At 39.0% G+C, this 243793-nt stretch overlaps 18 protein-coding genes across 25 annotated transcripts; 8 read left to right on the plus strand and 10 right to left on the minus strand.

Annotated features, from left to right (window-relative positions):
* Positions 1 to 21561: 21561 nt before the first annotated feature.
* LOC108046511 (sodium-dependent nutrient amino acid transporter 1) lies at positions 21562 to 28654 on the minus strand. 3 transcript variants are annotated; one of them, XM_017126220.1, is made up of 7 exons: positions 28198 to 28654; positions 25822 to 25924; positions 25451 to 25754; positions 23588 to 23855; positions 22334 to 23075; positions 21989 to 22265; positions 21562 to 21933 (listed from the first exon to the last, which is right to left on the minus strand). In XM_017126220.1, the coding sequence occupies exons 2-7, from the start codon at positions 25903 to 25905 to the stop codon at positions 21689 to 21691; spliced, it is 1920 nt and encodes a 639-aa protein (XP_016981709.1). In that variant the 5' UTR covers positions 25906 to 25924; positions 28198 to 28654; the 3' UTR covers positions 21562 to 21688. The 3 variants fall into 3 exon arrangements, with proteins under 3 accessions (XP_016981709.1, XP_016981712.1, XP_016981711.1); XM_017126223.1 differs by lacking the exon at positions 23588 to 23855 and adding an exon at positions 24793 to 25045; XM_017126222.1 differs by lacking the exon at positions 28198 to 28654 and having other exon boundaries at positions 25822 to 25958.
* Positions 28655 to 50337: 21683 nt separating this feature from the next.
* On the minus strand, positions 50338 to 55620 carry LOC108046486. The gene is made up of 5 exons (XM_044460091.1): positions 55510 to 55620; positions 55353 to 55449; positions 55108 to 55298; positions 54860 to 55051; positions 50338 to 50514 (listed from the first exon to the last, which is right to left on the minus strand). Exons 1-5 carry the CDS (start codon positions 55573 to 55575, stop codon positions 50455 to 50457), a joined length of 606 nt encoding a protein of 201 aa, XP_044316026.1. The 5' UTR covers positions 55576 to 55620; the 3' UTR covers positions 50338 to 50454.
* A 3225-nt stretch (positions 55621 to 58845) lies between these two features.
* LOC108046481 (protamine-like protein 99C) lies at positions 58846 to 62235 on the minus strand. 2 transcript variants are annotated; one of them, XR_001769385.1, is made up of 3 exons: positions 61991 to 62235; positions 59129 to 59897; positions 58846 to 59072 (listed from the first exon to the last, which is right to left on the minus strand). XR_001769385.1 is itself a non-coding variant. In XM_017126178.2 (3 exons), the coding sequence occupies exons 2-3, from the start codon at positions 59888 to 59890 to the stop codon at positions 59013 to 59015; spliced, it is 726 nt and encodes a 241-aa protein (XP_016981667.1). In that variant the 5' UTR covers positions 59891 to 59897; positions 61991 to 62231; the 3' UTR covers positions 58846 to 59012. The 2 variants fall into 2 exon arrangements, 1 of the variants encoding a protein (XP_016981667.1); XM_017126178.2 differs by having other exon boundaries at positions 59225 to 59897; positions 61991 to 62231.
* A 29926-nt stretch (positions 62236 to 92161) lies between these two features.
* On the minus strand, positions 92162 to 159522 carry LOC108046499 (neural cell adhesion molecule 1). The gene is made up of 20 exons (XM_017126204.2): positions 158934 to 159522; positions 149779 to 150250; positions 127831 to 127957; positions 125195 to 125312; positions 123027 to 123120; positions 122834 to 122947; positions 122269 to 122472; positions 121169 to 121314; positions 118915 to 119059; positions 108455 to 108585; positions 107348 to 107507; positions 104500 to 104602; positions 102697 to 102808; positions 102462 to 102543; positions 101370 to 101511; positions 98784 to 98965; positions 97467 to 97654; positions 97254 to 97362; positions 96332 to 96582; positions 92162 to 92987 (listed from the first exon to the last, which is right to left on the minus strand). The coding sequence occupies exons 2-20, from the start codon at positions 149993 to 149995 to the stop codon at positions 92343 to 92345; spliced, it is 3270 nt and encodes a 1089-aa protein (XP_016981693.2). The 5' UTR covers positions 149996 to 150250; positions 158934 to 159522; the 3' UTR covers positions 92162 to 92342.
* Positions 110569 to 116784, plus strand: LOC108046498 (protein strawberry notch homolog 1). The gene is made up of 3 exons (XM_017126203.2): positions 110569 to 114592; positions 114652 to 115834; positions 115894 to 116784. The coding sequence occupies exons 1-3, from the start codon at positions 110584 to 110586 to the stop codon at positions 116435 to 116437; spliced, it is 5736 nt and encodes a 1911-aa protein (XP_016981692.2). The 5' UTR covers positions 110569 to 110583; the 3' UTR covers positions 116438 to 116784.
* A 3991-nt stretch (positions 159523 to 163513) lies between the features above and the next one.
* On the minus strand, positions 163514 to 180795 carry LOC108046505 (dual oxidase maturation factor 1). 3 transcript variants are annotated; one of them, XM_017126213.2, is made up of 8 exons: positions 180765 to 180795; positions 176878 to 177022; positions 175276 to 175466; positions 174447 to 174504; positions 174215 to 174349; positions 167023 to 167454; positions 164466 to 165057; positions 163514 to 164126 (listed from the first exon to the last, which is right to left on the minus strand). In XM_017126213.2, exons 3-8 carry the CDS (start codon positions 175438 to 175440, stop codon positions 164084 to 164086), a joined length of 1425 nt encoding a protein of 474 aa, XP_016981702.1. In that variant the 5' UTR covers positions 175441 to 175466; positions 176878 to 177022; positions 180765 to 180795; the 3' UTR covers positions 163514 to 164083. The 3 variants fall into 3 exon arrangements, with proteins under 3 accessions (XP_016981702.1, XP_016981701.1, XP_016981703.1); XM_017126212.2 differs by having other exon boundaries at positions 180518 to 180789; XM_017126214.2 differs by lacking the exon at positions 180765 to 180795 and adding an exon at positions 177095 to 177112.
* Positions 180796 to 189186: 8391 nt separating this feature from the next.
* Positions 189187 to 190434, plus strand: LOC108046509 (dynactin subunit 5). Its single transcript, XM_017126218.2, has 4 exons — positions 189187 to 189327; positions 189415 to 189714; positions 189943 to 190173; positions 190307 to 190434. The coding sequence occupies exons 1-3, from the start codon at positions 189280 to 189282 to the stop codon at positions 190162 to 190164; spliced, it is 570 nt and encodes a 189-aa protein (XP_016981707.1). The 5' UTR covers positions 189187 to 189279; the 3' UTR covers positions 190165 to 190173; positions 190307 to 190434.
* On the minus strand, positions 190185 to 191237 carry LOC108046507 (ankyrin repeat domain-containing protein 49). Its single transcript, XM_017126216.2, has 2 exons — positions 191034 to 191237; positions 190185 to 190967 (listed from the first exon to the last, which is right to left on the minus strand). Exons 1-2 carry the CDS (start codon positions 191167 to 191169, stop codon positions 190456 to 190458), a joined length of 648 nt encoding a protein of 215 aa, XP_016981705.1. The 5' UTR covers positions 191170 to 191237; the 3' UTR covers positions 190185 to 190455.
* A 788-nt stretch (positions 191238 to 192025) lies between these two features.
* LOC108046510 (protein Dr1) lies at positions 192026 to 192730 on the plus strand. The gene has a single exon (XM_017126219.2). The coding sequence runs from the start codon at positions 192107 to 192109 to the stop codon at positions 192656 to 192658; it is 552 nt and encodes a 183-aa protein (XP_016981708.1). The 5' UTR covers positions 192026 to 192106; the 3' UTR covers positions 192659 to 192730.
* Positions 192731 to 192880: 150 nt separating this feature from the next.
* On the minus strand, positions 192881 to 193924 carry LOC108046506 (probable tRNA(His) guanylyltransferase). Its single transcript, XM_017126215.2, has 2 exons — positions 193660 to 193924; positions 192881 to 193600 (listed from the first exon to the last, which is right to left on the minus strand). The coding sequence occupies exons 1-2, from the start codon at positions 193883 to 193885 to the stop codon at positions 192885 to 192887; spliced, it is 942 nt and encodes a 313-aa protein (XP_016981704.2). The 5' UTR covers positions 193886 to 193924; the 3' UTR covers positions 192881 to 192884.
* A 253-nt stretch (positions 193925 to 194177) lies between these two features.
* LOC108046519 (mRNA cap guanine-N7 methyltransferase) lies at positions 194178 to 196119 on the plus strand. Its single transcript, XM_017126230.2, has 2 exons — positions 194178 to 195462; positions 195522 to 196119. The coding sequence occupies exons 1-2, from the start codon at positions 194256 to 194258 to the stop codon at positions 195602 to 195604; spliced, it is 1290 nt and encodes a 429-aa protein (XP_016981719.2). The 5' UTR covers positions 194178 to 194255; the 3' UTR covers positions 195605 to 196119.
* Positions 196120 to 200644: 4525 nt separating this feature from the next.
* Positions 200645 to 218951, plus strand: LOC108046496 (gamma-aminobutyric acid type B receptor subunit 1). 2 transcript variants are annotated; one of them, XM_017126200.2, is made up of 17 exons: positions 200645 to 201644; positions 205234 to 205488; positions 209141 to 209275; positions 209350 to 209520; positions 209581 to 209797; positions 210055 to 210220; positions 210281 to 210524; positions 210589 to 210738; positions 213522 to 213664; positions 213724 to 213847; positions 213918 to 214034; positions 214089 to 214296; positions 214358 to 214614; positions 214679 to 214816; positions 216277 to 216457; positions 216584 to 216651; positions 216949 to 218951. In XM_017126200.2, the coding sequence occupies exons 2-16, from the start codon at positions 205237 to 205239 to the stop codon at positions 216622 to 216624; spliced, it is 2544 nt and encodes an 847-aa protein (XP_016981689.1). In that variant the 5' UTR covers positions 200645 to 201644; positions 205234 to 205236; the 3' UTR covers positions 216625 to 216651; positions 216949 to 218951. The 2 variants fall into 2 exon arrangements, with proteins under 2 accessions (XP_016981689.1, XP_016981690.1); XM_017126201.2 differs by lacking the exon at positions 216584 to 216651.
* LOC108046495 lies at positions 210793 to 213409 on the plus strand. Its single transcript, XM_017126199.2, has one exon. It carries the CDS (start codon positions 210801 to 210803, stop codon positions 213399 to 213401), a length of 2601 nt encoding a protein of 866 aa, XP_016981688.1. The 5' UTR covers positions 210793 to 210800; the 3' UTR covers positions 213402 to 213409.
* Positions 214849 to 215856, minus strand: LOC108046497 (microfibril-associated glycoprotein 4). Its single transcript, XM_017126202.2, has 2 exons — positions 215077 to 215856; positions 214849 to 215011 (listed from the first exon to the last, which is right to left on the minus strand). Exons 1-2 carry the CDS (start codon positions 215817 to 215819, stop codon positions 214888 to 214890), a joined length of 867 nt encoding a protein of 288 aa, XP_016981691.1. The 5' UTR covers positions 215820 to 215856; the 3' UTR covers positions 214849 to 214887.
* Positions 218952 to 219964: 1013 nt separating the features above from the next.
* LOC108046503 (protein yellow) lies at positions 219965 to 222465 on the plus strand. The gene is made up of 3 exons (XM_017126210.2): positions 219965 to 220274; positions 221213 to 221618; positions 221676 to 222465. Exons 1-3 carry the CDS (start codon positions 220042 to 220044, stop codon positions 222351 to 222353), a joined length of 1317 nt encoding a protein of 438 aa, XP_016981699.1. The 5' UTR covers positions 219965 to 220041; the 3' UTR covers positions 222354 to 222465.
* LOC108046504 (anamorsin homolog) lies at positions 222381 to 223456 on the minus strand. Its single transcript, XM_017126211.2, has 3 exons — positions 223249 to 223456; positions 222668 to 223164; positions 222381 to 222608 (listed from the first exon to the last, which is right to left on the minus strand). The coding sequence occupies exons 1-3, from the start codon at positions 223382 to 223384 to the stop codon at positions 222495 to 222497; spliced, it is 747 nt and encodes a 248-aa protein (XP_016981700.1). The 5' UTR covers positions 223385 to 223456; the 3' UTR covers positions 222381 to 222494.
* A 633-nt stretch (positions 223457 to 224089) lies between these two features.
* Positions 224090 to 227903, plus strand: LOC108046513 (suppressor of hairless protein). Its single transcript, XM_017126225.2, has 4 exons — positions 224090 to 224906; positions 225669 to 226549; positions 226614 to 226821; positions 226884 to 227903. The coding sequence occupies exons 1-4, from the start codon at positions 224511 to 224513 to the stop codon at positions 227184 to 227186; spliced, it is 1788 nt and encodes a 595-aa protein (XP_016981714.1). The 5' UTR covers positions 224090 to 224510; the 3' UTR covers positions 227187 to 227903.
* Positions 227904 to 229879: 1976 nt separating this feature from the next.
* On the minus strand, positions 229880 to 243565 carry LOC108046491 (myosin-VIIa). Of its 2 annotated transcripts, none has more exons than XM_017126191.2 (12): positions 243346 to 243565; positions 238683 to 238787; positions 237747 to 238007; positions 236890 to 237239; positions 236631 to 236831; positions 234171 to 236565; positions 232654 to 234104; positions 231750 to 232536; positions 231110 to 231675; positions 230901 to 231047; positions 230718 to 230838; positions 229880 to 230528 (listed from the first exon to the last, which is right to left on the minus strand). In XM_017126191.2, exons 2-12 carry the CDS (start codon positions 238698 to 238700, stop codon positions 230322 to 230324), a joined length of 6504 nt encoding a protein of 2167 aa, XP_016981680.1. In that variant the 5' UTR covers positions 238701 to 238787; positions 243346 to 243565; the 3' UTR covers positions 229880 to 230321. The 2 variants fall into 2 exon arrangements, with proteins under 2 accessions (XP_016981680.1, XP_016981679.1); XM_017126190.2 differs by having other exon boundaries at positions 243220 to 243565.
* Positions 243566 to 243793: the final 228 nt, after the last annotated feature.

Raw genomic sequence — 243793 nt, forward strand, 5'->3', positions numbered from 1 at the left:
CTTGTGGCAGACTTTTTGCTCGATATTTCTTCTTGGTATTTATTTTCGGTTTTTGGATGAGCATGCAAAATAGGAAAACGAAGTCGTCTTATTGGCAAATGCGTTTGCTACAATGGGTAAGAAGACCTGTTTGTCAATAAAATGGTAGAATTAACATTATTTCGAGTGTCCAAAACATGTTTCATTGTGAAAAATATTGAATTTGCCTTGTTCATTAAATTTAACAAATATTATTATGAATTTATTAAGCTCAAAGAAGCGTTTCATTGTGTATCACATATTAAAGATATTCAATTTTAAAGAAGATATTAAGCATTTAAGACTATCATTAATTTAGTTAAGAGGGTGAAACTAAAAAATACAAAGGTGTACAAAATACATAAATAATATTGTTATCGCTATTAATGTAAATGTCTGTAAATGTTTTCAAAGTTCGGTTTTCAGAACCCTTAAATGTTAGTCCTCAGGTGAAGCTTAAACTAAATGATTCGGTTAAATGCGCTTTAGACTTTTGTGTCTTTAAAGCAAATGCAATTTAAATTACCTGATCAAAAGAAAAATCAATAAAATGTCTGGGGCCTCTCCCCACTGTACGCAGCGATATCAATTGCAATAAATTCCGAGTCATAAACATGCCCTCAGCCTTGCCCCAGTGTCTGGTTGGGTGGCCCTCGAACGGAAACCTGATCGCACCCATACTTTTTGTTGGCCCTTTCACACGGAAGTGATTTGCGCTTTTGCCGTTGCCACTTTCGCCAGCTTTCCGCTTTATTCTTTTCTTAGCTTTTGATAAATCAAATGCGCTGTTGATGTCAACGATGCGTCGCCGTCATTGAGCTCCGCTTCGAGCACAACTCATTGTCGGCGAAAAAGGAGCCGTAGGATCCTGGGGATCCGAAAGAGCAGGACCAAAAGGCTACGAACGGCGAGCGGAGGAAGCGGCACGAAATTGAAGCTCTCATTGGAGCCGGCTGTTGTATTGGCACTTGAAAGCGTGCGATAAGGAAGTCAAATTGTATGGCAGCCCTCAACAATGGGCCGCACACTCCGGCGTTTAGTGGAGCCAAGGAAGAAGGCATTAGCCCCCGCCCCCCTGTCCCTCCGCCCACCAGCCCCTGCAGATGCCACACGCTCTAATGCTCAAGTGCATTTCGCATCCTGCCACTCCGCCCAGTTTTCAAGACCAGTTTCACGCCATTTTCGAAATACTTGAACAGGGGACATCAAGAGTCTTAACCAGGCACTGTAAAAAAGAGTTATTTCTGACTATTATTTTATAAAGACTATTGTGATTTTTGTTGGTAAACGTTTAAAATAACACTATAAAACATTGCAAATGGGACGAAGAAATTAGCAAACGATTGAGTAGAGTCCAGAACGAAACACTAAATCATTGACAAAAATGTTCGCACTCAAAACTGTTTGTCTCGATTTCCGATGCTTGCGTCATAAATCTCCCACTGACTGGCACTTTATTAATTCACGATTAGAGTGGAGAAAGAGGAAGTTGTGCACCGATTGTAATTAACTGCCAAACTAGAATCGTTGTCCGCCTTACCGCCTAAGTCCCGCTTTGTTCAGCCCCCACACAGATGCACACGACTCGATACGTAAATCATTTAAATGGCTTTTTGAGCATTCGTAAATGGTTCGACGTTTCTCCGGACCTACATATCTGCCCTTCCATCCGACCCCGTCTTTCCTGTGCTGTGCTGTCCACTATCCGATACGGATATCCATCTATCTCTTGGTTATTTCCCTGTTTGCTTATTTCTTCGGAAAGGTTAAGTTCCCTGACTAAGGTATTATTAATTAACCGAAAACTAATTCATTTTTTATACATTTACAAACTCTTATTATTATTTACCTCATAGGAAATCATGACGAGCGCGTTAATTGATATGACACTTTGATGTTAAATTGTAAAAATAACCTAATTATTTATGGCACTTCACAAGCGAATTCTGCGTACTTGTACGTTAACGTATACGTGATAGGTTCATGCATATAATTATAAAATTAAAATGTGTGCAAAACCCACTCAAGTACACACGTTAATACTAATATCTCACACTCTAGTAAAAAGTCATACAAAAACTCATGGTGTTCATGCAAAGTAAAGCAACACCCACATAAAGCGGAAAGCTTTTTTAGGGACGCGTGTGGATGTGTTGGCGACATAAATTTATTTCCGCCACGCACGCAAGCAAACAAATTAAATTGCAAATCATGATTAGCTTCTACGAGGGGAAAGTAAGAACAAATCATAGGCGACTTTACTAGCGCAAAAGAGATACCAAGTGTGGGCACGATTTTCACACAATATATAGATTTTTGTATTTCTTACTTCGGTTTTTGCTTTACATATACCCTTTTTGAAATATGTGATTGAGGAACTTTTCAAAGGAAAGTAATTTTTCACCATTTTATTTTTATTTTATTTTAGAAAGTTTTTTCAATGACTTCAATAAAATTAAAAAATAATTAGAATTCAATAGATGTTAAAAAAAAAGATTAGGAATATCACCTTAAAGCCGCTACAACCTTTCAATTAAGTGTGATTTCTTTAATTTAGATTGCGTCTTTTCCGCAGTCTGCTAATCAAAAACTTATACAAATAAAGCAAGTATATTCTGAATAAATGTTGGTAAAGAAAATTAGCATGAAAAAAAATCTCGAATGCTTTCCAAAAAACTTTTCCCAAATTGAATTAGCGGACACACACAAATTTGGGCTTTGCCCAATTTGGCCAGATCTTCAGAAGTTGCTACGTTCAAATGGCCGCTGCTCTTAACCTCGGGTAAATATTTACCGAGAACCCACTTTTACCCATACAGGTCCACTCGTTTGCACACGTCTCAGGTAGGGAAAACATTCTAATTCTATTCAAATCAGGCCCCAGACTTGGCTCATCTCCTTTTCGGGGCATCTTTCCGAGCACTTTAACATGGGCTGAGCTGCTTTTTGGATATTTTGTTTGCACTCAGTGTCCAGTTATTGAATTCCACTTGCTTAGCTTTATTTTGTTTTTCTCCATGTTGCTGTTGTAGGGTATTGTTGTTCTTGGGGCTGAGTAAACGTTGCAAAAAACTTTTGCGTGTTAACAACATTTTTCAATATAAGTTGGCAAACTTTTTGTGCCTCAGACACCCGCACACGCCCTCATGGAACCTCCACATGTTTGCCGAAGCCAAAAGTAAAAGTCTATGGGAGGCAGCAAGTCAAGGATGTCAGGAGGTCGACTTCCTTCGTCCTGCTGCCGAGTGTTTGTCTGTCTGTGTGCGCTGCAAGTGGCAGCTAAGATGATCAAATAAAGAAAAACTCTCAAGGGGGTTTTAGTTAAAGAAAATAGAGAAAGGAAAGTAACGAAACGATTCTCTATCTGCGCTCCCCTGTAGGAATATGTCTCCCCTTTCAGGTGAAACTTTCGCTTGATGAATTGAATTGTTGACATACGAACGGAGCGGCAAAACAGGAGGAAATTGTGTTTATTCAGTCATGTTACTGGTTACGTGGGTTTACACCTCCACCCACTCCAATTGTGGCCTGATTTTGGCCAGGGTGTACATATGAATGTTCTACTTAGTGAAAGACAAACGAAGTATAATTTTAATTTGGGTCCCGTGATCGAGGGCAGTTTAATTTGAACACTCCTAAAAAGTAAATTTCTACTAAATAAATATTAAAAGACTTGGCCCAAATTCAGCAAAAGCTTGTTCGGTTCAAAAAATGTTAACTATGTTTCGACAATTTAATTTAATTTTATTTAAATTCTAACCTAACCTACGATTCTTGTCAAAAAATGTCGTATTCAAATAATACTCGTATACTTGATTTTCCAGTTGTTGGCTTAGCCCCTTTATATTAACAACACTTTATATTATCCACTTAATTACTTTTAAGATAAAAACATGGCTATAAACCTTATATTTTCTCTGGTCTGTAGTTTTAAACGCTCGCTTTACAAATGGTGCCTTTCCAGCTGCGCCCCAAAACGCATAATATTTACCTGCAGTCACTCGAAGCTGTCACAACTTTGCCAGCACATAATCTAGCCACTTACAAGCCATACAAATTCCAAAAAAAGCAGCAGGTTGGGCACCCAGAACAGCCGCCCAACAAATTGTCTGATGAAGTGCACTTTAGCCAGGAGTCGGAGTGCTGGGAAGAGCGATGTTTGCCAACTGCCCGTAAAAGTAGACTACAAAATATGCTTAAATATGCATTATGCTCTTATGGACCAAACGCCAAATAACCAAAACGCTTTTCGTGGGCAGTGTTGCCAATATATCTAGCCTTTTTCGAGGTTCAAGAAACGGACTTATTTTTTTGGTTATATGTTTGAGCTTGTGGTCAATTTTTGTATAGTTTCCTTCTAGTTTTTTCGAAGGTGCTTCTCACATATGTAGATTCATATAAAATACTATGTGTTTTCCATGAAATTCATTTATTTCTGCTATTGCCATTAAGCGATTATAAAGCCAGAAGAGCCTACAGCTTCAGAATCTTTTCAAAGAACTTTCTGTTAGCCGAAGCTATAGTTGGTATCACTGAATAAAGGCGAGCAGAGGGAAACCGATTGAAGGAGTGAGCAAAAACGGAGTGGAGCGTAGAAAACTCAACTCAAACTCGACTCGATTGCATGTAATGGCACTTAAGCTTACAAGCCGGCTGGCTGTGTGTGTTTCTGGCACAGGTGCAAATGTAAATGCATCAAATCTGAATTGTGCGGAGGTCACGGGGTGAGGCAGGTGGCACAAAACTAGTTCTGGACTCTGGGTCTGGACTTACAAGCAGACGAAGCCGTGCGATTTCGTTCTGTTAAAAAGCATTTTCAATTTTCCAACACACACAGGCACGCAGTTTTTGCAAACTTGGTTCTTTTACTAATATGCCGTGCCATACCATTTCCATTTCCCCTACCATCCTCGACTTTCAAAGCATTTTGCATCGGCAAAAATGCAAAACAAAAATCGTGAAAGAAAATTGCAAAGGAAAAAACCGTTGCCAATTGAAGTCCAGCCGGAACTTTCTAGCGTTGTCTTCGTGCCCAATGCACTCAAAAATATTTATCTTATTTCTATAACTTTCTCTTTGCTACGAAAAAGCATGAAGTCATAAGATCGGTTAAATTTAAATTTACATTTTAATATAAATAAAGTCATAGTAAAGTGAAATTACTATACGAAATGTATCTTTAGTTTCCAATTGATAGCTTACTTAACCATATAAAGCTGAAATCTACGATTATAAACTCTTTTTTGTCTCACTGTACTTGAGCTCTGAACTTGCCGTTTTTCCACACATTTGAAATTAAATGATATTGATATTGCAACAAAGAACCGATTTCTACTGTTGTATCCCCAGTTATTGCCATACCCTCTGGACATGACCACGGTATGTGATTAGCAAGGACGTTATGTGCCCAAATTAAGATCAGAAAATTGTGTTGTTTGTATTGCAAATTTCTCTATTTCGCACAGACATGGAACGATTTTAATTCCTAGAAATCTAAAAAGTCCGAGCTTAAGAGTTTTAGTTTCATTTGAAACTTACTTTAATTGTATAATATTTAAATTGAATCCTAAAATTGGTAATAAAGGTAATGGTGTTCTGCGAATAGACTGTTTTCAGAGGAAGGGACCAAATTAATTATTGTTAATAGAAATTATAAACTCATCCAGCCACCTGTGGTGCTCAGCACCTTCCGACATCCACTTCCCAACCTGGTTTCCTCGCGTCCTTCGCTCGTTTGGCGTAGGTGCTTTGTTATTTTAAGGCATCGTTTTGTTGCATGCAATATTTACACTAACAGTTGTGAAAGTTTGCCAACATGTTGAGCATATTGCGTTCTGTACACATCGGCGCACACATCCACAAATACACCTGCCAGAGGAAAGGCCGGAACTTTGGGCGTTCTCCGTCTAAATGTTTACCCGGGCGCGGGCGTGTTTGTTTTTGAAAGCGGTCGCCGCTGCTGCTCAGCGCAATGCAAATTGCTGGATTTTTTCAGTTGCCATTGCTCGTACAAATATTTTAGTGCGGTTGATATTAAATTTATAACTAATTTAATGCTTAAGGTCATTTCAAATAAAATTCTCTGGTAGTAATCTTGATTATTTTTTTTAAATTTAGTCCATGAGTTTTGATATAATTTTAAACAAAAGCAGCCTACCTAAATTACAAATTCAAACAATTAATTCGGTTTGGCCTTACAACATATGTTGAATTCCACTTTTGTTTTACCGGCATGTGATAACCATTGATTTCAGTTTTGTTAATCATAATTTAGGGACTAACTAGTAAGAATCCACTAGCTCGGCAAAATTATTTGTATTTACTGGACTGGAATGCTGAACAATGTACATCCAATCACACTGCTGACCCTTCGACGACACTTTCACCCTGAAACAAGAGCAATCGCTGGCAGAGACACTCCATTATTCCCAGTGAGTACTTCACGCAGGAAACACATAACCTCAGAAGCAGGGAGCATCCACTAAATCGTTTCGGACACTTTAACCATCCGCTGGGATGACCCCCTAAAAAAATCCACCGGAAGAAGGAAGTTTCGGTGCGGGTGCAGGTCGCAATTCCACGTATCCGATTCTCCAATTCTATTCCATATGTTTGCACAGACAGTTCGGACGAGTGGGCCTGGCAGAAGTGAGGGGCAGATGTCCTGCGAATTCGATACCTCCGAAACTGAAACTGGGCAGTCCACTTGGAACTTTTTTCCCCACCCAGCCATCTCACGCTCTCTTCCACATCAACTACTTGTATAGAAAACAAGTGGACGTAATTCAACAAGTTCTGGGATTCGAATGTTAAGTACCATGGAATAAAGAAATTATTTTGTGAACTATTTATTTATTTATAAAAATATTTTTAAAAAAATTTCAATTCCACCTTTAAGAAAGCAATAGCTTTTTTCCGCTTTTCACATTTGGTAACCATTTTTAAGCGATGTATCAAAGAGTTCCATTAAATAATATACTTTTGCAAACTTATTTTTTAGGGTATAAAGGAGCGACAAGAACAAGCATAGAGATGGCTGCTATTTTCATTTGACCAAAACGTGCTTGGAAAATTAAAACTTTCTAGTAGGGGGAGAAAGTCGGGGTATTGAAAATGAAAGTAGAGCAACTTTTTCAGTGTCTCGGGTTACGTTGCAGAAATAAATATTTCGGTTTGCTTTCCTCTGAATGCAATTCTCATTGTTTGTTTATCATAAACAATAAAACTTATTTTGACAAGTTTGAAAAATGAAACCAGCAGAAGAACGAGACAGCGGGCTAGAGAACGCAGCTTGAACTTGTTACTCTTTATTAGTTGGTCTGTTTCCCGGCCAATTTCAATAATATCACGCATACGTCCAGTGGCTGAACGTGAGTGTGTTTGGGGCCGAGTATAAAAGTTTCATAATTTGCATGACATGCATGCTGGCGCCATCTGCCGTCGCCGTTTGTCATAATGCTGCTGTCCAAACAACTCCAAAGTGCCGACCGTGATTAATTTTGCATCGTGAAGCAGCGAAACAGCTGGTCCACCGCCAGCCAGACCAAAATCATCCAAAGGCAAAACAAAAACTAATATTTAACTTACTGCCATCCTACAGCCCACACAGATCGCAACTTTTTATTAAAAAATCTATTGTTTGTTTGGACTCTGTTCGCCAAATTGGCCTATAAAACAAGAAACTTTAGCTTAAGTTTGAAATCAAGTTACATTTTCTATATTTTGAAGATAGTTGCCACAAATTAACTTGCATAAGTTACTATACGAAATATAATAATTTAATAAAAATGCACTCACTCGGTCGAATAATGGCATCTCGAAAACTGTCACTTATAAATACGATTAAGCCGAACGCGATTCAGAATATTTCTCACCTCACCTCACAATGGAAAAAATACCAACACACACAGAATGCGGAATAATATTTTCATTACCAGTTTTCTTTATTTTTGCATTTATTCACCCCTCTCCCGTTTAAGCCAGGTCTGCTGCCTTTAGGGGCAATTTGCGAGTCCCTCGCTATTTTTTCGCCTTTATATTTGCGAAACGGGGAAAGGTCCTGGCACGAGGACGTTGGCGACTCAACGGCCACTCAGTGCGAGAATTATTCACGCAATGCGCGGCATTTGCACGCGGGACCTCCGCCTCGTAAATTTTTTAGGCAACTATTGAATGGTTTTCGGAGGCAAAAAATGAGTGAAGGACGAAGTGTATTTTTTTGTGGATGTGTAAGAAAAAATGTGCAACACAAAAAACTATAGCTATTGAATAATTTATAAAAAGCTGAACACCCTTACGGTTAGTATATATGCTAAGATAATAATGTTGCTATTATTGAAAATATTTAGTTTACTACGGGCTCTTACTTAATTTAATTTCAATAATATTAAATATCAACATTATTTGCTTAATTTAATACCCAAATGGATTTCGAGAATAATACTTTTAGAGGGCATTTCAGATGCATAAGTCCCCAAATTAAAATTTTTGTATTATATATATTCGGCTTGTAAAAAATGGTTGATGGTCAGTTTTTGTTTAAAATTTTTTCTTATTGTAGACACAAATATAATTAATAGCGCCAGCTGGCTGCGGAACGAATATGTAGTAAATAAAATTGTTCTGCTCTTTAAAGGTCCAACAATATTGATACTCCTGCCCTCAACTCTCGATGTTCGAACCGTTCATTCATGGCATCTTTTCACGCTCGATAAATGCATTTGTGCATATAAATTGCTTATTTATTGTTTGGCGACAGCAAATTTTCCCAATACCCTCCACCGATCAGAAGGGGCATCAATTTTTTTTAATTGCCATGGAAAATGGCGCCGAATAGAGCGTCGAGCGAAACCTGGGACGGCTTAGGCTCAGAGTCACGCAGTCACAGGAAATTGTATCTAAATTCAATTTGTGACTACCCCACGCACATGTGGGTGCCTTTGGTCCTGGGTCCTGTGCCCTCGCCGCTGGGTCCTGGATCCTCAAACCCATGTCCTGGCATTAGCCGGCGAGTGCCGAGAGCATAGAGCCCCACATTAAAAGTACGTGTCAAATTAAATTCTCCTGCTGCAAAAACAATTGAACATCGTGCCGTGTTCCGTCATCAGAGGTTTTCCCGCCCTTAAACAGAATCCGTAACGTTTAGACGGTTAGTGGGTTTGTGTGCTGCCTGATTTTATTTTAGCCCGAGATAAATGCCAGAGATTTATGTTTATGGTTGCGGCACGTCAGTTTCTGCTCTTCGCGTGTGCGTGGGTGCTTTCACTCCACATGTGGATGACTGTGCAAGACACTCGGTTCTGTCATATGCTATTCTCATTTAGTTCACATTCAGACTGGGAAATGTGGTGCATTACTGAGCTATGCATCAATCCTTTTTATTTATTTAACAAAATGTTTTTATTTGAAATTGAATTGCGAATACCAGAATATTCATCGTTTAAATGGGAATGCATTAACAAGTAAAATTATGTTATTAGTTTTATTTTAAAAATTACATTTTCGTATCTAAAACGTATATCTAAATGGGGTGCCACAAAAATCTCTTTCAACCAAATTCGTTAATGTCAATCGATTTTGGTTGGAAAACCCGAACTACACATAAAGTAAGAATCTTTTTTCATACTGAAGCTCTTACTGTTCCCCAACTTCTTCAGAAAACGATTTTAATTTTTGTTTCATTTTAAAGTGCAGCTACTCGAGATGTCGCAGCTCTTAAATGTCACAACATTTTCGAATCTCAGCCGGTGCTCCATTTAAGCGTTTTGAAGTGACCCAAGTGATTTTATTTTTGACAAGTCCTGGCTGGAATATACGTTTGCCGATTCCCGATGACAGAGTAGGGGTTTTTTAGCCACCTCCCTTTCGCAGCCTGTCACTCCGTCTGTGGCGAACGTGCCCAACTTTTGTTCGAGAAGTTGTTGATAGATAGTAAACGGGGCCAAGGGTCAGCAGTCAGCAGTCGGCAGTCGGCAGTCGGGAGTCGTCGGCGCCACACCAGGGGACATGGGTAATTATCGAGACAATGCTCGCGTCCTTTCTCCTTTTCCTCCACAGCCCCCCTCCAGTTCCCCGTGCAGCTCCTTCTGGCACTGGTGTACGTTGTTTTTTGCTGTTTGCCCGGGCCAGGAAGTGCAGTAAATTGTGCGACACAAAAATAGTAGCTCCAGCAGGACAATGGCGTCGGAAAATGCGCCATGCAGTGCAGCCCGGGGGTGGTGGTAAATGGGAGGTGGGAGCTAGTGGCAAGGAGCTGTCCTGGCAAGGAGACCGGAGGCCATTCAATATGGGGTGTACTGTGCACAACAGACGCTTGTCAACAGCAGACGTGACTAGACGACAACAACTTCGGCGACAAGAACAACGGGAACAGCAAGACAAAACCCACATATAAGGACAGGGATACCAGAATAGAGGGGGCTTCGTGGGTTAAGCCCGGGCAATTTCGCATTAAAGTGCTCTAAGCCTGCTGATTCGACTCGACTAGAGCCCTACATGACATAAATGAAAGCTCTAGATGAAGAGGCGGGAATGCGGTCGGCGGTCCCCAAAAATATATTTTTAAAATTGAAATATAAATAAATTTTAAAAACCTTATCTGTTAATATACATATGTTTTCTAAAATCTAATCAAGAAAGCCCATTTCTCACTAATAAAATAAATAACAAAATTTCAGAATCTAAATCAATCAGATTTTTAAGTTGTTAAAAAACTGGTTACATTTCAAATTTGTACAGGCATTAATAATGAAACCCTAGAAATTCAAATATTACCATTTCTAATATCTGACTATTACCTCGAACCCAATCAATAGTTAGCTCTAACTCGACTCTCCTGAAATATCCTTTTTACCTCACTCAATTCAGCTCAATATGTTGATTTCCGTTAAGAAACTAAGACAAAAGGATGGGGACGAGATTACAATGTAACTGAAGACAAATGCTGAAAATGACTGAAAATATTTAATTAGTTTCAATGGGGGATTATACAAATGAAGTAAGGGTTTGACAAAGGGATTACGCCGAGGCGTTCAATTACAAGAAACCTTAAACTACTTTCCGGTCAAAAGGGGCTCACAAACATTAATACATCCTTCATACGTTACTCAGATGTCGAATTAGAATCAAATATCTTAAAGTCTAATTATTTCCAAATTGCTTTCAAATGAAAGTAATTGAATCCATTAAAGTTCCTTAATGCAGCAATAACAAATAGTTGTGTGGGAAATGGTTATCAATAAATTTCTGATAATCAAATAACTGAAGCGTAAATAACGCATTCAGGGTATTTAAGACGTTTGGGAGATTGAAGGTTGGTGAGGCTTTGTTATGCCGAGGGGAGAAGAAAGGGATTATTCTGGCTTTTATATTAGCGCGTTGATGCAGAAGATTATTAAAGACAATTAGAACGGGCATTGTCAAAGTTTTCTCGCGAAACGCAAAACCCAGAGCTAGCAGTTTATTAAAGTTTAACGTTTTAAATAAAGTAGTTTCAAAAGTAGTAAAATCATATCTGTTTATTTACTATTATTATTTTCATTATTTACATTGAACTTTTATTTTTTTTTGCTTATAAATCACCACCTACAAAATAGTTTCATTATGGAAAAAATTATATATTTTTTTGTTAAGCCTTAAGTTTAAATTTACAAGGAAAAAATCGTTCAAGCCAATTATGAATGCTTGTAAGTACAGTGGAAATTCTATTGAATAGTTGCAATATTTTAAAGTATCAACCTAAGCATATAAGTTCGACTTTCTAGATAGAAATAAACGACGGCCCATAAAAGAAGCTTAAAAAAATTCTGACAAGGCCACGTCCTCTCAAGTAGGTTTATACTGTATGTACTTTGTACCTATATGTTTAATGTTGTTTGCGTAGGAAAGTCAATTTAAGCTTGTTTGTGTGCTGGCATTTCTCTGTTGTCTCCATATCAAAATCATAAGCCGATTATAAAGGCAATTTCTATATGATACTCATGTCCCTTATGAGTATGTTTGTATATTTATGTTTGTGTAGAGTGTTGGCTTTCACATATGAACTCTGGCTTCTGACAATTTTTGTTTTTTATTATTTCTGAATTTGGCCCTGCGACCAATATTGAAGCCAATTTTAAAATGTCTGTGCACTTGAGTTGCCTTGTTAACATGCTAAATACTTTTTAATTCCAATTTATGAACCATTGGGTAGAAATGTTGAAGTAGCTTTATCTGATGTGTAGAATATTCAATGCAAATACAGTTCAAGTTTAAGCAATATAAAATTGCACTTTTAAATAAAATTACATAGAACAGAAGTATATATTAAGTTGTTATTAAACTATTTTTGACTCAATTTCTTATTAAAAGCCGGCTGTGCGTCTTAAGGAATAACGAAAAAACCCTTTAATAATTTGAGTTTTATTGCCAACTACTCCAAAAAATCTTATTTACTTACCCAGGGAAGTAATATACCAAAGCCTGAATGCCATACATCGTTGAACTTGTCAAAATATTTGCAATCGAATATCATTCGTGGCTAAATATGTTAAGATTTAGCCAATTTCTATCAAAAAATATTTTGTAAAAGCTGGAAAATCTTATTTAAATATCTGAACAATGTATGCTCTGCACAATGTATTCATAATTACAAAGATCCCGAAATGAGACAAATGGCTCGCTGTGAGGAAAACTGCTCTAGAAATTTTGCCGTTAGCCATGTCAATGGCGCCACAAAATATGCAGCTTGGACTGATAAGCGGCGAAAATTCCAAAAAGACGACTCCATGAGACCAGGAACAGGACTAGGACCAGGAGCAGGACCAAAGCGGCAGCCAGGACGAGGACCATTTATAACAAAGCGAGCTGACAGAAAGTGTGCTGAGGAGAGGAGCCTTCTCCTCCCTTTCCCGCAGCTATTGTGATGCAAGAATTAATGCACCAGACGTGTCGCAGCAGGGGAAGAAGGGTCTGAATTGGAGCTCCTGTCACACACAAAGGACCCTGCCTGCAGCCGGCGGAGTGGGGCGGCTCACACAAAACAAACGATGTGGTTGCAAATTAGTAGTAAACCACCAACTACATCAAGCGTGAGAGATCCAGGGCTGCACTGGCTCGGATCCCGGGAGGGAAGTGGAATAAGTCAGCCAGCCAGTCGGGCGGGGAAAACTGTGCAACTGTGCAACTGGGATCGGCAGCACTATGCACCCACGCCCGATGAAAGCACGCGTAGTCAGGACCCAAGAATGTCAGGACATCGGGGGGGCGAGGGCCGCACACACAAATGGAATTATTCCGTGCGTCCTGCAAACGGATGCATGACAGACAAGGAGACGAGAATGGCTCCAGCAGCTAACTTCAAGAAGTAAGCCGTAAATATCAAATCACGGTTGCCAAGCCACACTTTATACACTCTTTGTGTCACTAATGGAAATGGAATTAAATAAGACATTGGCAACCTTCTGATTTATTGGTAGCTAACGGTATTGTATAATAACTGAAGACATATTAAAATTACTAAGGGAATAAACCATAAAAATATGTTCTTATTATGCATATGTATATTGCACTGTAGCATTAAACTATGTTTGAGTCTTATAATTTAATATCTGTTAATTTTTTGGGAACTTTGAAGTCCAATTATCGATATATAAATTATACAGTATCTTAAGTTTATTAATCCTTTAGTTTTTTTGCAATCAGAACAGTTTATATAGTTGTTAATTTTTCAGTTATATTTTTGTTGAAGAATGAGATCAGGTATGTGAAACAATTAGTCTTTAAATATATTGCTTCATAATAAAATCATACGGTATCCCGAAGTGCATCTGCAACTTAACATCTCTGTTCCTCATAAAGTGAGATGGTTGGTGCTCGAATGCTTGGTGTTGCTGCTTTCACTAGGCAGTTGTTGGTGGGCAGGATAACGTGCGACAAGGCCGCAGGAACGCTGCGGCCCCGTATCGTTGGCCAGTGAGTGCGATAGAGATGGGAGGAGTGTACAGGGCAGGAAGTACGGGATGTCACCGGATGTGGACCCAGCCGTGTGTGTGTGTGTGTGTGTTTGTGTGCGAGTTCCATGTCGTGTGACTTTGGTCATGGTTATGACTCCTGACTCCGTCTCAGGTGTGTGCCCCCGGACGCCTGCCTTTCACCTTTCCCTCGTGTCCTTCCATTAGATTCCATTCCCTTCCTCTTTTCACATCGGACACGGAGTGTCCCTTTGTTCGGCCGCGGTGTCAGTTGGATGTCAACAGGATGTGAGGAACTATAATAATTTGCAAACTTGGGGATCATTTGGGTTATTCAAAGGCTGATAATAACTAAAGCTAAAGATTGAAGGCCCATGTTCAGTCATAAAAGGCAAGAAATTAGGAACCAGCTTTCTGACCGTTCAAAGAGTTTCATATTAGCATTGATTGACTTATTATAAACATTAAGGTATTAAATGTTAATAACCTTTTTGTTCACGTTTAACATGGTGTTTGAAAATCGTAGTAATATTTATTACTTAATCAGAACTGACAATGATCACTGGGATCTTGTTAACAAAATTCTTGCATTACAGCACCTATTACACCAATTTCTACTGTGTGCATATATATTGTACAGCTTAAAAGCTATCAGCACAACTCAAAGCAACAATTAATTAATTATAGGAAATGAAATGCCGCAAAGTTTCTCACCTAGCTAGCGAATTTCCAAAATTCCAATTTCCCACGCCGCGCAAAAATGTCGGGCAAATTGCCAAGTGCCACCTGTGTGGCCCATCTCTCCGTTCCGCAGCTTTCTCTATTATTTTGTCAAATGTATATTTATTACCGGAAATGTAAAACAACATTGTTGGGGGCCTGGGGAGGATTGGTGGCGGAGAGGGGTCTGGGGAGACACGTGAATTGCGACCGAAATGACAACGGTGGCAACAGATGCCAAATGAGGTGGGTGTGGGTGGGTGGCTCTATCGAAAGGTGAACCGCCTACCACCCACTGGTAGATGACGCTTTGGCTCTGCAATGGACAATTTTAATGGGAAATGAATTTAATTGATTTTCGCGTGGCATTTTGTTATTACAACCTAAATGAGATTTCCGTCTCTGAACAAATAATTGTCCTTGTGCTCAATGGTTTTCAAATATTAAAAAATGTATGGGCTTAAATTGATTGGGTGAGAAAAAAAATCCTGCACCTTTGTTATGATGGAAATGACAAAGAAAAATAATACTTTAAAATAATATTGTATTTGTAAAATTATGTGTCATATGGATTTTTTCTGTACACAATATATTTAATATGGACTATTTTTATAAGAATTTGTTTAAAGTGCCACGACACAACATTCAAAACTAAAAAGGGATTTGCTTGATATAATTATAAAGAGCTTAATGATGCTATTAAATTAAGGGATTAATTTAAAAATGGAAAAATTAAAATGAGGGTTTTTAATTTAATTATACAAATATGTTTTTCTTTTGCAGTGAAAGTGGGCTTTAAGGTTCAACCCCCGCAACCGACAATCAACAACAATTTCAGAAGGGGTGTGGAATCTACGATTCCGTGTTTTGCTTATTTGTTCAAACAGATGTTGCAGTTATAACCAGTTGCCGTTGTTGCTGCCGCCGTTATTTGTTTCTGTGCGGTCGCCATTGGTTGGGTTTAGTTTTTGTTGCAAAATGTTTATTTTGGTAAAGTTTCTGGTGGTGAAGGTTGGTGTCGAATTTGGTCCAAGACTGCTCCACGGAAAATAGACCACAGATGAGATTTAAAAATTTAAGAAAAACCATAGTTTGCATAAATTATTTTATTTGTATTATACCTGTTGTCTTACAAACATCTTTAATAAACTTGTTACTTGCTGTTATCCATGTTAAGCAAGTTTATATTTGTTAGAATAAAGTGAAATTTCTTTTTGGCAGTGTTGAATTCAGCATTTTTTAAATCTCCGTTGTTTATAAATATAACCTTCCAAAACGGCTATTAAAAATAGAGGACTACCCCTTTAATAGTATGCAAATAAGTGAGCATAGGGAAACTATATGTAATTAAAATCTAACAATTTAGGATAAATGAACATCAGACCACGAGAACCTCGCCACTGCCAGAAGTGGTTTATCCACCGTCCAATGGAGCCGGTCTCAGTGTTAAATTTCGACAGCCACCACAGCCTATTTATAAACATTTACCCCAATTTAACGCACATCCTGCGAGGCGTGGGCTATATAGATATGTGTGCGGGATGGCTATTGGCATTTTGGCATTTTGGCCAGGGGCCGCACATCCGCTTGCGGTGCACCACAAACGCTGCGGCTACTTGGTAGGAACGCGAATTTCTACCACGCCCATGGCTTAACCGCTGGATCTTTGTTGTCGGTTCGGGTCAACGAAAAAAAGCGAAATGTCAATGACCACGGGCAATCACATTTATCAGACCATCAAAAGCATGATTTTTACAGGCACTCCGGCTGCCTGCTGTTTGTTTCGTAATTAAAAGTGGGTTAATCCGGTAGAGAAAAGGGTTTATGTGTCACTTAAATCAGTTCGGTGTGCTTAAAAAGTTAATACAAAGAAATATATACGTCCCATACTGACGGACATAAATATGCTCCCACCAGTGCTCTAGGCTTTTCAATCTCTTTATGCAATCTCTTTTCGCCTGTAAATTGGGTGTTAACCGTAGGTTGTGTGGTCAACATAAAAATTGTAATATATAATGTACAGATTTACGTAAATGGATGATTACTTCTATATTTTGCAGCTATCTTTCTTAAATTATTAATTTAATGCAGTATCAATATTAGTACGCACATCTAGAAAACAAAGTTAATAAGCTTTAAGATTTATTGGAAAATAAAAGTCTTACAATAAAACTTAATTCTAGTTACATTTAAATTATTTTTCTTAATTTGTATCTAATTGCAACACTTTAAAGAAAATGTGTTTAGCCTTAAAATGTGTTCTGGTGGTTGCAAAAAGACAATCAGGGCATTAAAAGAAACCCAATACAGTGCACAATGCAAACAACAACAGAGCACGAAGTTTTGTCTGCTCTGAGCACTATGAAAATTCAATTACTTTATTTTGCTGTACCCTCATCCGATTTTCGCTCCACGCCCATATGTTTGTTCGCCATGTGCCGGCCACAAAACAAACATACCGCCCACCCACTTCCACCCACACATACACATACAAACGGGATGCACCTGTCAGTTACTCTAAACACCAAACATTTTCAACCGTTGCCAAAAGAAATGGCAAAGAGAGCATTTGAAAAAGGCAACAAAAAACAAAAAAGAAAACCCTTCTCTGGCCCATTTCGCAACTTGTGCCCATTGCACACATTTGCGGCTCTTCGCATGAGCGCGCAACTTTACTTGCCAAAAACTCCCAAGAACACACCAAATTTTTTCCAGTCTTCTTTTTTCGGTTTGCTTTCCTTTGGTCCATTTCTATGCTGGCTTGCTTTTAGCTGGAAATCTTTTTTGTCCCAGGTTATCTGCGAGCTGGAGTGCGAATGAGTTGGGCAGGCCAGCGGTTGGAGATGGCAGCGTGAGGGGAAATGTATTAGTTGAACACTTCTGAAGGTGTGCTATTTTGGTTCTCCCAACAGTTTCCATAAACATCCATTTTAAGGAACATTTACATTTAAAAGAAAGTAGTTCCCAAATTAGTTTTGTTTGTTTCAATTTCAAAAATCTAAATTTAGAAAATATCTACGAGAAATGTTCACTCTCAGCAATTTCTAAAGTTTTGTAAAATTGTATTTTATGACATCTTCATTTTGCACTGTAAGCAGTACAATTTAGCTTTAAAAGATTTTAATTAATTTAAAAAATAATACTTATAGTTCACAAAAGTTGGTAAAGTACCAGGCGTTATTACGTTGCAGTTACTCCTAGACTTCCATCCCCAATTGGGGATTAGTTGCGGGTCCTGTTTATTTTTTTTTCGCTGCATAGCATGGTTGCGGGTTTTTCGGCAAAACAAATGCATTTGCGAGTATAGGCAAGAAACACGGTTCCAGAATAGAGAAGGAGCGTTAGAGCTCGCTTCTGTCGGTGCTTTTTAGCTTTTAGTTAAATAGAACTGAATTTGGAGTCTGCGATGCTCCCGCGTTATGTACAAGTCTGCGAGTTTACTTTGGGCCAGCAGTTTGCCAAAGTTTTTGGCACTTGGACTGATTGGCAACATGTCAGCTCTCGAAGCGCAAAGAAACTAGTTAGGGCTACTGTGGCAAAGATAGATATTCGAAAATCGGTTCGACTTGGTGGGAATTGGCTTGGCTAATTGCATTTGGACGGGACAAACTTTAACACTTTCCGATTCTATTTGAGGATTGACACATCTTCAAGACGCACTTATCGTGGATGACATGCTCTTAGTCTTTGGCTTTTTCTCTTTGTTGATATTGGTGGATGGAAAACATAAACATTCGAGTGAGTCAAATAAATTGTAAAATGGTTTGCCTTTTTTCTTAAAATGTGCTAAGTTAAAAAGCATTTAAAACTTTCCTTATCCGCTTAAATAAGAGGTTTCTGACCTTTACAAAAAATGGCTGTCATATAACATTTTAAGACTGTGAGAACAAGGCTGACAGAAAAAAAAACCGATTTTCTTAATTACCAAAAAATATTTTTTATTTAGGCAAGTGCAATATACGATTTGACAGTGATTGCAAAGTTCGAAGAACAAAATGGTTTTACATTCGAACAAAAGGCGTTTGTTCCCAGAAACTCACTTGTCGGAATGGCTTTGATTATCGAACGGATTGCGAACGCAAGTGCTATAACCCTTCCAAAAAGAATAACGACTATTCTGTTAAGCTGCTTGAGGATATATTCAACATAGTGGAATCCTATCAGAAAAATCGAAGTGCCCAAAAGCATAGAACAACTAAACATGATTTTACAACCCGGAAACGAACCACTGCACCAGTTACTACTTCTTTCATTACAAAACATCTAGATACAACTAAGGCGACTGAGAAAACCGAAACTTTACTAGATAGTATTTCGGTGGATATAAAAGTTGAAGATGCTACTGTGTCTACAAATCCGGAACTAATTGAAAGCACAAACAGTGTAGCTACTTCACCGTCTAGTACAACCCCTACAACTACAAAAAAAGCCAAATTTGTCGCCAAACATGTTGACCCCCCCAAAAAAAAGAGAAAGAAAAGTATATGGAAAGGCTAATTTATAAAAACAACACCTGTAAATTATTACAAAATTATTAAATTTTCTTTAAATAATCTAAGGTATCCAGTTTTTAGCTTATGATCGTGATCTTAATAAGTCGTAGGCCACAAGGAAATCCTTTATCCTTTTAGCTCTTTTTGAATGTCACAGCATTTCAGTTAATCAGTGGTTTTTCTTATAAAAGTGTTTTGCATACAAAGCAAGAGAAGCAACAAAATGAGTTCTTTTCTTGTTTTGAAGAGCCACAAAACTTAATTATGAAGCATTTATAGCGTGAAATAAACCTCCTGTTGCCTCTCAGGATAATTACGGAACACGAAACAACAACAACATCAGGGAAAAGAGGAAACAAAAAAATGTCACCCAGCAACAACAAATAACCGCAACTACTTAGCAACATTATACACTTCCGTGCCAGCATCAGGATCTGAAAAACCCACCCAAAACGTAATTATTGTTGCGGTAAATGCCACACCCCCACTTTCATGCCCCAACCCTCGACCTGCTCGACCACAGACCAGGCTTTTTAATTTCTTTACACAAAAAAAATAAGAGCTAAATATGTCTTCTTTTCGACTCGATATTACCCTATATAATTTCTCTTTCAAACTACTAATAAAATTCTTAGGTACTAATTATTCTTCTTAGATATGTATATATGTATTAATCCCAATAAAATTGTTTCTTTAAACACAATTAAGGGTGTCAATGGAGCATAATACATTTTTGAAATTAAAAAATTCTTGACTAATTAATGTTTCAAGTTAATCCAAAGCTGATTTTAGTTAGAATACAATTTCATAAAATTCTGATAAATATTTATTAATATTTTCATAACTTTGGGCAATACAATTTTATTTTCAAGCTTCATAAGCTATAACATATTCATTCAAATAAATATATTATTAGTTTTACAAAAATATTATTGAAAAGTTGTTCATAAAGGGATTTAGATTTCTTTGGAAATCGAGAATAAATATTTTATCTGATTATGACTTTTGGTTAAATGAAACATACATTTTTTACCAATTATAAATCCCATGTACCCCCACAATAAGCGGTACGAAAAGAGAGTCGGAAAGACAAACGGACTGAGTGGGTGCTATAGAGTGAGCGCGAAAGAGAGGTGTATATGTCAGCGTGCCGCGAAAATTAATCCATTTGCTGTGACAATGACTTTTATGCGGTTTCCAGCAACGCGACGGTGGTCGCCGCCATCCGGAATCGCCGGCCAGGAAGCCACTTCGCCCGGCCAGTTGGCAAAGTCAAGCCGCGGGCCCAATGCGGGCCAGGGTGAAACTTGGTGGAAATAGGCAAAGGAAAAGCCTCGGAAAAAAATCTGTTGGGCCGCTTCACAATGCTGCGACATGTAAATATTTGGCGACATTTATAAAAAATGTTTTCGGCCAGCCCCGAGCTCCTCTTTTCGACCGAACGCGAAGCCTTATCAAAGCAATTATCTCTAAGATGCCTCGTCGTCAAACCGCCCGCCCACTCTTTTTCACCAACAGCCACATCGCACAGTGGATATAAAAATTTTTAAAATTTTAAATTATTATTACAACTTATAAATAAATAATCGCTTATTAGAGTATTCGTTGAATAGGAATAACAAAATACATGCTTAGTTTACGAAATATATTTCGTATACATTTGGACACATACATATTTTATATTTAAATGTTTAAAAAATTCTCAGTATTTGATAGAGACAATGAAAGTACATCAAAGAAATTTAATTTTTTCTGATATGGCAATTACTGTGTTAAAAAAAAGATAATTAAAAAAAAAAGTATGCAGACTGGTCAGGTATAAGAAGTTCTCAGTAAATTTACTTTTTTTATTTTTGTTTAATAATATAATTAAAGTCTTTTTTCTGTCATTTTGGCCACTGTAAATCGCTGACAATGACAGTGACCGTCGTCTGCTTTTGTGAATGCGCCCCTCCACTGTTTGGCTTGCCGCTGCCTTTGTTTGATTTGGAACAGTAACGGAGACAAAGTACATAACATTTCTCTTGATTTGCTCTATCTCTTTCTCGGTCACCGTTTTTACGGCGGATTTGGCAAATGCCGAAAATTGTCAAATGTTGCGGTCAATTTGTGGGGCCAAAGAGAAGTAGAGCGAAGCGATGGTATTTAATAGTGGTTGGCGAATACCGGGAAACCCTAATCCTTCCTTTTTCGGATAATTCGACCTACGCTTGATTTGTGCTTCGAGTTAATCAAGGTGATAAGCGAGGTGAATTACGTTTAATCTATACGATTACGGGAATGAAAAAGGTAATCTCTTACATGACATCATATTAAAACAGTACACAAAAGGTACAAATAACTTTTTAGTGCATAGGTTTAATTTAAAAGCAATGATACGATTTTGATACATACTTATCAAGTTTATTGGCAGACTTAATATTTATACAAGATCTTTTTAATTCTTTTCACTTAAATTACAACATATTATTTACAAGGGCGCTTGTTGCAAATTTTACCCATCTGGGCTTATCCAAATATATTCTGCTTGATGGCAGCCCAAATACCCTGTCCACGTTTCGGGGTCAATTCGTTTTCGATTTCCTTGTTATACTGCTCTCGAAGTAGAGGGTCAAGGGGTCCCCAATTCTTTTTCGGTGTAAAGGCGCCGCGTATTTTTGCACCCACAGTTTGGCCTGGATCTCGAATAATGGCCACAATCATCCAAATGGGCAGTTGAAGAATGCCAAAGGCGGTGATTAACCAGCCAATACCTGAAAATAGACCGTGATCAGTCATAGGGCTTTTCAAAAGACCTTAAAAACTTACTGTAAGCCCAATTGGGGTAGACAATGTTGTTGTAGGTCAGGGGTTCGTAGGTCGCGTAGAAATATATCAAAATAACAGTCATTATCAACGGGGTGAAAATGCTCCAGCAGAGTCTCCAGTAGAGGCCCACTTTGCGACCCAACATGAACTCAATGTCCTTGCACAGGCGATCAGTGCCATAGATCCACCCTACAGTGTACAGCTCGGCAATTCCTAGTACGAGGGCAATCATCGAGGCGCCAAAAAAGTCCACTAGAGTCAGCATATATTGGCCGCCCTAAAAAAGTAAAAAATACAGGAAAGTTATAGAAAAAGTTTAGAAATATTTAACTTTCGATCATTTACCGGCGTTATGTACATCAGACCGATCACAAAGCTAACGACTGCTATGAGCAGGGAGCACTGCCACTGCTTGAAGTTAGGGAACCGATCCCGAATGGCGGTCACCGAGCAGGATGTCATGGCGATATTAGATCCTATACCCAAGACGAAGAGCATGAGGAAGAACAGGACCGAGAATATCTGTGGCAGTTGCTTGAACTTGGCAATGGCATCGGGATACGAGATAAAAGCCAATCCGGCACCACCTTTCACCACCGAACCAATGTCATCAGTGCCGATTTCGTGAGCCAAATGTCCCAGGATACCGAAAATCGTGAATCCCGCCAGCAGGGAAGTCATAGTGTCCAGACCCGTTACAATCGCCGCATCCCTGTGCACATTGTGGCCAAACTTGTTGAACGAGGAGTACATGATGATGTTGCCAAAACAAACGGACAGCGAGTAAAAACACTGAGTCACAGCTGCGTACCAGACCTTCGGGTCCAGGATTTTACCCCACTGCGGCTTGATAAAGTAGTAGATGCCGTCTATGGATCCCGGCAGTGTGACAGCTCGCACCAGAAGGACTCCCATGATGACGTAAGGGAAGATGGCCAAAAAGTAGGATGCCTTTCCTGAACTCTTGACTCCGCGCCGAATAATGAGGAAGACACAAGCCCAGGCGATAAAAAGGCCAACGACGAGCTCCCAATTGGGCATCCCAATTCCATTCTCGATATTTGGAGTCTCGTGCAACACTTCCTTACTGAAGAGGAATTATAATATTTAATTAGAGGAGAGAACACTGAGCTTAAACCACCACCAATTAATAATAGTTAGCCAAAAACCATCACCGATTTCATTCGCTGGCAGCTATGAGACTTTCTTTGAAACTCACCAATTGACTGTGTTTTTAGAAGGTAAATAAAGTGTAAGGTTTATATGTAATGTTCCTAAAATGGTAAGACTACGATCAGTTAGGTGTTTGTATAGAATACATTGAAAAAGCTTTCGATCAAGGAGATGATTAAAATATGTTCTTTGATATCATTTTTAAATTTAGAGGACAAAAGACTAATGGACTATGGTCTGTCGATAAAATTAATTTAGAATATAACGTATTAATTCCGTTTTCATACATGGCTTCGTGGTTTAATACAATTTAAATATGTCACATTCTGTGAAATTTTATAAGCCGACATTAGTCATAAATACAGTCAACTAGTGAATTTTCAAGCAAGCCACACAACCGCTTTGTCCCAGACACTTAGCACTTACACAAAATACCATTCCGAACTGGTGATGACCCTATCGTTTTGTGATTTCATTGTGTAATTTTGCGGGCGCTGATCATCGCTATCCACTTGAGACCAATTATTTGCATCGGGGGCTGAGTTGATGCAGTGGATACCCCATTCCGCTCGGCATGTGGCCCAGGGCAATGGGTTGCGGAATGATTCAACGAAATATCGGCCAATTATCGCTACCAGGGCGGCATAGTAAGTGCTGAGCATAAACACCTGGAACGCCTGTCCGGCTCCAACACCTTTTTCCAATTGATTACAAACGAGTTACGAAAAGAAAGAGTTTAAACACAATTCAAATGAGATAGAAATGAGTTATGAGCGCACTTAGATTATTTGGGGAATGATTTTCGCATGATTTGGAAAAGAAAGCTTAAAACATAAATAGCAATTACATGGTTACATGGAGATACTTTTTGTACGAGTTGCATGCAATTGAAAGAATTGTAAGTGTTTAAAATTTTTAAAAATAACTGAGCCAAGATGAGCATTATCAGATTATTATTAAAACTTTTCTTTAGTGGATTTAATTTAAATCATTAATTTCATTTATAAACATCCAAATACTGAAGTTAGAACTTAGCTATTATTCTTTAACAGTTAGTGAATTAAAGGTGTAAGGGTATTTTCTCCCTTACAAAATTGTACAAGGAGAATAAAAGGATCTTCAGAACGTGTTTCTCATTTGACATATCACTAAAAAACCAATTTTAACATGTTTATGTGGTATTGCAAATTTCAAGTTTAGGTCAAGGCTACACAATGTTGTGATTGAGTGATTCAATCTCGGAAATTGGATGCATATATTGACGTTGGCGATGACAGCCAATTGAACTGTCAGCGGATGGAATCACTTTCTGTTTGGCTGTTGCAATCGCATAGCTTTATTGCAGAGCCCGTGCCCCACAATTGATGGAAATGGGCGCCATAATTGCCGGCAGAGGGATGCGGGTACTCATTCAATTAGTCGCGTAATAAAGCGGACATTCCGCGCCTTTGTCGGCCGGGCCATAAACTTAAGTCCGCCGCTGCGATTTCGAGTTCCGAGCCGCGATAAGATTACCCACAGTGCACAATCACCCACCCACCCACACATAACACCGAAAAACATGCCGCTGCAACACCACCAATGACATAGGCCTCCGAGCAACAACCACAGAACGAGAACAAACCACTTACAGAAAATACAACTCCGCGGATGCCACGGGCTGCTGCTGGGGCATCCTCTCCATGTCCACCGGACTGGTGCTGCCCAACTGGGAGGTGTTGCCCAGACTGGACGCCACGCAGTAGGACTGCCACTCCGGTCGGCACTCGGACCAGGGCAATGGCGAACGAAACGAATCGTACAGATAGCGCAGGGTTATGCCCATTATGGCCACATAGTAGGTGGTCACCATGGATATGGATATCACCTGGCCGATTCCAACACCTATAGATGCGGTCGCGTGTTTTGGGTCAGGCAGGCGGGTTGATGAACAGAATGACGATGTAGTCTCTGCAGTTCGCTGTTGCCTTGCTCTTAAATGTAAGGGGTAGTGGGATTTGTTTACCGAACTCAGGGGTATTTAATTAAAACTTTAAAGAAAACTTTAAATTTAAAGCTATAGAATTTTTCTTTATGGACTGCAACTACAATGACCATAACTGAAGAACGTTTAAATCAAGTTTTATTTGAGTTATTTGGAATGGATTTCGGACAAATTTAAATTATTTGTGTCTTTCTGAAAGTACCCTGAGATTGAACTTATTTTTATACTTAAACCACAAAAACCCCTTTCACTTTGCAAGAGTATGACAACTTCGAACTGACTTTAATGAAATCATGGACGCTTACCTTTCATGGCCGGGCACAAATCGAAAACCTTTACGGAGCCGCGACTGGAAAACTGGCCAATTACCATTTCCAAATAGTAAATCGGTTTGCCAATCAGGAACAGGACAATGAGATATGGAATGAGGAAGGCGCCGCCGCCGTTGTCGAGGGCGGTGAAGGGGAATCGCCACACGTTTCCCAGGCCCACGGACATGGCGATGCAGGACATCAGGAACTCGATGCCCTTGCCCCAGGTGGCCCGCTCCTCTGGCAATTTGGCCGCCTCCTGGTCATCGGAATTATCTCGCAGGGCGGGATTGTTGGCCTGTGGAAAGATGATTAGTTGGCTCATGGATTATGTGGGAACCGTTTCAGGTGGGCCATTATCGTACCGAAATCTCCACTGTGCTGGCCGTACTGCGTCCGTCGTCGCCCACGAAGGCTGGATTTCGGTGGTTCCTATGCGACGCTTCCATTTTGTCAGAGAAAATTCAGCTGAAATTATTCGGTCTGTAAGCATCGAGTTGTGGACTAGAACTAAGTGGGGTCTTTTCGGGATGTTCTTTGTTGAAGCTGTATAACTGACAATCAGAGTAACCCAACTGATCTTGGAGATAAGAAATGATGTCACTGTCACGAGCCAAATAAACTTAGGTGATTAGACGGATACAGACAGAGAGAGGGTAGCTGCAATGCCCTTTAGATACTGAAATTATGGCACATGTCTGGGGTTGATAACAGAATTTTCAAAGAGTTAATTCCCCGGAAAGTTAAAAAATTGTGAATAAATTTTAGAAAAATGCAAGTAAACTTATATATAAAGAACAAATTCTATTTTTTTTCCGTTTTAAATGATTTTTATATAATAAATATGTTTCTCTTGATTTTTATAAATATAAATACAATTTATTTCAATAAAAAATTGATTTGTTCAGAAGTTAAAGCCCTTTACAAATAAATATGCAACAAATATTGTTATCAATTAGCAGTTATGACCCCACTCCGCAAATTTACTTAATAAAATACTTTCATTGAATGAATAAATATTTATTAAGCCTTAGAAATCTGCTCGAGTTATTTGAGTAAACTAAAGATAAAGACTTTTATTTGCTGAATCATTTAAACAATTTACACCTTGTTGGATTAACTACCTCAAGCTGTTAATTGGTGTGGGTGATAAAACTGCTAGCCGTGAGTGATATATAATTTTATATTTGATATTTGTTTGGCTACGTTCGAATGCACACAAAATATATGTGTGGTTAACTTGGGGAACCGGTTGACTGTGGGGTGAAATATTGACACGTCTTGTTTGCCTTTATTAAAATAATTAATTTGTCGTTAGGGGCACGTTTTTTGATTGCAATTTGGCGTGTCAATTTTATTTTGAAAATGTTCTATTAACTGGGGAACGCTTTTAAATATTTATTTTTCAGTTACATCAAAAAATAAATGATTTTCGCAAAAAGTTGGTGGTAAATTTAAGCAAATATAAATAAATTTGAGATGCACAATAACTTAAGATAACGATGTAGACAGGATGAGGTGTTAAGTAAAGATATCATTAACTTTAAGAGTCAAATTAAATTGTATGATTGGCAACAAAGAAAGAAGGTTCTTTTAAAAAACATATATTGACAACGTCAACAAAGATAAAAGAGTACGCTCGGTTTCGGCAGAAAACTTGAACTTTTAAGTTTCAGCCTCTGTAGTAAATTCAATATCTCTGTGAAGAATACTCTACTGTAACCTGGAATAATTATTTTTGATTGACGTCTAAGTCCGCCATAAAATATTTGCATTTATTTTTTTTTTGCTCATTATGAAACTGGTTTTGAATTCTACTTAAAAATATTCTGTTCTGACAATCAAGTGATTTCCCCGCCAGATGAGTCACACCATCAGAACTATATTCTGTAGCTTCTTTTTTACTTCTTTAAATGAAATATAGCGAAAGGCTGAAGTGACGTCATTAATCTTAGAAGCCCGCGGTGAGCTAAAAGCAGTTATTTCTGGTTTCATCTTATTTAAAAGATTTTGAGTCAAAAAGCTTTAGAGAATACAAAAAATTTACCAAAATAGGCCGCTACTTAAATTATATTTCATATTACATATTTGTTATTATTTGACTGCATAGCAAACCATTTAACTCGCATATTTTAATGAATGATGGTATACAATAAATTCAAATTTAAACAGTTTGGATCCCAAACACTTCAATCGACTACCGTCAGGGCATTAGCATGCAAAAACGTGTTTTTATATGGGCAACTTGTTGCGCTCACTGCCAAAACAAACGGTAACGATCGATAGACGAATCACTTTAAATATGTATGCATTCAGTGTTATGATTTTGGTACCCACGTTGCGTATACGTCATTATTGACACAGTGGTAACGGTGGAAAAGGTCAAACAAATATGTTCAAACTGATATATACAAAAAAAGTATGCTCAAACGATGCGAAACATTGTTGGAACCAGTTAGATTACAAACGTAACATTTTTAATAGTTTAATTTCTTTCATGGAATATTCCAATTTTTAGAGTTTTACTTGAATATAACTTTGTGTACATATTTAGTTTAAAATTTGTTGTTTTTTTATAGTTCAAACATCTTTTACCCTGTCATTGGTAAATTTATTTTAAATTAAAAAAGTTATTTTATTTGTCGTTTTGTTTATGTCTTGTTCCCAAGCTTTATAGACACGACACGCACAGCTTAATTTGCATAATCTCCGCTTCCTTGAACTGATTTATGGTGTCTTACCCGGTTTTGTTTTAGCGGCTTCTTATATTCGATATCCCCCTTACACTCTGAGTTTTAACACCTTCACTTTGGTTCAATTCACTAGGCGACAATTGAGTTTATGCTGATTTCCAGGTGTTGTTGTTGGTGGTAGTTGGTGTAATGGTTGTTGTTGTTGATGTAGGTAAGGTACAAGGCGGCTTAAACTGCTTTGAACCAGCTGGAGTTGTGTTGTTGTTCAATTAAAACTCTTTGCCCATACCAAGGCTGTTTAATTTACAAATGTTAAAAGTACTTTTAGTTTTAATGCTATTGTTTTGGTGACTATACGGCTTTAACTGTTGCTCATCTGCAGACACACGATTTTTGAAAAAGCTTACGAGCCGAGAGGGTCGCATCCGATAAACCCGTTATTATTGCAAGAGCCTTTTGCCGCGCAACGCGTTTCCCGATCACGTGAGTCGAAAAGCCAAGTCGAGTGCCAGCAGCCAACTGAATGAGCCAGGGCAAGGTTTCGATGGTTTTATTGTGAACTTGACTCTAGAGCCGTCGTTTTTCAGCCATCGTTAGAGCCAGTTATATAGGTGAAAGCTTAACCTGCAGTTTTATGAATACTGGGTTTTGCTCTTTGCTGAGTGATCTTCGGAACAGTTGGTGGCTGACCTTGCTAACTGCTCGTTTAAGCCATGGGTTCCTGTCTGAGATATATATTTATGTAAAAAACATACTCTTTAGATGGTCATTTATTACATTTTAATTAATAATAATAAATAATTGTTTATATCTTACAATTTTAAAACATATTCAAATTTTTCTAAACAAATATTTTTTGGTTTACTTATTATTATCCATACGCCTTCTTAAAGGTTTTAGTACTTGTATATTTTTTTCCGAGTCAGTTTAATAGAGATGCAAATCAAACTTTCATTGGGCCAACACTCTTTTTATGATTACCACCATACTTTCCGTTTTAAAGTCTTTCGATGCCTGATCCAAAATTGCCAGCTTAAAGTGCCGGGGCTCTGGCTTTCTTCGAGCCCTGGGCTATGCACTTACACTTTTCTCATTACGCACACCAAACACACACATAGAACCATTGTTCCTATTTGGGCAGTAGGAGCTGAAGAGGCAGCAGCTAAGCAAAACAACACAAATTGTTATGATAAAAGTTTTTATCAAGTTTCGCTTCGTTTTTGTGTGTCGTCATCGTCTTGGTCTTGGTCTGGCTCTGCCGTTGATTTCCCCATAAGATAGGAATAGCCCCGCAGAGCGAGCGAGATGGGAGGATAAGTTCTTCGTTGGCTAGCTGGAAAATGCATAAAACAAAACCCTTGGGGCTTTTGGTCCGAGAAGGTGGTGTGTGGGGCGGTTTGTCTCATAAAATGTTAACTACTTACAAAAATACTGCTAACTGGTAAAACTTTAAGCCAAAAATCATTAAGTCTGCACAGAGCATTTTGTCGATGCAAGGGAATGGGGGGGGGCTGGAAGAGAAGTTAGCTTGTTTTATGCTAGAAAATTGGTTGCATGGCCATTTTGCGGTTCACTCAGAGCCACTGTGGGATTTTCCACACGCCCTTCTCAGATGCAACATCCAGTGTATCTCGTCTTCGGTTGCCGTCTCAGTGGTTCTCGGTTTTTGTCATTATGACTGGGACCTTGGGGGTGACAAAACTGGACCTAAGCCAAACTGTCCAGTCGGTAGAGCACAACCAATTGGACGTCGCTATGTGTGATCTTCCTCCATCTCTCACTGGTGCACAACTTTTTAATTGCAATTAAAAACTAAGCAAAAGTCTTGGCTATGAAATTCTTTACTCTCTGGCTTAGTTGCTGCTCGGCTTGATGTTGTTGTTTCCAAATTAAATGACGGTAGCTGAGACCGAAAAACTTACAGATTGCAATTTTTACTTCAACTATATTTTAAATATTTTAGGACCAGACAAAGTTTCTGACAAAATCAACAGCTTAAATATCTCAGGTAGCCAGGCGATTAAGAATAGGCTCCTGAGCCTTTAACTTTAATATACGTTATGTACGTTTAAGTTAAAGGGTTACATAAATGTACAACTAATTGCAAACTTTACAGATATTAAACCAAGCAATATCATCTTGGCTAATTATGATAATCAAAAGTATATATACATCATAGGGTAACTGCGTTCTGACCAAAATTATAATATAATGCAGGGGTATAAAACATGATTAATTAATTGTAAATTATTAAGTTACAACTATCACTAATAACAATATAACAATAAAATGGAAGAGACATTTGACAAGGGAGGTGTTATCTTGTGGTTAGGCACATGACTTTTTGACTTTTCATCCCAAAATAAGCAATCTTTTGAATATCACTGCTAAAATTAATACCTTAATTTCATTATGGCATATTAAAGTATAACCCTTTTGATCCCCCATTGTGGCAAACGTTTAGGTTTTAAAAAAATTAGAAAGTTTCGTTACCTTTTTTTTTGCACATTTGAATGGCTTTTCTCCGCAGCCGCCGCTTCAACTGTTCAACTTTCTTTTGCCGGCAGAGGCTGCAGTGTCCAGGATATCCATGTCCGACCGCCTCAAAGGCTCCTTGGCTTTTGTGGCCAAGCCAGAAATCATATGAGTCCTCGCCGAATCTCTCTCTATCTCTGCTCGACTCCGGCTACTCACATGTTATGTGCAAGGTAATCTCCTTTATTACTGCGGCAACTTTTGCGAGGAGCTGGGGACGGGGGTGTTGGGCATAAAACAGGATTTCCAGAAGCTACGCCACACTCCTCGCCGTCGTTTTCGTTTACAACTTTTGCATAACAGGCAATGGGACAAACTGTGAGCATTACGCAAATGTTTATTTGCGGGCTCAAAAAGCCACGGAGCCATAAAACAAAGTTTTCCTCAAATTATATATTGGACAAATACCATAAATGTTCCAAGCAGAGCGCTAATTGAAAATGATTCTGGGCCACTAATTTGTGTACTTAAATTACTGTGTCCCGTTAAATGTAAATAGCTGGAAAAGAACTGAAGATAATTTTACTACTTTTGTTTTCTCTAAAATCGTAATTAGTGTTTATAAAAAGACTAGCAATCCAATTTGATAAGTGTAATCTGAAGTCTTTTGACTGACATCACTTTCTGTTGATTTTTAAATTACATTATTTTTGCTTTCCGAATTCTGTTGCTTACTTTTTGGCATTACCTTTTACGTATATCTTTTGTTTGTCTTACATTGCCTGATATAAAGCTAAAGTTGTATCCTTTACCTATTTGCCCCTGTATATATATTTTAAGTTTACATAACAACTTAAGAATACTTTTTCATTTTTATAAGGTAATGATATTTATTATTTGTCAAGGAAGAATATTGTCATAATTCAGACGGCCACAAGCAGCTGGCCACAAAAAAAATTATCAGAGGATAATAACCACTGCATCAAAAGCGCCGGCGGCTTTTGGAGGAGTAGTAAAAGTGGCAGGAGAAGTTGCAGCAGAAAGCCGCCATTTTTCTGGCTTGTTTGACAATTGTTGCGGTTGGAGAATGGAGCATGGAGCATGGTGCTCGGAACATGGCCGCCATTCATCGTCCGTTCGTGCGGAGCGCCATCCGGAAGCAGCACCAGATGCTGAACGTGACCATGACAACGATTCCAGCCATGCACTGCCAGAAAGGGGTTTCTAACATACGTTTTGTAGATAACCAAACAAATTTTCAGACTTGAAACATTATTAAAAATTTAAAAAAAAATAAAAGTCCTACTCTTTTTTATTTATTTATTTTACTTGGTTATCACTCATACGCAGTGTTGCCCTGCCAAATTTTCATATTCAATAGAGAAGCCACAAAAATAGAAAATAGATAATGAATAGATAATAATGGCTTCAAAAGTGTAACGCTCATATCTAGCACTATTTTTGATAATTTGATTAGGCTCTAATCTTTCAAGAAAGCAAGACTCAAGTAAAACCGGTATCTTTCGTCAGCTTTTCTTAAGTAAACAAGAAATTTCCTCAGTGCATCACCGAATAGGATCCAAAATCTCCCAACCACTAATGCTGTGCTACTTGTTATAGCTGTTGTTCGACTCAAAGAGGCATGCAATGCAAGTTGTTATAGTTAGCTGACTCTTGCGGTGCGTGCAACTCGCAAGTTTGCCACTGCGAGATGGGCGTGCCTTAAATTTTCGGACAGTAGCTCTGTCAAACGAATTGGCTCCAGAAAGTGTTCGCTCGAATTTCGAACCTTTTTAGTGGATACACACCCATAATTTGCTGCCCCGAATGTATCACCTTCCCACGACCCCTGCCGCCGAAAAGTTAAAAGGATTCGCCAAGACAAAGCAATCGTTTTTGCTTTTTTTTGTCTGCTTCCTTTTTCGGGCTCCTTTTCGTTTAATTGTTTTCGGCACGTTGAGTGTGAAAATGGAAATGTGTCTGAAAGGCGTTCAAGTTGTCAAGGGTTAAGGCGCTGGGCGAAATCCGAGCTCGCTTCGATGCATCGCCAGACGACTACTTTTGTCTTCTGCTGCCTTTGATGGGGCGCGCCTAATTAGCAGCGGGCCGAAACAAATTGCTTGTTAATTAAATAACGTAAAAACATGAAAAGGATTTCGCCTTTTTGTCGTTTCTCTAATGCAAAATGATTCAAGTGGCATCGAACCCATTGACAGCCACTCAAGACTCAAAAGGAAAGAGAATGAAATCAGTTTGAAGCTGGCTAAACGATGGGAATCCAACTTGAAATTTATTTATTGGCTGGTAATGGGAAAATCGAAAAAAGGTAAGGCACACTTATATATTATTTTAAAGACCTCTTTATGTGATAGAAGAGAAACAAAAAAAAATCTGGAGTGCCCAGGTTCGATGTTTAAAGTCTTATTTAATTATTTATTTTTAAAGGATTATGGTAAGGAAATACTTATACTTATACGTTTAACAAATTCAAAAACTTGAATAAAAGGAAATTTAGTTCCAATTTATTGTTCATGTTTAGTGATTTGAGTTGTAAAAACCAGCAAGTTTCCAAATTAAGCATACGCGGTGTATGCCGTATTCTTAATGTTCTTAATGTGTTCCTTATGTCTACAGGTGCTAAATTTCAGTTACCAAAAATGAATTAATCTTAAATTTAGAGTACCGAATATGGGTAAAAAGGAACTTAGCTAAAGCGATTATAATTATATTTTCACCAAGTCGAACTGAAAACTTTTACCACTTGACTTGAAAAGACACCAACGTCTGCGTTTGAGTGACCAACTTCCGCTGCCCCTTTGCGAATTAGAACTGCAAACCAATAAACTGCAATGCCTGTCTGCAAACTGGATTTCGAATGCGCCAGCAAGTGGCTTTGTGTTTTGTCCGTACTGCGATGGCAATTTTATGTCAGCTGCAGTGCAATATGCAAAAGGAGGCGGTGGCCCAAAATTTCGTAAGCGTCCATTGTCGCGGGTCATTAGGGACACGCGATGCCTGCAACTAGTGCGAGGATTTGGTAGAATCGAAACCAAAAATGCTGGCTACCAGGGGAAAAGGACAAACGGAAAATCGCACACCACAATCGATGGTCAGGAAAATGCGTAGGAAAAGCTGAAGTAGGATCAACAACTTTCGTAAAAGTGCATTGCTTAAATTTTCAGATATAAGGTAAGCAAAATAGACTTAACTTTATTTATAGAAATTTGGAGTTAACATTAGCACACAATGGTGTAGAAATTTAATATTTAAATTGGTGTCAAATAGATTTATAATATTATTCAATGCAAAATACAATATTAAGCATAGGAAAATTTTAAAATTATGTTACCTAGGTTGAAAAAGGCAAGACTATCATCCGACTGAAAAAAATGTTTTAAGAAATTTAACATAACAAATAACCGCAGTGAAAGCAATTTCCTTGGGAGATAAATAAATATAATTTAATTTTATGTAATACATAAAGAAAAAGTGTTCGAAGACAAACAATATAGGAACTGCAATTCTTGTTTCGATAGTTTTCTTTTACTATTAATATTCGATCTATGTTTCTTGGCCTTTAAGGATACCATGTCTTGAGCTAAAGAATAAGATGCCCCTTTTTATTATTGTGAACCTTTGTTATGCCCACATCTGCCGATGTCGTTGCCTTGAGGGTTTTGCTGTTATTGCCGTTTGAGCTGTTGTGCCTGCGAAGCAGCAGGTGCATGGATCTAAACGGTTTCCTATTCACTGTGGCCTAATGCGTGTATGAATGTTGGGGCGGGTGTGCATGAAACTCAATTCAAAAATACTTAACAAACATTTATTTGAATTTTTCTCTCTTCGTCTACGTCCTTTTATTATTTGCAGCTCCAACTGCTTTCGCAGTTGTTGTAATAAAAATGCAAATAACTCGAACTCGAATGGGTTTGGCTAGTCGTATGCAAAGTGCCAAAAGCTACGAAAATATCTCCCTCTTTTCTGTATTTTCTGTTTCGTTCACCAGCATGCACATAATTTTAATGCCAATTCAATTTAATGGTTCATTTCATATGAAAATTGTAAAAAGTCATTGCTGTTGCGGCCGAAAAAAAGGGGAGAAACCCGTTCAAAATTTCTTCGAATACTTGGTTGCTGCTGCTGTAAATATGGTTGTTGTCGGTACTTTTGCATTTTGTCATGCGTGATTTTTAGGTTGGTGGTTCAGGAGAAAGGTGCGGGTTTTTCCGAGGTTTGCGTAGTTTCCTCTATTGTGTTGATGCATCTGGGAGTAACAACGGCTTTTGTATACTTTTGCTATTTATTTTTATTTAACTTATATTTTTGTGCACTTGCAGTGTGCATTTGTGAACGTAAAAGAATGAAAGGATAACATTTGTTGAATTTACAAAGTTTAAAGCTAGTTTTAAATAAATTCCTCAAACAAAAATCTAAGAATATTTGAAAAAAGTTATATTAGCATTATAATATTTTTTTTTAAAAATCGAATTGACTATGTTAACTTCATAAACCTATTTTTTAGGGTAGCTATCGCATCGATTCGAAAAGCCGTTGTTGATGTTTTTTTGTCACGTAATAAATATGCGAACCTGCATTTGCATTTTGATTTTCCCACAGCACACATAGCTATATACTTAGATATAGGTACATATGTACTTTGCCCTTTTATATAGATCTAAATTCACTCATACATATATTTCTATTATAGATAAAAATATTTGATAGAAAACTTCCCACCCATCTACTTCATTCCTCTTCTTTTTGACATATTTGATTTCTTTTTTGCATTTATTTGATTTCCCTGCCAAATTATATTCAATTATTGTTGTCATGGCAGCGTTGGCTCTGACATGTCAAAAAATGATTGCTGCGTGTAAGGAGCAACATAAGAAGCAAAGAGAATATGTATTTTTCTCTTATGATAACCATTATAAATTGTATACTTATTATACACTAATTTAAATAAAAGTTTTTAGTTTTACCAATAGAAACGTTACTCTTCTAGACTTAGGCGTGACAAATTATACGTACTATTTCTAAGGTTACTTTTGAAGTTAACTTTTTTATTAAAAACTACATGTTAGGAAACTTAGCTTAGAGTATAAATCTATCGCTTAACATAATTCATCCGATTTAAGGAGAAATAAATTTGCCTAGACTAGGCTGTTAGTATTAAATTTCTTTGTACAAATAATTTATGAAGTGTTCTTTGCAGGGAACTTTGTTGGGTTGAATTTTCCAATTAGGTGCAGCCAAACAAACGTTGCCCACATACACTCACTACGAATGTTTTCAGAAACTTTTCCTTTTTTTTCTGAAAGAACCTGGAATATTCTTGTTTGTGGGAGTCAGCAGCGTGACTGCCGTTGCTGGGGTTTCTCAGCAATTTGTATGGTGCATTCTTCTCGCTTTTCGCCTTGCGGGTCATGGAGGCAGGGACCCAGATCAAAGCAGTTGAAAACTACATTTAGCTAGTTGTGATTGGAACAGCAGTACGCTGTTTTATCCGATATGTCATATTGGTCCACTCGATATGAAAACTGTGTGACAAGTGAAGATAATCGCTTGTGACATAATTCGCTTCGATAAGCAGTTTTTATTCAATTTGCTACGTAACCAAAAACTATATATAGTAAACGTGCATACAAAATAAAAAAAATATATAAATTTGGAATATTATATTACTAGATATTTCTACTATGTATTCCGGATGTCCAGCAAAGTACTTAAATGATTAAAATTCTTACTTATTACCTTATACTCTACGAGAAGAGCTTTAATCGCCAACATTTCAATTCCTTTTGATTTTCAGTCCGCTACAGAAAACTCGTTGTTCCATTGCGGCCTTAAAACTTTAAATGGCTTGCTTGGAATGCTTGGGAAATATGCGCCAGGCTAATGGATTCTTTTTTCTTTATTTTCATTGCTTTTTTTTTTGGTTGGGTATTGGGAGGCCGTTGTTGTTGTGGACTAATGGAAGCGCCGACGACGACCTTAAAAATGTAAATAAATGTTTCCCTCGTTTTGTTGTTCACGAGTTGGCTACCTTGTGCTTAACCCCTTGAAGCCCGCTCACATGCACGCCTATTCGTATCACCCCAGGGCCCGCGGTAGTGGGTTTCGTTTGGCCGCTTTTAATGCCGCGTAAATTTTGCAGGATAATCCAATAAAGAGATTTTCGTTGTGGCTGTTGCCGTAGGGTGCACACAAAAAATCAGTAAAAAAAAAGAAAACATTTTCGCGGGGACATTTCAAGCTGAAAAAAAATGTATGTATGTGTGGAAACAATTGGGACGACTCTCGACGACGGAATTTACAAATGCCAGAGGAAAGTGATTTCAGCATGGAATAACTGCGACAATTTAGATTTCAGTGGCCTTCCACCAATGAAAATAATTTGTGAAAAATAATATCAAACTAAAAAAAAACCTGATCCAACATAATGTTTAATGTATTTATACAAATATTTTATTTTACATACCTAAAGGAAACGTGATTTAAATTTAATTAATGTTAAGTGAATTTAATTTTTTAATGTAACTAACTATGTAGGCTAACGATTTTTTTGTCATTAATGTTAATAATAAATAAAACAATCACCGTTTGTTCAAACAGAATACAAAATCCTTCATGTACTAGTTAACTTTAATACAGACAAAAAATGCATTATTTCAGCATTTCAGTTTATTTAAATTGACCTGAAAAGGCCCTCAAGTGGACTTCACGTACACACAAGAACCCTACGCTGTTTGTAAAACACATACACAATTATTCATAAAACCAGCAGCAAACCTATCAAAAAAGCAAAAACCTATTACAAAAAATAAGCTTAGACAGCATCAGACTACACACAAATTGTTTTCGACAACTAAACGCATTGAACTGTAAGTACGTCAATATTCATTCTACTCATGCGCCCAGTTAAGCAAACCAAAAATTACCTTTAGTCTAAGACAAAGAGATCTAAAAGTTGCTTTATCGATGTTCTGCTCCTCGTTTTATTAATTAAAGTTAATTCACTGGAAACGATTGAAAACAAATTGCTTAATTGATGAAAAAATACTAAACGCAATGGATGATATTGTTTGGTTAAGATGAACTTTACATTGAAAATACACTTACAGTTTGTGTTTTATTTAATTAATATTTTTCTGTGTAAATATTTGTAGTGGCTTTAAGCAAAACTGACAGTCACAAATTGCACTTAGGCTACAGCTCAGTCACACCTAACTAAAGTCAAGCGCCAAAAGCGAAACTCACTTGATTTTCTCATTTCATTTCACATTTCCTCTGGCTGGAGGAATCGTACAGTTGCCGATTTTCAAGACAAAACAAATAGCTAACGAAGCGTGTTGAGCGAAAATTCCTTGCGCTCTCCAAGGGGAAAGCGAAAGAAATCAATAAATTTCAAAGGAAATAATTAAGCAAGTAATTGACTTGGATTTCTTTTAGGAATTCCTCCATAAATCTCCTCCAGCTAAGCTAGCTCACATATAGAACCTAAAATACGAGAAGGGAGGCATCCTCGTCGACGTCTCCTCCTTGTTAGTTATATGGTGTTTGTGGGAGCAGGCCAAAAAGGATTTCCAGATTAAGCATGTAGGGATGGAGTACACTAAGTTTCAAAAATGTATGAAAGGGGCAAATCCTTTTAAATGAGGTAGAAGAGATTATAAAAGAGCACCTTAAACATCACCTCTGAAAACATTGTACCATTTTTGGCTGTTACTATAAGTAATTTAAACCATAAGTTAACAGGCTATCAACAAAACTGAATTATGCAACTATTTAATTTTAATTTCATGTTTAATGGTATGTTTAATTATTTTAAAAGGCATATTTTTTTGTCCACATATAAAGGGGTATCACAAGAAAATTACATTTTTGCCAACCTTTTCGAATATTTACTAAATAGTGCCTAGTAGGGATTTATATCTAGAAATATATATGATTAAATAGTAAGTTTTTGAAATGTTAGAAACAGCTATAAACTTCGATAATGTAATCTTGTATTTAAGCTTTTGAACCGCACTGTATTTATCTGTACGTCCCTAAGTATGTATCCAACTGCAATTGCATCTTGGGTGGGCGGCGGAAATGGGGATGGCAGCATCTATTTTACAGTTTCAACACGCTTGGAATGCGCCACACTTACACTTGCCAGTAGCTGCTGGCATTCCTTGTGTGTGTGTGTGTGTGTCGAGGATACGGGATATATATGGACGGGAACTTGGGGTATAAATAGACAACATAAGACCCAACGCCTCCAACGCCAAAGACGTTGCCCGAAATTAAAGCCAAAGGCATTTCGGCAAATATGTTTGTTTGGTCAAAGCCGAAAGCCATGGAATATTTGCACACTTTCGCCTGTGTGTGGGTGAGTGTGGCACTTCCTGACAAGTGTTGATTGTTTGGTCAGAAAGAATTTCCGTTGAAGTCACAGAAAACGTTTGACTTTCGTTCCGTGAGTGTGCTTTAATTGCCATAATTAAGATTGCTAAAAACAACATAAGGAACGCAATACTTACAAAACATTTACATTCCCAATAAATATCAATTTCAAAATTATTTACCAGCCAATTGTGAGTTGTTGTCTACCAAGAAATTTATCATTTTACTTACCAGGAACAAAAATTTTTAAAATGTAGTTTCTGGCGTATGCATGAGTTTTAAGTGATATAACAATTTTCCGAATTTTTATAAAATACTGAACCGATTTTCAGCGATTTTTGTTTGCCTTTGAACTTCACGGACCACCGTGGTCTAGTGCACTACAAATATTATCATACCTACAAAGGCTTTAAAGTGGCTTTCAAAGGTGAGTGTTGCGTTTGTATTTTATAAGTTTTTAAACATTTTGGTTATTGTGCTTCTGTGCTCCAGTTACGGCAATAGATTGCTGTATCTTTAAACTATAACTATTATGCGTTTAATTGGGCTCATAAAATGTTATGAATACGCTGGGCAGCCCCCATGAATACCACAGACCAGCACAATTCTTTTCCCTTATCTTGTCTTTTCTGTCAAATTGTAATTTATACTGGAACGCAGAGGCACCGGCACCGCAGGCTGGAGCTTAACTTTTACAGTACATCAATAAATTACATTATCCTTAATTTCCCGCGTTTTTCCGGTCAACACAGCACAAGCGACAGCGACGACATTTAACCCGCCCGCAGCTCGCAGGACATCGGCTCCTGCTGAGCCAGCAAAACTTCACGGGTGGGAGTGCAGTTACTAGTGGCAGTGAGGCACCTTTAAAGAAAATAAGTTTCATTAAACTGATAATCAGATAACACAATAGGGCGCAGAAGGAAAGGACTTAATGATGTACTAAAATATTTATGCATCGAAAGACATTTAAATTCCCTGTTGTGCTAAAGAATTTGCGGTTAGAGTAGGCATTTATAGATATTTATTCTGATTTTAATGATATGAAATGCAACAGCATGAGTAATAATGAAATTATAATTAATACAGAGTAAAGTGAATATTGAAAGATTTGCAAGCTATTTACCTAAATCATTAAGTGCATATCTGTGAATTGTAACAGTAACTTACTACACCAATTCTTCGTCGAATTGAATGAAACTTGGGTCGTGGTCCGATTAATTCGCACATAATTTCATTGAGTTGTCTGCACGTGTGCATAGGTTGAATCCAGGGATTGGGGAATAATAGAACGGGGTGGGATGGATGTAAGCGATGGCTGACTAGCAAACCTTAATTAAGCGACGATGTATGGCGCTTATCTGATGTTGTGTTGGTCGCTCACTCAGTGGGCGCATATTGAATATTTGACCAATTGGGCACCTCCAATAAGAGCTGATTTTGGGCTAATGAGTTTATGTTTGCGAACCTGCATTTACGACGTGGCCCAGCCAATGCATACAAAACTTAAGCTCAGTGTGATTGAATCTTGGTGGTTCATTTAATCTAAAACTACTAAATTCGGCTTAAAAGGATGTCGAGAGCTGTATTCAGCTTCCAATTTCAGGTGTAAACTGTAGGTAACATTTCCCATATGTTGAAATAATGTAAGTAAATACTACATTTATGTATAGACGTACTAATATATTTAAATATAATTTCTATAGTATTCTTTGAGACGCCCAATCGTTATATCTTGTCATGCACAAGTGATATGAGTGCCTCAAGCAGCTTTTTGTTTATTTATATAAATAGCAGCCTATTATAGAAAGATTTTCTAAATATAGAAAACCTATTATAGATAGGTATTAATAAAAGTTGTGCTCTCAGGAGCTTGCATGCTATTTAAACACCTGAATTTCTAATTTAATAGACAGTTAAACAATTAAGAGCAATAAAGCATTTTTAAAATTCCTTTCAGATCGGAAAACAGACAAAGCCCTGATTGTGTTCATTGTCCTTGTGAATTTGACTTTTTTATTTTAATGTCGACAACGAAATCAACTTGTTATCGATGTCTGCGATGGGGACATATTTCTTGAGGGGAGGGTCTTGATGGCAAAAACTGGGTGGATGAGGATGGCATTGTTTTCCAGTTTGTCGTCCTGGCGTTGTCATTCGTCAAAGTTTCGCGTGGTTGACTTTTCGGGTTAAATTAATTAAGCGTGTGCGTTTTTATTGTTGATTGAATACCCCAGACGAAGGCGTGGTCATCCGTCCCGCCCTTCAGAACAATTTCCTTCTATTTTTATCATACAAACGTATTGACTTCTTCGTTAACTTGCCTGCGATTAGGCCTGATTTGGGCAAATAATAATACAATTTTCTATTGACTTAAGCTTTGGCTTTCAGTTAAATTAAGGGCGGCTTCGAAAATTGATTGAATTAAGATATAAAGAAATTAAATATTAAAATGTGATATAGTATAGAACATTTATTTTTCAAATATATTTCCAAACATTGATAATTTAAAGCATTGTGGGAATCCCATGTTTCGAGTTCTTGAAATAATAATATATTAGTTAGGAGTAAATTTTTTTAAGTGCGCTGTTAGCCCAAATGTTAGTTTCGAATAAATGAAGTGCATTACCAAAAACACAGCAGGTTTATAGACGAATACGGCAAAGCGAACAAAACCACACCGAACTGAAAATTGGAAAATTAAAACTACCGCATCGCTGGCAGAAAGGACAGCCAGAACTGCGTTGGCGTTTGTTTTTTCAGTACGTTTATTTTGACTGCAACAGAAGTTTGGCATGAAATTTACTAATTTTATAATGTGGCAGGCAGACATTTATTTCGACGCTAATTACAAACATTTAAACTTTTAATTAGTTTTCAAACAAGCAGCGCAAAAATGCAAAACGAAAGCAGCGAAGGCATGGCTGAAGAAAATTCCCCATCAGAACGGGAAGCGGTATGATACATATATGCAAGCGAAGTTCTGCAGATCTCTGAACTTATTATAGTTGTTTCTGATTGGGGAGCGAGGGTATGCAAATTTCAATGTATTTGTATGGCAAATGGAGAGCCAGTTCACTGCTCATTTATAGTGGCAAGAGCAAAACAAACAAATAAAAGGGAAGATAATGGAAATAAAAATAAGCATGAAAATACCATAAACAAATCCCAGCTCTGATTGCCACTCAAACTAAAATGGAAATTGGCTACAAGCAAATGGCCATAAGCAGCTACCAAAATGCTGAAGAGATTGCAAGCGAATGGCGTAATAAAATATAGAGGGGAAGTGAATCAAAGAAAAATATTCACTACTTCTTCGTCAAAAGTCAGATAAAATGGTTCTCCATTTGCCGCAGGCTCGGCTCCCCTATTTTGTACTGCCCATCTAGCTAATTGAACATGTAAATAGATGGGGATGCCGAACAACAATGAGCTGCTTGGGGAAGTCACAGTTTTTTAAGTAAAAAATATCCAAGGGAAGCTCCTATCAATTACTAAAATAAATTAAAGTAAAGGTTGTCATATTAAATTAAGACCCTCTGTAAGTTCATCCCCCAATGTGAGTGATCTTTATTCATTAGCATGTTATTTCATTGAATTAAATATGATGCCTAGCAGTTCTCTACGAAAGAGGTTAATATTAAAAAAGGGGTAAGATAAGCATACATTTTATAAAATTCCCTTAATTGATTTTCCCTCCAAAATATTCTAATTTAATATCCCATCAGTTCATTACATATGCTAACCAATTACACGAATAAATTCAAGTGAGCCTGCTCAAAATCTCGAATGGAATGGATATGAATATTTAATGGGGATATTTGGTGGCACCACCTGACCGCAGATTCCCTGGGCCACAAGTCATAAAAGTATTAATACCGTTTTAAGTACTTCCGCAACGAAAACTAAGCACACACAAATAGAATGTACATATGCATATGGATGTGAACAAGTAAGCGAGATAGCGAAAAATGCAAAGCGCACTAATTCTAACTGCAGCATAAATTAAAGCTCTCATGAATAATAATTCAAGGCAGTCGGGCAAGGGAAATAACCTACAACAACAGCAGCAGCAACAATAACAACTGGAAAAGCAGAAAAAGCAGACGCACAGTATCAAAGAGCCACTTGAGTAAGTGCGTTTATCGTGAGTTCCCGAATTAATATTTCTCCATCAAATCTCTTAAGTTCGCACCTTAAAGAAATACATAAAATTTTATTCAAAACCAAAAGATTTTATCTATATCTGAGACCCTTTAATTTTGGATAAAATTGCATTAAAGGTCAAGATTTTAAAACCTCGTTCTAAAGACAACCCAAATATGTTGGTTGTTCGTTTTTATGAATTTAGATTTTATTTATAAATACAAATGTAAGCCAAATTAGGCCCCAACAATTGTTACTGAGATGAGGTTTTCCCACTTTAATTAAATATAACGATCTAAAACCATAAGATTTTTTCAGATTTATGTTTATAATTTTTAGGTACAATTTCAATTTTGTAACTGACAGCGTTTCCAAGAACATCGCTCACTTTTGTGTCTCTGCTTGTGTCGCAAAAAGCCAACAAAATTTTATAGCTGTTGTCATTATTTCATGTGCAGTACCACGTAGCCACGCCCCCGTCACTCCCCTGACCACCAGCATTTCACCCTTACTCAGATACCCACCCACACACGTTGATCATACGCAGTGTTGTGCTTAAAAATTTCAAATGCATGGCACTTTGGTTCAGAGACAGCCACATCTCGTGCTCCCTCAGACAGCAAGTGGAAAAACATTAACAACAACAAAAAGGACCATTTTTCGTGTCTGCTGCTATTGTTGGTGTTGCTGCTGGCTGCTGTTGGTTTTTCTATGCGATTTTCATTTTCATATTTATTTATATGTTTTTACGCTGGCTAAACTATGAGTACAAGTGCACACTTGTCTGGCACCAAAAACGAGTGCGACCCAGGCATTTTGAGTGGGTTGAGGTCGGATTGGGCTTAACGCTCCGCCAGCAATTGCCTTCAGTAACCCCAGGCTCCTCCATCCCCAACGAACTCTTTCCGATTGTCTGTGCATTAATTTAAATGCAGTGTTTGGCTAGCCAATTTAATGGCAAGTCATTAGTTTTTGTCTGCTGCCAGTTGTGTCCTGGATAAATTATTTTAAGCAGAGTATTTTATGTTTAAGTCAGATAAGCTTTACTCAAGAAGCCTAACAGTGCGAATTATTTGAAAAGCTCTTAAACAGGGCAACGAAAAATTTATTTTGTATGCTCCTACTAAAAAATTGTAGAAATGATAAATCTCTAATAAACAAAAATATGCTTCAAATTCTTTACTTTATTAATTTATTAAAACTACCAACTGTTTTTAAATAATTAAATTTAAAATTAATACAAATGTATGGACTAATCCGGTATTAAGATTAAAACATATTTTAGTTACCCGAAATAATTTAAAATATTAACAAACTGCGTAACTGTACAAAGTTAATGTATTCAGTAAAGCAACAGAAAGGTTTTTCCTTAAATTTACTTCATTTTTATTTTTAAGAATACAAACTAATATAGACAATTTGATGTTGAGAAGCTTAAAGATGTCACGACTTGAAATCTTCCTAAAGGCAATATAAACATTATGTTCTCTTACTTTTCTTGTCTTAGCTGTAAAGTTAATCATACGCCGCTTAAAATTACAAATCACCGTCATCAGTGGGACACCAAGGACATTGTGATGCTGCCCGGCTGCAAGGATAATAACAGACAACCTGCTGCACGGGATTGACTTCTCCCTTTTGGCGTCGTAAGTGTTCTTAACTGTGACCATTTAACGGTAATTATTGCAACACTGTGGCACATTTTAAGTGCTCTCGCGGCGAACTTTTCATTCGGCTCGTCCAGCTTGATGGTCAACACCTGGCCAGCAGCCAATGTTCCACCTGGGCTGCATAAATTTCCGGGCTCAGCATTTTACTTAATCCCGTCTATTTTGCAAAAGGATTATCAAGGCAACTTTTTAATTCGCCACCCAAGTGGCCGGCAACATCGGCGCCGTCAGTCGTGATGTCAGCAGTTTTGTGCGGTGGCCTTTTAATGGGCCTTCCACTCCACTCCCCTCCCCTCACCACCATGACCGTCCATCAGCAGCCCGATTTTCAGGTAGCTCCGCCAAGGCTCCTTTTAATGCCCATTGAGGGCCCATTTGATGCGTGGCCAACTGAGCGTGCACGGGAACTTGCCAACTTTGCCACCGGGCGAGAAGATAATAATTTGAAATGATGGATTAAAGTAGCCGTTAAATTGAAGGAGGTAAGCTAAGCAGAAGGGCACTTTTGGGGTCCTTTGGAATTGAAAAGTGTGAAATTCTAGCGAAATGTTGTGCTTGTCAAATAAAAAAAGCCTAAATGAACAATTATAAATGTATTCACCTATGTAATTCAATTGACATTTTTACATTTAAATATAAATTCTTTGAATTACGTATAAAATATGTAAACAATTATTTAATTCATTAACACATTCTTTCACTTACAAGAAAAATAACTCTTTTTACTAACCAACTGGCAGAATATTCACTAGTAACTTTAAACTGCAGAATTCTTTTTGAGGAATTTAAAAATAGCTAAGGCATTTATGAAAGGTATGCCATTTTTAGAGAACCCTAACATTCCCAAAACGAACAAATAAAAAATTTCAAATATTTACACACATATCGCAAATATCTGCAGCGCAATTGACTTCCACCGGAATTCCTTTCCGTATACAGCATTATTCAAAATGATGGACTTAAGTAGCCGTTAAATTGAAGTGGGTAAGAGAAAATAACAGAGCCAAAAAGGGGGAAAGATAAATGTTTGCTTATGCCAGCGCGTGTGTTTGTGTGGCTTAAGTTTAATACGCCATTCAATCAATTTCTGCACCGCAACTCCGAGCCAATGATGCCTGTGTGCCGGGCAGCCTTATCCTGTCGATGTCCTTCTTTTTCAATATTGTCGTTTGCATTTGCAAGTGAAGAAAATCCAGCGGGAAACGAACGCGTCATTATCCGTTCTCGCAAACAAAACGTGGCTGTCAGACAGGACCTCATCCTCGCACTTCCTTGGCCGTCGTGCTGCATTTTCTGGATATAGGATATTCGAACCTGGACAGAGACTACTCATTTTAAGTCTTTTGTCTGGACATTTATTTATTTATTTATTGTCATGCTTGTTTATTGTTTCGCCTTTGATTGGCTTCGGCTTTTGTCTTTACTTGCTTTCTCGCCCCATGCTATTATAGTCTGTATGTACCAGAGGATATATGCATATGCTTAAACAGAATAAATTTGATTAGATTTATGCCAAAATGAGTGTGACTTCGAGATAAGTTGGAAGACAATTTTGAAAATGAAATTATATGCAATAATGCTCAACGATTTCAGTCTGTGCTGCGACACATATCCTTAGCAATAAATTACATAAAAAGGCGGTTATATGCATTACCTTGTTATTTGTCGAAACATCAGCTTGCTGCTTATTTGGGCCTTCTACGAAATGTTTCCCATACTACATTTTTTTTCAGGGATTGACTTTCTTAGATTTATGTCCTTATGCTCAAATGATTGTTTATTGTTATCCCATTTATACCCCTATAGCGCTGACAAAGGAAAAAAATCCACACCAACCCTAAAACAGAAAATCCCCAAATTATAATAAGGTAATACACAAAAATTCAATCACATAAATTCCTTTGAAGAAGTGATACTCAAAATCAGTTTTTAATTTCTCTGAATACTGATTCTTTGGGTAATTATTTGTTGATTTAACAGCCTGCGTAAAATACTTTTGAATGTGAAACAAATATGTATTTATTTCCGGAAATCACATATTTCCGGTGAGCTCTCGGCCATTCAACGTGCTATTAATGAGCAGCACAATTAAATTTCACTCTCAAAATTACTCGAAAGGATGAACAAGACTTTGGTAAACGCCAAGTAGGCTAGTGATTGCCCTTTCTGTTTTGTTTGTGCTATTCAAAGTATCATTTATGATTTTGCCAAATATCTGAAATATTTGTATGGTATATTTTCGATGTTTCGTTGGTTAGATGTTCCTTATATATTTATACTTTTCCAAAGGATTATCTCTTTAAATTTCAGTTGTCTCTGGAGTACCCGTCATTCTCTATACATTAAATGAAATTTATGCAAAATTGGGATTGTACCTACGTGAGCGGATGTGTGTGTGTTGTCCTTTATTTTCCCCTGGCATAATATAAAACATCCTGTTGTTGCCTCTCACATGCCTATTGTCATAAATAACCCATCCTGAAGGTATGTTTGTGTTTGTGTTTGTTAGTGTGGGATCTCGTCTGAGTGGGTTTTGTACATTTTTGTGACTGGCTTAAATTTGTTGCGTTATTTGCGTCATTTCCGAAGCAAATCAAAAAAGGGGAAAATTCGAAGGCCAGACAATGTACAGAAAAAAATAAATAATGGGCGAAGAGAATGAGCGACTATGTGTGGGCGGACTGTGTAAAGTGTGTGCTTAATCAGCCAATCAATTTCATATACATATTTTAACACTTGAATGCGTTGGTAAAGAATAAAATTCCAATGCCGCTTGAGTTGAGCCCTCGGGCCGCAACAAAATGCCTACCGAAACATTCCACAGAATACAATGAGCATTGAACTCGGATTGTGAAATAGTTGAGCATTTTATTGTTATTTGAATACCTTGCCAATTCACATGAATATTTTACATTTTAATTTTTAATTATCAGCAAATAACCTTTTACTGCCATAGCAATATTGGACCGCATGGTCAAGACTTAGCGCTCCATAAAGCTTTAAAGTACAACATAGGGTCTTAAATTAACATGATTAAAAAAAATGGTTTCCAAAATTGTAAGGCTTTAAATAATTTTAAGGGAGCTTATTATTCATAAAGATAAAAGTGGGTCAAATTTATTTTTGACAGACTTGCAACACAATATTTTTTCCAAAACAAACTATGAGTACCAAATAAACTTGACTTGATTATAAATATTGAATTGTCAGTAAGCAAAATGTATGCTAATTAACATGATTATTTCCTAGTTTTAAAACGAAACCACTAGTTTCAGCCAGGAAACAAATGCCAAAGGCAACTATTTTTTGAAGTTGCTAAATGTTCTATCATCAAGTCACTTAAGTGATTTCAATTTGTGAAGCTAGTACACCCATATAGGGATTGGCTTCCCCACATGTAAAGACTTAAAAAGAGCGTCCCCATAAAGTGCCCTTGCCTAGTGGCATGTGGGAAGGACCCTGTGGGAAGGACTAAAGTGCAGCCACTTAGTCGGGCTCTATAGTTGCAGCTGGCATCGCCTAAAACATCGAACGTTAACGTATTTATGGCTGCACTCAGCTCGACAGCCGCCAACTGCATTGGCATACAAAGTGGGCGGCGATGGTAGTTTAAGCCAACATAACTTAAAAGGGACATCTTAAATTTCCGTCACCATTGGCATCCAGGGGCAATTATATCGACCGTTTCCTGACTTCACAGCCAACAAGGCGAAAATACATTTGTATTCACTGCTTTTCTTTCGTTTTTATTTTTACAATTTTCGTAACATTTCCGCCTTTTTGCATTCAATTTAATTTAACATAAACATTTATATGCTTACATTATTATCCAACGCACACGCAGGCAGCGCAGCTGCTGATGTGCACTGTGCAGAAGAGTTTCATGCTTCAAGTGAGCATACGTAGCGTATACGTAATGTGCAATTTTGTAACGGACTGAAGGGGTTAATGCAGTTAAGGGGCGACCACGGGCGGCGTCGGGGTGGCCCCGGTTTATGAGGGGAAAAGTATTCACTATAAATTTTGTGTGCGCACCACTTGCAACAACAACGGGCGAACGAGGACGGGAAGAACAGCAACAACAACTTAAATCTTAAGTAGCTCAACTTGTTTATTTATCGAAGCAGAAGTTAATGCGGTGGTGCTGCGAGCGGGTGGTCGGTTGGTTGCATGGAAAAATGCTGCAATGAGTCAACTCATTGTTGCTGTCGTGCCAACATTATTTACAACTGTTATTGCAGGTGCAATTCGTTGGCATATTAATATTTAAATGGGAATTGGCTTAAAGCCCATAAAGTACGAATTAAACAATTTAAAGAAATATTCTTCTATTCAAAATGCATTCCCCAAAGTCACGCAGTGCAAAACAAAATAATAAATAAAAACCAAAACAAATCAAATATTATAAAGATGGGCAAGAAAAACGCAGACGAAACTTTATCAAAACAAATTATGAGTGCCCGACATATAAAAACAAACGAGATACGCCATTCAAGATAGATACAAGCAGATATAGATACAGGCGACATGATGTGGCCAACCCATGGGAATAAAAGGATGGGGCAGCAGGACAAACTAGAGTTGCAGTCGCAGAAGCACTGCTTTTAATTTTCCAGACACGTGCGAACGGCGTAAACAACAAAACAAGTCCGACATATCAGAGGACAAATAAGCAAAATTTTGTTTTGATATCTCTCCCCTTTCTGTGGTCTTTATAATACCCCCTTCGTTCCACTACCCAGGGTTTATTGTTTTCAGCCTGTATACATTTTTAATTCAAAATACTTTACAAATGGCTTTATTAGTTTAAAGTACGAGAATAAGCTGCATGGAACCACATTGCCAGTTAAGCGATCATCCGATTTTGATAAAACTAAAGTTATTAATGCATTGCTAAGAAGAAAAAGCCCTACTATTTTTCTAATCTTGAAAAAAGCAGATGCTGATAAAGAATAAACATTGTTTCTGGGGTCGAAAAAACTGCGTTTCAATCTTCTGACCAACATTGTTAAACCCTCTGCAAAAATATAAATATAATTATTTTTAGAGGGTATTTTATCGTATGAATATGGCTTTTTTTTTGGCTATCCTTGTTTTAGAAATTTTGGCACGCATCATTTTAACGCAATTATTAGGGGACCAGCAGCCTCAGAGCGTCACACAATTTTTTCCCGCTTGCGTGCTATGAAAATTCTCAGCCGATAGAGGGCATATTGCAGGGTGCACAAGGAAACCATCAATAAACTCAGCCCAGCCACGGTTCCACAAATCAATCGCGGTTTTTTGTAGTTCAAAAAAGGATATATATAGTGCTTCCCGTTTCTGAAACAGACATAATTGAATTAATAATCCTCTAAAGGCGTAAAATGCTGTTCCTACATGTTACGGCCACCCAGTAAATAGAATATTAACGTGAATACTCCGTAAGAGAAAAGGAAGGCCAATGGATAGACAAAGTGCATCAGACGTGCTGGCTGCGCCACCACAAAATGATCAGCGGTGAAGAGAATCGGCGGGAGTAGATGAGTCCATATGTTGTAAAGAGTTGATACCCTAGCCGGATTGGTTAGCACCCGATCGTCGGGATATATAGTTGTCCAATAGGTAAGTGCTATCATACAAGCTAGTGATAAATTGGTCCAGTAGCATGCCCAATAGGTCTTGATCCAAAAGCTGGGCGGAACTAAAAGGGAAAGATAAATTGGTTTATAATAGCATTACAACACAGTATTGAATTGGTTAAGGCTTAGTTCCATTCACAAAAACTTTTAGACTACCAAATTATGGTAAACTATATTGCCTTACCCCATGTTTCCGGTTTGCAGTGATAGACTGACACAAGTATAGCACCAGTAAGGCTCGTAAGGCCTCCCAGGATAAATCCCAAGTTTGTCAAATATATGAAACAATAGCCGTGATGGTAGTACTGGGTTGTGTACCTAATCACGCCCGTGCCAAAAAAGGCGCCTAATAGCCATCGATAGGTGAGAAAGTAAAAAGATTTCGGCTTTGACTGCCACTAAAAATGAAACTTTAGTGCAATCACCTCATTTAAAATATAAAATGAACCAACTTGCGATCGTAAAAAGTCCTGGGGAGAATCGTGTTCTAGGCCAAATCTGCGAAAGCGGAACTCCTCCCTCAGACTTAAGGGTTCCTGCCGAAGAACCGAGGATTCTGACTCGATTCCCGCCTTCAAACGCCACATTCATAAAAGAATTTTATGTTAATGCAATTAATTTGTTAATTTTACGCCATATCGTTTGGAGATCAACAGATAGATGAATTAAAGTTCAAGGCCTCCACTGGACACCGAATTCCTGTCGGCAAATATCCCACGGCATATTCCCCTGGACTTCTTATCTCGCCGAGCACGCGGCTTGTCCTGCATAATTAACAGATATATGCGATTCAGTTGGGGTCCCCGGTGCGTGCGTGGCTCCCTGGACCGGGGGATCCCCCTTCATTATTCACCCTTAACCCCCCTCGTCTCACGCAAATTACGACATGTGGCTGACATCATTTTCCTTCCGCAGCCATTCAAAGATTACGGCGGGTGAAATGAAACCGGGGACCGAAGAACGGGCAGGATGTCGTTTTGAGCCAAGCAGACACTTTTAATTGAGAGACACTTGGCTGAGCTGTGGCGTGCAATTAAAATGCCATTACATGTGAAAATAAAGCAGCAGCTGCACAGTGTGCTAAGAACCACTTTATTCTGGTTTTTTATTAATGATAGCCAAAGCAAAAAACTATAAACCATTAGTTTAGTAATTTATATATTCAAATAATATAAGTATTATTTGGACCGCCCAAGCAAAAACTTCTAGTTAAAGTGTCATTCTAGTTTTTATTTTATTTAAATATTAAATATTTTATAAAAGGAAATAACAAAAAGTTGTTTGGTTAATGCCCTAACACGAACAATATTTTTTTTATAGCTTCACCGTAAAAAGGTTAGTTATATAGAAAATGTAAGACTTATAAAATTTAAGTTTTTTTATTGACACCTTGCACTTTTTGTCTTAATAAATGTATATGCACTTGGACCACAGTGCCGCTTAGCAGAATAAGTTGTGCAGCAAGGATTTTAAGATTCTGGCTAGCTTTTGGCGGTGATGTGGACCCCTGGGTGATTCTTCTTTGTGGACAAACGGTGTTCGTCTGTAAGTCTAGGTAGCTAACACCCCTGGGGTTTTCTTAAGGAGCAATCATTTCTTCTAGCCCCTTTTCCACATCTTTTCCCAAATGTCTGTATTAGTTCGTCTGACACTAGTCTGAATATCTTGCATATACATACATGTCAATATAGTCATTAATATACGTACATATATACTAACATCTAAACCTAACATCCTTGCCAGCCTGCGGCCATTAAATATGCAAATTTTGGTTGGTTGTTTCACTTTTCTGATGTGATTTTATTCTCTTATTTTTCCAATCGATTAGCTGATTTCCACATCAATCGAAAAGAAAATCTTTCATGTCGTGAGGACAGGATATTGTGTTGAAGGGGTTGCAAAACTTATAAAAATTCCCATAGCCAATTGTCATAAATAACCCTCCATCGTGAGAAATTTTCTGCTCATTGATTATCGGAAGTACAAAATTATTCGGCTTGCGTAAATTTTGTAAGTTATCGACATGATTGTTGTTCGTTCGATTCTACATACAATCTTTATTCCATCTTAATGCAAAAAATAATTTATGTTTTATAAATAATATTAATAAGAATACTTTCCAAACTAAAGCGCTGATTAGGTTATCAATTTCCTAAAAACAGTCAAAGTTTGTTTTTGTTTGACAATACCTAGACTTTAAAACGAAGGTATACAGATTTTGATGAAAGCATTCCGCTAGTCAAACCGTAAAAGTGAGGTGCTCAATTTAGCTTATTGAAAGCTAGCAGGAAAATTAAATTTACTAGTGGCAAGCAGCCCATTGGCGTGCCCTACTTTCTTGCACCCAAGGAAGTCAACTCTTTGGCAGTTTGCCATCAAGTTGCGCTTTAAAAATGCGTGCTACCAGGATGATGGCAGTGTGGTTCGAGGTGGTAGGGTGGGCTGCGAAGGGTTAAGTGTTTTAAAGTGAGCCGCCATTCAGGCCATTTCTATGTTATCGCAATTTACCAACGACTCCTGCCGCCCCAGGAGGCGATACCTCACGTGTCATTATCTTAATTTAAGGCAGTCCTTGCCCCAACCGCCCCCTCCCACCACCCTTCCGTTGATAGAGCTTCTTTCAGCTCGCATATCTCTTACTTGAATACACAATTATGTGGAAGGGCGTGTGCCAGGAGTGTTGCGAGTGGTGGTGGTGGTATGTGGGTTGCCCATGTGGGGTGGCTTAAAATTAAATTTCTCATGCTTAGAGACCGTGGACCTGTGCCGTTCCTCATTATTACAAGTATATAGTCGCGTGGCAGGGGCTCGAAGACGAATGCGGACACGGTCTGTGGCTCGTTACTGCGCGGCTATATCACGACTTGAGATTCGTCGAGAGCTCTCCCAGTTCTAGTACATCACTCAAGCTGGGTAAACTAACTATGTGATAAAGAGCACAAAAGTGCAAAGGGTGCAAAAAGTCCCAATGGAGAAATAAACTTTTGTTAAGGTAACTTATTGCGAGCTCCATACCGACAGATGTATCTTCTTAATAAAATTAAGTTGAATACAAAATTTGCTTAATATTTAAATATTTTTTTGATCATTTTAATTGTTCAATTAAAGCTCTTTGTATCCTTTAAATGTCATACGACGTCAAATGGGGAAAAGTCAAAGTTGTATAGCTGCAATAAGTCCTCCTAAAATGCAAAAAAAAGATCTAAGGTTTTTATACTTCTGGTCACTTTTAAACAAGTTCAAACAAAAGTAATGAATCAAGATTGTTGATTTTTTACGAAATTCATTTACAAGTTCGGCAATTTAACTATTACCAAGGAAAGCGTAAACACAACATGCAAACTTGGCAATGCTCTTTTCTGGCCCTCTGCGGAAATCAATGCATGCCCAATGCATCTGAATCTGAATGCATATTGAAAATGTGCATAAATGCTGGCAGGCCTGGATGAAGAGGGTCAGGGGTGGTGACAATGCCGTCTGCTTCGTATTTATGCAACTCACACACCCACAATCAATTATGCAATATGAAAAGCCAAGGCTTGTCCGAGGAAAACGAAAAATCGAAAAGCATTTGCGGCAATTTCTCAATTCGAAGTGAAGGCAGCTGGCATTTCGGTGGGGCAGAGGGGGTATTGAGGTTGGCCCAGAGGCGCCAAAAGGGGGAGGGACAGGGCGGGGCCGGAAGGGTGGTGGGCTGTCAGGGCAGACTGCATCGCAACCGGACCCCCGGGCTACGTCGACGTCTGCATTGCGCCATGCAAACTCGAGCTGCGGCAGCAACAACTCATTTTTTCCCATTTTGTATTATTGACAAAGAGGGGACTGTCGACTGTCGACTGCCGATTTTCATTGAATATTTTTCGGCCAGAACAGAACGAGGGGCTTGGTCCTGGGCCTGGAGAGGCCTCCAACGAGGTCCTTTTGGAGCCCCAGTCAGAATCATGGCTTTCAGACGGGAGTTTGTGCCAAAGGCTAGCAAACAGTTTGCACCACCAACAATGCCCAATCGACTCGGCTCGAGACCCTACTCGACATTCTGCTGACCTCAATATTTGCTCAACTTTTCAGCAACAATTTTGTTATGCGATTTTGGCCCCCCATCTCCCCACCACTCCCCCCTTCTCCTTACCGACTAGCCTGTCATAAATGCCTGCAGTTTGGCAGTTTGTGCAGTGAAAGTGATTTTCGGATGGGTTCAGTTGGTTTATTGCTTTGATTTGCTGCCCGTAACTTCACTGGTGCTGATTACGCTGGGTGTTTTTGGTCGCTTTTGGCCAGCAATCAGTGCCGGCAAATCAAATTTCATGCCTCAAACAACAATCCACTGACTGAGCTAAAGGAACATAACAGCCAAATTAAAGATACGGCCACATATTCGACCTTGTATCGGGTTAGAGGCGGACTCACCCACAATCGCACCAGGAGACGGCACACCAGGAGTACTTGGCACACGGGTCCCAAGCTAAGGATCACCAGGAGGCGCAGGCTGTGGGCGTGGCCGTTGGACAACACCAGCTGACAAATGGCCGAGGAGAAACAGACGAACATCACGAAGTTCGACACCAGAACCAATGTGCTTATGAAGCCCAACTTGCAGCGCTGCAACAAAATCGAAGGTGAGATGCCACACGGACAAAGGAACAATCACTTCTTACGGGCACCAGGAGAGCCAAATTAAACGGCAACAGCAGGACCAAATGATTTCTGAAAAGGACCTCAAAGAATTGCCAGCTTGATGACCTGAGGACCTCATGCCAACTCCGATGAGATCCCAAAGCAACACTCTCTTCATACACCAGTGGTACATAGTAGAAGGTGTTCACCGGTCCGTCCGAGTCAATCGAAGCTGTCAATGAAAAGTGTGAGGAGCTTGTACAAGTCGGATATAATTAAAACACACCCTGAGCCAGGTGCTTGAACATATTGATCACATAGTACAGCAGGAAGTTGTGCAGAATAATCAGAAGGGCATCTTTTTTCAAGGGATTTATTGATCGCTAATTATAAACATTAAATCTAGATTAAAGTGCTCAAATAATGCAGGTAATATGGCTTACGAAAACCAGGAATATCTGGTAAAGAACTATGATGAACGTCACAATTAACTCGTGCACATCGGTCATGATAACTTGCCTTGAAAATGTTTATAATTTTGAACTAGGTTTCCAAAACAAAATTTAGATTGATAGACAATAAAGTCGTTGAGTTGATTTTAATGATTTCAATGTATTGACAAGCTGCGCAGGTGCATTTTAAACCCAGTGTACGCAATTATTCAACAATACACAAAATTATAAATAAATATATGTATGTTGTGACCTTTGTAAACTAAGACTAATTTGAATTTATATGTTTGCCCAGAGACAAAGGCAAATTACACTTTTACTGCTTGATTTAATTCAAAATGGCTTTGCTAGTTATCTATTGAATTTTATCCCTTTTATTTACAGGACTTTTGGCAAGTCCATTCATCAAGGAGCAACAACAGTATGTCCAAGGGGTCACCTCAATTATTATGCTTATAATTAAGAGTATCTGGCCGCAGGTATTCTCAGTCAAGTTCGTAGCCTAATGGCCTACAATTACCAATTAACAGATTATTCCACTGACCGAAGTGCTTGGCGAAGATGCAGGTCAGAATCGAAGCTGTGCAATAGTGGAGGTAAAACAAAATAATTTAATTTAAATTTCCAGAATGTGCAAATAATGTAAAACATTTCTGCACATTTTAAGTGCTGCTGCAAATTGACTGTCAGTCAGGCAAAGCGGCCACAAACATCAGAAACTGCAGCGACAACTGCAACAACTTCTGAACAACTACAGCAACAGCAATAAGAGTTACAAAAACAACGACCGCACAATGGCAACTGCTGGGGAATATTCGCATATTATACAAACAATAAACATTGTTAATTAATTTACTTCAACTCGAACGGAAAACTGCACTTTGGCCCACTTCACCGATAAGAATGGCTTTAAGCTCCTCTGCATACAGGAGTTGCATATTGAGATATTCCCAATTCATGAATGTTCGTTGCCAGTGATTAAATCAATTTCAATATGACAATAAAATATTTAAAGTATAAGCAATTATATATATGTAGAACTAATGAATAAGGTTAGCCCATTAAGGTACTATCCTAAATAATAATTGAGTGTTAAGCATTGACATACATAACGAGTGTTAAGCATTGACATACATAACGAATAAAGCATATTGACTTTAATTACATGTCTTCCTTTTTACAATCCCAAAACTCCGGTGCAATGCACACGAAATTAATTTTCAGAACGACTACCGGGAATACCATAAAATTGACTTATTAACGCTTATATGAAATGGCGCTTACTTCGGGCTTTTGATAACTTGTGGCATATTTCAGGAGCACTGAATATAATGCCTCATGCAAGCGGTATCATTATAAATAATGACTCTGATTAAATATGATGTAATCCTTTGGCAGGGCTGCGAATTCTGGTATTTTTTAAATGCTGCAAACTTAATTAAACATTAATCATAGCATCGGGCAGAGGCGAAGTGGAGGATGAGATAAGGCGATCGGAGGCTGGAACAGACAAGTGCATTAATTAACGGGCGGCTGTTCCTGGTAACTGACCATAAAGGATTTGCGTTATTAATTGAACGCTTTTCGGATCAATATTCTACAACTCGCGTTGCGAGCTGCGCACTCTCATGCCACACCTTCCACACATCGGTGTACCCGCCTTTTTATTTTTAGTAATTTGTTCGTTTGGGCCATTTGAGAATAACTGTCACGTACGTCTGCCATGGCCCGAACCCATGCACACACTTACATTTCATCAAAGGAAATCGAGCTTGAATTGATTTCGCTCACATAAGCCGACTCAGCCTCCCTCCAAATATACCTTGGCCCTAATGTGTGTCATTTGGCCGGCAGTTATCTTGGGGCCAAATGCACAAAGGGGCGGTAATTTTCCGTACATTTGCTTTTTGCCAACAAAAACAAAAGATCCAACCACGAGGAGATTTTTTTTCATTTTCCTTGCTTGTTAGCTAAGTGAATTTTTATTTCCCCTTAGCTTTTAGTAAATGTCCATTAAACTTATTCGATTGGGGACTATATTTAGTGGCGTATATTTAATTTTATTTGAAATTTCTTTTATAAACGTGTGAAGTGTAAGTTGTTGAATAGACCTCGTAAATCTAAAAAGAAACATTGGGGCTTGAAACTTTAATAAACCCAAATCTGTATCATCATGGTGTGTATGGGAACATGTTAATGTTTTCATTTTTTCCGAACATACAATTTCCGCTGTGTCCTGGCGCTGAAATTCATATATCAGCCGCATCTTCAATCAGCAAGCGCAACAAGTTACAACCAAAAAACCCAAGGACTCCAACTCGATCCCTGCATGCATTTCAATTTCATTCGCAACAGAACTGAAAAAACGGCGAAAACTGAGACTCATTTACACATTTATGTGGGAAAACGTCAACTCCTGAGTAATTTATGCACACAACGGCATTTAAATGCCTTTTTCCTTCTTTTTTTTTCGAAACAAGGCCGCTTCAGTTCGTCACTGTTTCGGGTTCACTTTCATTTTTCACTGCGCAATGTCCCTCTGAGTAAGAGAAATGAGCTGTAATGGGTGCCAAAAGCCAACGATAGGGAAAAGCAGACAGGAGACAGGAGGCCACCAGACAATTTATGCGAGCTTGGGGAATTGTTTCGAAAATTGACAAATTATGGTCGTAAGTGCTGCGATTAGTCCGTTCGTTGTTATTTTCGCCAACTGTCCCAAGGTTGTCTCCGCAAAACCACAATATGCATTATATACTTGTATATTTGGTGAAACCGGGTTATAGCATCCATTCTATTGGGGGCGCTGCGTGTTATTAATAATTCAATTTAGCCGTCTCACAACAGGCGCCGGTTCAGAGAACTCCGGGAAAGCTTCGAACACGCAACTGCGATACCTTCGGCTCCAATCTTCCACAAACGAAACCCCCATTACCATTCCCATTCTTGAATCCATTCACCGTTCAGCGCCGGCAGTTACCCGTTTCATTTCCATGGCGGATGGCTCATTATCTATTCATGCAAGTTAAGTGCGAAAGCTCATATAGTGGAATAATAGATTGAATTTCCTACACGAGCCGCTACAACTGCATAAACAGTTACACGTGCTATGTTAACCGAACTGAGAGGAAAACATGTAACTAATACTGAGCACTGATGTTCTACCAAAACCATATTGGCGCCTTTTAAAAAATATTTTTATTTCATCTTTTATTCTTGAATTATAAATGATTGTATTTTTTATGAAACACCATTGAACCATCCCATTTTAAAATAGGATACTTTTCTCTTTATTATCCACAATTAAAAATTTAAATAAAACTCATTCCATTGACGACTGTTATTTGCTTATAATTTAAAAATAATTACAATTTTGTAAAATGACGAGGTACACTTGCTTTGAAATAAAACATCTAACATCTACAAACGGAAGTCGCATGAAATGAAACAGGATTCGCTGACTTGGATTTGAAGACATGACTTGATTGGAGGGGAATTTAGCAGGGTTTGCAGACACGGCGACGCTGATGACGTTTGCTATGGGTCACCTTACAGGCCTGTAAGGATACAATATAAAACCATTATAAAAAATAATAAAATCAAAAGTATTCACCATAATTGAATAAATCTCTCGACAAAAGTAAAGTCCCTTGTTTAGATGCGTGTTTTACTGTCAAGGAAAGGGAAGATGTCCAATAGAAACGCTTACCATGCGGCGATAGCGATCCTTTTTCTCCTCCGGCAACATGGACCAAGCTTTGGCGGCCTTCATGATCAGTTCCTGCGGCTTGAGGTCACAGTTCTTCTTGCGGAACGCACGCACAAAGTTCAGATACCCGTTATTGGTAATCGGACCCGGCTTGCTGCACTTGTATTTTTGTTCTGTTGCGCACGCGCTCTTTTTTGGCTTGGGGCAAGCCGGCTTTCTCGCTGGCTTGGCACATGCCGCCTTCCTTGGCTTGGCACAAGCCGCCTTCTTTGGCTTGGCGCAAGCCATCCTCTTCGGCTTGCCACAGGCCGCCATCTTTTTCGTCATGGCACAGGATTTCTTCGGTTTCGCGCAGGATTTTTTAGACTTTGCGCTGCTCTTGGCCATTGGATGGTTGCACATGTCACTTGGTCGTTGAGTCGGTTCATTATCAATAGTCATGGCAAGGATCCCCATGTCGGTAATGGGACCGGTGCGGTAGCGATCTTTTTCCTCCTCGGTCATTTGCTTCCAGGACCTCGCACCCTCCTTTGCGGACTCCAGCCAGCTCAAGTTACTGTTGCGTCGACAGAAGTCGCGCATGTAATTAAGAAATCCATTTTTTATCAACGATCCATTGCTCATGCTCGGGCTTTCGCTAACTTTACCGGTCGTGGTTAGAGACATATTCGTTCTGGGTATAAAAATTTAGAAAATTATTAAGTAAAGAATTCGATTTCGTTTGTTATAATAAGCTATAAGACAACGGTATTAAGAATTAATAAATTAAAGGTGGTATTTTTGTGGTTCCCTTTTCACTGCATAGCTGTGAAGAAGTTCACTATTAATTGCGATAAAATAGTTTGTCCTGCATGAAAGGAAATTGACGCAGTGAATGCCGGCCCTAGAAACCGCAGAGTTGTGTCCTGTCGAAAAGTCACTTAATCAGCGAGTTACCCGAAACCGGAACCAGAAGTGGAGCCTCATCTCCGTCCAGAAGCCTGGAGACCAGGACCAAAAGACCTGTACTGCAGGCGACAAGCGGTTGCAAGTGCAACAAAGCCCATAATTAATATTACTTTACAGTTGCAAACTGCCGCTTGACAGCCCACAGTTTAGTCACCATGTGTGAGGGTCTAGAAGTGTCGGTTGTTGGCCAAGACCAAGGGTTATTAAGAATGGTTTATTTAATTGCCGGGCAAATTTCCATGTCTCTTATGGTTTTGTAGCCCAAATTAGTCACCGTCACCAAATGGGGAGGGATATGTATGTTACATTTAAAAAATCGCCATGACATTGTTAAAGAAACGGATTGTTAAAGAACTAGAAAACGGCTAAACTTCTGAGAATGCGATTGATTGCTACTGCTTTAAAACTAATTATTATTATAATTATATGTACCATTTCGTTTATCTTATGTGTGCTGCCTGTGTCTCTCTTCAGTCGAATCACAGCAGATATTCTGAGCCCCAAAAATATTAATTTGAAATATTAATTTGAAATTGTTATGCATAAATACCGATTTATAACCAGCTGTGTTCTAACCGACCAACCTCTACTAAACAGCCACTTGCAACCCAGATTCCCTTGAAATGGTGAGCTCTATATATGCCTCATTTGTGGCGAGCTATGCTGCTTCTGCCTAAGCATGCTAACTTCAAATTCATCTTCTGGATAAATATGAGAGCGGACAGGAGCCAATTATGTGGAATATTAAATGGCATTATTCTCCGCCTGGCAGGAGATATGTTGGCCAGTCGAGAGATGACAACTTGAGAGCTAAGACCACTTATTTATGTATTTTCCAAGGTGTAAAGAATACTGCAAAGAATGACCTAATCTTTAAATTCTCTTCTCATCAATTTGCGTTATCAACCAGAGCTCCTGATTGAATCACACTGGCAACAAAACACATTTTGATAAAGCCATTGACAAAGAGCTAAAATGGCTATAAAAGCCGAGGCGAAGCAGGTTAAACTAAGTAAGAACCGACAGGAGCTGAGGGCGTCGAGTGATTATCATTAGCCGCCAGAGTAGTTGCCATTTAGCACGCACAACGAGATGCACGCCAGCAACATCAGCAGCAGTTGCAACAATGTTTGAGTAATTGTTTGCCGTTGCTGCAGCATCAACAGCAGCAGCAGCACCAGCAACTGCAGATGCAACAAAATTTGCATGCAAACACAAGTCCCTTCTCTACCCCTTAACCCTCCATTGCCCCCATTTTGGCTACAGGCTGCTGACTGCACACGTAACTGAACGGTGGCAACAACTGCAGCAGTAATTGCAACAAACAATTAGCGTCACTTGGATTTATGTTTACGAGCGGCTGCCTCGACATTTTCGGCCACAATGACAGTGCCCCCTTGCCCACTGCCCCTTTATGGTTGTCATCGGGCAAAAAGTTGATCAATCAGGAGTGTGTAATTTATTTACGATTTCGTTCCGCGAAAGAAAGAATGAAGAGTGGCCCAGGATTAACTATCTTCCCGCCGAACTCCACACTATGATTTATGTAATTGCCCTCTCTCGCGTTGTTGCAGCATGTAAATGACGTCATTACAAGGCGTGGGGCGTGGCAAGGTGGTCGTGGTCGGTGGTCGGTGGTCGGCTGTCGGCGGGCTGCCCCCGGCATTAGCTTAAAGCCAGATAGGAGGGCCACCATCCATCCGACATCTAGACAAACACGCGGACCGGCAAAGAAAGGCGTGGCCGGCGAGTTTCCGTTCCGACTTGCAACACTTTTGTGCAACACGCCCCACAACCTCGCATTTGACTTTGACTTACTGCGTTTGTTATTTCTTCGTCTTGTTAACTTGCCACTTGAAAAATTTAAATTTCACGCGAACCCGAAAAATTTAAGGAATGAATGTAAATTTAAAAGTTAAAGTTCGTTCACAAAAATGTTGAAAAATTCTGATATGGAAAACTAAAATTTATATTATCGATTTTTCACTGATTTTTTTGAAAGTAAAAATGTACAAATAATACTTTTACTGAACGCCTTCGTAAAACTGAGCTATGAAAAGCAGGTTATGCGTATACGAAAACCGATTATACACACCATAACTACTACGATTTGGAAAATTTTGTAGGACTGTCAACTGCTTTTATTAATATGTATCTTTATTTCTACAAGATTGGTTAATAAATATAAGGGCTAATTTTTTAAATCTAAATAACAGTGGTGCAGTATATAATTTATTATGTTCCTATAGAATGTTTTTTTCACTTACCTTATTGTTAATAGAACTAAAAAGGACAAGTTTTATACTAAAAAATAAAAAAAAACGTTTTTCTACAGATAATTTAGGATGTGAATTGTTTACATGAAACACTATGTTATAAATTAAGTTTAACTAAACTGTCTGCCAATCGGGGCATACCAAAAATCCCACACGGGGTGGACGGAATAAAGTTAGATTTGATCGAAAAGACGCCGGCGGATACGCATCCTGGGAAACATCCTTCTGTTCCCTGGTTCCGCCTCCGTGTATCCTCGTGTCGGTGGCGGTATGTTAAGTTTTCCTCTAAGGCGGCATAAATTATGTGAAACAATTTTTATTCCCACTACTGCTCGTGCCAAACTCTTTGCGGTTTATTAAAATTTCTATCCGCCGGGCTAACAAACTCGATGTGGCGAAGATATGTCGGGGAGAACGGCTTGGGGATTCCGATTGTTTGGACATGTGTGAGGTTTTCTATTATCTGTAAAATGTTATGATTTATTATGTGCGGGTTCAAGTTGATGGTGGGCCCATAAATTGCGACCCTTTGGAGTCTTTGCCTTTGCTGTTGCCGTTGGCTTTGCCGCCGCCTCATCTTTGGTCTCTGCCTTTGCCAGCAGCAGTTAAGTCAATTAATTGGCCTTAGATTTATTAGTTTTTACCCCGCCGGCCGCCGCTCCATCGGCATAGGTGCCGTGATTTATGGTTGAGGGAATGCCGACACAACAAAGGAACATTCCTCGACTTTGACTTTGGCACGCACACGGGATGAGTAGTCCAGGTGACAGAGGGGTTTCTGCCGCATTCCAGGAGGTGTGGCATTTGCATATAAATAGATATGTCAGCTAAAATATGAACCACATGAGCCGGGTGCTATATATCCTGTATTTCTTTGAATGTTGCCTCGCGGCAACAACGCGTCCATTGCGTGTCGCGATAAACACAAATTTCAAGTTCTCTGCTCGGAAATTTTCCATTAAATTAGTCTTAGTGTCAAATACTGACACCCCAACTGATGTGCCAAGGGGCGGATAGGACACTCATTGTCGCCTAATGTATTGTACTGAATTATTAACTGGGTCAAAGCGGGGAAACACATAAAAATTATCTGAATCCGAATCTTATGAAATAAACTGTCAAAAGTCTGGCAGTTAAGGACACTTAAGGGGTCAAGCGTGGTTGGGAAGCGAAATGAACCATTTGAAGTCTCTAGGGAAAATGGTCAATGTATTTTTTATGTTTTAACCATGAACAACAACCGCTAAAGCTATAAAAAATATTTATAAAGTTTAATCTTTAAATGAAACAATAACTTTTAAAATATAAATATAAAAAATTATTCGATTTGGTATACATAGAAACACAAATAGATTTAAAACTTTTGTTTTATCTACTCTTTATTACCCGATAAGAATTACCATTTTGTATGTCAGCTTTAAATAAAAAGGCTCCGCAATGCAAATAATCCTGACTGAGTAAAGTAGACCCTGCAAAGGGAGAAGAAAGGAAGACGAATTGAATTTCTTACAAATCATGTTGACAAATTCGCCTGTAGGCCAGGAGGCATTGCGTCATCGTCCTGCATTCAAGAGCAAGGAGTCGCATATGTGAGTGCTTGCAGTGGCACCCCGATTATCATCGCTGCCAGATCTTTTTTCCTGCTTCCCGAGCTCCCTGTTCGCCATCGGGGCCACCGGTGTAATAACTTAAAATCCCATAATAAAGCTACTTACTGCCGTCGTCGTTGGCGATGTCCTCGTTGCTCTAACAATAACTATTTTTCTTCGGATTTGGCTTGGGCTGTGGCTCGAATTGAGTTCCAGAGGCTTTCTGCCACCGCAAATGTGCAAGTCAAGTCAAGTGCATACGTCACTGGTTCCATTCAGAAAAGCCATTCCTAAGGTCTAAGTGCATGGCATCCATTTTGGTTATTTTTTTCTCGTTGCTCTACTCTTGTTAGTTACTTTTCTGTCTATAAAAAATATCCTGCCGAGCGACTGGATTAAGATTGAATTTTTCTTGGTTTTGGTTTTTCCTTTTCTTTTTTTTTGTGATCAGTTTTTTCTGCTCAAGCAGAAATTTTTATCTGGTCTTCGTCAGGTGAAGAGTCGTTTAGATACCCCACACAAAAGGCTGCTAAAAATATTTTTATGTTGAAATAGAAATATTTCCCCATTGAAAATGGAAACGTTTTTGCCATTGTGTTTGGCCTTGTATATGTGTGTGTGTGCTAGTGTGTTAGTGTGTGTATGCAACCGGATGTTGTACAGTTATTGGAATGTCTCTTCATTTCCACTCCCCACTCTCAAGAATTCTAGAAACGACATCGACAATGGACTATTAGTTGGCATTTTTCTAGTATTTTTGTCGTCCTCGTCCTCGTCCTCATCGTCGTCGTCGTCGACAGGAAATGGTAAACTGATTTCTCTTATTAATTTCAGTTGGCAATTTGTGCAGATAAATCAGCGCAGTTGTTAGTGCTGCGTTGCTATTTTCCCCTCTCCATTCATCTCTGTTTCCTTTGTACCCTAAGCCAATTCAATTCCCCTGAAAAGTAAGCTAAGCAATTGCTCGCATATTTGTTAAGAATAAGCATTCCGGAATTTTTCAAGTAAATTAACCTTTGCCTGGCACTCGTCCAACTGACGAAATGAATGGGGATTTTAGGGGGTTGTTAGCAGCAGGGGACCTTATATCTGTCATGATGCAATTGGAAGTTGTGAATGGAATTTCCAAGTAGTTGAATATCAGTGGCGCAAGTAGTATTTATAACCCCTCAGATATATCAAATAAACTTCATCTCATTTAAATCGGCAGCTAAAGAAGCTTATATACAGTGAAAACATAAAATATGAATATATGCCAGTTTTCTTTATGGAATTTGTTTTTAATCATCACGTGACCCCCCAGAAGTATGCAACGTTCTGCCGATTGCGACGATATTTTTAATGGTTTCAATTAAGCTGAATGGTCGATTCGAGGCATTATAACAACATTAACAATAATAACAGCAACGACGTGACTTTTGTACAAATTGTTAACGTCGGCGCTCCTCGCGACATTGTTGTTGTTGCTCCTGCTGTTGCGCTAAATATTTTAATTAAAGAAATAATTACATTAAATGCATTTCCTACATAACACGTGAATCGCACTGGCCATGCCCACAAGCAGTTGGTATTTTTTAAAACTTCATTAAGCGAATTTATTGCAAGCAGGCATCGGCCATCGAACACTTTCGAACAGAATGCAATTTAAATCCAGCGCACACTCCCACAAAAAAAAAATAAAATCGAATAAAAATGCAACAAATGAATGTGCAAGTGTCACTTTTGGGTCATCAATGAATTGCGCACCTTCGGCATTTTCCTCGTTTAATTATTTCAATAAAATCAGCATACGAAAATAATCATTGCAGAAACAGGCATCGAACAAATTATAAGAGAGGACTCGAAATGCGGTTAACACAATTATAATATCCATTTACTGTCGCATGGTATTGCATAATCGCGCTGAAGACTATAGCGAAAGCTTAAGCCATTTTTATTGGGCTAAAGGTTAATTTACTTTGGTAATAACCACTTTTAATTAAAAAAAAGGAAAACCGGATACACATGAAGTTAAATTCAATTTTTTCAGATCCTTTTTTCCAACAAAAGGTTGAAATTTGTAGGTAACTATTTCGGGTAAATATATTTAATGATAAACAACATTTAAATCATTCAAACCGCAATAGGGTGGAGCACAAATGACAAATACGACGATTAACCTTCTATGCAATATATTCCACATCATATGAACTATAACTTTCTATGATTCATTGTTTAATTTTGTTGTATATAAGTAATACTATTATAAAAAATACTTCCATTTAAATATTCTTTTCTCGAATTTATCTTTTAATAAAATTTATTATGATTCCGATGACATCCCAACCATCCTCGAGAACCCAAAACGGAGAAGTAGATAGACATTCGCTTTGATTCAACGCTGTACAATTTTTCCTTTGCTTCCTTGTTGGTGCTGTTGGTGTATTCTTGTTTCCATTTGCTGTGGCATATTTAATAACAGCGCATTAAGATGCGACACATTTGCAGTCAAGTCAACAAATTGCCGGGAGCAATGCCACCCCACCCCGCCTCGCACCACTTGCACCCCGCACCACTCAACCAACGCCCGCATTTTCGCAGCACCCATTTGGCTCACACTCCAAAATCTTGACGACGTGCGCGCTTTAATCTTGTTTAAAAATGCGCAGCTGTAACAACAACGACAGCAACGAGAAATGCGTGCTCGCGTGCTAAGGTGAATCTGAAAGAATATCCTTTAAAGTCGAAGATTTGAATACTCTTTAAAATGTAAACTTATAATAATTCTACTTGCAAATTTAAAACTGTATTTTAAATATGTATTTTCCAAATACCATTATCAATTCAATATAAAACAATATACATAAGCCTTAAAAATGCGTTAGTTAATATTACAGCCAAAGAAAAATTCAAAACATTTTATAAGTCAAATCTAAATTGTTCTTACTCTTGCGTTAACCTTAACTTAAGAAATCAAACTTTTGTCAAAACTGTAAGACCATTAGAAAGGGTATTATAAACAGGGGAATGGATGAGGTGTGGTGTGGTTTTTTGGAGGAAAATGCTGGCTGTATTTAGGCGGACGTCTTGTCAAATCTGCGCTGTGAAGCATTCTAATGAGAAGTGCTCTGCTCCAAGTTTTCCTGGCTCGCCTTCGTTACAAGGCCAAAAAAAGAAAACAAGAAAGCTGGGCTATCACAGCCACATAATCAAAGGGCGTTGGGCATGGCAGCCACTTTGCCTGCCTTTTTATGCTCACCTTGGAATTTCATGTTTCCTTTTCTTTTTGCGCAGCCGTTTTTATACCCTTGCAGAGGGTATTATAATTTTGGTCAAAAGTGTGCAACGCAGTGAAGGAGACATCTCCGACCCTATAAAGTATATATATTCTTGATCAGGATCACCTCCTGAGTTGATATAGCCATGTCCGTCTGTCCGTCTGTCCGTCTGTCCGTCTGTCCGTCTGTCCGTCTGTCCGTCTGTCTGTCCGTCTGTCTGTCCGTCTGTCTGTCCGTCTGTCTGTTTCTACGCGAACTAGTCTCTCAGTTTTAAAGATATCGAATTGAAACTTTGCACACACCCTTCTTTCCTTTGCACGCAGTATATAAGTCGGAACGGCCGGGATCGGACGACTATATCCTATAGCTGTCATATAACTGAACGATCGGAAATGCCATAACTTTGGTGTTTGTAAAGTTAGGAAGTTGAGATTTTCTATAGGTTTTATTTTTGGCCAATCAATCTGACCTACCGAATTTCATGAGAATCGGCCGACTATATCTTATAGCTGCCATATAACTGAACGATCGGAAATGCCATAACTTTGGTGTTTCTTAAGTTAGGAAGTTGGGATTTTCTATGGGTTTTATTTTTAGCCAATCAATCCGACCTATCAAATTTCATAAGGATCGGCCGACTATATCCTATAGCTGCCATATAACTGAACGATTGGAAATGCCATAACTTTGGTGTTTTTAAAGTTAGGAAGTTGGGATTTTTGATGAGTATTAAGAATGCATCATATGAATAATTTTGGAGAATATAATTTACAGAGTACTCTGCAAGGGTATATCAACTTCGGCTCCGCCCGAAGTTAGCTTTCCTTTCTTGTTTTTCAGTCTTTTTACGTGCGATATATAATTTCATATTTTTATACCCTTGCAGAGGGTATTATAATTTTGGTCAAAAGTGTGCAACGCAGTGAAGGAGACATCTCCGACCCTATAAAGTATATATATTCTTGATCAGGATCACCTCCTGAGTTGATATAGCCATGTCCGTCTGTCCGTCTGTCCGTCTGTCCGTCTGTCTGTCCGTCTGTCTGTCCGTCTGTCTGTTTCTACGCGAACTAGTCTCTCAGTTTTAAAGATATCGAATTGAAACTTTGCACACACCCTTCTTTCCTTTGCACGCAGTATATAAGTCGGAACGGCCGGGATCGGCCGACTATATCCTATAGCTGCCATATAACTGAACGATCGGAAATGCCATAACTTTGGTGTTTGTAAAGTTAGGAAGTTGGGATTTTCTATGGGTTTTGAATTTGGCTAATCAATCCGACATGCCGAATTTCATAAGGATCGGCCGACTATATCCTATAGCTGCCATATAACTGATTGATCGGAAATGCCATAACTTTGGTGTTTGTAAAGTTAGAATGTTGGGATTTTCTATGGGTTTTATATTTGGCTAATCAATCCGACATGCCGAATTTCATAAGGATCGGCCGACTATATCTTATAGCTGCCATATAACTGATTGATCGGAAATGCCATAACTTTGGTGTTTGTAAAGTTAGGAAGTTGGGATTTTCTATGGATTGTATTTTTGGCCAATCAATCCGACGTTCCCAATTTCATATGGATCGGTCGACTATATCCTATAGCTGCGATATAACTGAACGATCGGAAATGCCATAACTTTGGTGTTTTTAAGGTTAGGAAGTTGGGATTTTTTATGGGTTCTATAGTTGGCCAATCAATCTGACCTACCAAATTTGAAAAGGATCGGTCGACTATATTCTATAGCTGCCATATAACTGAACGATCGGAAATGCCATAACATTGGTGTTTTTAAAGTTAGGAAGTTGGGATTTTTTATGGGTTCTATAGTTGGCCAATCAATCTGACCTACCAAATTTGAAAAGGATCGGTCGACTATATTCTATAGCTGCCATATAACTGAACGATCGGAAATGCCATAACATTGGTGTTTTTAAAGTTAGGAAATTGGGATTTTGTATTGGTTTTTTATTTGGTCAATCTATCCGACATACCAAATTTCATAAGGATCTTTGGTGTGTTTTTCAGATTTAACTTTAAACCTAATTTAGAATTGTTATTGAGCACTGGTACATATAAGAAAATTTGTACTTAGTCATAGAATATGTCATAGAATATGGCTATCATAGTTATCATCATAAATAAAATCAATCAATAAAATTTAACCCCCTCGAACTTTTCCTTAATGGTAATGCCAACTTTTGAGAAATAGATTTATTAAATATTATTTGAGTCTGTCGTCGATCCATTTTTATACCCTTGCAGAGGGTATTATAATTTTGGTCAAAAGTGTGCAACGCAGTGAAGGAGACATCTCCGACCCTATAAAGTATATATATTCTTGATCAGGATCACCTCCTGAGTTGATATAGCCATGTCCGTCTGTCCGTCTGTCCGTCTGTCCGTCTGTCCGTCTGTCTGTCCGTCTGTCTGTCCGTCTGTCTGTTTCTACGCGAACTAGTCTCTCAGTTTTAAAGATATCGAATTGAAACTTTGCACACACCCTTCTTTCCTTTGCACGCAGTATATAAGTCGGAACGGCCGGGATCGGCCGACTATATCCTATAGCTGCCATATAACTGATTGATAGGAAATGCCATAACTCTGCTGTTTGTTAAGTTAGGAAGTTGGAATTTTATATGGGTTTTATATTTGGCCAATCAATCCGACCTACCAAATTTCATAAGGATCGGCCGACTATATCCTATAGCTGCCATATAACTGATTGATCGGAAATGCCATAACTTTGGTGTTTGTGAAGTTAGGAAGTTGGGATTTTCTATGGGTTTTATATTTGGCCTATCAATCCGACCTACCAAATTTCATAAGGCAATATCCTATAGCCACCATATAACTGATTGATCGGAAATGCCACAACTTTGGTTTTTGTTAAGTTAGGAAGTTGGGATTTTCTATGGGTTCTCAATCAAACCAATCAATCCAACCTATCAAATTTCATAAGGATCGGCCGACTATATCCTATAGCTGCCATATAACTGAACGATTGGAAATGCCATAACTTTGGTGTTTTTAAAGTTAGGAAGTTGGGATTTTTTATGAGTATTAAGATTGCATCATATGAATAATTTTGGAGAATATAATTTACAGAATATTCTGCAAGGGTATATCAACTTCGGCTCCGCCCGAAGTTAGCTTTTCTTTCTTGTTTAAGATAATTACGTCGATAAGTTGGAAAAAGGTAATGCATGCTGGTAAATAAACCAAAATGGGGATGCCTGGCCCAAGGGTAAAAGCAAAAGCATAAAGAATATATAAGAAAAGCTAAAAGAGGAGCAACATAAAGGTGAAAGAAAAAATCTTGATTACCACTAGACTGAGGTTTCAACAGGCAAACGAGGAATAATAAGTATATACATAGATAACATTCAAAAATCGAATATAACTGATATTAAATTAGAAAGTCACAATTTATTAATTATTTATTTATTTAATGAGGTCATAAGAACAATATTTTTATTAATGTCAAGCCCAAACTTTTCGTTCAACTTCTGAGTTTATTGACTAAATTCTTTGATGTTATACGCATTTAATATAATAGAAACTATTTATTTTAATTAACCTTCAGCTTCCTTTAATTGAAGTATGTTCTTTATATTGACTTAGAGAATCTGGCCAAGGCAATCTGATTTCTGTTCCACAAAACCAATTCGAATGGGTCCATGAAAATCAAAGTCAAAGTTTTTAGAATTTCAGAAGATTGTTCTTTGACTGAACACAAGACCAGAAAGCAATACTCTATGCTTGCTGAAATTAAAGCTGAAAGCACTCATTCTACCAATCAGATTATACTTGAGTATTTCTCTTCCTCTAAGCGAAAATCCTTTTTTTAAAACCGTAAAAGCTTCGTCGACTCATAAACTTTTTTTGTAGGGAAATAAAAAGTTGGCGATAAAAAATTATACTAAACTATAAGCACTTTTAATATCGAGTCTCATATAATAAAAAAGTATAAAAGCAAATGTATTTTAGCCACTGCCCTTAATAGCTTTCATTAAAATGATTGCTGGGAACACCATTTCTAATTTCTGTATATTTTTCGGAAAAATCCTGTCATCATCCATCCAACTTAATTAGTCTGCCTCATGTCATTGGTGGCACGCACGCCCTCTGGTCGATTTAATCAATAGCTCCAATTATGCGTGCATCGAATATTGCAATTTAGAATGCGGAATAGTTGCCAATGGTCGCAGGATCAGCGAGGGAAACCTCAGCAGCATTTAGCAGCGATGCATAAATCATAGCATACTTAACAGGGCAAACACGCACGCTAAAACACATCGGTGGATATGTGCATGCATTCGCTTGCCAACGCATCCAAAATGTCCAGCTGGCTCGCGGTTGTTTTGATTTTGTTTGCAACCTTTAATTAGAAATATTGCCACATACTAAATGAGTCGAAAAGTGCGGCCACGCAACTATTGCAAGGGGTAATGAATGGAGGGCGGGGCGGTATAACAAATTAAATATTGAAAAACGGAATAATAATTATGAGGATTGCATTGAGTGCCGAGAGACTGAAGGTGAGTTAATACCAGCAAATGCAGTTAACCGCATTCGTACATTTATCTTTTCATTTATGCGCAAAATTAACTAATTTAAGTGACATGAAATATTTTGGTTTTCATTCGGTTTCCATTGACGAGCAGGCAAACAAAGCTTTATTATCCCATTGATGATGTTAGTAGTGCATTGAATTAGCCACCAATCGAGTTATAATTGAGTTAGTCGGCAGTCTGAATGGGACTGGCAGGAAAATATACGTTTGAACTGATAAGGCAATACCAAACGATTCGGAAAATAATTTATTTGGCAAAAATTTAACAATCTGGTTTCCTCTAAATGAAACACGTAACTTCGAAGTTGAAAACTTCCCACCACTTACATTATCCTCTGCCACAGAACTCAGCACTTCACGCAAATTAAGACGGAATTCCTTCATGAACCGAATCTCCCACTGGGATTCCTCAAACCTAACCTTGGGGATAAATCTCTTGAGTCTGGCAGTAAATCAAATACAAAATACTGGCACGTGCCGAATGTCTACGCGATAACTAGTCACCCAAAAGGAGAAAGAGAACTCCTGGCCCGCTGAACCTGATACCCAACAAAGGATGGAGAAAAAGTTGCGGATGCCAAAGGTTGGAGAACTTATGACAAAGCAGTTCGCAAATCCAATTGATAAATTTTTAAACTTAAATATTGTGCCGTTCCTGGGTTCGGTTAACAGCTTCTTGGCCTAGGTCTCATCACTGCCGCCCACATCGAATGTCTTGTGGGTCAGCATCGATTATCGGTACGTGTATTCCAGGCCATAAATCACAGGGCAAGGCCAAGATCTCTCCTCTGCTGTTCTGCTCTTCTGCTGCTGTTGTCTGCCACTCTAATCGCATTAAAACCTAAACGGCAAAATCTTTACTACGTGTTCTTGTTAACTTTTGCAGGCACTGACACTGGCATCAAGCCATAAGACAACTGCTCGGACTGAATTGGAGCTTGGTGAATTATTCTCTGGGTGCTGACATTTGGCTAAGCCATAAATACTTAAGAAACCGGTTAGCGCTATTGTTATTTTACCTTTGGGACCAACATAAAACGACTTTAAATACTTTAAACAAACTTTAAATAAAATCAGAGATTTAACAAAATATGAATTTTGTTACATTACATCATAAAAATGACGAAAAATCTTCCCAAAAATACAAACCAAGATAAAGATACAGATTTTAAGAGAATTAAACCACAATCAATTAGAAGTATGACACTTTAAAATCGGATGTCTGTAAGAAAAGTTATGGGGTTAGAAGTGCAGTTGCAAAGCCATTTATCGAAAATTGGAAAAGGGGTGACAATCATTAAATATGACAAAAAATCGACCCAAAAAAAAAAAGTGAGAACACATATTTTTTGAGGTAAGCCACTTTGCCATCGGATGTCTTTAAGAAATGTTATGAGCTTAGAAGTGCTGGTTTTTGGTTACTTTTCTGCAAAGCCGTATTTTGAAAATTTGGAAAGGGGTGACATCATTGAAAATGACGAAAAATCGACCCGAAAAAAAAAAAAAGTGAGAACACAGATTTTTGGAGAATTAAGCCACGATCATTTTGAGGTATGCCACTTTGCAATCGGATGTCTTTAAGAAAAGTTATGAGCTTAGAAGTGCCGTTTTTAGACACTTTTCTGGAAAGCCATTTTAAAGGTAGCTTTTAAACTGAGGGATTAATTCCTTCTGTATAAATAGTGACCTTTCTTAAATCAATTCATGAGAAATTACTTCAGCCTTAATACATGATGTTATTACTGAAGAATTAATTAACTTCAAATGCAGCTCTTTAAAAACTACCGTTTAATGTAATAAACAACTACTTTTAGTTTCATGTAAGTCCATTAGCTCCCTTAATTTATAAAAATAAAATAAAAAAACAAGGACAAACTAAAAGCCAACTGGTGAACCGTATAAAGTTTTTGACTGCCGAATAGGGCGCAAATTTAATTTAAATTTGTTTCGTTCTCATCGCATTTGTCACAGTTTTGTCAGACAGTTGATGTGGATGTTGAATGGATTTCTTTTTCATTGCCGGACATTTTTTTTCCTTGTTGCTGCTGTTGTTGTTTGGCTCGGGTTTTGTTACCAAACTCTCTTTTCATTTTTCCGTTTTTTGGGACGGAGCAGGGTGCCTTGTGGGTTAAGAACTTTGAACTTGTGCTGTAACTTTTTCGTCGCTGGGGCTGGATGTGACAACATTTGATTGCTCATGAAATCGATCGATTGTGGAAACGTGTTGATTGCATTGTTGTGAGCTCAAACCCAAAGGTCAAAAGTTTTCAATTCTCTCGTAAAAGTTGCTCTGTCTCCTTTACTGTGGCATATAAAATGAAGTGTCCTCGTTACTGTTGGCTTTTCCGAAAATCATCTAAATACATCTCAGTTTCCGCAAAGCATTAAAATTGCATACCAAGGTCCCAAAAGTCCAAAGATGAAACATCGGAAGGGAATGTTATGATTTCGTTTCAATATATATCAGCTTAAAAGTGGTACACTTTGTAATTAATATGTCAAATATGGGGTGAATAAAGGGAGTTGACTTTGGAATCAAAATCATATTGATATTGGATTCGGCACATGATGGATGTAAGTGACCAATCATTTTACCAGCACTTCGTCCTTTTTACCCCTAATTAGACTCAAACCCAAATAGAGATTGTTGAAGCTTTTGTCACTGTTGGATGAAATTGATTGATCGCATGTTGATTGTTTGACCAAAGGATTTCTAGCATATGATTTTGGCTTTTTGGAGAAGCTCATCGTTCATTTTCGCTTTTGCATATAATGTCGATTACAAAATGTAATGAAAATTCCTCGCGGTGGAAATTGATTACATGTTGCTGCTATTTTGTAAAGATCTTAGTTATTCTCGTCCCTGAATACATTCAGCCCTGTTTAAAATTGATAGCAATCTGGATAATAAGATATTAGTGTATAATTTTACACATTACTTTTGTAATTTAAAGGCAGTTGACCAGACCCAAATTATCTTCAATGATTATTTTAATTAAGTTTAACCATTTAAAACTTCCGACCAAGCCGAGTTATTTACTTTTCTAGATATTATCAAATCTCATTAATGTATAAAATTTCAGACAGAATGCTTTAAAACTTAAATAAGTAATATCAAACTCAGAATATTAAATGGGTACATTATAAATATATACATTGAAACCACTTAGTTGCATGGAAATTTCCGACTAAATGACCAGTTGTTATGCCATTCTTTCTGCTAATAAACTTTTATTGTAAATTGGCTAAGCCATAAATCGTAAATGCGGAAAACAATTTTTGCAACTGTCGTAATATGCAAATAATTCGGTTAACATGTTATTCTATTTGATTGCACATATTTTAATTTGCATAAACATGGGCCACTTCAGTTCAGGTCCCCATTCCGCTATCTGCTTACTGCTTCACTGCTCCAGTGCCCGATGCTGCGTGACACGCAAATCCGACACGTAAAATAATAAGCGGAAATGTTGAAAAATTCAAAGCGCTTCCGCGCTTCCGTTCCTCCGCCTTCTACCCTACAAAAATGAGCACCTGAAGACTGAGTGCCATTATCGCATTGATGTTTGCCCAAAAAGTCAAGATTTGTGCGCATTAATGGCTTGATACTGAATTTTCAATATCTCAGGCACGTGAGTGTCGCGGTCGCATCGATTTCATTGAAACCTGACGTGCTCGACATGTTTAATTGCATCTGGGGAACGGAAGCTGATGGCTAAATGGCAAATGGATGGGTATGAGGATGAGTAGCTAACGCCAATATTGAAACTCCGGAGAGAACGCGAAATTTTGGGGCGTGAATAGGGGTTGTGTAGACAGCCAATCTGTAGGCCATAAATTCGCACAGCAATAACAGACAAAGCCGAGATACCAGAACGTCCATAAATGATAAAAACGGAATGATGGGTGTCGGAAATAAGTCCTGCTTTTGTTATACACTGCCACAAATTTCGAGTAGGAGAATAAATTGTAATTGATTTTTTTGGAATACTTCAATTTTATCGACAATTCTAATTATTGAATTTTAAAATAATTGATTTTTGTATTGGCTTAAACTTATAAGAATGTCTAAGAAAATTCCGTTGTTTTCCTAATAAATAAAAATATGATTTGGTTTAAGTATTATTTGTTAGCCAATAATACCTTTTGGCCGAGTCTACATTATAGGGAATTATAAACGCTCCCATCTCTTTTAGCTCGTGGATGGGCCTTTGCACATCATACGTTAGGCGGAGATTAATAGCCGCACTGAGTGCTTGGCACCTATCAAATTCAATCAGAGGCATTCATCAATTTTCAATTTGGCATTTGCTGGACCAAGGACGTCGGACGACGGATGGCGGAAGTGAGCCGAGGAAAAACTACGGAAACAGAAAGTTGGCTCTGGCGGCTTGGGTTCGATTCCTCTGCTGATGTCGGCGGTATCGAGGCCAGACATCAAAGGCAAGCCCGAAGGAGCGCAAAAAGTGCTGGAAAATATGAAAAATCGTCGCTGACCGCAGAGCAAACACACTCAAATACAGGCGAACACACACACAAACTCGGCCAGCAGCACTGGGAAAATTGATTCAATGTCATAAATTAGATTTGAAATACTGAAAAGCATCGACTCGGGCAAGGGGACCATAAAAATGTGTGCGAAATTCGCTTTTGTCGTTTGACATTTCTGCTCGCTCATTCGCACTGAAAATGGTGAGGTGGCGAAAAGAGGTGGGGTTAACGCAATGAAGCACCACGAAATAAAGTAAATTATATTTACGTGTATTTTGCATAGCAATTGCGCTGTGATTTTATGTCCCGATCCGTGTTTTATGTTTGTCTCGCTGAGTTTCTGGGCCATACGGCGTATGCGCAATATTTCTGTTTACACAACATTGCGAAAACAGTTCGATGGATGCGACGCGTGCCTAATAAATGATGTACAATCAATTAATTTGCGGCCTGTTTGCAAAGCGACTTAGAACGCTGCAATGAGGGTGACATTTTTGGGGGCGGTGACGGAAGCTATAACAAACACAAAAGTAGCCTTCAAAAAATTATGCTCAATTTGGCAGCAAATGTTGACGGCACTTGCTCTCGGCATTTATCACACTTGATAGGCAAAGTGTTTTTGTTAATGATGCCCTGTCGCTTGTCATTACGAGAAAAGCAATTTATTTTGCTTTCGGATTGGAATCTTGGAATGAATTTTGTGGGAACTCAAAGTGAATAAATTACTGAGGCATCTGAAAGAATCTATAAAATAAGACTATTTGTCACATCAAATATTATTTAAAGTATTTAAGGCTAGAAAATCTTGCAGTTACTTGAGAAACCCTTTTCATTTTATGGCCGCATTATTTAAAAGCCTATGAAAATATACTCCCAACTAAGTAAATGACATATGATTTCTATTATTGCGATAGGCCAATCTAAATATTTGGCAAGCAAACAAAGCAATGAAGATGTCAAAGTGAAACGAGCTGAAGGATCTGCAACCCCGTTCTCCATCAAAATTTACCTCTTACTCCATTTTCCACCAGCGCATTCTCCACTCAGTTCCTCGCATAACCCAACGTTTTTATGACTGCAGTAACTTTGCGCCATAAAATAGGATTTCCTACTGAGCCTATTCACAACTTTTCGCATTAGACTTAAGCGCAAAGCTCGCTGCCAGTTCACTCCACCTCTTCCTTCCTTCAGATCTCCCCTTTCAAACATTTTTTTTTTGTGAAGCGCGAAGCGTTTGCCTCTTGGCCAACACAGCACCCATGGCAATAAAAAACCTATACACATGTGAAATGTGAAATGCTGGCGGGATTTATGGATGCGACTCCTTTTGCTTGGCTGTTTGTTTTTTATTCTGCTGTTGCGCTTTTTCCCCATTTTTAATAACCAGTCAGACAAACCCACAAAGCCAAAAAACCAACACCCAGCTCCTGGCCTTCATCAGCTTTGCGGTTTTTAAAATAATAAAAAGAAAACACACACCTTTTAGAAATAATATTTGAAGTGTGTTCAGAAATCGTTACACTCAACCAAAAATTATTATAATTTACAACTTCATTAGTAAACAAAATTCTTAAAAAGTTATTTAAGATTTATTTTAAAGTTAACGTGTTGTTGTTCCCCATTTTACTAAATATTATTGCTCAATTCTTTTTATAAACACTTTTTTCAAAAATTACACACGTTTTTTAATGATACGAGTTCGTTTTTTGTCTTTATAAAACATTTATCATTCAAAAGGAAGTAAGCAGTTTTCTTACTGCTATATTATATTTATTATTCTACTGTTACAAACATTTTCAGTGAAATACAGTTGAAATTATTCTTACTTATTTAGTTAAAGCTGCCCCTTTAAAGTTATAATTTCTGCATCCGCAGCCCCTGTAATATATCTAATAAAATAAAATATTTAGCTTTTTGTTAGTGTACATTTAGGATTACGGTCCCATTCTCACCTTTATGGGCGTCCAAAAACAACGCGGCATTTTAATTAAATAAAATTCGTGCGAAAACAATTTGAGGAAATAAATATTTTATGCTTCGAGGCGAGGAAAATAAAAACTCCAAACAGTTGAAACGTGTTGTGACCAGCAAATTGAGCGAGAGCCCGGTTAGGAAATCAAAGGATTTAACCCCAGATATCCTTTTAAACATTACCAACGGCAGAGATGGGCCAACAACAGCAACAATAACGGAGAACTGAAGAGGCAGGCAAGCAAATAAATCAATTCTGATAATATCGTGCGTGTGCCCTTACCCGTTTTATAATAAAAATGCTTTATATGTTTTGATGGCAGGCCCTGCCGCTTGGCAACTTCCGCATTTCCCCCCATGCTGCTGATGGCCTTCAAGGGAATCCCAATAAATTGAAAAACAAAATCATTCAATTCAATGGCAGCAAATCAGGCGAGTAGGCTTGGCATCTGAAAAAGGGTTTGGTAAGGAAATTGCGCGTGGGAAAAATAAGACATCAGAGCTTAAGGGTTTCTGGTTCAGTACTGTCAAATGAATAATACCGGAATGTATGCAAAATGTTTATAAGTGTTCATATATACATTATCATTGAACAGAATTTGTTGATATTTTTTGGGATGAGGATTATTTATGGTCGTTGAGATCAAACAGTAAACTTTTTAAAGTATTTTAGACAAAGATTTTTTTGTGAAGAAACATTTTATAAGATTTTAAGTCGTATAAAAGTACACTTATAAATATATAATACATATTTTTAAATACTTTAAAATCCAATCTCGTTTTTAGTTTGTTAAAGACGTTTCTAAATTAAAATCTACAACAGGTTGCTGAAAACTTTTCCCCTTTTTTTTGGGGACTTTTCATCATCAGGCCGATGCGTAATGAGAGGTGAACTCATAAATTAAAGGCAAGTTGGAGAGGCTGTCACAACTTTGACCTTCGCAGACTCCCCAGTTTTAATTTAGTTTTAAGCCCCAAATAGGAGATGCCTCGGATGCAAAGGTCATTGTTGTTGTCGTTATTGCTGCTTTTATAGTGTTTGTTGTTGGCATTGTGGAAGTTTTCAACTTTGCCATAAAGTTAAGTGGCGAACATTTTAGGCGCTGTCGAAAACAACAAAGAAACTAATTGACTTGGATTAACGCTTTGTGTATATTGCTGGGCGTTAGTGTGAGTGTTTGTGCCACTTCCTCCATAAATCTTTCGACGAAAACTTTGGACTCGAGACAATTTCGTCTCAAGGTTGTCGCGTGGGCGTTATCCTGGGAAATCCTCGACTCGTTGGCCTTGCTAGTTTCCAATATTGCGCATACGCCATGTGTGCAGAGCTTGCACAGAGTGGCTGACGATGAGCTTTAACTCGATCCGAAACAAAAATCAATAGGCAAACCAGCACACTGACCACGCCCCAAATGGCAACGCCTTCCGGACAGCGTCTTCCGATGATTCCTGCTAACGTTTGCAAAAATTTATTGTGTGTGAAAATGTGTTGACTTCACTCAAAAGTTGCTAGCCCAATGCCAAGTTGGATTTATGTATATACACCACCCTCTTTGCCATTTCCCATTTCTCGCAATGTGTCTGTTGTTTGGTCAAGTTATCTTGTGTGGCTCTTTCGTCTTCTCAAGTCCCCCGATCCGCCCCCTGTATGCATTGCACTCGCAGTTTTCCTGGATTTATTGCCCGCCTTTGATGTGCTCACTCCTTTGGTTGTCTCCATTCGCTGACTGGGCAGAGTTTCCCCGAAAATTCTTAAAGCGGAAAATCGCCGTCCGTATGTAAGTTTTCCGTCAGAGTTTTCTATCAAACGACTAATGTAAATGTGAAACTTGAGCTGGGAAACTGTCGCCCTTCGGCTATTAAAAATCACTTTGAGCAGTCGGCCGCAAGGCAACAATTCACTCATGAAAAAATTATGATAAATTGTAGTTTAATCTGCAGAAAATTATGCAAATGCTGAAAGTAAAACAAAAGGAAATAGGGATAGGATAAACTACATAGTGGGATACTCTTTATCAAAAGTTGTAATATAAAAATTCCTTAATTTATATAATTTAAGTAGTTGTAAAGACGGATTTATTCACTTTCTTAAATAATTATTTAAAGTTAAGTCTTTTCAATATATTAGAAAAAATATAAATACATCAAATTTAGCATTTCAAAAAAGTTGTTTAATCATAAGCACCCCACATTCGAAAGAGTATTTGGTACACAAAAAATTGGGTGAATATCAAACCCAAAAAAGGGAATTGTATAAAATGTCAGCGGCCGGCGGAAAAGGGTTACCCACAGGGAAGGCCGGCTTTAGTCTCATTATTTGAATTTTTCATTTATCATTCTGGATTGATGTAAATGTAATGAAAATTGGATTATGCCGTAATCATTAGGCTAGACCCGTTGCCTAAAACTGGTATTATTCTTACACAAAAAAGTAGAAAACGCAATTTAAGACCGTCAGTTGAATTCCAAATTTACTTAAAGGAAAGACGACAAATTTTGTACATTTCGTTGATTTATGGGCTGACCACAGGACGCCCACAAGTCGCCTTCCTCGCGTCTGGCCGTTCTGTCAATAAATCAAGCCCACAAATGAAGGCCGAAAACTGCCGTACAACTGTGGAGCGGGGCGCAAATCTAATTGTAAAGTTTTCAAAAGCGGGACAAGAATTAGTAAACTCCAACAGGCGCGTCGTCATTATAAACGCAACGGGGTTTCCAGAACAAACTCACAACAAAACCGACTGACTTGGCCAGACCCACAGAACAGCCAGGACCTTCTGCACCCGCTAATCCTGTCCACCGCTCTCAAATCCTTGCCCCTTGTTTCCGCCGACTTCGACCCCTCATTCCTTAGCTTGTTTCCCTAGCTGCCCTGGTCTAATTTTAAAGCCATAAATTTGATGGCCTTTTGAGCGTTTAAAGTGTTCTCAGCAATGTCGAATATTTGATATAACAATTATATAAATGCCGGCTGCTTATATGCATCAGTAGACAAGCCGAAGTCAAAGCCGAAAGCGAGCAAGAAGGAGAAGTCAAGGGACAGTTTCCTTAGTCGCAGTCTCAAGAAGATATAATAGCTGCGGGCAAAGAAAAACATGGCCAATTCCTCTCCAAAATTTTTATTATGTTTTATAAGTCCATCAATGGGGGGCGAGTGAAGAGTAACGCAGGTCAGGGCTGGAAAATTATGGGAAATGAAAATTATAATTTATTGAAAGCTTAAAATGGGTAGAAAAAAAATACACCTACCATGAGTTACATTTATTATATAGAAGTAATTATATCACTCTGTAGTCCATTCTCAATAAAAAACGCAATAGAAGATTATATTTTTCTTGGTCTCAATATGATTTGAAAAACATGTTCTTAATACAAATATGAAAGCTACTTTAACAAGTAAAATAAATTTAAAATTTTTTTAAAATATTTATAGATATGTTTCTGTGGTTGCCATTATCTTATCTTGTAATGAGTATGTTCGAATTTTTAGTTACAAATAAATTATGCAATAACATTTATTACAATTAGAGTCAGCACACAAATAAAAAAAAACCAAAAATACGACTAATTGTGGTGTAATGTTTCTTTTAATGGTATTCCAATTCGACTTTGCAGCCCTGAAAATAGGAGCGGGAATGCGTTAGTCGTGTCCTTGGTAGCCGCCTGCTAAAAATGCGCAGCACAACAAATCCCCAAATCCCCGCCAGCAAATTTATTTTAATTCACTTTTGGACGCTGCCTGTCGCTCGTTTCGCTCCGTTCTATTCCGTTTCGCCTCTGTTTTTTTGGTTTCTGTTTTTTTTTTTTTTTTGGTTTTGGCATTGCCAATTTCCTGAGCCCCAACTGCCCCGGCCTTTGGTCCGATGTGAATGCTGCCCACATCTTGCCCTGACACTGGGCGACATTGAAATGAGCACTTTAGGCAAATAAGCCGAGGACCAGGGGGATTTACCCTTGGATCGGGGATTTGGGGGCCCCCACAACGAACTAAGCACCAAAAACAGAAGTCGTCACTGTTATCAAATGTATTTTTATGCTCTTTTGATTTTTATGACCACAGCGGAGCAGAAGCTCTTCGGGCACTTGATAAGTGAGCTGGGGAATTGGCGGGGCCCCCATGGCGATTATGTTGCCGGCCGCTTATGACCCCGGCTGGGGGAATAGTTTTTCGAAAGCTCTGCCTGGGGCTACTTAAAATTAAACAAATTACTGCGTCTGACGGTATTGTTTACCCAAATGCTGTCGTCGATTTGTCTCCGCCGTCATCGTTGTCAACATTGTTTTTAGGGATATTCCACTGCCATTTCTCGTTGGCAGGCGCGTGCTGGAATTAAATGTGCCGTGAAATAAATCCAGCGACGACATAGCCAGAGTGAGAGAGACTCAGCCAAATGCGCTGCCAAATGTCCTTCACAGAGACTGAGTCTAAGTCCTTGTCTGCTGTGTGTGTGTGTGTGTGTGTCATTAATAGAAACAAAAAGTGAATTGAATCCGAAACCAAACAAGCCCGAGTCGGAGAACGAGAATTGCTAACAAGCCGAGGCTCCCGGGGGTGAAATGAGATAGAAAACAAAAGGAGATGTTCGTACAAGGAGAATAACAATTATGGCCGGCCGAAAACATAACCGTTCTTTAATGGGGACTAAATCCAAAGAAATTATTCAACAGATGCTGCAGGATGTGCAGAAATACAAAACATTTTCATGACAAACAATAATCACACAATATGGCAATTATTTTCCCGCGAGGCATTCGAATTCAATGCAAAATTGTTTTCAATTTCAGATTAAATATTTACCGTAAGGAATCATATTTATTGTCAATTAATCCCAATTAATGAACATTTGATGTTTTAAATGAGATATTCTTGCAAAAGACTACAACTTAAGTGTTTTCCCCCAAACATATTTATTGTATTTTATTTTTCACCCAAATGGAAACTTGAACTATTTCATTAAATATGTGCTGGCATCTCACTGTGTGAGATGAAAAGTACATTAATTGAATGAAGAATTACAACAACGTCAGCGATAAGTTGTCTAGCCAACCACCGAGCCACCGGAACCTTCACCCACCCATCCACTTAGCCCATGAGTCCTGGCCAACCGCATTGCGAGCAGCTGGAATCCTTGGCAACAAATGTCGAGGAATTCGGGCAGCCACAAGGACAACAACAACATTTGTCCGGGGGTAAGTGTGTGTTTTCTGTGGGCTTCCTCTGCCTTATTTATCTCAACACAAAGATGACATTTGTGTTGAAACAGGCAAATTAGTATTTATTGCTTTTTGCTGTTGCTGACATATTATTTTATTTGTTTAATTAATTTACCAAAAAATGACCACAAAGCAAAACCAACAGCCTCCATGTGTGTGTGTGTGTGTGTGTGTGTATTTTCCTCTTCCTTGTGTTCCTTCAACGCTGTTATGTCATATGCCATATGGCATTCGTAATAAATAAGCAACAGATAACCGAAAAGAACAATTAAAAGAGAGCCAAAAACTTCGGGGCTCGTAAATTCTGCTGCCGTAGTTTGAGTTGATTTAATGGTTTTCCTTCCCTTACTCATTTTCTCTCACTTCATCACAGTCTTACACACACACACACACACTCACACACCCAGTGTGTCCACATAATTAAATCAACTAAATATTTAACGGGACATTTGTTTGGGCCCCCCTCGCTCATCGTCCCTTATCCACCGACTTGGATTTTTATTACATTGCTGCGGCATTAAGTGAGGTCCTGGGCTTCGGCAGGGGTGGCGAATTCCTGCAGTTCCTCCCCCATAAATTAACAATCGCAAGGCAAAATTATATTGAGTAAATCATGTGGAGACAAGACTTCCTGAAATTCCCTGTTTTGTTTAAGAATTTGCTTTTGTTTTATATTTCCCCCCGTCTAAATCACTCAATAATAATGAAGTGTGGGTTTGGAATGCTTTAAGTTTAGTAAATGGTGTTATTGATTTTGTTTAACTGATGAAAAAGGCAGTGCAAGCTAAATCCTTTCCGATGTTTTTATTCAAAGCACAGATTTTGCAATCCTTTTTAAAAATATGAACCTAACGAATGAACGTTATACAAAATAAAAAATATAGCATACTTTTCAGGGATTTATAAAGTTTGACTTTCCTCGGGGATATGCTGTTCCAGCATGGTTCCCCTGACCATTACTAATCGCATCTAAGTGAAAACGAGCGTTTTATATGGGGGCGTAACTTCGCTGGATTTCTGGGCGTGGCAGCAATGCCAATTCTCTGGAGCCACTTGCAACTTTGTCACTTTATGGGTCACAACCATTTGACTGCATTCGCTGGTGGCTCCTGATAGTAGTTGGTGGCTTGTTGCCTTCTATTATTGTTATGGCTAGTGTTGCTTACTGCTTCGCGTTGTCCATAATAAAGCAAACATATGACAAGCCAGCATCGAGGGAATTCTTGGGTAAATCTCCAATGTTGTGCCCGGCAGGCAAGAGCTGGACGAACAGCCAATAAAGTCGGTGAAAGACGAACAAAGTCATGAAAAATGTTGCCAAAAAAAATAAACAACGAAAGAGTGGCAGCCAGCGAGGGAAAAGGGGGTGGGGTTGGTGGTGGGCAAGGACCTCCGAGGAAATGCCACAACGAGGCGGGAATGTATCTCGGTGTTATTATTATTTTTACTGCAAGGCATTCGCATAAAGGACATAATCATATTTTTCATCAAAGTCAGCAGCAGCGATAAAAACTACAAACACACTCGCATACACAGGCAGGCATACATATATGTCTGCTCATCCTTTATTCTCCCCCTCTCGCTCACTCACCCGGAGCATATCTATTCTGCAGTTGCTGTCAACATTTTTCATATCATAAACACTTTTAGTGTTGATATTACCAACAATAACTTTTCCCTCACACACACACACACATATCAACTTAGCAGCAAGGATATTTGGTATGAGCGACACGCCCACCCGTCGTGTAGTTGTGAAGGTTCATCCTTTCCCGGCTTGAATTCGGGTTTTCGTGCCCCTGACGCGACTCTTGGCCCAGATATCGCAGCACGAAGTGTTGGCCTTCCGTGGAAGTAAGCCAAGTTGTGATTGAGTTCACGCATGTGGCTGGACAACTCTTTAAAAAATTCAATCTCCTTTTTTACATCTATAGATTAGTAGCGAGTGCAATAAATCCTTATTATCAGCAGTAAATTTACCATACAAATTTTAATGAACTATTAAAATATAAATTGTACTACAGAATTAATCATACGTTTATTATTTGTGCTTTTTAATTTCCGAATATAACTACTAATTAATAAAAGAAATGATTGGCGAAAATGGGAATAGATTTTAATACGCTTTATTTTATAAAAGTTTATGTCAAATTTTAGTTCCTGTCCTTAACTGTTTTTGCTATGATTTTATAGCTAAGAATTAAACGATTTAGGTTTGTATTTCAGCAAAAGAACTCTAAAGATAATTTTTTATTTTTTTATAAAAATCTTGAAAGTCAAAGAGGTGTAGCTTATAAAATGAAGACATTAAACTTAAAGCTTAGAGCCAGTAATCGCTTTGTAGCATTTATATTTCTTTATTTCAACAGAATACCTTTATTCTTATCCTTGACTTCACGTGTTGTAATGCGGTAACTTTATTTCGCCCTTGTCAGCCGCATTGAAAAAGAAATACTCTTTTGGGGCTTCAGTTAAATCCTATCTCATTGGTCCTAAAAAAACATTTCATATAAAAATTTTAAATGTATGAATAAGGTTAGGATACGACGATACGAACAATTATTAAACTTATTATTGATCAGTTTTCAAAAACCTGTAAGGGGTGCCAAAAAAATAATTAATAATTATTATATCCAATAATTAACAGTTTAAGTAATTGTTTGTCTTATTGTTTAACATCCCATATAGAAATTGTACTCTTTTCTGAATAGAGCATAGGAATTGGGTATGGCTCTGTGAAATTTTCACTTCAGCAACCTTCTTTTTTATTTAGTGTCTGTTTGCGTACTTTTCATTGTGCTTTTTTCTGGTTTTAGAGAGATAATTACGAAAAATGTTTTGCGTGCCGCGTTCATTGCGCGATGGGCCGGGCATAATTATGACTCCTGCCGTGGCTTCCCCACAGGATACAAGGTGGAGTGAGGGGGCAATAAAGGGTTAGTGTGCGGCATGCTTCCCTCTTCACAATTCCACACAATTTTTTTTGCTTCCCCTTATTTCGGTTCGTTTCGCCGCTTGCTTTTTATGTGTGGCGCGTGTGTTTTGGGTTAAATTTGTAGCTTCATTTCGACAAACAGTCCACGTAGATAAGACATTAAAAAGTGGCAGCTACCGCAAACGAAACTTCACAAACGGCAGCAGCACAGATAAGTGGAGAAAATGAGAAAAGGGAGATGGGCTCAACGAGTCAAGGATAATGCAAAGGACAATTGTCAAGCGTTAAGCCGGTTGTACGGCGGAAATCAAGGTTTATGGAAATTTTCAATTTGCTAAGCAAATAGCTCGCTGGAATCGATTTGTGCTGAATGGACAAACACATGTTGCTCCGCTCCCCTGCCAACTGCACTTTCATCCGAAAGTTACCATTCCTCTTTACGTTGCAGTTTTTAGACCCTACTCTATTTGCCTTATCCATCACCCACAACATCCCCTGCCGTTGGGTCGTCGACCATAGGACCATACCTTTGATGGCTTGCCAAACAGTTGGAATATGATTTTTGCAATTTTCGCATGAACTCAACCAAAAAATTAAACTTGACTACACTGCACAAATTGTAAAGTTTTTAATACGTTCTGGGGCGCTTCTCCCTGGCGAGAGGAGTCAGTTGCTCCTGTCATGGTTGTCAATCTGTGCGGCAGTCAATGGAAAAAGAAAATTTGTGGCTCTTGCCACTCCGATTCGTTAATATTTGCATCGCTCCACTTGGGCTTGTGTGCGTTAAAACTTTTTCAGCCTGCAAAGTATTTGAAAATTATTTTAATTAAGGCATTTTAATTAACACATACACAGGTTCACGCACATTCGCACAAGTTGCTTTCGCCGATGTTATTGCGTTGGTTTATTTGTTTTCCGAATTTTTTTTTATTTTTAGCATAAATTGTTAGGGAATTACGACTTGGCAACATCTCACCACGCCGCATGTTGACACAGAATTTAAATTTATTTTTCTTGTTGTTTGCGTGATTATTTTTACAGCCCATTGATATGATTTGGGGTATATGGAGTTCTGCAGATGGTTTGCCAGCTTTTCAGTTGCCTTAAATTTTTTATATTTTATTTTTTTCTTCTTCGACAAATGAAAATTATGTTAGAATTAAAGGCCCACTGTATTAAAGTAACTATTGACTTAATAGAAAATATTTTATTATTGCAAAGCGAAACAGCAAGCTTATAAAACCATTTCATTCATTTACTGTTTACAAAAGAAATAATTGCAAAAGACAAAAAACCAGTTGATTATTATGAAAATAATTAAAGGCAAATATAAATAAGTTTTCAAGTTTTTTTAGGGAAATCGATACTATTGCAAACCAGAGCATTTGGCCTGCGTAACCTGGTTTCGAGATAATTTTTGAAGAATTTTCCTTGGGCTGTTATATAACGATATTGCTCGGCTGCCATTAGTTCAACTCGGCTAGGTCGGCGAGACCGAGGCCTCTCGGGGCGACTGTAATTTATCGACGTGTTTCTATGTAACTGGTTTTTCTCTATATATGTATATATACTTTTAGGCCAAACACGAGCGCTTAGACATAAATTGTTGCGTTGAGCGACGCACGGAAAACGGAGAACGGCATACAAAATAGAAGCAAGCGCCGGTTGAAGCCGAAAAACTCAAAAACAAAAAGCATATGGAAGGAGGCCGTTGCGCTAAATTTCATTTCATGCAGCGCTGCGTTTCCAACGACATCGAGTCGACTCCGTTGGGGTCAAGTTGAAAGTGTAGGCCGAGATTTATGGCCTTTGCCAGGAGGACCGCCCGTCGGCCACCCACTTTGCCGCCTTTACTGCGATTGGGTTGACAAATTTGCAAAATTTGTGCGGTCAAGTCACGGGTTAATTGAGTTCAAATATGCAATTACATATGCATTTGTTTACGGCGATTATTGTGGCCTGTCAGATGGCGCAATAAATCAAATAATAAAACCCTGATGTTTTAATTAAAACTGCCAGCTAACAAAAAAAAAACAAATTTAAAAATTAAAATAAAGTGGCATACTTTTATACTCATTTGCCCATTAATTTAACTAACAAAAAATGTGGTTGGCTTTTAATTAAAAACCACTAAAATAGGACTGCATTACAATTGAAATTGTAATAAATTCTAAATGCTCCAATTATGATGGGTTCGACCTTCGCCCGAGGGATCGCGGAATACGTTTCAATCCGCCACCTTGTGCAGAACGTGCGAAGTCATTTGAATGCTAAAAACAAAAACCAATATTAACTTTAAAACTCCCGTCTCGTTCGCGCTGCTAATTGCGTTGACAATGGCAGGTCAGAGGGCAAAATAAAGAGTGCTGCGAACGGAAGCCGTGGAACAAAGAAGGCGGCAGGGGCGTGGCTCGCCTTCTGCTAATGAACATCGATTTGGCCTCAGCTGTGTGTGTGCGGACCATCAGCAGCTCGAAAAACGCTTTTCCCGTAATCGAAATCGGAATTTAAATTGACTCATTAAAACGGAGCAAAAAGCGGGTCGCACGACAATTAAACAAACGCCCCCCGCCATCTGCTGATTCCCGGCAACAATCCGCCGGAATCCCCATAACCCCCCCTCTGCCCCTCCGCACTCAACTCCGACTCAATTCTTAGCCCCCTGCATCCCCGACATGGGGTCATTAGTTAATTTGCCAAAGCGGCTTCCCTGTGGTAATACTCTGGCGGCGGCGCTGGCTTCGGCTTTGGCCCTGCAAGTGTTATAACGTTATAACGTCGGAAAGTTCGATAATGAACAAAGAAAGCATCCGGCGGGGAGATTCCGGATTAAGAGTATTCCCCGCCACCAATATGAAATTAATGCTTCCGGAAAATATTTTTGTTTATACTTTTAATCTATGCATTAATTTGTACCATATAAAAAGTTAATATAAATTTTATAAACTTATAAATTTATATAATGTACTACATTTTTCCTGCAATATAAATCATAATTTTTATTTACTACCTCATTTATTTAGCATAAGAAAATCTATTATTGATTATGTGCAATACAAATTAATTATGTGCGCATTAATTATTAAATTGTGATATGAATTATATTTTTCTCGTAAGTCTAACTTTCTGGAATTAAATTTATTATATTATCATCATTATAACAAATATCCTTGCTTCAGTAAAAACTTTATCTGCTGTTGACAATCCCCGCTGTCCAGAACACCCTTTTATGCCTATTAATTTATAGCAAACTTTTCAAGTCAATCAGCTTAGAGGATTGTGAACGGGTTCAAGCTTTTCGGATCACTGACGTCAGGCTGTCACTTTTGCCATTTATTATGATGCCTATCAAAACTTAGCCACTGCCAAGGACGAGCATTGTCCCCGTCCAGTAATTTATGTTTACCGCCCAGCCAGGACACTTCGTTGCCTTGGTGCTGTGCGTGTCGAGCCGCAATCTGCCGGGGCTATTGGATTTTATTGAGCCGCTGATTTACACAATGCGCTTCAATTCAATTCTCTGGTCGCCTCCAGCGGTCGCGAACTCAAATTAGGAGGGGAGTGGGGGTGGTAATCGCTAATGGAGGGAAAACTGTAAACGGGAATTTAATTTTCACACATAGTTGGGGCGGAAAAATCAATAAGGCTAACACAAACAGACTGGTCGAGAACAACAAAAGCATAAATCACGCGCATAATTTTGTTCCAATTATTTCCTTTTGCTTTTTCTATTAAAGACTTATTTTTTTGCTTTTCTTTATTCATGAACTGAGCCGGGTGCAATCCGTTTATTTACATTTTCTGACCTCAAGGCAATTGGGGGATGGTTTTTCTTTATTCTTTTCCTAGCTTTCTTCGTTTTTCCTTTTTTCTGTTATTATTGTTGTGGATAGAACGTGTGAAGTGATATCTATCAGGCGATGACATGAAAGCAAATAGTAATCAAATACTGCCAGAGCGGTACACAGAATTTCGGTCTAGTTCAAAAGGCAATTGACCGAAAACTCCATAAATTCTTTGATTACTTACTTTATTAATTGGGAATTCACAATTGATATATTTTTATTTATTAATTATATTCATGTTTAATTAAGGGTTAAAATAAACATATTATCTTACCTGAAGTTGCTCGCCATATAATTATTCAGTAATCAACTGTAATAATTATAAGTTAGAGTGTCCTTCAACAAATAATTACTAGCTTAATTCTTTTGTCACCGTTCGACTTGTCGATATAATGTTGAGTGGCTCCTATTTCACCAGCTTTCCGCTTTTTGTTTCCTTATTCAGACTGTCGATTCAACTTAGATCCAACGTTCCATGTGGTTGACCATTTCAGTTGGTGAACGGGTGAGTGGGTGTGGTTCGGATTTTCAACCACCCACGTATAAATTTGATTTACTAATGAGGCAAGTCCAGTGGAGGGGAAAACAAGGGCCGAGAGCATATGAAATTTTAAGTAGTTTTTTCGCTTGGCACTTGCGGTTTGTCTTGCGGGTGTTGGGAATTGTGGTTGCCATGCGAACCGCAGGGACGGGCTGCACATCCCAGTTTGAGTGGCGATTTAAATTGGCCAACTGGGGCTGGATAGGATTTCGGACATGTGTCCAAGCTGCTTTCCACAAAAAAGTGCAAATTAAAACGAAAACCAAAAAAGTTGGTTTCAACTTCCAAATTAGATTTCAAACAAATAAGTTTGAACCGCAAAGGGATTCGCAAATAATTAATTAACTCTTTTGGTTTTTTGTAGTTGATCTATATTTACTTTTCGCCCTTTGTTTACATTCCGATACTTAATTTTGTTTGTTTTTTTTCACATTATTCTTCGACTTAGCTAAATGTATTTATTGATATTTTTGCTTAATTCTGTTAGCCTAGCACATTTTAAACTCTTTCATTTTCTATGTCTATTGTAGCCTAAATCTAACGCTTTTTCTTCGAAACATTTAACTTTAGTATTTCTTTTAGCTCTAAGCAGGACCATTGGCCGGTTAAGACGGCATCTCAAACATAAACTTCGATAAATTTACAATCATCAATTTTTTATATACAACAACAGAGGATCTTTGGGTCTGATTAATATTCTCTTTATACAATTTGCCTATATTCTATGCCACAAATTTATATTATTTACAAGTTATCCTATGATATTTATGTCTCGTTTCTGAAATATTTTAGCTACAAAATATTTAGCTACTAAATTTTTTGAGTCTTCTTGAAGTTTCCTTAAAATAAAGTGTGTGTTTAACTGTGTTGTAAATGTTTTCCATCCAATTAACCCTACCCATTGTTTGTTCGAAACGAAGCCAATTTTTTGAAAATATTACCAGATTCCATATTTGTTTCATTCAGAAAAGGATTTTTAAAGGCAGTTTCGAAGCTAACAATGAATCCAACAAATCTCCTCAGATTATGATAGTGATCGTTACTTTTTCCTCTTTTAGTTTGATATAACAAGGGATATGCTATTGAACCAGAAGATATGACGGTTTCCAGTCAGTTTATGTTCGGCTTTCACTACTCCACATTTCACTTAAATGTTAGATTATATATGCACAGCACCTTAACGAGAAGAGTACAGGCTTGTTTCAGTTTTCATATTAAAAGGGGTTCAAATTAAAATTAAAATGTAATTTTCAGTCAACTGAAATATTTTAAAGGGAAAAATGCACATTTATAAAGATAAATATATTTAAAAGTAAATAACGATGAATAATTTATGTGTTAAAAATAAATTATATCAGAAATGAAGTTGTTTTTAATTTTAAATGAATGTGAAAACTGCCACAATCCTGTCATGACATAGATTTATATTCCTACACAATAAATACATATTTGCGCCACTTCCAGGACCACGTTTAGACACAACTCTCGGGCACTCGCTGCGTCATCAGGCAATCCTTAATCGCATTGATGTTTATGTTGTCATCCAGGTCCTGCGAGGAGTTGCAGGACGTAGTGGCTGTCGTGGTGGATCCCACCACGCCCATGACGCTACCAGCACTGCCCATCAGCAGGCTGGAGCCCGAGTGGTGTGGCTGCTGGTGGTGCGGGTGGTGGTGGTGCTGCTGCTGCTGGTGGTGGTGCCTGTTCAGGGTGGCGGTGTGGGTGGCCGTGCCCCCGCCCGTTGCCCCACCACCGGGTGGATGATGCAGCCGTCCGCTGGCGTAGGCGTTCATTATGTAGCCACCGCCGCTGCCGAGTCCTGGTGGCAATGTGCCCACCCCGCTGCTGTGCACCGGCTGCAAGTGGGCCGCCAGCGTGGCCGTCGAGGACAGGGAGGTGGGCGATCCCATGCCACCCACTCCCATGCCCAGGCCCATGCCCATGCCCAGCGGCTTGCCAAGGCCGCCCAGAATGCTGCTGCTGGGCGAGATTACGGTGCTGCTGCATCCACCGCCCACCGCAGCCACCGCCGCCAGGAGTTGCGCCCGCTGTGCGTTGATTTGATTGTAGGTGACAGTTGCATTCACCGCATCGCCGGACAGCATCGTCGTCGTCACCTGCAAGGCACAGCAGATGGAGACATAGATACACTCAGAGAAATAGCTTTTTTTAACTCAAATGTAAGATTATAAGTGTATAAATAAATAAATTAAAATCAACTATTTAAAACCAACCGTTAAGAGCACTTTTAAACAGTAATTTTTAGTTTTGTGCTTACTTATTTTAAGAATTTTAATAGGCTCTAAAATAATTTTTTTGGGAATAAAAGTTAAGTATTTTCCACAACCACTTAAAACTAATCAATCTTTCCTTTATTTTAATATGCAGGAAAATATATTTAAGCCAGAAGGCAAAGAAGATCTTAAAGAGTAGTTGCAGCCGGAATGATAAACAAATCATTTGTAAACATAGTTTTAAACTAACATAGTTATTGATATAAAATAAAAGTTACAATATAACTTTTTTCCGGGTGTAACTTAATCTAGCACTTGAAGGCATTCGCCCAGAAACTTTTATGCACCACCACTCTTAAGTTTTTCACACGAACAAAATCAAATTTGACGTTTCCTTGAACAATTTTAAACTCTTAAAGAAATCGGAAATTCTGTAAACGAATTTTGGGTGATTTTTTTAAATAATTCATGTTACTAATTAATAACAGATTACTTAAACATAAAATCAATAAAAAATCAGCACAAATAATTACAAACATATATATATTGTTATTAGTGACAAATAAAACATTTTCCCTGACTAATGAATTGCAAAAAGTCATTACTAATAAATTCAATTAAGCAATATAGATTGAAATTTAGTTAAGCCAAGTTAGAAAAAAGATACCAGTGCGATATTAAAAACAACGATTTGTTGATCTGTTTCCCCCTCCCTCCTGCGAAATCCAATTAGCTCAAATGATTATAAAAAGTACTCGATTTTCGGCTGGAACATCAAAAATGCTGCCGACCAATGCTTTGTTATTTGCCAATTTTTATTTTGCCGTCTGGCAAAGCGAAATGAAAATCTAATTGAAATCTCAATGCAATTTCCAGGTGACGGGAGAATGGGGGCTGCTAACCGGTATGTTCGGCTGTTATGGTTGGCAATATTTAAAATTATTTAATTAACGAATTGAGTTATGCTGCGATTGCCCACTGGCCGGCATCGCCGCCCAACCAACCGCATTTTAAGCCTGCCCGGAATGGTAATTTAAATGTAATTGAAATCTGCGCAGCAAATCCCATTTACGGAATGAAACAGAAATTCCCTTTCAGCCCTACTCCGTATCCGATTCGGGCACGGAATCGGATACTTTGTTATCTGGGGGTTTTCGAATGCAATGCGGCATGGAGCGGGTGGTAAAACCGCAGCGTTGGCTGATTTCCCAGCTACTTCTGTTTTGGGTTTTTTTCTGCATTGCAAATTGGTTCAGAACCGGCCGGGGATCGGGCTTGGGGCTAATGTTTTTGGCCAGATTAGTGATATATATACATATATTCGCGGACTGGCAGTCAATTGGTCATGGCCGATGCATATGGCCGTTTCCCGGCTCTAATCTCGTTCGCACAGCTTATGGTAATGGCTTTCGGGGATCTCGACTGTTGTCAGCGCATAAAGGAGATATATACATACACATATATAAATATATATATTTGAATATTCATATGTGCAAAATTCAGACAAGGGGGTAGCCCATAAATAAATTCTAATTGCGAACTTAATGAAATGAAAACAAATGTGTTTTGGCCGACACTCTAATCTCGAATGAATGGTCGGCAAAAAAGCAAACGCAAAAAATATGGAAAATACAGCAAAATAGTAAAATAAGTCAATGTAGTAATAAAATTTATTATACGGAAAGCAATCGCCGTGTTTGGGATTTAATTTTTGTGGGAATAATTTACTAAATAATTCAAGAGCTGTTAGGATCAAGAGAAATCTATTTAGTGAATTAAATGAACGTTATGCATTTTAAATAAAATGCATTTAAATAGATTGAAATCCCGTTCATATTTTCTCAACGTTGATAGCAGATTGCTTTCTTTGACATTGATTCCAGATGCAGTGCACACATCACCACACCTGTTGCCATTCTAAGAGCCACGCCATCCATCAGCTGAAAAAACAAGCTTAAAAAAATTGCTGTAGATGCGCAACTTCTTCACGGATTTGGGCATCCAACACCGATGTTTCGTGCTCAATACAAATGCAGAGCAAAAATTGATTGATTACGGCCCTCTCAACATGATATATTGTGTTTTAAAAATCTCGCAATTACCTCTGAGCCCGGCAGCCAAGCTGCACGTTATCCCCCGATTTAGCCAATGGATTTTTATTTATAACCTGAGTGGCAGGGCAAAAAGAGTGGGAATTTCGAAGGAGCCCGTGACAGTTTGAAAGCTTTTTTTAATACAGTCGGGTGTTTGGGGAGCCCACGTCCGCCTCCTCGGACTGTGCAGACTGCCAGGGATTCTGTTTAGCAATTTGACAATTCGAGTAGTTGATTGCTTTCAGTGCACCGACCAGATTGCCAAGACAAAGGGCCAAACGGAAAGTCGGAGTCTGGGCAAAAGTAGCCCAGTTAATACGAACCACAACTGACAACTGACAGACGTTAAACGCTCCAACTGGGCCAGTTCGGATTGGATTCACAGACTATCTGGTTTTTTATAACTATCTGGACTACCTAGAAGCTCCGAGAGACACTCACAGACAGACGGACTGTTGGCAACAAACCTTGCCAAATCAAATTGCATTACGGAGAGTAAAGCAAAGCACAAATGACAAAAGACTTTGTCCAACTTTCATCTGCTGTTGCCTATCACACAAGAACAAATTCCCTGAGGTGACAAGTTTTAATTATTTCACAATCTATCACAAGTGATGAGTGCTTTGTGTGGTTTTCCGTTTAATATATACTCTTATTAACTTAAAGACCTATTTCTCTTTCACACGGTAAGTTAATTATAGCGGCGAAATTACAGGCCTCCCTTGCTAATTCTTTGAAAAGATAATAAACTTACAAAAATCAATTTTCCTACTTTTAAATTCTGATCAAAATTTAAGGAAAATTTTTTTAAGTATGTTCCAAATATATATGTATTTTATTTCAGTTTTAAAATTATTGGAAATAATCTAGTTTTTAGTTTAGTACCCATTTTCTAAATATATTTTTTTAAAAAGCATCAACAAATAAACAAGATTTATAAAAGATAAAGCAAATTGGCCTAGCTCGCCAATAATGTTCTGATTTGTATTAATCTATTTTGTATTTTAGTTACATATTTATAAAGTGTTAAGTTCCCATAAAAAGTAAGAAAGTTTTAAGTGACTACTTTTACTTGTCCCCAAATCAACTATGTATTTCAAGCCAGGCAATGCCGTTGTTCATTTGAGTACTTACGTTGCCATTGGGTGACCACTTGGACACGCCACCTCCTGCCGCCGATGTGGCCGATGCAAACTGATGGGCATCAGTGGCAGATGTCGATGGTGCCACTCCTCCGGCTCCTGCTCCTGATCCTGCGGATGCGGCCGGATTCGCCACCGAGGACACCACCGCCGTGGAGGTGCTGCTGCCCGTGGCCGTGCCGGCGGTGGTGCTGCCCACATTGGAGGCGTTGCTGCCACTGCTGCCGGCGCTGCTGCCGCCGACTGCTTGATTGAAATTTATTGATGAGCAGCCACGTTTCGTGTCCGTGTGTTAGGTTGGCGGGTTGCGTCGTTAAAAATATTTACGATTAAAAGAAAATTGCATTGGTTGATTGGATTGGATTGGGTCGGTTCGGTTTCGTTTCGTTTGGTTTGGTTTCGTTTGGTTTAGCGTCGGTCGTATTGTTGTTGTGTTGATGAGATTGATTACGATTGCGGGTCGCCAAAGAACAATGGAGCCGGATGTGGAGATAGCGAATTGCGATTGCCATTGCGATTGCGAAACACATGAAAGTAAATGTCGGAAAAGTGGCCATAAAATTTGATTAAAGTTTAATGCACACTATAAAAAAGCAGCTTTACTCTCGGTTACTTCCGCGGACACTTGACTTGCGGGATGACATTAAAAACCAAACCGAAATTGAGCTATTCGCGCAAGTGACAGCTGCTTGCCTTACACTCCAAAAAATTTGGGAATAAAATAACTGATTTATAAAATATCTGAAATAAAAATATTCCAAATTTAGTTCGATTTTTCAATTCATTTTTCTACAAAAATGTATGTTGTTCATTTCATTCGAAAGCAATTGTTTTATACATATTTTAACCTTTTACACAATCTCCTTACAAGTCAAGTGTCTCGATAAAGTGTCTGGAACTGTTTATAATCTTACCATATTGCGATGGTATTACGTCCGGATCACGTTCGTCCTCAACCAAATCCTCTGATGATTTCGTTTTTATGTCCGTGTGTTGCCATCGTGGCTTTTCCAAGTTTCCGCCCTGCGGGAAAAGCGTCGAACGACAAAATAATACGTACATTAATTGCTCGGAAAATGTGGGGGAACGTGGGTGGCTGAGGGGTCGTCAATCCATGCGAAACTCACCTTGAAGACATCGCTGGGCTGGGCGGTTACTCCGGCGGCGGTGGCCTTGCTGCCGTGTTGACGATTCCGTCGCAAATTGTGCACAAATGTCACCACGAATATTCGTATCGCGATTGCCACACCAATAATTATGATGGTCAGGACACTGCCGACAATCACCGGCGACAATGTCAGTGTTACATCGTCGTCTGTTTGTTGTTATTCGCGTAATTACAGGTTGACAATCGACGTTCATAAATCATCATCGGGTTTTAGATGGATTGCCATCAAGCCATCGCCATTGCAGTGCCACATATCCACACATCGAATTGATTGCCGATGGAAGTGGTAGTTAAGGAATTTGGTTTCATCGGTGGGCAGAACGTTAAATTTGTCGACATTTGACGGTTTTATTTTTAGCCAAGGAAATTCACATGAAAAGAGAAGAGCAAAGAGCGCAATTTTACCATGAGTAATATGTGAATTGAGGACATAAGAAGGGGACGATTTATGATTAATTGGTTTGAAGGACGATGGGAAAAGCCGTACATAAATCAGAGTTTAAATGTGAAGAGGTTTTTCCCTTGGGAGCCCAAATTTTAAATGATTACTTTGAGTATTTTCTGTGTAGTTTCATTGCTTCTTCATTAAAAAACACAGTGTTTTATGAATAAGAGCAAATATTTTTAGCTATCAAATTTTTTTTTAACATTAAGTGTAACCATATGTGGTAATACATTTTAAGCTGCCTGTAATTCGCATTAATAATTCATGCTATTTCCAGCATTTTGAATTCATCTGGCATTTATTTTTTTTTTTGGTCTTTCAATACCTTAAGAAAACGATCCACTGTTCAAGGACTGACTGGATCCGCCCATGTCAAAAAGTAATTTTACACATATTTTACGCCATCGCAGGATGGCAGGAATGGGATGGGATGGGCCCTTCAGGCAGGCATGTTGATTGCGTAAGTACTGCAGATGACTGGCGGAGGAGCCCACCTGTCAGGTGTCACCGGCAGGGGCTGTGTGGGGAGGGGGGAGGGGAACGAGGCCTATTGCCTGCATGGGATTAATGCAGGCAAGGAAATCACTGGCTGGGCCAAAGAAGCCGATATAATTCTGGGCATATTGCGTCCATCAGATGCTAGCTGCTCACTTGTCAAAAGCATAAGCCCGCCCACGCTCTCGAGGAGCAGCCCAATCCCTCCCAGCTTTCTGGCATTCAGGCATTCCCAAATCCAGCATCCGTGGACCATCATCCATCAATCAGGGCAAAATGTGCTGTTCGTTTTTCGACGGCGCCATCTGGTTGCCGGCTACTGGTTGTGCCACTCACCTGTCTTGTAAGCTGTTGAGCCAATTATGAAATCGGGCAGCAGATAAGCGGCACTGCGGCCCTTCTGGTTGTACGAGTAGATCCGCAGCCGCAGCGAATTGTTCTCCTGGACCATCATCGAAGTCAGCGTGTCCAGGTTCTCCAGCGAGAAGAGCGCCTCCTCGGCGTTGCTCAAATTGAATCTGCAAGGAAGGATCGGGACAAAGGGTTTATTGGCAGCGGCATGGGCTCGAGATGATTGCGAATTAAATCAAACGAAATGGCCGGGAAATCAACGGCATTAAGCCCTTAATCAAATGTGCGGCCTGAGCAGAAGCCAATGCCACAAATACTTTTTGGCAGCCCTTTTCCTTTGGCATTTTTACGGGTTTTTTTTTTCACTGGCATGTTTTCCTAACCCCAAGCACTTTTGCCCACCCCTCCCCTTTTTCATAAGATATGCGCTCTTTCCAATCATGACCTCAATTTGAATTTGATGCCTTTGCCAACGAATGCGGCTTTGACTTGTCTGCCCCTTCGATCCCCTGAAATCCTTTCCTCCCAAAGTTCTGAAATATTAGGGTTCAATGTCTATATATATTTTTGCCAAACATTTTAACATTGATGACGATGTTTGTTGCGTTTTTCGTTGGGCTTCAATTTCCTTTCGCTTTCTTTGTTTTGCTTGGATGATGTCTTTGTTATACCCTTGCAGAGGGTATTATAATTTTGGTCAAAAGTGTGCAACGCAGTGAAGGAGACATCTCCGACCCTATAAAGTATATATATTCTTGATCAGGATCACCTCCTGAGTTGATATAGCCATGTCCGTCTGTCCGTCTGTCCGTCTGTCCGTCTGTCCGTCTGTCCGTCTGTCCGTCTGTCCGTCTGTCCGTCTGTCTGTCCGTCTGTCTGTTTCTACGCGAACTAGTCTCTCAGTTTTGAAGATTTCGAATTGAAACTTTGCACACACCCTTCTTTCCTTTGCACGCAGTATATAAGTCGGAACGGCCGGGATCGGCCGACTATATCCTATAGCTGCCATATAACTGATTGATCGGAAATGCCATAACTCTGCTGTTTGTTAAGTTAGGAAGTTGGGACTCTCTATGGGTATTATATTTGGCCAATCAATCCGACGTACCAAATTTCATAAGGATCGGCCGACTATATCCTATAGCTGCTATATAACTGATTGATCGGAAATGCCATAACTTTGGTGTTTGTTAAGTTAGGAAGTTGGGATTTTCTATGGGTTATATATTTGGCCAATTAATCCGACCTACCAAATTTCATAAGGATCGGACGACTATATCTTATAGCTGCCATATAACTGATTGATCGGAAATGCCATAACTTTGGTGTTTTTAAAGTTAGGAAGTTGGGATTTTTTATGAGTATTAAGAATGCATCATATGAATTATTTTGGAGAACATAATTTGCAGAATATTCTGCAAGGGTATTTCAACTTCGGCTCCGCCCGAAGTTAGCTTTCCTTTCTTGTTTTTAATAATAAAATGTTTATTTGGCCTTGCCTCAAACCGAAAATTTGGCACAAATTTATGCGAAAGAAAAATGAAATGAAGACAACCCTCGCATAATGTTATGTGCGCATATGAATTTGATTTCCCCATTTATGATAAACATGTATAAGCATTTAATATCCACTATGAATGCAATGGCTTGAGGACCGATTTGAAGACAAACACAGCCTGCCCAAGAGCGAGCTGTTTCACGCCTAATTACACACCTACATGGAGTGCTCCATACATATCTTATGAGGTAAAAGCACTTGAAATACATTTACCATCTCCCATCCACTATTGCGTACGGTGAGCCCGAACTATTATTGAATAAAATCATGCTGGTACATCTGTCTTTGTGGGGGCGTCAACTGCAGACATCTTCCGACTGTGGCTCTGATTCGAGTTGTGGGGTTGCAAAGGTGTTCAGCTAAACATGACCATGCATACGTAATTATTAGCCCTCAAGCTTTAGCAGAGATTTAAATTCGATATTGTCGGGAACTAATGGTTGTTAAAGCAATAATTGATACAGCAAAATAGCCCATTCATTAATTATATTAGTCTTTGTAAAAGCTAGTATCTACAAAAATACAAGGAGCCTGAGGGACAGGTTAAGTAGGTCATCATAAATAATTCAAATTAAAATTGTATCTATTTTTATTCAGGATAACTAATATAAAAAGGTAAAATTGTTAACTTCGTTTCGTTGGAACAAAGTCGATATCATTTAGAAAAGAACAATAGAAATCATTCAAGAGATCCGTTGAGTAGTTGTTATAAATTTGTTTCAAGACATATTTGATTACCCAAATTGGACATTTCCTATGCTCTATTTGATTAAAGCTCGTACTATTTCACTGGCGCGCCCGAAGGTTAAGGCCCAGGCACATGCATGAATGCGAAATGTGTTTTTCCCGAAACGATATGGGGCCATTTGTTTGACATATGTTCTATATCTGGGCTCCGGGTCAAGTTGGACCGGACATAAGCGGCTTAAAATCAAGGCCCCCGAGCGGAAGGGGCGAAAGCGACCCGGCCACGCCCCCTGGCAGTTGTAGTTATAGTTGATTAATATGCTTACCTGGTGATGCCGGTGCGTGTTGAAAACATTTCCAGCACAAATATTTGCGGGAGGCCGCCGTCATAGCCCGGTATGCACTGTATGTCAACACTCAGCTCGGTGCGGTTAAAGACGGTACAATTGCTGACGGCATTCGGCAGGGCTGGAATCGGAATGGGATTTGCATTCCGCACACACATTCGCATCCGGGAATCAGATTTATGTTGGTCCACGTTACGCAGGAAATTAACAAGTAGCAGCAGCCAGCAGCATCAGCATCGGAATCGAAATCGGAATCGAGAAAAGTCAAAGGTTGGAACATGAGCATTGGATCCTTTTTGTCCGAATGGAATCCCAATCCCCAAACCCCAAAAATGCACAATGGCCCATCTCTGGTTTTGCTGGTTTTCGGTATGACTCACTGTCCGTCCGTTGTTCCGGAGGTATGCCCCCCAGTTCGGAGTACTCAGTTCGCCTGTGTTTGCATGCGGCATTAACATGTTAAGGTCAAATTGCACGTAATGAAGCAACCAGCAAACAGCGCCGACGGGAAGGCAAAAACCGAGTATCCTGTCGGCTTGCATATGGGGATTTTTACTACCATAAAAAGGTTTTGCAAGAGCGGAGCATTTTTCGGTTTTCGCTTCTTTGCCCATCATGGATAATTAATGTTGTTAAAAATTATTTAGAGGTATATGATTAAGTCTTCAAAGTCCTACAGCTTTTCCAGGAATTGATAAATTGATTTATCTTGAAACTAAAGCAACGCTATATTGAATTACTTTAATATATATTTTGATTTTAATAATTTCTATTATTAATGATTATATCAGTAATGGTGAAAATTCAATGTTTAAAACGAAGAGATTTCGTTTTTAAGCAAGAAAATTCGTAAAAATATTCAAGATAATTGGAATGTCCATAGACTGTAATAGATGTTCATGTTAAACATAAAGATATATTTGTAAAGTGTTTTTCTCAAATAGGAGTCCAATTAATGTTAAAACATGGGCTTAAGTCTCATGGGCTTAAGTCTCAGAGTTCTTTATCGCAACCACTGATTGTAGACCATTGGCATTGTGACTTTATTCCCCTCTGCCCGTGAAAACTCACCTGCGAGGACCACTTGGAAGAGGCAGGGATGCTGCTGGGTGCCCACCTCGTTGGAGGCCCAGCACGACAGTGTGCCATAATCCTGCAAATACATATTTATTTATTATTTAAAATGCGGCTCTTGCTTAATTGCCCGGAGCTGACTTCGGTCTCCGCTGTGGACACTCCACACATATACATACAAACATATATATATATATATATAGTGAGAGAGGGGACGAATCGGCGTGTTTACCTGATCTGTGACCGGTGTGTACTTTAAAATGCTGCGGCTGCCGTTCACGCTGAATCGTTCGCTGCCCACGTCCAGAGTTTCGCCCGAGTTGTTGAATTTCCAGCGAAAAGTCCTGCAAAATGTTTGTGCACATGTGTGAGTAAGTTGCGTTGACATTTTGACAGAAGTGTGTGTGTGCAGAAGGCAGGCCGAGCGACAGCGACAAAAAAGGACAGGTAAAATGGGGAACGGAAAAGGGGTCGGCGAGTGAAACATGTTTGCGAAGTTTTCCATTTTTAAAATAGCTTGTTAAAATATTAAAGGTTAAGCGCGCACAACACACCCAGGCACATTGAAGGATAAAGAATCCAGTCCTCGGACAGAAACTCACACATTTGAAAGCCTTTTAAAAGGTTAATTATCTCTGACATATTCGGTCGGACGCTTTCCCATCTTGGCAGTGCAAAAATAAACGTAAATCAATAAAAACAGAAATCCATTTAAAAATCGACATGGGTGAAAGGTAAATGAAATCAATAAGATACAGAAAATATACGGGCCGATGAATGCAACTTTGAACAGAAATACTCGATGTCAACAACAATGCCAGTATCTTTGATTTATTTCTGGTAATTCATCTTCGGAATTTTTATACTCGGCCTTTCGTTAGGTAACTTTAATATTTGTTATACTCGTATAACTTTTTTTTTCTTTTTTTTCCCAATAGATTTTAATTATTTTGAATTATTAGCCTTCTAAATGCTATAAATAATTCATAAAAATAAACTGTGCTTATTTATTAAAAATATTTCAAGTAAATAACAATAGATCATGGTTTTGCTGTACTTGTTTTATAGTTCTTAGATAGACAACTTCAATTCCTTAGGTAAATTCTGCAACAGTTTTGATTAAATTTTAATACATTAACATGCTGTGGTAATACATTTTTTACCCCGCCGCTTGTCAGGCGTTTAAATGCTGATAAATTAACTTGTCGCCCCCACATCGCCGCCGAGTCCTTTCCCTTAGGGGCCAGCCTAAAAGCTTGCAGCAGCTTTTTAATGTTCACGCCATGCTCCACAGCGAGTTTTCGTTCGATATTTTCCAGCCACCAGCAGCCACAACAATTACACGGCGCCGCAGCTGCCTTGGCCAAGGCTTCGCATATTTTCCGCCGGCTAATGATTAATTATTTTAGCATAAAGCGTCAGCACAAGACGCAGCACAACAGCGGCGGAAAAAAATTGAAATTAAATACAAGACAAGACAGGGACAGCCCTCAGACGTCTCGGACTGAGGAAGAGTGGCAGCTGGCCGGGCCGCAGTGGTGTGGCCTCATTAAAAAAACATTAAAGTGGGCCACATTCCCGCTGTCCGACTAAATCCCAGCTTCAGCTGGCTGAGATGGAAACGGCAAAGCCAGTTGCACATTTAAAATGAATTAAAATCAACAATTTAAAGTCCGGGGCCACGAATTACAAAAAGGAACGACAAACAAAAAACCGGATAAAAGAAAAAGTCCCAAGAAATGAACACAAAATTATAAAAATGAAAAAAAAAAAAACAAAACGAAAACAAAAATATTGTTAAATTTTCTCACATTTCCTACAAAATAAACTGTATTTTCCGCTACGCACACACGCGCCCGCACACACAATCACAATCATTTGTCAATTTTACAAACTTCCTTTCAACAGGAAACCGGAAGCAATCGCCTACAACACTGCAAAAACCATTATGAGGGCCAAAGGGGAGGGGGTGGGTGGTTGTTAGGCGGAGAGGATAAGCAGGAAGCTTTTCCAATTTTTTTTTGTTTGAACTCACCGTGGCGGCGGATCGGCTTGAATCTCGCAAACAACCTCAACAGTTTCGTCCTTGGAGGCGCCAATTAATATCACGCGGTCGGAGTGCTTGCACACGGGTGTGTCTGTAATGAGAAGATTAGGATAAGTCAGAGGGAGAAATAAAAATGCCAGACGGCTTTATCATCTGAGAGGCTTTGTTGAAAAGAAATGCCGTAAAAAGTTTCCAACGACTAAGTAGTCATTGAGTTCCTTTCAATAAGTTAACATCGTCTTATTTAGTCTAAAAGAGTAAGTTTTGTATTTTTTTTAACTCAGGGCTTAAACAATAACTTTTTAGATCAAATTTATTTTAAATTAATAAACAACTTGGGCTATAAATCAATTTTCAATTAATTATTTTATGTCTTCATACACAGCATGTGTATTCAAAAACAATGAACTATATAGATATATATTATAGACAAACACTTACAAGCTCGGTAAAACCATAACCAAAATCATATTAAAGCCATTCAAATCAGCTCGTAAAATATTCTTGCCCTATAAATTTTATATAAATCCATTTTATCCCCTGATATCCTGACTTTGCCGAAACACACTCTTTTACTTTATGTCGGGCATTTCCACTTTCTAGCACCTGTTGAATGACAAGTCAGATACATTATCAGCTGTAGGACATTATAATGTCCCGAAAATCGTTGGCAAATGAGCCGAAGTATTTGGCTTTGTGTGTGGGCGTGGCAGGTGAAAAACGCACAAAAGTGATTTAGACAGCGGGGACCGACCGAAGGCGCGACGCCTCCGCATCAGGCTGTCAGTCAGTCAGTCGGTGAAAAAGGGTCGCAAGGTTAGGGAAATGCCAATGGAAAAGCCTGCCAGTGGGAAGCCTCCTTTCTCTTTTACGGGAAATTAATTAATGTGGCAACATGATTTAGTACTTCCCAGGTAAATAGGCGTTCCATAAATGTTAAAGGATTATTAGCTGACGGCACACGTGGCGTATGCGTAATTTGCTGTCGTCGGTAAGCTGACTTTCTCCCCTTCTCTTTCTCTCTCTACTTTCTAGCACATCCACTCGCACATTTTTGAAGGCAACTTGAATTTCTGATGAATTGTTTATCTTCAAAAATGTACACAAAACCAAGGGGCGTAATTAATTAGCCGGAAAATTACGCTCGATTCGGGGATCCTGCTTTTGTTGTTGTTGTTGCCGACTGTGGTATTATATATATACCATTACGAGGGTGAGAAGTATGTGGAGTGATTACTTAGTCGCTTTGCTAATTAAGCTGTACTTGAGTGACAGCGGGCAAGGTGGGTGTAGAAAACTGACCAAAATTATGAGGCGAATTCAATGGGATCCTTTGTGGGAAATTCCTTTGGCTAATGCAACAAGTATGGTTTGCCACGAATGTGGATTCCGACACAAAGCCAAAAAGGTAATTTAACACGAATTAAGCCGCATTTCCATTTCAGGCCTCTGCCCAGATATCTCTTTCAATTATTTGAATCAATTATTGTGTGGCTCATGTAATGCTTAATTATAACCATATGTCTGTAATGTCTCGGTTTAAGCTCATCATCCAAGTTATGCATTCAACTGACATGGAACTGTGCTCATGTGGCTCAATCAGCACGGAATTTAATCTCAAATTTATGGCACACTGTGGAAAATTTTACCTAAAACAGAATGCTGTTATCTATCCGACAACATTCAAAAAATTTAGATCTTAAGATATTTTTATAATAAATATAATACAAATTTAAATGCTTTTTGCAAATTTGGGCTCATTTGGACTTGGTGTTGTTAAAATATTGTTGAAATTATTGCAAGGGCACATCATATTTTCTTTGAGAATTTTATCTTCCGAACTTCAAAGACATTCAATGGAATTTTTCAGTGCAGGAAGTGTAGAAGCCTTGACGGAGACAGTGGCAGTGGCAAAATCCAACCACTGCGATGGAGGCGCACTCCATTTAATTTATGGCTCGCAGCAATGCGCCTGTCAAAATATGAGTGTCTGTGTGCGCAGTACTTGAGCTGGAGCAGCAATTTGTATGGCTCAGAAAGGCGGGAAAAAGCAGTGGTAGCTACATGTGTATCGCTCAGCAGCACAACCCAGCTAGACTAAGCTAGTGCCAGGACCCCCCCTTTTTCCCCCTGCTCATTACGATCCTCATCAGAGCAGGCGTCTGTCAAATTGCTTAAATTCGGGGATGGGTAGAAGGGCAGCAGGAAATTTTTGGCTCCATAAGTTGAGCGGTGGCAACTTTTCGCGGGCTGTTAAATTGAAGCATAATTCCGCCTGCAGTTGCAGCTGCTATGAAATATGGCCAAAGCCAACGCATGTGGCAAGCATATGAAATTCGCAACAGCGCCAGACAAACGAAGCCAAGGAAAATGTTGTATTTATGCAAAGAGCGGAATGAAAAATATATATTTTTTGTTCGCAGCCTTGACGTGCAACTGCGCCAAGACTCCCGGGCTGAGTTGTAAAATGAAAACGGACGGAGCACAGCAGAAAAACAGGAAAAAAAAATAAATAAGAGCAGCCCCGGAGAAGAAAAAGGCAAATTGCAATACATCAAATGAGTCGTGGCTGTGGGCCAGGGGGAAGGGGGGCTTAGTATGGGGGTATGACAACTGCGACGGCTGCAGCCCTGACTTTATGATAAGAAAGCTGAAAACAGACGAGCTCCGCTCCGAGTGGCACGAACAGGGGGCACGAACAGGGGGCATGGGCATCCAGCATTCCCGGATAGATGATGCATTCAAACAAAGTGCCGCCTGGCAAATTTATGCTTTAAATCGCTGATGCATCACAGTCTCTGTTTAAAGGGTATGCAGGACATGAAGGACTACTCACATTTCACCCGCAGTGGCAGCTGATTGCTGACCGTCTCGCCCTCGTCGTTGATGGCACTGCACGCATAATTCCCGGCGTAGTGTTTCGTAATCTTCTGCAGTACCAGGCTCTGGTTGGAACGGATGACCCTCGCTGACGTATTGTGCTCCAGATGAATGCCCTGAAATTAAGCAAGTGCCAGTGTAAACAATTATGTTGCATGGGGTATTTTTTATTACTGGCTCAAGTGACAACACTGCACAAAAAGTCAAATTCCAAACCAAAAACCAACGAAGAGGTTTTGATCCTATGGATTTATGTATATTTTCCAACAAAAATAGATATGCCAAGGTGTTCTGAGATGATTTAGAAGTACCTGTTTTATATCTTTTTTCATTTACGGTTCAATATTTAGTATTTATAGTAACTGAAATTAAAGCCAAATCAAATTGCTGCCGCTCCGCTAGTTAAATTTATTTAGAGTCTATTGTCTTAAATTTTCAAATCTGTTAATCTATACGTTAGTGAAAACTAATGCAGTAATGGATCATTCAGCTACACTGCTGCCCAACTATAATCTGTTTCAAAACCACTCGGGTTCGAATTTCAATTTGCCAAAATCCGCTAAGCGCATCCGAAAGGCAAAAACTCGCCAACACACTCGTGTGCAAACAGGGTCTCCCAGCGGGGAGGATGTGGGTTGTGGGATGGCAAGTTGGCCTGAGTGATTGCCCAGCGACTGCGGATTGCAGTTGAGCGACGGCAAAATCAATGCCGCAAATCCCAAAACTATTTTACCCTAAAATGGCACCACCCAAAACAGGCAAACCAACCATCCCAACCCAACCCGCTGGCAGACAGACCACGAGAATTGAAATGAGCAAATGCAGATCCATGCATCAGGACATCGTTGGCGGCGACTAACGGAGCAGCCACCTCAACGCATACGCAACCTGCCATGTTATTGACACTTAACCAGAACCGAATGCAAGGAGTCAGCCAAGCAGACAGCCCGGGATGCCTTTTCAGTGGTTTGGGCCGGATCCGAATGGATTGGTAATAGTCCCTGGGTCTACGGGTCTGCGAGTCCGCCTGGCTCACTCCTGGCCAACTCGAAATGCGACCTACATTATGCAACCACAACAGTTTCCGCCATTGGGGATTCGATTGTACGTGACACTCGAAGTAAACATCGTCGCCTTCCTTGATATCATCCGGTGTCAAAGTTGAGCCCAAGCGTAACGTCACCAGAGGTGGATCTGCAAAAAGGAGCAAAGGAGCAAGTCAATTAGCTATTCATTTGGTGGTGGGGAAATCAAAGGTAATTATAAACGGAAAACCAGAACTTAACCTTAGAAATACACTTTCGATTTCTTTTTATTTCTTTTAGACTACTTAAATAAATATTTTGCTTTTAATTTGTATTTTTAGAAAAATCATATAAAAAGAAATAAGTGGGAAAATTAGGTAGTCATTAAGTTAATTAAAAAGAAGGAAACCATAATCGAATATATGTAGATGTAGGTAGCAACTTTTTTATCAACTTAATCTAACTTTGGAAAACTTAGTTAAATGGTTTTTTACTTTCAGATACATTCAGAGTTAATAAGTATAAGTTCACTCTGGAAGTAGGAAAACTATTTAAGACAAATATCATTTGTCGTCACAAATATTATGAAAGCATTGTAATTAATTCAGAAGAAATGAATTCCTCTACAAAATCTCAGTGTGTGGTAAATAAATTCAAAATCTTTTTGGGTTATCCATCCCCTGAACTTGTTGTGCAATACATCTTCCGGTTTTACAACTGGCTTGTCATCGCCCCAAAATCCCGCACACTGTCATGATCAAGCTTATTTAATAGTTTTTGCAACTATGAGCGATTTAGAGCAATAACTGGAACAAAGTGAAGCATCAGCCAAGAGTTATGAGGACACAGCAACGACATCCCGCCCATCGACCGCTGTTTGCCAACATGTGTTGCCGCTTAAGTCGTTTGAATTTGCTTAACGAGCCACAAACTTTGCGACAAACGGAGACCAACGGCGGCAAGGACCCGGACCCAGATCCAGACAAGGAGCCCCGGCCAGGACCAGGAAAAGGACCAGGAACAGGAGCAAGATCGGGACAAGGACAAGAACAGAGGGGGCGCACGTGCCAACCTTAATATTGTTGAGTTATTGGCGGCCAAAACCAAACGCCGACAGTCAAGAGTTGGGCGGAACGGAACCCTAAGACCAAACCCGAAACCAAACCCCAAGCCAAAGCCAAAAAGTTCCCTTCCGCCTGCTGGAAACTTTAGAATGGCCTGGAAAACTTTTGCCCAGCTTGGGTGGCACTGGCACTTTCCTCGCCGCCCACTCAATACCCGTTTCTCAGCCCAGTCGTCTGCCAATCAGGCAAAGTGCCCAAAGGGCTGTGAAAACTCTTTCGGTGGAAAAGTCGCGTCGCGCATTTCCGCACACATGTTGCAGGCCATTTTTGTGATTATCATTTACCGTTCCAACGTTCCACCACGGATACCGTTCGCCTCCCCCTGCCGCTTGACCCCGTGCCACCCGTTTCTTTGGCCCAAAACGACCATCGATCGATGGCGGAGCGGAAGTCAACGGTTGCTCAGAATTTATGTGCAAGTGGGGGCTGTTGTATTATGGCAACAGCCTCGCGCGATTTTGCCAAGTCTACAAATATTAAAGATGTTTTGGCTCAAAAATGCCGGCAACTTTTTCAGTGCTATTTCAATAAATTCTACCAAGTGACTTAAGACTAAAGAAAATATGCATTGAACAAAATTTAAGTTCAATTAAAGGCTTTTATCCACTTTGTATATACTTTTTTATGTATTTATTTTTTTACATTTATTATTAAAAACCAAATAACGAGGATTGATAAGCTGTTTAGACCAAAAATAATTAATTTATATTAAAGATAACGAAAAACTGCTCCTTCAACCCTAAACTTCTTTTTAGTGCTCCAAAATGTTAGACATGAGGTTTGAACTTCCAACACTAATGTGGTCTTATTTAGTACCTTGTTGACTGATTGGCTTAATAGGCTATGAGAAATTAGTTAAATAGACTTTGAGAAATTGCACGGCATAATCTATAGTCGAACGAAAATAACCAAATATTCATCATTCAATGAGATTACTTCTCACAATACGAATCGGAAATACGACTAAAAACTAATAATAAATACGCGAAAATAGTTAGGAACTGTGAAAAAAAGGTGAATAAATATAGACCATAAAGACAAAGATGTCAAGTAGAAGAAGAGTTGGTAATGCCAAGAAGACAGCTGATGAATGTGAAGACCATGATGTGCCAGTGTCAACACTAGGCAGACAAAAACCCAGAGTGGCAAAATCACAGACCCGAAGCAAGTCAGTCAAACGCTCTGATTTGGATCCAACTGGCAGCACGAAATATGAAACCAATCCGGGTTCCAGACAGAATTCACAGAAAAAGGAAATTTCGCAGCTAATGACAGGAAATGCACGGAAATCTGATACGGATTCTAAGGCAAAAGCAAACTCGGCAGCCAGCATTTGCGATGCTTTGCTTGTGAAGGATATGTCATGTTGGGGAAAGACCAAGGATACCCCCAAACATTCTGAAAATTATGCGAACACAGTTACAAATGTTTTGCGCAATACCACAAATAATCTTCGCACTAAAAACGCGCCTGCTTCACCGCCAAAGTCTAACTCAACCAGAAGTTCGCATTCGAGGACCAGGGCCCCACAGAGAAGTTGTAGAAACCTTAGCAAAAATAAAGAAAACTCGACTAATGAATTTAAAAAACAATTTCAAGATTATAAGATTGGGCCACCTAAGACTCCCGATTTTTCTGGCTGGACTAACTATGAATCTGATATGCAGATAAATAATGTAGAAGAGCGGCCAAGCTCCGGAAAGCATTGGACCGATTTCGATCCGAAATTAGTTTTGAAAGAGGTGGACGATTGGGCTCCAGAAACTCCGCAATTAAAAAATGATGATCAAAGCCTAAAGTCCTTAAACAATGCCCTCTGGAAAAACGAGTTTGATGCAGTTGAGCAGCTATCAAAAAGCAAGGGAACGTCAAGAGAGAAAGTTAACAACGAGCTAAATTTCCCTGAAAAATGTTCGCAGATTTTAGCTATTAAAGAAAAACAGGACTTAAAAACTAAAACGGTGAATAAAACTTCGGTTTTGGCAACTGAAATCTGGGAACAACAGCCTGAGGCGAAAAGCATCCCTAGCCGTAGGTCGAAGAGCAAGGTGAGTCCTGCTCCTACTTCTTACCTTTCAGAATCAGTGGAAAATAAGGGCAAGCAGGTGCGCGGTCGCAGGGACATCACACCTGCTAGATCACGTTCACGGGCTAACATCCCAAAGGAAGTCCAAGAACAAAAGCGGACTTCGCCCAATGAAAGAACAGCTTTACGTCTGGCTGAAGAAGATGAGAGTTCCATTTTTAGAAAGTTAGTCGATCCGTCTAAGAAAAATCAGATATCAAGTACGAGCGACCGAACCCAGCAGTACAACAAAAAGGAGAAAAATGACTTGAGCTTCTTACAATTAGAGAAGGACATTATCGAGTCGAAACCTCATTTTCCGGACGCTGACACCGATCTGGATAGCGATATTGAGGAACTTTTAGAGGAAGTGGAGAATGATTTGAAAAAAACCCATAATAATAGGGATCTACTAAGATTGGCTGAAGCTGATTCCAGTTCTATGTATAAAAAGTTAAATGAACCTGCCACTAAATATGACTTGAAATACTTACAAGCTAAAACGCAAAGTCCATCTAGGAAGGAAAAAACCCCACAAAATGATCCTTTTTCTTCTCCCGATTTCTTTAACTTCAACGAACAAGTAAAAACAAATTCCAGTGATGACCAGCTCATAAATGTGCTTTCTCAAATTGGATCTAAGAACGGCGCCAGTGTCGAGATTCAAAACGATGAGGATGACATTGATAGCCGCCTGAATGCTGAACTCAGATCCCTGTTCTCATGTGACGAACCCCAATCTATTTGCGAAAAGATCCCAATAGTAGATGAGCTCTTTAAAAAACCGCTTCCACCAGTGAATCGCAAGGAAACCGAAGCTGAAATCGATGCACGTCTTCAGGCGGAACTGGATTCCTTACCCATGGTGGAGGCGGACACCTCCAACGATTCTGTGGAAACACTATTGGACTCGATGTTTAATCCTGACCCACAGACGACGGATGCTTCAGGCAAGGACTTTACAGAAAATATAGCTTTTCCGAAACAGACTCAGGTACTGAATCCACTCCCAGCAGCAATCCCTAACCCCATGGGATACAAAACAGTGGAAGTGGTAAATCCAGGTGTTTATCAGATGCCCAACCCAGTGGCTGCCAATCAGCATCGCACCTTGGCAAAAGTGCCGATGGTCACGCGAGTGAAGGGAGTCCAAGGTGAGGATATATCCGTGAAGTATACAACAGGACCGGATGGTTTGATCACGAATGTACAGATGGTGCCGCCATCGATGCCGCTGGCTCAGAAAAATACGAAAGGCAAGGAGCTGGAGAGTTTTACGGCCAGCCAGTTGCACCAGATAATGCAGAGTGGGCAACCCTATTTGCCCCTTCCGATGACCAATTCTGGAAGTCCGGCTGCCATCCTCAAGGAGCCATTAAAACCGCGGGATGCTGCATTTCCACCCGAGGAATCTGTCGAAGATGAGGAGGTGGACTATGAGGAAATCGGCGTGGCCGACACCTTTGCGGCCTACTGGCCCAGCAAGCTAAAGTTCGGAATGGCCCATCCGGACTCTGTGGTGGAAACGGCCACGTTGTCTTCCGTGGAACTGCCCGATATTAGCTACACATTGGCACTGCCCGTTAAAACCACCGATTACCTGAGTGCCCTGCAATTGGAGGCAGTGGTCTATGCCTGTCAGGCCCACGAGCAGATCCTGCCCAGCGGCGAACGAGCTGGCTTCCTACTGGGCGATGGAGCCGGTGTGGGAAAGGGTCGTACCATTGCGGGCATCATCTTCGACAACTACGTAAAGGGCCGACGTCGTGCCCTTTGGGTCTCCGTATCCAACGATCTGAAATTCGATGCCGAAAGGGATCTCGCAGACATAGGAGCCCACGAAAAGGTTCGAGTGGTGGCCATTAGCAAGTTCAAGTACAGTCGCATCGACTCCGAGGAAAACGAGAACTTTCGCAGAGGAGTGATATTCTGCACATACACGGCCCTCATCGGAGAATCCCTGACGGCCAACTCGAAGTACAAGACGCGTCTGCGCCAGTTGGTCAATTGGCTGGGCAAGAAGTTCGACGGGGTGATTGTGTTCGACGAGTGCCACAAGGCCAAGAACCTGAGTCTGATGAATGTGGGCAAGTCCACCAAGACGGGAACGACTGTTCTGGAGCTGCAGAAGCTGCTCCCAAATGCCAGAGTGGTTTATGCCTCGGCCACGGGAGCCAGTGAGCCCCGGAATATGGCCTACATGGTGAGATTGGGTCTCTGGGGACCCGGCACCGCCTATCCGGAGTTCTACGAGTTTGTAAATGCGGTGGAGAAACGGGGCATTGGGGCCATGGAAATAGTGGCCATGGATATGAAACTGAGGGGCACCTACATAGCTCGCCAGCTCAGCTTCAAGGACGTCAGCTTCCGCATCGAGGAGGTGGCCATGCCGAAGGAGTTCCGCAAGAGCTACAACCTGGCTGCCGAACTCTGGGCCGAGATAAACAAGAAGTTTCAGAAGGCCTGCCGTCTGATGTGCATCGAGAACCGGGTGCAGAAGATAATCACCTGCCAGTTCTGGTGTGCCCATCAGCGTTTCTTCAAGAACCTGTGCATCGCCTCCAAGGTGAATCATGTGGTCAAGATGACGCGACATGCCACGCGAATGGGCAAGGCGGTGGTTATTGGCCTCCAGTCGACGGGCGAATCGCGCACCCTGGAGCATCTGGAGCGTCACCATGGAAAGCTGAACACCTTCGTGTCCACTTCCAAGATGATAATCCAATCGTTTGTGGAGAAGCACTTCCCAGCGCCCAAGCGCGACTCCTTTCACCATCTTCTGAATACCGGTGAGTTTGAACCCGAGGCCCGTTCCCGACCGCCCAGGCCCAAGAAGACCAAGATGAATCCCGACTGGTTCGACGACGACATGGACGCCGAGGCGGGGGAGAGCGACATCGAGATGTATGAGAGCACATGGTCCGCCGACGATGAGCGCGTCAAGTCAGGACGGAAGCGGCGAGGACGACCGCCCAAGGTGGATAAGGGTAAGTAACTATACCCTATTACATATTTTAGTTCCTAATTTGCTTTACCCCGCAAACAGTGGAGAAGATCACCATGCAGGAGCGCATTCTGCAGCACCTGTGCAATAATATGAGGGCTCAGGATAACGACGGCGAACCTACCTACACTTTCGACAACACTAAGCCACAAAAGGCGAACATCACAGAGCGGGACGTGGAGCGTTGCATCAACTCGCGTGAGCTGCTGCTGGAGAAGATCGAGATCCTGGGCAAGCGGATGCCGGCCAACACACTGGACAAATTGATCTCGGAGCTGGGCGGCACCAATCTGGTGGCCGAGATGACAGGCCGTCGTGGAAGAGTGGTGCGCACCGAGTGCGATGGCTACAAGTACGAGCCACGCTGCGATAGCGACTCCTCGATGGACCTGGTCAACTACCGGGAGAAGCAGCGTTTCATGGACGGCAGCAAGCATGTGGCCATCATCTCGGAGGCGGCATCCAGTGGAATTTCTCTGCAGAGCGACAAGCGGGTGTCTAACCAGAGGCGCCGTCTGCACATCACCCTGGAACTGCCGTGGAGTGCGGACAGGGCGATTCAGCAATTTGGACGCACACATCGCTCCAATCAGGTCAACTCACCGGAATATGTGTTCGTGATCACGGATCTGGCCGGCGAACGGCGATTTGCCTCCACGGTGGCCAAACGGCTGGAGAGTTTGGGAGCCCTCACCCAAGGCGATCGGCGGGCCACCGATGCCCGTGATCTGTCCCAGTTCAACATCGACAACAGCATCGGTCGCAGTGCTCTGGAGAATGTGATGCAGCAGCTGACCGGCGAGAAGCCACTGGAACAAGAGTACATTCCACAATCCTACAAGGGCGAGTTCCCCTACGATTGCTGCGTGGCCATGGCCGGCGTGGGAATGCTCAATGTGCGCGAGGAGAACAAGATCAAGTTCTTTAGCGTGGAGAAGGATAGTAATAACATCTCCAAGTTCCTCAACCGCATCTTGGGTTGTCGCGTGGAGATCCAGAATGCCCTGTTCAAATTCTTTCTGGACAAGATGTATTCGCTCATCATGCAAATGAAGCGAACGGGACGCTTCGATCTGGGCATATTAGATCTGGATGCCCACGGGGCCAGTGTGAAGTCCATTAAGCTGATGAGGTTCACCAGGAAGCATGCCACTGGAACGGCGGCCACAGAACTTCACACGGTGACAGTGGAACGCGGCATGTCCTTCGAGACAGCCCTGGCCAAGTGGGTTTTAGTTTTGTGTTTTTGTATTTTTTTTTGACTAATTTTAAAACTCCCTTTAGATACCGAAAGGAGGCCTCCCAGGAACATGACGGCTTCTATGTCCTGCAGCAGCTGCGCCACAACAAGAACTCCTCCATTTTGTGTCTCCAGGCTCAGACCACTTCAGCAGATGGCGGAGCACCGGGCAAGGTCAGCATGCAAATCTACCGACCCAATACGGGTCCCCAAGTACGATTGGAGTTACTGGGCTCCATTACATCGCGATATGTGAAGGTGGTTCCCGAAGAGGCCCACGATTTCTGGCAGCAGCAGTATGATTTGTGCTTGAATATGTGTTCGCACGCCTATTGGAAACGGGCCTGTCCATTTCCGACGGGATGCGAAATGGGTCTTCGGATGCGCACCTACCATGTGCTGTCCGGCTTAATGCTGCCCATTTGGGACCGGATCGAGCATATCATCGAGAAGAACAACCATAAGATCCAGATCATACGCGTGAAGACCGATGTGAACAAGAAGATTGTGGGCACGGTGGTGCCACATACCGTATACGATGCCCTGGTGGCCGATTTGTCCTCGGACTCCATCGTGGAGAGCCATTAAAAAGACACCGACCCGCACAAGATATGACACACAATCGCCGCAGCCCTTCGAGGGTAATACCACCGCCACCGTCAGCCGGCTTCTATTGCCACTTTAAAAATATCAACTCAAATTGTGGCATTCAGGGCAGCAATATATGTGGCGTAAGCTTTCGCTTTTTCAAAATGCCAGGCACGCTCCACCAGCCACCGAGGAGCAGCCCGCCGATGTTCCCGTTCCTGTTCCCATTCTCGTTCCCGGTCATAAACAATGGCCACAAAAGCACATACGGGAAGACACTTACAGCTCGTCTGCGTGCGTATGTGATTCATATGTATTGTCTGCAGTGCCAGTGCTGCGGGGTATGCTACAAGTACACACAAAAAAACAAGGAGCACTTCCCTACACTTGATTTGCGATATCTAATATTAACTAATATTTCAAAACTCATTTAATGTCTTTATATTCAGGGGTGTCACAGAAATTTTTGACCTATTCAAAAGGTTAATAAATATTTATTCTTTTAAATAGGGAATCGCAACTTTCCAATATTAGTCACAGGACTTTTTAATTCTCTTGTTTAACTTCAACAAACTATCTTTGTAATATATTGTAATACATAGAATTTTGAAAAGTCATTTTTCCGCAGTGCTATTTCTTTTCCAGTCCTGCACTCTTGGGGGAATCTGTACAGCGTCTGTGATTGCATTGCATGTTTTGTCTTGTTTCTATTGCTAGGAGACCAACTAAGGATGCCCCTCTCGGTTACATTATAAATTTTAAAACGAGCCAGTCGCACATGCGAGATATAAACAAAATTATACAATGCCAGTTGGGATGGAGGATTGGAATTGGAGTATGGGAAGGGGAAGGGGAAACGCGTGGCATAAACCATGACCAAATGGCCTTGGCAAATGTCGTGCCTAAGGAGCCAAAACGCAGTTGGCATAATAACTCACGCGTGATGCAGATATGGTATTCCAAGAGCAATGCCAACAAAAACAAAGACATAAAGAAGCCAAGGCATATAAATTCACTGTGTACCTAAATTAAAACTAAACTGGAATTTATCTGTCTATATGAAGAAGGGGACCGATAACTTAAAACATGTTTTGGTAGTCACTCTGGAAGTTTTATTTGGGGTCAACATTTGAGCAAAGTAAACAAAACGTTAATATTGCTCTAAGCTTTTTTCTATAAATATTTGCAGAAGGCATTTTGTTACGTTATTTAAATTATCTTTGCAATTTAAAGTTTAAGTTTATAGACGTTCGCTCCCTGATATTTTGAAACCGAAGAAGTTGTGAGAATATTAAAAAGACTCTTTGTTTTTTTGAAATTTGTAAAAACACACAGTGCCTGCCCCAAGAGAAGACTTTTCCCCGAAACACAAACATTGGCGCGCACACTTATGTGTGTATGACTACGTGCCGATCATAAAGTTTATTTGCGCCAACGTAGCAACAAAAAAACAACACCGTGAGGACGGTGCGAAGCAGCGGCAATTGCGTTAACGTGAGCAAAAACAAACAAATAAAAAATAATATTCTAAAACATAAAATATGAGCCTGAAAAGTATGTGTGGCGCATAAAAAATATAATCATATTACGCTATATACACATCTATAGGCATCTACGGACAGACGAATTTGGTAAGGCGTAACCAACAATTTTTGAAGGAGGCGTGGCAACATCCAGATTGAAGTAACGAAAATATTCATATTTTAAGAAATGAAAAGCAAAGAAAAGCTATTACGTGATGCCCTTGGAAACAGAAAAAAAGAGAAGCAGGGGACGAACATTTTGGCCACGCCAAACATGGCGTATACGTAACGCAATTGAGTTCGACTCGCTCTCCCCTTCCGACACTTTTGTTTTCCACTTTACGATGTCCGCAGTACTTCCCTGATGGTTATGTCGGGGTTTTGGAATACGAATTGAAGTGGCTTAAAGGGGGACTTACAATTATTGAGAGATTTCATTAATGTTGCAGGTAAAATCCGATGGCGGTAAAACAATTTCGGACCCAGTTTCGGATCTACCACTTAAGGGCTGCTTTGCAAAGTTATTTTTTATTTATTTTTATTGAAACGGGGCCGCAGCCAAAGTCCTTCATTTAATTTAAGCGACTGCCATACATTTTGTTAGCCCACATATTTCATTTGTGCCTCGGCCCCCTTTGATCCCCGTTACCCACCGGAACGCTACAGTGTTTTGGCCCTTTGGCAAATTATTCACAATTTGTCATTTGTCTTTGATTTATTTGCATTTTAAAGGCTTTCAACGGCAGCGATGGCGATGGCGACATCGCCGCCGTAATAAATTTCAGCCTGGTCTTGTTCGGGGCCCAGGACTGTCTACCTTTTGGTAGCTGTCGGCAATGCCTTTTCCATGCCCCGTGGCCTTCCCTTTTGCTTTTCTTTGCCCGGCGCTTCCTTCGGGAAGCCTTCCTCCATTTCACTCATACTTTAGACTTAAGCACAATTTGTAATACTTACAAACGACATTCAATTTCCACATGGTCTCCAAATACAGGCCATTCACATTTGGATTTTCCGCACGGCATGTTATCGATTTGCCATCGTCGTCTGTGGTCGGCACAAAGCTCAGCTCGGAGCGTGTTGAGTTCTTTGATATGTCGTCCTGAAAATAAAAAAGAATCGGAGAAAAAAGAGCACAGAAAGTATAAGAAAATGTTTCTGCATTAATTAAGTTTTCCTTGTGCTGAGACTGTGGCTCAGACCTTGCCTCGAGGCAAAGTTCCCTTTTTCGTTGGGTTTCTTTGTGTTTTTTGTTTGCAAATTTGTCGAAATATTTTATGTTTGCAATTTAAAATTTATTGGTATGTTTGTTCGGGTTTTATGTGCCACGTGTGGGTGTCCTTTCGGGGTATTATAAATTTAATGGCAGACAGGGACACCAACAAAGGCGTTACACAATTAGTCGAGCTCCGTTCGCCGCCATATAGTTGGCATGGCCATAAAGTGTTTACCCCCGATCCCTCACCAAGTGACTCGCTTTGTTAGCAGTTCACACATTGCTCAAATCGCTCCAAGGCAAGGCTTTTGCCAGATATGCGATTCGCTTTACGGGCTGTTGGGTGCAGAGGGTGTTAAAGTGCTGGCAGTTAGCGGGAATATAAATCCTTGTCTTCGGTGGCGAAATATGATCGATTGGATTTCACTTGAAACGATTTTTGGGTCATTTTAGGAGCCATAAGAAGAAGGATTATGGCGTGACCACTGCTCACACTTCAGTTAGATAATTGCACAGATAAATTTAAAGTTTCAAAAGCTATTGATTAAACTTTAGCAAGCTAAACTTTTCAGGGAACTTTCTTTTCATAAGTCAGTAAAAGGAGTTTGTTTGCCAATGACACCTCCATTTAAACTGAATTAATGCAATATTTTAAAATTGCATTATTCAACGGAGAGCTGTTCCATTTGCATAGCCTATTTCAATTCGTGGTCTAAACTTCTCAATTAGACCGTCTGCGGGACTTTGATTAATGCCCGGCTACTTTTGCTAAAACACTCCGCCTGAGTCCACCCACAACGTAGCGTTGGGTGGCAGACACAGACATATATTAGAAACCCCAAAGTAGGGTACGAAAAGGCATGTAAAACATGTGGGATGGCAGGAGCGAGGATATCGGAGGGCGGGGGCTGGAGGAAGGACCTATGCCGCATTACGGCAACTTTATGCTACATGAAAACTACTGAAAAACATTTCCGGTCTTTAAAAACATTGGCCCAGGAGCTGGCCAAAACGGCAAAGCAATCAGCGTGTATGCATATAAGCGGATAGACATGGACATAAACAACGGGCCAGACCGGAGAGGCCCGGGTCAGGATATAGCTAACCAGGACTCGACTCGAGGTCCCGACACACAAAAATGAATTGCAACAAAATTGCGCCAAAACTCCCATAAATTTGTCCAAAGTTGAACTGAAAAAAAGCAAAAAAAAAAGAAACAACAAACAGAAAAACCAGGTTATAGTAACAATGTTTTAAATACCCTTACACATGACTTTAAACTTAAGAGTAAATTACTTTACAAATGTTTACTAGAACTTGTGATGAAAAATAATAAAAAAGAACACCTTAAATTATTACTAATTTTATTTATTTTTCAAGCTTTTTTAATATTATTTGTAATACAAAATTTAATCTCGTCGAAAAGCAATCATTTTAGATCATTTTAAAAAATATTTGTGATTTTGTTATCAACCAGGTTTATAAGTAAATCCGATCAGGTTTCAAAGAGTGAACAACTGCCGTTGAAAGGGTAAAAAAAAATAGGAAAAATGGGAGGGCCAAAGCAAAATGCAAAGCGGACTAGAATCGTTTGTGTATTGTGGAGTTTATATCACATTATCTGTGTTTATTCTAACCAAGTTGTGGGGGTGGCTGGGGGCACTGGTCTAGGACCCAGCTGCGAGTGTGAACCACGCCCAGGGACAACAAGTGGGTGGCGGTCTATGATTCTCGTTTCGGTTCTGGTTCTGGTACTGGTACTGGTACTGGTTCTGTCTGTCTCTGCACTATATCCTGTGGGGAAGGACTGTAGGTGGGTCAGGAGTTACGAGCTCCGTTTGTTTGGCATGACTGTGCAAACACAATAAGTTATCGAGCTGAACGTGAGTCAGTCAACAGCAGGATGGAGCTAGCCAACTACCTGCGTCAATTGCGGTCACTCCACTCCACACAAAGTCCCCATGCCCACTTCTACCACCGACAACGCCCACTCACCTTTGTGCGTCGTAATTGCCGTTTTCCCTTGTACCAGGTGATGATGGCATTCGGCCGTGAGCCGGAGGATTCGCAGGACACCTCGTAGCGACGATCGGCAATCATTGAGCTGGGCGGCTCCAGGATTTTCACCACCAGGGGCTTCACTGTAATTGGACAGGAAGAACATTCAATTCAATGCAATTGTAATTAAAACTGTTTACCATAATATTTCATGGTCTGATAATTGCAGTTCGTTTTGTACGGCAATCATTTTCGAACCCCCCCTGCTTCACGTCTATTTACTATGCTTGAGTTTGTGTGTGTTTGCCAGTATCAACAACAATTTGTGTCTATTACGAGTCGACAGCTCTCAAGTGCTGCACTTCCTGGCAGGATTATGACTTTGTCCGGCCTTCCGATGCCGTGTCTGCTGCTCGTTGATACTGGGCTTCTTGAGTTCGCTCCTGGCGCATTGTGTTCCACGTGGATCTAGATGGAGTAAAACGAGGCTACGGGCTTCTGGGAACACGACGGCCTGACATTCGAGAGTTGACGCCCCCATCGACAATGTTGTTCCCTCCAGTTAACATATAATTATTTAATGGCCCTTATAATGCTGCATTTAACCTTATGGCAAGTTTGCGTTGGTCGGCAAGTTTTGCTGAAGGTTTGCCTTGTTTAAATTATATGTTTTCCTTAGCATTAAAGCCTACTGAACAAAACATATTTATTCGTTTTGAAATTGAAGATTTTAAAGTATTCTGAACTATCTTTTAGATAATTTGATATTTTTCAGTATTCTGATTTAACTACGTTCTTATACCTATAATTGTAGTCATGGTCTTGGTCTTATATTAAAATATATTTATTGTAGGTTAAACTTAGGTTCAAATTTAATACCTGCAATATATTAATTAAATTAAAGAAATAATATAATAGTTTTTGCCCATACTAAAATATGTTTAATATATGTATTTTATTTCCCTTCTATAATTTTAAGTGAACTCCTTTTTCTTGACCACCAAGTAGCTTGTAGGTCAGTGGTTTTCAATCTAACCCACAGACTTTTAACAAATGTATTAGGGCGAAGAAACACCCACCCAATCAACGCTACTTACAGTGCATATCCAGTATGAAGCTCTTCTCCTTGGGCTTATCTAATTGCGTATTCAGAGCCTGACATGTGAATACGGAATTCAAATCGTTGCGCTGCACCGATGGCCACAACAGACGGTTCTCGATAACATCGCCGGAATTGTGCTCGTTTTGATTGTCGACAAGCAGTCCATTTACGAGCCAACGGACTTGCGGTTGGGGCCGACCTATTGGGGTAACCAAAAAAAAAAAAATACACCAAAAACAGGAATAAAAAGTTAGAAAGGGAGACAAGAAGTTAGTAAAATAGTAGTAAAAACGAAAAATGGTGCAAATTAAAAAGTCAAGCTTGAAAAAATACCACAAGCCAAGCCAAAGCAGACTTTGTGATATTTTCATTTGCAGCACTCTTCCTCCTGCGATGTGTTTTCTTTGCTGTTTTTTGCCGGTCAAAGCTTTTAAGGAAATTAACAGGAAATTGTCTAGCCGAGCATACGGATATGGCTCTTGTGTGTTTTTTTGTGTGTGGGTATATCATCGGGGTATTGGGGTTAAGTTCGTCTTTTGTAGTCAGTCAGCTCAACTTACCGCCCACCACACGACAAGTGATAACGATATCATCGCCCTCCTGCTTGGGCCCCAATTGAGAGCCATTCAGGACACGACCCCAACGGTCCAGGATGAGTGGCTGCTCCGGAAGTACTAAAGACAAACAGATGGATACGTTTTTCAATGGCACTCATGAATACAATTCGAATGCTTCATTTGGGGCAACACTCACTTATTACTGACAAATTGAAACGGAAACTTTGCGTTTGACTGGTGCGAAAATCCACACGGCAGCGGTAAATACCCTGATCATGTCGCTTGATATCCTGCAAAAATGGTAAGTTATTATTTGTGGTTTTTGTGTTCTGATTCAAGCGGGAAAACGGGGAATTAGCATGCACACAGTCAACCTGCCAACATGGTTTTCTAGCCATATAATTTTCAATTATTGCATGACACTTCAACTTTTGTGGTTTTCACTTGAATGCGTTTAAAATGCTAGCACAGAAAAGCCGTTTGTCACATTTCCATAAGAGTCCTTGTGGACTTGTGCAATACCTGTGTAGTTTTCTATAAGAGCGATTTTTTGGTTTATTCTCCTAGGAGCTCACATACATTTTTCAATTCGACTCCATTCACAAATTTAATAATTTAATTGAGCCAGACAAGATTTTTACCATTATTATGGCATTTAGTGGTTGAACTTTTCCTTCTCCAATCAAATATGTCTTTCAGTGATAATTTGCTTTTCGAAATTTAATAGTAAGCTGAGTTTATATCGTTTTCTTATTTGTTGGCATTTTAATCAACGATTAAATTTAGTGGTGATTTCTTTAAATACGTTTGGTAATATTTCTGATTCTTGGTTGTTTTCTTTTTAATTTGGCAAATAGTGTTGCTTCGGTTTTTTCTAAAAATTTAAGCTTATAACATAAGAACATTTTTAATTAAGCTCAGATAGTTAGTGGAGTGAAAAATATTAATTAAGAAATATGTAGGAGGCTGTCGCCCAACGCCAACATTTTTGAGTTCATTAAGTATGCTTTTCAAAGCGTGAGGAGGCTCTTTGACCTGCTTACTTCGATTTGAATAAGACTAGTTGAAAAGTACCTCTTTGAAGTTATATTGGTGATATGGGGCGTGATAGCACCCATCCTTACATGACAACCACTCGTGGATCCTCGACTCCTGCATTCGTTGGCCACTCATAAATAACGTCGAGTTAATTGGCTTGCAATTGAAACGCAATTAAAATTCATTTATAAGCTCAGACCCCGAAGTCCCCCCGCACTGCAATCCCAGACCAATTTTAGCACATAATTCATAAGTTACAATTTTTGCAAGGCTCCTCCCCTTTGGCTCAACCTGCCCACATTACGAGGACCTTTTCGCCTGGCGGACTTATGGTGGCCGCCTATTCGTGTGCATTTCACATTCATTTCAAAATGCAGCTCGTTAACGAAGCTCCTCTGCACCTCCTGTTCTAGCGAACGCCCTGGCTTGCTGTTTATTGCTTAACTCACTTAAGACCTTAACTAAGTTGGCCTTTAAAAAGTCAAATGCCGTGGCAGAGACAAGCCCTGGGAAAGGATATCCAAGGAAATCCAAGGCGAGACGATGCGATACGACGAATTGAAGTAGCAAACACATTGCATAAGTACGAAGCGCGGAGATGTGTTTGTGTGTATCTATGTATTGCATGACAGAAACGCTAAATCAAGTTATCTGTAAACATGCAAGACATTAATAAACATTTCGCGTGCGCCAGGCAATTTAACAACTTTTGATATCTAAATTTGTTTTCCACATTCCATTCAGTTTCCTCGGCTCTTCTTAGCCATGTTTTCGCCATTGCTGCTTCCGCTTTTTGGTTGTTTCAGTGTTTTTGGCTACTTTCCTCTCCGTTTTTGATGTTTTGCTGGTACGCATTTCAGATTTTCATTAAATGTATAACACTATCTGCGTCATTGGATTTGTATCACAAATTGCATTTGTCCGGTGAAAAAACGTTATTTAAAATTAAAGTCTCACTTCCAAATTATTTATATTTGTATTATTTCAAGCCAACCTATTTAAATAGGAATACTTTGTGCAGTACTTTTTAACCATTTTTTTTACATTTAGTTGCCATTTTCTGGTTGGACATTTATTTATTTAAAATGTGTATTCATGCCAAAGGTTTTTATTTAGAAATATTGCCATGGTCAGTGGCCCACAAAAAGTGTGCATGCAGATAATGCATCTTTTCAGGTGCATTTCGATTGAATGCATTATTTAATTCCAGTTAATTTAAAATGTTAAGCCCCCGCATTCGTTTCATTATCACCACGCCACACCCCATTCACACTGGCACACGCAAATTAATGGGTATGGATTCGCGATCCCACGGGTAAATCTCACCTTAATTTCCAAGGTTGCTGGCTGCGAGTCAAAATGGAATTTGGCACGTGAGCCAAAAACCTCCGGGGCTGACCAATGTCGGGGCTGGTTCCGGCTCTCCTTATCGCGCACATCGAAGCTGGGAGGGAAGAGATGGGGGAGAAACACACAAAAACATTAAATAACATGAAGCCTTGAAAAATACCCGCCCATGCCCCATTAATATTTAATGTGGGCGGGCCTCGCGAATTAAATCAAGCCCCAAAAAATTCGTCCAGCACGGAAATTAATGAAATCCATAGCCAATATAATTCAACCTCCTCTCATCCCTGTTCCCTCGCTTTTTCCGCCCACCTCTGAACTTTTTGCACGAAAATTAGCGTAATTTATTTTGGCTTGCTCATTAGGCGGGGTGGAAAATCGTGGATGAAAAGCGTTTGTGTGTGAAGCCTTGCCAAATGCAATTTATGCGCTGCAGATAAACATTATTTTTTGTTTTGCTTTTTAGGCATTTTAGGCATCCTCAAATTGCTCGGCACATTTAAATCTGCACTGCATTTAATGGGCTAAGTTTATACTTTCCGAGAGTTTCAAACTTTCCCAAAGCTTTGGTATTTAAAAGACAATAGACTTTGAAATGAACGACAGTAAAGATAAAAAAAAAACAAAACGAAATTAAAAAATTTCTTAATTAAAGCAAAAGTTTAGTTTTTCTTTTATTCTTGATAAAGTAAATAAAAAAACATGCTGTACAAATAATAAGGTGTAAATATCTGTGCCCAAAGGCTGAACATCACACTTATTTTCAGCAATAATAAGTGTGATTTTATCCATTTAATGCAGCTGACATTAAACTTGAACAATTAAATTGTGTGAAATATTTCCACCGTTACATTGGTTTATGCGGAATTTAATTTAATTAAAGCGAACTCTGTCAATTAACATTTTTTCCATTCCAACAATATCTCGCGGAAAAAATAAAAATGGTACCTCGCGTTTGAAACCAGACTGAGGTCTCTCAATCAGAAGAGGTCCTTTTCCATCACTCTGACCTCCTGTCTCTGTCCCCGTTCAATGGCTCTTTTCGCTTTCTACCAAATTGTTGCTTTTGCTGCTGCTGCAGCAGCGATTGCAGCCACTTTCGAATGTTTCTGTGGCGGGCTGAGCGTTAAGCACCCTTTTGTATGCAACACACAATAATTTATGCGGGAAGCCGTCGAACTTGCACTGCTCGTTGCAAATGCAACAACTTAATTGCGGCACGACCAGCAGCCGACTCAAGTGCAGCACCATCAGCATGGGGGCCAAAGCCAACCCAACGTTAACCCAAATTTTATTCCCTTTACTTTTTTCATCGTCCTTTTGCGCCGCCGTTTTAATTAAAAACTAAAAAACAGTTGCACTTCCCTTAAATGGCAGAAGAAGCGAGAGTGTGTGCGAAAGCGAAATTGCAGAGCTAGTGCCAAACTTAATAACGGTTCTCCGGGAGCCTATGCAGCAAATGTTTATGGCTAAATAATACGCAACGAACTCGGCTGCCACTGGCGCGACTGCATACAAATTGAGTCTAATAAAAATGCACCGACGGCCCAAGGAGGCATGGTTAAAAAGGAAGCAGGACGACGAGCACGGGACAGGAAATAAAGTGCACGGACTGATTGAATTTGAAAATACCCTGACGCCAAATCGAGTTGGCCTCCCTGAAAGCGGCGAATCTAGCAAATTAAATTTATATGGGTTAGCAGTTAAACACGCGTAATGTTTCCTAGATTTTATTAGCTAAACTATATTTTTTTAAGTAGATGGGATAAGAAGAGGTTAAAAGGGCTCAAAAATAACATTAACATTTTTGTAGTGTTTTTATTTTTATGTATACCTACAAATTTAGATTTGCTTTTGATAATTTTATAGATTGAATTCGTGAGTTAAAGAAATGTACTGAACTAAAAAAAAGTATTTTAAATATTTTAAATTTGAATATGCTAAACTTTTACAGTACACCCTGAGATACCCTAGACGAAGGCAAAAGCAATTATGTAGAGGAAAAAATCTTTGGTTGACATCCAAAAGGCGCAACGTGGCGTGAAAATGCCGTGAATGCAATTAGAAGCTAACACAGTGCAGGTTTTCAGCCATGGGCCCTCAATTACGGCCACTTTATTAAGGAGGCGACTTCGGTTGACCTGTGATCTGACCTGCGTTTACTTGGCCATTTCCCTGTAATTTAATCTTTGGAGTCGACGCTCGACTCTCGGCTTGAATATTTTCGCCAGCACATAATTCCTGTGGTTTGTCATGCCCCGAGGTTAATCACTCTAAATTAGGTAAACATAATTAAGCTAATACCCAGGCGCAGACAGAGAGAAAACAAAAGTCAAACAAAAAAGATAAAAAAAAAATGAAACAAATACAGGTGGGGAAGCTAAGCTAAATCACATATCCTAACGCACACAGTAACAGGCAAGCACACACAAACACACACACAAGCATACTTAAAGAGGGCGAAATCATAGCATACTTATGTGAGGCAGCCCCCCAAACGATTTAAAAAGGTAGCAACTCTCGAGACTCTCGTTTGCATTTAATTATATGTGTGCCTAAGCCGAGACAATGGACCAATTGAGCCCTCAGACACGGACTCGTCCTGCAGGACTCACCTATAGAGCGGTATGCCGGCATTATCGCGGAACCATAGCACCATATACACATTATCCAGTGGCTCCGTGATGGGGCAGGGCAGTGACACTGATTTCCCCTCGACGGCATCAATGTCCTTCGTTTTCACTGTGGTCGGAAAAACCGTTTTGGTTCGGTTCCAGGCAAATTATGTTGTCACGGTTTTTGTCGGTTTATTTTTTCGTGTGCGGTTGGTCAGCATCATCGTCATGAAAATAGAAAATAAATGCGTAAAATTTGTTAATTAAATGTTCCAGTTTCACTCCACGCTCGCCGTGGCATGCGTGGCTGCCTCGTTTCGAGTAAAGCTTTTAGCAATTAAATGTTGATGGCGGCTTAATTCCTACGTAATTACAAATGCGTAAATTTGAGCCGTCCTTTACGGTCCCAAACATTCTGCACCCATTGGCTTAGCAACTGCCTGCCGGCGGCCATGTTTATTTATTATGCATGTGCAAATGCGTGCACCAACGTTTTTTTCCTTTTTGGATTCGGTAGGCTTTTAGTCCCTTTTATAGGATCAAAACTAAGCTTAACAAGTAAAGTTAAAGTTTGTATATGGGAAAAATAAACATCAGCAAAATTAATGCAAATGCAGTTACTTATAAACCGTAGGCACGTAATTAATTATTTCAAAATATGTAATAAGTTTTCATAAGTGTATTATTCAATTTTTTAAAATTTGGAATCATTTGTTTTAAGTTTGCAACCAAAGCGTAAATATATTTCTGAACATACTTTTTTACAAAAATAACGTTTTAAGAACTAGTTGACGTACCACCGCATTTATTTATCTTGCTAAGTCAGCAGAAATTTAATTGTTTCTCTCTTAAATTCTCCTATTTTATGGCTCTATGCGGCGTTTTAGCTGCAACAACATTTTGGCATTGAATCAAGCCGCACAAAAGCAACAACAATAGCTGTCACATGTGCTGCGGCTGCTGCTGCTTTTCATGTTGTTGCTGCTGCTGCTGCTGTCCCGCGTCAACTCATATCAAATGTGTATAGATAAAAGTATATATAAACATAAATAAAAATGTCTGCGCTGAAAATATTTCGCATCATATCAAAAGCAAAAGAGGCCATAAAAAATCGCTGTAACATCCTTCACAACGCCTCCCCCTAAGCCTATCCCTTCTCGTTTCTTGTTTCTGTTTTTTTTTTCTGCTGCTTTTTCCGTTGACTTTATGTGTAAATATGAAAAAATGTCATTTTATTGCCACAATGCGTCGAAATTTCGTGAAAATTTATTGCGCATACGCAACGTTGTACAATAAATATGCGCTTAAATGCCCCCCAAAATGTATGGGTATGAGTGTGGGTGTTGGTGTCAGTGTGTGAGTATGGTTTATGCTTTCCCTGTTTGCTTAGCACTGCCGCCTTTGTGGACAGAGGCTGGCTCACAGCATCACAACCAGCAGCGATTCAAACAAAACTCGAAAATCGAAAAATGTAGACTGAAGAATGCCAACGCCTGTCGCAAGTTGGTAAATTTCCTTTGATTCGATTTCTGTCTGAAAAAGCCTTTCAAGATGGGCTGAAAATTTGTCATATACAAATGAATCCCTTAAGAACTGTTGCGTTTCTTCCTCTTATTTTAAATGCCACAGATATAATATAAATTGATGTTTAATTATTGATGTTTACAAAATAGTTTTGCATATTTAAATATGAGACTTTTTTAATACAAAAATAAAATTGTTATGTTATTATATTCTAACATTAAGTATACATTTTTAAAGACTTTTTATGATATAATTTAACACCTTTCGGGGCGTCCATTAATCTGGCAATCTTAACTCCTTGCCATTTGTGTGCCCAGAAATTCCAATGCATTTTCTAGGTGGTGGTGCATCAAAGGAATGGCAAGGCGAAATGCATAACGTTGGCTGCATTGCTAAACGACTGGAAACTGCTCAACCCTTCCCTGGCAATTTTCAAAATTGTCTGCTCTGTCTGCTTTCGACTTTTTTGGCTGCATTTTTGTGTCGCCTTTGGTTTTGGCCTTCACTTAACTACGGCAGCCAGCTCGACAGCTCGTGCATGTTAAAAGCTATTTAAATATGCTCTCTTTGAATGCCTTGATTGGCTTACTTGGGCTCTCTCGCATCTCGCATCTCCCATCTCGGGATGCCATTCCTGACCTCCGACCCCTCTGACATCTCCGCCTCTTTTGGCTTGACTGGCGTTCGGTTTGCGTTTGCCTTTGCTTTTGGCTTGCCTTGACTTGGCTGCTGACAAAAATGGAAAGGAGAGCCAAATGAAATAACAACGAACATAGATGGAGAAGTGAAGTGCTGGAGCTGCATAACCTTTTTGCATGAATTAACCCCATAACGACCAATGAGCATTGACGGCTAAAGTGATTTTGCTTATCGGGATCAAAGAAAGCGATTATCATAGTCGCTTTGCTAAAAATGACCGGCCAAGAGCTGAAAGCCAACTTTTCGAATAAATTTTGAAATATTGGCTTGAGCGGAATTAAAATTGGTTAAAATCGTCTATATCTATAAAACATAGGCAACAGCCAATATCAAAGGGATTGTTTATTGTTAGCTGTATAAGACAGGCTGTTGTTAAGATAAAATCATTTGGCACATCATTGAAATTGCTAAGCTAATGCAATTGCATTTTAGCTGAAAGCTGTCAAATTGCAGTATTTCATTGCATTTTGTAACCTCATCTTTCAACAACAAAATCTGGCTAGTCTAGGGTTAAACTAACCTCAATCAGTATCAGCTACCGCACACACATAGAACTAGTCACTAGACGCAACAGCCACCACAATGCCACGCCCCATCATATACCAGGCCAACCCCGCCCCTGCACACGCCTTCCTCCCACCATGCCCGGCCACGCCCACTGGTAAGACCCGCACTCAGAAGCTTTCGGTTGATGCAATTTCAAATGCAAAACTTTAATGGAATTTTGTGTTGGCTGTGTGCATGTGTGACAATAGTTTTGCACAACTTGACGCTCTCGCAACTTTTATGTCAAATGCATTTTGCACATATTTTGTTGCATATTTGCAAGTACGGGGGCGGGAACTAGACACGAGGATTAACTTCTTGTCAGCCAGTCTAATTGATATTTAACAAGGAGTCCCTAGTCGCCCAGCTATTTCTATTCCCAGACATAATTGCCAAAGGGCCTCGAGCCCGGCAATTACCTTTAATGGTAAACTTAACCATGACGCAACTACTGCCTCTACATTCTCCAACTCTACATTTTTTGGTACTTGTTGTTTTTTGCCATATCTGGTGACATTAACACGTCGCCGAACTGAAGCACAGCGGGATGGAAGGTAATTGTTTACTCTGGCATTTTTCGATTAATCGTCGGCCTCATTAGTGGTGAAAATTTTTATGATGACCCATGGGGCTTGAAAGCAATTACAGTTCAAGTGGGTGTGGGTATGAAATTTATACTGCAACGCAATATTCGTAACTCTACGATACACTTACAAGGCACAGGGGCTATGGTAAATATTATATGAGTTCTATTCGATTTTAAAAAGCACACAACACAGAAAAGTTAAAAAAAATGTTTATGTTTTTTTTTTGTAGATTTTCAATACTAAAGTTTATCTTTAAACTAATTTGAATACTACACTTTCCATATTAATTTCTGATACTATAAATCAATTTTCACTTTAGATCTGTAACTCATTTTTAATACTTTACTATTTGGTTTCCATTGCCTTAAGTATTTCTTATAGAGTGTACAACGAAATTTATCTGATTTCAGTTTTATTTTTTTAATAATTATGCTTCTTCTCTCCTTGATAATAAAAAACACATATATTCTTGGTTTAAAACAAATGTGGGAGTTTACTATGCATATCCTTGTTTTTTTCGTAGCCTAATGAGCAATTCCAGACCACCTCTGTGTGTTCTGCTGGCTGACTTTTTGAGCCGCTTTTCTGTCTGTTTTCCGTGGTCGGCATTATAAAAATTACGACTATTATGGTGGAGCATTAAGTCCGCTGCTGGAAATTAACGTATATTGTGTGTGTCCTGTGGTCAGGCAGTCAGTGGCAATCCCTTCACAGTGAACTCCTCTTTTTTGCACCACCATAAATCCCTCTCTCTGCTGCAGAGGTTGTTCATTCTGACTTTTTTCACTGATCTGGATTATTTGAAGGGATTGCTGATATTTACTCACTCGTGGCCCTTGATTGTCATCCATATCAAACGCTATTTTGGAAAACTAAAAAGCCAGTCAACAAAAAGAATGAATAACAGACAGCCACATAGCAGTAAGAAGGAATAAAAAGGTTTTGCTTTTATTATATTATATTCCAAATTTAATCAAATTGAAATTTAGCCAGGACAAAGGATAACGACCAATTGGCAGACAGCCAAATGAAATGAAATTTAAATAAAATTGGGAATAGAAAGAAGGACGATAACAACGATGTCCAGCAGCTAAAAATATTCAAATCTAATGATATTTTTACACATAATTCAATTAAATTTCCCAAACATTTTTTATTGGATATGGGAATAAAAACCAAAGTTGCCCCAAAGGTATTTGATTGAGACTAGAAATTTTCATGGCAAAACAAGAGCTACAAATAATATTTTCTGTTCAAAGTTTTCATTAGCAAGATATATAATAAAACTGGGTTTAAAAGCTGAGTTTACATGATATGATTTTTATTCAATTAAATGCAAACAATTCATTGTTGTGAAATTGTAGGACAATATTTTTTCCTATTTATAAGGAACTAGACAAAATGCCTTTTAGTTGCCCCTTAGATTGAACCAGATGTAAAAGGTAGAGAGCAATAATAATCAGGAAACGAAACAAGAAAAAAATGTACAGAAGCAAATGGGATGAGAGTGCGCTTTGGACAAATACCTAAAATGGATGTAGCAGCAGCAGTTGAAGGTGCAACAGCAAAATCAGAACGCATTTCAGCAGGATACGAACGTTAAGCGTAAAATTCGAAATGGAAACTATGCCAATCGGAATGGCAGCAGCAGCCTCAAAAGCATCTCAAGTTAGACAAAATCAATACAAGGAACAGGGGGCAAGAGCAACATCTGCATAAATAGCAACAATATCAACATCCCAAGTGCCAGGAGCAACAGCAACAGCAACAGCAATCGGGGCAAACAACTAAGCCCAGTTTATAATAAAGTAACTGAAATCTGTAGATGGCCTCCACTATCCCCCCAGGTTTTTGACCTGACTTTGGACCTGGAACTTTGAAACAAGGCTTTGGGGTTTCCTGTTGTTGGATAGTTGTGGGGCAAATCAAGTCACTTGTCTGCAGGGGCGACAGGGGCGCATTCAATTTTATGCTAAACGCTGGCAATGGGGCAGTGTTGGTTTTGGCCCGAGGAGTGCGGGCAGAAAGTTCAAAGGTGTTGACCATGTTGAGGGCAAAAAAGCACAGCGAATATTGAATTTGCTTTAAATGGCAGGCATAATGAGACGACAGGAGTTGGGAAAAAGTTTCCGTTGTCTATTGCCCCACGAACAGGCAAACAGCAAAGTCCTGAGGTTCACCGAGGTCCTGGTTGTGGCCAGGCCGGGGCAAGCCAAGCCGGGACGAACAATTTATGACTCCTAAGGGTGCCTTAAATGCTACCAAAATTTAAATATAATTTGTTTAGTTGACTTTTGTCATGTGAATCGGAAATAGGAAAGATAAAATGTTTGATGGCTAATTTATTGCAAGTTACGGAGGGATACTTTTGTTGGCCCAACCAAGTTTAAGTCGAGAAATGCCTATAACTTAAGAAGACAAAGAAAATGTGGAAAAAAGACTAAGCTATTTATTATTAAAGTTCATAAACTGGCACAAAGCTTATATTTTATCCACAGAATGTAATATACTTTTAAGAACTTAAGCTTTGAATTTCAAAGGCTTGTTGTTAGAAGCTTTTTGAATTCAACCGATCAACAAGATTCAAAACAATATAATATAGATTTCTGCCTGTATGACAGTTTGCTTTAAATGCAATTAAAAATTTCACCTTACCTCCTTGGTTTATTGCTAAACTATACAATATTTTAAAGCCACCTTGGGAAACAATTTTCATAATATCTTGAACAAGTTAAGCTTCCACTTTTTCTTGATTTCTTTTAGTCTCGACCTGGTGAATTTAAAATTGGCCAACACAAATGTTATGTTTACCTTGCCACGTATGAGGGCAATAAAGTTTTACGGAACAAACTTAAGTCATCATCTGCCCAAGCTCGTATTGCGTCTCATTCGGGCTTTGGAGCAAAGTCTTTAAGCTGGTCGCCCTGGCTAAAGCAAAATCGACTTAATAACCCAAGCCACCTGCGACCTGTGCCCCAAAGAGAGATATGGAATGGGCCAGAGATTTACATACTAACATACTACAGTGGTGAGCCACAAAATTCACCCAGCTCATAATCTTAAATCTAGGCAATATGATGAGTGAAAGAGAAAGGTGCTGCCGAAGAAAGAAAGAGAGGGAGTGGCGTCGAAACTATGAGAGTTCGGGATCCTAGATGGAGAAAAACGAGGCTTTCGGCCCGGTTTCTGCTCCTTTTTGCCAAACACACACATAATGATATGCAAATGTGCATGAATAAGTATGCTGAAGTGTGCCAAGTGAGCAGACTAACACTTATCTAGGCACACACAAACGCAGACGTACACATAGGAAAAAACATAACTATAATTGCATTCCTTATATTATTGAAATAAAAAAAAAATTTGCCTATTTAAACCTAATTTTAACTAACATGTTACATACATTGCGTTACACATTATTTGCATTAAAATATACACTAATAAATAAGCCATAACCAATTTAATAAATAAATAAAATATTTACTAATATTTTTATTTAAAAAAAAAAACAATCACACATGAAACGATATATCTCTAATAAAAATAAAAAACTCAAGGGTGAATTTATTAATTTATATTTCCCATTAACATTTTGGTTTGCTTTCAATATTCAACACAAATCGCGGAGTTTTTTTTCTGTGCACTCACAACATCAAAGCGGAGTCGAAGGCTAAGTCAGCTAGTTAGCAGCTAGTGGAATAGGAAAAGGAACTCCTCCATTGGGTTCGACGTTCATGAAATGTGCAAATGTACCAATTGACCAAACCACCAACCCCAAAGACCAACCCCTCCCCCCAGCAAATGCCAATAGCCTCAAGACGCTCATTTAGTCATTTGCATATTAAAAGCTTTTGTCGCACAAAAGGTTAAATCAAAAGATAAAGCGTAATAATTTTTCGCCTTTTGGCTTCCTTTGCTTTTTGTTCTTATGGCCTGGTCCTATTCCTGGCCCAGCCCCGCCCCCTTTTCGGAGCGCCCTGTAGTTGTTAACATGCGAATCAAGTCGCGTTGGTAGATTGGCTGCAGGGGGTGAGATGCGGTTGATGAGATTGGGGGTGTCGGCATGTGCGTGTCGATAAAATATTTCGCTTTGACGCTATGTAAACACTTTTGTGGCATTTCTGTGAAGTTTTTTCTGCGGGCCAGCGACGGCGACAGTTATGATTGAAGTATAAATGGGGCTAAGGCGGGGAGTGCGGGCGATTCGGAGGAGAAAGAGTGTCTGAACTGCGAATCAATGCGCATTTGGCAGTAGATATAGTACTATATATGTGGGTTCAGTTGATTTTTGTCAACAAACAGCTGGCAGGATCTACAAAAAATTTTAAATTTATATTTGCTTGTTTTTAAAATAGGCAGGGATATTCTATTTAAAAAAGAATTTATTAATATTTGACTGATTAATATTATGAAATAACTAACAACAATTTCATTCCACTTGATTTATATCCGGTTAATTTAATATTTAAATATTTGTGTTGTCAAGCTAAAAAGAATTAATGCTGTTCAAACACATAAATACAAAACAAAGAAATTTATTTTATTTTGTGAATACAAGACTTAACGCGGAATTTATTGTTGTTCACTACTTAACAAGTGAATATTGGTCAATATCATAATGGATCTACGTATCACTCATGTAGTATCTAAAGATTCATATAAAAAGTAATGTTTTGTGCGGGCAAAAGGCCAACATAAGCTCTCTCAAAGTGGTTCATATTTGATGTATCGATTTATTTGGTATTTTTATAGGCCAATATGAAGGCCACTGAGGTTTCAGAATATTACGAATACTGTCCACACTGGCCGCAATTGTTCTGTGTTAAATCTGGTGATGATCTGAGCAGACTTAAAATGCCACAACAATTGCAGACAGCTGCTGCCTCGAAATGCTTAGCTCAGCATAACACAGCGATTGTCAGCACAGAAAGCATACAAATATAAATACACAATTTCTTCTATACATATATCCCCAATATCCATTCCATATACTCCCGCTTTTATGGCCATAAAGTTCAATAGCGAACCCTCGCAGCCTCAACGCCCCATCCACAGGATTTCTGCCTGCAGCTGTGCGAGCTGACATGATGAGCGATTTTAACACTTGTGCGGCTATAGGTTTAAAGGGGCCGGGGGCAGAAAATATTGCAAATATTCAACCTACTTTCCTGTGACCTTACCACCAGCAGTGTTGGCATCAAAAAGAATACCGACAACAAACACCGATGTGTAGTTATTATGATGGCTTTTGTCCCGAACGGCTTATGGCAGGAGGCCAGAAAAAGACTGGGTGTTCCTGCGAGTGCCATTATGAAATGGGACTGGGATGCTCTTTAAATTGAAAGCCACACTGTTGGCTATGTTCTTTGCCTACAAATATGTTTCCTACCCTACTAAATTTCTTATTATTTTTTCGTTTAGGAAAAAAAATTTTAGAATAAGAAAAATAAACGAGAATACAAGAAATTTAATATTTTAAAAATTTTGAAAATACATAGTTCATTGTCTAAAAAATTTGTTTATAAACTGGACAACTATGATTTTAATCTTATTATAGGATTAGGTGTTCTTCTTGAAAGAGAGAAAGAGAGGTTCAAATATAAACTTGTGAAAAACCACTCTGAAAAACCACTCTGATGTGGCGGACAGTCTTTCTTAAATTCGTCTTCAAATTCCTCCATACCCCACTTTGTTGCAGGGTGTTTATCAAATAATAACAAAAATATAAACGCTTCTATTTTATTGTTATGTGTCAGCAATGTTGTTGTTGGCTGTCGCCGATGCCACCGCTGCCTTTGCGGAATCCAAAAGCCACATAACCAACTGGCAATGACATTTGACAGCCCACACACATATAGACACACACACACACACGTTGGCACGCAGCACTCACACATTGATGCGAATAAGGACATGTTTACATTTCCAACGGGGAACCACCGGCATACGCGTATATACATATAGCACATACATGATAAACAACAATAGCGAATATAACGAAAAAAATGAAACCAAAGCGTCGTAAAAAAAGATAACAAGTTATGTTTTTGTTGTTCGAGTCCTTGGGGGGATCCTTCTCAGTGGTCCAATGCCGTTGCTGAAAGCGTTGATTTGTTTAGCTCTGCTGGAGCTGCGTATTTGCTCGGAGGACTCCCCGAACACAATTACTTTTAATTTATTTGCGAGCCTTAAATGCGTGCAGGAAATCCTTTTAAAAACTCGCACACTTACCCTCCGAGGGAGAAATAAACGAAGTGTAATTTAAATTTAATTAACTGTGGCAGGATGGGACAGGGATATAATTATAATATACTTAAACTTTAAATCCAACGTTAAGTGCAGAGCCGTAAAAAGAAAGAGTAAAATGATATCGTAAAGAATGGGTCATCTGCAACTGCTCCATCTTCATCCGAGATCGTAATTGAATCAGCATTAGCCGCTCTCCTTCTGCTGGCTCGTTTATCCTGTACATGTGCTGCTGCTGTGCCAGCAGGACATAATATAGTTGAGAGGTCACGACACTAAAGCCAAACTAGCCAGCAAGAGCCCAGCACTCTCACACACATGAGACAGCTTCTAACGAGGTCAATTGTAAGTTATTTCCTCTCCACCATCAACACAGGATATCATATAAAGGAGCGGCAGAATAAAAGGGGCGACAACAGAAAAACAAAACAAGGATATGAAGAGTAAGCTGAGGTCCAGACCAGGAAATAGCCCGGCATGAATATCATTAATAGCTAAAGAGCGTTAAAGGTCATTGTTCCTGTTATCCTTCCGCTTTGTGAAGTGGCAGCAGAAGTCGAGGAGGAAAAGTCAGCTTAGACCAGAGAGGAAAAAACCAACTCATTATTATGATTCATTTTCCCGGCACAGAGAGATGTTCTGTGAGGATATATGTGTACAATGTGTAAGGGAGTACAAAAGTATGACATCTACAACGAGTTATTCACAAGAAAAACTATATTTTCATTAAAGCAGTACAGTAAACAAATTTTAAATTCTTTAATTTATTTAAAATAAAAAGGATTTACCCAGATATAATTAATTTATTTTCCCAATTCTAGTTTAATAAAATAAAGCACCATCTTAAATTAAAAATGTTTTAATTTATTTAAAATAAAAAGGATTTACCCAGATAAAATTAATTTATTTTCCCAATTCTTGTTTAATAAAATAAAGCACCATCTTTAGAAGCGTCTATCTATTTATAACTTTTAGAAATATTTCTTTTTCCCCCTTCACACAAGCCACAAACTTGAAATAGTTAATTTATAATTCCATTTGTTTCCCAAATCATGCTCAAATCTCATAATCATGTTGATGCCAACCTCAGTGGACAATTCTCATAAAACAATTTGCACTACGATTCTCATTTAAAATACCATCCGGAAAGTGCATTTTAAATTTGAGAAAAATAAAGAAAATAAATGAAGCATCTTGCTAAACTATGAGAAGAGTGAAATTGTGTCACCTAATTTCACAACAGCACTTGGCTACGCATCATTGCACAGGACAAATATCACACATACGCCTCATATGACAAATGTTTAGTGTTGGATAGAGAGGGAAAGGTAAAGAGGGTTAAAGCGAGACAGTACTAAAAGCTATGCATCTGAACAGAACAACGAGAGCGAAATTTGCATGGACTATGAGTTGCAGTTGCAGTTATTTCTGCTGTTATTTTACTTCACACGAAAAATGAAATTTACCTTTCTCTGTCGCTCAGACCAGACGAAGATATAATTGTATGCATATTTAATAATTCATAACTTTTTCTAGATCACCAGAAATATGAATATTCAGCCACAACAGGAGTTGACGAAAAGTAGGGTAGAACAGTGGCAAAGTACAGTAGTCTTCATAACCATAAGACAACAAATAGTGAGAAAATGGAAAACCAAATGTTTTTATAAGAAGTTAAAATTACAAAAAGTTAAAATTACAAAAAGACTTTATAAATAATATTTTTAAAATTTAAAAAATTGGTAGTTACACTTTATTTCAGTATTTTTCATAAAAACTTCTCCACTTTCTGGTTTTACTTCTTTGGCTCTCCTGCGAGCTTGTTGCAGCCTCATTCGCGACACCCCTACTTCCGCCATTCTAGCCATATCTGCAGCCACTATAAAACTATACTATTATTTTATTCTTTTTGAGTTTCAATTGTTTAAATTTGGGTCAATGTGTGCTCCTAGAGGAAAAAAGAGAGCGACTGACTGACAGAGATTCCTCTTAGCTTTTGTCTCCGGGCGGCAAACAAACGAGCAACAAAAGGACATACGGAAGGACAATGGCACCCGAAACATTCCACATACGTGCTTCGTGTATATCAGTGCCAGGTTGAGTACTACTGCTAGGCGAAAAACAAAAAAATAAAACCCACAACGACAAATTTTATTTTATGCAAAATAGCTATGTGTGTGCGACGTTGTACAATATAAAATTTTGTTGTAAATGTTGCACGTTTTTGAGAACTATTTTTTTTTTATTTTATTTTTTTTTTTTGTTGCTGCTGATATATTGATTTTTGCATTTTTAGGTCGCACGATGTTGGCTGCTGTATGTGTAGGTGGAGCCGTAAAGTTAGGTTGAGGTCCTGTGTGCTCCACACACGTTTAATGAACACAGATTTATGATACGAGTCACCAAACTTCGCTCCAACACGAATATCCTGGCGAACGGATTTAGGTTAAGGTAGACTTCGCTCAGCTCAATTTCCCTTGAAAGTGTTCACAAGTCTATAGCTAGGCACTCAGCAAAGGCCGCCGCAAAATTATGTCTTGAAATTCAAATGCCCTTGGCTTTTCTGACCCCAAAACCCAACTCCGTCCATCTATAAACTGGATAACCCCAAGCATTGCCTACTGTCAGCCTTACAACTCAACTCAACTGAAATTTTAAAGCGAAAAAGGCCAGCAGAACCAACAGAAGCAACTCTGGTAAACATTAAATAAATTTTTAATAAAGTTTTGCCCTAGAAATTGTTATTTTTAGCAGCAGCAGCAGACTCGGGCAGTGTCAGCGGGAGTAGTTGTGGGAGCAGATAAAATATGACATTTATAGCTGCCTGAATATGTAAAAGTTGAACGCTCCCCGAGAGCTTCGAGGGCCGGGGAAATCAGCAGCGAGCTGAATTTTATGTGGCTTATGTAACTCAGCGGGCGGGCGGATAAATTTGATTGTGGTTGAATATATTCCAGGGCGGTGTCGGGATGGATTGAAGCAAGTTTGTTTTACGACAAGGTGCTGCTATATGATGATGTATCCTCTGCCAATAGAGACTACATCTCCGGTGGCCAACCCAAATCATCGCCTTTAATGCATATTCAGGTGAAGCTACATATTTGCATAGCCACGCTCCGTTCACGCATATATAAATATACCCCATTTTGTGAGAACCCCGTGAAGTTTTATTAAATTTTTGCCGCCTTGGAAACTTGGCACTTGGAAATGTAAATTTCACATGAACAAACAGCAGGAATATTATTCGAAGCTAGCAATCATACACAGAAAAAATATTTTTTACTTTCGTATTCTGTAAAGGCTGGGGCAACAACGCAATCTTTAATACTTTTATACAAAAACATATTATTTTATGATTTTCGAATGAGTAATATGTTTTTTGAAATTGTTGTCTAGATAAAAGCACTAATATTCTTTACTTTAAGAAATGTGCAATAGAGAAACATCCAAAAACCTTCAACTATTTTCTAGTCTACACTTTTTCCCTCAGTGTTCACACTGGCACAAAGCTAGCGACAAAGGACATTTATGCCAACACCTTCTAATCAAGGAGAGAGCTTAAAATAAAGTAAAACCAAAAAGAATGAAATGAAAGACACATATTATGAAATTTCAAACACACCCTCAAAAAAACACGTTATACGAAAATAGCAAAAGGCACAAAGGATTTGGGTGTGGGGGTGTGTGAACATGTGTGCGAGCCCGGCAAAATGGCAGCCCTTTTTGGCTAAACCCAAGCACCAAGACAGAGACAGAGATGGTATAAATATATACAAAGCACACATAACTGTCAACCTATCCCGCATTCACCCCCAGCACATCCCATCCTTTGGTGCGTGTTTGTTAATGAAATGTTTGCCTTTCGCATTTAGTTACGCTACGTTAGACACTTTTGCTTATTAGTGCAAAGCGCAATTTAAACGTTGGCCAAGAAGACAAGAAATAAAATGCTGGGCATAGACATAACGACTTGAAATGCCCTAAATAATGTTAAACTATGAGTCCATGAAGTAGTTCCATTTTATCTAGCTTTTATTCTGAAATTTAACAAAGCAAAAGATAAACGCAACAAAATATTTGGTGTATAATATTTAGGAAATAATAGAAACCAGACAAAAACACTGAAAGTTAATAACTTACACATTTTGCTTGCAAAATATCTATAATGAAAAATTCTTATGAAATTTGTATTGTTAGATGAATAATAACCAAGGTTTTACGTTTCACATTTTGATTTATAGAAAATTTACATTTTACCAACAAAGATTTTGGCATGAAGTCTGGTTGAAAATCAAAGATCCTATTTTTATAGCAGAGTATATTTATACATTGCCAACGTTTAGGCGCCGAAAGGCGACATCAGCAGCGACTGAAAGAGACGGAGACAATGTCCTTGTATTATGTTACGACAAAAGCCAAAGGCTCTTGTTCATTTCTCTGCTCCTTCTCCTCCAACTTTCTCGACTTTTTCTCCTTGTTATTCCGACTAAGGTTCAAGGTTATAGACGTGTGGAGCCTTGAGCTCGTACTTTTTGTTTCTAGATTTGGCGCAGTGCGATAATTTCGCAGTATTAGTAAAGTGTTGTGTGTATGTGCACGTTTTTTGGGCAATTAAAAATTAAATTGCGCATATATCACGTACAAAAAGGAAACAAGAGGAATGGGACTCGGTGTCTGGCAATGACTTTTAAACTTAAATTGGATTTTGAAGGCAGCACTGAGGATCCAAACAAAGAAACTAAAGGCAGACAATCAAAGTAATATTTGTTAAATCGAGTGAACTCAAAAGGCAGATACGAAAATAGTTTATAGACAAGCAAGCAGAAAAACAAAGCTCAGAAAGATATTTATATTGTGCAAAATCAAAAAATGTATTTGAGATGGAGAAAAGAAAATCCTTTTATAACAATAGCAAGCCTTTACATTTGAAAATACATTCGGGCTTATGTTTTGTGTGTTTATCTGAAAGCATTTCTATTATATACTTAAAAGTATTTAAGTATTTACTAAGTAACCACCCATTTCTCAATTTTAATTTAATCCCCCATCTTCCGCTGAATTTCACATCGATTTCCACCAGTATAATCCCTCAGGCCACCTTGGCAATTTCAAGTTTCCTTCGAGAAGGCACTAAAAACGTCTAAACGTCGTTGGTTGCACGGCTAAGCCGCATCAGGTCGGAAACACCTGGACTGGGCCATAACCACAACAACCTCATAGAGCCAGCCCACTCTGTAGTTTATTTAAATTAAACCTTTTTTCACACAGGCATCCGCTTGGCCAGCTTTCCTTCGGTGAATTTTCTCACTTTTTTTTTCAATTAACTTTCTAGGCCAGCCGCAGAACAGCAACAAAATACAAGCAACTAGACAAGCAGCTGTTGATGATAATGATGATGACGACGACGACGTCGACTATGTTGGCGACGACCGAGAAGAAGTCCAACAAATTGCAAAATCCCCTCCTAGCCACGCCAAGCGTAACACTTCGGGCAGGGCAAACATCTTTGAGCCCTCGGGCAGGTGAGCTCAACTTGACTATGCACTCAGTGCGTATACTTAACGTAAAACCCTAAAACCACTAAAACCACCAACGGAAAACACGGGGCAACATCGCTGCCACCATCACCAACAACACCAACACCAACAGTACCGTCATCATCATAGCTGGAACAACAAGACAGTTTGGTTTGCGTAGTTTACTGGCCAACGTAGCATTTTATTTAAACTGCAGTTAATTTTCACTAAAACATTTTAATTGTATTTTTGCAATCTGTCTCTTACAAGTTTTCTACATGGTCAGGCTGTGTGGAAAGAAAAGCAAGTATTAGCAAAAAGCTGAAGGGGCGACAGCAGTCAAGGCAAAAACAAACGAGAACACTGGGCAAAGGTTAAGGGTCTTGTGTCAAATGCAATCTTTTCAAATGCGTAAAATTTATTTTTAAGATTATATCTTTATGAGTGTGCTTATCCACATAAAGTATTCCCTTAAATATATTTTAATTTGAACTCTTTATAAATTAATAAATTTATTTTTAAGTTCTCTATCCTTTTTTCTTTTGGTAAGACACGCTTTTATATACTTTGTCCCACTGTCAATGGGTTTTTTCGGTTAAGACCAACACCCTGAGGTCTGAGGCCGCAATGGCCAAAGCCACTACCATTTTTAATGCAATAAAAGTCAACTTAAAATATGCAAATTACGGTAGTTTCGAAAAATTTGTGCGGGCTTCGCAGGGACCGCGAGGGCGGGTGTCGGGGTTGCAAAGTCGCCGGAATAGGAGGGTCCGAATCGCAGACTGAGGCTTATACTAAAACTTCTGCTAGTCCACTCTGTGGCAGTCTGTTGTCATTAACATTTCTCTGGGCCATGGACTTTTAATTGTGTCTACGTCTGTGTCTGCGCCTCGACTGTGTGTCCTCTACTTGGTTTTTGGGCTGGGTCGGTCGCCTAGGATCCGTGACCTCAGGCCGTGTCACTCGGGTTGTCCTTTAGCAGTTGGCCCAAGACATTAATGTATATTAGTGTCGCAATAAATTAAAAGCATTTTGCTGTTCATATTTACCAGCGCCCCAGCCACACTTAAATCTAATTGCAACGGAGCACAGAGAGCCAGACAAAATGGCAAATGGCATTTAAATGGCCACAACAAGCAGCCTAATCAAATGCCGAAACTCGTTCTGCAAAATCTTTTAATGAGCCAGATCGCATTACCCTATGGCAAGGGAATGTTGTTGTCTGAAAATTACGCCTTTCAATAAGGCCGGGCGAAAAAGGGTGGCCAATCAGCCGAGGGTCGCCAACTTTTGACTTGGCTAAGCTGCTTAACCTGGCGAAGGTGTCAAGTTTAGGAATCAATTACTTCAGAGTATGCAAATGTAAAGTGTTAGCCTACCCACCTACCCGCTTTCTTAGCCTTCTAAACAAACTTTTACTGGGTCTTGACTGGAACGGTTTGTAGACCTTTGACGGTTAAATCGATTTGTTGGCGGCAAATACTCGCAGATAGCCCGAATTGATAATGGTTAAAATCGTTTCAGAGAATTGAAATTGGAAAGAAATAACAATTCCAAAGCTATGTATTTAATTCTGATTAACTATTTTCGTTTGCTCTCTTTGATCTTATAGCCCTCCCACTCCGATGTTGGTGAATTTAGGCAAACAAACATTGCTCGACCAAAAGCTTTGCTGGCACTTCCTGTTTTCCCCTCATAAAATTCTCGATTGCCCGCCTCTTCGCCATTAGAAACACATGCCGCAAATGAATGTTTGTGGGGCACATTCAAAGCATATTTTTGAGGCTGCAGGCGCGTGTTTTGCCCGAGTTCACAACTTAAATTACGCAGCGAGCACACGCACAGGCTCCAACTTTCGCCCACTTTCTGCTCATTCGCCGGAGTTCATAGCCTTTGATTGATGAAGAGGCAATTCGTTGGGAGAAACTCGTCGGCCATGCCAGTGTTAAACACTAATGGCAGCTTAAATTAGATTACAGAAGACTCGGATGGTGGAGTGCCAAGCGTGACCAACGCATTTGCAACTTCCATGCTCCTTTCGCTTGGCATTTGTATTTTATAGCGCACATTTTTCTGAGCGCCATTTATTTAAACTATTCCTGCTCAATTTCAGTAATTCGACAAAAGTGAACCCCGAAAACTTCAGCTGGTATCAAAAATCAGCTCATAAAAATCGCACAAAAAGACATAAATAAGATTTATTGTTATAGTTTTCCACCGTCCAACTCACACCCACGCAGCTCGCACAGACGGGTTTCAATTGCCATTACGTATACGCAGCGTGTGCGTCCAAATGTCCAAAACGAGTTTGCTGCTGCCCCCAGCTGTTGGGCTTTTATATTGGTGTTAAATTTCACGTAAAAATTGCACTAAAAATTAAATATAAATATTTGCTTAGTGCCATTAAAATACCCTTAAAACAAGTTTAATAAGTTTGTTATACAAGTTGGGGCAACTTTAAAGCGGAACTCTCACACTCAGCGAGTTACAAACTTACTGTCAATCTTGGGAAACAGTTTAATAAGTTGTAAGAAAAGTTACTTAAAAAGTTACTCTACTTAAGAAAACTAGGGAAAATAATTTATGAATCTGCAAAAATCCTTAAGGAGTAGCGTATCACTACTTCGTTGTAAATAACATAAATGTTTCTGAAATTAGTTTTGATATCGTGCTGAAGTCAAAACACGAACCAAAATCCTTTATTATGCAGATAGCCTGCTGAGGTTTGGGGTTGCTTGCCTTACGGAATTTCATGGTTACAAATAGTTAATGTACAGTTAATTATTACATAATCACTGACCAGCACGAAATGAGGCGGAGTCCCTCGATCTGAAGAGCGGAATACCGGTAGCTATGGTCAAGTCAAGTACATTGACTCGCTGCATTAATTTATTTGTGTTTCTCACATTTATATTGTTTTATTTCCAGCTCGATCTCCCTTGCCCCCACATCGTAGTATGTTTGCTGGCCATAAATATTAATTATAAAACACGATATCCATTATACAGTTCTTTGGGCACGAAATCATCATCATCAGCAGTAGTAACAAACTGAAGGGGTTGTTCGTATGGGCCTACAATAACATTTTCCGTTTCCAGGTACTCAATTTGTGTATGAAAGTTTTATGTAACATGAAGTCGACTGAAATTACCTATTGCCGAGCCTTAAATAGGCTAAGCGTAGTATTGTATGGGTAAGAGTATTTGTCCTACTTTTAAATTGCCTCTTCTGCCAAAGAATTCAACGTATTTTTATTTATTCATCAATGAAATCAGGTTCTCAGGTAAACATTGAAAGAATTTCCCAGAAACGAATAATTGATTTAGGCGTCTTATAAATTATGGTTGGAGTCTATAAACGATGGGCAATTCAATTAGTAGAAACTCTTGTATATACCTATAACTTATACCTAGTTAAATTTAATTTACTTTAGTCATATGGCTTAGTTGTTCTTATTTCAGTTACAAAATGTATTGAGCAGCATTGTTAAACATTTTTAAGTTTTAACTTTCTATTATTTTTTGAGTTCATTAAATTGTCTCCAACTTAAGCTTAGTAGTTTTTCCCAATATTTTCCAAGCTCAAGTTAAACTTTCTATTTGGCTTGTTGCTGTACCATAGTCCCCATCCTTTTTGCCCAACATTTCTCTTGGCTTTTCCTCATTTTCTCTGTATTGTATAATAATAACATAAAATAATTTATGGCAAATGAAAGTCACAAAAATGCGAAACCAGGCGGCAAGGCAACGGAACCAAAAGTTGGTTTCATGCGCCATTCACTAGCAAGCTTTCTATTGGCCTCTTCCTCGCAGACTTTAGTAAACCCTTTTCCAAGGCGACTCTTTTGAAATTGTCGTAGTATATTTTTGGTAGAACCAAGACCCACACGTATACAAAAAGACGCCTGGCCAAGACGTGTAAACTTTCATTTTCTCCGCGTTTTTGGCCAAAAATGTTTCTCTAAAAACTTGAAAGAAGGTGAAAGGAGGATGCATGGTATATGCTTTTCTTGTATCAAGGCTTTTCTGATCTTCCGTTTGGTCTCCCAGCCACGCCCCTTACTTCCACGCCTTTGTCGTCCGCTATGCTTTTTAATTTTTTTTTTTGGGAATTTCAGTCAAGCCTTTGTTTTAAAAGCTTTTGTAGCGCATGCTTTGAATTTTGTTGCCTCTGCTGCTGCATTTTGATGTTTTGGCTAAAATTGCGCGACGAAATTCACAAAGGAGCCAAAAATGCACCAGAACCACCCCTTTCAACCCACCCCATTAGTAGACTCAAAGCCGTAGATAACCGTTCCAAAATTTCACTTTGTCTTGAAATCTTTTGAAAATCTTTGGAATTTACCGGACACAAAGACAAATAAGTCCCTGGTTAAATATTTACAACGCTCTTATATTGAAAGTGATAAAAATAGAATGTTCCCCCTTTTCATTCTTAATTAATTAAAACCGCAGATTCGTGGGCTTGCTTCAATCCCTTCCCTCACCTGTCTAATTCCTGTCAGTTCATTCCGCGAAGTAATTAGAAATGCTACGACAAGTTTCCCGCTCTTCTATAAAAAACCCCGCAAGTTTCGCTCAACGGGTTTGTCACTCACTCAATCAATTTGATTGCCAAAAGTATTTTTAGAAAGCCTAATTTGTAGTTGGTAGGGCAAATACCTGAAAGTGTTTTAGTTTTGAAAACCGTGGGGGGTTAACTTTTAAGAAAATAATTTTAAATGTAAACCTTTTGAAACTGAATTTTAAAGGAACTCAACTTCACTCTTAGTAAATAAACTGAGTTCGAACAACGCTATTTGTCAAGAATGTAGCAACTAAAAGCATAAAATGTATAAGCAACAGGGAAACCTTACAGTTGCGTTTCGAAAATATGACCACCACATACGAGAAGTCAAATATAAAACACAAATTCAATTTCCAGCCACACAAAGCGATTTTGGCGGTTGACTTGTTTAGACGCCGCATGAAGGGTTAATCCTTCAACCCTTTCGGGGACACGTTTTCCGGGCGTAACAAAAAGCGTCAATCGCCAGCTCCTTCGCTTTTAGCACATTTCCGCGTGTTTGTTTTTGCCAAAGCGTTTTCTTTCTTTTTGGCCAAAACGTGTTGCTAGCCACAAAAGTTTGCCACCCGAAAATGCGGCAAAGGTGATGCGATGACTGGCCCCGTCGTCCACATTTTTTGTTCCCGCTCCCTGGAGCATTTGGTAACTGCTGCACTCAACACGCTGACAAGTTCTTGGAAATCGTTGGAGGGGAGGAAAATGGAAATAGACATTCGTCAGTTGGTCACAATGTCAGTCGAGTTTCCCAGTTCGTTGCATACTTTTGGCCGCCTGTTTAGCAGAAATGCATTAGCCGTGGGTGAGGGGGTGGTGGTAAATGGAGCAGGCGAAGGATTTTCCACCCAGCTCTTTAAAGATTTATTATAGCTGCCGTTGTTTTTGTTGTTGTTGGCTACTTTCGGGTAGGTTCCGTGTGATAAAATGCTTGACACTTTTCTAAACGGCCAAACTTTTTGACTGCCAAGAGATTGTCCCTCCGCTCCTCTGTTCTTTGCCATCCCTCACCATTCCCACTTGAGTCCTGTACTTTTTAATGCTCCATAATGCCTGTTCCCTACAAACCAGGTAGCTATCTTATCCCTTTCTCTGGTCCACAGTCTTTGCAGTTTGTTGACACTGTCTGGCTTAGAGAGCGCATAAAGTGGAAATGATTTACGCAGTTCACCTTGTTTCTGGGTGCGTGTGTGTTCCTACATCCTGTGGGCATAATAAATAGCCCCAGCTTTTGGTCTGGCAGTTTTGTCAAATAGCTCTTCGGAGCTCAAAACACCTGAAAGCTGTTTTTTTTTTCTCTTGGCCCAAGACTTTCCGAAGACACATAGAGAGTAGAGAGCTTAGCTGGGAATTCTCTGTAGAGAAGAACAAAGCGCCTGTGACAACTGCAAAAATCTTGGGAATAAACTTTTCAATCAACTGCGCAAGTTATCATGGCTTTGATTTGTGGCGCTTTTTTGCACTTGTTTTCCTACAATCTAGACCTGATTCAATTTAAATATTCTTAGCCATATTTTTAATATATTATATAAATACATTTTAATGGTAGTTTATTAGTAAGTTACATTATTCAAAGAACTTACTAAAATGAAAACTCACGTATAATCTGCTTATTAATGTCATTGATTATTTGAGTTTTATATTCAATTTTCAATGAATCCTTTTAAATTGGAGAAAACTGACATCATATATGATTAATAAAGAAACAGATTCCCCTTTTGACTTAAGACTTTTATAACATAGCAAAATATGAATCAAATATGTCCAAACTTTTGGCATCGCATTACATTAGCTTATATCGCATTGCTTTTAAAGTACGTGTTTTTTAGTGCCACCTATTCCACTGGCCTTTCCTGTTCAAAATTCTATAAGCATTTGCTTGGGTGCTAATGGACAGTTTAGAGAGGCAACCAAACGAGAAGCTACTCGTACTGTGGAACTAGCTGCACTCGGGGCAAAACTTACAACAGAGCGAAATGAAATCATAAATGCCAGGACACGTGCCAGGACAACGTGCCTCCAGTTGCAACGAGGTGTTAAAGTTTTCTCAACCCACCAACCCCCCTCCGCCACTATTTTTTCTTTCTGGACTTTTTGGCAAGTCCCGTAGAGTCGCGAGTGGTTAGCATTCCGAATGCAAGTTAGTTAAATATTTAAATTTATTTATTGGACTTGGCTTGGACCCTGTCCGGAGTCGAAAGCGCTGCAGCCACGGCCATTTAAAATAATCAAAAAAGTAAAGTAACTAAGAGGGATAGAGGTGGACTTACCGTGTGAATCTTTCGAGGATGTGCCCCCACCGCCGCCGCCTCCTCCTCCTCCGCCGCCTCCAGGACCCATGCTGCTGCCTCCGCCGGACATTCCGACGCCGGAAGTGGAATGCAGGCGCGCTAATGTGAGCGGCATTAGCAGAGCCATCGCCAGGAGCAGGACCATAAAAATTTTCCACATTGTTAACGTGGCCATTTGACTTTTATTGCACTTCATATTCCCCCTTCGTTCGCCCCGTTCTGTCTCTCTATATATATATTTTTCTTATAATTTTCCTTTGGCTCCGTTTCTTCGTTCACCCTTCGCCGGGTTGTTGATTTTAATTTGATGTGACTTAAGTTGGATTTGGTTTGCAGATTTGGCGCTGCAGTTTTTCTTTCTTCTCTCCGACTTCTCCAGTTTCAGTTTCTCGTCCTCCTAATGGAAGCACATTTCGATTTTCTCCGGTCTACGTTTTCCCGGTGGCAGCAGCTGCAATTGAGAAAAGAAGAAGGGGGGGTTGAATCCATTGGTTCCATTGGTTTGAGTATTGAAAAGTTTTTAGTTTGGAGGCTAGTTAAAAAGTTGAACAAGTTTCTTTTGCTCTTTTATTCCACTCTCATTTTTTTTTTTTTTTTTAAAAAGTCAAGTTGAAGCCGCAATTATCGAGTTGTAAGGCGACGCGCCCTGTTAAGACCTCACACAGATGTTCATGTTCACAGGGTGGGGGAAAACTCAATTTTCGGGCAGGAAAGTTTCTCAAAGAGAGATGAGCAAGTTCGTCACCTTGCCAGAAAGTTTGGACGTTTTGGAGGGTGAATCAAAAGGTGGTTTGACAACATTAGTCATGGAATTTAAGGAGAGTAATTATTGAAGCGAGAGGTTAGAGTGGAATAATAAAATATTACGAGCTACTAACTTTTAATTTTGAGAGTTTGCTTATACAGAACATATACTTAATGTCTCATTAAAATTCATTTTATTTTAAGCCTCAACCCTTTACAGAAAGTACCCAAATGTATTATTACAATTTTAGTAAAGAGCATTTGTTGCAAACCAATATTTGCATGCCCCAAAATACAAATTTCTTCATAAAAACCAGGTAAATTTATTTTTGAAACAAAAGTTTTGTAAGGCTTACGTCACTCTTTTACTAAAATAAATTTATTTTATAGTAAAAGGAATATTTTTAAAAATTTGCTGCACCTACACTACAAAAATTTAATTTTTTGTTCACATTCTAAAAACCAATTCAACATTACAGTTTGCTGTAGTACAAGATAAGGCATTGAAGCAAACAAAAAGTTGCCGTTTCCGTTCAGCAACCCTACCTTTGCCCAACCCTCATATCTCCCCTTTAACCATCCCCAGATTGGCAGAGAACGATAAAATTTGCCATAAGCAATATTCAACAAAGGACGAGAAATATTGTATTTTACCTTAAAACATAAAATAAAAGGTAAAAAAAAAAATTGGCACACAACTGGAGAACAAAAAAGACATCTCATGTATCTCTCTTTCGGGAAAAATGTCCCCAGCAAATAATAATGATTTGCAAATATATAAAAGGCAAGGTATGGATGAAACTTAGAGGTGAGCGAGGAAACAAAATGCTGACAAAGAAGGAAAAGGTACCGCCAATAAACAGACACAAAAGGTAGTCAGAAAAGATACAAAAATGAAAGAAATGGAAAAGATGTCAGCCCTAGACAAAAAAAGGCAAATCAATAGGCTACAAAGCGCAGGCAAAAAATCAACCCAAAGTTGGGTCGAAATTTTTCAAGTTTTCTGGGCTAAGGATTCCCACACTTGGTTTCCTGCCCCTCCTCTATCTGCCATTGTCATTTTGTCAACGTGTCCGTCGAGTGTCGTCAACTTGGTGGAGGATAGAGTGGAACCTGCCCTTAATAATGATAAGAATGTAAGACAGCGCAATAAGCGACCAAAAATATGGCCCAGAGATAAGCAACAAGGGGACACTGCCGGAAAGGTGCCAATGTGAAGCAATATAATAATAATAATAACAAAAGCCCTCGCAAAACCCACCCCCCTTGCAGGAAAATAATAATGATAAAACTAATGGTCCGGCTGGCAATTATGAAAAAAAAAATTTGCTTACCATTTTTTATTCCTCAGAAAAAATGGTTGGAAATATATAAACTGTAAGAGGGAAGTGAGGGGAGGCTTAACTTGAACTACACTTGAGCAATTTGCGCACAGTCGAGTGCGCACATTAACCCACACAAAGAACGCGCACATACACTTCAAAACAAGCAACAACAACAACAACAACAAAAACAACAATGGAGAAATGGCAAAATCAACATGGCGTACAGTGAGCGGAAACGGAAACGTCGGCCGGCCGAGCTAGCGACCAGCAACAGAACCATCCAACCAATAGACAAACATAGAGGGGCTGGTTGGCGTTGCAGGGGAAAGGAAGAGAGAACCAAAAACAAAATAAAAATATTGTTAGAAAACGTAGTATATAGGTCGCATCCACGAATAATGGATACTCTAGGAGTCAAACTATTTTCGTTAACCATTTTTAAATGTTTCAAGCTTTCAATAATAAAACCATATTTGTGGCATTGAAAACGATAACTTAACTTTGTAAAAATGAATACGATTATACTTATATAAAATAATAAGATTAAAATAAATTTATATAAATAACATATATCTTGGTATATTAGAAAATGTATAATTTTGGTCACATTAGTTTCTGTTCGCTGGTTAACCCAATCTTTAAAAATATGTATATTAAGTAAACTATCTGACTGAAAATTAAGATTTATTTCAACAAGGCTTTTATCCAGCAGCGACAAAACAAAGGCCTAAGTTAAGTGAGCCCTTTGCCCCAGAAGGGAGCATTAAGCATACGTAACGTTGGAATAAGAATGAAAGAATACATTTGATAGACACATTTTATTGCATGCAGTCGTCGTCAGTGGCCTGTCGCTGCTGCTATTCAGTGGCTGACTGACGGCAGGACGAACTGGGGAACTGAAGGGCCGGAGCAAGGATCTCCTGCAGCCAAACCAGAACTCATACACAGGCCATTTGAACAATAGTTGTGGCACTTTCACCACCCCTCCCTCCTGTCAATGGCTGCCTGGCACTTCCTGAACCTCGATTGGCCTCTCACTTTGTGTCTGGCTCAACTGCCTGTTGTAGTTTATTATTCCCGCCAGCCTCATTCTTTTCTATTTGGTCTAAATAAATTTTTATCATGTGCAAAGGGCCATGGAGAACAAACAATCTCGTAGTGACTCTATCTCCAACGGACTCTGGCTAGTCCGTCACTTTAATCTGCCCTGCACTTGGTACCTTATTCCGACCGCCAGTCACTCATTCAGTTATTCATTCAGTCACTTCCTTCCACTTCCCCATCCACAGAACTTGGCCTGTTTCGCCTGTTTTGCCTGTTTCTTATGGTCTTTGTGGCTATTGAAGCGATCATTTGGAACATGCACAGAATTTTCTTTTTTTCTCTTTATTCTCCTCAATTCCTCCCAAAAGTTATTAATGGCAGCAACGTTTAATATGCGAAAAATTTAAGAAATTGCTTTCATATTACGACGTTAATAGCGGCGCGAACGATACGATTTCGCCATTTCTGATTTTTAGTGTCGTTGAGATTAATGCCTCCGGATACAAGTACATTTATACAAATAAATCTATAACCATATATGTAATGACAATCCTTGGTTGACACATGGCCAACACTTAAGCCACTGGCTTTATGCCTCAGCAGCCGTTGAAATTTATGTCCTTGCACAGGAAATATCTTTTCATGTCGTATTCCCACACACTGCCACTTAAATGTATAAATATTTATGGTTATATGTATGTTCTTGCGGTCAACAAAACGTCGTCAAATTGTTTTCGAGGCTCTGGTCAAGTTTGATTAACTTTGATGGCCGAATTGGTGATAAATATTTACAGCGTTTGTATTTCTGTATTTCTATAGCAACTAGAGGAAATACTGATATAATAAAGTAATTGATTTTCACTTAAGCTTGTACAAGCCTTCCAAAAAATAACGTATGTTATGTTGTCAAATCTTTTAATAGGAAATTGTGTCTTTCCAATTATAGCCATTTGACATATTAATTGGGAGAGAGAAATTAACAATTTTTTAGGTGAAACAATGTAAAATGTTTTTTTTTTTTGTGATAATAAAGTAAGCACAAAGTTTAAATTTTTTTAAGGATAAATCGACAAGTAAATTACCAAACTAAATGTATTTCTTTTGCTGAAGTTTTACTACCCACAAAATTTAATCACAGTCATACAGTAAAACAAATTTAAAGAAATTAAAACGAAAAGTTTTACCGACATTGTATTCAAAATTGTTTTTTAATTATTACAGATATTGTATTTTAGTAATTTTATATATTTTAGTTGTATCAATATCAGCATTTGTATACATATTATTTTCCCTGTCAAATCTTTAATTTGCTAAGGCAAGGAATCAAGAAATGGATTTAACCAAGGCAAAGCCTTCAGTATACAAATCAAACAGATGCCGCAAAGAGGGACCGAAAGCCAGTATTGAGGCAGGGAGGACTCCTTCTATGTTTTCCTTTCCCTTTGTCAAACATTACCCTCCCGATGGCTGTTTCAATAAACTTATGCAAATATTCAATTTGGGGAAGTTTTTTTTTGACAAATGATAAGGCCAAACAAAAGGAAGCCAGACAAATAAAGTTTTCACACCCGAAAAAAGGCGAATGAATAAGGGATAAGGAAAGCGATATCCGGCGGTTTGCTTAGCAAAATTAAAATGGGAAACGAACATACATATATAGGGGACTAGAGCGTCGGAAGCCCCAGGATGAGCGGAAATGCGGAGTTCTAAGCAACTTTTCACCGGGCTTTCCATCATGTGAGGCATACCAATCAAGCTAAACAACTTATTCCCGACTCACAGAGCACCATGTCCCCACTCCTCTTGTAAAAGTAAACCGAAGTAAATTTCAATTTAACCTTCATCGGGCAAAACTCATTTATATTTATAAATTCGCCGACAACGCTGCAAAAAAAAAAATATAAAAAACAGTAAGCACCGAAAAGAGGCAGATAGAGACTGAGAACGAGACGGAATATGTAACGAGTATAAATAAATGCCAAGTGGAGGGTAGAGGAAAAAACACAATAAATAAAAATGCGTGTGTCTGTGGTGGCATAATAAAATTGCACCAAAGGCAGCAACAACCCAAGAAAACCTACCAGCAGAACGAACAGAAAACAAGTTCAGTGAAACCCAGAAAAATGATAGAGGGAAAGGTTAAGGACGAGGTAACGAATAATAAAAGTGAGGCAAGCCCACACAGAAAAGCGGCCAAAAGGGATAAAAATCCATCAAACTTGCAAATAAGCCACAAGACGAGAAAGATGAGTTTCAGGCCAGCCGAAGACACACTCGTAGGAGTATGACCGAAAATGGAGGTCTCCCCCGATTCCGATCCCTCTTAAAAGAATTCCCCTGGCTGGGGCGGACATTGGCATCGTAAAAGGCAAAAATATTGCGCAAAATAATGTTTCATTTCGGTAAAATAACATACTCATCATTGAATATACAATATAAATGCAATGAGCAAGGCAAAGCAATAGGCCAAATAAGGGGATGTTCGACACCCAGCTTTATGGCAGACTTGGACGAACACACTTAAATTGCCAGCCATTTCCATTAACTGCCTAAATTATACTTGGGCGACCGCACAATATTTCAATGATAATTTTGAAACATTTATACAATTTCTTCAGAATTTAGCACATTTCAATAATTGTTTATTTATGCATACTTAGACAAAGACCGGAATCATACAATACATACTTGAGTGTGCTTTGTAAGGATTTAATAACTTTAATCAAATATTAAATGAGTGCATTCAAAACAGACGGCAAATACCAAAATACTTATGGTTTGTATAAAAGTAAGGCAAGTTTATTTTTGCGGTAGCAAATATACAAATAAAAGTATACTCATTTTAATTCAATATAGAAGAAAGTTAAAGCTGATTTTTAAATGTATTTCGAAAGTTAAAAATACCTTTTAGGTATATTAATTTTTGCGCAAATCAATCAATTTAAACAATGCCAGACTCTTCAGAAATGGTTGCCTATCCCATTGCTCCTAACGACTTCAATTGCATTTTCTTTTCCAAGAACTTAACCAAACTCCCAAAAGACTTCGCTACCCACTCAAATATCTCTAACAAAAGGTGAAAATTGTTTTGGAATCATCGCAGCCACAGCCCTTTTACCCATCCTCCAACGCAAAAACCTCAGAGCAGACATCTGTTTGCTTCCTTTGGCGCGTTTTCGTGCCACGTCAGGTTTTGTTTGCTGTTTGTTAATATACAATTTTTTATGCCATTTCATTCTGTTATTGTTCAGATCGATTACGGTTACAAGTGCCAGATACTTGAGCGTGAAATTCTGAGAAAAACGCACGTGTCTACCAGCCGTCTTTTATTCATGTTGCTTTTGCTGTTTTCGTTTGGGTAGTCTGTCATTAGGAAGATTGATTTCAAAAGCGTGGAAAGTTTTCCCTAAATCGGCTTTTATTATGTGGAAAGCCACCGCACGCAATGCGGCCAGGTCTAATATTACGAAAGGAAGTTCAAATTGTGTGTTTATTATATTATGCATTATATTAGTTTAAAAATTACTCAACTTTACTACTCGGTTTATTTCAACGATATTCAACAGATATAAAAGCAGTTATTTTGAAGAAATTAAATTTTAAAATGTATAAATTAAGATAACCTCATATGATTTATGTATTTATTCCTTACTATTCGTCCCAAATAAATTTTGATTATTAACATTTCAATTTGCATACCGCACAAACTTACAAAAGGGAAACAAAAACTTTTTATGTGCATTAAATAAAAAAAATAATGGGAAAATTGCATAAAACTTTAACTCTGAAACGCACATTTGCGGGGGGTTGAAGAGGTTAAGGTTTTGATGGGGTTGGCATGGGAGGGTAAAAAGTACATTAAAATCACATTAACCCGTCAACGGTTAAGGTTGGGTATGCGTAACTTTTGTTTATACGTTTCGGCTTAATGCCTTTTTGAAGTAAGCACACTCGTGGAAAATCTGTACTCCAGATAAGCCACATTCACATAGGTAGCATTGTCAACTAACCCCTAACTGGGAATACCTCTGGGGAAATGTATCTCCCTTATTATTCTTTGGTCCTATTGCACGTAATTGACTCTTCGCCATAAATTTGAACTCAAACAAATGCAGGCGACTTTCACTCCGGACTGGATTCGAATGGCCCTTCGGCAGCTCAATTAGCCATTAAGCTTTTTGAAATTGTCAAAAATGTTTGCGATAGCAAGCCAATCAAAAATTCCGCCTGCGCATTTGTATCTCAACATTTGTATCTGCAGCGGACAACCAGAACTCCGGTCAAAATCCCACACCCCTTCACTCTTATCTCCATTTTTGGGGTAGCCGTGCGTGTCCTTTTGGACGCTCTGGAACAGCCTTCCTGCTGACTCATTTGCATATTTTAATTGTCCAAATATAAGAGAGAAATTCGTAAAATCACTGCAAGACTTAAATATTAACTTTGCCAGCAGTTTGTAATTTCTCACTCTTTCACTTCCATTTACTGAACTAATTTATTTATTTTCTCCCAAACTAAGCAGCAATTGTATTTGCCCTTGGAGGAGGTAGAAAGGAAGCCCAGAAGTTGTCACTTTTCTCTAATGAAAGGCGGCATGCAAATTTAATAAACAGGCGAAAGGCATGAAATTTAGGTCCTTCAGGTGGGTCGTTCATAAGTTGGGTCGACCTGAGCTAGTGAAACTTTGGGACACGGACAGTGATTGCTCTTTTAGTCAGTCCCCCATTATTTATATTTAACTTATGTTTAAAAGAAAAAGTACTAATAATAAAAAGAGCATGAATTATTAGTTAGTGTCTTTGAGACTAAAAACATATACAAATAATTGGTAAAGTTTTGTTTTAAAGCACTTTTAAATACGACTAAGAAATAGGCTTTTATGGGAAATTAAAGTAAACAAACCCCTATTTTGAACTCTTCTACTTCTGTTAAAACCATTGTTTTTTACATTTAAAAACTAAACTTTTTTTAACACTAAAACTTGAAATATTTGAACAAGAAATATTTTATTTCTGTATCAGTACTCCCATTTACTTATCATTTTTTAAGTTTTTTTTCTTCAAATATTTTCATTTTTTTCCCTACTTTATTTTGCATTGCTAGACAAAGGAAGGAATGAAAAAAGATGAGCAAAGACGGGAAAAAACAAGTAAATAAACTTTAGGCAAAAGTTTTTGGCAACTTTCTGGCAGTCAGTTGGCGCATTTTAAGTTACGGCAATCGGCGGGGCCCAGTGGCATAGGAAAAGAGGGGGAGATCACCGGGGAACACAAGTTGCGAGCCACGGGGGCAGAGTGAAGGGGCGGCAAAAGTGAAAAACTGGCGCATCGAGACAAGAGCTTAAAACCGCGAATTCCGCAACTTTCACACTGAAAAAAGCAAATTAAAGTCCGGTCAGGCCTTTGAAATCGAAATAGGGTTAAAGGCAACACACAAATATATGAAAATAAAAATGTTAATAAATTTTGGTTGTTATCCATTATCCATTAAAACTTAAAATTGTGAAAATATTATTAATATTTGATTTGTAATTGTAGCCTGATAACTAATAAAAAATTGTTTTATATAGATACAAGAATTACCGAAATAATGATTTAAATTAAGTAATACTGTTGTTAAAAAGTTTTATATTAACTTCTCAGTTTCAGAAATACATGGTTCCCTTTTTTAGGATATTTAGTTTGAATGGTACATAATTGATTGAATTTGCCTTTTTCGGCTTATTGCTCTGATGTCCTAGTTTTGAAATATTCTGCAATTAATTGACTTAACAATATAACAAACTATTATTAAATTATACTTTTATGTTTTTCTTGTGTCACTTACACTAACCTTTTAAAAAGAGTGGAACAAACTAGCAAACTCCATTAATTAATTCCTGCAACTTTACAAACTTCGGTTCAGCTCAGCGTTTTTTCTCTATCTGCAACAACTGCGAGGGCGGGTGGCAATTTCAACTTTAGCTTGGAAACTTTCGGGCAAAAAGTCACTCTTAAAGAGCAAAAAGTGAGGCCAACTTACCTGGCGAACAATTTAAATTTGTCCCACGCAGGATAATCCTTTATTGCTGTTGTTTTTACTATTTTCGCTGCTGCTGTTGCTGCTGTGACTATTATTGTTGCTACTGTTGCTGGACTTTTGTCACGCACAAGAAGGCAGTGGGCCAAGCCAACTTTGAACTGACCACGTGACCATCAAAACACAAACAAACACACACACCGGGCACACGCACACACACACACACAGAAGACACTGGGGCACTTGCAAATACTTAGCTGCTGGTTTTAATGTATGCCCCAAAACGAGAGCAGGGCAATTAAAGCGCCCAAAAGGAGTCGGAGTGGAGCGTTTGTGTGTGCAACATGATTTTTTCCTCTGTTGAGAAATAAACACGCAAACCTCTATGCAGTTCCCCCAGTTTCCCCCCAAATCGAGGCTGGAATATTCTAATTAGCAATTATTGATTTCGATAAGTGGTTCTTTTTGGCGGTACGAGATTTATTTATTCGCGACAACGAACCCGATTGTGTGCAGGACGAGACCCGATAACTTCGCTAATTCGATGGCTGCCGCAGCGAGCGTCAGCATCCCGGCAAACACGTTCGAAACAGTCCGACGGCTGAGCTTCAACTGAATCGGCCTGGCCAACTCAGAGCCCCACAAGCCCCACAGTCCCCCGCCGGAAGTCGGCGGCCCGAAGCTCCGTCCCTCGGCTGCCGAACCCCAAGCGACCGTCTTCCGAGCGCCAGGATAAGAGCCGAGCTTCTCAAAGGACAACACGAGCGGAAAACTCACGAGCATCCACCAAACAGCTGAATAAAGAGAAGGCGGATGTGACATTTGGCTCTCTGACCTAACAAAAATAAACGGAAAATATTTATTCAGACTTTGGTTAGATATGATTACCTAAATGTTAAACATATTACCCATAATTTAAAAACACCAAAAAATAATTTACAAAATTTGTTTGATATAATTTCTAAATTTTTTGATGATTTAATTGAAAATTGGGCTAGCTTATTAACTTTCGGATTTTATGAACGACTGGAATTCAGTTTTAAAAAAATTTCTTTAACACTTACAAATAACTCATTAACTCATTGTAAACCAAAGCTAAACCGAAATATTTTAACTCAATATTTTGTTAAAATAGAAATGAAGATATTCCCTTTCTGCTTTTACAAAAACAAAATATCATATAAAATGACTATTGCAAATCTTAAAACAATTAAAATTACTATTTTGCTTTAATATTCATCAGCGAAGTTATAATTTTATTTCCTTTTTTTCCAATCGTTTTAAAAGGACCTATGGTCGACCGAAGACGAAGCGACTATCCTGGTGATGCTGATCAAGAATATGTTTTTTTAATAGGGTGGGAGACTTCTCCTCTATTGCGTTGTAAACTTTTGACTGAAAATATAATACCCTCGGAATTTTTATTTAATGTCCAAATTTTATCATTACTTGATCGGCTATCGTGATTATTAGCAAAAGTGAAATAATAATTTAAAGAGATGGCATTGCTGAATGCAAAACAATTGTAAGTAATCAAGAGTAAAAATCGTGAGTTGGAATCTCTTACCGCGAATGTCTTATACTGGTCTCAGTTTAGGTATAAACTTGGTTAAGGTCTTGGCTTAGTGGTTTTCCAAGCCATGTTGTGTATGCTATGTAAAAATAAATATAATATGAAATCTAAGAGAAGTATAAGTAAAATTAGTATTATAAGTAAAAAGCCATCTTTTAAGTTTTTTCTTTTAACTGTCTACTGGTATATTAATCGCGCCTGTCTAGAGCAATATTAATAAACCAAGGAAGAATATAAGTACTAAGTCGTTCCGAAGGCATACCAGAAATAATTTTTGAAAAAGTGCGTTTAAGGTTTTAGGCGCATTGGATTCCAAGTTTATCACTCATACGCCAAATTGCCTTTGATCAACAAATTTATTATAGCTGACATAGCTTCGTATGAGTGAACTTTTACAGAAACATTGAGACTATTGCTTAAAGCCTAAATCATAAAATAACATTTTGTTGGTTTTTGAATACATCTTTTTGCACACCAAAATCTGCAAGGTTAAGAACCCTATATGGCTTGTACCATTCCCTTTTCTGCCAATTATAGAGCAAAACCCAATCAAAGTTACAGACTGTCAGCTAATTAACTCCAGATTCGACTCATCCCCCAGGGGACCTTTGCTCAAACCCTTTCTCCCACTTTTATCAACCTTCCCTGCCCCTTAACTGCAATCACTCAAAGTAAAAATTGTCATCAAGCTGCGCAGCAACTCATACAAGACGCGTAAAAAATGGCAAGCGAAAAAGGCAGACAGAAAATGAAACCCGAAAATGAATTGCAGCAAAATGCTCAAACACACTCTACGAAATTGACTTAAATAAATAAATGGCATAAAAACAAAGAGAAAACACATGCGCAGCAAGAAAGTGAATCGGAGAGCAGAGGACAACAGCGTGTCATAGAAACAAAGTGCATTCCCCAGAGGAAAATTTGGAGTGGGGGAGGTGGAAATGCGGGGTTTTGTTAGCTTGTTGCAACATTTTCATTTCATTTTATTCAGTTCAGTCAATGCAATGCAACATTCGAATGCAACAACTGCAAGTGCAGCCAAAGACAACGCTTAGTAGCTCATCCATTTTCATTTGTACTAAGCTAAAGGCAAAGGACATGGCCAAGTTGCAGCGGAATTTCACACCGCACCCCTCCGCGTTTTCCACCCGCGTAAAATAAAAGCGTTGGCATTACTCAGCAAATACTTGTTTGCTTGCTCTGGCTTGACAAAAAGTCTATAACCCCCCTGCCTTCATTCCGCATTTGCTTTCCCCGGGGCTGCTCGTTAGCACAGCTGCCAAGAGAATTTATCTTACTCCCTCGAATGCAACTCGATTTTATTTTATTTGTGCCCTCATTGTTTCTGTTTGGCATATTGGACGTATTGTTAGCCCCACAATGATCGATGCAAATTGATGCGTATTGTTAATGGAATTTCTTTCATGCGGAGGAAAACAATACGGAAAAGTATGCAACACAAATTGGGCGGAAAACAAAAGGATGCTAAGAATGGGTAATGTCAATCACACATTAAGTTGTATGTCACACAAATCTCTAGAGATGTTGATTGCTAGATTGAAAATAGAAAATATAGGTCGAGGTCATAGTTTTAGTTTTAAATTTTTTCCTTTTCATTTTCCAGCCTATTTAAATTCGCATTTCGGTTTACCTTCTGATTTAAACAGATTTATGCCACATGAAAAAATCTAAAATTTATACATTTAACCAACCCAATCTTCCTTTGACCTTTCTCACTTTGTGTTTCAAAAAAAAAATATAAAATAAGACCCTGAAGATGCTGGCGAGGTAAAGGAAAAAATGTCATAAATATGAACGTTTGCAATTTGTTTATATTAAAATTGAGAGTCAAAAAGCATCCTAAGGTGGAGGGTTGGGTGGTGTACTTGTTTCCTGTGCCCAGATTCCCATTGCATTTGGCTCTGCCAACTGCCCCGCCCCCCTGCTCCTCCGGTGGCGCAGTATCGCCTGCTGTTTTGTGAATTATGCGCCTTCCGTTGCATGCGGCGGCATTTCCCAGCCCGAGCCCAAGCGCTGGCTAGTACACTGAAAACAGTCATATAAATTTAATAAATGTACTTTAGGGAATTAGAATTTATAACCTAAAACAAAGCATAAGTACCATCATGATGGAGATAACGTACCCCTACTTGCATGCTTGATGTTAATACCTTATTTTATACCAATAGAAAAATAATAATACATCTTTTAGGACTTAAATAATTTTTACTTCACTTAGATCGTGAAAATTATTGACCACATTTAAGCAAATGAGCTGAATAACTAATCTTTTCTACTATATCTTAAAACAACTAGAGTTTCCCAATTTCTACCATTACATTATTAACAGGACATTTTTTTCCGTGTAGCTGTTGCCGTTTCCAAGGCCCAAGTCCAAATAATGGCTTGACGCGCCTGGCTGCATATTTTTGAAGTCAGCGTAGATGCAGAATGTGTGAGCCAGAAAAGGAAAGGAAAGAAAGCCAGTCCACCCACAACTAACTGCGCTCGTTTTTGTAATAAAAATGTCATAAATCTTGATTCCTTGAACTCTAAACCGAAAAGCGTGCGATAGCGACACAGGACATCGCTCTGCCCTTCTCGCTCGCTCACATTCAGCTTGTGGGTGGGCAATAAAACTGTCTATTTATGCTCGCCTTGCATATGAAGTACATTTTATTTGTTTTTATTTATTTGCACTCGTTTGCAATGACTTTTCCTGCCTTCTTCTACCCACACTACTGAGCAGGAGTCTCTGCTGAGATAATTGATTTATTTGACTAGTTTAAGTGCGAATAAAATCTTGTTAAGCGAGCTAAGAAATACATACGAATCCAAGTGGTTTAAGTATCTTAAAATCTGAGAAAATCCAGCAAGAAGAATATGCTTTTTAAGGAAATCTGTAAAGATTTTGTACTTGTGAAAATCTTTTTGTCCACATTAAACGAACTCTGCCAGACATTTTCTTAAAAATCATCCACACCCCATCAAAAAATTAAACTCAAAGAAATTTTAGTTCGTCGTATTTTTTCAATCTTATCATTTTTAAACATTGTCAAGCTTAAACAAAAAACTTAAGAGGATTTTACATATTATTTTTTCGACTTATTCGTTATAGACACTGGCATTGAATTCATATTACAAATAATAAATTAATAATTAAACATAAACATCGGGTTCTTTTTTTGTCATAATTCAACTTACTTATTAATGTGTATCTGTTTCTGTGTGCGCGAGTGGCAGGATTGTCTTATCACAAATGAACATCACTTAAACACATGTAAACTTAAATTTGATTTGATTCGTGGTTATACGGTTAACTTAACATTTAAAATAATTTAATTAAAGTTATAGTTAAATTTAACATCGTTTTCGTTTATATCATTAAGGTAAAAATATGTGATCTTGTCAATTACTAAATATGCTCATCCTATGTTGTCTTGAACTGGTTTTGTTTAAGTTAAGAAATTATCACAAATGGTTTTGTTTATAAAGTTTTGTTTTAAAATTATTTCCAATTAGTCAAGAATTAATTAAGCCCAATAAAAATGGTTGATTTTTATGGTTTGTCCAATGGCAATCACCAGTGATCCATGTCACGAATACGCTCCACTGGGGGATTTCTGAAACAAATCATATTTTAATATTGACATTGAGAAAATTCATTTAAAATAATAATAATTAAAGTTCGCAATTATAACTGAAAAATATTTTTTTTTTACTAATTCTCTTAGGATAGACTATGCAAATAATAGCAAAATAAAAAATAAAAATGAAATGTCATAAATGGTAAAAACAGAAAACATAAATTTAAAAATGTATTAAATAGGCAAAGTGAAAATAACAATATGGAAATATGTCTTATTTAGATTTTTAATAACTAGGGAGTCGAGTCAATATTTGACATATTTTTTATTTTGTTAATAATGAGAACGTGATTTCATGTAAATTGGTAAACTTACGGCAACATACGCGCCAAAGCGTGCTTGTGGAGCGGTGAAATTTGCACGGCTGCCGAGGCAATACTGGAACCAGAGTCCTGCGACATGGTGCGCTGCATATGATGCATGGGGTGCTGCACCACCGGTCCTCCCACAAACTGCAGTTGCTGCTGGTGGTGGTGCTGGTGATGCTGATGATGCTGCTGCAAAGGATGCTGATGCAGCGGATGCGAGTGCTGCTGCTGCGCCATTTGTTGCGACCTTCGGAAGGGATATCGCCAAGGACTCTTGGGAGCATCCGATTGGAATCCCTTGTTTTCCACTCCTCCGCTGCTGGTCACTCCCGCAGGACTATCACGGCGCGGTGCTGTGCCCGGTTGCATGTCCCGAGCCTTTGAGCTGAGGCGACGTAGGATGCGTGACCCCAGTCCAGGTGGATCCTCCAAGCTGCGACTATTGCGCGGCTTGCGATAGCGAACATCACTGGACTCCTCGAGGATCACATGGCGATCATAGGGGGTGCCGTAGTAAACCTCCAGAACCGTAGAGAACGTGTGCGGCCAAACCAGGTCAATTATGGAGATCAGAACACCCACAATGAAGCAAAGAATACCTGAAAGAGCAGATGTAAATATAACTTTTGCAAATTTCAAAACAAAACAAGAAAGGAAGAGAAATTCGGCAAGCCGATGTTTATATGACCTTTCTTACACTCTAATTCTAAGTAACTCATTTAAAATTCATTGGAAACTTAAAGATAAACTCAAAAAACTGATTAACGTTAAAACGACAAATTTAAATACGGATTTTTAGAGAATCTAACCACAAGATTTATGCTACTTTGAAATCGTCTTAAGTTTCGTAAAGTTATAGACTCTGGAAGTCCAGTTGTGGGTGACCTTTTTACAAGTTGTCATAAATTATTGAAATAACTAAAATGAAAATGGGTCAAAATGAAAATTTTGAATGCAGATTTTCAGAGGATCGAACCACAAGTCTTTAGAGGTATGCCACTTTGAAATCGACTTAAGTTTGGTAAAGTTATGGACTCTGGAAGTCCAGCTGTGGGTGACCTTTTTACGAGTTGTCATAAATTGCTGAAATAACTAACATGAAAATGGGTCAAAATTTTGATCAACGCTAAAATGAAAATTTTGAATGCAGATTTTCAGAGGATCAAACCACAAGTCTTTAGAGGTATGCCACTTTGAAATCGACTTAAATTTGATAAAGTTATGGACTCTGGAAGTCCAGCTGTGGGTGACCTTTTTACGAGTTGTCATAAATTGCTGAAATAACTAACATGAAAATGGGTCAAAATTTTGATCAACGCTAAAATGAAAATTTTGAATGCAGATTTTCAGAGGATCGAACCACAAGTCTTTAGAGGTATGCCACTTTGAAATCGACCTAAGTTTGGTAAAGTTATGGACTCTGGAAGTCCAGTTGTGGGTGACCTTTTTACAAGTTGTCATAAATTGCTGAAATAACTAACATGAAAATGGGTCAAAATTTTGATCAACGCTAAAATGAAAATTTTGAATGCAGATTTTCAGAGGATCGAACCACAAGTCTTTAGAGGTATGCCACTTTGAAATCGACTTAAGTTTGGTAAAGTTATGGACTCTGGAAGTCCAGTTGTGGGTGACCTTTTTACAAGTTGTCATAAATTGCTGAAATAACTAACATGAAAATGGGTCAAAATTTTAATCAACGCTAAAATGAAAATTTTGAATGCAGATTTTCAGAGGATCGAACCACAAGTCTTTAGAGGTATGCCACTTTGAAATCGACTTAAGTTTGGTAAACTTATGGACTCTGGAAGTCCAGCTGTAGGTGACCTTTTTACAAGTTGCCATAAATTGCTGAAATAACTAACATGAAAATGGGTCAAAATTTTGATCAAAGCTAAAATGAAAATTTTGAATGCAGATTTTCAGAGGATCGAACCACAAGTCTTTAGAGGTATTCCGCTTTGAAATCGACCTAAGTTTGGTAAAGTTATGGACTCTGGAAGTCCAGTTGTGGGTGACCTTTTTACAAGTTGCCATAAATTGCTGAAATAACTAACATGAAAATGGGTCAAAATTTTGATCAACGCTAAAATGAAAATTTTGAATGCAGATTTTCAGAGGATCGAACCACAAGTCTTTAGAGGTATTCCGCTTTGAAATCGCCTTATGTTTGGTAAAGTTATGGACTCTGGAAGTCCAGCTGTAGGTGACCTTTTTACGAGTTGTCATAAATTGCTGAAATAACTAACATGAAAATGGGTCAAAATTTTGATCAACGCTAAAATGATAATTTTGAATGCAGATTTTCAGAGGATCGAACCACAAGGCTTTAGAGGTATGCCACTTTGAAATCGACTTAAGTTTGGTAAAGTTATGGACTCTGGAAGTCCAGCTGTGGGTGGCTTTTTACAAGTCATATTATAGGATTTAAATTTTATGTAAACGGGTTTTTTATAAAACAAGCTTCTTATTCAAAAGTTAACTTTATTTTAATGCATTTAAGCAGTCATCGTGTTATGCAATAAGCTACAGTTGATCTACACATTCGATAGACATTCACTCACCTGCCACCAAAACCAGCCAGTAGCACCAGCCGAAATGGAACTCCAGTCGTCCGCCCTCGAGGTAAATGCACAAAGGTCGTTTGGGCAGGAGGCAATGATAGCCCACCGTAGTGCATACCAGCAGGGCTCCGGTCAGAGCCTTCATATAGGCCCCGTATCTTGGGACGGCCAAAAGCAGCAGGTTCATCAGCAGCCACGAGGCCAGCGAGGCCCAGAGCATAATGCTCGCAAAGTATCCTGCGGCCCGATACTGTCCGCCCCACGAAAATCCCTCGCGGCCCAGACTAAAGTACTCCGCCACGGTCAGGATGGGAAAGGGCAGTCCTCGCTGCAGGGCATGCCGGTAGTTGGCACTCATGTCGTTGGCACCTTCCCAGGTGAAACGCTCATTGTAGTCAATATCCGGTGGGGTCCAGTTTCCGATGGGAATCGCTGTTAATATACCAAATAATATCATAAGTAAATTAAAAAAGATACTTTCGAAAAATCAATTTTCAATCATTTTTAACCATTTTCTAAATGAAATTATTAAACAGTAACTTTTAACTGACTGTGATTGATTGGAGAAATATAATATAATATAACCTGATTTTTATAGTAAAATAAATAAATTTTCATATTTTCAAAGTTTTACTTTGCTTATAATGTATAATGGATATTTATTATTGTAAAAGTAAATTTGGACTTAAATGGACTTCAGTTTTTTTCCCCGCATTCTAAATAAGCATTTACGTTTTGTTAAAGAAAAAATACGGTTTTAAGTGACTCAAACAAAAAAATTACTCACTTAACGACTACTAGACGATGTAAACGTGGCTGAAATCATGTCAGACACCAACCATTTGACAGCCAGAACCTTTTATTGCAAACTGACAAATGCCAACAGGCAACACCTTCAAATTGCACTCGATCATATAACCTTCACAGCAATTACTGGCAGAAAAATAGCAACAAATTCGAATGATCATTTCCTGTTGCAGGCGGAAATGTTTGTTGCAGTTGCGCCTAAGCTCGCGCCACACTGCGTATGCGTAATATGTTGATTTCCACGCCGCTCCTCTCACTTGGCAGGCAATTCATTGTCAATGGCTTAAACGCGCTAACCTTACACAAGCAGACTCAAGTGAGCGGCTTTAAAAGTGCAACACCAACAACGAAATCGCATAATCAATGTGCAACAAGTAGACTTTTTTCTTCTTTTTTTCTGTTTGCATATTTATTAAGATTCGTCAAAATTTTTCCGGTTTACAGCGCACGCGCTTTTGGCCCGTTTTGTATTTTGTTTATTTTGCCCACTCCTCAGCAAGTTTTAACGAGAGTTGGCCAAAAAAAAATGATCAACAAATAAGCAAAATCATTTGCATAATTTATAGACAACTTTGCACACCTCTTGAGCGGCCAAACAACCTAACCATGTGATTCCGCATTGGTTAATTCCATTAAAAAACACAGCAAGCTTAAATTTGCCAATAGATGTAGAACATGACGCATGGGGATATTTGAAACTATAAACTAATGGATATTTATTTGGAACTTTTTGTGAATGGAAGAGAAACTTAAGTGTTGTTTCCTTTCCATAAAACAATAAAAGGAACACAATGGAAATTAAAAATTCTGCCCACTATAATCGACAGAATTGGCGACTTATAATTCTAAAAGCTTTTAAAACATTTATGCAAATATCATTAATCTTTTATTTTCGCTTTGCTTTGAACAGTTAAAAGGGGTCTTCATCGACAGAAATTTGAAATGATATATGATTGCTATGGCTTGGAACTGGTCACGTTGCCACAGTGTCTGGCACAGAGTGACAAAATATGTAAATAAACAAAACAACAAGAAATAAAAAAAAAGCTCAAGCTCAAAATTAAAATCGGTAGAGGAATTTTTAATTAAAAGCTTATGCATTAATCTTCTTAAATAAATACAAGCTATGGAAAAAGAGTATTAGCTTTTAATGGACAAAGATAAATAAATATATTAAAAGACTTTGAGAAGCGAAACGTTAATTAAGTTAAGATTTCTTAAAACTCAAATAACAAATTATAAATATTAAATTGTAATAATCCACTACTTCTCCGTAATAAAGAAATATACTGGTTTTCCCACCAAATTGTACAGTATTTCCTTAAGTTGTATTTATTTGTTGAATGTCTATAGACTTCAGAAACTCAAAACCGATTATTTATACAAATATTCCCACGCTCCATACTATTATAAGACTTTACCTAATGGAATGACTCATGCAAGAGACGTAAGCCGGCAAGCGGTCTAATTTTATGACCAAAATTGGCAGCCTCCAGTCGAAGCAAGCTTACAAATTACAAACTCGGCGCCACAAAAAAAATGTAAATAAATTACATAAATCGTCAAAAGTTGTCATATAATATATGCTTTGGGGCTTGGCCTTCGGCTCGGGACAAGGTTTTGGCCTGGCCTCCGATTCCCCCCTCCCCACCGCGATTAAAACTGCACCGAAAATGGCAACCCCGACCTAAGCCAAGTCTACGCACTGTCTACGCACATTGTGGATCGATGGTGGAGTCATTAAACTGACAATCGTTATGATTTCCCAGTTGGTGGTGACCGGACTGACTTGTTTCTCCTCGGGTCTCGTGAACGTGGAAATGCTGCAAGTTGAACCGGTTCAATTCACTTTGACCATTTGAAATGGTAATTGCTGAGCTCTTTTGATTTAAACGTGGTTTATAGCCGCAGTGATACATTTCTAACAAACGTGGAAGTAAGAGTTGGTTGCCTTAAACAAAAACAAGCAATAAAATCCAAGATTGGGTAAGGGGTTAATAAAATATTTGTAGTTACCGTGCACCCTAGATAAATTGGATTTGGGGAAATCGAAAGACAATCAACGAAGTCAAATTTTATCCTTTAAATATTTATTCACTCTGGGAGTGAACATTATCATGTTAACAGAAAATTAGTTTAATTAAATTAGTTTACCATCTCTAACCGTCTTAACCCAAAAGAAAACAGATAATATCGGGTTGTTTAACAATTCAATTTGTATAATCTGTTGATATGTACAAACATTTTTTGGATATCATATCCATATCGTTTCGTTACAGTTTTGAAGAAAATATCATATAATCAAAATAATTAATGATTCTTTAAATCTAATGAAGCAAAATTCTACATAATTTAATGGTAATTTTCTGGCTTTTTTCTCTTCTATAACGAAATATCATTAAACCACTTGGTTCATTAACAACTTACAATGCCCCATTGTTGTGAACACCCAGAACAAAAAAAAACTTCCGCAAACTTCAAACTTCTTCCACAGAGCCAAAAGTGGTTGTATTGAAAATAAAACGCTAAAACAACAATAGCAACATTAAAAAAATTACCATATCTACGTATACGAAATTGATGTTTCCCTACGTGATACTTGAGACGGATGACGATGATGTTGGGTAGCTCGCGCTTAAGTATGGGCATCCGCAGCAGCAACAAAAAAAGATAAATAAATTTAACCATTTTTATGCCTTTTCATAATTTTAAGTGATGATTATGCTGATTTTCGTGTTTACTTTGCACAGGTCGGAGACCGAGGAGAGAAGTTCGGCGTTGATGGGGTTAAAAACAATTTGGAAGCAGTAGCGGCGGCAGCGAGAAAAAACCTAAATTAATCATGACTTTACAATAGACAAAGGCACACGACACACGAAAACACAGCAAAGAGACAATGAATGAGCTGAACCGCTTTTTTTTAAAATGTTTACTCCACCTCAACCCCATCAACCGCCGCCGGGCTTCTGCAAAAATAAATGAATGTTCCATTTCTGTCATGTGCTCTGAACAACGCTAGAGTGAGCAGCCCATGTCCATCTCCATTAAGAAACAACAAGAAATATCTGAAACCAATTTGGAAAAGATGATGACGAAGAAACCAATTATTATATAAATAGAATGGTCGGCGGTGGGCATATATTTATAAGGAGTCAGGACGATTCCTAAAGGCAATATATTGAGTATAAAACTTATTGTCAATCTCTTCAAATCTTAAATACCTCAACTCCCTACTCTTTTCATTCATTTTATTCGAGCTGCAAACGACGGAGGGTATCGAAATGAAGCTACGTCTAACAATGCCAATCACCATTACGTGCAACACCTGGTACCCTTAATTCCCCACTTCAATTGATGTCTAAGCCCGCAAACAAGTTGGCTAAACGCCGCAGTTAATTGAGCATACTGCACACACCCACAATAGACATAAATGATGGAAGTGAACACATATATATAACCTATTCAAGAGTCGAATAAATGCCAGACCGCAACGAAAAAGTGCAACACAAATGGAAGTGCACAAAAGTCATAATGATATATAATTAAGTGCACAAAAGTCACCGCAGATTGGCCCAAAAAGTAAAAAGTAAAAAAGCACACAATAAAAGAAAAATAAGGCTTTGTAAAATAAGTAATCATCATTATATAAAGATCATCATCACTGGGTTATTTGATGATTGGGCTGAATAAAGCACTGGCACTCAAATTTTGACACCCGAATTTGACATTTGCCTGACTTTGATTTGGCAATGGAAAATGCTTCAGTTCCAATTGAAAAACCGCATCAAAAGTAACTCTAAACCATACTCATAACGAGTGCAACAATTAAGTTGTCAGGCGAGACTAAGCCGTATATCCAACTACCACTCACCAATTGACATGCGCAATTATCATATTCAAAATCGAAATTTATACCAGGAAAAAATCGTATGCCAAGCAAGAAATACTCACAGAGCAGCAGCTGTCAACTTGAGGCAACATTTGCCCTTTTACCATCAAGCACAGCCGCCCACCGAATCCAACCAGTAACAATGGAAAATGAAAACACGTGAAACACTTTTGGCAAACGTCATTCACTGGGCTTTCGGGGGTGGTGGGGGAGCTGGGAAATTGCTACCGAAATAACACCCTCACGTTGCAGGAAAAGGGGGTGATACTCCACAAATCTGTACTAGTCAAAACCAATATGGCAACCGACATAATGCCCACAACCAACAGTTGAAGAGGCAACAGGGCAAATATATATTAATGCATATTTGTGTACTTCCAAGAGTATCTGCACACAACTGTAGGTCTCCACTACACCAAGAAAAATATCTGTCTTTAATGTACTAAAAGTACAAGTAAAAGTATTTTAATAAACTTTCTTTCTATTTATATTTTTAAAATTCTTCAAAAAGTTTATCATATTTATATAACCTCAAATAAAAGAATAAAGACGTTTTATCTTTTAAAAATTTAGTTTTTTTAAATGTAAAGCTGGGGATATTACTGCTTAAAATTTTTAAAAGAAACAAAGAGCATTATAATGGTTAACTTCCATAGCTGCAAGTCGAAAATGATTATAAGTAGGCCAAAACATTTGCAACTGTTACTTAATACAGACAAAATAATTTGTCAAATTACCATATAGTAAAATATTATTACTCTTATTATCACTTATTTTTTATTTTCTGTGAGTATCAGTAAAATAAAAAGTCAGCTACCGAGATATATATTCAAAACACCATAAACCGAAAAAGACTAAACATTTTCTAAATCCAATTACCCTGCTGCCAAAGCCACAACCCACTTGCACTCCAAATATTTAGATTTCTATGCAGAAATTGGTTGCCCTCGAAGGGCATCATAAAGTTTAATCTCGCAATATGGCAAACAAAAAATTATTGCTACTGGGCCAAACAATCCCAACGGCTTCACCGCTTTTGCTCACATTTGATTGTGACCGGGTCTTGGATTGTTGGTAAGTGGGGAAAGGGGTAGGGATTTGATGGGATTGGATGGTTCGGATTATTCGTGCTCGAGTTGACTTGAAACTGGCATTCCAATTGATTCAGCTGGGGTCTAAGGTAGCCCCGGCTCAAACACAAAAGCATTTCACCTTTTCGATGAGCCAAGTGAGTGAGTGAAACGAGCGCAAACAATCAAACAAGCCGGCGAACTCATATGTTTGGATAGATATGTGTGCACAGAGGCCTCCTTGTCGAGCGTTTGCTATTGGAATCGAATATTTCCGCAGGTGTCGAGCTGAGCGCGAGTCGAGTGGCATTTCAATTTGTTGTTGCTGTTGTTGCTGCTGTTGCCCGCTATTGTTGCCAAGAATCGTGACATGCAACTTGACTTGGCACTTGGCAGGAGCCAACAAACAAAGCGGCAGCAACAACCGCAGCTGACGTCACCGCCCACACGGCGTTTGATAGTCAAACAAAAAGCGAACGGCACCGAAAATTATCGCAAAAAGATCTGCGACAAGTTTTGGAATCAATTAGCCAGTAGTTTTAGCCAATGTCGGGCCCTAAACTGCAACTGCTTTCAAAGAAAAAAATATCAAAGATTTTAATTAAAATCTGTATATACATGCAGCAATTTTTTTCGTATTAAAATCTGAAATAAAAATTGCTCAATTGTTTTCGTTGACGTTCGTTGTTTATCTCTCATCGGGGATCGCCTCAAAAAACGGGGGCGTGCACGACACTGCCTTAAAAACTCAAAAATCAACACACAAATGTTGGACAAGCAGCTATTATTTTGTTTAACGAATTTAAAACTCAGTTGGACCTGCATATATATACAACCAAAAAAAACACAACAAAAGCTATTCAATCAACGATTCAGAGAAAGGGTGGGAAAGGTTTTATTGATGATAAGCCCACTGAACTCCACATATTTCGTGTGAATTTCTAAGAAAGACTTGTTGGATAATCCCGTATCTAAAATTGATTGTAAATAAGATATTTATTAATGAGTAGACTACTGAGAGTACATCATAGTAATTAATTGAATTGAATAGGATTGTTTACATCAAAAATATCTATAAGATGATAGATAAAACTGTGTCTTATATTTACAGTTGAAAAGATTAATATAATAACTAAGAGCATATAACAACTATTTTATTGATAGTTACCTAATAATAAGAAACCATATTTTGGTACGATTTTTAAGTTTCTGTAATGATATATAGACTGGCGATCTAATGTTAATAGAGAATCGAAAAACAGCCTAAAAGTTCTTATTAATAAATTGCAACTATCTTCAACAGAAAACCCGCATCGGTGACGCCGATATAATCAAATATGACAACCCATTCACCCATGGCAGAAGTACCTACTTGTTGGCGGATCGGAATGGATTGGATTGGATGGGATTGGATTGGCAAACTTACCCGTCAGCGTCACATTGACATGCATGAGGCCAATGTGGGTGCCGATGCGCGCTGGTAGCTTCTCGCGTGAGAAGGCTTTGTACGGCGCGATGATGGTTGCATGTGCCACATGCCACGCGGATCCCAGGCGGGTGACTGTTGGATAAAGACGTGAAACGATTCCCAGGTTGAGCATTGTTGGTGTATGCAAATCAAATATAATATTCTGCTAATTGAAGGTCACTCTACTCACTTAGTATGACTAGACCCACGAAAAGGCTCAGTGTGACTGTCGAAAACGTTGTGAACTTCTGTGAACGAGAACATATTTAAAATAAATTAAAATTAAATAGAATTCAAGCGAATAACATTTAATGTTTGCAATGCTCTAATAAAGCCAACAAGTCGATAGAGACCAGCGGACAAGATAAAAAGGGCGCGCCTTCTGAAAACGGGTTTTGGTTATGACTCTCTCATTAGAGGTTTATATGTACATTGGCTACGATTTATCTGACTTCTGCTGAAAACGTGCCGACGATTACGCCGATGCCAAGCAGTTGGCACAATTCAATTAAACAGACCAACGGACAGCAGCGTGAGAAAACTGATTCCAACCTGACTAGCCGCAATATTGTCTAGTGTACGGTAATAATATATTCAATAACTTGGCTTATCGATAAATATATTTATTAAGTTGAACTAACGAGCTTTCTTGACATTCATGGGCTATATTTTACATTCAATCAATTTAGATTTGACTCAGAAATGTTAAATCGATAAAAGTTGAGCACTTTGTCTTGTCGGGCTAAACAAATAAATTTTAAATTTTATTCTTATTTTGAGACTTTGTAGCGTTTTAATCCTAAATTTAGTAAATTTAGTAAAAACTGTATCTATATCTTCAAAGAAAATTTTAATTTATATATTTAACATAATTTTTCTATAATATATCCCATTTTATGTTACTATATTGGGACCTCAAAGCATTATAAAGCAATATGAAAGTTTTATAACCTGCTTAACATTTTTTATTAAAGCCATAAATTTAAATATTTACAAAACTTTAAGAACCCTCCACTCACCTGTTTTCGTACACCCGGAAAAATTACTAAAAATGCCACGTAAAATGTGGCAAATAGTACGGAGACGGCCACAATTGATACATCTCCGGTGACGGGTGTTCGATTTGAGAAGGAATATAGCGTTGGTCCCCCATCGTCTCGAAACGCGTCGAACCAGCCTTTCATGCTGGCCGCTGTTGCTGATGTCGGGGCTAAAAAATAAACAAAATTTATAAGACATCATACCAAAAATATTACTGCAAAAAGCGCCAAAATTAATTTCATTGATATATCTGCGTGGATATTTTGCAAGAGCACTCAATTAAAAAGATTTGCATTGCAAAATCATGCGAAACTCGGCACAACTGATCTCATCGCGTCTTACAGATACCACGTATCTGCAATTCGTGACTAAGCTTTTAGGTAGCAGATACTTCAGCTTCAAGTGACAGGCAGCTCAATGCAAAATTAGTTTGGTAAACAGAAAAAATATGCAAATATTTTTTAAATGCATTGGGTGTATCTGTCAATTATACGTAACTACCCGGAAATGTAAAGTAGCTAAGTAATCTACGCAGGGTACGGAATTATGTTCTTCTGAACACTGAAACAAAGGAATTTAATTTGGTCGCTCTAAAAAATTTTGTTTGAAACTTCGAAAAGTTAACAAACCAGAAATGAGACCTAGAACCGGATCCAAAGACAAACAAATTAACAATAAAACGCTACGTCGAAATCTTAAGATGCCATGTGGGGGGCTTGAACAATTAAGAAACCGAAACAGCAACTGAAACCGGCAAGAAAACATCATCAGCTTCGACTGCCGACTTCTGCTTCTGAAGCAATGACGTAGGCAAAAGTTATAATTAAGTGTCGATAAAATTGAATAAGTTAAACACAATAGCAACACGATCGTAACGATTTTGTAAATACCCTAATAACAGTTAAAATATAATCCATATGATAATGACACTCAGATTTAGAAACGTGTGTCACGAATGAATCCAATTAAAATGTTTTATAAAGCCAAAAACTTATAAATATTTTTACCGAAAAAAAAACGAATTGATAGATTGAAAACTAGTAAGCAGTTTCTCTAAAGTACGCTCCTGATTAAAGCTAAAAGTATTTGTTTTGTTCGGTATATCCCAAAAACTTTTGAAGACTCTTGATATTTCCAAAATCGTTAATAATTATTAAGCAATCACTAGGGTTTTTAAATTTATTAGTACCATCATTAACCAATTAATCAGACGCGGACAGAGTACAGGAATTGCGCATACGCAACGTGTTACGTGCACAGACACGCGGATGTAAGTTTATTCCACAGACATTAAGCTAACCCTCAACATACTGGGTTTTCCCACTCAGCTTGAGTTCTGAGTTGTGAAAGTTGAGTGGCCGCAGGCTTAACGATCATTAGCAATAAGAAAGAGAATTATACCCGATCGCTGGCTTAAGGCTAAGAAGTTGGCCAGTTCCGCAATGATTTTATTGTTCCTATTTTAAAATTTGTTTGCTAAAGCATTATTTCTTCATTAGCAGGCGTTTATTGCGGCAACAAATCATCTAACATTCATTTTATTATTCAATCTCATTCATCAAGTTTTAAAGTTCACTTACCAAACTTGTCAAGAAGAAACCGGCATACAAAATAATTGTTATTAACTTTTCGTGTTCACTTTTGTTATTTTTTTATTATTTATATTTTTGTATAATCCAATTTTGGTGTCCAATTTATAGCTTCGAGTTAGCTGTTAAGCCAAATCTAAACAACCAAAAATTTGCATTTATGATTAATGAATAAAATAATGAAGACAGGCACAAATTTTACACACACATCCATTAGGCTTGTTGATATATTTTTCCGAAAAACATTCTTGTTTTCACAGCTGCAAACAAGTATTTAATTATTTGATTTTAAACGGTTTTATTTATATGAAATATATTTTATTAAGTTATTAAGTAATATTAATTTGTTAAACGATTTTTGTTATTCTTAGAGTTTTATTTGGTATATTTTAAAACTTATTCTTTTAAGAGATTATTTTTTGTTTTTCAGCATCCACCAAATATTAATGTGCAAAATGTATTGCATGGGCATTTAAAGGTTTTTATTTTTATATTTTCTCAAATGGTCGAACCTTTTTGCAGCAATTCTTTAAACGGCAGAAAAATGTTTTTCCTAGCGATTGTACTGTTGCTGACTAGCCGCTTGCACCCCCATTGAGTCGATGATTCTTGTTGCTGTCGTTTTTTGCTGCTGCTGGCAGTCAACCGGTTTAACTAGTCAAGTCCGCCGCCGCCAGACTTTGCACATAAATTGCATTTTATTTTTTAAAAACCCGGTAATAAATTGTTTCATTTATAATTAGAATTTTTCGCCAAGCTGACAGCCCGTAAAATCCAAGCCAGCATGTTGAAAAGGTGCGAATATAAAAATCAAATTGGGGGAGTTTTCGGCCTCTTTGTTATATGTATGTTCGTTGTTATTTTTGTTGCTGCTGGTTGACCTTCGCATATTTTTCAGACAGGAATTTGTAAGTCGCTATGATTCGCGACGGTTTATTAGCACAATTGCCCGCAAAAACAAAAAACGTCGACGTCGACGCTGGACTTGGCACCAAAACGTAAAGCGCAACGCATTGCATGTGGAAATCTTTAAGCACACTACGTTATTACGTTATAAGCGCAAAACAAAAGTGGCAACAACAATGGCAAAGCGACACCCAACAACAATCGAACAATGGGAAAAACAGACATTACAGTTACAAAACGAAACGGAAAATATGCGGCGAAGCAGCACACAAAAGACGAGACAGACAGTGGAACCAATGTTTAGGTTAAGAGTAATGCAGTATACTCCAGAATTAGTTCATATTATTGATCCTATTATCCTTTCCTTTGTAAAATAATTAATAATACGTGTTTGTTTGCTGTTACTTTTTTTCTTTCTGAAAGACATATCCATTATTTATCAGTTTTTAAAAATATTATAAAGTATCTATTAATGTCGTTGCTTAATTTTCTTTTGCCCTTAAAAAAACTCTTGAGAGTAAATGGTTTAAGTTTTATAGTATAAACTTGAATCAAATCCATGAATATATTTATGTTTTTTTCAAAACTTGCATGCATTTATTTGCTAAAAAAAATAATTAGCTTTTTAATGAATGCGCTTTGCAAAATTGTCATAAAGTTCTAGTAAAGATTACTCATCCGACACGTAAGCCAGACTGCAATAAAACAGGATTCTCTAGAATAAGAATAAGTGACCACTGTGCAGCAACGCCCCACAAAGCAAGTGACGTATGCAGCGCCCACTTGCTGTGCGTGCTCCCACTCTCACTCTCACTTGCTCTCTCCCACCGTCTCTCTTTCTCTGGCAGACTGCAGCTTTTAGTTTCAAGTCCAACGAAAGTGAAATTGCTGCCGCTCCCCTTTCCGCTCACTCACTCTCTCTCTCTTACCTCCACCGGTATATTGAGGAAATGAAGCAAACATGAAATTGACATAATCAACACGCAGCTGGAAACTCTGCAAATGTCTTTTGACGAGACAGAGACAGCAAGAGCTACAACAACAGGTTTCTGTGTCGCCTTGTTACTTTTGGTTTCGTTGGTGTTGTTTTATTGCACAAAGAAAAATATGTATACGATTTGATTATTTATTTGATGATTTATCATTCTGGACCACAATTTGTATATCATTTTTAAACTTTTATATTTTAATGCCATCGATTTTATGCAAAATGTGTAAAACTCATTTCGATTTAACAGTTCTATTTATTGAAAGTGATATAAAAAAAGTAAATACACATCGACTTCAGCTATTTTTTCCTGTGTATACTTTGTTGTTGCTGCTGCGGCGTGTGTTCAATGAGCGCTGGTGCGTGTAAATATGTAAGAGTTGCCTTCAACCGGCTTTTTCGTGCAATTTTTTTTTCGTTTTTTCAGCTGTAGTTTGTGTTTTTATTTTTGCGCTGGTCAGTTTGGCGTTGAATCATCTGGCCATATAGGAAATGAAACGGCAGATGAAGTAATCCCAACAGCCCGCCATGGAAATTACAGAGTCAAAACGCATCACTAAAATCAACCTGATGCACACACATCAAACAAATTCAACGAAAACCAAAAGGGCAAGTGGTTACACACGGTGAGGTGAAATAGGGGAGAAAATTATAAGGGAAAGCCGAAATGTATATACCCTTTTAGGTTACTAAGTATTTTCCATGACTTCTTAACAACATATTTTACTTATATGTTTAGATTATAGATTTATGACAAGAAATGGCAGCCACAAGAAAATGGTGTTCGATTTAAAAAAAAACAAGTTGTTCTAAATAAATATCAATATTTCAAAAGAATAGGTTTTAAAGGGTTTATAAAAGAACAGTAAGCGAGTAAATTGCTTATAAACAGAATGACATGTCTGTATCAGCATTTAAATAGATCCAAATAAAAAATGTTTAGGAACAATTTAGAGAGTACACTAATCTGATCACAATTAAAGTACTCCATTAAAGAGTATAAAAAAATGGCGTTGAGTAAGCGCAAAGGGAAAAATGTGCATTAGAAATTACCAACACAACGTGCACGATTTTCCCGCTCCCACCCACATACACTCAAGCAATGCGGTCTCTCTTCAGAAGTTTTCGAGTTCTTTTTGTGCTTCGTTAATTTATATTTTTAGATTTCGGATAATTTTAAGTTTTGGCAACCATTTTGATGGAATTCTGACACTTGTGATTGACTAAGAAAATAAATTATTTATGATCCTATTGTTCAGCATTCTATTTTTGCATTGATGAAGAATAATTAATTTATTGCATTGTCAGTTTTTACGTTTGTTAGCTTTTTTTGCTATGTTGCCTAAGCTATTTAAACAACTTTTTTTGTTATGAGTTTCTAGAACTTAGAAGTTATTTAGTTATTATTAATAATGGTATTGGTATTTTCGGATTATTTCTCATCAAAAAATGATGAAGAAACTTTTATTTATTTTTATTATTTGAAAGGTTTAGTGCACTGACTATTTCACACTTTTAATGCTTAAAAATTAAATTGCAACATTTAATTGTAGCCAAGTGGGTTTACTTTTTTTATGATTATGGCAAAAATTTGCTAGCTGTAATTATATTTTATATGCCCGCAAATTGGTTGGGTTTTTTCGACACTTTGTTTTTTGTTTTATATATTATTTATACAGAAAACCTCGAAGAGCAAAGCATAAATACAAATAACTAGATAAGCTTCAAACTTTATACCGTTATTTGCGTTATTATAACGCGGCTTTTGCGGTTTCTTTTTGTTTTGGCAAACTTATTTCGTCTTGAATTTTTAAACTTTTTGATTTTTCTCCACTTTTTACGAGCATGGGGTTTTTGGTTTTGTGCATGGCATAACACACCAAACAAAAGCAAACAAATAAAAACACAATTCGATTTCGTCTTCTCTGCCGTCCGTCGTTGTTGTTGTCACTGATTAAAATGCGCATGCGCGGCGGCGACTTACGATCTGCGTCCGTTTCGAAAGCTTGTCGTCGGCAAACTGATCGAAAAAGAGCGGCGAGCTCATGACAAAACCTCCCCAAAGAGAGTGGCGTAGAGAAAAAGCTCCAAAACGATGGAGCTTTTTGCCCCACCGCTAATTGCAGGCTAAGTGAGTGTGAATTTATGAAGCAGTCAAGTCGGAAAGTCAGAAAATCAAAAAACGGCGAACAAAAGCCAGACAGGGAACTTGGGCTATATGGCCAGGGCTATTCCTGATCCGGGACCTTGTCCGACTCCAGGCTGCCACACTTTCGAACGGCAAACTGGTTCATCTTGGGCATGGCCTCACACTACATTAACAGCCGAGCAACAAATTATTAACTTTAATCAGCCGGGCGAGAATGGCAAAGCACCTGTCACGAGGGGAAAATGTTTAAGTATTTACAGCTGTACTAGTATTTGCAATATTGTAAAAAAGCATAAATAATTATCTTAAAGTAGCTCGAGATTGTATAATTAAAAAAAAAAATAAGATGTTATAGCGACTAAAACAAATATTTGTTTTTGCTATTCAATTATTTTACTACCAAAATGGTTTCACTAAATGTAAATCACTTGCAATTGTGTTTGTACAGAATTACAGTCCCAAGCATTATTAATTTTGTATTTATTTTTTTACCTGACCAGCTGCTGATACTGCTAATTGAATTAGCATCAAGACCCGTCTGGTAATTAATATTTAATTTGCAAATTGAATTTTTACTAGCGACTACCGTGCCACGCACCAACGCCAAGCAAATCGCCAAGTTAGCCTCCGTGATCTCTGTTTATGTCCAGCCCATCCGTATATGCAGCGATCTCATCTCGTGGATCTTGACAGTTGCAAATTTGGCTGGTCAACACGAAAACCACTTCTCTGCTGCACTATGCTAAATTTTGCAGTGGTTTTAAGTGAATCTTTTATGATGTGCAAAATTAGCCATAAAACACATAAATGGAGAAGCAAATATTGTTGTAAAATCAATAATAAAAAAAACGTAAACGCATACTTAGGACTCTGTCAGAATGGTACTTAAGAATCAGCAGGTAAATTCTTATGTCATCAAAAGTTTTTAATTGGAAATAATAATCATAAAACATTTTAATAATAAATTTACAATATAAACTAATTTACAATATAAAATACAAATTATATTATGAAATCAAAAAATCACCAACCCTACTATACCTATTTTGAACATTCAATAAAATATTATTATTAAATCGATAAGTTAAAAGTTAGAGGTTAATATAATATCCTTTCCTATAAAATCAAAATAAGTGACGTCGTTTTTGGTGCTAATTAGGTAAACGGAATTTCATTCCGAATTCCCCCTTACTACATACTTAATATTGAATCAACTTCCGCTATGCAATCCAGTGATTCATCCCCTTCGAAATAAATATCTTGAGGCAAACCACCTCTCTTAACTGTTCTCACAATAAAATCGGACACACGTTTACTCACGGCAAGTTCGTCGCCAAAGTCTTTTGTTCTAGCGGCATTTATATGCAAACCTAACACCTTGATGGGCGATAAAAACCAGAAAAATCTGAAAAACATACCCGACAGCTTCCCGGGCTCCAGTGGTTAGCTAGCCACAAAGTTAAATTAACGAAAATTCGCCAAGCAAGGTCAGATCAAAGCGGTCAACGACTGCAGCTACTCGGGAATGGGAAACATGAAATGCCCTTTTTCGAACAACGAAAATTCTTGTTCGCGCTGATTTTTTGATTGCAAGCAGTTAATAAAAATTAAACAACAATAAAAGCGAACAAGAAATTAAAATTAATCACTCGACAAGGAAAGGGAACTTCTGAGCTACGCAAAAAGCAGCTACCGTTTAAAATTTTATTGCTCACCCAAAGCAACATTAAATACAAATAAAATACGGATGTGTGCCGCAGTCTGCGAAGTTAAAGTTTTAAATGCCTAGGCTAGCCGAGGACGGTCGTTGGTCCCTGGACAAAAGAACCACTGACGAAACAGACAAAAAACCACGGATAAAGTACGTGTCCCATATCAGGAATGCAAAACACGCGGCGGTCACTTTCAGTTGGAGTTGATTTTTTATTGCCGTTTTTGGAACTTGCTCGACTGACTCAGTTTCTGCGAGCTTCCACTAAAAGCATTCATAACTCAACTGCCAGCTGTCAGCGGCAGAAACGTTGCCCAGCTCAGACCCCCAAAAGGGAAAGGGCAATGTAATGGAAAATTATAATGGAAATAAAGCGATTTGCCGACGACTGCTGATGCTGTCTTACTTTGCAATCGCCTCAAGTTCAAGGTCGGTTTAATTCGCTGTTCAGGGCGATGAGAGTGCATTAAAAGTGATGCGGTGGGAGATTGTTGTCTGCCGATGGAATGGTAATTGTAGTATGATAATAATGGAAGACTCAATCTTTGCGATGGCAAATAAGCGGATTGTTTTTTTTTTAATTGTTCACCAGACTTATGGGCCTCATGAATAATATCGCTCAAATTAAGCTAAATAAAGTAAAAAGTTTTTTTTTTAATTAACTATAATTATTTTAATCTTTATTTAGCAATCTTGAACACTAAAATGGGCTTTATTATTTTCAAGAAAATATGTAAAACTACATTTTTTTTAAATATTATTCACCTTTATAATTACATTGTTCGGCCAACTGTCGGCCAAGCTGTTAAGCTTACACAAAAAAACCCAAAAATCATCGTAATATTAATACATGATTACTATAAAATGCTTGTAATCATACGACCATCTAAATAATTATTTCCTAAACTTAAACAAATACTTCGTGTGATCCAAAAATTCCTTTCATGCTCCAAAAGGTTTCCCCATGTTAAGCGCACTATGCGTCAGTAAAATTTACTTAAAACCAAATAAGGAAGTAATCAACTTGAATGTCAATTACAATTACATACGCACTCAGACAAGCGCAGAGTAATAAATAAATCGAGTTGCGCATACGCCATGTAAGCCGGCCAGTCTCCGAAAATTGAATACAGTCGATTCACTCGCCTTGATTTCTACCCGACAAACTATAAACAAGCGAGAGCGCAAAAAATACGTTACGCACAAATTAAATTCATGAAGTTCAAAATCAGAAATTCCAGCAGAAACAGTGGCTAACGAATTACGCGGCATGCATACGCCTCTTAGCCCCCGAATTCCTCTTTTTTTGTTCCGACCGCTCGCAATGAGGAAGGTCAAGTGCACGCGCCAAATGTGTTTTATATTGTTTATCACATTAGTCTCGGCTTTTTGTTTAATTAATTTTTAATATAATTTTTTTCGGTGGCTTGTTTTTTTGACGAGCGCGTTGATGATGTGTCAGGCGGCACACACAACTTGGGTGGTTCTGGAGGCTAATTGTGGCAGTTGATGGAAAGGGGCATTTTAAAAGCGTTAAGGCGCCAGTTGTTTGACCTTGAAAGAGCCTTAAGCTGTAATAACTTTTCTATTTTTTTAGTGGATTAAATCACTTTATAACTTTATGCTTGAATGAATTTGTTCGGAATTTTTTAATTCAATAATTGGGTAAAAAATCATGGTAATCAATTTTTAGAAAGCCGCAATGAAAATATGAATGCTTTGTTTAAACTACATTTTTAGAAGGAACGAAATTCTTATTACTAATATATACTTATGTAGACTTTAAAATAATATTGATTTCTTTATAGTTTTGTTTCTTCTATATTCATTGACCTCGATAGCATACTTTACCTGCCCTTGATACTAGTTCACAGAACCTCAATAAAATAATTACATAGCACCCATAGTCCGCCACACTCATTGTTATCGAATGTTTAAAATCGAATTTAATTACTTCCACCCACTAACAACTTCCGAGGCACACTTCGGTAGGAAGCCTTGGGTATAATAATAAGCCCAGCCAGTGTTCCATATGAAACGCTACCTGTATGGAAATATATGTTCACATGGATATATTGACAAACTGGAGTTTTATTGTCAATCATTGTCAATCAGCCACCGAACAGGGGCCACCCAGCAAGACACCGAAACGCATTTGACACTGAGTCTTCGAGAGTCCGTTGGAAAACCTTTAAAGTTCAGTCAACTGACAGACACAAGAGACTTAATCACCTGTTTTCTGCTAAGTAGGTTGGAGGGCTTATAAATCGATACCGATCGGCTATCATATTTTATCAAAACCGCTGAAAGGCAAAAGGAAGTGGAAACAAGCCAAGTCACAACAAAACCAAATTGAATTAAATTATATGTGTTTAATAGCCAAAATCCAGACCGATCCAAATACGAGACTGAATTTAAATTGCAGCTCGTGGCTTGAGGTTAGCCTTGCCCATGGCATACAAAGTTGAAAATTGATTTTGGCTTATTTTTTAGGTCTCTCGTCAGGTTCAAAACTATTAGCGCCCGCATGCAAAAAAAGCGAAGCCCAATAGAGCAATCAAAATTGGAACAATGCAAGAGCGAAAAACCAATAAGCTTTTTGGAAATACAGCGCGAAACATATATTTTGGATATCTCTATGAGGTATTATTCATATTTTTTTAGTTTATTTTTATTAGTAATAAGCGCAACATAATTACAATAAATTAAGGACCCTTAAAAAATTATAAGTATAAAGGCATTAATTATAATTTTTATAATGCTTTAATTATCTAAAATAAACAAAGAAGCATCTCCAAATAATACACTTTGTTATAAAATGTTCTTTGATCACTTTTTTGGGTTTATGTCATACATTCAGTTTTCTTGTCCCCAGAAAAATGTGATTAGCTCAACAATGTTGTCTACAACTATGTACCACACTGTAGTTGCTGTTGTCAGCAACGTTGTTGCTGCCGTTGTCGTGCGTTGGTTTTTTGACAGTTAACTCTCTACTGGTTTTGATTTTTTCATGTACCAAACGGGGGCCACTTGAAATTTGATTTTGATCGATTTTGGCAAGAAACAGCAACAAACACAACGGCAATCGTTATTTAATGCGAATTCAGCCTCGGGGCAGAGTTAATGTTTTAATTAGCACAACTTGGCTATTTGAGGTCGTTTTGGGGGCACAACAACAAATTGCTGCGTGCCACGCCCATCCAAGCATATCAAAAGGGGTTGAGGGTGAGGAAATGAAAACCTACAATTTGTATTATAAATATTCGCCACATAAGAAGCGCATTCATTTGCTTGATTCACACAACTTGTTCATTGCTATTTGTTTGACCGCACTTGGCTCAAACATTGGCAAACTCCGTCAAGTTAAGAAAACCTCCACGAACACCCCCTCTCATAACCGTTCAGCTACTGTCATTGTCAGACAATCGTTAGTTAGTTAGTTCTTGAACTCGGCTTTTGAACTGAGCTCTCGGTGCGCGAGTCGCTCCAACTTCATAGCTAATCGCGGGCTACTCGTTTCGCGTTGGGATCTTGACATGAGGAAACCATTTGGTCGCCATATAGTATTGTAATGACTGTAATTAGTCGCAGCCGAAAAGTGTTTGGCCGAATGGCGGGGAAACACACCGAATATGGACAAGATAGTAATAGTTGTAAGGTTCAAGCGTAATATTTTAAGCCACATTTTTTTTTCTAAATTTAAATTTCTCTCAATTACGGGAATCAATAAGTTTTTAAAAACTTATTTATTGAAAACAGTAAATAATTTTATAAAAAACATACATTATAGATATAAGCCACAAGCATAAGCTTTTAAAGTTTAAATCTAATGAATTATTATTGAAGAGAAATTGGATTTCAAGTAAAAATATTCTCTAAAATATTTGCTTTAATGTATGTATTGTTTAAGCATGATTAAAACTACTTTTCCTTAATCAAAGAGGATATTAAATAATTAAATTCTAGATTTTTATACATTTTAAAATTTACAGAACTTAACAAAATGATAAAAAGCGTATTCCTTAAATAATATTTAAATTTAAAAATTAATTTATCGGAAGAGTGATTTTCTGTGGGACTCAAACTTGAGCGGCCATTTATGGACAACAACTTGCATACTCAAAAGATCCTTGAATTATTCGTATAATGCTCACATTCCGAGAATCTGATAGTCACCTTTGTTCTGTCAATCCGAACATCAGCGCATACATATGTAACTACACATGTACACACAAACGTAGGCATTTATCTACGAATTGTCAATTACAGATACATTTTATCGATTGAAACAAAAGACTTGAACAAAAAACTTGTTTCACTTGCCGCTGTTGAGTGTTGATTTTTTTTGTCGGGCAACTGGGGGGCCTCCATGCTAAAAGTGAAAATATTATGCAACATTCTCTGTCTCCCTCTTTTACTCCACCTCACCTTGTCCGCAATAAATTCAATAAATATTTTCTCAATTTTGCTAATTGCAATTAATTTCATTTGTCGTTTCTCCTTCATTGTTGCATTATTATAACTTTGCTGTTCTTGGCCATATCGCATATATGTAAACTATTTGCAATTATTCAATTAAACATGACATGACTCCGACTTCAAGTCGAACTGGATAGCACTGGCATTGTTTTAGTTTCAACTTAATTTCCATTTATTAATTATGTTATCCAGTGCCGCTGGTTTTCTCTCGCAGAAAGCAATTAAAAAAGGTTAAAGCCATAAAGCATCAAGATCAATTCGATCGTGAGCGATTGTTTTGGATCGGTGGGAAGGGCAGAGGCGGATATTCGGAGTGCGTGTTTCTTGATCTTGATTAGCTGGCCATTTAATAATGAATTTCCAACAACAGCCACTTCATACATCAATAACCAATTATCAAGGTCGCGGATGAGTTGGCTATTGTAAATATTTACATAGCTCGCGGCCCCGTCCCCCCTTCATGGTTCGTCAAGGCCGAATTGTGGCAGAAGAGTTTCATCGAGCGTTGTTGGATCAGTGTAAGGCAAACACTTGGCTACACGTTCTATGAAGTCAAGACTTTGTCGGCCTTGGACTTCTAATAAAGGTAGAGAAAGTTACAGAAGTTAAGCCAATGGAAAAAAAACAAAAGGTTACATCAAATAGCTTATATTTTGTATTATTATTTATTAGAACGGACATTAAAACAATAAATGATATGAAGAACTTCTAGATAATTCCCAAAATAGTATATTCAAAGATTAATTGTGATTACAAAATTAAGATAATTACTAAAAACCTATATTAGGTTAATAAATAATTTTAAATGTTAACCTTAAACATAAACATTATATAACTGACTTTACCTGCCTTAAAAAAATAAACAAAAACAACTTAATTAATAACCAATGTCTCTTTACCTCCCCTTGCTGAAAATCACATTCAACAATAGACATATAATTTATAGAACCAAAATGAAACAAATTCGAATCATTTGTTTAATCAACCGATTTGAGAGTTGTTTGTGTACACAACTCAATTAATTTCCAAACATTATTCAAGTTCAAGTTTATTAACCTTAAGTTCAAAAGTGCAAACACGAACAGATTAATAGATTTCGATGCGGTTTTTCATACTGAAGGTTAAACGATTTCTGTTCTTTGCTTTTGGCGGATTCTTCAAAGCAGCCAATGGACTGGCACAATTGTTTGCAATTAATTGGCATAGAACAGCATTAATGGCAAAGTTCAGATAGTTCAAGTCAAGAAGGTCAGGTGGGGAAAATACAATGTATAAGTAATAAAACAATTTCCTTAGGCTTTTGGCATTTCTAAAAAAAAAAAAATCCAAAAGTTTTATATCATTTACATTCTGGCACCATAATCAAATCATAAATGGATAAAACATAATGGATTACCATATTGAAAATCCGAATTCTGCAAAAGGCAGAGAACCAAACAAAGAAAATAGACTCGCAAATAGGCAAACATAAACAAATTAAAATGCTACTATGATTAGCTAGAGTTGCCGCCGCCTCGTGAGGCATTCGAGCGTGCCCCATGAAGGTTAACCACGGGGCTGGGTTGCGATTATTAAAGAGCATTAATTGGAACATCGTTGGAGCGTCGGACAGCGGGAAGTTTAAATTTTCGGAAGGTCACTGCGCCGCTGGGAGGAGGTTGGGTTAGCCTGCGTTTCGGCCCACCAGCTGTGAGCCCAATTATTCACATTTTCATTCTGCCAGCGGATTTAAATATGTGAAGAGCAGCTGTCTAATCTGCATCGTGATTACTGCATTTACGTATGCCTAAAAGTTCAGGGTCATCGTGGGCTAAACACCTGCATTTTCCATGCACCCGCGAAGGCAGTTGTAATTGAAAAACCTCGCGTGCGTCTAATTATTAATTAGATTTAATGAAAAATACATTCCTTTGTAATGGAAAATCAAAATGCTGAAATACGTTATTAATAAGATTTTAATTTTGGCGGTCTTAAATCAGAAGTGTTGGTAAACATGCTAGATTTTACTGAAAAGGTTTGAGTCTGTGATAGTTCGATTGGTAAGAAAATAATCGATTAAGTCGAAAGTCTCTGATTTTTGTTCCATCCCTATGGCAAAACATTGGCCAATTGCAATTTTATATATTTTAGGAAAATAGTTTATAAAACTGCTGTTTGACCATGGAAATCGCGGATACCTACTACAGTAAAGACGAATACGTGGAGACGGCAAGTATTGGCAGGGTTCCAGACCGGAATTTGGCTTTTCCATAAGATTGGATGACCTCATCATGCCCAAAATTATTTTGTTTACAGGCATCCGGAAACAAAGTCAGTCGACATACGGTGCTCTGTGGATCCCAAAACATTGTGCTTAATGGCAAGGTGATCGTCCAGAGCGGAGCTATTATAAGAGGTGACTTGGCCAACGTCCGGACGGGGAGATACTGTGTGATCGGCAAGGATTCCGTGATTCGACCACCGTACAAACAGTTCAGCAAGGGCATCGCCTTTTTCCCCATGCACATCGGCGATCATGTCTTTGTGGGCGAAGGAGCCGTCGTCTCGGCGGCCACAATTGGATCCTGTGTTTACATCGGCAAGAATGCCATTATTGTAAGCTATATTATTTAAGATCTGAACAGAAAAAAGGAAAACGCACAGTAGAACTTCCATAACACAAACTGTTATAGCATTACATTGTACCTGTTTAATTGACATTAGAGAATTAGTTCCATAACTCAAGTTTAAAGTTCTACTGTTTTTAATGTTTTCAGTCTGATAATATAATCATATATCGATTAACTTTCTGTGCTGTAATTTATAATCTTTTCCAATTTTCAGGGCCGTCGTTGCGTTTTAAAAGACTGCTGTGTGATTGAGGATGGGGCTGTGCTGCCTCCGGAGACAACTGTGTCCAGCTACATGCGCTACACGGCTAGGGGAACCATCGAGGGTGGCCAGGGAAATCCGTACTTTGTGCCAGCCGCCATGCAAGACGAGATGATCAACTACACAAAGTCATTCTACGAACATTTCGTACGCACTCCGGCACCCGCCAGTTGAAAATTATAGGTACTAGATAGTTCGTATAACTATACTTCGAAGTTTATTTACTTAAATTATTTAAAGTTTGGAAACTCCAGTTCAATTTGTGATTAAACAAAAATGGTAAAAAGCTCAATGCTTATTTTCATTACACTTGCAGGAGGTTCTAATACTCACACGAAATGCTTGGAAGGTATCTCCCAATTCCACGAAGTGAAAACCGGAACCTGCCCGATTTAAAAGATTATTTATGAAATAAACATATACTAGGTATTCTATAAGTATGCACATTGCTTGGCTGTTTAATGGTTAATCTATCAGTCCCGTTTCGCAGTCGTAGGCCTCGTCGCCCGACTCAAAGATGGGGAAGCTCATGCCGGTGCGCCGGGCGATCACCGATGCCAGTTCCTCTGAGTTATTCTCTTTGCGGGGCAGTATATTACGGTCTAACAACAACACTGTGGCCGTATTCCGGCAGTTGGACACGGTGGCGGTGATGTGGAGAGGCGTCTGCTTGCCCTCTGACTCTGCGTTTACATCGGCTCCAAACTGCAGAAGTAAATGGGCACAGTCAGCGTTATTCCACTTGCAAGCGGAGTGCAGCGGTGTCCATCCAAGTTCCGTGCGTGCATTGGGATTTGCACGGTACTGCAGAAGCAACTTGGCCATGTCCACAAAGTTATTATAGGCCGCTCGATGCAGAGGCGTGTATCCATCGTTGTCCTTTGAGTTTACAGTGTCTGCATCCAGGCGCAGGATCTCGCGCACCTCGCTGATGCGGTTCTCGTTCACTGCCCAAAGGATCATGCGTTCGATGCTAGCTAAATGGTGGGAAAAACATATGTCCACTTAATTGAATCCTTCACATCAAAGCATAAAACACTCACATTGTGGGTTCTTGTCCTCCTCGATCAGTTCGTCGGCATCATCGTCCCAGCCGCTAACGAACATACCGCGGGGCACTTTCGCATACCGCAGCTTCTCCACTTGGGATTTCTCATCATCTGAGTCGTAGTCCCCCATTTTTCAGAGGCGATTTAATAAATAAGCTAAAAATGTATGATTGTATTGTTTTATTTTTTTAAAGTGACCGCTTAAATATTCCTTCTGGCTTTCAGAAAAATACCAAACTTCAAACGCTGTTTTTCAAATATACCATAGATCCACCCACACGGTCACTCTACCACCCACATATTGGATACCAGTGTTCCCAGATCAGGGGTTTTCCCCCTAGATTTAGGGGTTTTTTGACGTACTAGGGGGAATTTTAGGGGGAGCAATTTTTAGGGGGAAAGTTTAGGGGTTTTTTTGGAAATTGTATTACCCAAATGTTTTGAAAAAAACACAAGAATATGTGATTTCGTAAAATATTGCCACGCATAAAAACAACCTAAATATGGCAAAAATATCAAAAAATAATGGTCACGAGTACAAGTGTTACCAGCTGATGCTGGCGGTTTCTGGGAACCACTTGATATACATAATAAAAAAACGATGCAGGGACTGCTTGATTAAACTCACGGACGAATTCCAAGTACGATTTCCTAAGAACACAAAATGCCTTGAAAAAATATGTGTTTTTGCACCGAAAGCAGCATCCTTCTTCGAATAAGATTAACCTTACCAAACAATTGCAATAGCTTTGAACCATCCCCTCAAATGTATAAGCTATTCAATAGCGAGGAAGTGTACAAGACCAATTTCTCAAATGAAGTTCTCGAGGTGATCTCTTAAAATTCGATATCGTTTTCTTGTTTTATTGTATAAGTTCGAAATTAACTGATTTTTTTAATTTAGGGGGAAAACTGGATTTTTTAGGGGGAAATATCGCCTGTTTGAGATTTTTTAGGGAGAAAGCAAAATTTTCATCTGGCAACACTGTTGGATACCATACCACCGCAAAGTTGCGAGGAAAACAACTTCTCCCACGTTTGTTTACGTTTGGCCAGACCAGGACGCCATGTCGAATCCGCAGGAGGAACTGCTGCCGCCCAGTGCCGAGGACGACGAGCTGACTCTGCCGAGGGCCAGCATCAACAAGATCATCAAGGAACTGGTGCCCACGGTGCGGGTGGCCAACGAGAGTCGCGAGCTGATTCTCAATTGCTGCTCCGAGTTCATCCACCTAATTAGTTCGGAGGCCAACGAGGTGTGCAACATGCGCAACAAGAAGACGATCAACGCGGAGCACGTCCTGGAGGCGCTGGAGCGTTTGGGTTTCCATGACTACAAGCAAGAGGCGGAGGCTGTGCTGCACGACTGCAAGGAGGTGGCCGCCAAGCGAAGGCGCCAGAGCACACGCCTGGAGAACCTGGGCATCCCAGAAGAGGAGCTTCTGCGCCAGCAACAAGAGCTGTTCGCCAAGGCACGCGAGGAACAGGCACGCGAGGAGCAGCAGCAGTGGATGAGCATGCAGGCAGCGGCCATGGTGCAGCGACCGCCGCTGGTCGACGGCTCAATTGCTAGTAAGCCCAGTGAAGATGACGAGGACGAGGACGATGACGACTACTAGTAAGAAAGTTTGGCTTTCTATGAGCCTAATGTAGTTTTAATCTTAAAATATATGCCATAAGTTGAAAAGTCAGCAACCAGCTATTCTTGGCCGGATTCAGAGGACCTCCAATTTCTATCCAAGATCAGCAGATTCCAGAATTGCGTGGAAATCAGGCCCTGTCTTTTCACCCACAAAAACACTTCGTAATTTAAAACTTAAAATATATTGTCATAAACTTTAACTATCAGCTAATCCGGGCTTCATTTTGTGGCTCCTCCGCCTCCTCGCTTACCTGCTTCTCATTTAGTTGCAACTCCACCAATCTAGGCAATGGCACTGGGGCATCGTAAGTGCCCGGCACATATTTTCCCAAGATCTCCGTGTGCTGCTTCCAGAAATGCGAGGATATGAGGTCCTCGTGCAGCGGCACTATAGCCTGTCTGCTCTTCTCGCCCACTATTACCCGCTTCCTGAGCAGGATCGTTCCCTTTCTGTACATAGCGGGTAGATTATTGTAGTTTATGCCAAACTCCTGGAACAGCAACTCGTTCTTGTCCGCCGAAAAGGTTCCTCGCAGTTTCGCCTCTGCTTCCTGGTTCGTCAGACCTTTTTCCAAAACCAGTTTCCAAAATGCAGTGTTGTACAGATTGTTGACATGGACATCGGCTTGTCGCCAGCTGAGATAGTCCTTAAGGTTCTGCTCCGAAGGATACAGGACCACTCGCCCGTCAAAGCAGGGAGCGTAAGCCAAGGGTAGGTTCATCCACTTGGACCAGTGCATCACATAGCTCGTGGAAAACAAACTGGTGACGTAGGTGAGCAACTTGGCAGAGCGTCGCTTGAAGGCAGTCGTCTCCTTGCGGAATACAAAGGAGTACTCATCGCTCTGGCCATAAGCCAGGACCACGTCCCGAAACTCTTGCAACACTGCCGTGGCGGCCGCATTCATCACATTGAGAGCTAAAGGTGGAAATTCAAATAGTTAATTCCAGAATTTAAAATCAAAACCCTTTTACTACCATTCTCATCGTTGGGCTTTTCAAAGTCGTGCGTCTTTGAGAACTTGTGAAATTTTTTGCCATCGATTCGTATGACTATCCACACGTTGGGCAATATGCTGTCGTCCTGTTCGAAGGATTTAACGTACTCGAATCTGCTGCAGGCCATGCTGCGTTTGGGGAAATCCCGGATGAGGGTACGATTCAGTAATCTACTAAATTTGTAGAGAGTTCCAAGCAACCGCATTTAAAGGTTTCTTATGTTAGCGAACGCACGAGTTGTCAACAGCTGATTGCATTGCTGTTAACAATTAACAGCACTCTACTGTTAACAATCGTGAGCACAGAGATGGCTACCTACTAAAAAACTGTGACATCGGAAATATATTTTTATCTATTTAACGACCCATCAAATTTGTAAACGACTTATTTAACCCAAGGGTCAAGGTGGGGTCCTTCTTTTCCAGATTTAAATTGATTAATTTAAGAAGTTTATTTTATTTTCCTTTTAATAGTTTCTCGGCTAATCACTGTAACGAGCGATAACGCTTGCAGTGTCCATCTCTAGCTGACCCGATAACATCGATGAGCAGCGACAGAAAAATAAGAATTAAAGAATGAGCCTAAATTACGAACAAAATGCAGCAGACGAGCAATTCGCCCGGGCGCACAAGGCAGTTAGTCTGTCGGACGACGAGGAGAGCGAAGGCCTAGGAGAATCCACATCTTCCCGGGCTCAGGGAACATCTGCTGTCAGTAAACCAGGCCAGGAGTTCTACGATGAGCCGGGCGGGAAAGGTGAAGCAAGTGGTGGTAACGATGATGAGGAGGAGCAGGAAGCGGAAACTGCTGGAGGAGCGGCCAACACACATGTGGTGGCCAACCACTACAACGAGCTGAAGGAGGCGGGCCGCAAGGATCGCCAGAAGTCGAAGATCTTCTTCATGCGCAACTTCAACAACTGGATCAAGAGCCAGCTGATTAACGAGTACATGTCGCAGATCAAGCAGCAGAAACGCATGGGCGATGCTTTGAGGGTTCTGGACATGTGCTGCGGAAAGGGCGGTGACCTCCTGAAATGGGAGAAAGCGTCCATTTCGCACCTCATCTGCACAGACATCGCCGAGGTGTCCGTGGAGCAGTGCCAGCGGCGGTATCAGGACATCCTGCAGCGAGCCGAAAAGTCCAAGTTCGCCAATAAGTTCACCGCGGAGTTCTTTGCCTGCGACTCCACGTTAGTACGCCTGCGGGAAAGGTATAAGGACCCCTCGCTGCAGCTGAATCTCGTGTCCTGCCAGTTTGCCTTTCACTATTGTTTTGAGTCCATGGCGCAGGCGGATTGCATGATGCGAAATGCAGCGGAGTGCCTGAAACCGGGAGGTTTCTTCATAGCCACCATGCCAGATGCTTACGAAATCATCCGAAGGTTAAGGGCAGCCGGTCCAGATGCCCGGCGCTTTGGCAACGATGTGTACAGCATTGAGTTCGACTGTGAAACAGATCCACTGCCCTTTTTCGGGGCCAAGTATCAGTTTCACCTGGAGGGCGTCGTCGATTGTCCCGAGTTCTTGGTGCATTTCCCCACGCTGATCAAGCTGGGCAGGAAGTACGGTCTGCAGCTGTTAAGGCGCTCCACATTTGCGGATTACTACAAGGAAAGTCTGCCCCACGGTAAACACCTCTTGCAGCGCATGTCCGGCTTAGAGTCGGTTCAGGCCCAGCGTTGCGAAAACGATGAACAGTTCGCCCACTTGCGGAACTTGCAGGGATCACAGCGCGGGCGGCCGTTAGGCACCCTCTCAAAATCGGAGTGGGAAGCAGCAAGTAAGTCTACAGCGAAAAGCAGCCCGAACTTCGTTACTAAAATGCACTTTCTATTTCAGCACTTTATTTGGTTTGTGCCTTCAAAAAATGCAAAAACACCTGGGATACCAATGGCAAACCTTTATTTGAGTTTGACGACTGATAACTGCCAAAAATTTGCGTGTTATAGGTTATATTTCTGTACCCATGGCCCAACTCTTTTAAGGATCATACTCGAAAGCATGAACAGATTATTGGTTGCTTAAATGATTAGTTCTTAAAGTAAATTTTGTAATATTAAAGAAATGAATGTGTTCATAGGTTTCATTTTAAACTTACTGTAAAATTTTAAATTGGTTCACACAAAAACTTTATTGTTCAATTTAGCTTAAATATAACAACTGAACAGCAAATACAATTTTTTTATTGTTTATGTTTACAATACAAAAACAACAATCTATTTTATACAAAAATAAATTTTTTTACCTTACATTTTTTCAAAGCCTATGAATGCGCATATGTATCAAATTTGTGTGTGTCAATAGTTAAAGATATAAAATTTAATACTACGTCGGTTTTTATTGTTTGGAGTGTGTACTGGTAGTTAAGAAATTGTGAAAATACCTTTGAATATTTTATACGTATACAGGATAAGAAAGACACATATAAAACACTCTTCATTTTTGTGTTGTATTTCAAAATACTAAAAAAAGATATTCAGAAATATTTATGAAGAAATATCACACGGTTTTAAAAAATTATAAACTATCTCATTTATAAAGGGCATTTATAAAATTGAATTATTTGGTAAGTCATATTTTTAAAAATATATTACAAAATGAATACAAGAATGAATGCTTTTAAGAAATATTTTTTAGTTATTTTACTTTGCACCCCTACAATAATTTTTAACCCAGCTATATTAAAATAAATACGAGATACCCAATGCCACTTGTTTTGAAATAATCAAAATCGAATCGTTCTCATATTTTAGAGAATCTTTATTAATTTTTACTATATGGATTTTGGTCTAATCGACAATTTTTCTTGTGAAAGTAAATATAATTAGGAATAAAACCAGAACAGCCCTCGTTTGAGCCGCTTTCTAACCATCTCCATCGAAAGCTTTGATAAGAAGGGCTTCGGGCCAAGTTCGAAACTGGAAGTGGGATATCGAAGAAAGCTCGGGGAACGAAGCTCGCTGGCTGAGAGCGCACAGCTGTTGCTTTCACAGCGACGGCGCCTTTGAAGGACATCGGGCAAAGGTTAGTCCTGACGTTTACGTTGCCGGGTCGTGCCTGCCAGCTCTGGAGCGACCCCAACCAGTCCAAAGCGAGAGCGTGTCGTGCCAGGCGCTCGATGCATCAATGAATTATTGTAGCTGAAGTGTAAATAAATATTTGATAACGGGTCGAAAGTATGGGTGGCCTGGTTCGGTTGACTGGGTGTTGAGGTGAGGGAGTGGGCTGGAGAAAATAACGGCATAAATTACGCCATTGATTGGTTTCGAAGCGAATGCAAAACTTTATATTGGCCCAATCAGTTAGCTCTTCCTTTCATTATCGCTTAGGGCCCCACTTTGGCCATCTTCTTGGCTTCCTCCGTCCACTCTCTTCCCAAGTTCTTGTCAGATAATTTCATTATTTAAAGTTTGCCTCATAAAAATCAACTTTGGGTGTAAAGTTTAAATTTGTTTTGCACATACTGACGCACAACAAGGGCAGGCAAGGCACGTGTACATGGGGGGATTGGGATCGGGATGGGTGGCTTCGCTTTTGTTTAAAGTAGAGCGTGCGTATTTATAAGGCAAACAACAGACCCAGGACTGCCCGAGCTGTTTACGTTTACACACACGGCTTGCCCTCACCCACCAGCCCATACAGCCAGCCAACCGTCAACCCACCGCTTTTGGCCAGGCTCTCTCCGCATGTCCTTCGCCACGACTCGCTTTGCACTGATTGGCCCTAATGAATCTTTTTGTTACCTTCTCCATGCGGCCGCCTGCGCATTGTACCATGCGGTCTATGTAAATTAGTTCACTTTTAACCCAAACATTTCTGAATGGCAGGTTTCTCACCCCCAAGCAACAAATTAACATTTTAAACTTTCATGTGACTGAAATTACAAGTTTTTGTTAGCCTTAAAGGCAATTGGATTTTACCGGATGTCAGGAAATATGTTAAACTAAATCTTTTGTTTTTCTTTGACTAAGTCTTAAGCTTTAGTGGATCAATTTAAAAAACAACAATTTTTAACACCCAAAGAGAAATAACTTCTACCTTGCTATTTAAATTTGATCCGTTCAGAATAATTCGCCCAGAAGGAGAACAAAATGAGGAAAATCTATTATATTGCTAACAAACAATACATTTTTTTACCTTGAGTTCTTATCTTAAACATTATTTAAAGAAACAACTTTTCTTTCTTTCGTAATTGGCCTTTAGTCAATTTATATTTCCAATTAAATTTAAAGTTTATCTGAACGCATTTTCTATTTGATAAGAGTTTTCTATTATAATTTCTTGGTTTTCAATTCCATTGAAAATTTAATAGAATAAAAACAAACGACCTTACATCAGATATTTTTTAATTTTCTTAGCAATCAAAATCATTTCTCAACACAAAGAAATAGATGACTTAATTTTATATATATTTTAATTATGATACAATAAGTATGGAAATGGAATTAAAACCACCTTATACCAAAGATTTTATTTTTTGTTCAGTTTCCTCTACTACAAATGTTGACTTAAGAAGAAATGTGTAATATATTAATCCGGAAATTTTAAAGTCTGGAAATTATATGAAAATGGGATATCTGCAGACGGCACAAGGGTTAAGGGCTGTGGCACAATGGGTGGACCAGGTTGTGTTGAGTAATGTGCATACGTGACTGCAATGTGTTCGTGTGGAAGGGACTGTGACAGTGTGTTGGTGCTGCTGGGCACTGACAAAACGCAGGTAGGAAATGTGCGGCCCTCATAGTACGTATACGCAGTGTGTACAAACAGAAAACATGCCGCAATGTTTGTTTTGTAAGCCTGTCGAGGCAAGCGAGCGAATAAGTGTCTATGTCTCTCTCTCCCTCTCTCTCTCTTTCGCTTTTGGTCCTTTTTCCTTTCTCTGTAGATCATAAAATGCACGTATATGTATGCCTTTTGCTGGTGTGTGTGTGGCTTGTGTTTATTCAACCGCATGAAACAATGTGAAAAACGCATGCCAGGCGTGCGACAGTGTTGGTGGTGCCTCTGTGTGAATGGCTGCGAGCATGTTTGCGTGCGCCTTCTGCTATGCTAAACTTTTTACAAGGATTGCCCCCGGAGCTGGTTGGCTTGGTTAACGCAACAATTTAACACAAAACCAAAAAGAAGGTAAAAGAACCGAGAAGAAAAGATGAGCAAAAAAATATGAAACGTTCCACACATATTTGTGCATACATATATGCCCAAGGACTTAGCGGCGCCCATTGAAAGGATGTGAAGATGATGAGCTGCAGCTCATCGCATGGTAATCTTTTGTGGTTCTTTTCTGGCCAAAGAGAAACTTGAACTCTGCTCTCCAATGCCCGAGTGTTGCCACATTCGTCGTGGTAGTTATTCTTGACTTGGTTGGATGCGTTTGTGCACCACGCCAGTCGAGCTCATGTGGCAGCTTAAGGGCGAAGGTTGGCTTAGTAATTACATTTAATTCTATGCCTTGGCAAGGTAGATGAAACAACATTGTATTCAGTTTCTTTGAAATGAAATGAAAGTCAGTATGAATGACTAATTTCAGTAGCTTAGATTATTTATTTAGTTTTTTTCTACTTAAAATATAAATTCTTTTGGATGGTTGAATTCTACTTATTCAAGGGTGAGTCGTCTAGTACGGAGATAAATAAACTTTTCTTTCCTAAATTTACAGCTCCATTTACATATAAATAAATAAATTCATAAGCCATCAACTTCAGCCATTCAAAAATGTTAATTGCTATTATTTGGCAACTCATGTTTACCAATTTAGTTTCGGTTTATTATGACTTCGAAATCCATTTAATAATTAAACAATGACTAAAGTTCATTAAATTCTAGGCTAAACAAATACAGGCCATAACCAATGCCTTTGTATTCACATATCTGAAAATTATTTAATCCGTTCAACTGCTCGTTTACCTTTTATATTTATTCTCTGACAGATTTAAAGACAAGTGCATTTCAGCATGCCCACATTCCACATGCAGATATAAATATTTAAGTAATTGATTTCCCCAGTCGACGAAGGTGAACTTCCCATTTCTTGGCTTGAACACTCGGGCAATGCAAATAGTTTATTTTTGACCGCAGAATCCTTCGACTTGAGCGGACAGTTGAGGTTGTCAAACTAATTGCACAATTGCCGATGATTTATTCAGATGCCAATTAAGGTGCCAACTAACGGTGTGGCCCAGGCTATATCGATTCGAAAATATTCAATAATCCCCGAGCCTTGATAACCTCATCAAGCATGCACATGGCCAACCTGGGACTAAGGTTGTTTTCGGAGCTAAGTGCGGATATGGGGTTTTTGAGGGTCTTAGGGGCTTAAGGGTTTGAGGGGACATACGTATAGGTAACAAAAGTACGAGTTGCTATGGATCAAGCTCAAGGCGTGGCAGTTGGGCATTAGGTGTTGTACACTGGCGCACGACAAGCAACCAAACAAAGGTCAACTCGACAAGTGAGTTAAATGACAAGGACCTCACCTTGCTTGCCTTGGCCCGTGCGTGTTTGCATGTTTGACTCGATGAGGCGACCCCAAAAATGAAACTCAACTTTGGCTTTGAATGTGGATGTGGCGTGCAACCATTATATGGCCTTTCGCTTTCAAAACAAAGCCCCCTTCAAGCCAAACCGACTTCGTTGTTGTTTTTGCATTGCCCTTGGCCAATTGCGAGTGAATTTTGATGTTTTGACTGGCCATTCCTGGGGCCATTTGACAACTCTATAAAACCGGTGTCCTTAAACCCGCCCTCGTCCTTGCCCCAACCCCTACACCCTAATAACCGTAATTGCCCGGAGAGTTTCGCGACTTTCGACTTGGCCACCAAACTAAAAGCGAAACTTCAAAAAACCCGACTTGGCAACTGGAAAAGCGGAAGCACGAGCTTTGCCCAAAAAAGCTCCTGCTCGCTAAGCTTTCGTCCTGGCGAGGCGAAAATGTAAATGTCAGTCATGGAGTTCCAGTCGTCGGATACATGTGGAACACAACGAACACAGAAGGAGCCTTTCGCGTCTCATCCCCCGAATACAATGCGAAAAAGTCTGTACAAAAAATAGACACAAAAAACAAAAAACACCACTCTCTGCATAAAATATAACTCCGAAAAGGTATAGCACAAACAGAAAACCTCAAAAAATACGTGTAAAATGGAATTACGGTGCGGGAATTGAAAGAGTGAAGTGTGTTTTAAGCTAAATATCAAGTGAAATATAAGGAATACATTAATAATTCATGGCCCTCAAATCAAAGCCAGAAGCTTACTAGTTTGATAAGAAATTTAACGAAAATTATAAAGAATATAGTGTACAAAAAAGATTCAGCGAAGCGAATATTTTATAAGTAAACCGCAATCGAACAACTCAAACAAAGTTGACAAAAAAAGCTCACGCCCCTCACGTCTCAGTTTTTTCTCGTATTATTTGTGAAAGTGCAACAAACACATATAAAAAAGGGAGGAGAAGGGATAAAAGAATAGCAGCAGGGCCTGCAAAGGAATTGCCATCATTTGGGGATTACGGAATTATCGGGATCCGTATTCATTAAAATGGATTTAAGCCAATGCCGATGTGCTGAGCTGCATTTGTGCATGGGATTATCGATTGTAATGCGCAGTCATCAAATTATGTTTGAACAACGCCGCCGCAACAGCGATAATAGCAACAAAACAAGCAACAACAAACACTGAATTGGCCCCTGACCCCTTTTGGAAATACCTCAACCCCCCAGCCAATAAAAAAAACACCCCCTACGCCCCTGCCCGCGCGAAAAGGAGCAGCAAAAAAGAAGAAGCGTCTTATGAAACAATTGAAGCACCGGCCAAAGGAGCAAAGGAGCAGACAAAGACAAAAACAACGGCTAAGAATAAAGCGTAGACCAAGAAGAAGAAGCAGCACCAGCAAAGGATACAAGCGAGAACAGTCGTAGCAACAACAACAACATCGCATTTTTAAACGGCAATACGCAAAGTAAGTGAAGCGTGAAGTGAGCGAGAGTGCACTCACAAAAAAATTAGAACCTTTTTGAAAAGAGCACAGACAAGTTAAATTATAAAACCTCATTGTTTTTCATTTTTGGAGGTCCTTAGCATTACCAAAGGAATTGGGAGCAAAGAATAAAATACATTTCGAAAGTTAAATTGTAATATATTATTATTAAATAATTTTTGAATAATTTGATGGCTTAACCCGTTAACCTTTTAACATTTTGATTTGATATTTAAATATGAACTTGAAATGTATTTGTCCGAAAGATATACAAATTACACAAAATTTTAAAGCTGGGGCTTCGATAATCATAGTCACCTTAGAGCAGGTGCCCTATATAGGCTCTAGCCTATATTATTATGAAATCTGAAATTTATCACCTGATGTGTGCCTATTATTAAGAATTGTGTGAAGCTAATTAGGACCAACAGATCACAATCTATAATACTTTTTTCTCTATGTAGTGAAGAGCAGCAGGTGAGGAGGCAGCCAAGTGAAGTGAAGCATTTGTCGCATTTTGCAGAATTCTCGGCGTAATTAATGTTCTGAGTCTGTGTGTGTGACTGGGGGTTTGTAAACTAGGTCACTAGGAAGTTAGCCCCTTAGCACTCATCCCCCTTTGGTACCTCTTCAGCGGCAACTCTACGTCAAAGGTGTCAACTCGCCAAATCTGCAACCACACCTTATTTGAGCTAACCACCCCTTACACGAGCACCACCCACTTAACCACCCATCGCACCACCACTCCTTAACAAACCGCCATGATTAACGCGCCTCAGTGCGATTAACTGGCAAACAAATTTGGAGTGGTTGCGGCGGTGTATGTTTGTATGCTCCACCGACAGCATTTCCATTCAATAACCCACGGCACTCGTATGCAAACACTGAAAAAATGTTTTCGCAAAAAATAACCATATTTGTGCATGAAAAACCGTCATTCATCATCCAATAAAGACAAACAGGCCTTTTAGCCAACGCAAACATGACTTTTTATATTTTTGTAAACTTAAACAAAGACTATTATATTTTTAACTTATATCTCATTCATCGTCCCTTAAAAGCTAAGCATTTTACACGATAAAATAAGGTATATGCAAGTGTTTGTTTAGTTTTGAATAATTTTTTAATATGATTTAACAATTTTTATTTTTCTGTGACTCCCGGACCAATATGATTTTTAATATAATATGCCTACACATGCCAATATGTAATTAACTTCATTGTTTTTTTTAAATAATAGTAACATAATTGGTCAGTAAAAATCAGACAATTAAAGATTAAAGTTATATTTTATATTGTATTGTTTAAACCCGTTTGTTAAATATATTATTGTAGTTGACTAGCTTTTAACGATCAATCTAATTAATCATGTAACGTATACGCAATGTGGTACGAATTCTGTGTTGTATTACGAGCAGATATCAATCAGGACCTCTATTTCAGGACAGATATTTCCCTTATAACTATGACCAAGTTAAATGTTATACGGTTTTACCATAATAAATTATAAAACGTGCTGACGATAAAATGTATATATATTTATTCATATTTTAAATTATTTTTTTGTTACCCATACATGTTTTTACGTATCTGGTTGTAAGTATGCGTGTATCTACCTCGCATACGCAGGACACACAGAGATAAAGAGGCTTCCCCTACATAAAAGTTCTTTCATTTTTTATAGAACAAAAATTTGTGGCAGGAGTTTAGAACATTGCCAACGGGGCTGCGGACAGATGTAGCGGGGGTGTAAACGAGTAAAAGCCATAAAACTCAGGCGCCGAAGCGCAAAATGCCCTTGCTCGGTAAAAAAAAATAGAAAGCCAACAAAAAAAGTCAGGGCAACCGAAAAAAAAGAACAACAGGAAATAAATACTGCTTATTTATTTATTTGTTTCGACAAATCCCAATTGAAACAACGCTTAAAAGCTTTGAAATCAAAACTTAAATAGAAACCACACAGACAGGCAGACGAATAAAGCGAAAACGATAGAGTAGGAGACAAAAAGACAATTACTATTAAACCCAAGTTCAATTCGGTCCGCAAACAATTGAATTTGTTGCAGATTTGATTTGGCTTCATGTGGCTTGCGATAACTATTTTCTGGGATTAGTGTGGGATTGGATTCATTGCCCTGACCGCAGTTTGCTTTCTAATGAGATTTTGTTAATTAAAATAAAATTCTTTAACTAAATTCAAATGAATTCAAATGTTAGGGGAAATAGAATTCGGTTTATTGGATTAGTTATATTTGTATTAAGGTGGGGAGCCATAAAGAGCATTTGGATTTGGTTTGTATGTTTATATTTGTTTGATTAGTCAGTAAGGTCGATTCGAAACTGACTTAAGTTTATCAAAATTGACTTTTCCATTCAAACACAATTTACATTCGATAAAATTTTATGCTGTTATCCTTATGATAGTTGTTTTCTTAATACTGTGATAAAATACATAAGACTTAAACAATTTTAGCCGTTGGCAAATAAAATAAATCAATTTGAATATTGCGACTTATTTAAATTGTCAAATACAAAACTTAATTCAACGAAAAATAAATCAAAACAAATTATAAAAGATTCATTAAACTCATTCCAATTTAATAAGGAATTGCTGGCCTGCCAGCTTATTTAAATCTAAATTTGTTTATTTTCTTTAGAAATGTTTGCATACATTAAGACGAACACAAAAACAAGCTTTCACTCAAGCTCATAAACCTTTAAAACGTTATACTCGTACATATATGTACGAACAAATAAAGGAAAATCTCAAGCCTAATCCCGCATTAAGCTACAACCAAAAACATAACCCAAAAGTATGCAACAGAGATACAATTTAAATATGCACGTTTTATGAAGTGGATCAGTGTTCTTTGTCAGGATTTATTGTTAAGAAACCATTAAGTTGGGTAATCATCTACATTATAAAGGAAATAAATTAGAAGCCCAGACCAATTTTTAGCGACAAAACATATAAATTAGTTATCTTTGTCTTAATTTAAAATACCCTTTGGACCATTCCTTAAAAAAAAGCAATGAAGCAATTAGTATAAAATAAATCAGATAACCCATATTTAAATTGTTTTGTCTTTTATATTATAAAATCTTTAAATGTCATTTGTCTGATTAGATCCTAAAATCGACCATATAAAATCAAATTAAATATTTTTATACTACTGCAAAACCCAGAAATAATTCTCATATTTTTATTGTTCCCCAATTCCACATCATATCTTGTATACCCCATCTGCAGGAACACACCGAAGTGTATAAATTGCTTACGTTTGCCGATGTAGTCATAAAAATTGCTTTGGCACATAAAACGAAGCTTGACGCTCGCTTTGGTTTGGTTTCATTTCGCCTCTTACCGTTTTTGTTTCGTTTTCGGTTTCCATCGCTGGTGGGCTTGTTTTTTGCGGGTGTCCTTCTTATATTTCTATTTCTATTTGGATTGCCATTTGTATTTGTATTCCCCGATTTGTATTTTGTTCGCTCGCCAATTCGGTAATCACATTTCAAGCATTTTATGCGATGTCCTCTGATTCCCTTTCTGTTCTTTGGTCCTTTCTTGCAGGATATGACAAGTGATGGTGCTGTTACGTTTTGGATATTTTTGCTTTGTTTGATCGCCTCGCCGCACCTGAAAGGGGGCGTGGCCGGGAGGCCCGATGAGCTGCACATCGGCGGCATCTTTCCGATAGCCGGCAAAGGAGGATGGCAGGGCGGGCAGGCGTGTATGCCTGCCGCAAGACTGGCGTTGGATGATGTCAACAAGCAGCCGAATCTGCTGCCGGGCTTCAAGCTCATCCTGCACAGCAATGACAGCGAGGTGAGTACGGAGCACTGCACATCCAGTAGTGGGTTGGAACGCGATAAGCCCTACTTATATGTAGTCTCCTCTGGCGTCCTGTCACATACCCTTGGGTGCCACTTATTTTGTTTCGTTTTTGTTTCTCCTCACTGATGACTGGAGTGCTGGCTGAGCACTGGCATTCATTAGCATATTTCTCCAGGGGATGATGGGGTTGGGGTTGGGGTTTGGGGCCGGCGGACTGGGGTCCTGTCTGTTAACAAAGGACAAACAGTTTTATTATGCCGCATTAAAGGGTATTGCTACGCATGTGTTCCACAAATTGATTTCTCCACCAATTCGCCATTCGCCAACCATATTTGGCAAAGTCTCGGCTTAATGACCGCACATAAATTGTAATTGAGGTTCGACCGAATCACGTTCGCTGCGCTGCCATCAGCAATTATATCGGCAGAGTTCGGTTAATCGGGTTTTTATGTGCGTGATTTGTAATTGATAAAAGGTATTTAACAATACGATTAATGTAGACAAGGCCAACCGATCAATGTCGCTTAGTGCTCTTTTAATGCGCTTTCAAAAAAATATTAAGCTTTTCTTGTAAAAAAAATCTCAATGAATTAAGCAGTAAATTTATTTGTAAATGAAAAGAATTGAAAACTGCACATTTAAACAAATAGTCCACTTCTTTCCTGCGATTAAAGACTTACTACAAATTTGTGTTGGTAATTTCTTTAACTTTTAATTATGTGATAACTTTTCTCAAAATTTTTGACTAAAACTAGGGGTAGCTAAAGCAGTATTTGTATTAAGAGACATTTAGGGGTAACATTAATATAATTACTCATTCAGGGGGCATAGTTTTGATTAGCTTAAAGATTTTACTTTTGTAAATTAAAATATGTTTCGTTTTTCTCGAAGGGTAACCCATTTATTAAATTGTTGTTTTCTAATATGTTCCTTGAAAGCAAAAAAATGATGATCTGCCAATGCAAATAAAACACCCAGCTATAAATCAACTTCAAAAAAGTATCTATTTCAGTGGATTTTGAAACTTTTGTTAGCTAACAAAGAGACGGCTATTAAACGAATACCCACCACCCAAAAAGCCATGTATCATGATAAATGGCCAGTAAAAGACGCAGTTTCCAGTTCCCAGCTAACTGGCGCTATCAATGCCCCTTGGCGCGTTATAGTATATTCGCTAAACTATTTTTATTCATTTTCATATTTTGCACATTTTTTGTGGGTTTTCCATTTTAAGGGTCTGCGGTACAGTTGTTGCGGTTTTGACTACTTCGGTTTCAGTTTCGGTTTCGGCGGCTGTATGGCCCTGCCTATTTATAAGCGCGAACCTCATTAGTTTTAAGTGAGCGAAAGCTTAACTACTTGTTTTGAGTTTTGAATGAGGTCACTTTGCCCCGGCCCAGCCGTAGCTCATCATTTGAGTTATTTTTATTCAAGGCTGCCAGGAGGGACAGACACTACACTATATCCTAGGCCGCATACACCATACACCACACCCATTCACGAGGCAGATACGGACATATAGATAAGGACAGAGGCGGAGAGGTAAACTGAGTTCTGTTCTGTTCTGTTCGGTCTCAGTCTCAGTCCCTGTTCATATCTGGTCTGGTTAGTTCAGTTCAGTTCGCCTCGCTGGACTTAGTCGGGCGCGTTATGTTTGTGGCTTAGGCAAACAGCTTCCGTTAAATGCTGCATAATTAGTTGCCATCTCCAGGTCCCATGCTGCCCCCAAAGGCACCGCCCCCTTTACTTCCACCTCCACAATCCACGTCACATGGCAAACGACAAGGGGCAAAGGTCGCACGCAATGTTTGCCTTTGCCGCTGCCTTTTGCTTGACCTACTTTGATGTGTGAAATGTCCCAAAGAAGCCTGCTTCTTTGCACAGAGAAGCGAATAAAGAAATATAAACAAAGCAGGTTGGTTAGCCTGCGATAACCGAACCATCTGACGCCCTTCCGGTTAATTTGAAATATGCTACCAAACCACTGCTATAATTTCCGATAAGTGTCAAATATTACATTGATTTCAAAATGTTCTACCACGGGCTGGGAGAAAAATAAATCACATTTTCACTTGCGAAGCTGCCATTTTATTTTCAGATAAGAGCCTTAACGTGTACCACTTAGGTGGCTTTAAACAGCTGTCAAAACTTTTCCACTTGAGAGAAAAATTGTTAATTAGCTGTGCTTAAAAGTATACGGGGATAGGAGTAGGTGGTTCCAAAAGATATTCGTTAGCTTACGGGGCAATAAAAGTTTCTTTTAGCTATTCGCTGATTCGACATAATAATTATTTGCATTATTCCAAAATGAAGCTTTACTAAATAAAAAAAATATTTATAAAATTAATTTTCCTTTTTATAGTTTACCTAAAATAAAAATGGCAAATGTATGAATATAAATGTAATTATTAAATTAAGCAGCAATATAATTACCTTTAAACATTTTTGTCATTAACTTTCAGTTATTTCGGTTAATAAAGGTATTAGTAATATTTCAGTTAGACGACACCAAAATGTTCTATAAAATTAACATACTCTGTTCAAGGGACACAAAGGGAAACTATTAAACTAGAGCGAGCGCTTATATCGTGGCATGCCCTGAGACCAAAAACCCACACCTAAATCTAAATAGATGGGGGAGTATGAACAGGATAATACTTATGCATAAACAGGGACTGGACATGAAAAGGACAGGAAAAAAAACAATTAGAATGGTTGTTTACACGCAAACCAAGTAAGAAATATGAAAATTGTCGTCAGAAGTAGGAAGAAAAGGGGGTTTGGGGAAAAGTAAAGGAAACGACAAACAGCGAAAACGAGTTTGCCATGTAAATGAATGAATGGGAGAATGAATAACTGAATGAATGAATCATTTATATGGTCAACGTGGATACACGTATGTATATCACCCCCACATGAGGGAAAAAGCGACGAGGAGGGGGCTCACCATCTTGAATTATTCATTGTCATGAATGAATCTTGTTTAATTGATAAATGCCATGGAATGGGGATTAATAAAAAGAAAAATGAAAAAATATTATCCAGGTGGAGACATAAATTACCTAGGGGATTGAGTATGGAAATTAAATTAAGTAAATTACTAAAAATCGTTATAATAAATCAAACGACAATGTATTTGAATTATTTTAAGTCGATCTAAAAGGTAAAATAATGTTTAATAAAACTCTTAAATAGTTTAAAATTGCTACAAAGACACTTTTGATTAAGCGATACAAATAATAATGAACATATAAAATTGAATTTTAAAGGAGCTCGGCAATCAGGATAAACATATACGTCTATAAATTATTCAATAAGGAAATACAGTCAATTTTTGTGATAAATTAATACTCGATAGCCACGCCAACGCATCAATTTCCGCACATAAATCACAAAACAAATTAATAATTTCAATAATTACCTTTAAATAAAGACAGACACATTAATTACAGGAAATTCGCTATTAATAACTTCTTAAGGGCCGTTGCTTAGCATAGGCATAATCAATACTTCCCGCCGGCCATCAAGCAAAAACCTATTTATGCATGCATATTTATCGAAGAGTGACGGAGAATATAATTTTCTTGGCAACTGGCTAATTCACTTTCCCATCTCATCCCATTCCATTCCACTCCACCCACAGTGTGAGCCCGGTTTGGGCGCCAGCGTGATGTACAATCTGCTCTACAATAGACCGCAAAAACTGATGCTGCTGGCAGGATGCAGCACGGTCTGCACCACTGTGGCCGAGGCTGCCAAAATGTGGAATCTCATTGTGGTAAGTGGCAGTTGCATAACGCTAGCTGTTGGTCTGCATTAAAATCATCGTTTTTGTTTTCGAAATACCTGCAGCTCTGCTATGGTGCCTCCAGTCCGGCTCTGTCGGATCGCAAGCGGTTTCCCACTCTATTCCGCACCCATCCATCGGCCACGGTGCACAATCCCACTCGCATCAAGCTGATGAAGAAATTCGGCTGGTCCCGGGTGGCCATCCTGCAGCAGGCCGAGGAGGTCTTTATATCGGTTTGTTATAGCATTTGGATCTCCCCAAACTATTTGTAATACCAATTGAACCAATTGCAGACCGTAGAGGATCTCGAGAATCGATGCATGGAGGCTGGCGTTGAAATCGTAACTAGACAATCATTTCTTTCCGATCCAACAGACGCCGTGCGCAACTTGCGACGCCAGGATGCACGCATCATCGTGGGACTCTTCTACGTGGTGGCCGCCAGAAGGGTACTATGCGAAATGTACAAACAGCAGCTGTATGGCCGGGCCCATGTATGGTTCTTCATTGGTAAGTCCTTAAAATCTTGAAATCAGGGATTTATGTATTGTGACTTGAGTATCATGTGAAAGCATTGAAAATTAAAACTACAAAACTGTATGCGCTTAAATTTCAAAGAAAGTCAGAGAAAATAATAAGTAATAGTTTCCAACAAGTAGAGCCACCCTTTATGGAAAAACAATTTACCTAATATTTTATATATTTTTCGGCTATTGGCATTGCAGCTAACTTTATCTATATAAAATTTATCTCACATTGTTTTTTAGGCTGGTACGAAGACAATTGGTATGAGGTCAACTTAAAAGCCGAGGGCATAACCTGTACAGTAGAACAAATGCGGATAGCTGCCGAGGGACATCTGACAACAGAGGCTCTCATGTGGAATCAAAACAATCAGACAACTATATCTGGAATGACTGCAGAGGAATTTCGGTAAGTCTGAGCACGTGAATTATAAAAAATGTTGACTAAATATTTCCCAATTTCAAACAGACATCGACTGAATCAGGCATTAATCGAAGAGGGCTATGACATCAATCACGATCGATATCCGGAGGGTTATCAGGAGGCACCTCTGGCATATGATGCGGTGTGGAGTGTGGCTTTGGCTTTTAACAAGACTATGGAACGTTTGACAACCGGCAAGAAATCGTTGAGGGACTTCACCTATACGGACAAGGAAATTGCCGATGAAATCTACGCTGCCATGAACTCTACGCAGTTTCTGGGTGTCTCGGTAAGTAGTAAACCTATATAAATTGAAACTATATAAATATATATCCTAATATACTTTTTTGTAGGGCGTGGTGGCATTCAGTTCTCAGGGCGATCGTATTGCTCTTACTCAAATCGAACAGATGGTGAACGGCAAATACGAGAAGTTGGGCTACTACGATACCCAGTTGGATAATCTATCGTGGTTGAATACGGAACAGTGGATTGGTGGCAAGGTAAGCATAATAGTGGCCTTTGGAATATCATTCCTGTTATTACTGCTAGCCAAATCGAAACAATGTCTGACGAAGATAAAAAACAAGAAGATGACAAGGATTCTGTACCTGGTAATGAAAGAAAACGAAAATCGACAAGAGATGGGAGTAATACTGAAGGATCCTCAGTGAGTTTTGGTCAGAAAAAAGACGAATCCAAAGGACCGTCGACTTCTTCAGTTAATCTTAAGCATGGTCCAAAAGTAGCAGCCAAACCGAAAAAATCATCAATACGGTCATCAAGTTCTGAGGCGGTTAAAAATACAGTTTCTCAAAATCATGAAGATGAAAAGCCTGGATTTTCCAAATCATATGAGAAAATAAATTTGGGAAGCTATAGATATACAAGAGAAGGTAAAATTGTCATTGACAATAACAAAGATAAAGAAGATCCAAAGCCGTCATCTCGGTCCGGAAAAGCACCGCCTAAAAATTTGGAGGATGAAGAGCCACATACATCAAGACGGAAGCAAAGGAAAACCAAACCGGATAACGATGATGGTTTCACATCAACAAGGCGACATAGAGAGACATTTGATTCATTTGATAGGGAAACGTATTTGGCTGATATGATAGATTATGAGCGCTCTTCAGAGGGAATACCACCAGATAGCACTGAAAAGAAGCAAAGGTGGAAGCCAGACAGTTCTCTAAGACATCGATATGCCAGCAACCATGAAACTAAATCTAAATTAAGTTTTCAAGGAGAGGAAGAAGGAGACGAAATCGATTCAGTTGGATCTGCGACCATGCGAAGTAGTAGCTTTCGTCGATCCAGAACTGATGATAATCGGTCCGTGATCCTGGCTGAAGTGATCGATATAGGAAGATTAGAGGAGCTAAGGGATCAACAAGAATCGAATAAAGACCAAAGAAATGACAGAACTATTGATGAAATAAAAGGTTATAAGACCACAGGAACTTGCAAAAGTCATGTTGATGAAGTTAAATGGAGGGAAACCTCTAGTGATGAAGATAGTAATGCGTCCGTAAAACACAGAGGCACCATCACGAAAATCTCTCGTGCTGCTCAAAGAGTAGAAGAGGAAAGTTTGAAGACTGATGAGGATGGTGAGACTCCTCCTCCGGAAACAGAAAAAGAGTTGCGGCCAAAAAGACGATGGACTTTTCCCATAACAGATACATTTTCTGAGATCCCTGGGGAACGCCAGCCACTGAGAGAAAACCAAAAGGTAAAAATAGGAAAGAGAAACAAAAAAATTCGGTCTATCGGAGTCAACACAGAAATAAGTAGAAAACCTCCCAAATTAGGAGACACCGCAATGCCTGGAGAAACTGATTCGGGAGTATACCACGACGATGGAAAAATGCGAGATATAGGCCAAGTCACTGAAAGAGTCTATACACATCGCAAGAAAATTATATATAAAACTGATTCAGATGATTACTCCTTAGATATAGAACTCTTGGATGATCGAGTAAGAGAAATTGGAGTCAATACTAGAAAGCTACCCAAAACCAATTATCCGCCTATATCAAGGATGTACTTTCATGATGGAGGAAAATTAATTGACGTAGGATCGAACACAGATAAGTCCTACAAGCCCATCGACGACGGAACAGAAGTGATCTATATGAATCCCATTATGTATGACAACTCAATATTGAACAGGCTCATTGTGGACCCACCGCCGGATAATGATCCCTACAAAATGCCAGCTAAAGATGATAGACGTGCCTACTACAAGGGCTGTGAATATCATTTTCCGGGAAGAACTGGTTGGCGCAGACTGTTCTACAACAGAACATTTGGAAAATATGAACTGCGCCGTCCAAGTCACTTTCTTTATACACTGATCTTTGCGACATGCTATATTTTATTTATACTGCTTTTTTCCATGGCCTGGTTCGATTATGTAACAGATGAAGCTCACACAAAATCGCCCGTGCTTAAGATGTCCCAACCTTCTCTTACTTTTGCTCCTATCGGACCTCGAACTAATCCCAAAGCGATCTCATTCGATCCGCAGAACAATACTGAAATCTTGGAAAAGTACGCTGGAATAATGGCTCTGTTGCAAAAATATGGCGACACTGGACAAAGTCCACGGTTTGGGACATGTAACGCCTACGAAAACTTTGGATATCCTAGCGGTGAACCGTGTGTTTTTCTTAAAGTAAATCGGTTAATTGGCTTTAAGACCGAACCATTCACTGATTCCGATGAGCTTGTGAAGGCCAAGCTTGACGAGGCCGACTTTGCGGCTTTAAAGAGTCTATTGCAAAACACCACATCGGAGGAGGAACGCCAGAATCGCACTTGGATAACTTGCCGTACGGATATGGACAAGAAGATTGAAATTGAATTTCATCCAGAACCGGCGTTCAGAACGGAATACACCGATATTAAAGAGAAAATTGAGTATATCTTGGATAAAGATAAGAAATCTTTCTTCGGCCCAAACGATTTGAATCGCATAGTGGCCCTTAAGATCAAGAATCTAAAGGCAAACGAACGTGTCCAAGTAAACTGTAAAATGTGGGCTCAAAACATCCATTACAACCAAGAGGGTTTTGGTCAAATCTCGTTCTATGTGCTTTTAGCCAACGACAAAAATCGAGAAAGGGTGGAGAAAGTACTTAGACATCATGATTCATTGTAAAGCAAATTTGTAAAAATAGTTTGTTCATAAAATATGCAAATAAAATATAAATTCGTTTGTTATATCATCAATTGGTGAAACATATTTTAAAAAATTGTATTTGCTTAAATTTTATTAAAGGTTCCTCAAGATCGCACAATTGTCACGCATGTTCTACGCACCGTGTCCTTGCCATTATTTGTGTGCATGTGCACCATCTCCAGTTGCGGCATCTTTGTCGCCTTCGCCTTGATCATCTTTAATATATGGAATAAGCATAGAAGGTAGATTGTCGATATAAAGTTTCACCTTTCTGGGATTAACTCATTTCATTTACTTTCAGAGTAATACAATCCTCGCATCCCGTTTGCAATACGATCATGTTATTTGGAGTCATCATCTGTCTAATATCTGTCATACTACTGGGTATGGACGGACGCTTTGTTAGCCCCGAGGAATATCCAAAGGTGAGAGTTCTATACGCAAAATACCCTTAAAATTCAATATCTAAATTAAATAAATTATTTTTCCCATTAGATATGTCAAGCTCGAGCTTGGTTACTATCCACCGGTTTTACATTAGCATACGGTGCTATGTTCAGCAAGGTCTGGCGTGTGCACCGATTTACAACAAAAGCAAAAACTGACCCGAAGGTGGGATTACCAAAAGTATTCATAAGGATATAATAAACATTTTTGTATTTGCAGAAAAAAGTGGAACCTTGGAAGCTATACACCATGGTTTCGGGCCTCTTATCAATAGATTTAGTGATATTACTCTCATGGCAGATCTTTGATCCGCTGCAGCGTTATCTCGAAACATTCCCACTCGAAGATCCAGTATCTACTACTGATGATATTAAAATACGTCCAGAGCTTGAGCATTGTGAAAGTCAACGCAACTCCATGTGGTTGGGTATGCCTCAAAAGTCTTTTTCAATCCAAACTGTTGTTATAATTTAATGTCTATTGTTTAGGTCTTGTGTATGGCTTCAAGGGGCTAATCCTGGTGTTTGGTCTGTTTTTGGCCTACGAGACGCGCTCCATAAAAGTGAAACAGATCAACGATTCGCGTTATGTCGGCATGAGCATCTATAATGTGGTAGTTCTCTGTCTGATAACAGCTCCGGTGGGCATGGTCATTGCATCGCAACAGGACGCGTCCTTTGCCTTCGTTGCTTTAGCTGTGATATTCTGTTGTTTCCTAAGCATGCTGCTGATATTTGTGCCAAAGGTTAGCCTAGTCACTCCCTTCGTTTAAGGATGACATAATCTTAGTAATCTATTTTGTCGTGTAGGTCATTGAGGTCATACGTCACCCCAAGGATAAGGCCGAATCGAAATACAATCCTGATTCGGCGATATCAAAGGAGGATGAAGAACGCTATCAGAAACTTGTTACCGAAAACGAGGAATTGCAACGATTAATAACACAGGTAAGATAATGCATTGAAATAGGAAATTAAGTGCACAATTGTTTATTACATATTTATTTTACAACATCAACCTAAAAGAATTTCGGCCTAATCATCATTTGAACAAAAGTAAATGAGTAATATTTCCAGTTACCCCAATGAATGCCATTAAGAGTGTATGTTTCTCCTTCTTTAAAATACAATCCATTGAGCGAGCTGTAAAATAAAGGGTTTGAGTTAGGAAATGTTTTACAAGTACGTTTCCAATTTAATGTGTTTACCTTGACAGACAATTATGATACCACCAACCACCGCCATGCTCGGCTGCGCAATTTTTTCTAGAGTCATCATTATCATTATCGAAAGTCGAGAACTTCTTATCTTTGTGGTATTTAAGAGAGTCTCCAGCTGTTCCAGAAAATTGTCCCAGCCTTTCCAGCTTATATAATTCCTTTTCACTGCCCACTTTGAAGTCGTCGAAGTGAGCATACACTGTGTCGCCATTAAAGTGCTTTAGTTGAATGAAAAGATCATGTGGTTGTTCTGCAGTCATCAAGTGAAGCTTTTGGAGGCCGATAAAAAACTCTCCTCTCTCATTCCCGAATCCATTTTTGTAATTAGTCCAGGATTGGTTGAAACTAACGCTTCCATCAAGTCGTCTTTGAATGACTGTCCAACCGGCTGCTGCCGATTTGCACTGGGTCACTTGGAAAGGCTCTACTCCCGGCACCTTCATTTGGTACATACCGCTTGGACTGCCACTGGGGCAAGTGTCTGATAGATTTTCTCCGAGATTTGTTTGAGATTTCGAATTTTCTAACCGGCTTTGCAATTCCTTCACTGTGTCTTCCAATGAACGAATTTTATTATTGAGTTCATCACAATATCCGTTGCACTGTGCCACCAAGATCTGATTCGAACCTGACTGTGGAAAGTTATTTTCTGCACTACCCAAAGAATGATCTCTTGGAAACAGAAACCACACAAAAAACACCACAAAGCTCGAATGCATTCTGTTGAACATCCGTACTAAAGCAAATTCCGTGGTGAACTAAAGTACAATTGTGTATTTGGGAGCTTACACTTGAAAACGTACGACCTTATCTACTATTAAAATAAGTTCGAATAAATCTCACTTTTGTTGTTTATTTGAGCACGACTATCTTCACTGAAAAAAAAAATCTAGTAAGACGAGCCTTAAAATGGAAAGCAGCTAGTTTCCATTATAGTATCAATTGGATACTAAATAGTGATAACCAAATACAAAATAGTTTAAAAGGAGCAATTTTATTTCCAATAGTATTTAAAAAAATGTTTACCACTCAATGTCTAAAACTGTTTAGATTATTGATGCAAGTTTTTTCGGGTGTATTAGTTATAAATAATCAAATCTCAAACTGTAAAGTTCAGTACACTTATACTATTTAATTTAATTTATATATTTAATTAAAATTAAATGTATGTGTGGTTTTTCATTGCAGAAGGAGGAAAAGATACGAGTCCTGCGACAGCGGCTGGTGGAGCGGGGCGACGCCAAGGGCACAGAACTGAATGGAGCAACAGGTGCCGCCGCTGGCGCCGTCGCGACAACTTCGCAGCCCGCTTCCCTCATCAACTCATCTGCACATGCCACGCCCGCAGCCACACTCGCAATCACACAAGGTGAGTAGTACTGAACCCAAACCCATCCATCAAAAGTTCCCCGTAGCCAGTTGCATGTGGTACTCGGTATTTGCATCGTTGGTTTAGCTTGACGTTCATAATCGTAATGTTCTCAATTTTAATTAGAAATTTTAGCTATTTTCGTGGGCATTGACACAATTGATTAGGAACAACAGTAAAAATGGAGTTCAAAGGTTATTTGCTTACATATGTTAATGCAATGAAAACTTATTATCAGCACTTTACAAAACTTGTGTCTCACTTGTAAAGCAATAAACCCAATATTTTAGTTTTGAATGTAAACCGTAAAGCATTTAACTATATTTAGCACCATTTATTTAAAACTTACACAATTCCTTTTATCTTACCGTTCAATACTAACATTTCTTTACTCTGAATATGCATAATATTTATATTACTTTTCTAACAATCTTGAACAGCCTCTTTTTGGATATAAAAAATGATTAATTCTTAATAAATTTATTTTGCAGATACTCATGAGCATCGTACATGAAAAAACTTGTCAATTTCCTTTGCGTGATAGGTGAATTATACAGAAAATATGAAATGCAAATAATGATGCTAACGGAAGATGGATTTAATAAAAAACGCGTACTTAATAAACTTTGTATCAACTTTAAGCTGAGCTAAATAAGTGAATTGGTAGCAGCAATTTTGTAGAATAATGAAATATGTATTGTACCTTAAACGTGTTTAGAATTAATATTGAAAACGAAATACTTTTAACTTAAAAAAAAACACGACATTAGCATCTGAACTAAGCGAATTGTTAGGCTTTAAAGTTGAAATACAAAAACCAAAAACTCTATTAAGAAAATACCTAAAAAAAGAAAATGTTAAAGTTAGTCATTTTTAAAAGCAAGATGAAAAAACAAGTTGTTGTTTTTTTTAGTAAATACTGTACTGTTGACTTAAGCGAGTTTTTTGTTTGAACCTCTGTTGCTCAGTGCTGTCTCCTAGAGCTCTCTAAAATGAATCTGCATAGATGAAAACCCCAAATGGCGGCCTTCTCCTCATTCTTAGTTTTGATTTACGTGTCTTTTCCGAACCAGGTCGCGGCAATACAAACCAAACTCCTAGACTCCGGGAATCAAACTATGGAACCCTGTCATTCTCGACTGGGTATTCGGTTTGATTCCCAATATGTTAGCTAAGTTAGCTTTAGGCACTTTGTATAGATCCATGTGTGTGTGTGACGTGTAAGTGTGTCCTCGATAAAAGTTTTAATAGTTTACATTTCAGCAAATCGTAAATAGCACAAATCGAATGAAAAGTCTAGCAAATATTAGATAATGAAAGGATATGTATACATTTAGCTTAGACTAGTGTAGCATGAAAAGTTAATATAATATTATGGGTGGGTTAAATGCTCAAGAAACGTTTTAATTTTTATGTACTGTTATACATAGACAATTAAATGGTAATGAAAAATTTTTGAACCTACTGTAAGTTCTAAAATTGCATTTATAAAGTATATAAATTATACACACAGGAAATGAAGAGAAACCGAAAATAGTTGAGGGCGTCGTTATATAGGAATTGACTTTATTTAAACTAAAACTAAACTGAAACCTATTGACAAAATAATTAACTCACTCACTTGCATAACATAACATTCTATCACTCACTCACCCTTCAACGAAGTCAAATCTTTTAAATTCAATCTCACTCACATTCAAAAAATTTAACAGAAGGGGGAAAAATCCATCACAAAAAGTGCTATAAGAAACATACATACATAGAAAACATCAAATTCCTACGAAATGAAAGACTTTAAAATCTAAGCCGTTAAATAAAAGGAAAACCAAGCAAAAGAAATGAATACTATACACACGATAAACAATGATTATATATAAAATATTGAAATATATATATGAAATTTACACATGGCAAAGATCATCTCTAGTACATTGATATTTGTTAAGGATCGTTGGAATTTGTAGTTTAATTGGATTGTATTTCATATACATATAGGGAACGCTGTTAGGGTAGACGTGTAACTCGAGATCATGTATATTGTATATAGAGCATTTAGCTGCGCCTCCAAAACACTACAGAAAATGAAAACCACAACAGCAACCAAATCTGCAATTGCAACAATTTAATCGACTCTTATTTTAAAATCCGAATCAATATTTTGCTTTTGTCTCAAATCACAGCCGAAAGAAGAACTTTTAGTAAAGTAAGACACAGTTTAGCCAAGCTAATTGTTGTATAAATACGAGTAAATAGAAAAAGCAAAGGTAAAATAAATCCAGATTTATTTCAAGTGAAAACACAAAAAAAGTGAAAATCTACTGTTAGTGACAAATTAAATATGAACCACAAAATGGTAGCAATATGCAGGAAAAACAAAAGGTCAAAGTAATGAAAAACTCGGTATGTTCTTATGAATGTAACATTAACGAATTAATTTAAAGTTTAATAAAACGGAATAAATGAAAATTTTACTGAATAAAAACACAAAACAGAATTATTCAAGTGCTTTATCAATGGTGGGCTCTTATTCTTAAATTATTAATGACTTTTTGTCTTTATTTATTCCATGTGAAAATTATGTCATTGGGTTTAATTCATTTAAAAATCAAATCCTTATCTACTATTTTTATATAAGTAAATAGGTCAACGAAGTCTCACTTTTGTCTTATTTGTTCGGCACAAGTTTTTATACAGCACAAATAATCAAATCAATTTTTAAAAAATATTTTTGCAGAGGCTAGTAAACTTTGAATTTTAGCTTTATTTGTGTGTTTACTTTTTACTTCATATAAATAGTTTCGATTTCGACGGTTTGTATTTCAGTGGGAATGTACAATTTTAGTAAGTATATTTTTCTTACATTTACAAGTTCATTTGCTTTAACTTATTCAGTCTTAATAATTTGACATCTTCCACAAATTATTTCTGAAAATGCAAATCGTTTTTAAAAGCAAACATTTTATTTTGCACCCCACTCGTGCTGTATTTTAATGAGGGAATCAATAACCTTTATTCATTAAAACGAGGTTTGAATTATTTATGCAATTTTAATATTTTTTTAAATTCTTGAACTCTTTGCGATAAAAAATGAGTGGGCATATTTAGGAAAAATAAATGATAAAAACCTTAAGGTATTTAATATCTTTTCTTTTTATCATTTTATTTGAAATCCTTGTTGAATTTGAATCCACTAATGTCACATCTTTTAATTTTGTTTTACTAAAAAGCAATTGCTGACCCATTATTTCTTAACTGTTATTGTGGGGTTCGCTGTACAGTTAATTATATTCCAGATGCGCTTTTAAAATATTGCCAAATAAACTCGCTATCATCTTCCTTCCGCTTATGTTGCTAATTTTAACCCCCAACTCAGAGCAGTTTCCATTAACACCCAGCTGGGTATTTGATATAACAGATTATAACAGAGCAGGGTCCGATCTCCGAGTGGTGAGCTTAAAGCTTCAGCCGAATTGGTTTCAAGCCAACATATTAAGCCCAACTCCGATCCCAGCTCTTGCAGTTAGCGTTCTCAACTCGAATCGAACGGAGGTACTCATCGAACTGTTGAATAGCGAAATCCCGAAATGAACCCCCTGGGAATGGTGAGTCTGGGCCTGGTCTTGTGCCTGATAGGCGGTTTTAGCCGGAGTGCATCGGCCAAGCTGGAGGAGAAATTCTCGTGGAAGCAGCTGGCCTTCGATTGGCCATCTCCGGAGGCCGAGGCAGAGGCCAAGTCGAATGGCCACTACATCGAGGAGAACAACCTGCCACTGGGCGTGGAGCGCTGGCAAAACAGAATCTTTGTCACTGTGCCAAGGTAAATTACCATATTCATAACCGAAAACCGACAACAATTTCGTGATTACCTCTAGTTAACTTTTCTTTTTTTATTAAATATTTACCTTTTTTGTTGGCTTTGTTGGTAATTAAATGTCAAGCTAGACTTGCAAAACGATCGAGCGTCAAGAGGGGAAACCGGTTTCCTCGTTGGATAGTTAACTTTATTATTTTTTTTCCTTTGTATAAGACTATTTTGCATTTCAAATAGTGGTTTCTAAATGCAAATCTTGGCATGAAATTAATTATAATTTAATAAGAGAAAACACATGACCGGAAAATTCTATGGAAAATAACCGACCCCATTAAACCAGAACTTTTCAAAAACTAGTAAACAAACTCATTTTGTGACGTCATCTCTTTTCGGGACTTACCCACGATGCGCTTAACGACGAAAAATACCCCAAAACAAATCACATTTTCGGGAGCTATGAGTAACCGATTAATAAAAATATCAAACAAATCGTATCTCTGTGTCTAATCAACTAAAATAAATTAGATTTTTTAAAGTAAAGTATAATCAACCAAAAGAAAAGATATTTTTTACAAAAATTAATTTTAAAATGAACACTTTAAAGTTAATTAACAAACTAAATGTTCTTTTCTTATTCAATGATCCGACGAAGTTTCACTAAAAAGTTTCAGGTCGACAATTAACTAAGCGAAGCAATTAATGAACGCAAATGACTTTAATCTATAAAGCCAAGCCTTTAATTATAAGTCATAGTCCAGTCTTAATAATTACAGAAGTATTTACCAATCAACTCTGATTTAAAGTTTTATGAAACCGGTTGGTTTAGTGATGTTTGCCAATATTAGTCTAAATAGGTATTAAAAAGGATTATTTTTATAACGCTAGTATTTTTTCAAGATTGTGCTTAGTTTCAAATTTTAAATAATGTTCTATTTAAATCGTAGGTGGAAAGCTGGTGTTGCCGCCACCCTAAACTACATCGATCTCAATTCGACAGAGAAGTCCCCGAAACTGCATCCGTATCCCAGTTGGGAGGCCAACAAGCTGCCCATTGATGTGAAGCCTCAGGATCAGAAGACTCCATCGGGCGGACGACTGGATGCTGATAAGGCTCAAGATGCCGGCATTCAGCTGAAGGACAACTCGACCATAATCTCTACCTTCAGAATTCAGGTGGACGTGTGCGATCGCCTGTGGGTTCTCGACACAGGTCTTGCCGACATTCTGGGCAGTCCCAAGCAGATTACTCCCAATTCGATTCTGGTCTTTGACCTGAAAACAGATACGTTGGTGCGTCGCTTCACCATTCCCGCTGATCAATCCAAGGAGGACTCATTCTTTGCGAATATTGTAAGTACAAATTGGCGCAAAATGAACGTAAAACTCATAAATGTACTTCATCCCTAGGTTGTGGATGCGGACCGCTCGGAGTGCCAGGATGCCTTCGCATATATCCCCGACTTGGGAGCCTATGGCGTGATTGTGTACTCACTGAGGAACGACAAATCCTATCGCGTGAAGCACAACTTCTTCCACTTTGATCCGCTGCAAGGCGATTTCAATGTGGGCGGCGTTAACTTCCAGTGGACGGACGGTGTTTTTGGCCTGGCCGTGGGTCCCATGAATCCGGATCACTCCAAGGACATATATTTCCATGCTCTGGCAAGTACCAAGGAGTTCAAGGTTTCCAACCGAGTGCTGCAGAACGAATCCCATGTAACCACCGGTGATTCCTACTACGACTTTAAGTACGTTGGTGACCGTGGAATGAATGGGCAGTCCACCGCTGAGGTCTTTGACCCCGAGACCGGCGTCATTTTTTACACGCAAGTAAACAAAGATGCCATCGCCTGCTGGAACATCAAGCGCCCGTACACTCCGGACAACCAGGGGCTGATCGACTCCGACTCGCACACTCTCGTATTCCCCAACGATATGAAGATCGACAACGAGGGCACGGTTTGGGTGCTGTCGGACAAGATGCCAACGTATTTGTACAAGGAACTCGATCCCTCAGCCGTCAACTATCGCATTTTGACAGGCCAGAATCGCGATCTCATCAAGGGAACACCATGCGAAATGTGAGCAGATGATATTTGAATCTACATGCTGTGTTTGTGACGCGGTGCATTTTTTATTTACATTATGATATTATTGTTTGTTAGTAAGTCACCTTAATAAACTATTTGAAATGTGATTGGTTGAGTGTGTCATGGAGTGGCTAAGCTAAATATCTGATTTCAGGAGGTTGTCACCAAGTTGCACCTTCTCTCCGGGCTTGAAGGCGGGCATGCCCAGGTAGGGGCAAGTGGAGCAGCGGAAGGCGTCGCCCAGATAGCACTGCATTTACGAGAAATCAGGTATAGTAGGAAAGGGTAGGAATCAATGTGTGAACTTACGTTTCCGCAGCTGGACTTGGCGTTCTCAGTCGGCTTCTGGCTTTGCTTTTCAGTCTCCAACTCCTCGGCCAAACCGCAGGAGCAGTTCTTGCAGGCCTTGCGCTTGCCCGTCGTGCTGCAGACGCGCAGGCCAGCAGGATCCGGCTTCTGTTTGTCCTCCTCGTCCAGCAGATCCTCTTCATCGATCAGCTCCTCATCGTCGCCGCTTATTTTCCACACATTCAGAGCACTGGCATTCTTCTTGGCGAAGGACAGCCTGGCCGAAGAGCCCGTCTCGTAGCCAGGCTTCTCGGCGGTCAGGGCGTCTTGTGCATCCTCGCGGCAGTTGATGAATCCGGACAGCTTGACCTCTTGCAGCAGACTGGATGCCGGTCCAATGAAGGACACCAAGTGGAGCTTGCCACTGGGTTTAAGCATGTGCAGCAGTTTTACGTAACTGTCGGTCAGCTGGGCGCACTCAATCACAATCAGATCGAAGCTGGAGTTGGCATAGGAGGCTGCAATGTAAACCATTGATTTTAATCTGCTGACTCATTGGAATGCCTAGACAATAAAATAAAACACACCGCACGCAAACTTACAAAACGACAGACGGTGCACATTTTCCAGGGCCACCTCGCCACCGGTGGCGGTTTTCAGTTCCTCCACACGCTTGTCCAGGTCTGCGCTATCCGTCCATATATACAGGGATTTTTTTAGACCCTTGAATTGCTCCATGTCTATAAATTTCTAGAATATCTTTAAAGTTCAAGCACCGCGATTTCACAAGTTAGATATGACCGAATAGCGAGAAGCTATCAGTGATTTCGATTGCCACAATCGATAGTGCGCAAAGTGATATTCAGTGATCACTCCTTTTTTGGACTGTTACTTGATCAAAAAGAGTTAATTGAGGTTTGTTTATTAATGTATTGGAAGTTATAAATAATTACCAGTAAATTAATAATTTACAGCTTTTACTTATACTATGTAAGCGTTTTGACCCGAAACCTACATTTTAACCAACTTTGTTCTACATTCACATATTGATTTGCGAATTATCTTTAATATTTACATTTGTGTATATTCCCACAGCCCCTTTGAAATATGCATGAGTCAGTCTGAAGGAGGTTAGTAGCTTGAGTCTTGAATTTTAAATGAGAGCGCCAAAAATCGATATCTTGTAGTGCCCTTAGGAAATCGATGCTAAATATCTTTAGAAGACTTCAAATTATATTGACGTCCTATCAGTTAAATTTGAAATTAAAAATATTGTGTTTAAAATAAACTAATAAAATAAAAGGAAATATGACTAAAATGCAAATAAATGCTTGGTCAGCTTTTAAAAAGACATATTGCCATTGCCGGCCATACCCACAAGTCAGTGTTCTGAAACGCCGAACATATCGCCGGTAGGCAGCGACTATCATAAATAAGAGCTTATCGAACTATCGATACAACGTCAACATCCTCAGTCGCTTTTTTTTAGTTGTAGCATATTATAAATATAACTCGAGCGCTAGTTGCATCGTTAAACAGAAGCCAGCCGCTACGACCGCTAGTCGCTAGTTAAGATCTGCTTAAAAACAAAAATATGTGATTAGTGACCAGAAACTAGCCGCAATCCCAGCCAGAAACGACAACAACAACAAAGCCAATCCGCGATTAAGAGGAAGAGAGTGCGTGAGAGAAACGACAGCTGCTCTGCGTGTGTGTTGGTGCAGGATAACAAATACAAAACATACAACAACAACAAGAACGAACAGTGTCAAAGTGCCAAACGAATTTGCCAAATAATAAAAACAAAATACATAAGCCAACCGCTTCGAATTCCAACCAGTTCAATGCAAAGACATGTGCATAAATGAAGAGCTACAGCCAATTTAATTTAAACGCCGCCGCCCCGCCCGCCATTGCCTACGATAGTTCAGTTGCAAATCTAAATCCCAACGGATCGCCACTCGATCATAGTCACCAGCAACAACAACAACAGCAGCAGCGCCAGGACATGCCGCACTTTGGACTGCCAAGCGGTCCTCAACCGCCGTCGTCGCAGCAGCAGCAACAACTACAAGTGCACCACCAACAGCAGCAGCAGCAACAACAACAGCAACACCAGCAGCAGCAACAACAAATGCAAATGTCCTTGCTACCAGGTCCTTATCGGCCTCACATCGAGGAAAAGAAACTTACGCGGGACGCCATGGAGAAGTACATGCGCGAGCGCAACGACATGGTCATCGTTATCCTGCATGCCAAGGTGCGAAGGGGAATCCGATTTGGGGGGAAAAAAAAACTTTGGGGGATATAAACCACATCGGTGTGGGGTTTTACTTATCTTAAAAAAAGAGTATTCTTCTAAAAAGAAAACTTGAATCTATAAAAACCAAAAGGGTTTTCTTTTTGCTAAGCAAACTTAGCTAATTACAGGAGTAAGGAGTAATATATTGGTAATATGATTACGAGAATAGTTTGTGTAGAATGTTGTACAAAATATTTTTAATTAAGAAGGAGATTAATTTCACCCCACCAATCCATCCAATTAAAACTAGAACCTTTTTAAATTTTTGTATTCAGCTAGGAGAAATATTCTTGATCCGATTTTGAAAACTTTTTTAATTTCAAAAACCAAACCTAAAACTAATCGGTCAATCCGCACCACAAACCCCACCTCCCATTAAAAGGTGCCAGTGTTTCTATTGTCCACTTTAAAGTGTTACATTTTTGTGGTTTTTGGCTAGGGCAGACATAGAAATGGAATAAAATTGTCGCGGTTGCTTTTTAGCGGTGGCGATCTTCAAGCGGCGACTGCCGCCAAATGCGAATCCTTCACACTCGACTGCCCGCAAATTGAGCAACGCGAGCCCGGTCCAGTCCGCAATGAAAATAATTGAAATTAATTACAGAAAATTAACAAAGCTGCATTGCTTGCGGTTTTGATATGATTTTCCGATAATCTGGACGCCAATTTGTGCTAATTGAATTTCCCTGCACCTCTGTGTGTTGTCTGTGTGTATTCCAGGTGGCCCAAAAGTCCTACGGCAATGAGAAGCGTTTCTTCTGCCCACCGCCATGTATCTATCTGTTCGGAAGCGGCTGGCGTCGGCGGTACGAGGAGATGCTGCAGCAGGGCGAGGGCGAGCAGGGGGCTCAGTTGTGCGCATTTATCGGAATCGGAAGTAGCGACCAGGACATGCAGCAGTTGGATCTCAATGGCAAGCAGTACTGTGCGGCCAAGACGCTCTTCATCTCCGACTCGGACAAGCGAAAGCATTTCATGCTGTCTGTGAAGATGTTCTACGGCAATGGGCATGACATCGGCGTGTTCAACTCGAAACGGATCAAGGTGATATCCAAGCCGTCCAAAAAGAAACAGTCGCTGAAAAATGCCGACCTGTGCATAGCCAGCGGCACCAATGTTGCCCTGTTCAATCGCCTGCGTTCCCAGACCGTCTCCACCCGTTATCTTCACGTGGAAAACGGACACTTCCACGCCTCTTCAACTCAATGGGGTGCTTTTACGATACACCTGCTGGATGACAACGAGTCCGAATCGGAGGAGTTCCAGGTGCGCGACGGTTACATCCATTACGGAGCCACGGTAAAGCTGGTGTGCTCTGTTACGGGCATGGCCCTGCCCCGGCTGATCATCCGGAAGGTGGATAAGCAGATGGCCTTGCTGGAAGCCGACGATCCTGTCTCGCAGCTACACAAGTGTGCCTTCTACATGAAGGATACGGACCGAATGTACCTTTGCCTGTCGCAGGAGAAGATCATTCAGTTCCAGGCCACGCCCTGTCCTAAAGAGCCAAACAAAGAGATGATCAATGACGGCGCCTGCTGGACCATCATCTCCACGGATAAGGCTGAATATCAGTTTTACGAGGGCATGGGTCCCGTGGCGTAAGTACAGCTTATTCTCTTATCAATCGGCTGGTTTACATGATGCCTTATGATTCCCCTTTAGTTCCCCAGTCACTCCAGTGCCAATTGTTAATTCTCTGAATCTCAATGGCGGCGGTGATGTGGCCATGCTGGAGCTTAGTGGCGACAACTTCACGCCGCATCTGCAAGTGTGGTTCGGCGATGTGGAGGCGGAGACCATGTACCGCTGCACGGAGACGCTGTTGTGTGTGGTGCCCGAGATTTCCCAGTTCCGCGGCGAATGGCTTTGGGTAAGTTTTCAGAACATAAATTCTTTAAATATTTACTAAATGCGACGTTTCTTATCCTGTAGGTACGACAACCCACACAGGTGCCCATTTCGCTGGTGCGCAACGACGGTATAATTTACGCCACTGGTCTGACCTTCACTTATACACCTGAGCCGGGTCCTCGGCCGCATTGCAATACCCAGGCCGAAGATGTGATGCGGACGCGACAGAACAATAATAATAACAACATCACTAGCATTAGCAACAATAATAACAGCAACAACGCGGGATCACCGGCAGGCGGCAGTATGCAACAGCAGCAGCATCAGGCGCTGCCCTCCATCTCAGAAGTGCAATGGAATAGTCATGGTAGCGGCTTGTCCTGAGTGCAGGATTATTGCGTCGCACATTTATGTATCCTAAGTTATTTATAGTTTTTATTGGAGACCTTAGTTTGTAGATTGACGATTTTTCTCATATTAATTTTCCACCTCTCATGACGTGAACGAAATGTGTCCCCTTCTCTCTAAAGTAAATCATCCTACATACATGTATCTAGTGCTAGTTTGGAACCAATAGATTTGTAAATGCAACATATAACTCTGTACATAACTCGAAAAAGCTCACTGACATATATATTTGTATGTGCATGAATATACATCTACACAGAACATATAATTCTAGTTAAATATACAATTTATATAAGATTATAGAAGATTTTTAGCAGCGGTTGAAATATTTATGATTTTCGTTGCTATGAATTTCTAAAGACTGCCAAAAGGAAAAAGTACTTCGAAATACCCCAGAAAACCTGGAGCCTGCTTTATAAAATACCAGGAAGTAGCCACGCTACATAAATACATTCCAATTCACCCTTAAACTTTATATAAAGTCAAAGACAAAGTCAAAAGGGAAAACTTTTTCTGTACATACAGTTTTGTTGCATTTTTTAAAATAATTAACTCTTTGGAAATTCGTAGCACAAAAAGTTTCATATAATATTTTGTATAATAAAATCGCAGAAAGACAAGTCGGCGATTTATTTAAGACTAAGCAAAAAGCCCAATATGAATAAAAAAAGAAGAAAATCCGAAATTATGACAAAGAAAAATCAACCAAATCATGTCAGCTTATGTTTTTTATTTGGCGTGATTATTCTTCCTCACTCCTCTTGGGTGGACTGAGGTGGAGAGCTGGGGGAGGATTGGTAGCCTTAAATTGCTGTGGGAATATGGCCCAGTATCGTGTGAATATTTTTAAACAAAACAAGTGCAGCTCTTCCCACGATGGCTTGACTCAACCCCCTTAGCGGGGCCGACTTTAATTATAGTTTGGTCTGGATTGGTGAACGCCAAGTTAAGAAGCAAATATACATAGATATATAACACTATTGTTTCCGTTTTGGCCAAGTTAAGGAGCAGAATTTTCTCACAGCCCAAAAAGCCGCTGCTGAGCTGCTGTGAGAATTTTACTACCTTTTGTTGAATATTTATGCAGTCGTTGCTGCTGTCTTTACAGATTTACAAATTAAGATTCGCGGTTTTGAATTAATTATCGCTTACTTCCGCTCGGCGGAATCAGAAGGTGAGCTGACCAAGCATTTAAACTTATCTTCAAGTTGGGAGACATAATTCTTATCAGAGTCAGCCAATAGGAACTTGGTTGCAACCCCTAAGATTTCACTGCACCGTGCGATGGGAACGAAAGACTTAAACAACGAACTTCGGTTGCGTGAGGAAAACTGGCCTTTTCATGATGATGGAAAAACCACCACCAAAAGTTCCGAGACTCACAATTGGAACTGCAACCTCTTAAGGTCGTCGCCGTCTTATAAGAAGCTGAATATGAAATTAGTTTGGAATTTTTAATGAACAATTCCTTCACATTTCCCCGGGCCTCTTTCTCCCCCACTGTTTGGACAAGTGAGTGCGATGATTGCGGTCGCTTTTAGAAAGGGGGGAGACAGCAATTTCTAAAAGTTCTCAGGACTGCTACACAACTTCATACCGACTACTAAAAAAGTTAATTATCTTGAAAAATCTAAGTCTACCAGCCGTCTTAAATCGTTTGCCTGCTGCTGACTGCTGCCGTTTTTCACACGCTGGGGAAAAATGGAAATTCTCGCAAAATACAATGCGTGGGAAATTTGTGGCGTGGGAGTCAGCCAAGAAAATCAAGGGAAGCTATATATGCAAGTCCTATATAAAAAGTTACTTACAAGACTTTGGACACGTACACTCTTTTATACACGGGTGGAAATCCAAAGCCGTAGGTCAAGATTGGTTTATCGATTGCTTAGTCGATTGGCAAATCTATACTCATTGTAAATTTTAAGGCTATTCGTATAGATGTAGATATTTATGAGCCTTTTTTTAATGAGCAGCATTTAGGAAAATTTATTATAAAAGTTAACACATTAGTCAAACAATCCATTCAACATTAACACACAAAGTCCGTGCTTTTATTCAATGCTATTTTTGACTCTAAATCTAAAATTCATATATTTTATTGGTACTTAGGTAAGTTGTAAAACTCTTAATAAGCCCTTATATGAACTAATTGGTTAAAACGATAATATTTTCTCTAATTGGAATTAACCAAATACAAAAAATACAGTACAATAAAACAAGAGTTTTTGTTTGTTCGAAAAAACACATTTCCCACCTAATTTTTTTTGTAACATTTCTGATCAGCTTAAAAAATTTAGTTTTAAATATCTTGACAATATCTTGACTTGTCTTGGCCTCATGCATATCAAGAAACCTATATATGGCAGCTTAAATTACCCCTGCAATTCACGGGTCATTTAGACGTTAAGTTTAGACATTTAGATAATCAATCTTTATTTTCCTATAATAATCATCATTTCGTGATTCACAAAACCACGATTTATTGAACATTTCCAAAATTTGTAATTTGTTAGAAAATAATATTGTGGATGAAAATGTTCCAACGATATACATAGTATATAGGCGAATATGATTCCTTGAATCACTATTTCCACAAATTATTCTGCTTAACTTAAATCAATCAATATAAGGGTCATTGCGACCGTCCCATTCTGAATAAAACTGCCAAGTAAATTGTATATAATTTATTAAATAATTGAACATTTCTATGTATTTGATACAAAACGTCATCAGTACAGATATGCAGTTAGGATATACAAAGAGATAGATGCAAAATGCATAGATACAAATGCTTATCTATGGATATGTAAGACCTTTTCTTCATACAAAACATCGTATTTAATAATTTAACCGGAATGTGCCATAAGAATAACTAAGAGAATAATTGCAAAATTTATACAATAAAAACAAACAAAATTGGAAATTGGTTTGGTATAATCGATAGCTGAACAAGGCCAAAATTGGAATGAATTCTCTGAGGAGGGAATGCAATTAGAGCAAAGGGTGCTGGGTATAAGGAATGACTTACAACTAGAAAGTACTAGGCATGTATAAGTTATTGCAATTGTAATTTATAATTATTATAAATATTTGCGGTAATTGTAGGATTTACTAGTTGGGTCGTATTGTTCGATTCTTGTTCATATTGGTCAACATCAACGAGATATATGAAGTTAGCAGATCGTCCATCTTGTAGCCCAGCGACGTTTCACATAATAGTTTCGAGCCCCTTACCAGATTTCCGATAGTCATGTGGAAATATGTATTGCCCGAGGACCAGTTCGAGATGCGTGTAAAAGGATGCGTGACCAATATGTCCTGCAAATAGAAATAAAGTTACCATTACAATTACATTTTTGCAATTCCAATTTTGTTTGTGTACAGATTTTATAAATGTAAACAATGAATAGAAAACCAATAAATATAATTATAACTTTTTTTAGTATAACACATATAAATAAAATGAATTCATCCCGCCAATAATTATATCAATGAAAAAGTTCTTACCTTGGTCACTGGATGAATGAGACTCACGCCGTGTTTGTTAATGGCTATTAGTAGCATTTCGGGATAGTTCGGTTCGGTGGTTTGTTTCACCTCGAAGAACGCGGAGCCAAAGGTTGGCCATCTGCTCGAATAGAAAAATGTTAAGAAATCACGTTGTTCAATCTTATCTCTATCGACCCATACCTATATACGATCTTCAAGAAAGCCACCTTGGCATCTTCGGAAGTCATGCCGCCATCCTGGTTATAAGAGGCCACAATCGATCGTTTCCATTCGCTAGTGCTTTGCATTTTCATTATATCCGATGGGATAAGGTCCCTCAGCATTTGCCTAAAGCAAGGAATTCTAAAGTTAGATTACCGAACACGGTGGGAATAAGATTCTTGGCTTACGGTATGGCCTGGAGTTCTTGTTTATTTTCACCGAAGCGCACGCGGAAGACAAGAGCAGCGAGCTTGGCCGCCTCCTCCCTGGAACACTTGTGATAGCCGCGCAACAGCTTGGGTAACTCCTGGTGATAGTGGAAAATGAGATCGGCATTCCGATCCTTGCCTGGCACTGTGTTTGTCCACAGTTTCTTCATGAAGAAGACCTGGTAGGTGAACTGCGGATTCGCCCCATCTCGTATGGGTCTCGCCTTCTTTATCCAGTCGGTCAGATGGCGCACAAAATCGAAGAAGAAATCGCCTTCGGGCACGGAGATGACCTTATCGGCAATCTTTACAAACAGGGAGAAGCCCTCGCTGGTGCGAAGCGATAGGCGTTGCGAGATGTTGTTGCAAAAGTCCTTGGCCCGCGTGGAGCTGTCCACCTCGAAGGCTTCGTCCGTATCGTCTGGGAAGTAGACCTTGTGGAAGATCTGTGTGGTTTTGTGCTGTATGGCCTCCACCTCCACCTGGTGAGGTGGATACTTGCGTTGTCCATGGCGTATGGTCTTTTGCAGTCGATGCATTGAGTCCTGCAAATTAAATTAAAGATTTATTAATAGCTTTTGTTAATGAATTACATATTTTTTGTTGTTAAAAATAATACCTGTGAGATGGGATGGCGACGACTGCGCAAGAACAGCAGCAACTCCTTGAGCAAGCCTTGCGAGCAGGCAAACAGTCCAGTCGCCAACCACATCAGCTCCCAGCCCCTCTCTTCGGACATGCGGTTGCGGTTATCCGTTAGCTGTTTCATCAATTGACAGTATATCTCATCGCGCAGAATTTCGTGCTTAAGCGGTCCATCAAATATGTGATCCGTGATTTCGTTTCCCATCCGGGGACGCTTTGAGGGCAGATCTCCCATGTACTTCAGTATGGCGGCGAAGGCGAAGCAGGCTTCCTCGGCAAACTCCTCTTTGCTTTGCAACTTGCGTAGCAGCGGCGCCTTGATGGGATCCCGGGCATAACGCCAAAGTTCCTCACTCCGTTTCGAACTCAGGGTGAGAGTCTTAGACATGGTGCGTTTTGGGGGCAAACGGAAATGATCCAAGGAATACTCCATCAACGTATGTGGTCGATCCCGTGGTTCAACCGCTCCGCCATTGGAAGCCATACTTAAACGGCGACCATGATGGGCCTCCTCGATGTTAAACAGGGCGAGAATATCCTGTGGTGGTTTGCTAAGCGTGGGCAGAACATACACCGTTTCGGCGGGGAAATCACCACGCTCCTGAGAGCGATCGCAACGTCCTATGCACCAGCCATTGTTTAGTACTGATTCGCCACACGATTCGTCCTCAAGTATGATCAGATCGCCCTTGAAGAAAGACAGGAAACTCGTACCATCCGAAGGTGCACGATAGTCTTGCAGAGCTATAACAAATTTCGAACTGAAAGCACAGAAAACATAGTTGATTAATTTGTATTCAATTATAGTTACTCTTAAATAATACAAATTAATTTTCGAATTTTAGGATTTAATTGAAATATTTTTTTCAGGTACTCACCGCTTTTTCAGGCCATCTAAGAAATAGACAACCAGATCTCGAATATCCTCAGCATTGGGACTCTGAAACGTGAACTCCTCGCCTCGAACCGTGGATAGACTGAATGTCTGGGTGAACACTTTGTTTGTCTTCTGACTGGACACGGCAGTAATTTCAGGGAAGCTGAGTTCTAGCAGGACCTGCTCCTGATCGTCCACCACATAGACACCGGTCCAATTGACCGCAATAATTACATCGTTCTTGGGTAGATTCGGACCTGAGTTCCGATAGGCTTCGTAGAAACGCGAAAAGAGCAGAGGCCACTTGTACTTGGCATAGCTGACGATATCCTCTTTTATCTTCAGAGGCGCAATCTTGTCCTTGACGTAGTATGATTTTTTATAGGCCTGTAAGACCAAAGCGGCCCATCGTTCGATGGCCTTGTCCACACCGCTGAGACAAAAGTCGGGTATAAAGTTTGGCAGCAGGGTGAACAATCGTTCCATAGACATATCTGTGGAGTATTCGATGAAGTATTGCTGCGCAGCAATCATGGCCAAGTCCTCCTCCTTGTCACAGCGATATTCTCCAAATTTAACGCCCCTAACCACCTGCTGGTAAATGAGGTTGGTAGCCACCTGATCGTGGGTGGGCTCGTGCCAGGGGGCGAAGATTTCCTTGCGGAAGAACAGACGCCACGGAGCATTCCTCTCCTGGGCGCCCTGCTCTTTTGCATACTGCTCACATTGTGAGATGGCGTCCATCACATGGTCCCCGCCACTCCCCAAAGAGCTGACTTTATCGAACAGAGCTATGTACAAGGAGAATCCAAACTGATCTTTGAGAGTTATCTTGTCCGATAGTTGGTTGCACAGTTCCCGGGCCGTGGTGGCTGAGTCAGCCAACAGAGTCTTTGTATTGCCATCCATAAACGTAATCGGTAGCATGATGGGCTTCTTCGATTTGGTAGCCTGCAACTCCAGCCACGAAGGCGGTTGATTGCGCGTTCCATTGTTGAAGGTTCTCTTCAGTCGTTCCTCGCAGTACGGTGCATATCCCGGAGGACCCTCACGGATGAAGGCCCTCAAATAGTTGACAAACTTTTCCGAAGGAGCAAAGCAACCCACGCACAGTGAGAGCAGAATCCATCCCCTGGCATGCGAAGATTTCAGGGGATTGTTGGTCAGCTGCTTGCATATCTGGCAGTAGATCTCGTCCCGCAGTTCCGCCCGCAGGATGCCATGGCCAATGATAAAGTGCAGCTTCTCCAGGTTCGAGGTGGGGCGCGATTGTAGCCATGATTGGTAGCTATCCGCCGTGTATTCGTCGTCCTGCAGCCGTCGGCGCACATCTTCGCCCAACTTGTTCTTCCGCTTCAGGGTCAACGATACGAGTTTGTGGCGGATCGAGCGCGGCTTTTGCTTGAGAAAGGCATCGGGATCCAAGCCCATGAGTTGGGCCTCTTGGAATTCCTATAAAAATAAGAGTAAAACAAATTAAATAGATTTGTACCACTTCATGGTGGAATAAGACCTTACCTTACTCCTTATAAAATTACGCCCCAAGGTGGCCGTGACCTTGGACATGACAGATGTGGTGTCCATTCGATCCATTGTGTGATACTTTGGTTCGGGCATATCACCAGTGAACCTAAGAATGGTGATCCACAAGGCCTGCGCAGCAAGTTGATCGCCTTGCGTATGAAGTGGAAGAAGGGGATGCTTTAGCGCCTTCTTAGCATACTGATGATTCACATTCCCCTGAAAGTAAGTGGCGGCGAATTTCTGAAACTTGAATTCCGACAGATCTTCCTCATCCTCGGAGATGTGCATCGGTGCAATGATATCCTCCTGATTGACGTTTTGCGCATGGGGTAAGTCGTTAAACACGGACGTTTCCCTTCCTCCATGCGGAGTGGGAGCGTCGCTACTGGAATCGGGCAAAAAATCAAACATGGCCTCCACCAGTTTGCCATCGTCCACCGGCTCCTCTTGCTTGCGGGCTGCGTCGTTGATAATATTCATATTGACCTCCACTCGACGGCGATTCTCCAATTGCTCTTGTATTTCCCGACGCTCCAGCTCGTGCAATCGATCTCGGTAATGCTGTTCGGCAATTTCCCGGGCATGCTTATTGCCGCGATGCAGCAGCTCCTGTTCCTCTAGCTTACGCAGCTGCAGCACCTCGGCGAACTGTTTATGCTCCAAGCGAAGTTTCCGGTACCGACGCATGGCAATCATTCGCCGCACATGAGACTGAATCTTGATGACGGCCCACATCTTGTGACCATACTCCCGCCTCACCAAATACCCCCGAGCATGGGCCTGCAGACCGACAATGTGACCCCTTAAATGGCGGAAGCGATGGGACAGGACTCTCGATCGGATTAAAGCCTGCAAACGCATGTAGCCCACTCGCATGTTTCTGTAACGTTTGCGCTGGGCATAGCCCTTCCAGAATCTTTGCACTGTGATGGCAGCGGCTCGCAGGCGTAGGAATCTTCGTCGGTACACCCATCCCCGAATGCTGCGCTGCAGAATGAGGATTTTTCGCGTCAGCACTCGATCCCGTTCCTGTTCCAGAAACAGATCGTGGGCATCCTTCAAGAAGACCTTGGTGTGACCCAGTTGATAGTCGGACTTGCCCAGAACCACGGCACAAATCCTCGAAGTGGCCGCTTGGCAATCTGTGCGATGAGCTGGTGGCACTCCAGGTATCAGAAAACGATAGCGCTCTACAAACTCGCGGAATCCATGTCGGATGGGATATCCAGCGCGACGAATCCGGATCGTTTCCATCATCCCAGAGTATCGCAGCTGACGGCAGCACAAACCTCGATCAAACATCATGGGCTTTTTCAGCTCATTGGGTTTGATACATCGAATAAAAAATGGCTGACAACTGCAGAGCGTCTTCATCAGTGCATCCAGCGATTTCCTGAACTGAGTGGAGAGTGTGGGCGTTCGCTTCCTCGTCTCTGCACCCATTTCTATGTCCTGGGCAAAGATTTGGCGGAGAAACTTGTTGCCACTTTGGCTAACCAAATGCAGCAGGTCGGGACTAAAGGTATCTCGGTTTTTGTCCAGGAATCCACGCGTGTCGTAAAACACTACGCCGGCAAAGTGGTTTAGACCGAAGCTGGTGTTGATGTCCGACTTGGGCTTTAGATAGTTCTTGTGCGCTCCATGGGTTTTGTGCAGTTTGGCTAACATGGTTGTATCGGTGCCCTTTGGAAAACGGGCCTCCTCATCGATTAAAGCCATAATATTAAGCTGCTTTATAGCTATCAGATCAAGAGCATCCTGATTGTCCACGAACTCGATATGCTGCCAATTGATGGCCTCGTGGTTGTATTCTTCCTGTTCCAGTTTAAAAATGTGCTGCACGAAGAACTGCTGCAGATTCTCGTTGGCATAATTAATGCAAAACTGTTCAAAGCTGTTCTGATCGAAGTTCTCGAAGCCAAATATGTCCAGCACTCCGATAGCATTCCGTGAAGTTCCGCGCGGCTTGAAAATAGCCGTGTTGATCTTTCGGACGATGTGCACAAACATTCGTCCGTAAATGCCCTTTACAAAGGCATCGCGCACATCAACTGATTGATCCCGCGACAGAGTCGACACCACCGTCTCTCCGTGAGCAAACAGTGTGCGACGTGTCAGAGCGTCAATCAGGGGTTGAATGGGTAGTCCAAGCAGTCCGGCCACACGCTCCACATTAATGTGTTCCGGTATCTCAGTGGCATCCAGATTGTCCACCACAGTCGCCTTGTACTTGATGTTTCCACAGTGCAGAAGGGCAGCTAGCAACTTGATAATCTCCCAGATTTCCGAGTCCGAAAAGAGCAAAACCTTCATGGCGGATCGTATGTCGGAAAACTCGGCGGCATCATCACGTCCCTCGCAGGTAATGCTATTGCCACCAGTGAGATATCTATTAAATATTAATGGTAAATATAGCTCAATTCTGATATTGATTAGCGTTAATAAAAACCTTACTTATAATCAGCAGCCATGCCAAGATCGAGGCGGCATTTTTCCTCTGCTGAAAGTCCGGCCAAAATGCAGTAAAAAACATGATAATTGCGTTCGTTATGATTTTGGGAAACAATTCTCGACTTCTCTAGCAGGTATTGTTCGATTTTGGCTCCCTCAATCACGCCATTGGCGCTAAAGTGTATATCTATGTATTTGCCAAACCTGTATAAAAATTGATTTAATTAAAAGCAGATCTATCACCTGATCTTATAATATTTACCTCGATGAATTGTCATTTCGTATGGTCTTGGCGTTTCCGAAGGCTTCCAGAATGGGATTCGCTTCGAGAATTTGCTGCTCGATCCAAGAGTGCTTGCCACTGATCGCAGCCAGATACTGCAGGATCAGCTTTGTGCTCTCTGTTTTGCCAGCTCCGGACTCTCCGGAGATTACGATGCATTGATCCTGGCGATATCGTTTCATGTGCGCATATGCATTATCTCCAATCGCAAATATGTGTGGCGGAAGCTCTCCGATTTTTCGTTCTTTGTAGAGCTTGATCTGATCGGCCGTGTAGATGGGCAGGATCTGGTAGGGATTAACGGCAACCAATATGGAACCGGTATAGGTCTAAAGGTAAGGGGAAAAAACGTTTATAATATAATTTAGTAACAAATTCCAATACATAGAAAACGCTGTTCTTATAAGAGGGACAGCAAACCAAATTGGAATAACTGATAAACTTTAAACATTAAATGGTAAAGATACAAAATTGTTGTCGTTACATTTAAGGATTAATGGCGCAACACAATTGGAGTTTTTTCTCATCAATCTTAGTTAGCTAAGCACAAGGTAAATTTTTGTTTGAAATTTATTTTATTTTTTCTGAACTATTTAATGTTTATAATAATAAGATCCATTTTATTTTACATTAGATTTGAATAAACTAATAATATCTAGGCATACGAGTATTATCAAAGCAGCTCGCAGGGACAGTTTTATCTAGTTTCTTTTAACAACAAATTCTTTAACAAATAGTAGTAAGTTCATGTTTAGTTAAAGTAACTAGGGTATAAATAATATTTGTTAATTCGTTCTTAATATTTAAGAAGAATTAACCTATAATAGTTTACTCACGTAGATCAGATTTTCTTTGTAGCGTATAAGCAGATTCCGCAAGATACCAGCCTCGTGCAGATCGCCCAAGGAAATCATGTCCTCCACTCCTTGGACGGAGGACGCGTGCATGGCCTTGATGCGGCGCTCGGGGGCCAGCCAGACCTCGTCGCCATCGTCATCGCGCACCTGGATGCGACGACCCTCCGCGGAGACGACACGTGCTCCAATGGCCACATCGAATTCTCGCCCCGAGGCGGGCTCTATCCAGATGTAGTCACCCTGTTGATAAGAGGCGTAATTACAATTTTTCAATTTTTCACTATTTTACTATTTTACAATTTGACATTCAGTTCTTTACGAGGCTGCCACATTCGGTTGCCATGGACATGGGGGCCATAAAAAGTATGTGCTGTTTGTTGTAAGAGTCACTTGAGCGGAACGCAACAAAAATAGTGATACCAGGGACAGTCATGAGCAACGCACAGTCATGGGCGGAAATATATGAGGAGGTTGGTTTTTAAAGGTTTTACAAAATAATTTTTGAATGAAGGACAGTAATTGAAACTAATTTGAAAAACAATATTTAGCCTTGTTGCAGTAAAAACTAAAATAAGATTGAAGACTGATACAACCCAATTAATAAATTAATGAAATCATTTTAGGTACTAGCGCCTCCGAGATAAAAATAATTAAAATCAATAAGAAAAACTTTGAAACTTAACTAAAATAAATGTTCAATTATGTTGAGATAACAACAGGTTGCAAGTTTCACCCCATACACATATTTCCATCCACCACTGTGCAAGAGTAATGGGAGTTGAAGTGAGGCATGGCATGAAACTTCCGCTTTTGCTTCTGTTAGTTTGTGTTCATTGCAGAGGGAAAAGTGAGATAGATGGAGTACTGGATAAGGAATGATCCCCCTACTCACGCTAATAGGGAATGAATACTTACACGTGTTACTATCACCATATTCGTCGTCCTTCATTTACTGATCCTGGGTTGGCATCCAGAGACAAAAGCCCGTTCCTCTTCGCTGCTGACTCTTGTATTATTTTTCTGTTCCAAAAGAGAACAAGTGGAAGAGATAGCCGTGAACAACAATAACAAAATACAAGTTAGCGCCTGCGGCAACTAAAACCGGCTTTGAAAAAAAAAATTAAGGTGAAGTTTACGGTAAATTGAAAGAATTCACAACTTGTCGCTGTCTTCGTTTGTGGTCCGTCGTCTCTTTGTTGTTCTTGCTATCACAGCGCTTTCCTAGCTTGAGGTAAACGTCTTTCTTTCCTCCATTTGGCCAACAACACACTCGCTTACTAAGTCGCCAACCAAAGTGGCAATTCATTAACAAAACAAAAACACCAACGAATTAGTCATCAGTCTTAAACACATCCATAAAAATCATACTTTCGATACTTCTCTTCTCAAACTAGGGAAACCGACCAAAGCAGTCCTATACGTGACCGAAAATCTTATAAAAAATAAATAAACCTTACACCTTTAGACATGCAAAAAAGGCCATCGAGCTATTTTCACTTTTTAACTTCAGTCGCCCCGAACAATCAATTGGATACGAGAACCACCCGAAAAAGAGGGTCTAACCGAAATCGAAGGTCTCAATGAGCTGCGTTTGTTATGCAAATCACTTGGTTTTCATTGAAAATATTTACTTTCATTACTTTGTACGGCATGGCAGAAATTTAACAATATTTTCGATTTAGGCAAAAGAAAACTGCGCCGTCTTTAGTTAGATATGTTAGAAAAGAAAAAAAGAAAGGTGTTGACATTGACGAGTTATTTTAAGGGAAAACCGGACCCTTAAATAATGTTCAAGAATTTGATTAGAAATTGCATTTGAATATGCAAAGTATTGGAAATATGAAATGGGAGTTTATGGCAGAGACTGACTTCTTCTGAAAACAAGTTTTTCCAAAACCGACACTTGGCATAGAGTTGCAAAAAGATTGTTGATCTTTCATTCTAAATTGTTTTTGTATCTCTTGGATTAATCATTTTAAAAGATTCAATTAATCTTGAATTTTCCTATATGCATCACCACTTCTAAAACACCGGTAAGACTCTTTTAATCTGCGCAATGCAATCAACATGTGGATCAGCTTTTTAACTGAACTGCTTTATTTTAAAAGCCAGTCATGAATCAGAATTCAAGCTGGCGTCATTTCCCAGTCGGTTACCATCGAAACCGCCTTACAATTGGACACCCCATCCATCATTTAACACATGGACTAACGGCTGCGGCCGCAGAGGTTTGGTATCGTCCGTAGTATAGTTTGGAGGCGTCTCTCCTCTCCATAGTAATTGCAACATGCCAGACAAAAAAGCAGCAACAGCAAGAGCAACCAAATTTAGTGGCACACGGCGGCACGTATACACGTACACATACCAGTCTGGTTACGCTCTGCCGGTCAAAATACAAGTATAATGCACATAGGGAACCGATCCGCGATCCACACTCAAACACGGCTATATAGCAACCTGAATTGTTGGGTAGAGTTCAAGCAGTAAGCTTATACATACACAGATAGCATTTTAAATAATATTGCCCAATACTTGCTGTACTGTTATCAGCACCCCACTTAAGAGATATTATTATGTCACTGTCTCCTAGGCCCATTAATAATATTAGTACCTAAATGGAAAGGGTCAGCGACAAATCCAGATACAGATGAATCTGGAAAGACCCAATTTTTAAAAGGGTTTGCTTAAATCAGATGTTTCCAAACTTGGCGAATTTGGGTTTCTGCATTATTTCACTAACAAAATAAAATGATACACAAATACAAAAAATGGTTGGCAATGTAATGAATATAATCTAAGAATAGGATTTAAAATATTTGTTCAGTATTTTCGAAAAGAAATATTTTATATTCATTCACTTTTGGACTCTTTTTCTTGGAATTAAAATTATAAAATATTGAAAAATGTATAAAACAAAATAATAGCTTATCATTTTTTGTATTTTTTTTAAAAAAGGAGGTTAATATATATTTTTAAAATTCTGTCACACACTCTAGTACGAGTTAATAAAGGGGAAAGAAATCGAATTCTAATTTAAGAGACCACTTTAACAAAACAGAGCCATATCTGAATTATTTTTAAATTATTGCTTAATACTCATACTGTTGTTATCAGAGCTCACTGAAGCGCAGGTTGAGATAAGCAAAACCCATTAAACAAGGTGTAAATTCGAGGTGTGAGGCAGACATTTCTCGGGGCATGACCAAAAACGATTAATAAATGAGAAAAGATCGTCTAAGAATTTCCGTCTCGGCAGATTTAGCATCGGATAGTGTGTCCAATGACACACGATTGGCACGTATCAAAGTGCATACATATGTGCCCTAGCATATCAAAATGAGTGAGAGAGTGCGTTTCGAGTAAAGTGAGTGATCCAAAAGTTCATCGAGAGTCATTAGTGAAAGTTCGTGTGTGGCTGCCACGTACAATTACGATTTATGCCATCTACTCTACATATATGTAGGCACAACCTCACATGTATCGCGCTTAAACCAATTGTTTAATGTATCCACTTTTTGTTCACTTTGACTTTGACACTTGACATCGTGTTGTTGTCACTTCTTGAGCAATGTGTGGTATAACAGAAGGTACAACCAATAATTATGTCTAAATCAAGACGCACTAAATTATAATCTAACGTGGATTTCATTTAGTTAGCTTCATTTTTATAATGTATTTATGGTATTCTTGTTGCGATTGGTTTTAAACACAAACATTTTCGGCACTATTTATTAATTTTTTATATACATTTTTGAACTTAGTTATCATTAATTGTTAGTTTCAGCCATGTTCAAGTTTTTGGTCAAAATCCAACGTTAGGTTCAGATTAAAAAAAAACATAATTAAATCGAGCAGTTCACTTAACTGTTCCTAACTTTTTTTATTGTTTCAATAAAATTACTTTATATATATTTCTCGTACAGAACATACGATATTTATTTTAAAAACTTTGTTTTATAATGCAATTTTGTTTAAATATTTGAAACATTTTTCTTTCAAGACGCTGTTGTTTGCTATTCAAATTTATTTTTCCAAAGCTTGGATACTTCTCACACAATTTGTTTCTGGTTTTACAGCTTGAATCTTCTAAAAAAAAATAACGACTCACCAGCAACAGCAAAAAAAAACTGGGCAAAGTATTATGCTCATTTTTTTATTATGTATTTAGAGAAGACCTTAAAAAAGTTTCACCAAACAAACAGAAAGTCGCTGCGTGCGCGAAAGCCCCCAGCAACAACAACAAAAGCAACACAACATTAATGGAACCCAACAACCCAAATGGAAACGCAAAAAAAGGTTGAGATGGGAGAGAAGAAACAAAAAACCGGCTAATGAAAATCGTTTATTTGAAAAAGGGTTTTTCCAATTGTCCCCATACGAAATGTCCCGTTGTGCAACAGCAATAACAACAAACCGGACAAACAAGTGTGCCTGCGTTGCAGTTGTTGTTATTGTCAATTTGAGAATTCTTGACCGCTGCACCGGGAGAAACGTCGAAACTGTATAAGCAAACGTTTAAATGTGATTTTAGGTATGAAAATTATATTAATTATTATTTTTTTGTTACCAAAAAAAATCAATAAGTGCGATTTGGCGACCTTTCTATTTTATGTAGGGAATGTTTTTCATCTCGAGACCAAATGGTTTAAAACACTAAGTAATTTATAAGAGTTATATGATTTTCGCAGCATTTTGACCCAGATGTTGGTATTTTGAAATTATATGGACATTAAATCTTAACAAAATTGAGGCAGACAAACAAACATGACTCAAAATTCTAAAACTTTCTTGGGTTAAGCTCACTTTAATCAAAGCCATTTTAAAATTAAAATTTGTAAACAAAAAGAACAGTAGCAAATTTCCATGGGCTATATTTTGTATGCAAATTATTATTTCGAAGTGTTTTAGATTGCTGTTAGTTAAGACTTTAGAATTAAATTTCGTAATAATAATTTTTTTTCTGTGTATAAGCCTGGTTCAAGCTCAAGGAGAAAGAGAGCGCTGGCGCGAGCGGGTGGGAAAGGGATGGGTGTCGGGGCAGGGGCACCCATGAATGTGTTGCACTGTGAGCCGCTCTTTACGCATATCTCCTTCTCGCTCAATCCTCTGCTCTTCGGCAGGTGTACCTGTCCGCGTGCGAGTGTGTGTGTGTGCGCGAGAGAGTGGGTCTGCGATGGTAGTGTATGCATGTTAGTACCGTTCTAGCCAACGAAACCTGAAGCGTAGCTATTTAATTTGGTCGTCGCTTAAAGCAATAAAAATGCAATGCAGCCACGTCTTCGTCTCGAGTCAAATAGTAAAATCGATGATACTTAAAATCACGCTGATTCCGATGCTGTGACCCTTGTCATTTTCTCTGGCTGGCTTTTCTAGCTCTAACACTCACTAGCTCACAGTTACACACAACGACTTGCAGGGTTAATGCACTCTTTCTTTTCCAATCACTCTCTACCTTAATTGTTGCCTCAGAATTTGCACCGAACCGTAGGTTTTGTATTGCGGTTTAATTAACACTTTTTGGACCAGTCGAAAGCGGGATATTCTTTTTGAAAACAGGTTACATAAATAGGTCACGCACCAACAATCGCAGGAAAAGTGCAGCGCGCCGAATGTTTTGTTTTCTTTTCCAGCACGAGTCACCAAAGCAACAGGTTAATCAGGCGCTATAGACTGTTTTCATTTTAGGGCCTTATCGCATTTGTTTATTGGCCGAGTTGAGTTGGACTTGCAGCGAAAAAGAACCGGACACGGACAACCGACAAACCGCACAGCGAAATACGAAACAACCGATCGCTAGAGGTGGAGAGCCATTCATGTTTTTGGGAAATCGGTAGCATCGATGTCATCGATGTTTTTAGGAAATCGGTAATTTCGATTTTGGCTAGTCGTCATCGAGATTCTTCCATCCTTAACTATTATCGAAAATCTCTCTAGCATTTGCGAACTTTTATCGATTCCATTCCAGTTCCTACGCACTCTGTTAGTTCTAAGTCCTGTTCTTTTACACTGTTAACCACATGCAAAAA

This window comes from Drosophila rhopaloa, unplaced genomic scaffold, assembly GCF_018152115.1.
Source record: "Drosophila rhopaloa isolate 14029-0021.01 unplaced genomic scaffold, ASM1815211v1 contig_2, whole genome shotgun sequence".
NCBI lineage: Eukaryota > Metazoa > Arthropoda > Insecta > Diptera > Drosophilidae > Drosophila > Drosophila rhopaloa.

Bases quoted from the DNA above. Each gene is read 5' to 3' on its own strand.
- LOC108046511 (XM_017126220.1), bottom strand. From the start codon at position 25,905: ATGGAAGCGTCGCATAGGAACCACCGAAATCCAGCCTTCGTGGGCGAC. The intron at 23,856-25,450 runs GTAAGCGTCCAT...AATTGGAAAAAG, and splicing joins TTTGTGCCCGGCCATGAAAG to GTGTTGGAGCCGGACAGGCG. The intron at 22,266-22,333 runs GTAAATGATCGA...TTACTTTTTTAG, and splicing joins GTCTGATGTACATAACGCCG to GGCGGCCAATATATGCTGAC.
- LOC108046486 (XM_044460091.1), bottom strand. From the start codon at position 55,575: ATGACCGATGTGCACGAGTTAATTGTGACGTTCATCATAGTTCTTTAC. The intron at 55,450-55,509 runs GTAAGCCATATT...GTTTATAATTAG, and splicing joins ACCAGATATTCCTGGTTTTC to CGATCAATAAATCCCTTGAA. The intron at 55,052-55,107 runs GTAAGAAGTGAT...ATTTTGTTGCAG, and splicing joins ATTTGGCTCTCCTGGTGCCC to CGCTGCAAGTTGGGCTTCAT.
- LOC108046481 (XM_017126178.2), bottom strand. From the start codon at position 59,890: ATGTCTCTAACCACGACCGGTAAAGTTAGCGAAAGCCCGAGCATGAGC. The intron at 59,073-59,224 runs GTAAGCGTTTCT...GTATCCTTACAG, and splicing joins AGGATCGCTATCGCCGCATG to GCCTGTAAGGTGACCCATAG.
- LOC108046498 (XM_017126203.2), top strand. From the start codon at position 110,584: ATGTCAAGTAGAAGAAGAGTTGGTAATGCCAAGAAGACAGCTGATGAA. The intron at 114,593-114,651 runs GTAAGTAACTAT...CCCCGCAAACAG, and splicing joins ACCGCCCAAGGTGGATAAGG to TGGAGAAGATCACCATGCAG. The intron at 115,835-115,893 runs GTGGGTTTTAGT...AACTCCCTTTAG, and splicing joins TTCGAGACAGCCCTGGCCAA to ATACCGAAAGGAGGCCTCCC.
- LOC108046499 (XM_017126204.2), bottom strand. From the start codon at position 149,995: ATGAAGTGCAATAAAAGTCAAATGGCCACGTTAACAATGTGGAAAATT. The intron at 102,809-104,499 runs GTGAGTTCAAAC...AACATTTTGCAG, and splicing joins CAAGCCGATCCGCCGCCACG to GACTTTTCGCTGGAAATTCA. The intron at 102,544-102,696 runs GTAAACACGCCG...ATGTATTTGCAG, and splicing joins ACACACCGGTCACAGATCAG to GATTATGGCACACTGTCGTG.
- LOC108046505 (XM_017126213.2), bottom strand. From the start codon at position 175,440: ATGAAAGGCTGGTTCGACGCGTTTCGAGACGATGGGGGACCAACGCTA. The intron at 174,505-175,275 runs GTGAGTGGAGGG...TCTCGTTCACAG, and splicing joins TTCCGGGTGTACGAAAACAG to AAGTTCACAACGTTTTCGAC. The intron at 164,127-164,465 runs GTAAGTTTACCA...GATTTGTTTCAG, and splicing joins GCTTTGGCGCGTATGTTGCC to AAATCCCCCAGTGGAGCGTA.
- LOC108046509 (XM_017126218.2), top strand. From the start codon at position 189,280: ATGGAAATCGCGGATACCTACTACAGTAAAGACGAATACGTGGAGACG. The intron at 189,328-189,414 runs GCAAGTATTGGC...TTTTGTTTACAG, and splicing joins AAGACGAATACGTGGAGACG to GCATCCGGAAACAAAGTCAG. The intron at 189,715-189,942 runs GTAAGCTATATT...TCCAATTTTCAG, and splicing joins TCGGCAAGAATGCCATTATT to GGCCGTCGTTGCGTTTTAAA.
- LOC108046507 (XM_017126216.2), bottom strand. From the start codon at position 191,169: ATGGGGGACTACGACTCAGATGATGAGAAATCCCAAGTGGAGAAGCTG. The intron at 190,968-191,033 runs GTGAGTGTTTTA...CCCACCATTTAG, and splicing joins GGAGGACAAGAACCCACAAT to CTAGCATCGAACGCATGATC.
- LOC108046510 (XM_017126219.2), top strand. From the start codon at position 192,107: ATGTCGAATCCGCAGGAGGAACTGCTGCCGCCCAGTGCCGAGGACGAC.
- LOC108046506 (XM_017126215.2), bottom strand. From the start codon at position 193,885: ATGCGGTTGCTTGGAACTCTCTACAAATTTAGTAGATTACTGAATCGT. The intron at 193,601-193,659 runs GTAGTAAAAGGG...TTCCACCTTTAG, and splicing joins AAAGCCCAACGATGAGAATG to CTCTCAATGTGATGAATGCG.
- LOC108046519 (XM_017126230.2), top strand. From the start codon at position 194,256: ATGAGCCTAAATTACGAACAAAATGCAGCAGACGAGCAATTCGCCCGG. The intron at 195,463-195,521 runs GTAAGTCTACAG...TTTCTATTTCAG, and splicing joins ATCGGAGTGGGAAGCAGCAA to CACTTTATTTGGTTTGTGCC.
- LOC108046496 (XM_017126200.2), top strand. From the start codon at position 205,237: ATGACAAGTGATGGTGCTGTTACGTTTTGGATATTTTTGCTTTGTTTG. The intron at 214,297-214,357 runs GTATGCCTCAAA...TCTATTGTTTAG, and splicing joins ACGCAACTCCATGTGGTTGG to GTCTTGTGTATGGCTTCAAG. The intron at 214,615-214,678 runs GTTAGCCTAGTC...TTTGTCGTGTAG, and splicing joins TGCTGATATTTGTGCCAAAG to GTCATTGAGGTCATACGTCA.
- LOC108046495 (XM_017126199.2), top strand. From the start codon at position 210,801: ATGTCTGACGAAGATAAAAAACAAGAAGATGACAAGGATTCTGTACCT.
- LOC108046497 (XM_017126202.2), bottom strand. From the start codon at position 215,819: ATGTTCAACAGAATGCATTCGAGCTTTGTGGTGTTTTTTGTGTGGTTT. The intron at 215,012-215,076 runs GTAAACACATTA...TTTATTTTACAG, and splicing joins TATCATAATTGTCTGTCAAG to CTCGCTCAATGGATTGTATT.
- LOC108046503 (XM_017126210.2), top strand. From the start codon at position 220,042: ATGAACCCCCTGGGAATGGTGAGTCTGGGCCTGGTCTTGTGCCTGATA. The intron at 220,275-221,212 runs GTAAATTACCAT...TTTAAATCGTAG, and splicing joins ATCTTTGTCACTGTGCCAAG to GTGGAAAGCTGGTGTTGCCG. The intron at 221,619-221,675 runs GTAAGTACAAAT...CTTCATCCCTAG, and splicing joins ACTCATTCTTTGCGAATATT to GTTGTGGATGCGGACCGCTC.
- LOC108046504 (XM_017126211.2), bottom strand. From the start codon at position 223,384: ATGGAGCAATTCAAGGGTCTAAAAAAATCCCTGTATATATGGACGGAT. The intron at 223,165-223,248 runs GTAAGTTTGCGT...TTTACATTGCAG, and splicing joins TGTGCACCGTCTGTCGTTTT to CCTCCTATGCCAACTCCAGC. The intron at 222,609-222,667 runs GTAAGTTCACAC...TCGTAAATGCAG, and splicing joins CCAAGTCCAGCTGCGGAAAC to TGCTATCTGGGCGACGCCTT.
- LOC108046513 (XM_017126225.2), top strand. From the start codon at position 224,511: ATGAAGAGCTACAGCCAATTTAATTTAAACGCCGCCGCCCCGCCCGCC. The intron at 224,907-225,668 runs GTGCGAAGGGGA...TGTGTATTCCAG, and splicing joins TCGTTATCCTGCATGCCAAG to GTGGCCCAAAAGTCCTACGG. The intron at 226,550-226,613 runs GTAAGTACAGCT...ATTCCCCTTTAG, and splicing joins GAGGGCATGGGTCCCGTGGC to TTCCCCAGTCACTCCAGTGC.
- LOC108046491 (XM_017126191.2), bottom strand. The intron at 236,832-236,889 runs GTAAATATTATA...ATTTTTATACAG, and splicing joins CGAAATGACAATTCATCGAG to GTTTGGCAAATACATAGATA. The intron at 231,048-231,109 runs GTAAGCCAAGAA...TCCTTGCTTTAG, and splicing joins CAAGAACTCCAGGCCATACC to GCAAATGCTGAGGGACCTTA.